Raw genomic sequence first — 212,601 nt, forward strand, 5'->3', positions numbered from 1 at the left:
CAGGGAGAGAGCAGCAAGGTGAGAGACAGAGAGAGAGCAGCAAGGTGAGAGACAGGGAGAGAGCAGCAAGCTGAGAGACAGGGAGAGAGCAGCAAGCTGAGAGACAGAGAGCGCAGCAAGCTGAGAAACAGGGAGAGAGTGCAGCAAGCTGAGAGACAGGTCGAGAGAGCAGCACGCTGAGAGACAGGGAGAGAGAGCAGCAAGCTGAGAAACAGGGAGAGAGCAGCAAGCTGAGAGACGGGGAGCGTGCAGTAAGCTGAGAGACAGGGAGAGTGCAGCAAGCTGAGAGACGGGGAGAGAGCGCATTAAAGATGAGAGACAGGGAGAGAGCAGCAAGCTGAGATACAGGGAAAGAGTGCAACAAGCTGAGAAACAGGGAGAGAGCAGCAAGCTGAGAGACGGGGAGAGCAGCAAGCTGTGAGACAATGAGGGATCAGCAAGCTGAGAGACAGGGTGAGTGCAGAAAGCTGAGAGACAGGGAGAGAGAGCAGCAAGCTGCGAGACAGGGAAAGAGTGCTGCAATCTGAGAGACAGGGAGAGAGCAGCAAGCTGAGAGACAGGGAAAGAGTGCTGCAATCTGAGAGACAGGGAGAGAGCAGCAAGCTGAGAGACAGGGAAAGAATGCATCAAGCTGAGAGACAAGGAGAGTGCAGCAAGCTGAGAGACATTGAGAGAGCAGCAAGCTGAGAGATAGGGAGAGAATGCAGCAAGCTGAGAGACTGGGGGAGAGTAGCAAGCTGAGAGACAGGGAGAGAGTGCAGCAATCTGAGGGACAGGGAGAGAGCAGCAAGCTGAGAGACAGGGAGAGAGCAGCAAGGTGAGAGACAGGGAGAGAGCAGCAAGCTGAGAGACAGGGAGAGAGTGCAACAAACTGAGAGACAGAGAGCGCAGCAAGCTGAGAAACAGGGAGAGAGTGCAGCAAGCTGAGAGACAGGTCGAGAGAGCAGCACGCTGAGAAACAGGGAGAGAGCAGCAAGCTGAGAGATGGGGAGCGTGCAGTAAGCTGAGAGACAGGGAGAGTGCAGCAAGCTGAGAGACGGGGAGAGAGCGCATTAAAGATGAGAGACAGGGAGAGAGCAGCAAGCTGAGATACAGGGAAAGAGTGCAACAAGCTGAGAGACAGGGAGAGAGCAGCAAGCTGAGAGACGGGGAGAGCAGCAAGCTGTGAGACAATGAGGGATCAGCAAGCTGAGAGACAGGGTGAGTGCAGAAAGCTGAGAGACAGGGAGAGAGAGCAGCAAGCTGCGAGACAGGGAAAGAGTGCTGCAATCTGAGAGACAGGGAGAGAGCAGCAAGCTGAGAGACAGGGAAAGAATGCATCAAGCTGAGAGACAAGGAGAGTGCAGAAAGCTGAGAGACAGGCAGAGATTGTAGCAAGCTGAGAGCCAGGGAGAGAATGCAGCAAGCTGAGAGACAGGGAGAGAGTGCAGCAAGCTGAGAGACAGGGAGAGAGAGCAGCCAGCTGAGAGACAGGGAGAGAGAGCTGCAAGCTAAGAGACAGGGAGAGAGTGCAGCAAGCTGAGAGACAGGGAGAGAGCAGCATGCTGAGAGACAGAGTTCAACAAGCTGAGAGACAGAGTGCAGCAAGCTAAGAGACAGGGAGAGTGCAGCAAGTTGAGAGACAGGGAGAGAGCAGCATGCTGAGAGACAAGGAGTGTGCAGCAAGCTGAGAGACAGAGAGAGAGCAGCAAGCTGAGAAACAGAGAGAGTGCAGCAAGCTGAGGGACAGGGAGAGAGCAGCAAGCTGAGAAACAGAGAGAGAACAGCAAGCTGAGAAACAGAGAGGGTGCATCATGCTGAGAGACAGAGTGCAGCAATCTGAGAGACAGTGAGAGAGTGCAGCAAGCTGAGAGACAGAGATAGTGCAGCAAGCTGAGAGACAGGTAGAGAGAGCAGCAAGCTGAGAGACAGGGAGAGTGCAGCAACTGAGAGACAGGGAGAGAGCAGCATGCTAAGGAACAGAGTGAGTGCAGCAAGCTGGGAGACAGAGAGAATGCAGCAAGCTGAGAGACAGGGAGAGAGTGCAACAAGCTGAGAGACAGGGAGAGAGCAACAAGCTGAGAGACGGGGAGAGAGTGCAGCAAGCTGAGATACAGGGAGAGAGTGCAGCAAGCTGAGAGACAGGGAGAAAGTGCTGCAAGGTGTGAGATAGAGATTGCCGCATGTTTGCTAGTTATATTTTAGCAGTCTGAGCGATAGCGTATTGTGGGCTGGGGTAAAGTACAGTTGTGTTGTTGAGAAACAGAGAATCTGACAGATGTGTGCTAAAAAAATGTGACGTCTGCATTTTGGAATCTTTTCCAAAAACCTCTCACCTTATAATTTACCCCTCTGACTGCAATCTGTCTTCAGACTCCACTTATTCTGGTTTTACGTCCTCCTCTTCCTCTATGTACATATATTGCTGAGATTTTCTCCGCATTCATTTCATGTTGAAAGCACACAATGTGATATGAACTTGCACAGATCAGTATGATATTCTCCCATTTTCTATTTCAATCTTTGTAAAATAAATGGTTTCAAACCTCTGGTAAACTAGTGGACAAATGAAGCTCCTATAAACATGATTCTTATTAACATTAAACAATGTAGATTCAACCCATCTGCTTGTGGTTTGGTGCTCTTCGACTTGGTTAGCTCCTTGGCTAACACTTCAACAACCTTGGGCAAGAGCTCAGAGTCTTACAGTATATGAAGGCCATTTGGCCATTGTGCTTGTCCTAACTCTTTGAAAGAGTTAGGCAATTAATCCCACTCCCCTGCGCTTTCCCTATAACCCTGCAAATGTTTCCTTTTCAAGCATTTATCCAATTCTCTTTAGCCAGTTTCTATTGAACCTGCTCCCTTAGCTCTTCCATTGCAGTATAAAATATATTCCCCCGATTGCCTTCTCTGGCCAATCATCTTAAATTTGTGGCCCCCTGATCACTCATGCTCCTGCTAGTGGAAACTTTTTCCTGATCCCTGCTTAACACCTGATGTTAACACAAAGTCGTGAGCTTCATTCCTGAAATGAACAGAAATTGATGATGCTTTGTTGCACAGAGCACAGGTTGACCATCAGGTGCTTGTGAGTGTGTTTATGTGTGTGTGTGTGTGTGTGTGTGTGTTTAGGTGAGCACGTTTATGTGTGTGTCCGTGTTTGTATGTGCACACTCTTTTCTGTGTATTTGTGTGTGCACGTTTATATATGTGTGGATGTGCGTACATGTTTGAGTTTTTGTGTGTGTATTTGTAACTCTTTCGAGCACAAACCCGTTTCCATCTGTTTCAGATGAAGTTACATTGTTTCATAGTTTGCCATTGTGAGATTTGAACTCTTGATCTTGGGTTTATGTGTGTCTGTGTATGTCCATGTGTTTGTTTCTATGTGCACCTGTGTGTTTATATGAGTCTCCATGTTGAATGTGTGTGCGCTTGTGTGTGTGTGTATTTGTGATTCCATGAGTGAGTGTATGCTTGTCATGTGTTTGTGTGTGCGTGAGCATGTTCACGTATGTGCTGGTCTAGATTGGATCAAGCTAAACTTTCTCCTCACCTATTTTTGAGGTGCACGTGATACTGCCCATCCCTGGGGGCTTTGGGGATTAACCACATATGTAGACCAGGATAGGCCTTCCCTATGGACATTAGTGAACCATCTGAGTTTTTTATGACAATCTCCCAGCTTTCACCGTCATTCTTTCCTGGTTCTAGCCTACACATTCTTCGATGTATGGAATTCAGTTTCGCAATGGGTCAGTGGACCTCATCATCCCTGGGTTGTTAGTCCAGTATTAGCCTATTGTACCCATCATTGGATACTGTAACAGCTTAACTTTCATTGTCATTTTGATCTGAGCTTATAAATAAACAACAGTTGGAGGGCTGCAGGCGTCTCTGAATGCCTGTAGCCAAACATATTTCAGGAAAAGAGGGGTCAGGAACAAATTGGAAACCAAAATGGGAGGCTAGTTGCTGGCCACAAATTTTAAATGTAGACATTAGACATCACCAGGTGAAGGCATTACAGGCTATTTATTTCTGCATGCTCTACTCTTTTTCACAAAATCGTCCAGGGCACATTATTGCAATATTGGTTCGATGAGGAAGCAAGGACTCAGTAAAACATCAACGACCTTCTGTTTCATATCCTAGATCCTCAGATTAAGATGGAGTTCCCGCTTGAAGCAACATATGAGGAACTATGTCCGATTTGTGGAGACAAAGTCTCAGGATACCACTATGGCCTTCTGACCTGTGAAAGTTGCAAGGTATGAAATGTTCTAAGCCATTGTTAGGCATATACGCCTGAGGCTGAACCAAAGGCGCTGCAGGGTTAGGTACTGGCCCACAGAGACCAGAAATTCCGAGGTTTAATTCCCCCACCATACATCCTTAAGGCTAAGGAGCGTAGAAATCAGCCAGAGCTCCCAGTCCCGGCCACTATCCAATGATACGTTGGATTGGATGAACATTCCTTGAGGACAAGATAGAGATCATCTGCAACACTCCCAGGTCAAACAGTTCAGAGTCCTAGTGATAAAAAAAAACATTTTTGGGAGACGTTCTGGCAATGGAACCATACCCTCCAGCATAAATCAGCCACTTTCAAGAGAAGAGAGACATTTTGATGTGAAAGAATAAACATTATTGCTTAAAAGTCAGAAAACACTGGCCTTTGGAACTACTACAGGGAAAAATTACTGCAAGGGCTTCCTTGCAAAACAGTTGACAGAAACGGAACGCTATGTAACAAAGGTCATTCAGTTATTTTTAGCAAATCTCCAGCCAGTTTGTAACCAGCCTCTGGATTTTCTTCTGGATCACAATGTTCTTACTGTTGGGTACAAATGGGATGTTTTGGGCTCAACCATATATATTGTAACTGTTACACATTTTGTGTGACACATCCACCAAATATTCTCTCTGTTTCTAGAATGTGTGCCGAAACTGCAACTTGCCCTTGAAACCGGTTAGGGAAGCATTTATGGCTAGATTGTAAATACTGGACACATAGGTTCAAAGTGATGAAAGGTAGTTTTAAATCTACTCCTCCACATTATGATTTCAAGAATAAGCAACTAGACAGGGCTTTGGAGAGACCACACCCGAAGTACGGTGCACAATTTTGGTCTCCTTATCTAAGGGAAATGCCTTTGAGGTGGCAAATCAAAAGTTCACTAGCTTGATTCCCTCGGATGGGAGGACTGTCCTATGATGAGAGGCTGAGTAAAATGGGCCTAGACCCTCTGGAGTTTAGAAGGATGAGAGGTGATCTCATTGAAATGTATGGATTTTGAAGGGACTTGACAAGGTAATGGCTGACAGACTTTTTCCACTGGCTGGAAAGCCAAGGACTAGGGATCATAGTCTCAAGATAAGGGATTGGCGATAAAAGACTGAGATGTGGAGATATTTCTTCATTCAAAGAACTGTGAATCTTTGCAATTCCCTTTGAATGCTCATTCGTGGAATATATTCAAGACTGAGATGGATACATTTTTGGACTTAGTTAAGGGATGTGAAAATCAAGCAGGAAAGTAGAGTTGAGATAGAAGATCAGTTATAATCATATAGAATATAGTGGCCTACTCCCTGCTCCTGCTCCTATTTGTTATGTTCTAATGATTAACATGGGAGGTTGGTTAACCCAGTTGACTAGAGTGTGGAGAAGAATGAGTCCAATTGTATGCGGCGTGGGTTCAACTCCCATATTGGCTGTCCTAGTTCATAAAGGGCTGCTTCCTTGCCTTGCTGAATGCTTAATGTGGAATGGTACCCCCTCAAGCTGCATAACCACTTTTTTCTCTCTAACAGAGAGAGATGCCTATGGCCCCTCATGGACCATGGCTAATTACCTACCTTTGATTAACCTGTGGACTAAATTTCCAGTTAAAGGGGAAAAAAACCTTGTAATTATTTAATAAACAATGGGGGAACATTAAGATCTTTTGGGATGGCTGCATTAAGATGGGCCAAAAGGCCTTCCTTATCTGCCAATATCATGTGATGTGACACACTGTCATCATTTACTTTGCAAAGCACCATCCCTTTATGACAGTATCTTCATTAATGGTGGTAAGTGTTAGACAGAAGTACCAATGAGATGCACAAAAGCAAAAGGACTTGCATTTCTATAGCCCCTTTCATGACATCTAAACATACCAAAGCACGTTACAGCTAATGAAGTACTTTTGAAGTGTAGTCACTGCTGTGAGAAATGCAGCAGCCAATTTGCCCGCAGCAAGCTCCTCCAGACAGCACTGTGATAACAACCAGATCATTTGTGCTAGTGATGTTAGTTAAGGAATAAATAATGACCAGGAGAACTTGCCTGCTCTTCTTCAAAATAGTGTCATGGGATCTTTTACATTCACTTGAGAGGAGCCTTGGTTTAATGTCTCATCTGAAAAATGGCACCTCCAACAGTGCAGCACTCCCCCCGTACTACACTGAAGTATCAGCATAGGTCTTACACCATCTTGCTTTCTGCTCTTTTGTAAATCCTGTCAATTTGAGCCAATGGAAAATACATCCTTTTGTCTGATCCAGGAATGATCTGCTTAAAAGAGTTGGCAAAGCAATTTTTGCTGTCTAAACAGGATTTGCTTCTTGACAAATTAACAGAGAGGTTAGTGGGGCGGGGGATGGGGGGGGAGGAGTTGCAAGGGGGTGGTGGGGGTGCAGGGGAGAAACGAGACAGTCAAACAATGTTCTTTATAAACAGGATGAGCTTTCGAGTGGGTCCTGGTAAAATGAGAAAACAATGACAAGTCTTTATCAGATGTATCCATTAATTATGAGGGGAAATTTTTTTTCAATGGTTTGTATTTATCTAAACGATGGATTCCAGTGCTGAGAAACAATCACTTGTTTCCCTATTACTATCCAATACTGCCCGTCACAGGTCAGGTAAAGGCAGCAGGAATCAACCTCCCTTTGCTCCATCCCAGTTATATGTCATAAACTCAGCATTAAAAGATTGGCTTCTTCATCAAGTAAGGTCTTAACAACAATAACTTGCAATTACAAACCAGAATCTTAAACTTAAACAAAGCCAGTCACATAGGTATGCAGGGAGAACTGGCTAAGGTTGACTGGGTAAATCGATTAAAATTTATGGAGATAAATGAACAATGGGAAACATTTAAAAAACAGTTCAACTGTACAGGGTGTTGGTGAGGCCATACCTAGAGTGCTGGGTACAGTTTTGGTCCCCGCATTGGAGGCAGTTCAAAAGGGATTCACTAGGCTGATTCCTGGGATGAAGGGGTTGACTTATCAAGAACGGCTAAACAGGTTAGGCCTTTATTGATTAGAGTTTAGATGGATGAGGGGTGATCTTATTGAAACGTACAAGATTCTGAGGGGTCTTGACAGGGTAGATGTTGAGAAGGTGTTTCCACTAATGGGGGGGGGGAATCTCGAACTAGGGGACATAGTTACAAAATGAGGGGGCACTCATTTAAAACTGAGATGCGAAGGAAGTTCTTCTCTCAGAGGGTAGTGAATGTCTGGAATTCTCTACCCCAGAGAGTTGTGGAGGCTAGATCACTGAAAGTATTTAAAGAGGACGTAGATAGATTTTTGAAATACTGGGGTGTTGAGGGCTACGGGGAATTGGCACGAGAGAGGAGTTGAGGCCTGGGGCTGATCAGCCATGATCTTATTGCATGGCATGGTAGGCATGAGGGGCCGAATGGCCTACACCTGCTCCTATTTCTTGGGTTCTTATGTAAAATCTTCAACTAAAATACATTCTATTGAAAAACAAAACTCAGTGTCAAAGACACATCCATGATACAATTGTACTGGGCTTTGGTGAGACCTCACCTGGAATACTGTGTGCAGCATTGGTCTCTACATTTAAGAAAGGATATGCTTGCATTAGAGATGGTGCAGTGAAGGTTCACTAGATTGGTCCTGGGACGAGAGGATTGTCCCAGGATGAGAGGCTGAGTAAATTGAGCCTATGTTCTCTGGAGTTTAGAGGAATGAAAGACAATCTCATTGAAAAGTACACAATTCTGAGGGGGTTTGACAGGGTGGACGCTGAGAGATTGTTTCTGCTGGTCGGGGAATCTAAAACATGGGGGCACAGTCTCAGGATAAGGGGCCAATCATTTGGGAATGAGTTGAGGAGAAATTACTTCACTCACAGGGTTGTGGATCTTTGGAATTCTCTACCCCTGAGGGTTGTGGATGCTCCATCATTGGATATATTTAAGGTTGGGATGGACAGATTTTTGGTTTCTCAGGGAATTAAGGATTATGGAGAGTGGGCGAGAAAATAGTGTTGAAGCCCAAAATCAGCCATGATTGTTTTGTATGGCAGAGGAGGTTCAATGGCCCATACAGTCTACTCCTAGCTGTTCCTTTTTCCTGTGTTCTTGTGTTATATAATGCCTCGAATGAAAGCATCCCAAGCTGCTTCACAGAAGCGTTATCAAACAAGGTTTGACACTGGGCCACAAAAGGAGATGTTAGGACAGGCGACCAAAATCTTGGTCAAAGAGGTAGGTTTTAAGAAGTGACTTAAAGGAGGAGAGAAAGTTAGAGAGGTTGAGGCATGGAATTCAAGAGTTTAGGAATTTCACACTGCTTAAAGCATAGCCACAGGTTGGGAGGGGTTAAAATCAGGAATGATCAAGAGGCCAGAATTAAAGGAACATTCAAAGACACCTTGCACATCACAGCCCAATTATTGGTCAAGTAAAAAAAAATACAGGGGTGGCTTCTGCTTCACTGGTTAAGTCCCCTATGCAGTGCTAATTATTGTTGTTCACTAGTTCACAAGGACAAGGTTTTCATTAGTCTGTGTAAATAATCAATGCAAATGGGTCCTTCCACACACAGTTGGCAGAAAGCTACCATGGAGTAAGGAATAAGAAACTAAAATATGGTTAATCGGTAAAGACTAACAAAGTCATCTCGAGTTATGTGATATTGTTAATCCATAAAAATGAACCTGTATCTACATGATGCAGCAGGCAAAGTTCATGATGACTCACTGGTGGATCTTCATGATCTATGTGGCATGCAGTTCAAAGCTCGCTGGGTGATAGTAGTAATGACAACATCAACAGTTTGTATGTAATTACTTTCATCATTATTTCACCAAAGATTTTAACATGCTGGGGTATACAGGCAGCTGGGACAAGAGTGCAAAATGGGCAAGTGTGTGTTGGTAGCCCAGCGACATCATTGGGAAAGAATTGGGTGACAGTAGAATGGGAAACTGATTCACTGTCACCCTTTTTGGTCTAACTGTCTGAGAGGACTGCAGTGGTTCAAGAAGGCAGCTCACCACCACCTTCTCAAGGGCAATTAGGCACGGGCGATAAATGCTGGCCCAGCCAGCGACACCCTCATCCCGTGAATGAATAAAAAAAAAATCCCATCTAATTTCAAAAGGCATGAAGAGCCAACAATGTAATATGGGATTGGAGTCACATAAGCCAGACTGGGTAAGCAGTGAAATGTTTCCTTCCCTTGGGACATTAGTGAACCAGTTGAGTTTTTATTGTCAGTAATCAGCTTTACACATTCCTGGATTTTCATTTCCCAGGGACGGACAGCTTTATTGAATTCACAACTTGCTACGGTGGGATTTGAACTCACGATGCTGTATTGTGTACAGTTTAGGTCTCCTGATCTATTGAGGGATAAATTGAATTGGAGGCAGTTCAAAGAAGGTTCACTTGGGTCGATTCCTGAGTTGTATAATGAGGAAAGGTTGAACAGGTTGGGCCTGTACTCCTTGCATTTTCGAAGAATGTGAGGTGACCTTGTTGAGACATATAAGATTCTGAGGGAGCTTAACAGGGTAGATGCTGAAAGGATGTTTCCCCGTGTGGGGGCATCTAGATCTGGAAGGCACAGTTTCAGAATAAGGGGTTTCCCATTTACAATGGAGGTGAAGAGGAATTTCTTGTCTCAGACGATCATGAATCTTTGGAATTCTCTAGCCCAGAAAGCAGGAGGCCGGGTCATTGAATATATTGAAGGGTGATGGAGACAAATTCTTGAACTATAGAGAAGTCAAGAGTTATGGGGAACAGGCAGGAAAGTGGAGTTGAAGCCAAGACCAGATCAGCCATGATCTTCTTATTTGGCAGAGCAGGTCCGAGGGGGCGTATGGCCTACTTCTGCTCCTATTTTTTTTTGACATTCCGGCTGCTTCTCCAACACTCTCCAAAGTCAACACGTCCTCACTTAATTACAGGCAGTACGGTTATACAGTGTGGGACCGGACCTGTGCTCTATACAAAGCTTAAACAATAATTACATCATAAGCTAAAATGGCAATGTTGCTCTAAATGACCTTAAGGAAACAGTTGAAATCTCTGGCTGACCCCAGGCTGGAAGTAAGAGGTCAGAGCACCACTTCCTAGTCTGGTATCTGCCTTGTATAGACAGCTGCTTGTCCACAGCACAGAGGAAGTGTTGTTGATTAACTAAATTAAGAAGCCATGTGTATGCTTCTATTTTAGGGCTTTTTTAAACGCACTGTTCAGAATAACAAACGATACACCTGTGTAGAAAACCAGAGCTGTCAGATCGACAAAGCACAAAGGAAGCGGTGTCCTTACTGTCGATTCCAAAAATGTTTGACTGTCGGAATGAAGCTGGAAGGTAACTCATATTCATTCTCTTTCACAACAACAACTTGCATTTGTATAGCACCTTTAACGTTAATTAAAAACATCCTAAGGAGAGACCGTCAGAAAAAAAAGCTGACACCGAGCCACATAAGGAAATATTCTGACAGGTGACCCAAAGCTTGGCTAAAAAGGTTGGTTTTAAGGAGCATCTTAAAGCGGGAGAGAGGAAGAGATGTTTAGGGAGGGAATTCCAGATCTGGGGCCCAGGTAGCTGGGGGCACGGTTATCAATGATGGAGTGATGAAAATCAGAGATATTCATGAGGACAGAATTGGAGCAATGGAGAGATCTCAGAAGATTATAGAGCTGGGGAAGGTTACAGAGATAGGGAGAGGTGAGGCCCTGGAGGGATTTGAGCACAAGATAATTATCCCCTCTTTAGAGAAAATACTCAAAACATGAGCAATAGACCATTCAGCACCTGAAACAGAAACCTGGGCAATGTCAATCAGTGACAGGTCCCACCATGAATATTAACCTGTAGTTTATTTTTCCTTCTGTTGCTCATTGGCTAATTCTACATGTTGGATAATGAATCCATGGACATTGATCACCCTCCCAGGACAGGTAAAACTGGACACAGATATTTGCGGGTGCAGACACTGAGTTTGGTGGGCGATCTAATCATAGGGTGCCCAGTCCTGCCTGAACTGAAAAGCACACACGCAGGTTTCCAAATGGGAGTCATGGATCATGATAAGAATGAGAACATGGGAACGCCAAGAGGTCGATTCAGCGCATTGAGCCTGTTCTGTCATTCAATGAAATCATGACTGATCTGTATCTTAACTCTGGGAGCTCTGAACAGTTGCCCCTCCCTGGGCACTGAATGTGATTACAGTATCCCTTCCAATCACCCTGGCTGAGATCAGATAGCTGAAACGTGAGATGGGTTCTCCTTTATCTACACGGCTCAGCTACGCACTGGGTAAACTTGCTAAGCCAATGGGAAAGCTCAACCTTAAGAGGATAAGGAGGATTTCTTCTGAGGATAAGTTTCCACATAAGGAGGATTTCCATACAATTACCCACAAAGTGTCTTAGTTCAATGCTACCAATTGTCTATGTGCTAAGAAAGAAATACCAACTTCAGTTTGCTGAATATGCAACAATGGTATTGTTGGGACACAGGATGACTTCATACATACAAGACCATCATCTGATTACAGCTTTGGACAATACACTTAGACCTGTGCACGTACATGATGTATAAACGACCCATAGCGAGAGAGACTTTTCTTGCACATCTTTCATTCTCTAGGTTAGGCTGGAAGAAAGCTCTTGTCATGTTGATTCCTGCTTTGTCTGTATTAATATTTTGTACATTATAGGTTTAGGACACTGATATTTATAAAGGTTTATCATTCTAATGTGCATCTTTCCTTTTTCTGCCTTCCTTTCTCTCCCCTCTGCTCCCAGAAGCTCTTATTTCTGTAGGAGCCCATTCTCTCTCTCACTGTCACACCCTGTTGATGTTGTCCATCCCGAATATCTTGTCATCGGGTCTCCCCATTGGAACTGTGGAATTAGTCATTCAGTGTCTATCTAAGTCAGGCGAGGACTCAATTGGGTTCAGTGGAAGAGCCCCAGAGAATGCCCTGCATTCACTGTCCAATGGCATCATGTGTGAGATAGCAGAAGGGAGTGACCTCGCTCTGAGCTGAAGCGGACCGTGTCCCTTGAGAACTGGGCTCTAGTGGAAATCAGAGCTTCTGGGAGCATAGGGGAGAGAAAGTAAGAGGGAAAAGGGAAAGATGCAAATTAGAGTGATAACCCTTTATACATATCAGTGTCCTAAACCTGCAATGTACAAAATATTAGTGCATGCTACCACTTACCTGCTCCCAGACAAATTGGTCAATAGCTAACCCAATATTTCCTTTTCTGAATAGCTGTACGAGCGGATCGAATGCGAGGTGGCCGGAACAAGTTTGGGCCCTTGTACAAGCAGGACAGGGCGTTAAAACAGCAGAAGAAAGCTCTCATTAATGGCAATGGAATTAAACTGGATCCTACCTCTTATGTGATGCAAAGCCTACCAATGGACCGGACCACACCCATCACTAGTGAAAGCCTACACTCAGCATCCAAGTGTCTATCCTTAAGCTATAACAGCTTGTCATCGTCAGCAGGAGATTATGACAGCAACGTGGTTGACGCTTCTCCAGTCAACATGTCCCTTGCGGCACATGGTGCCATGCCAGGGTACCACCTGTGCAGCCCCTTCCCGAGCTGTCACGTCAAGTCGGAACACATGGACCCCAGCTACCCGGGATCCCCCGAGCCGTTGCTCAGCAACCCGTACCTGGAGGTTTACAGGCCCAGTTCAGCCGCAGCTGTGCCACAGCTGATACAGGAGTTGGTGAAGTGTGAACCAGACGAGGCCCAGGTCCGGGCAAAGATCCTAAATTACCTGCAGCAAGAGCAGACCACCAGAGGGAAGCATGAGAGGCTCAACACGTTTGGCATCATGTGCAAAATGGCTGATCAAACCTTATTCTCCTTGGTGGAATGGGCCAGGAGCAGCATATACTTCAAGGAGCTGAAGGTAATGCAACGCTCAAAAAAAGGAATGAGGTCTTTCTCATTTAATTGGTAGCCGTTCAGACAATTCATTGACCAATTTTGATAGCTCACCAAAAATATTCACAATCTAAGTTACGGTATCTTGAGCCTTTCTCTCCTTGGCTACACTTTCAACCAGGATGACTTGGAGGCTGGGATGTCATATCTGCCATGCATCTTAGGGATTTAGATCACGTCATAAATTACAGGAAGCTGTTTTATCAATGTCATTGACTGCGAGATCTGCTAGTTGTTTGAAACATAACTCCACAACAAGTGATTTTGTCACAGTGTGAATGTGTACAGAGCACACGTGACACTGAGTGGGACAGAACACATGTAGTGAAGTCCAAGTGACAAAGCACGTATGGCAAAGTGCATATGACAAGAGTACATTTAACAGAGCAAGTGTGGCAGAGCGCATGGTACTGACCACAGCTGGCATCCCATAATATACCACAAGATTTTCTGTGCTTACTGTCATTTTGTCCAAAGTGTGCTCCAGGCAGGAAAAATAAGCAGATCTGGAGAAGTTAGTTACTGCGACAAATCACTCGCCTTTTCTCCCAACTTAAATTAGTGCAGCTCCGAGGGGCATGGATGGTGATTATTCCATTGTCTTCGTTGTCTAGGTTCTGCTCATTCATTGTGAATGAGTTTTTACAATTGCTGGGAAAGAAAGAGAGAGAGAAAGAGAGAAAGAAGGAACTGAACATTAAAAAAAAAAGACAGCAAGGCCAAACTTATCTTCATCAAGTCCTCAGAGTGTCTCAAAGCACCTAAAAGCAATGCATTCATTTTGGAATACTGCTGTTGCATTGCTCAATTAAAGCAGCCAATTGGCACCTAGCAAGATCCTAGAAACAGCAATTAGGATTAACCGGTTAATTTGTTTTTATCGGTTGAGAGACAAGTTTGTTATACCTCTTCCAACAGTGTCATGGGATCATCTGAACCAGGAGATGAACCTTAGCTTAAAACCTCACCTGAGATATAATTGCGTCAGGCTGAGATTCTATGACTGGGCTTGGCATTGAACCCACAACATTTTGAACATGGCAGGCAGATTTTTGAGCCAAAGTGACCCTTAATCTGTGTTATAAACACACTTTGTATTTATAACCCAATAACAGGACACACTAATGTCCCCCTATTGACCACGCAAGTATTATTACATTGACAGAAAGTTTCTACATAAGGATTTCAAAGCAGAGAAACAGGGCTGGGTTTTCGCTACTGAGGTGGGTAGATCGAGTCAGGAAATTTCAAAACTGTACAGACCCCCCTCAGTTTGAAGAGCACTGTTACACCTAATTTTCGCTCCAGTGAGGCAGGGGCGAGTTAGGGTAGGGCCTGCCGACCCTGGAATCGGATCGTAGGTAGTCATGTGGGTGGGCAAGTCCCGAGGCAGGTTGGGTAAAAGCTCTGCTTCAGTTCTCTAGGACTTCATTGCAGTTGTTTTAGAAGCTCTTAGGTCCTCTGGCACTCACCCCTTAGCCCCGCCACCCATTCCCTATGCCCCCTCAATGCCAACTCATGCCCCTTCCTTGCGCCCCTCAATCCCTCCTCCATGCTACCTCATATCCTGATAACACCTCCATAGTCACTGACACATTATACACTATGGGCAGACATCATGAACCATGTAGAGATGAAAAAAATTAAACTTCTAACAATCTAATTGAGCTCCCACTTATACACACTTGATACTGAAAAACTCCTATTCATGAAACCCAACCAAAGATTTTAAACCCCCTTAAATTCTCAACCTGTTATATAAACAAAGTTCTATGCAGTAACTGTTTCAAAGGCAGATCATCCTTTAATAGCTTCTTTAAACGGTCAATCAAATTGTGAACTCAGCTCCCCCTACCCATTGAGATAAGTGATTTTGTAGCTTTTGAAACTCAGCTAGACATTCATAATGACTTCAGTTGTAATAACAGCCCTCTGTAAATGTCAACAAAAACTCGATTGAAACTGCAGGAACAGATGGCAATGTTTTTTCTTAACCTACATCAGTAAAAGCAGTCCAGCAGAGGGTGTTTTTTTTTAATGCTACCTGACAGCTTCAGCCTGCTTTTTTAATGTTTGAAGTGGTGGGGATTTAAAAAGCTTCAGATCACAAACCCTTTTTATCCACTCTTCACAAGGGTTCATATCTACTCCATTCATTTGTTATCCCCACGCTGCAGGTTAAGGCCCTTGGAACAGAGAAAATGGGGTCTTGAACTCAGCACGAATCTCAAATGATCCTGCTGAGTTCAGGATTTCCGCCTGTGTCCTGCCGCATTCCCAGCCGGCAAAAATGGGATCTGTCGGAAATGGGGGCTGCACTTCTGCATCTGGGTCCCACTCACCATTTTGCCTCTGTGAAAATCCAGCCCACACTGTCAAAGGGAAAATTCTCTAATTAAGTATCCACATTTCCCACTCATCTTTCTTACAGATAATGTCTCAGACATCACCATCACCATTATCTCACTGCCACTGGCTCAAAATCCTGAACTCCCTCTCTAACCGCGCATGGACTGCAGCGGTTCAAGAATGCAGCTCACCACCACCTTCTCCAGGGCAATTAGGGATGGGCAGTAAATGCTGGGCCCAGCCAGCAAAGCCCACGTCCCATGAATGAATGAAAAAAAAAGATAATTCAGATTCCAACATTAAGATGCTCTGAAGAAGAGTCATAAGGACTCAAAACTTTAACTCTGTTTTTTCTCTCTCTCCACAGATGCTGTTAGACCTGCTGAGTTCTTCCAGCATTTTCTGTTTCTGATTAAGATGTTGTCACCTGGCTAAAGCGTTCAACAACTGACTAGCCTGATTTTCTGTAATTACGCCCAGTATTTCACTGTACAGTGTACGATAATTTATAGCAAGTATTTTTACAGAATTAGCATGACCATCAGCACCTCTATTTTCCAGGATGTCGCTTGATGTTGTCAGTCATGGCAGTCTCACAGACTGCCACCAGGATCAGGTGTCACACAGCAGACAGCTCCAGACAACTCTGGCTTGCTGCTTTAAAAAAATTCTCATCCTCGTTTTCGAACCCCTCCACAGTTTCTACCTCTCCCTACCACTGTAACTTTCTCCAGCCCTACAACTCTCCTGAGACCTTTGCACTCCTTCAATTTTGGACTCTTGCACATCCCTGATTTTCTTCCCCTCTGCTCCCACCGCACTCAACCTCACCCCTCCCCCCCCAGCAAACCGCACCCCCCACCCCCCCCCCACCTCCCCCCACCCCCCCCCACCTCCCCCCACCCCCCAACAGCCATCACTTGTTGGTAGACGGGCCATTAGTTGTGTGGCCCCTCAGCCCCTGATATCCCTTCCCTAAACCTCTCTACTCCTCTCTCCTCCTTTAAGACGGTTCTTAAAACCTAGCTTTTTGACCAGGCTTTTGGCCACTTATCCTAATCCCTTCTTACGTGCCTCGGTGTCAAATTTTGTTTGGTAGTGTCTCCAGTGGGAAGCGCCTTGGGACATTTTAGTACTTTGAAGGCACAATATAATTGTTGCTGCAAGCGAGGAATTCCTGACACTAAATATCCTTAACAAAACAAAATAAGAAGCCAGTTGCCTGAGCACCATTGCTTTGTTTGGAAGTGAGGAAGCAGCAGCTGTGGGTTGCGGTGAACAGCGGAAGTGTTCTGTAACAGGAAGAAAGCCTTTTGTTTGCAGGTTCATCTGCTTTACTATTACATGATGGCACATTTTGTCTCAGGATCTGCCCTGACAATCCGAATAAACAGGATGGATTTTTTTTTTTCTCTTCTAGGCAAGGGAATCCCTTCAGCCCAGGCTAGCTCTGTTACAGCCCAAAGCTGCCACTGCAAGTCTTCCCTAAGTACAGTTTGTAAAGGGAAGGAGAGCTAGCTGACCCAGGCGGTAAGACATTTGCTTGTCATGCTACCCAAGCACAAAGACCTGGAAGGTTCCTCCCTCTGATTCACATTTTCTTCCAAGGTATCTGATCCCATTACCTGCCCAAAGTCTAGGAGGGATGGACAACCACCCCTTTCCTGGAATTGTGCTGATTTTGAGTTTTAATCAAGCTCATCGATGAAGACTTTCATTGCTCATTAACTTGCAATTACTCACTGTCGAGGCCAGCATGTGATGATTGACCACTTACTTCATTGAGGTTTAACAGAAGGGGCCGGTGCTCTGGGAATTCCACCCTCCCAGCCCGAATAAACATCTTCAGGACAGGGAGAGGAGGAATTGAAGAAACATGGACAGGTCAACAATTCAATTCCCATCTCCTTCATCCGCCCAAATTTCTGACTGTTACTGAACATTTGTTACAAAATTGGGAATGATTTGGAGTTGACTTACCAAACAGAAGTTTGAAATTCCATTTTATGCCAGCCAAGGCTCTGTTGCTAGCATCTGGGTCAAAGATTCATGGATTCGAGGCTCACATTAGTTCACAATCTAGGCCGATATAGGGGGAATGGATGAGGAAGCCTCATTTATTTTTTCAGATGAGAAACTAGCTTTAGAATTTGTCCACCCACTCAGGTGGGTGTAAAAGGTTTCACGGCATTATTCGAAGAGCAGAGGAATAGACTAAATTTATCAACACGTCTAAAACAGGTTAACCAGTCATTCATCCTGTTGCTATTTGTGGGATCTTGCTCTGTGCAAAATGGCCTGCTGCCCTTGCCCAGATTGCAATAGCAATTATGCTGTCAAATTAATTAAGTTATGTTAAAACCTTCACCCACACTTGCTGTGAGCAGGTCTGATCTCCATGTTATAAAAAAAGGTATCAGAGGCACTGGAGAGGTGTAAAAAAGATTTACAAGAATGATTCCAAAACTAAGAGGTAATACTTAGAAGAAAAGACTCCACAGAGTTGGGATCTTTCCTTTAGAAAAGGGCAAGATGAAAGGTGACCTAAAAGAGTTCTTAAAGATTATGAAAGGGTTTGTGGGGAGAGATCTAAACTAGGGGTCATAAGTATAAAACAAAAACAGAATTACCTGGAAAAACTCAGCAGGTCTGGCAGCATCGGCGGAGAAGAAAAGAGTTGACGTTTCGAGTCCTCATGACCCTTCGACAGAACTTGAGTTCGAGTCCAGGAAAGGACTCCTGGACTCGAACTCAAGTTCTGTCGAAGGGTCATGAGGACTCGAAACGTCAACTCTTTTCTTCTCCGCCGATGCTGCCAGACCTGCTGAGTTTTTCCAGGTAATTCTGTTTTTGTTTTGGATTTCCAGCATCCGCAGTTTTTTTGTTTTTATCTCTGTGGTCATAAGTATAAGGTTGTCAAGGTAACAAACCCATTCGGGAATTCAGGAGAAACCTCTTTACCCAGAGATTAGTGAGAATGTCGAACTCCCTACTACAGCTCTGAAGAAGGGTCATACGGACTCGAAACGTTAGCTCTGTTTCTCTCTCCACAGAGGCTGTTAGACCTGCTGAGTTTTTCCAGCATTTTCTGTTTTTGTTTCAGATTTCCAGCATCTGCAGCATTTTGCTTTTATCCCTGCCACAGGGAATGGTTGAGGCAAATATGCATTTAAGGGGAAAGAACAAAGGGAGAGTGGATTAGAGGACATGTTGATGGGGTGAGGTGATGAAGGGCGGGTGATGAAGGGAGAGTGGATTAGAGGACATGTTGATGGGGTGAGGTGATGAAGGGCAGGAGGAGGCTCATGTGGAGCATAAACACCGGCATGAACCAGTTGGGCTGAATGGCCTGTTTTTGTGTTGCTGAGTCCCTATTTAATCGTATAAATGGAGTCAGGTTCAAACTTGCAGGAGGCAAATTTAGAGTGGGAGAAGGCTCGAGTAGAGTATAAACGTGAACCACTCGGGCTGAATGGCCTGTTTTCATGCTGTACATTCTACGTAATAGTTTATTGGCTGTGAAGGCATGCGTTGAGGATATGAAAGGGGTTGTATGGATGCTTTAGACAGCTAGGGATCACTGACACAGAATGGGTCGCAAACATAGCAATGAGAGGCCATAAACTATCTAAGCTCACACTGTGGACGGCCTTCCTTCACTGGCTCTGTGAGTTGGGTCCTAAGCCAGCCCTGGTCACAGAGAGGCAATGGAAAGCCCAGGAGAGTGAAGGTCCAAAGATTCCTTGAGGGGGTCGGAGGGGGGGTGGGGGGGGCGGGGTGGGCGGGTGGTGCGGGGGCATTGCCATTCCTATACGAATGTAAGAAATAGGAGCAGGGGTCAGCCATTCAGCCCCTGAACCTGCTGCGCCGTTCAATAAAAACCAGGCGGTTCTGCCTTACCTCTACTTTCCCGCCCTATCCCCCACAGCCCTCGATTCCTTTCGTGTCCAAAAAAGGAATCCAGGCGGCATTACTGAGTGTGCCACACGTGAGAGGCTAGTGTTCTGCCCCTTAAAGCAGGCTGAGGAGAGATTTGATGGGGGGGTATTTAAAATTATGAAGGACTTAGCTAGAGCAAATAGAGAAGAAGTGTTTCCAATGGCTGAAGGGCCGACAACCAGGGATGCAATGCGTGGTTAGGATTTGGAACGCACTGGTTGGTGGAGACAGATTCAAAGGTAGCCTTCAAAAGGGAGAATTAAGTGGTCAAAAGAGAAAGAGAGCAGAGTGTGGGGGCCAACTGGATTGCTCTTCGAAAGAGCCAGAGCAGAATTGATGGGCTGAATGGCCTCCCTGTGCGTTGTCATATTCTACGGGCAGGATTTTTACCTGGAGGGCAGGCCCAGAAGCGGCCACGAAACTGACCGCCACCCCGTGATTGGGCCCCGGGCTGGAGTGTGGCCGTCGCCTCTGGCGAAGGATGCCGGGCCTGGGTCAGCAGCCTCAGGAGGGAAGGGAGGCGAGCAGGACTTTAATAAGAAAACACTCGAAATCTGAGACGGGGATGATTTGTGGAAGACAGCAACCTGAGGTGGGGGAGACAAGGTTAAAACAATTTGACGAGCCCTGAAGAAAAGTGAGAGAGGCTGAACAGCAAGCGGCAGCAGTTTGGACAGTGGAACACGTAGAGCAAGTCGAGAAGAAACAGTCAAAGCAAGAAAAACACCGGTGCTGTCAACAGCATCACAATCCCTCAGATGGGACACATCCTGGTTAACAGCAGCTGATGGTCTGAATCAGGCAGTTACAGCTTTGATCTGCCCTCAGATCTCTTGCCATCTTCCACAGGGCGTCAATCGCCGACATGAACTGCCCCTTTCCTGTAACTGAAAGGGAGGAACCACGCAATTCCAGGTAGCCCCAATCTGCCCAAGGTTGAAGTCAGTTGACAGGGGCCAGCATTAAAACGGGGGGACTTCAAAGACTCAGAGGGGAGCCCTAGTGAAGAGAGACCCAGCCCCATTCTGCCGCACATGTAAGAGAAAGAGTGTTTCTTAACATTTTCTCATAGCACTCAGTTTGATGCAGAGAAGATTATTGTTCAAATGAAGATATGGTAATGTTTTAGATGAACTATCACTATACAGCCAGGGCAGTTAGGGATGGGCAATAAATGCTGGCCTAGCCGTGAAAGAATGTTTTTAAAACGGACCCGATTATTGGGGTTCCCAGTGAATTCCAAGATCCCAGTAAGTTATGTGTTGTCCAGTGTGCCGGAGGAGTCAGACACGTGCTCAGTAACCTGGGGTAGAATTTTTAGCTCGCTGGGCGGGTGGTGTACCTGATCAGGCCGAGCCTAAAATGAGGCGTGATGATGTTGGGCCTGCGGTCCTGAGGTCAACGCCCGCTCACGTGACATTTCAGTCGGCAGTGCGCCCGCCAACAATTAAAAGGCCATTAAAAGGGTAATTAAAAGAAATCATTCGCTGCCCATCCAACCATTCGGTTAGCGGGCTGGCGAAAAGGATCGGAAACCTCGTCCACGGGCGGGATGAGGTTTCCAAAGGCAAATAAAAATCAAACAAAAACTTTATTTTTTTCACCAATAACAAGCCCCTGCTCATGTGACAGAGTCACACGAGGGGACATGTTACGTTACATTTTTAATGTTAGAATTACATCTCTTTACATATCTTCACCTGCCTGAGGCAGCTCTCCCAGCTCACCCTCCTCCCCTCCCCGCCCGCACAGGCAACACTCAGCACTGCCGCTCGCGTTTCACGCTTTCTATTGGCCCGCCCAGCGTGAAATTGTCTCCCAGGCTCGATTGCGGGCAGCGGTCAGCATCCCAACGTCCCCTGACCACCACCCCCCCCCACCCCCACCGCCGAGCTTGCAGGACAAGGGCCAAGTTCCGCCCGTGGTCTGAGCTGTGGCTCAATTCGTCGTACTCTCAGTCACAAGGTGCTGGGTACCATGCAGTCCCACTCGAGGATAGGAATCAAGGCTGATTCTCCGGTACAGCACTGATGGTCGTGTTGCATGGTTGGAGGTACCGTCTTTCAGATGAGACATTAAATTGAGCCCTTATCTGAGAAGACCCCCAAATGACGCTATTTCGAAGAAGAGTAGGGGAGTTATCACCGGTGTCCTGGCCAATATTTAGCCCTCAATCAACATCATAAAGAACAGTTGATCACATTGTTGTTTGAGGGAGCTTGCTGTGCATAAATTGGCTGCCATGCTTTTGACGTGACACAACAGTGACAGGCTGTAAAGTGCTTTGAGAGGTCTGGTGGTTGTGAGATGCGCTATATAAATGCAAATCTTTCTTTTTTTTTTAACCCAGTGCATGAGAGAGAGCAGACTTGTGCCTCAGTAACATGTATTGTCCAGTATGTCAGAGACACCCCACTGCCTACACTAAGCAGTGTTAGTAGATCAGGGAGTGTGAGCCTGTCTCCTTCAATATTTGGTTTGTTTACAATTTAAACAGAATGTTTGTAGTCATGAGCTGGGGTAGCAGAGGAGGGAGGGAAACAGGACTAGAGGTTGAGTGATTTTTAATCAACAATTTTGGACTCATATTTGCTACAGTTCTGTCCCTATTATGTTGATTTCCAGCTATTACATTCTGTCAAACAGTTACACATTAGCACATTAATGGTATGTTTACAGGCTGTGCTCAACTAAGTCATTGCAGCCAGGCCAAACTATTTTGTTCCCCTTTATGGAATGAACGTGTTATCTAAGAGATTATGTCAAACAGGATGGTGGAAACACCATCACACTAAGAGCAGAAAATGACAGGAAAATGCCCACGTTTTCCTGATAGGACGTTTTTGTGTTTTGATGTCAGAGCGTGGCGCTCACTTCCTCACAAGTCCGGAGAGAGCCATACAGGGAGAGAGAAAAAAAAAACCTGGCAATAAATCATTCAGCATCTCATCCTGCTTCCCTGTCTCCGCTCTGCTGCCTCCCGCTGCCTAATCTCAAAGCACACAGACAGGAGGAGGTTCCACTGCATCGTTTGCGTTCTTCACTTGCCCTTTGCTGAAGGCATGGATCTTTGCCTCATGCTCAATCCCACCGCCAGCTGCTTGGCACCCCCCCAACCCCCACCCCACACACCCCCCCCACCCCCCACCCCCCCCACCCCCCCGCCCCACCCCCCACCCACACAGCGATCAGACTTCACAGTGAGGTCTTCAACTCAGGTTTGGACTTCCAGGGTACACAGACTTAACACATTGGTAGGAAAATATTTTGTAAGGTGTTAAAAAACTAAAACCTTTGTTCAACTAGCAGGAGGAAGAGTTCAAAATTCATTCAGCTCTTGTTTTGTATTTTAACAGGTTGATGATCAGATGAAGCTTCTCCAGAACTGCTGGAGTGAACTCCTGGTAATGGATCACATCTATAGGCAGCTGGCTCACGGGAAGGAGTCTAGCATCCTTCTGGTGACAGGGCAACAGGTAAAAGTGGCTCCATTTTGACGTAACGTTATATCGAATGGATTAGCACAGAAACAGGCCTCCCTTACCCAGCTGGTTCCTGCCGATGTTTATGCTCCACATGGGCATCCTCCTTTTTCATCTCAACCTATCAACAATAACAAGGGCTTGCATTTATATAGTGCCTTTAACACAGTAAAATATCCTAAGATGCTTTAGCAAATAAAATTTGACAATGAAGCGCATTAAGGAGATATTGGGACAGGTGACCCAATGGTCAGAGAGGTAGGTTTGAAGGAGTGCCTTAAAGATGGGGAATGTGGCAGAGAGACAGGGAGGTCTAGGGGCTCTGGCACCCGTGGTAGAGCAATTAAAATTGGGGACGCTCAAGAGGCAGGAATTAACACTTCTGTGGCTGGACACCTCTTCTGCATTGACTAACTGATGTTCCCCTCTTCTCAGATTGATCTTTCAACTATCGCTTCACAATCAGGAGCCACTCTGAATACCCTGGTGACCCGTACGCAGGAGCTGGTGACCAAGCTTCGCTCCCTGCAGACTGACCGGCATGAGTTTGTCTGTCTGAAGTTCTTGGTGCTCTTCAGCCCTGGTAAGCCACATGAAAACTTGAGCATCGATTTGTTTCCTTTCAGCCAGTTGCTGATGGCCTTAGGATCCAGGTATGCGTTGCCAACCCTCCAGGGCTGCCCTGGAGTCTCCAGGGATTAATCTTCGGCGATCGTGGTGTCAGCAAAAACCATTGGTTAAAGAGAGATTCCCCGCTCAGCGTCGCGCCATTTTATTGAGCTGTCATGTCAAACTCTTCTTCCCTTCCGCAGATGTGAAAAGCCTGGAAAACCGCCCTTTTGTTGAGACCATCCAGGAAAAGGTAAACAGGGCTCTGATGGACTACACCATGTGCTTCCCGCAGCAGGCTGACCAGTTTGGACAACTTCTCCTGAGGCTCCCTGAGATACGAGCGATCAGCATGCAGGCTGAGGAGTACCTCTACCTCAAGCACTTGAATGGAGATGTGCCTTGCAACAACCTACTGATCGAAATGCTCCATGCCAAGCATGTCTAATTTGAAAATATGGACCTTCCGAGTAAGACAGAAGCACGCTCAAGGTTCTTACCTTTGGCCCAAGGGATTCAAGATCATCCAGAAATCTGAAAATTGAAGCTGTACATAGAATGAGATTTTCACATTTACAGCCAGAGATAAAGGAAGGGCCACAAGTGAATATGCAAATAAACTTGACCTTTTCCTTGAATGGACTACACTTTCCTTTGGAGCCTATTTTTAGCAAAGCCACTCTAAATATCACAGGTTGGACTGAGAATGGGAACCAATGGAAAACATGATCCGCTATTGTACAGTTTTACATTTGGGTTTGGTGTTGTTCAATTCATTTATCAAAGGACACCCAAGTCAAAGCAAGAAAACTCAAGCTTGTAAATGTTTTAACAAGTTGATATAGTCTTTGGGATCAATATAGGTGCAATGTGACAGTTACCAGAACTGAGGGGAGTGGGGGGATATAATTGTGCACTTCTACTGAGTTGCAATTTCCTCCATTGTAAATGGCACTCATGGATGAAGAGGGTCTGGTAGAAGGAAAATCCAATATAATGGCAAAATGAAAAAGACGTTGATAAGCATTGTAAATATCTCCAAGCATCACCGACCATAGACTATACATTACGTCCTCTTCATCAAACTGATACAGATCCTGAAGGGGGTGTCAAAAAGCAGCATCACTAGTAGCAATAGCTCAGAGGATTAAGGAATCAGCCCAGATAACCAACAGGAGCTACTGGACATAACCTTTCCAGTGCCAACCAAGTAAATGCAGCTTGACCTGGAAAAAATCAGCAGGTCTGGCAGCATTGGCGGAGAAGAAAAGAGTTGACGTCAACTCTTTTCTTCTCCGCCGATGCTGCCAGACCTGCTGAGTTTTTCCAGGTAATTCTGTTTTTGTTTTGGATTTCCAGCATCCGCAGTTTTTTTGTTTTTAAATGCAGCTTGATGCTGATCAAGTCATACAGAATGGGTGTTCCCAGGTTTTACACCCATCCTGTATTCAGTTAACTGATCTTAACCTCAGCTGCATCTGTTCATTGATTGAGAATGGGATTGGGCTGATGAAATAGCTCATCACACTCCCTGTCCTAGTTCGCACATGAAGAAGGTGAAGTGGCACTGTGTTGCTATGGGTGTGGAAACTGTATCTCTGTTAGAGACAGCACCTTAAGAAGAGGAGGGGTGGATGTGATTGCACTGGAGGGGGTTCAGGGGGTGCCTGGGGTGAAACATTTAAGTTATGAAGAGAGGTTGGATTGACTTGTGTTGTTTTCATTGGAGCACTGAAGGCTGAGGGACGACCTGATCGAGGCGTACAAGATTATATGGGGCGTGGACAGGATGGATAGGGAGCAGCTGTTCCCCTTAGTTGATGGGTCAGTCACAAGGGGGCATAAGTTCAAGGTGAGGGGCGGGAGGTTTAGGGGGGATGTAAGGAAAAACTTTTTTACCCAGAGGGCGGTGACGGTCTGGAATGCGCTGCCTGGGAGGGTGGTGGAGGCGGGTTGCCTCACATCCTTTAAAAAGTACCTGGATGAGCACTTGGCATGTCATAACATTCAAGGATATGGGCCAAGTGCTGGTAAATGGGATTAGGTAGGTAGGTCAGGTGTTTCTCACGTGTCGGTGCAGACTCGATGGGCCGAAGGGCCTCTTTTGCACTGTGTGATTCTGTGAAATCAAAAAAAAAAAATCCAAAATCTATGTAATCCAGTTTGGATAACAAGGAAAAGCTTGACCAATGTACAAAAAATAGCGGCTCTTAAAGAGGAACACCCTTAATGTTTGCAATAAAGCAGGGCAGGATGGTAATCTCTGATTCAAACCAGGCCTGAACCTAGGCTCGTTCAGGCTCATTTAAGTGTAATGGTCTGAAATAAAATATCTGTGCAGTCTTCACTCAGCTTCTCATGGCTGTAACTCCACATCACAAAGCTGTCCTCAATATGACACTAAATTAGTTATTCCATCAGAGTGCCAACTAGCTGTTGTAGGAACTGCCCAGGGATTCATACTACTGTGGGATGGGTTTGAGACATATTTTTGGGAGGTAGATTACAGAAGAGATGTTTATTCTAAATCTAGCCTTGCTACATAGGAATAACTCAGTACCTGTTAACAATGCTGGGTGTCCAGAGTGGAGAAGTATTCCATTTCCCTGCACTCACATGTCTTTCTTTAATTCTTTCTCTGGATTTGGGCATCCCAGGCAAAGCCAGCATTTATTGCCCAACCCGAATTGACCTCGAGAAGGTGGGGGTGAGCTGCCTCCTTGAACACCTTCAGTCTCTGTGGTGTAGGGAGGGAGATTAGGGAGGGAGTTCCAGGTTTTTGACCCATCAACAACAAAGGGATGGCGATGTAGTTCCACGTCATGATCGGGTGTGGCTTGGAGTGGGAGCTTTCTGGTAGTGGTGCTCCCATGCGGATGCTGCTCTTGCTGTAGGTGGTGGAGGACTGCATGTTTGGGAAGCGCTGTTTCCACCTCTTCATTTTGCGCCCCCAAAACAAACTGACATAATAATCTTACCTGTAACAAACCATGAATCATAATTTGAATTATGTCAATTGTGAATAAAAATGACACAAAAAGAGCAAAGCAGGCATTCTCCTTTACCATGTCTGCACATTTGCATCTGCACATGACAAATTTCTCTCAACCAAACCCTGATTTATATTTCTTGTGTGTTTATTAAACCTCAAACTTCACACTCCTGAGTGCCAAAAACGTTTTTAAAGAAGTGAAAAGAGAGGCATTTATTTCCTGCTGCTCTGCTTGTCGATTAATGTTTAATTCTCCCCAGGGTGTGTCTATTTGCAACAATTAGATTTGTGTTCTTAAAGGATGCATCTTAGCAGCAGAATTATTCAGCAAGGGTCAAAATTGTTTACAGGGCACTGTCTCCACACGCACTGCCTTTTATAACACAATAGGGTAAGCTGGCCTTCAATTTGACATTAAAACTGGCCACCCATTATAGAAACTATCAATTTTGATCTCCAGTGACTTCAACAAGTTGAAGATCTTCAGACCTTTGCCCAACATGCCTCCAGTTATTGGGAACAATGCCAGAGGAGATCAACGGCACAGAGAATGTCAGAGGCGATGCGACAATATGACACTTCCAGCAGGAATTGGCACTTACTAAGAACACGTGGTTGGACAATTCTAGGCTGCAGCCCTGTAGGTTTCCAGACTCACAGAGTAACAGAATCATAGAATTGGTCCAACACAGAATGAGGCCACTTGGCCCATCTTGTCCGTGCCAGCTCTTTGCAAGAACAATTCAGCTAGTCCCACTCCCCTGCCTTTTCCCCATAGCCCTGCAAATCTTTTCAGGTAGCGATCCAATTCCCCTCTGAAAGCTATGTTTGAATTTGCATCCCACCGCACTCTCAGGCTGATCCTAGCCACCCACTGCGTTAAAAGGTTTCCTCATGTTGCTGCCAGTTCTTTTGCCAATCACTTTAAATTGGTGTCCCAGTGGGAACAGTTTCTCCTTATCTACTCTGTCTGGAGCCCTCAAGATTTTGAACACCTCTATCAACCTTCCCTTCTCTAAGGAGAACAGTCCCAGCTTCGCCAATCCATCCACGTGGCTCCCATGAGTGCCCACCGCCAATGAAGGTGGTTCCCTTCCAAGATCCTCAAATGTCTTAGAGACAAGCTTGGTGTTCTACTGAACCGTACAAACCAGCAGGCCTCAGGTTTGCTACCCAATTGATGCTGAATGAGCTGGTCTGATTGCAATCAATAGACTTTTGTTGGATAAGGGTTTCAAGGGATGTGGAGCAAAGGAGGGTGAATGGGTGCAGATGAGGCATGATCTATTTGAATGACAGAAGAAGCTGGAGGGGCAGAAGGGCCTCCTGTTTCCAAGTCCTCATCTTTAGTGGCTCAGATTGTACAAAGTCAGCTTTCCGGAAACTATGTTGGATTGCCATGGTTGAGATTTTTTTACTTCTCTTCCAGCTGTGACCAGTGAAAAGTGAGGATCTTCCACCATAAATGATTGTCAATTTCAAGGAGGGATATTAAAGTAACAGCCTTGAACTCCCCTAGTAACCCAGAGGGAGGATGTGCCGATTGGGTGGCGCATCTTTTAAACAACCTTGTTCCTCATTGACTGAGCTGATCTGAGCCCTCAGAAAGGGCACCACAATTCATTCCTGGTGTTGCTGGAGGTATCTCCTGCCCTTCTGTCCCCCATCTGCCCTGCCCCACTCCCACCATTGTGGGGTGGGGGGGTAGGTGAGGTCCCACACCTCCATCCTCACGGTACACCTGCCCTCCCACAGCCAATCGGAAAGCGAATCAGGAGCCCTCAGCGTCCGATTGGATGATCCTTCAACGAAAGTGTTAACTTGCACCCCCCCCCCCAACCCCCCCTTGCCTCTCGTATCTGTCATGTTTCTCCTGCGTTTGCTCGCAGCGTCTTGGGGGGGCGGTGGGGGGAAGGATGTCTTAATTCCTTGGAGACTCCAGGGCAATCCTGGAGGGTTGGCAACCCTCAGTTCGCCTTAACTAACACTCCCGAGGCTGCAGGATGAGAAAAATCAGCTCAGGTGAGACGTAGAGGGTAAGATGGTGCACCGGTTAATATGTTACTGAGTCAGTATTCCGGAGGGCCCCACTCAAAGTCTACTCAAAAGTGAGATCCAATCCCACCACGGCAGTTCAAAAATTGTTTCGAAAGTTGAAAAGTATGTGGATACAAGAAGCTGGGGGTCGAAGTTTATCGTAAAGCTACTGGAATGTTGTAAAAACCTAACCTGAAGCAAAGCTGCTGTCTATGACCCCAGTGACCAACGTGGTTGATCCTATCGGTGAAGTCACTGAGCAAGATACTTGTTCAGGGTAACTAGGAATGGGCATGAAGGTGCCAAGCTGCTGCAAATAAACTTTTGGGGAAAGGTGAGCACAGGACTGGGCTCAGTTGCGACGCCCCCTCCGTCAGATAACCCGCTAACACACACTGCTGGGCCATGGAAACAAACCACGGAGGTCCCGCAGATCAGCTCTACCGCTCAGAACGGCAAAGAATCACACCACAGGAGCGGGGGTGGGGTGGTGGGGGGGGAGAGATAGAAAGAGGAAATATTTGGAAAGGGAGTTAGAATTGAGGTCAGGTAAATACATCTCGTGCATACCCTGAGAGATTGTCCTGAAGCGTGGCTTGCAAAGGAATTAAGGAACAACCTGCTCTGAAATGATTAGTAATAATTCAAGAAAAGTTTCCCACAATATGATAGGAATAGATTTCTGTCGCCTGAATGAGGAGCAATTATATATGTTAGAGCTCCCAGGTGTATGTGGGGGTCTCTGGGCATGAGTGTCATTACAGAGATATTCTGACTGGTTCCAATAATCTTGTAAATTTACAAAAATATTTTCAAATGAATCCTAGGACAATCTCTATCATTGTGATATCTGGCCATAGTGCTGGCATTCCAAGATTGTGATGTGTAATTCGCATTTATGTAAATAAAATAAATTTCGTTGCTACTGTTTTCAACAATAACTTGCTTCCTGTTAATGAGTACCGTTTGAATGTTGAATTCTGTGCCATAAGTATGGCTCTCGCTTTGTTCTTGCGTCAACCCAACATCTGAATGATGAATGAATAGTTTTTTTTTTAAATTCATTCACGGGATGTGGGCTTCGCTGGCTGACTCGGCATTTATTGCCCATCCCTGGCTGCCCTTGAGAAGGTGGTGGGTGAACTGCCTTCTTGAACCGCTGCAGTCCATGTGGTGTAGGTACACCCACAGTGCTGTTAGGGAGGGAGTTCCAGGATTTTGACCCAGCGACAATGGGCGAGACAATCTTGTTAAAGTTTATGCAACATTACCCACGACATCATTCAGGATCCTTTGCTGCAGGTTAACCAACTTTATTTTGGATCTAAACTGTTAACCAGTTACAGCATTGATATGGCACTGATTAAGGGAGTGTCTCTAAATTATCATCTTCCAACTGATTTTTCTTTACAGATAAGGTCAAGATTCAATGGTGAATTTCCAATCTTAGGCATGAAAACTTTGGGCAGGTCACTGGGGAAAAGATATGTTAAACCAAGGTCTCATTTGTCCTCTCACACAGATGTAAAAGATCTGAAAACTCATGTTCATTTCTCGTCCAGTACATGAAAAAGAAAAGGTTTGTTCGTTGTTGCATTGCTGTTTGTGGGAACTTGCTGCCACTAAATTGGCTGCTCCATCTCCTACATCACAACAGGGACCATGCTTCAAAAGTACTTCATCAGAGAGGGGACAAAATAGATTCACGAGAATGGTACCGACGATGAGGGGCTTCAGTTGCATGGGTGGGCTGGAGGAGCTGAGGCTGTTTTCCCCAACGAGAAGATTTGGAGGAGATTTGATAGGGGTGCTCAAAACCCTGAGGGGATGAGTCAGAGTAGACAGGGAGAAACTGTCCCCATTAGCGAAAGGGTCAGGGACTAGGGGACACAGATTTAAAGCAAACAGCAACAAAAGAATCAAAGATGGTAAGAAGAAGGACTTTTTTTACACAGCAGATGGTTAGGATCTGGAATGCAGCGCCTGAGAGAATGGTGTCGGAGGAAGATTAAATTGCGGCTTTCAAAAGGGAACCGGAGAATTATCTGAAGAGAAAAGATTTGCAAAGCAACAGGGGAAGGAGGGCAGGAGGGTAGGTTTAGCTGAGTTGCTCTTGCCACAGATCAAACGGCCTCCTTCTATGTTGTAGCCATTCTATCATTACACTTCCAAGTTTTGTGTCATCTGCAAATTTTCCAATTGTGCCCTGTACTTGTAAGTCCAAGTCATTACTATATTTCAAAACAGCAGTGGTTCTAGTACTGAACATTAAGAAATACCACTGTTTGCCTTCTTCTGGACTGAAGCACAACTATCCATCACTGTCTGTTTTCTATCCTGTAGCCACTTTTTTGTATCCATGCTGCCTATACCTTGGGCCATAACTTGGCTAGCAAGCTATTATATGAAATTTCATCAAATGCCTTTTGAAAGTGCATAGTAACATCATCATGTGCACTGTCCTCATCCACCATCTCTGTTACCTCGTCAAATCAAATCAAAAAAGTTAATCAAACACAATTGGCCCTTAACAAATCAGTGCTGGTTCTCCCTTATTATTCCCTGTTTGTCCAAGTGGCTGTTAACTTTCTCTCAGGTTTTAGGGCGGAATTTTACGGCCCCGCTGAAATCAATGGACTTTTGAGTGGCTCGTGTGCAGTTCTTGTCACCATATTATTAAAAGGATATAGAGACACTGGAGAGGGTGCAGAGAAGGTTAACAAAGATGACACCAGAAATGCATGGGATACATATCAGGAAAAAATTTGCAGGCTGGGTCACTTCTCTCTTGAAAAAGAATGAACTCTCTTTAAAACTATGAAATGTTTTGATAGAGCGGAGACGGAGAGAATGTTTCCTCTTTTGGAGAAGAGCATAACTAGAGGCAATTAATATAATGTCACGCCCCATGATATTTTGAAATTTCAGTCATTAATTTTAAAACTGGACACAAACAGATTGCTGAAGTGACTGCTGAAAATCATATGACAATTGGCATTAAGCTACAGACAGGCCTAAGTCTCAAGTAAATACCTAATTAAATATGGACAATCAAAACCTATCTGGTGAATTCACACCTCTCTTTGTTTAAGGATGGACAAACACACAAGGGCTATAGAGTTTCCAAAAAAAACCCAGGAAATGTTACAAAAACTAAGCAGGTCTGGCAGCATCTGTGGAGAGAGAAACAGGGGTAATGTTCTGAGTCCTTATGATTCTTCTTCAGTGCAGAAATAGAATTTCCTGCCCGCCTGTCTCTTTCTCTTTCATTCTGGACAAGAGGGTGGCAGATGGAAGTGAATGGCCCTATCATCATTATATTTTATCAAGATAATTGTGCCGAACCCTCAAGGTGTTAAACAATTTTAGGGTGTTGAAATCGCCATGTATGCCACCCTCTTTTTGGAAAAAGGACACTGAACATGTAAAAGTCACATGATGAGGGAGCCATGCTGTTGTCTGCGTTTAAAATCTGCTAGAAACTGTTTGCAGACAGTTCCATCAAAAGCCGTTGAACTAGCTGCAAGTCAGCAAGCAGCCAAGGTCGTTAACAGCAATACCTTGAAAGCAGGAGATCCCAACAGAGGGAAGTACTCCCCCAGTCTGTTTGGGCTTTGAGTTCACCTGAGAACCAACCTGCTAGAAATTTAACTACAAGAAACCTCACAGCTTACTGAGAACCCTTCGCTTTACAAACCCCTCGCTTCAACTTCAAAGCATCAAAACCATCCAAGAAACTACAGGCCTGTCTCATGGGAACATAAATCAGAGACTGGGATAATTATAATCTGTAACAGTACATTACCTTCATCTGTATCTAACGTATGTGAGAGAGAGTGTGTGAGGCTTTGCATTTAATTTGGGCGGAGGCCGTGAAACTAAATAGCCTTCTTTGTTTTAAACTCAAAAAAGATTGCTGCTGAAATTATTTAATTTGGGAACCACATTCTGAGGGTGAGAAAAGACCCGCCTTTTTCATGCAAAAAAAAACTGACCATGATCAGTAATGAAGCACATAAATTCTGCCCATGACAATAGGATCGTCAAGAAATTCAATAGGGAATTCAGAAGAAACCTATTTACCTAAATAGTGGTGAGAATATGGAACTCGTTACCACAGAGAGTGGGTGAATCAAAGAGTATAGGTGGGGTTTAAGGGGAAGTTAGACAAGTGTTTGAGGGAGAGGAGAATAGAGGATATCAAAGGTAGATTTAGAAGAGAAAGGATGGGAGAAGGAAGGGAATGGAGCATGAATATGGGCATGGACTAGTTGGGCCAAATAGCCAGCTCCTGTGAACTATATCCTTTTTTCACCCTATGTTCTCCATTTCAGTGTCCACTGCCCAATTTGAATAACCTACTGTGGCTCCATTACCAAAATCCTCAATACTTTCAAACATATTGGCCTAGAAAGTTGATCCAGCCCCAACGTTGGAACACAGGGGCCCCGATTTTCCGACCCCCATCGCGGGTGGGACCTGCCCCCGGGCGAGGGCGGTGCCCCGGCCAGACGACCGTTGAATTGCGGCGGGACCGGAAGAGCGTGGCGGTGGGCGGGTGCGGGTTCATCAAACTCCAAAAGCCCATTCGAATTAGAATCGCAGGATGGCTACAGACGAGAAAGGCCACCTGGCTCCTCTTGATTCGCCCACCCAGAGGGAACCTAGAGCCTTCTCATCACAGAATCTGACTGTTTCCTTAAAGATTCTGGCATTTTTACCTCAGTTTCCCTACCCTGATGTCCAGTCCATGTGTTTGGTCACTCTTTGTGTGAAGCAAACCTGGACGGCAAGACTTCAAGACTTTATCTTTCGCTAGTATGAGCTAGTTCTCCTTTGTCTGCCGTTGTTTTTTTTTACTGAGCCCAGGCCAATTTGCTACGAAATTTGGAATCTTGCTCAACAGGGACGGACAGCAGGTGTGGAAAGTGTGGAAAATTCACTTAGTCACAACAAGAGGTGCTCCTCTGTAGTTGAGGTTCCTGTACACTTTGAGACAAAGAATGTGCTTTGCTGTGTACATTTCTGGGCTATACCTAGCCAAGGACTATCTGAATCCAATACAATGTGCCCTGAGAGAGGAAGTGCTTCACTTCACCAGGACTAGCATCCTTCATCTTTCTGCCTGAAGATAGGCCCAACCTGTAGCGCCATGATCTACACCACAAGTAAGGCAAGGAGGGCAGGACCCCACATTCACTCCAGCCAGAACAGGCATCAAACCGAGTGTGATTGGCACCAATCTGATCCACACCAACCAGCCAACACCACCACCCCCCGCCCAACCATCCCCCCTCCCACCCAACTAACACCCAAGGAGTGCAAGTTGCTCTGGCAACATGCACTTTTACATGCATGTTGTACTCCACAGCAATGAATAGTGATGGTAGAGGCTCCAACATCCTTTCCATCACCAGGCCAACTATTTAGAGCAGCACTCTGTCGTCAGGTCTTTTACAATTATTATTCATCAGCCATGCGACACATTTGGTATTAACACCACAAATATGTTTGGGGTAGAGAAGCTTCAATAAGCTTTCGCTTCATTCCCTGTAAGTGGGGTATGTAAGGAATTAGAACGCCAGTTGGGCCTCTGTTGAGTCCTGCTCTTAACATCTGCCCTTGGTGTATGTTGGAAGGGTTTGCAGGTTAATACTCAGTCTGTTTGGCTGCATTATGAGTGCACCTTCCTTGGCCATCAAGTCCCGGGGTGGGACTTGAACCCAGAGTTTCCGGCTCAGAAGCACTACCCACGGTACCACAAGGACCTCCGAGCCTTCATTGTAAGGCGCACAAAAATTCTCCAGAAACTAAACAAAAAGCAAGTATTTTCAAAATCAGTCATGAGCAGCAAGGTCAGTAATTGGTGCTTAGCAAGATTATAAAAGCATTTTAATAGTCAGAAACAGGCCCAATGGAAATTCAATTTATGTAGAGAAAATAGATTTTTGTCCATGTGACAGACAACAAGCTGATCTAAAATTTCATCTGTCTATTTAGAGCAGCACTCTGTCGTCAGGTCTTTTACAATTATTATTCATCAGCCATGCGACAAATTTGGTATTAACACCACAAATGTGTTTGGGGTAGAGAAGCCTGAATAAGCTTTCGCTTCATTCTCTGTAAGTGGGGTATGTAAGGAATCAGAAAACCAGTTGGGTCTCCGTTGGTTGCACTCTAGCCCCTGAGTTTAAAGCTTAAGGGTTCAGCTTTGGTTTGAGCACACAAGTCAAGGCTGACACCCCAGTGCAGAGCTGAGGGGAGTGCTGCAATGTCAGAGGTGCTGTCCTTCAGATGATACATTAAACTAAGACTCCATTTTTCCCTCTTGCATGGATGTAAGATATCCAAAGCATTACTTCACAGAAGAACAGGGGAGTTATCTGCGGTGTGCCCAATGTTAACATCACAAAAACGGATAGTCTAGTCGTTATTACATTGCTGTTTGAGGGAGTTTGTTTTGAGCTAATTGGCTATCCTGTTTCCCACAATATAATAGTGACTACGCTTCAAAAGTACTTCATTGGACGTCATGTGGTTGTGAAAGGCACTACATAAATGTAAGTCTTTCTTGCTTTCTTATTGACAGGTGAGTCTACCACTAACACTCCAACCAGACTAGTTACCATCAGTTTAGAAGAGTGAAGGTGGATTTTAAAAATATTTTGGGAATATGGTGGTATTCTGTAAAGAGGGCTGTTTGTCTGTATGTGTGTGTGTGTCCATGATTAATTAAACTGGGAGCGAAGGTTCATTGAGAGTGTTTGTCAGTGGGAGTTGAGAGATAAAAGGATGAAGGTGCTGAATGAATGCATTTATAATGAGAAGCTATGGTGAAGTTGGATTTTCAAGTAAATAGGTTGGGTTTTAAAAATTTGCGTTAGGAGATAAGTGGGGACTTGACTTTCAGCTGTTAAATTTCACAGGGGAGTTTAGAAGTGACAAGGGACTTTTACAACTTACAAAGGTTTCATAGGTAAATAAGGGAGGAGTTATTAAATTTTTTTGACCCGAAAGTGAAAGCAATGGGAAACCATCAACTCAACATATCCAAATATAAAAAACATTTAAGAGGTTTTTGAGAACAATGGAATCTGGGATGAAAGGGAATAAAGATATTTAAGGAAAGATGTTGAGCTGAGTTGGGGTGACCGTGCGGGGGAGATGTCCTGAGACCAGCTCTGTGCTGAGAGAAGGTATGAAATCTGGAACAGCCATCCAGTGGGAGCAGAAATGTCCTTGTGTGAGGAAGTTTGTTTTCTGAACTTTCTTGGATTTCCAGAGTGGGAGAGATCGAGAAGTCGTGTGGTATACCTTTTACTAAAGGGGTACCTGTTTTTTGCCTTGGGTAATATTACTGGATTTTTATGGTTAAACTCCAAAAGGGAGCTGTTGCAAAATAGTTTACTTGTGTGTCCTGACCAATTGGGTTTTTTGGGGGGATGTTTTGTAAGACTGCTAAACTGTGTAATTTTAATCTTGTGTGCTTAAGATTTTTTTTCATCTTGTTAATGAATTTTTTAATTTTAAAATCCTAAAAGTGTTACAGGGCTTACTATGCTTCTGGGATCAGGAATTCTTTCCCTTATTTTGAAAATACAAAAAAAAGTTTATGACCAGTAAGAGAAGTTCCCTCTGGGATTTGGATTTCTCAGCGAATAACATCAACTGTGGTCATAATAAGAAGTACAGTTGGATAAAGGTTATAACAGTGGATGGTCTATGGAACTGAAATAGCATTCCTGAGGCCATGGGTGGGTACTTAATGGAGGCAATGAGGTTGGAGAGCCAGTGGGAGCTCCATGTCACATATTTTAGGGAAGGCCTGCTAAATTAAACGCCACTCAGAGACTTATCTGGACAGCTCGGGCCTTCTCCAGATCAAGGACTACTGAACAGAAGTCCCACCCACCAGGAGTCCAACAGCTCTATTGAACAGCAGGGCCACTGGGGAGGCGATGGCTGCTGCTGGCACTATACCCACACGGTCGGGACCAGGTCAGCGCCAAGAACAGGAGGGTGGCTCTCAGTGGGCACCTCCCTTCTCGCTGCTGGGTCCCTCATCAGGCACTGAGTGCCTTTGAATGAAGCAACCCTGTGCGGCTTTGTTTGCCCTGCTGCCTGCATGGTGAATCCCCCGACTGCCGCTGGGTCAATACTAGTGTCGGGGTGGGGTGGGGGGGACTCGCCGTGCGGAGAGCATGACAATTGAGGCCCTTAAATGGGCTGTTCACGGGCCTGCCTGCCATGGACTTAACCAAGAAGATGACCGGACGCCCACGTGCCACCCGCCCGCCTGGTTAAATACCCTCCCTGCCACCAAGCTCCCCACGAGGGAGGGCATTAAATTCTGCAACATGCATCCAATATTAGTTTGGGAAATTGAATTTAATGAACAAATTTGGAAATTCGTGGGCTGCCATCGGAAATAACCACAAAAATTTCGGCATTGTCATAAAAACCCAAATGGTTCACTCCCGTCTTTTGACAAAGTGTAACCTGGACCTGTAGCTCATACAGGTGGCCATCCTACACCAAGTGGTTGGGTCTTCCACTGAGTAGCAGCGTAAACCAGTCCCTTGTAAAAACAATAGGCAGATCCAACTACAGAAGTTAATTGTACAGTCTTTACACAGCTGAGGCTATTTGTTAAATGAATGCCACGTCCAATATATCCATAAAACACTTTCAAAATTTATGACTGAAACCTTTGCTCAGTCTGAATTCCTGTAAATTAGCACCATCCAGTGGCTGGACTGCATAGCAACAGAAATACAAGATTTATGAAGAAGTGAATGTTAATAAAAATAACACACTTCAGATACAGATCAAAGCCATGACACAGGGTGGTCCATCCCATGGATCAATGAATAAATATCAAGGCTGTGTAAATGATTCACACTTTTCACAAGAGGTTTCTTCCTGGTCTATGCTGAGATAGCTATTGAGTACAGTGAGAGACAACTAGCTGAAGAGTAATATCAGTCAGGGCTGCTGCCTAGTGATTGATGTTGAAACTCGTGTGGATCTCAAAAGTGAGCACAATCTATACCATTGGCCTACATTGCTGCGTAAGCCAATCTATGCTCACCTGACCATTTGGACAGGATTTTATTTTTCTTCTTGTCAATATTACATAAGAAGAACAAAGGGCAGAGTGTAATGTTGGAGACGGGGGTCTTGTCTGCCAGCTGGACAACCGGTGGGAGCCCCACATCGTCTATGTTGGGCAAGGCCGGTCAGAATCAGGTGTCCATCAGGCACTTTATTAGCCAGAATTGGGTCTTCCCTTAGGCCTAGGACCCCGGGAGCAAACTCCTGTCCCTGAGAGCTGGCTGGCCAATCAGAGGCCAGCAGCTCTCCGTTGCCTCTCAGCGCCACCGGGGCCAGTGGCTGCTGCTGGTAGTGCACCCACCAGCGGCATGGGGTTGCCGAAGGACCCAGGCCACAGGTGAGTGAAGGCAGCTTTGTGGTGGCTGGCTAGGGATGGAGGTGTTCGGTATCAAGGGGAGGCTGTCTGCGGCCCCTCCCCTCCCCCTCCCCACGTGCTGAAGTCCCTGGAAGCCTGAGAGTTCGCCTTTCAGGCTCCCTGCATGGCAATTCCCCTGTCTGCTGCTGACCAGCAGCACTGGGATGAGGTGTTTAAGCTATTCACTTAAGGGCCTCAATTAACAGCTGGGTGAGAAGGCTGCCCATGAGCCTTGCTGCCCCAGACTTATTCAAGCAGAGGTGGGAAAGCAGTGGGTCCCCAACCTGCATCTGCCATTCAGTAAGTTCATGATTGATCTTTTACCTCAAGCCACCTTCCAGCATTGTCCGCATATCCCTCGATTTCCTTTGTATCCAAAAATCTATAAATGCTTAGAGAATATAGGCCACCCAAGAGATATAAAATGTCACCCTTTTTCTACTTATATTTTATTGTTTAACATCTTATTAAGTGCACTCACGTAAAATCATCTACTCTCCCACTTCTTGGTGGTGCCAATTCTTCTTGGAATACAGTTCCATAAATGCTGCTTAATCTCACCCAAAGCTAACTTGAGCGTAACTCGCCAAAGCACATATAGCTCATGCCAGCTTTAACATTGCTTTAGTTTATGCATAACAGCTGAGCTTAAACCTATCCTGATATGCAACTGTCAAAATGCAACAGAAATTCCAGTGGCCACAGTGTTCCAGATTGGTATTGGTGACGCACCTTGTAAAATACTTTCTCCTGATTGAGGGGAGAGGAAGGTGCTCAATAAACTGGTGGCCTGAAAAAGATGGAACAAGTCCTGGACTAGCAGGATGTTCTCAAAGATGCTGCAGCCCATGGTCTCCTGTTGTAAAAATGCCTTCAGGGTCAACCTTGGCAGCCTCTGACAGTAAGAGATTTTAACAGAGTGGCGGGGAGAAAAGGCAAAATGAGGTTTTCTTGGCAAGTCAGTATTTATTTATTAAACACACTGGGTTAGCATCCATTCCTCCAACATCATCCTGCCCACTGCTATTGACACTGGGGGGCTTCAGATAGGCGGAATTAGGCAAATCGGGGATCCTATATAATCACATGACCCTGAAGTAATTTTGAAGTAACAATGGGCAGAGGGAGCGTTCTGTTCTGTCCTACAAGACGTAGAGTGGATGAACCAATGGTGCTTGAAGGGACTGTTGAAGTTATTTTCTAATACGGCAATCTTCATGCTCCTCCTGGTGCCATGAAAATTAAGCCAGCTGATGTCCAATATCCCTATAGAATCAACTCCTCTGAAGAATACTGAGAGTTTGTGCATTAGCAACCAAAAGCGTCAGAAAAATAGTGTTCAATCTGCATGGAGATTGACTGTACAAAAAAATTCATACAATGAGTTAAAAAGGTTTTTAACATCTTTTTATTAACAGTAATCGCACCGCAAACAGAACATGAGCATAAAGACGAGGTAAAGTCTTTAAGTGCACATCTCTTATGACTGTCTTTGAAATTAAAATCCTGTGTCCTTTATAGTCATCAGATTTCATATACAAAAGCTATCTTTTAATCAAGTCTTACTGTAAGCAATGTTGCTGCATATTTTCCCTGCAAAGTTTTGCACAGCTAAAATAAATCAATTTCCATGTCATTTGATATTTGATTAAAAAGCTTTATTCAATTTGCATTAATAGATACAAATAATATTTATTACCACTTTAATTTAAGAAACAAAAAAATTAAGTGCTACAGCCATTAACCATTAGGGCTTCGGAAAATTCCTCTAAGATCTCACAGTGTCTGCTGTAACGACGTTCTTGGCATTCAGCTTCGTTTGGCCAAAATTCAACCCAGGTTCCATCTCCAATCAGATAGTTTATCCTGAAATTGAGAGAGCCAATGATGAGCAAGAAAAATCACAGACACGCTGATAATGAATACCTTCTAAATTAAAAAGAAATTGTGATGGCTAGTGGCTATTTCAATGTGATATTTGACTCAGCATTTATTTATCATGAAAAGGATATCAAGGCACTGGAGAAGGTGCAAGGAAAAGATTTACGAGGATGATATCAGAGATTAAATATATCAGGAAACATTGAAGAGTCTGGAGCTTGTTTCTCTGGAAAAGAGAAGTTTGAGGGAAAATCAATTTAAGATCATGAAAAAGTTTCTTAGGGTGAATGGAGAGAAGAGGGTTTCCACTTGTCAGCGAGACCAAAATTAGAGACCACGAATATAAGATAGTGACGAATAAATTCAATAGGAAATTCAGGAGAAAACTCTTTACCCAGAGAACGGGAGGTTATGGAACACTCTACTACAGGGAGCAGTTGAGGCAAATAGCAGCCATGCATTTAAGCAGAAGCTAGACAAACACATGACAGGGAAAGAAATAGAAGGCTATGTTGATAAAGTAAGCCGAAGAGAAGTTGGATGAAGCTTCTGGGGAGTACTGGAATAAACACAGTTGAGTTGAATCACCTGTTTCTCTGTTGTATATTCAATGTAATTCTATGTAAACATTCCAGTTTGTATTTCCAAAAATCATTATATACTAAACAATTGCATATTCATTATGGGACTGAAGACAGAAAAAAGGATATAAATGTCCAAAATCTCAAGTTCTAATGAAATGCATTATTTATCTCTCAATCATCATTACTAAATTAGATTGTTTGGTCATTATCCCAAAGCGATTTTGGGAGTTTGCTGTGCATAATTCCATCCCACATTTCCCATCTTATGCCAATGACTACATTTCAAACTACTTCATTGGCTGTAAAGGGTTTTGGTGTAAAAACAGAGGATGCTGTAAAAACTTAGCAGGTCTGGCAGCATCTGTGGAAAGAGAAACAGAGTTAACATTTGAAGTCCGTATGACTCTTATTTAGAGTTCCAAAGGGTTTTGGTACATCTTGAAAGTGCTATATAAATGTAAACTTTTTTTATTCATTCATGGAATGTGGGCATCACTGACTAGGCCAGCATTTATTGCCCATCCCTAATTGCCCTGAAAAGGTGATGGTGAGCTGCCTTCTTGAACCGCTGCAGTCCATGTGGTGTAGGTATATCCGCAGTGCTGTTAGGGAGGATTTTGACCCAGCGACAGTGAAGGAAAAGCGATATATTTCGAAGTGAAGATGGTGAGTGGCTTGGAGATGAACTCCCATTTGGTGGTGCTCCCATCTATCACCCACAGTACTGTTAGGAAGGGAGTTCCAGGATTTTGTCCCAGCGACAGTGATGGAACGATGATATATTTCCAAGTCAGAATGGTGAGTGACTTGGAGGGGATCTTTCAGGTGATGGTGTTCCCATCTATCAGCTGGCCTTGTCCTTCTAGATGGTAGTGGTTGTGGGTTTGGAAGGTGCTGTCTAAGGAGCCTTGGTGAATTCCTACATTGCATCTTGTAGATGGTACACGCTGCTGCTACTGTGCACCGGTGGTGGAGGGAGTGAACGTTTGTGGATGTGGTGCCAGTCAAGTGGGCTGCTTTGTCCTAGACGGTGTCAAGCTACTTGGGTGTTGTGGGAGCTGCACTCATCCAAGCAAGTTTAGAGTATTCCATTACACTCTTGACTTGTGCCTTGTAGATGGTGGACTGACTTTGGGGAGTCAGGAGGTGGGTTACTCGCATGATTCCTAGCCTCTGACCTGCTCTTGTAGCCACAGTATTTATATGGCTAGTCCAGTTTAGTTGCTGGTCAATGGTAATCCCCAGGATGTTGATAGTGGGGAATTCAGTGATGGTAATGCCATCGAACATCAAGGGGCGATAGTTGGATTCTCTCTTGTTGGAAATGGTTATTGCCTGACACTTCTGCAGTGCGAATGTTACTTGCCACTTGTTAACCCAAGCCTGGATATTGTCCAGATCTTGCTGCATTTGGACATGGACTGTTTCAGTATCTGAGGAGTCGCGAATGGTGCTGAACATTGTTGAATCATCAGCGAACATCCCCACTTCTGACCTTATGATGGAAGGAAGATCATTGATGAAGCAGCTGAAGATGTTGGACCCAGGAAACTATCATGAGGAATTCCTGCAGTGATGAACTGGAGCTGAGATGACTGACCTCCGACAACTATTACCATCTTCCTTTGTGCTAGGTATGGCTCCAATCTGCAAAGAGATTTCCCCACCGATTCCAATTGACTCCAGTTTTGCCAGGGCTCCTCGATACCACATTTTGTCAAATACAGCTTTGATGTCAAGAGCAGTCACTCTCACCTCACCTTGGGTGTTCAGCTCTTTTGTCTATGTTTGAACCAAGGTTGTAATGAGGTTAGTAGTTGAGTGGCCCTGGCGGAACCCAAACTGTCCATCTGTGAGCTGGTTATTGCTAAGCCAGTGCAGCCTGATGGCACTGTTGATGACCCCTTCCATTACTTTATTGAGGATGGAGAGTAGGTTGATGGGGTGGTAATTGGCCGGATCGGATTTGTCCTGCTTTTTGTGTACAGAATTGAGTTGCCAGATCTGTTTGAAATCTATCCCGTTTAGCACAGTGGTAGTACCACACCACATGATGGAGGGTATTCTCAATGTGAAGACAGGACTTCGTCTCCACAAGGACTGCGAGGTGGTCATTCCTACTGATGCTGTCACGGACAGATGCATCTGCAGCAGGCAGGTTGGTGAGGAAGAGGTCAAGTATGGTTTTACCTCTTATTGGTTCCCTCACCACCTGTTGCAGACCCAGTCTAGCAGCTGTGTCCTTTAGGACTCGCTAGCTCGGTCAGTAGTAATGCTACTGAGCTACTCTTGGTGATGGACATTGAAATCTCCACCCAGAGTACATTCTGGGACCTTACTTCCACAGTGCTTGCTCCAAGTAATGTTCAACATGTAGGAGCACTGAATCATCAGCTGAGGAGCTGGGGGGTTGGGGGGGGGGGGGGGGGGGGGGGGGGGGTGCGGGGTGCGTGTTGTACGTGGTAATCAGTAGGAGTCCAGAGTCGATGTTGAGGGCTCCCAGGGCAACTCCCCCCAACTGTTTACCACTGTGCTGCCACCTCTGCTGGGTCTGTCTTGCCAGATGGGAAATACTCAAGGATGGTGAAGATGGTGCCTGGGACATTACCTGAAAGGTATGATTCTGTCAGTATGACTATGTCAGGCTGTTGCTTGACTAGTCTGTGAGACAACGCTCCCAATTTTGTACAAGCCCCCAGATGTTAGTAAGGAGAACTTTGCTGGGTTGTCAGGGCTGAGTTTGCCTTTGTCGTTTCCAGGTCCTAGGTTGTTGCCCCATGGTCCATCATTCCTTCTAGGCTTCGTAGCGGTTTGATACAACTCAGTTGCTAGCTAGGCCATTCCGGAAAGCATTTAGGAGTCAACCAGGTCGTTGTGGATAGCCCAGGCCAGGTGTGGACGGCAGGCGACAACAGTGAAACAGATGAGTTTTTACAACAAGCAAGAATGGTTTCACAGTCATCACTAGACTTTTCAATTCCAGACTTTTATTGAATTTATTGGATTCGAACCCAAGTCATGAGAAAATTTGGATTACTAGCCCAGTGACAATACCACTACGCCACTATTTTCTAATAATCTATTTACATAACTTTCTCCCTTATTTATCTCAAAGAGTGCCCACAATGGAGCAAGTGTGAGAACTACCTCCAACCAAAATATGTACATATGAACATACAAAATAGGAGCAGATATAGGCCATTTGGCCCATCGAGCCTGCTTCGCCATTCAGTATGATTATAGTTGATCTGTCTATGTTTTGAATTCCACATTCCTATCTACCGCCAATAACCTTTTATTCCCTTGCCTAAGAAGAATGCATCTACCTCTGCCTTAAAAATATTCAATAGCCAGCTTCCACCACCTTCTGAGAGAAAAAATTTCTCCTCATCTCTGTCCTAAAGGAACATCCCCTAATTTTATGACAGTGCCCCCTAGTTCTGGACTCACCCATAGGAGGAAACATCCTTTCCCCACCCACCTTGTCGAGGCTGCTCAGGATCTTATATACTTCAATCAAGTCACGCCTCACTCTTCTAAACTCTACTGGAAACAAGTCCAGTTTGTCTAAACATTCCTCCTACAACATTTTCATTCCAGGTATCAATCTAGTAAACCTCCTCTGAACCTCCTCCAAGGCAGGTGCATCAGATTTCCCTTTCACAAAACCATGCTGACTCTTCCTAATTTACCTTGAGTTTCTCTCCTTAATGATTAACTCTAACACCTTCCCCACGACAGATGTTGAGCTAACTGGCAAACAGTTTTCTGTTTTCTGCCTCCCTCCCTTCTTGAATGGATGGGTTATATTTACTCCTTTCGAGTCTGATGGAACCTTTCCAGGATCTAGAGAATTTTGGAAAATTAATACCAACACATCTACTACCTCATTAGCCACCTTTTATAAAGCCCTAGGGTGAAGTCCATCAGGATCCAGAGGCTTGTCAGCCCACAGTTCCATTACTGTGCTCAGTACCGCTTCCCTAGTAATTGTAATTTCACCAAGCTCCCCTCTCCCTCTCACCTCTTGACTTACAGCTATTACTGGAATATTTTTTGTAGCCTCTATAGTGAAGACAGAAGCAAAATATTTGTTCATTTCATCTGCCATTTCCTGGTTATCTACTATTAATTCCCCATTGTCACTTTCTAGAGGACCAACACTCACTGTCTGGGTGTACTGCTACAGAGGAAGTTGAAGATTTTAGAAGCAATAGGAATATGTCCACAATGCCCAGGTTCAACAAGCGTGTGCAATTCCTGAACATTATGACCCAGATCTTGCAGACCCAACAGCAGCAAATGTTCACTGTTACTGAGAGCCAAAATGGAATCACAACCACCAGGGAGTCCAACACTCGAATTAGGAAGATGCAGATCGTCGGAAAGATGTTTGAGGGAACCCATGCTGATGGACCTGCTGGGACCTGTCGGTGTGTCAGCTTGGGCTGACTGCCTGGTACTTATTTGATACTTGGCAGAGGAGGCTTACTGGATTTATACCTGGAATGAGCAGGTTGTCTTATGAGGATAGGTTGGACAGGCCGGGCTTGTTTCCACTGGAGTTTAGGAGAGCGAGGGGTGAATTAATTGAAGTATATAAGATCCTGAATGGCCTTGACAAGTTGGATGGGGAAAGGATGTTTCATCTTGTGGGTGAGTCCAGAACTGGAGGGTACTCTTTCAAAATTAGCAGTCACTCATATAGGACAGAGATGAGGAGAATCTTTTTCTCTCAGAGAGCTATGTGACTTTGGAACTCTCTGCCTCAGAAGGCAATGGGAGCAGGGTCACTGAATATTTTTAAGGCAGAGGTAGATTGATTCCCATGCCTTACAAGAATCTAAGGCTATCAGGGGTAGATGGGAATGTGGAATTGAAGCACAAACAGATCAGCCATAGTCTTATTGAATGGCAAAGCAAGCTTGAGTGGCTGAAAGGCCCACCTCTGCTCCTATTTTGTACATTCGTATGTACATTCCTGTTCCCGCAGCCATGCTCCCCATACTGGCACAACTGGCTCTGCTTAGCCACCTCTTCTCCACACCCCTGGTTCCTCAATCATGTAGACATCAGGGAAGAGCTGGGGGTGTGGAGCAGACGGTGGAAAGGGAGGTGAGCAGAGTCGGGGATGCACTGGAGTGGGGCTGGCTGGGGGGGGTTGGAGGGATGGAGGATTGGTGTAGGGAGGGCGGGGAGTGCGGTGCAGGAGGAGCTAGAATTAGAAGCAGAATAAAGAAAACATTTAAAATGTTTGAAAATGCATTGATAAAACTTATTACTGAAGGACATGTCTTCAGCTCATGACATCAAAGGAAGCACGGTTTTGTTGAAATTGAGCTGTGTCATTAGGTCACCCACTTACCTCATTGATGGATCCACACTGCAGCAAGGAGGGGAAGTGCCCACTCCGTCGATGAAAAAGATTAAATCACAATCGTAAAAACATTCGGCAGTGAACTGCAAGATCTGGTCCTGAGTGTTCTATACTGTTGTTCAGACTGCACACTCTACTTTCCACTTCTCATCAAGAATTAGAAAGCCAGTTACTTTAGATTACAATGTCATGACTCTTTTAAGCAGAATTGATTCATTTTCTAAAGTTAATTTGTTCGGATTATCAATAAAATTCCAATTGTGCAAGAATGCAGAGAATATTACAAAAGAGAAAAATCAGTTCAGGATTTAAAGCTTACCTTTTATCTTCACCCCACAAATCTGATCCCTGACCCATTATTAGGTAGGCTTTTTTCAAGTCCACCTCAAATGTTCCTCCACAGTTGGCATGAGTTATTAGTTCTCTAAATTGTCCATTCACAACATCATCACTTCCTAAAAACAAAATGCACAATGTCAGATGGAAAATTATTCTACTTGACCATCAGTTAATGTTTTCCAATGCATTAGCTAAATGTGGCTAATTGGCAATCCAGATGTGGCTAATGGCATTTCTAATTATTAAATAAAAACTACCTATTGGACACTTTATAGAATCACAGAATCACACAGTGCAGAAGAGGCTCTTCGGCCCATCGAGTCTGCACCGGCACATGAGAAACACCTGACCTACCTACCTAACCCCATTTACCAGCACTTGGCCCGTGGCCTTGAATGTTATGATGTGCCAAGTGCTCATCCAGGTACTTTTTAAAGAATGTGAGGCAACTCGCCTCCACCACCCTCCCAGGCAGCGCATTCCAGACTGTCACCACTCTCTGGGTAAAAAAGTTTTTCCTCACATCCCCCCAAAACCTCCTGCCCCTCACCTTGAACTTGTGTCCCCTTGTGACTGCTCCCTATCCACCCTGTCCATGCCCCTCATAATCTTGTACACCGCGATCAGGTCACCCCTCAGTCTTCTCTGCTCCAATAAAAACAACCCAAGTCTATCCAACCTCTCTTCATAACTTAAATGTTTCATCCCAGGCAACATCCTGGTGAATCTCCTCTGCAGTCCCTCCAGTGCAATCACATCCTTCCTATAATGTGGCGAACAGAACTGCACACAGTACTCCAGCTGTGGCCTCACCAAGGTTCTATACAACTCCAACATGACCTCCCTACTTTTGTAATCTATGCCTCAATTGATAAAGGCAAGTGTCCCATATGCTTTTTTCACCACCCCACTAACATGCCCCTCCGCTTTCAGAGATCTATGGACACACTCGCCAAGGTCCCTTTGTTCCTCAGAACTTCTTAGTGTCATGCCGTTCATTGAATACTTCCTTGTCAAATTACTCCTTCCAGAGTGTATCACCTCACACTTTTCAGGGTTAAATTCCATCTGCCACTTATCTGCCTATTTGACCATCCCGTCTATATCTTCCTGTAGCCCAAGACACTCAACCTCACTGTTAACCACCCAGCCAATCTTTGTGTCATCCGCAAACTTACTAATCCTACCCCCCACATAGTCATCTATGTCGTTTATAAAAATGGCAAATAATAGGGGACCCAGCACAGATCCCTGTGGTACGCCACTGGACACTGGCTTCCAGTCACTAAAGCAGCCTTCTGTCATCACCCTCTGTCTCCTACAACTAAGTCAATTTTGAATCCACCTTATCAAATTACCCTGTATCCCGTGTGCATTTGCCTTCTTTATAAGTCTACCATGTGGGACCTTGTCAAAGGCTTTGCTGAAATCCATTTAAACTACATCAACTGCACTACCCTCATCTACACACCTGGTCACCTCCTCAAAACATTCAATCAAATTTGTTAGACATGACCTCCCTCTGACAAAGCCATGCTGACTATCCCTGATCAAACCTTGCCTCTCCACGTAGAGATTCTCTCCTTATCAAGGAGAGCAGCACATGCAGAGTCAAAGAATCATAGAATGGTTACAGTGCAGGAGGCGGCCACTCAGCCCATTGTGTCTGTGCCAACTCTCTGCAAGAGCAGCTCAGCTAGTCCAGCTGCCCTACCATTTCCCTGTAGCCGTACAATTTTTTTCTCCAGATGATGATCCAATTCTCCTTTGAAAGCCACGATTGAATCTGACTCCATATTCTCAGGCAGTGCATTCAAGATCCTAATCACTCATTGCATAAAACAGTTCTTTCATATGTCACCACTGGTTCTTTTGCCATGCACCTTATATCAATGTTATCTGGATATGGACTCCTTTGCCAATGGGAACAGTTTGTCCCTGTCTAACCTGTCTCGGTCCCCTCATGATTTTGAATACTGTCAAATCTCCCCCAGTCTTCTCTTATCTAAGGAGAACAACCCAGCTCCTCCAACTGAAGTTGCTCATTTATTGAACCATTCTTGTAAATCCTTTCTGCATCATCTCTAAAGCTTTCAAATCCTTCTCTAAGTATGGTAGCCAGAACTGGACACAGTATTCCAGGTGAGGATGAAGTAGTGTTTAATATAGGTACCTTAACCTATTTTTTTGTTTTGCACACTTGTTGATGAAATGACGAAACTAAAAGCAGGGAGTGCTAGTGCTTTTCATCATTTTGAGTGCTTTACTTTCTCAGTTATGAACAAGAAGAGTATTTGTCATGCAAGAGTACAGAAGGTACTTGCTTCAAAAGTGAGTGTATATGATTAAATGGTATTGTGTGGCCATGCCAGCAATTCTCTACTGGACAACACTGTCATAGTTGCATACCTAATAAACCATTGCAACCATTCAGGGTTTGAAATTCAGATCTGGCCCCAAACATATTTCTGCTGCAAGTGTTGAAGACATGACTGGAAAATGGGAGGATTCTGCATCATTCAGGGGAGATAGGGAAATTATGGTGAGAGGAGCTTCAGCAGATCTTCTGTAACCATGTCCCCACTCCCCGGTCACATCCAAGGAGCGTGTCACATCCCTGACGGATTCCCAGCTTTTCATGGGAAATTCTGCCTCATGCACCACTCGATAGGCTGAACAGAACTTATGCCTGGAAGCACAGGCTCCATATACACTTTTTAAAAAAAAAGCCAAAATACATGGAACCAGCTAAGGAATCCCTGAAAGTAAGGACTACTTTCCAGATATGGTCCCAATAGCTATTTGTATCACAGCCCAAACACTCTAGTGAACAAGAGGCGTCCTGTATTCAAAGTCCACTTCACCAATATGGATGGAATCGGGTTTTCAAATTATGTTAAGAATCAGGATAAGTGGGAAGGTGTATACACCACTGATACAAGACTTATTTCCACAGCTAGCTGTTTTGGTCCTATAATCCTGAACTTGCTCTATATTGTCTCCTGTTATCCTCAAAAGTTTCCTTAGAACCTCTCTCTTCAATAATGCTTTTAATTTATTTATCTGACATATACTTTAAAAAGAAATTTTAAAAATCAAGCTGTATGCCAAAAACGCATAAAGGTAACAGTAAAATCTACTCTATGTAGTTGTACACTTTCATGCTAAATTTTGCCCAATCCTTAAGTTAGTTCCAATTATTCAAAGTATTATCTTGGATCATGAGGAGACTATTCTATTCTGTTGTCAAAGTCATGCATCCTTTCAATTATGGTCTTTGGTCTAACTTGGCAGGAGAATTCTCTAGTTCTACACAAGTGAATTTGTCCCCACGCTCTGGTTGGCTTATCATAATACCATAGAATGGCTACAGCACAGAAAGGGACTATTTGGCACATCATATCCATGCCATTTCTCCATGAGAGAAACTCAGCTGGTCCCACTCATCTGCCATTTCCTCGTAGCCCTGCCAATCTTTTCTCTTCAGATAATTGTCCAACTCCCTTTTGAAAGTCACAAGTGAATCTGTCTGCACCACACTCACAGGCAATTAAGGATGGATAACAAATGCCGGCTTTGCCAGCGGGTCTCACACGCCAGGAATGAATAGAAAAAAAGTAATGATGAGGGAGGCCATTTGGCTTATTTTAACTCATCCTTCTGTGGAACACTAAACTCATCTGAATTGTAGATTTCAATTGTGTTTTGAAAAACTATGGAGTTTGTGCCTACACCATTTCAGGTATTAACTTCTCTATTTTATCCAACATCAGTTCTGAACTTTTTCTTTACCAGATAACCCCTGTTGCTCTCTTGACTCTATTTCCATTAAACTGCTGACCACACAGATTCCCCTCCTGCTCCAAATGATAGCTGATATTGTTAATAGTCTCCTTTCCTCTGGTGCTCTTCCCCATCCCTTTCTAACCTGCCGTCATCATCCCAACCACGCTGGCCTCTCTGTCCTTGCAAATGACCACCCCACCTCCCTTTCCTATCCAAAACACTTTGAATGTATAGTCACCTCCCAAATCCATGTCCATACTTGCTGCCAGAATATTGAAATGGTCCTTACCAAAGTCACAAATGACATCATATGTGACTGTGACAGTGATATATTATTCATCTTCAGCCTTCTTGACAGCTTCAGCCTTTGATCTAGTTTATCACACAATTCTTCCCTCAAATATCTTTCCTCTAGTGTCAGCTGAGTGTGATTGTCACTTGGTCCTGTCTTATTTATCTAGTCATAGCTAGAGATTCATCCATCAAATTTTGTCTGATCGTATTCCTGTAAAGCACTTTGGGAGGTTTTACTGCATTAAAGGTGCTATATAAATGCAAGTATGCCAACATTTCCCATTCAATTTGCCATCTGAACAATTGTGCTATAGTGGCAGACTGTGGACTAAGTAGTTCGATGGACTGAATATCGTTAATACTATCCAGTATTAGTGTTTTCTGTTATACATAATATTAATGTGCATGAACATTAATGATTTATTTTTCTGACAGTATGCTTTATTTTTCGTCATGTTCAGAAATATGAAAATAACCCACCTTGTTTTATCACAGTGAGAATTTCCATTCTGTAGTATATGTAACTGTCTCTCTTTTGCTTGTTACAAAATGTTACTTTGTAAACTAAAAGGAATAAAATGGATTTAAAAAGAAATGTGATAAATATTGTTGTTCATGTATCATTAGCATCATACAAGCTGAGGCTTTGCTCATAAAACGTACAGCAGGGTTACAATACTTAGCCCAAGGCTTCCCAAACTGTTGGCCGTGACTTTTGGGATCATGAGCATGGAGCTCAGACTGATTTTGGGCAACCGCATGGCCCTCGAAAATGCATTTTTTTTTCTGGTGGCCTAATTGACTGCTCTCTGAGATCCAATCGCAGCTACAAAAAAGGCCTGTGAGTAAGTCGGTACTTGCTTTATATTTTGGAGAAATCCTGACTTTTCATGAAGTCCTGTCCCGCCGCTCAACAACTTAAGCCTCCCCACCACTCAACCGCTGGGTGAGATCATTCCCCCACCACCCACCAACCCCACCTAACAACTCTCGTGTCCCCAAATTTTCAATCTGGGATCACAAGAAGTCTGAGGCATTAAAATTAGGTCATAACAGGAAGGGTTTGGGAAGCACTGCCTTAGCTGCTAACCAGGAATGTGTCCAAAAGCCTCTGCTCCAAAATGTTAAACTTAGGTATGGACAATCAGGGTGATTTTTATTGTTATGGCCTCCTTAAGTAAGAGGTAAATTAGAATTCAGACTCAACTTTTAAAAAATTATTTTTTAGATCTGGAACAGAATCTGTGTCACCTCACATCAGAGAGACATGTTTCAACACTGTACAGGTATTACAATTCACAGATAAATGGTTTCTCTGTCATTAACTTTACAAATCTTCCCTCTGGGTTGCTCACAGCAGCGTCCAGGTGATCAATCCTCAATTATGGGAGACTCCCACACAAGCCACGGTCGGGGTTGGGGGGTGGAGTGAGGCGGGGGGGGTGGGGGGTGGTGGTGGTGGTGAGGTCACAGCCCTAATTATGACGGGGAAATGATATCATAATAACATTATAACATTAGCCTGTAGCAGGGTAAACGAGGCAGCATTCCAACCACCCTCCCACATGGTAGGTGATTTCAGCTGTCCTGTGACAGGCACAGATGAAGTTTCAATTATTTCCCTATAAGGAGAAAAACATATTTCCTGTGAAGCGAATGATAACTGGCAATATCAAACGCTTGACAATTGTGTAGCTGCTCATTCTCTTGGACTGAGTGTGCTGTCTTGAGGTGGTGAAAGGAGAAAGAACTAGAATAAAACTTTCGCCTCGCAAGAATTGGTTTGACAAGAATCAGTAGGATAAGTCCTATTTACAGACATGTTCCTAATGATTGAACATTTCATTAAATTTCATCAAATAATGAACAATGCCCATTACAAATACAATGATAAAATAGTGTGCTATGTACCATGCCCTTTCAGGGATCAGTCAAAAAGACTGATCAGATTTGCAATATAGCTGAATGATGAACTTACCATAATCAGTTCCAGGGCGGCATGCTTTCTCCTCATGTTGACTATAAGAGATATGTTGATCAGGAGTTTTAACTGATATACAACTTCCTATAAATGCCAAAAGAAAAAAAAATGAAATATCTCTGTGGTCCAGTTCAAACTTTTCAGATAGTTCACTAAAATGAAAGTGATAAACTCTGAATGGTCAACTTCCTTCCCTCTTTGTTTAGTGATTTGTCATTAACAGCAAAGTACTCCAAACTGTTATACAGGTAATACACTTAGGTTTATCTGGTTATTGCTTTAGTTACAATATCAAATTTGTTCTTCCCCATCCAAATTATCTTAGGAAGGATGTAATAATCTTATCTTCTATGGAGGATTTGCTGTTTGCTGATCCAAATACCTTATTGTTGTCTCTTTCCTTCTCCTTCCTCAAAACATTTCTCTCCTTTTAGTTGATTATAAATTATATTTTTCCCTCCCTTATCTCATTCTTGATAAAGTTGTTGATACATTAGAACATAAGAAACAGCAGTAGGAGTAGGCTATTTGGCCTTTTGAGTCGACTCTGTCATTCAATAAGATCATGCTAATCAAACCTCAAACCACCTTCCCCCGCACTTATCTGCAAGTCCCTTGAATTCCTTAGTATCCAAAAGTCTTTCGATCACTTGAACATACTTATCCTCTGAGCATCCACAGCCACTGGAGAGAGAATTCCAACGTCCAAGCGCAGAAATGTCTTCTCATCTTAGTCCTAAACGGTTGACCTCTAATTCAAAGACTGTGACCCCTGTGGTCTAGACTCCCCAGCCAGCGTGAACACCCTTCCAACATCTATCCTGTCAAGCCCCTTAAAATTTTATGTTTCAACTAGATCACCTCTCAATCTTCTAAAGACTGTGACCCCTGTGGTCTAGACTCCCCAGCCAGCGTGAACACCCTTCCAACATTTATCCTGTCAAGCCCCTTAAAATTTTATGTTTCAACTAGATCACCTCTCAATCTTCTAAATTCTAAGGAAAATATGCAGATTATAGATTTTAAAACGCCACCCTTTTCTATTTGCATATTTTATTCTTTATTATCTTGTTAAGGGTATCTAAGTAAAACTTTTTGAAAAACATTTTTTAATTCAGGACTTCCTTCAGAACCTCCTTCTACGCTTGAATAACAGCAGAGTTGTATTAGAACTAGCAAGTTATTTTGATGAACATAGAAGAAGAACATTTGTACATTGGCCAGAATTTTCCGTTTAATGAGCGAGTGGGCCTGATCAACTCGGTGGCGGGCGGGCAGCCGATTGCCGCCGCCGAAATGGGCCACGCTGCTATTTTCCACAGGCGGGCCAATTAAGGCCCGCCCGGCAGGTTAGTGACTCCCGTGGAGAACGGGAAAATAGTTGCGGGGGCGGGCGTGCTCAGACTGCCGGTTCCAAAAGGGAATCGACAGCCTGAATAAAGAGTGGCCAGGCAGCCTGCTTGAGGCAGTGAACCATGGCCACTCGGGGAGTGAGGGAAGCAGCTGTGGTTCCACAGGAGCATGAGCAGGAGCAGGAGGAGGAGGGGGGCAGGCTGCAGGAGAGGCCAGCGGTGGGGGGGGGGGGGTGGGGGGGTGCAGTGTGCCCCTCGATTCTCCGATGCCTGCCCTGCTGTCCTCCTCCAAGAGGTTTCCCGCCGTCGCGATGTGTTGTATCCGGGTGATGGGAGGAGGAGGGCCCCCATGTCACCAGTCAGGCGTGGGAGGAGGTTGGTGACGCTGTCATCGCCCATGATGATGTGCGGTGCACTGGCACCCAGTGCTGCAAAAGATTCAATGATTTGCTGCGCTCTGGAAGGGTGAGTACCATGTCGGCCTTGGCCATTTGACCCAGAAGGTAGCCTTAGCCTTTGAGACACCTCTCCCACGTCTTGCTGATGTTACTGCATTGGGCATTTGGCGCACGCTGGGTGGGCAAATGGGTACTGACCATGTTTACATCAGCCTTAGTGGTTGAGGAGAAGTAGGGTTCTCCCCACAGCATATGTTGGTCTTTGTGGCATTTGAGTAGTTTGGGGGCAACCTGTAGGGGAAGCCACTAGACACATACTCAGAACTCCAACACGTCATATTGATGGTGATGAGACGGTGCAAGGGGTGCCTCAAGCTGTTGTGGCCATGTGCCATCTGCTGGCATTGGCGCCGCACCTACTTGCGGTTCCTTGCCATGGGCGCTAAGACCAGTGTGCTATTCAAAGTGATGAACGCCGAATGTGTCCAAGATGGCTGTTGGGGGAGGGGTTTGGGACCAGCCGGACTATCTTCTGGGGACTGATCACCAGTCGTGTGGACAGGAGCCACTGGAGGCCTCAGATGGGCCACTGTGGTTGGGGCGCGGCGTGCATGTGCAGAGTACATGAGCGATCAGCCCCAATAAATCCTCTTCTCTGTTCTGCATGCAAAACTTCAACACAATCTGCGGGAGCGCCAGAGGACTGGAGGTGGGCACGCCTTGCTCCAGCGCCCCACAACATTTGAGGAGCAGGCCATGGAGCTGGGGAGGAGGCAGGAGGCCAGGGCGGCCGGGGGCGGTGAGGCTGGGGTCCAGCGGGCAGGTATTTGAGGTTCACAGTCCCATCCACTCTGTCTGCCCACCATCCAAACCACTGATGGTTGCTGCAATCGTTAATGCTGCAACACAGCTCACTCACAGACTGAGATACTCTGACGTGTGGGTCATACACAAAGGTCCCTTGTCCCCTTGAGGATTCGCGTCTCCACCACCTTCCAAAGTCACCTTATCCCATTTGTGACCACTATCCCCATGGCCTAGCATGCCATGGCATCACTGTTGCACAGCCAATGACTTATTGCATCTTAGGAGGTTTGGGACCTCCACCACCCTTTCAGCCAGTGCGCCCCACATTACTCTGTCCAAAAGGTCCTCAGTACCTTAGCTGTGAACCTCATGGCACTCAACTTAAATAAATGCCACCACATTACTCATCCCTGCGCTAAGGGGAAATGTTGCCTTCTGCCCACCCGGTCTATGCCCCTCCTAACGGTATGAAGGTCAATAATGTGACCTCTCAATCTCCTGTGATCCAAGGCAAATGTCGCAAGTGTTTGCAATGTTTCCTCAGCACCGCAACTATCCAGGCCAGCATGCATCCAGGTCAGGTGCCTCTGCACTTTCCACACTCCAATGGTACATAACATGCCATGTGGCATTCCTGAGGCCATCTGACCAGCCTGTCTGTATGCGCGTCTAATGGTTGGGGCTCCTCTTGACTCTTTTCCACCCCACCAATGTTCATCTCCTTAGGGTTTTGAAGGGCGGGCGACTCATGAGGCTCAGGGGGGAAAGGGGTGAAAGGTTTAACTGACTGTACGCTAACTGATGCACTGTCCTTGTTGTTAATTTCAGCATCACCACCAGATCGCCACGCCCATATACACCACAGCCCCCCTTCCACACCTGAGGCCCAACACATGCAACTTGCAGCACATTATTTCAGCCAGCCAGGCACCAGCACAGACACACACACACACCTCGGTGAGGAATTTGCCTAATTACATTACCGGCTAATGTCCCGGGTCACAGTGGAGAGGGCACTTCACAATCGCCGGAGGAGATGGTAGGGACAGAGAGTGCCGATGGCGCCAGCAGCCTGAGGGCTGCAGGGGACGTGGCACATGCTGAGTCCAGCACTGATGATGTTCCTCTGGAGTTGTCACCAATGCAGCAGTTGCAGGACAAGCGGCAGGAAGCGTGTTTGCATCTGGCAGGGTTGCATGAGGGTATGCTTCAGTTGCTCTCTGCAACGGAGGAGTCTAGGCAGAGTGCACGTGAAGGGCAGAGCTTCAGGCTTCCTCCACTAAGAAATTGGCAACTCTCATGGAGAGGGTGTTCAATCAGATGGAAAATCTGATTGGTTACGCTCTGACCTGCAAGCCCTCACAGCGGTGCTGGTCACGGGTGGTCATTCCCAATGTGGGAGATGTTGTGGGCACCAAGCATCAGCGCTTGGTGCCCATGCATCTGCAGTGAGCAAGGAGGTCGAAAGGGGTCTCACATCGGCACAGCAGCTGCCTGTCATCGCTGCGGGCTCCTCTCAGGGCGCTCTGGATGAGGGCAGCAGCTCCTCCATCCCTCTGCCAGTCAACGTTGCTTCCGTTGAGGCTGCGGCAACTGGGGAAGTTCCAGTTCTGGAACTGGCCACTCCCTCCCAACCGGGGCCATCACAGGCTCCACGGGCCAGAGGACGTCCGCCAAGGTCATCAACGCCAACAGGACAGCAGAGTCAGCAGGCTGTCTCACAAGCCACTCCGAGCGATGGGGCAGCACCAAGACATAGCACCCGCAAACGTAAGCATAAGGCACATTTGGCACTCAACGGGTATGTCATTGGTGATTTTGTGTTGGCCTTAGAATAGGGAACAAAATTCTTATTATTGCAAAGGAGAAGTCTGTGTTATATTTTTGGACATAATAAAGTCCACTTTTCTGAGCATGGCTGAGGGTGTTTCCTTTGTGATGCATTTTTCTTTTTCACAGACGTATCAAGAATGTTTGAGTGGACATTGATGTCTCTGTACTAAGCCCTTAGTTGTAGCTGATAAGGTGGAAGATGTAGCAGCTAAGTGCCACGTGTGGGAGTGCCAGGCAATGCTATTCCTGCTGATCGATGTGTGTGGAGCTAGCTGAAGGTTCTTTGGATTAAATTGTCTCGGGTGTCCCTGCCTCCTTGGTCTAATAGCGGGTCAGCATGCTGCCCCTCATCATCGCCCTGTGCTTCCTCATCCTCTGAGCCACTGCTGGATTCATCATGTGCAGCCTCATCCAGGGCGTCAAGGTCTTCATCATCAACTGCATCCCCCCTTTCCAGCGCAAGATAGTGCAGAGCGCAGCATACTACCACTATCAGAGACACGGGATCTGGGGGGTACTGGAGTGCGCCCTCTGAGCGGTCCAGGCAACATAAGTGCATCTTGAGAAGATCGATGGCTCTCTCCACCACAGCCCTTGTGGTGCTGTGGCTCCTATTGTACCACTGCTCAGCTTCTGTTCTTGGACGGCATAGTGGTGTCATGAGCCACCTTCGCAGGGGATAGCCCTTGTCACCCAGCAGCCAACCATCCAGCCAAGCCAGAGCACTGAAGAGCTCCGGCACCTGGGAGTGTCTGAGGATGTAGGCGTCGTGGGAGCTGCCTGGGTACCTTGCACAGACTTGCAGAATCCGCATCCTGTGATCACACACTATCTGCACATTCATGGAGTAGAAGCCCTTCCTGTTGACGAAGGCACCGGGCTCACCTGCTGGCGCCTTGAAGGCCACATGTGTACAGTCTATAGCACCCTGGACGCAGGGGAAGCCAGCAATGGCTGCGAAGCCTCTGGCTCGCTGTGTCTGGCTTGTCTGGTCTCAGCGGAAGTGGATGAAGGTCAATACCCGTCTGAACAGAGCGTCTGTAACCTGCTTGACATTAGTGTGGACAGCTGATTGGGAGACACCGCAAAGAACACCCACCGAGCCCTGGAAGGAGCCAGAGGCATAGAAGTGGAGGGTAACTGTGAGCTTCAGAGCCGCTGGCACGGAATGTCCACCCACACAAGTTAGGAGATATCTCAGGGCCAATCATCTGACAGATATAAGTGACTGTCTCCTTGAGAGTTGGAGTCTGCTTCGGCACTGCACCTCAGTAATATTGAGGTAGCTGCTTTGCCGCCTTTATAACCTGGCAGCAGGATAGTGGCTTTTTCAGCGGCACCTTGCACCTTGGACAACCTCTTGACCCTGCGCCCCTTGTGCCTGCGCCTGGCCTCCCAAAGGTGGCTCCCCTGGAGGCTGATTGTCCAGTCCTGGCCTCCTCCTTATTCTATCCCTCCCTTCCTCCTCAGAGGAGCTGCCTCCAGTGGAGATGTCAGAAACCATACCCGCAGGCTAAATGGAGGCCTCCGGAAAGCTGCAGGCCCGAGAAAGATTACTGTCTGCAGGACTGGTTTCAAAGTACACAAAAAGCTCTTGGAAATCGACGTGAACTGCTAACAACCAAACAGGCGACTTTAAAACGCTTTCTCCAATTAAAACTTCATGGAAAACAAGAACAACCCCTCTGAGTCCACATATCCCGCCAGTGCATGAGTTTTATTAAAAACTCCCCTACCCGCCTGCCCGTTGGGCCCCTGCGCCGACCCGAAGGTCGCGCGGGCCCCTCAAAATCCTGGACAATTGGCAAGTTAAGGGCCTTAATGAGGCCTTCAATTAATGGCGGGCGAGCATCCCGCTGCTGAGCGCGCCCATTGACCGAAATATTGCGATGTCGCGCACTGACGTTGGGATGCACTGAGGTGCAGTGCCGAAGCAGACTCCGACTCTCAAGGGAGACAGTCACTTATATCTGTCAGATGATTGGCCCTGAGATATCTCCTAACTTGTGTGGGTGGACATTCCGTGCCAGCAGCTCTGAAGCTCAGTTACCCTCCACTTCTATGCCTCTGGCTCCTTCCAGGGCTCGGTGGGTGTTCTTTGCGGTGTCTCCCAATCAGCTGTCCACACTAATGTCAAGCAGGCTACAGACACCCGCACGTCAGCCAGGAAATTCTGCCCATTATTACAAGATATAAGGGTTCTGGTTTGAAATTTTGACTTCTTTAGATAAGCAACCTGAAACCTTGATCTGAGACATTAACCCTGATTCCCTCTCCACAGAGGCTGTCAGACCTGCTGAGTGCTTCCAGCATTTTCTGTTTTTATTTCAGATTTCCATCATCCAAAGTATTTTGCTTTTGTTACAGTATCAAAAAAAGCTATTATACTATTAAGTTTAACCATTTTCCTGTAAATTTTGTAATTTTATACATCCATTATGCTTCAAATTATATTTTCAGTAATAAGTGCTATGCTTATTGAATTGAGGTGGCTGAAATGTATCCAACCATTTGATCTGTTGCCATAATTCTATAATTGCTAGATTTAATGTACATTAATAACTGTTTTGTTGTTGTCACAAACTCTTCAATGAAAACTTATCAACATATTGTTCTCATGTTTCTACATTTCCTGCATCTTCTCCAGTGGCCTTGTTGCTGTTTTATGAATGTGAAATTGAAGCATATATACAGGAGTGACACTAAGGTCTAGTTAGGCGATTGACAAAAAGGGAGGCTTGGATCAATGGTTTTGTGTTATATGGTGACAATGCTCCATGCAGAAAGCTATGCTCACAGGGAATGCGGGTTAAAATGTCTAATAAAACTTGTGGTCCTATCTCTATCCTATGCTCCCTGACAGTGGAGCTCAGCATGAGAAGAACAGGATTGCAAAAATCACCTATGTAAATTGGCTACCATCATCAAATGCATATTTGTACAAAATTATTAAATTGGCATGGATACTCTGTGCTTTTAAGCTGGTTTAAGTCAAGTTTGCACTGATAACAAGACATAGCAATTGGTATACGTACATCAGTTCATGTTAACATTAATGAAACTTCATCTCATGGGCACTGCATTATTGGAAATTGCAGCACCACTTTAACTTAGGTTACATCCAAGACATAATGAGCAAATGAATAGCATAGCGCATTAAGTTAAAAAATTCCCATATAAAACTTATAACTGAATCTTACCTTCTGCGCATCTGCAAACATCACCTTGACAGATTTTATTAAGCATTCCACTGCCGTCTATGACATTGTAGAATTTAGTGCAACTGTTCACTGCATGTAGATAACAAAAATGACATGAATATAACATATAAGCCAAGCAACATAAATAATTCACACACAATTTATTAAAACACTGAAAATTGGCTTCCTAATAAATGCCTTAATTTTATAATTCAAAATAATTAGAAGCGGAGCATCTTGTAATATTAGCCCAGAAATTACTATTTGCCACGCTAATTGCATAGAGGTTCTCCGTCCATGAACAGAAAAAAAATTACCAAATTCAGATAAGAGTATTTGTGGCAAGGAATACATCGAGTTATCTGACCTTGGCATTCTTCCTTTTTGAGCACTGAGCTAAGTTTTATGTTGTCTGGTCAATAAATATTTTAAGCTTTACAATTTAACTTTATTTTAAAAATCTTTAATTGCGATCTTTTTTATAACTATCGTACATTTCTACTATTTTCCTCATGGCTTATAGTTTTCAAATAACTTAACCTTTTTTTTGTCCTCATCTTAATCTCCATTCCAAGGAGTCAAGCTAAGCCAGTAAGATAGCCTTACCTGTATCGTAATATTCATAAATCTTGGCAGAAGCTGGTTGGATAAGTCCAACTTTGAAGAACTGATGTACTTTAAATCCAAAACAAGTGTCTTCTGTATGTGAAACCTGTTTGTAATAAAAAAGAGAAAGTCAGAGCACAATTGATCGATTAATGATTAGCCTAAAGGATTAACCTGCATATGTGAAATAAAGGAAATGATGCAGCAAAATTGAGGATATAATTCACCTGAATATACTCAACAAGTGATTATTTCAGAGGTGTTAAAGACAAACAAAACTTCACACTATGCAGGCATGGTTGAAATGTGCAAGTAAATGCCATTAAAAAATAATTATTAACTCCCCCCAAAGTAAATTCCAATCTTACCAAAATACTTCTTAAATCCTGAAACCTAGGCCAGAATTCTCACCATGATGGAGCTGGTCTCCAGCTTAGCCACCATGGAATCCAGAAGTCCCACCCTTAAACCTGGATCCCGCCATTTTTGCCAGGGGGTGGAGGGGAGGGGGGAAACAGCGGGGGATTGCACTACGCGCATCAGTGGTTCACCAAGGTAACTGCACATGGTAAAGCGTAGCTGCCTTCAGTCAGATACAATTTTGGCTAATGGGATGCCCAAAATATGACTTCTGCACTTCAGGCCTATCAGGAGCAGATCTAAAGTTTGTGGAGCTCTTTAGAGAGGGAGGATACCCTTTTGGATAGGCCCAGGGACACCTTTGGGAGAGGTACTTTGCCATTTGGGATTGTTAAATGTAGAACTGAATGTGTATAAAAAGTGGATAAACTCACTGGAACTGTCAGGGCATTTAAGCGTTCTGGGCTTTAAATTTTTGTTAAAAAAAGTCTGCATTGTGTTAAAAAAAAATCAGTGGTTTACTATTTTACTCTGTCTGTGGACATAAGCCTGAGGATTATCATTAAAGAATTTGTGCTGCATGACTAATTACACAACCTATCATTATCACAATGGGGTGTCTATCAGTTCACAGTTTGGTTGACAGCTCCAAATGCTAATAAAATCTTTAAAGTTGGGCTACGAATAAAAAGTTTGTTTTTATAAGGGATTAGGTAGATGAAGTTAAATGTAGGGAATGGGTTTTTAATCAATGAGTTTTGTTTTCAAATAATGACTTCATCAATAGACACTTAGGAACGTGATCTTATTTCATCTCAGCATGGGGCCTGAGGTCTGCCCATGCAGAATGCTGGGTGACTTGGCATGAAGGGTGTAATGGAAAAGAGTGGTGCGCGGGTGAGGGGCGCAGAATGGCATGAGCTGGCACAAAGTTGGCATGGGGCTATAAATGGCAATGGGGTGGGTAGATGAGCATAAGTTGGTATGGAGCATGTGAGGGGCCATGGAAGATGGGTTGGGGAACATAAGTTAGCATGAAAGGTATAAGGGCCAAGCGGGGGGGGGGGGGGGGGGGGGAGGCATGAGATGGCATGGATGGGGCATGGGGAGCTTGTGGAGGGGTGAGGGATGTGATGGGTGGGGGGTACGATGGGAGAGGGCTGGAGGGATTTTTTTTTGTTCTTCTAAAGCTGCCACAAGGTCCCAGCTCAGTGAGGCAGGCCTTTCTCACAGCCGGCCTCCACACCCAGCAGCCTCTTAGGCTGTCTCCAAGCTCTGCGAGGAGGTAGGGTAGGGTGGCGGGCCTGAGGCCAATTATACCTCCCGCAGCACCCACTCCCAGAACTAAAATCTTAAAATCCGGGGTAGTTTTTCCAGGATCGGCTTTGTGGAGCTGGGAATTTTACCAATTCCGCGTTCCCGACCAAAGACTGAAATTCAGGCCCTAGAGATGAAAAAGTAAAATTTAATTTGTTGTCGCATTAGGTGATAGGGCTCTCAACCTTTCCACTTTTAGCTTCGGTTTGTATTTAGCAAAGACTGATGGGCTGAAGGTCTCTTTCCTGACTGTGTTATATCTAAAATGATATTCAATAGTCCCAGTTCACTTCTGGTGAGTTCACTGTCATACTTTGGTCTAAATTAACACACTCTTCCTCAGCAAGGCCATGACAGTAGGATGAAAGTCCCATACAGTAAGGGTGGTTTTCTTAAGCTCCTGGAGCAGGGAAGTTTGCTCTACACTTGTACTGGTTGTTCAGGGTCATTTGATGTGAACTCCCAAAGCATCTTATTGCTGAGCAGTGAAACCTTGTACATTGAACAGTTTAAAAGGAATGAACAACATTACTGTTGTTAAAACTATGTTGCTCACCTCAATCCAAAATAAATAGTCCATTGGATGATGTCACAATTCAGACTGATAAGGTGGGGAGCATGGTTAAGATTGGGGCCAGTTTTTAATCCGCCCAACCTGACAGAAACCAGGTGGGTATGCAACTAAAACTGGCCAGGTGACTTATCCAACAATACCCCCCAGCAGTACAATAGTCTACGACACTTCAAAAATACTTAATTGACAGTGAATTGTTTTGGGAAAGCCTGACACTGGTCCAGATTTTCGGCAAGATGGATAGGCTCACTGTCATGGTGCAAATAGCAGAAATGGCTGAAAATCCTAAGTCCCGCCCCGAATACAGCACTTTCCATTTCCTAGGGGCAGGAATTGAGTCGTGCATGCATGCATTTATGGAGGCAGCTAGTCATTTGAATCATCAGCTGCCTCCACTGAAGTGGGATTTTGGAAGGCCATGAATGTGCATCCTAACATGTAAAGATTAGACGAGGCAAGAGCTGGTCTGAATTTGGTGAATCTGTTCAGATACCCAGGGTTCGCCTTTGGAAAGGTGAAGCCAGCCTTTAGGATAGGTAAAGCACCCTTCAGAATTGTTTAAAGTAGACAATTTTGTGCGGAAAAAGTGCACAAGTTCATTGGAACTGTCAAAGAACTGTCCAAGTTGTCATAGAACTGAGAAGCTGTCAAAAACTATTAAGCTGTCAAAGAACTGTCAAAAAATCACTGGAACTATCAAGGCTGTCAAGGGATTTAATTCTGCTGGGCTTCCAATATTAAAAAAAAGGTATGGGGTGAAAAAAACAATCCATGCTTGATATTTAATTCTGTCTGTGGACATAAACCTGGGAGCTATCATGATGGGATTTGTGCTGGAATGACTGATTTTATAAAACTACTGTTATCATAATGGGGCGCCTTTTAAGTGAACAGTTTGATTGACAGCTCCAAGCAGTTATAGAATTTTTTAAAATTCGTCGATGGGATGCGGGCATTGCTGGCAAGGCCAGCATTTGTTGCCCAACCCTAATTGGCCTGGAACTGAGTGATTTACTAGGCCATTTCAGGGGGCAGTTAAGAGTCAACTGCATTGCTGTGGGTCTGGAGTCACATGTAGATCAGACCAGAGAAGGACATTAGTGAACCAGATTGTTCATGGTCTGAGTCTGGCTTTCAATTCCAGATTTATTTTATTAATGCCAGCTGCCATGGTGGCATGTGAACCTGTGTCCCCAGAGTATTAGCCTGGGCCTCTGGATTACTAATCCAGTGACATTACCGCTATGCTACCATCTCCCCCTAGAATAGAAATGTTCATTTTTGTAAGAGATTAAGTCCTTAAGTAAAACTTTTGTTTTCATAAGAGGTTAGTCAAAAGACACATGACTTTATTTTATGTCAGCATGGCTCCTGAGATTTGCCGGATACTAGGTGAGTTGTCATGGAAGGGTAAGGGAAAATGATGGTGAGTGGGGGGGCATGAGTTGGCACTAAATTGGCATGAAGCTATAAAGGGCTATAGGGGATTGGTAGAGGGGCATGGGCTGGCATGGAGGTATAAGGGACAATCGGGGTGAGTAGAAGGGTGTGGGGGGGGATGAGGTGGCATGATTGGCATGGATGGGGCAATGGGAAGTGTGTGCGGGGTGAGGGGTGAAGATTGGAGGGGTGTATTATGTTTTAATTTTTTTTTATTTTGGACACAGTGCCAGAGCCCTGAGGCAGGCCTTCTGCCTAGCCGCCCCCTTCGTGCCCAGCTTGTTTCTCCTTATTTCTAGCCAGGTCACCCACCCAACTCCTATTCGAGTCCACCCCTTGGACCAAAAATCTGACGTCCGGGCAGCCATTTTTAAAGGTCAGGTTTGCAGAGCTGGGAATTCTCCTATCTCTGCGCACCTGAACCAGGATAGAAAATCTAGGCCACTGTCTTCTATTTCATAATTGCCAAAATATAGTTTGTTTCTTACTGAATCCAAATAAACGATCAGTGATCCTTGGGTTGATAATGCCTTGTCTAGTTCAAATCTCGATATATATCCTTCCACTCCATTTTTCAGCTGTAAATAAATAAAGCGAAATGTTAGTAAGTTATGGTTTGCTAATTACGTACAACAAGAGGATACAATAATGGCACATAGTTTGGTCAGACAGGTTTCAGGCACGTGCAGAAATTCATCATCATGCTTAAAAGTCTTAAACTAATTGCTGATCTATTCACACACAGAATTCTGATTGCATAATATTAGCTAGGAGTAATTCTGAGAGGTGACAGAAAGGGACTAGAGGGAGGGGCATGGGGTGGCATGGAGGTATAAGGGACAATGGGGGTGAGTAGAAGAGCATAGAGTGACGTTGCCTGGGAGGGTGGTGGAGGCAGGTTGCCTCACATCCTTTAAAAAGTACCTGGATGAGCACTTGGCATGTCATAACATTCAAGGTTATGGGCCAAGTACTGGTAAATGGGATTAGATAGGTAGGTCAGGTGTTTCTCACGTGTCGGTGCAGACTCGATGGACCAAAAGGCCTCTTCTGCACCGTGTGATTCTGTGAGTGAGAGGAATGATAAGACATGCAAAAACTGCGGTTGGAGGACAGGTGGGGGGAGCTAGTGAGAAGGAGAAGAGCATTTGTGTGAAGTGAAAGTGAGGGAAGTAGTGCACTAGCATGCCTGTGAGGGCAAGTGAGAGAAAAACAACAATAATTACATCTGTTAAATCTTTCATATTCAATTATACTCTGATCACACGAATACTTCTTCTAACTTAGTGTTTCACTGGGAGGAGGAAACACCTGCGTATGTGGAAAGTCAAACATCTATCTTCAAATTGCATATCTGTTAATTTAGGTTTAATTGAGAATGACTAATTCATTGAGACATTGGATCAGTGGCCAGTCCTTTGACAGAAAATTAATATTCACTTATCATTGTAAAGAAAGTTTCTATTCAGATTTTAATACTAGATGGAAACATACTGAGATCATTTCAAGCTTATAGAATTAAATGGGGTTTTTTATTCATTCACAGGATGTGGGTATCACTGGCTCAGCCAGAATTTATTGCCCTTGTTCAGAGGGCACTTAAGAGTCAACCACATTGCTGTGGGTTTGGAGTCACATGTAGGCCAGACCAGATAAGGATGGCAGATTTCCTTCCCTAATAGGCATTAGTGAACCAGATGGGTTTTATGACAACTGGCAATGATTTCATGGTCATCATTAGACTTTTAATGGGATTCAAACCCAGGTCCCCAGAGCAATACCACTGGGTTTCTGGATGACCAGTCCAGTGACAATACCACTACTCCATCGCCTCCCCTCTAAGAGATGCTGCTGTTAGCATTCCACTACTCTATTTTAATACCAAATGAGGTAGTGTGCTCCTGCCTCTAGAGAGGGCATAAAGATTCTTAAAATCATTTCCTGCCTCTAAAGAAGGCATAGAGATTCTTAAGATCAGTGATCTCCAAGGGGATAATCAGATTGGGTTCAGTCGTAACTAAAAATACTTTCCCTATCGTACATTGGCTGTCACAATCCTACTTCAAGCAACATCATTCTTACCTGCCTACATTTTTGTGTGCTAAGGGAATAAAGGGATAGGAGGAGGCAGAGTTGAGGTAGCAGCTCAGCCACGAACTTAATGAATGCTGGGACAGGCTTGAAGAGTCAAATGGCCTACACTAGTCTTCCACTTCTTGTGTTCTTAAAACAGACTAATTGGTCATTCATTTTGTTGGGTTTGAGAGATCCTGCTGTCTACAAATGGTTAGTTACACAATAGCTTTATAATATTTCAAGGCGGTGCAGTTGAATGAAGACTTTGAAATGCGTCTCAAACATGGTAAGGTTACGAACATAAGAATTAAGAGCATGGGCAGTCCTAAAGCCGCTCAGGTCTACTCCACCATTCAATATTATCATGAACTTCTACGTGAGCTCCACTTTCCCTCACCATCCTCATATGCCTTGATTCCCTTAATGCCCAAAAAAAACCATCAATCCCATGCTTGAATCTTTTCAATGACTAAGCATCCACAGCTCTGTAGGGTAGAGAATTCCAAAGATTCATGACCATCAGAGTAAGGAAATTTCTCCTCATCTCAGTCATCTCAAACACTTATTCTGAGACTATGGGGGTCTGACAAGAAAGTGGTGTTGAGACCACAAATAGATCAGCCATTATCTTAATGAATGGCGGAGCAGGCTCAAAAATGTTTCTACGACCCCTAGTTCTTCAATCAGGGAAACAGCCTCTCAGCATTTACCCTATCAGGCCCTTGAAGAATTTTATACACTTCAATGAGACCAAGTCTCATTCTTCTAAACGCCAAAGAAAATGGGCCATTCTACTCAATCTCTCTTCATAGAACAGCTTCTCAAGCCAGGAATTAATCTAGTGAACCTTTGTTGCACCCTAAGGCAAATATATCCTTCTCTCATTAAGGAGACCTAAACTGTACACAGTACTCTCTTTGATTTTGCCAAAGACCTGTACATTTGCTGCAAAATCTCCTTGTTCTCTTACCTCAACACCTTTGCAATAAAAGTCAAGATCTCATTTTCCTTCCTAATTTCTTGCTATACCTGATTCATGTACAAGGCACTTAATACCAGCCAGTCACCTTTTCAAAAAGATATTCTGCTTTTCCTTCCTTCCCAACACAGTAGATAATTTCACACTGCCCCATTCATTTCCCAAATGCATTCCATGAACTTGTTCTCTAAGCTATTATTGCCAATCAGGTTTTCCCAGATTATATGAAAATTAAAGACAATTATTACGTTACTTTTGTTATATGTTCCTCTCATTCCCTGATTATACTCCATCCAGCACTATGATTACTGGGACAATAGCTACTCCCACTGTTTTCTGTCCTACATTATTTCTCAGCTCCATCCATACTGATTCAACATCCCTATTTTGACTAAGATCTTTTCTCACTACTGCCGTCATCGCATCCTTTACTATCAAGCATCCTGGAAAATTTAGTTCTTAACCTTGTTCACTCTGCAACCACATCTCAGTAATAGCTAATAGATCAAAACCTTTTATCTCTATGTGTGCCATTAATACAGCTAACCTCTTGAGTTTAGATGTGGCACCTTTCATTTTAAGTTTTATGGGTTCTTGGTCACAACATAAGTGTAAGCTTTTCTTATTAAGTAACAAAGATATCATACCGATCCAAGATCTTGCATATCTGGAGAAAATCCTGTCAGCATTGAAATATCTGCAATCACCATTGAAGAATCTGAATCTCCAAGATATCTTTAAAGAACAAATTATTACAAATTTACTTACAAAATTAGTAATAAAAAGCTACAATCATCAGACTTTGTGAGCTCTTATTGAGAGAAATATACAGATTGTGGAACATTATTCACATTGAATCTTAAAAACACTCCTTTTGGCAACAGTATTTCCTTAACATCAATTCTTTAAAGTTGTATAATGCCATTATTTTATATTTTGAATTTTCATTAAATAAATTGTTGGAAAAAGCAACTTCTGTTTGGAGATAAAAAGGGGATAAAAGGATAAGGGGTAAAAATTTCACTTTGCAAGAAATCAAAACAGGCACTATCACCCCATCACTAGCAGACAAGTAGCCTGAGGCTGTAAAGGAGTCAAGAGAAATAGAGATGAGGCCATCTAGAGATGAACATCAAATAAGGTATATGTGGAAGCTAATTCCATAAATAAACACAAGTTTCAGTTCTATTACCTTGGGTAGAAGAGAGAGTTTAATCATCATAGTCAACGGCATTACCATCATTGAATCATTACCATCAACATGCTGAGGGTGACCAGTGACCAGAAATTTAACTGGATCAGCCATATAATTCCTGTGGTTACAAGAGCAGGAGAGAGGTTGGGAATTCTGTGGCGAGTGACACACCTTCTGACTCCCCAAAGTCTGTCCATCATCGACAAGGGACAAGTCAGGAATGTGGTGGAATACTCTCCATTTGCCTGGATGAGTGCAGCTCCAAAAAAACTCAAGAAGCTCGACACCATTTGGTAGAAAGCAGTCTGCTTGATTGACATCCCATCCACCATCTTAAACATTCACCCATTCCACCACTGGCCCACAATGGTAGCAGTATGTACAAGATGCACAGGAGCAAAATCACCAAGGCTCTTTTGACAAAAGCTTCCATACCTACGACCTCCACCAGCTCGAAGAAAAGGAGCAACAGGAGCATGGGGATGTTGTTAGCTGCAAGGGCCCCTCCAAGTTACACACCATCCAAACCTAGAACTATATTGCCATTCCTTCACTGTCGAAGGGTCAAAATTCTGGAACTCTCTCCCTAACAGCATTGTGGGTCTACACCACATGGACTACTGCGGCTGAAGAAAGTGACTAACTGCCACATTTTCAAAGACAAGGGGGATGGGCAATGAGGATCCCAGGATCCCAGTTATGACTTTGGTTAGAACCTTTCCAGTGTTATGGGAGGATTGGAACACTGAGTGGAGAGATTCAAACAAGAAGTTGCAGCCAAGGTTGGCCCAGATTTCAGAGATGACCACAGTTTGACAGGAAAGGAGTTTGGAGATGGGGTTGTAGTTGGTGATAGTTTTGATGGTGGTGATAAAGGTAGTTTTAAAAGAGAGAGGGCTAGAACCTGAGGAGAGGGAGCCATTTACAGTGTCAGCTAGCATGGGAACCAGGAATGCAAGTTGGATGGTCAGCAGATTAATGAAAATGGCATTAGGGGGTGAAGAAGGTGGATCTAATGGGCAAGCTGAACTTGGTTAGGGCAGTGGGAGGATTGTCTTGATGAGCAAGGGGAAGGGGGAAATTAATAGAGCTAGCTTAATGGAAGACATCAATCTTATTGACAAAAAAGTCCACGAGCTCCTCACGCATCCTAGAAGTGATGGTGCAAGGGGAGAGAGTTTGCTATTTATTAGATATTCTTATTCTTTATGTTTAAGTACTAACTGCTGATTTTATTAGAATAATTCAGTTGACAATATGAAAGGACTAGCCCAATATTAATCCCAGGTTAATTACATAACCTCTCAGTGACTGTCAAACCAATTTCCTCAATAACATCAAGTAGCAAATTTAATTCCAAGAGATTGAAATGTGAACTTCTCACCGAGCACAGACGTTTATCAACAGAGAATTCTGAGCTCCATCAGGTCTTAAAGCTGTAGCAATGCAAAACAAGACTAGTTATTGCCGTTGTGAGCACTTTAATTCACAATTATTTATTCAAATGTGGATAAAGGAAAATGAAATTGCAATTGTATTGCTCCTTTCATGACCTAAGGCCACCCTCATAATCAAAGAAGAAGTTACAAAGTTTAGTCTCTGTTGTAATGCAGGAAGCTTAATTGCCAGCACGGGTCCAGTAGGGTCCCATAAACAGCAATGTCATGAATGCGCAGATCTTAGGTGTTGTTTTAGGATTAAATGTTCGCCAGGAAACTGGAGAACTCCCCTACTCCTCTTGAAATTGTTTTATGAAATTATGTATACTTGAGAGTGCAGATAAGTTTACAGTCTGTCCACCATCCACAAGGCACTTGCCTGGATGAGTGTGGCTCCAGTAAAGCCCAAGTAGCTTGGTAAACCATTCAGGACAAAGCAGCCTGCTTCATTGGCACCCCATCCAATACCTTAAACATTCATATCGTCCACCAGTGGAGCACAGTAGCAGCAGTGTGTGCCATCTACAAGATGCACTGCAGCAACTCACCAAAGCTCCTTCAACAGCACTTTCGAAACCTGTGACACCTACAACCTAGAACGGCAAGGGCAGCGGATGCATGGGAACACTACAACCGTGACTTGGAAATATATCACCATTCCTTCACTTTCACTGGGTCAAAATCCTGGAACTCCCTCCCTAACAGTGTACCAACTGCAGCAGTTCAAGAAAGCAGTTCACTATTGCCTTCTCAAAGACAATTAGGAATGGGCAACAACTGCTAGCCTTGCCAGTGAAGCTTACAGCTCATCAAAGAATAAAAAATACATTTCTACGCTCTCCAGCCACATGTACCCTGTCAATATACTTCAACGAGATCATCTCTTATCCCTCTAAATTCCAAGAAATATAGGCCTGGCAATGTTAAGGGAGAGTACAACTTGTCATTAATGTGAAGACTAATGGAATAAAGAACTTGCACATGCTGGTACCAATATGTGAGGGTCCTTGAGAGGATGCAGAGGAGATTTACCAGAATAGTTCCAGGAATGAGGAATTTTAGCTACAAAGTTTGGCTGGGATTGTTCTCCTTGGAGCAAAGGATATTGAGTGAGGAGGATTTGATAGAGGTGTACAAGATAAAGACAGGTTTAGATAAAGTAGACAAAAAAAAAGCTGTACCCATTAGCTGTTGGCACAAGAACTAGGGGTTACAGATTTAAGGGGCCAGATTTTTAAAGCGGGGTCAGGAACCAGAAGCTGGGACAAATTCAAGCTCCCAACCCTGTGCTTTAACTGCGTCACTTATTTAGTGGTGCTGAGTGCCTCCAGGAGGCGAGAACTGATTGCTAGCACCAGTGGCAAAAGCAGGCAGCAGTTATGTTGAGAGGCAGCTCCTCAAAGGGTCAGCACCGTTGATGCAGAGTAAAGTGGCCATGCAGGCAAAATAAAGGTACAGAACCCAACCCAGCTCAAACTGGCTCATGAAGCTACACTTTTTTACAAATGCAAAGAAACTTTCTGATGGTCTCTTAATTAACTCAATGAATGGACACCAACATGCACCACACTGTTTGGGTTCATTGATCGGGCCTTTGAAAATTCTGTCCTCGTCTTCGCAGCCAATTAGCATTCTCCTAAGGGAGCTTAATGAGCCATAAATTGAAGGCAATTGGGTTCCCCATTCCTTAACCCCCAACAGCACGTTGAAAATTTCAAACTGTCCTGGAGGCTTCGGAATCCTGAGCTGAACATTGGGGTCATGATTTTGAAATTGCACCTGCAGTGGGTCCCAACCCCGCCAGCATTTGAAAGTCTGGACTAAGTTTCTGTGCAAGAGGTGCAGGAGAAAGATGTGAGGAAGAACATTTTTTATTAGTAATGACTTGAAATTTGCTGTCTTCAAGGGTGGTGGAAGTGGAGACAATGAGTAACTTCAAAAGGATAAAAGCAAAATACTGCGGATGCTGGAAACCTGAAACAAAGACAAAAATAGCTGGTAAAACTCAGCCGGTCTGACAGTGTCTGTGCAGAGGAAGATAGAGTTAACATTTCGAGTCCATATGACTCTTCATCAGAAGAGTTCTGATGAAGAGTCATATGGACTCGAAACTTCAAAAGGAAATTGGACAGGTACTTGAAGAAAATAAACGTACAGGGCCACTTAGATAGAGAGGAGGAATGGGGCTGATTGGATCGCTCTACAGAGAAGCTGGCAGAGACTCGATAGCCTGACTGGCTTCCTTCTGTGCCATAATGAGATTATAACTATTTATCGAAACATTATATAAGACAAAATCTACTCTTCATTGCAAGGTTGTTTGTCTCTCATAGGTGTCACAAGTGAATAAGTTTATTTTGTGGCTTAAACAGTTGCTCATATTCATCTACTTCAGAGACAAAGTCATGTTTCACTGAATCTCACAAATCAAAATGTTTCCACCCTTCCCATATGCCCATGGTCAAACCTCACCCTGTCAAAGAGGCTTCTTAGCTTCTGTTAAAAAGTTTCACCATTTCTGGAATTACTGTACTCCATAAAACTTAACTGCAAAGAAAGAATTTTAACTGCCTCATCCCAATGGAAACCAGACAAAACAGGAGGCTAAGCACAAGTGGTACACTTACAGTTCATTTCCTGCCCTGAAGCTATTTTAACACCACTGTTTTCTTGGATGGTTGAACAGCCTGTCTAACTCGGGCAGGAGTGTCGTACATTTTCTTAATCATTCCTGGGATGTGGGAAATGTCAGTATTTGTTGCCCATTCTTAATTGCCCTAAAACTAGTGGCTTACTAAGCCCACAGTTCTTTCAGAGGCCAATTAAGAGTCAACTATATTGCTGTCGATATGGACTCATATATAGACCAGGCCGGATCAGGTAAGGGCACCAGATTTTCTTCCCAAAAGGACAATAGTGAACCGGGTGGGTTTTTATGACAACCAATAGTTTCATGGTCACATTGTTGACACCAGCTTTTTATATCAGATTTATTTAATTAACTGAATTTAACTCTTCCCCATCAGAGTGTGTGTGTGTACCATGATGATATTTCAATCACTGAGCAAGCAAAAATATTCCACCATGTTTCATTGCACAGTGGGTTTGCCATAATTAGCTAAGAGAAATAATGGTCTCTGGATGGTTTATGCGCAGCTCACCTTCAGGCACCTCTCTCACAGTTACTTGTAAATTGAATTTCTTGCATTCTTTGACATGTTTAGACAACTGAGCATGATAACTAGTTAGAACCTGTATAATAAAAACACAAGTGGTGGTCATTTATCAAAAGCAGTACACTTAAAATAATAAAATAAGCCAATCAGCCAAAGCAGTAAATCTGGACTGTGAAGTCTGCGTTGCGCGCCAGGCACCTGCGGGAGCCCTGGCTGGTGCATGCACATGCATTGTAATAGACCAGAAAGTTTAAACTTGTGATGGGCTGATTTATGCTGCCTGGGGCTCTCTGTAAATGTCTCCAAACTGAGCTCAGGGTCAGAGACTTGGGTCAGATTCGCAGAACTTACCTGGATATTTATCTAGGAAATGCTATGCTGGTTATCTCATGGTCTTACTCAGAGATTAGTCAGCCTAACTGAACTGAGCACCACAGGCAACCCCTAGGACCCTCGACCCGACTTGACTTTCTCTCCCACTACGGCTCCCTGACCCGAATACCCACTCAACCTGACTCCCCACATAACCCAACCATCACCCCACCAACCTGATTAACCCCAAACTGAATACCCATCCCCCTGTACAACCCCACCCAATTCGTCTACCACTCATCCACCCACACTCACTCACCCACTCACTTATCCATTCACTAACCCACACATTCATTAAGACTTGAGACCTGTAATAACTTACCTGAACATGGCAGCTAATGCTGCAAACAGGGGGCAAGTCCTCTCCTTCCTTCAGTGCTCCTGTGCTCACTGGACTTACCCTGGAGAAGTTGCAATGGCCTATTTCTGCTTCAGCCAGGATCAGAAGTACCCGCTGAAAATGGGCAGATCCATTGGGGCGCAGAAAAACTTCAGAGACAGCAGCAATGCATTCAACAGTGCCATTTACCAGAAGATTTGGGTCAGTATCTTTTGCAAGTTCCCCCATGTCACATACCATCTGATTTGGAACTATATCTCCATTCCTACATTGTTACTGGTTAAAAATATTGGAATCCACAATGCATGGACTGCGGTGCTTCAGGAAGATGACTCACAATGACTTTCTCAATGGCAATTCGAGATGGTCAATAAAAGCTTTCCTGCCCAGCGCTGCCCACATGAGCAAATAGAAAAGGTGCCCACTTGCTTCGTAGCATCATGCATGATGCAAAAGATCTAACGCTTCTGAAACGCATTCATCTTCTTCCAATAAAATCCTCCAAAAGCAGGCGCTCCTGGCATAAGGGGAGAGTTTCTCTTTTCCAAGTAGTTTAGATAGCTTCTCTACATTACTCTATTACTACATTTTTGAACCCAAATTTACATTAGAGATGAGGTTTTACTATACAATTGTTATCTGTAGGAAGTGGGATAGTTTGAGTGTTCCAATCTCCATATTATTAGAAGAATATAGAGTCAGGAAGAAAGTGCAACAAAGATTCACTCGAATCATCCCAGAATCGGGAGGATATACTTCTGATGAAAGGCTATGGTTCTTTTCTCTCATAAAGAGAAGCATGATGGGTAACAATAGAAATCTTTAAAATAATGAAGAGGTTTACACAATATTACATAGAGTTTACAGCACAGATTCAAAACAATAATACTGGAACCAAGAGGCTATAATTATCAAGAACAGACAAAGCCTCTTTTCTCTGGAAAAGAGAATGCTGAGGGGTGATCTGATAGAGGTGTTTAAAATTATGAAAGGGTTTGATAGGATAGATGTAGAAAGGCATTTGCACTTGTGGAAGGGGCCAGAGCTGGGGTACATAAATCCAATACTGACACTAATAAACCTTATATGGAGTTCAGAAGAAACTTCTTTTCTCAAATAGTGGTTAGAATGTGGAATTCACTACTACAAGGAGCAATTCAGGTAAAATGCATAGCTGAATTTAAGGAGAAGCTGGATAACCACAAGAGAGAGAAAGGATTAGAAGGATATCCTGATAGGATAAGAGTGGATGGAGGCTGTATGGAGCATAAACACCTGCATTGACCAGTTGGGCCAATTGGCTTTCATCTGTTCTGTATCATATGTAGTTCTGATGGAACTTTTTACCCAATTATCTGGGTGGTTAGCCTCGTTACAATGATATCATTTAATATATCATCTGCAGCAATTCAAGGTATCAGAGGATGAAGGACTAAATTCAGCCAACAGTATTGTACTCCAAAACAATAAGTAATTGGAACCAACACTCACCTTCATTGTTCCTTGTCCTTCCCCATTCACCTTTACCTCTACCTTATTGAGGGCGCTCATCTGAAATATGGATTATGTTAATTAGCCATTTACCTTATATACTGCTGATTTAATATAACAAAAACCCGGAAAAGGCTGCAAAATAAAGAATAGTAACAGTTTTGATACATGATATAAGAATGGCTTCATTTTGTTATATTCTAACAAATTAGAAATAAAAAGAAAAAGTAGAATAGCTGTCTGGTGATTTTTCACTCTTTGCTCTCAGGATTGTTTGTGACAAGGTAGGAGGTAAAGGATGGGGACCCCTGCATTGCCACAATCCTTATTCATCTCACTCTTGGCTGTTAGAGGGTTGAGAGTTACTGCCAAAGTAACTTCAGTGCATTTCTGCAATGCATCTTAAGATAATGTACACTGCCTTAGTGTAATAGTGGGTGAGGGGGTTGATATTGGGTCTAAAGTCAGGGTGCCAAACAAGCAAACTGCTTTACCTTGTGCATTCAGCTTCTTGAGTGTTGCATGGCTCCACCCACTGAAGTGAATACAAGTGTTCCAACCAACTTGAACCTTGTAGATGCTGGAGAGGCTTTGAGGAGTCAGCAAGTTAACCGATTATGGCAGGGCATCCAGTGTCAGCCCTGTTATGTAGCCAAAGCAATAATCTGGCTGGTCGAATTAAAAGATTCTGGCCAATTATAACCTCATGAAATACTGATAGTGGGAACTCAGCAATAATGGTTTCATGGAAAGTCAAGGAGGCTGCACTGGAATTTTTGTTGTTGAAGATGGTCATTGCCTAGCATTTGTGGCAGAAATATTACCTTCCATTTCTCACCTCCAGCCCAGCTATTATGCAAACATGGGTTTATGTTGGTGTGGGCAAGAATTGTGAATGGAACCAAACACTTGTGAAACCATCAGCAAAGAGACTCCGCCTCCCGATCATTTAACAGATGTAAACTTCATATTGCGCTAAGCAAATAAAAAGTCACAGACCTGAAATATTAACTCTCTTTCTCTTTCCATAGATGTTGCAGATATATTGAGTATTTCCAGCACTTTATGTTTTTATTTTAGATTTGCAGCATCTGTAGTATTTTGCTTTTGTAGCTGTGTTTTTGTAGAAATACCAAGGCATGGATTAATGATCTAGAGATCTAGAGAGGCGAGTGCAAATGCCGCCACATCCCCTCCCCGGGGATGTAGGACAGAGGCTATGTGGAGATTTTCCCTGTCCTAGAGTGAAACACCTTGTACCTTGCCAGACTGTTGTGTGGCTGAAATTTGGAATTCCATATTATGCCACCGAAATTCCTCAAGGTTACACAATAAAACTATAATCCTCTGAAACTGCCAACACTGAAATTATTGAGCAGAACAGGATTTAAGCATCATAGCTACTAAAAATATACATAAAATGCATGTTCATGAAGTGGGATGGGTGACAACCCTCATGGAACATAAACTCAGCCACAGACAGTTGGTTTGAATGCCCCATTTCTGTGTATAAAGGCTCTAATCTATGTAATGCAAAATTAATTCACTTCTGTAGGTTAGCAACACAGAAAAACTGTACTGAGAAACAGCTGCAAATGATTTACATTATTTATGGTCAAAAATGCTAAGAAGTAGAATACTTGAAAGTAGTTAGGGCATATCGAAAAGAAAAGTTTGAACGTTTATTTTAAAGCATAAGTAATAACTGACCCTTGCTGATTTTGCTACATATTGATTTGATGAGTCGAAACGCCATACAATAGGTATTTGTCTGCCAGAAATGGATACAACGACATCTAAGTCAATCTCTTGGATTGAAGGAACAGCAGCCTGGTAGTTGGCTAGACCTTGTAAAGCAATCATTGTCGCCTAGGGGGGAAAATATTATTGATAAATATATTTGGAAAGAAATAAAACACTTCAGACTTGTTTGCTTAAGAAATAAGAATGAGTAATCAATCTTTTTTGGTTTCAATTAAAGTTCTTGGAGAATAATCAAGAGATTTCAGAAAAACAAAACAGCAATGGCATTCTGGCTTTTAGTTTCAACTTAGAAGTGCAGGGGACAAATATATTAAACTTCAAAATCCTGAAGTCAGTTTAAACACAAGTGGAAATTAATTTTCTTTCCTTTATTCATGGGATGTGGATGTCACTCAAGGCCAGCATTTATTGCCCAGCCCTAGTTGCTCTTCAGAAGCTAGTGGTGAGCTGCCTTCTTGAACCACTGTTGTCCATGTGGTGAAGATACGCCCACGGTACTGTTCAGAAGGGAGCGCCAGGATTTTGACCCAGTAACAGTGAAGGAATGGCGATATATATCCAAGTCAGGACAAGGTAGTATTTGGAAGCGAGGTTGCAGGCGTCATGTGCCCAAGCACCTCCTTCCCTTGTTCTTCTAGGTGATAAGGATCGCGGGTTGGAAAGTAGCGCAAGTGAATGCAATTATAATTTTAAGTTATTTTATGAGTTACCACTTTTTAAAAGCTCAGAAATAATTCATTTATTTCCTTCCAGATGTCATGAGCTTGGTTGGAGAGACACTTATAGGCTAGTGCAATATTCCTACCAGGTTTCATAAGATGAGCAAAACAAGTTTCTTAATAACTAGAATCTGCCTTTTCTCATTAAAGATAAGCAAGACCAATTAATTTTCTTATATTTATGTAATTACAGCATATTATACTTTGGTTGGTTATTGAATACTGTGTATTGGCTCAGTTTATTTTCCAATGTGTAGGTTCACTTAATGTCTAAATCAGAATGCTCATCAGCACATTACTGCAGAAGTTCTGCAATATCACAAATGCCATCTCTTTTGTAATAGAATTTGATAGAGATCACATCTACTGGTTTAGTGTATTGGGAAGATCCTGGTGTAAGTTTTCACTGGAATTACATTTGAGAGATATTATGCTAATCAGCTGTTAGTGGGGTAAGTTCTGGTGACTCTCATTTGATCCTTGCCATTTCCAGCAATTCTCATCAATGTGCTGGATGTGTAGAATTGTATCTGCTCAAATATGGATAGGAGTTTTCTAATGCTATGCAAATGTAGAAATAGGTCACTCATTCCAGTTGCTGCCACTTGTGCCATAGAAATCCTGGGCAAAAGGGATACTCGTCTGTCCTTGGCATCTAACATTGTTGAGGCAAATGGAGTGTGTCAAGAGTAAATGAACTGCACAAGCTAATATTTTGCTTCCCTTTATGACAGCTCAGAAGCCACTGGCTGTGGTGCATTGCAACAGACCTCTGTGGTCTACCACAATCAGGCAATCACCATGCTCTCCTTAGGTAGATTCACCAAGAGATCTGACAAAATCAATTAAGTGGGCCTGAGGAGGCAAAACCAAAAAGAACCAAGGACATATCTTCATGGTGTGGGAAAGTCCGCCTACTATTCGCAACATCATAAAATCTGCCCCCTCACCACATTCCGGGAGTTTCCAGGCATTCTGCTAAGATTACTCCAAAAACAAACAAGCTAAAAAGCACTGAATCACAAGTGACTATTTATTCATGCTCGTCAGATCTTGTGCATTGAAACAGCTCCTGGCAGTTGTCTTGAAAACATTCGTCAATGAATTTCCCAAATATTTCATTATGAAATCTAAGATACCAGCTCAACTTCAAAATAAGATCAAATCTTTCTCCTTTGGGAAAGGGTGATTTCCTGTTTGACAGCAATAAAAAAAGACAGGCTTCAACCCCCCAAGCTTAAAGATTTCTGCTAAACTTAGTTTATTTTCTTAAAAATGAATTCAATACAAATGTAAAGTAAAATCGTGCAACCTGTGTGGATGCAAAGCCACCTCCATACTCGCTTCTTAGTGACAGCCATTTGACTGGTCTACGAGCTTGCTCAAATTTCTTGAGCTGCACAAGAGCAAGAAGGGCATATCCTGTGGCTTCAATCGTGTACAAAGAGTTGACATTTCCAGCTTCTGCCCAGTATGATTGGTCTAAAAATGTAAGAAAAATAACAAGTTAAAATAAAGGTCATTCAAAGCAAACGTGCCACCTATTTCAAATAAATTGGTGTATGGTTCTGTGTGCTCCATCTCTTACAAAACAAAAATCCTTGTAGCAAATTTTTCATCCAGTTCCGGCAAATAGATATGTTGCCAATGATCAAGTGCATTCTCAGGGAGATTGTCCGAAAGCGCTTCAGGTAAATTCTTTTGTGAGTTTTTTTTATTCGTTCATGAGATATGGGTGTCGCTGGCTAGGCCAGCATTTATTAAGGTGTTAAAAACAAAAACAGAATTACCTGGAAAAACTCAGCAGGTCTGGCAGCATCGGCGGAGAAGAAAAGAGTCGACGTTTCGAGTCCTCATGACCCTTCGACAGAACTTGAGTTCGAGTCCAGGAAAGAGCTGAAATATAAGCTGGTTTAAGGTGTGTGTGTGGGGGGCGGAGAGATAGAGAGACAGAGAGGTGAAGGGGTTTGGTGTGGTTGTAGGGACAAACAAGCAGTGATAGAAGCAGATCATCAAAAGATGTCAACGACAATAGTACAATAGAACACATCGGTGTTAAAGTTAAAGTTGGTGATATTATCTAAACGAATGTGCTAATTAAGAATGGATGGTAGGGCACTCAAGGTATAGCTCTAGTGGGTTTTTTTTTTTAATAATGGAAATAGGTGGGAAAAGGAAAATCTTTATAATTTATTGGAAAAAAAAAGAAGGGGGAAACAGAAAGGGGTGGGGATGGGGGAGGGAGCTCACGACCTAAAGTTGTTGAATTCAATATTCAGTCCGGAAGGCTGTAAAGTCCCTAGTCGGAAGATGAGGTGTTGTTCCTCCAGTTTGCGTTGGGCTTCACTGGAACAATGCAGCAAGCCAAGGACAGACATGTGGGTAAGAGAGCAGGGTGGAGTGTTAAAATGGCAAGCGACAGGGAGGTTTGGGTCATTCTTGCGGACAGACCGCAGGTGTTCTGCAAAGCGGTCGCCCAGCTTACGTTTGGTCTCTCCATTGTAGAGGAGACCACATTGGGAGCAACGAATGCAGTAGACTAAGTTGGGGGAAATGCAAGTGAAATGCTGCTTCACTTGAAAGGAGTGTTTGGGTCCTTGGACGGTGAGGAGAGAGGAAGTGAAGGGGCAGGCGTTGCATCTTTTGCGTGGGCATGGGGTTGTGCCATAGGAGGGGGTTGAGGAGTAGGGGGTGATGGAGGAGTGGACCAGGGTGTCCCGGAGGGAGCGATCCCTACGGAATGCCGATAAGGGGGGTGAAGGGAAGATGTGTTTGGTGGTGGCATCATGCTGGAGTTGGCGGAAATGGCGGAGGATGATCCTTTGAATGCGGAGGCTGGTGGGGTGATAAGTGAGGACGGGGGACCCTATCATGTTTCTGGGAGGGAGGAGAAGGAGTGAGGGCGGATGCGCGGGAGATGGGCCGGACACGGTTGAGGGCCCTGTCAACGACCGTGGGTGGAAAACCTCGGTTAAGGAAGATTTTCCTTTTCCCACCTATTTCCATTATTAAAAAAAAAAACCCACTAGAGCTATACCTTGAGTGCCCTACCATCCATTCTTAATTAGCACATTCGTTTAGATAATATCACCAACTTTAACTTTAACACCTATGTGTTCTATTGTACTATTGTCGTTGACATCTTTTGATGATCTGCTTCTATCACTGCTTGTTTGTCCCTACAACCACACCAACCCCCTTCACCTCTCTGTCTCTCTATCTCTCCGCCCCCCCACACACACACCTTAAACCAGCTTATATTTCAGCTCTTTCCTGGACTCGAACTCAAGTTCTGTCGAAGGGTCATGAGGACTCGAAACGTCGACTCTTTTCTTCTCCGCCGATGCTGCCAGACCTGCTGAGTTTTTCCAGGTAATTCTGTTTTTGTTTTGGATTTCCAGCATCCGCAGTTTTTTTGTTTTTATTAAGGTGTTGCTTAGCTGCCTTCTTGAACTGCTTTAGTTCATGTGGTGTAGGTACACCCACAGAGCTGTTAGGGAGGGACTTCCAAGATTTTGACGCAGCAACAGTGGAGGAAGGGCGACATATTTCCAAGTCAGGATGGTCTGTAGCTTGAAGGGGAACTTCCAGGTGGAGTTCCCATGTGTCTGCTGCCCTTGTCCTTCCATATGAAAGGGGTCATGGGTTTGGAAGGTGCTGTCGAAGGGGCCCTGGTGAGTTGCTGCAGTGCATCTTGTAGATGCTGCCACTATGTGTCGGTGGTGCAGGGAGTGAATGTTTGTGGATGGGGTGTCAATCAAGCAGGCTGCTTTGTCCTGGATAGTGTCAAGCTTCTTGAGTGTTGTTGAAGCTGCACTCGTCCAAGCAAATGGGGAGTATTCCATCACATTCCTGTCTTGTGCCTTGTAAATGGTAGACAGGTTTGGAGGAGACAGGAGGTGAGTTACACACAGCAGGATTCCTATCCTCTGACCTGCTCCTGTAGCCACAGTATTTATATGGCTAGTCCAGTTCAGTTTCTGGTCAATGGTAACCCCCAGGATGTTGATAGTGGGGGACTCGGTGATGGTAATGCCATTGAACCTTAAGGGGCGATGGTTAGGTTCTTTCTTGTTGGAAATAGTCATTGCCTGGCACTTGTGTGGTGCAAATGTTACTTGCCACATGTCTGCCCAAGACTGGATATTGTCCTGGTCCTGCTGCATTTGGATATAGACTGTTTCAGTATCAGAGGAGTTGCGAATGGTGCTGAACATTGTGCAATTATCAGCGAACATCCCCACTTCTGACCTTATGATAGAAGGAAGGCCATTGATGAAGCAGCTGAAGATGATTGGGCCGAAGACACTACCTTGAGGAATTCCTGCAGTGATGTCCTGGAACTAAGATGATTGACTTTCAATAACCACATCCATCTTCCTTTGTGCTAGGTATGACTCCAACCAATGGACAGTTTTCCCCCTGATTCCCAATGACTCCAGTTTTGCTAGGGCTCCTTGATGCCACACTCAGTCAAATGCTGCCTTGATGTCAAGGGTAGTCACTCTCATGTCACCTCTGAAGTTCAGCTGTTTTGTCCATGTTTTAACCAAGGCTGTAATGAGGTCAGAAGCTGAATGATCCTGGCGGAACCCCAAGTGGGCGTCAGTGAAGAGGTTACTGGTAAGAAAGTGCCACTTGATAGCACTGTTGATGACTCCTTCATCATTTTACTGATGATTGACAGTAGACTAATGGAGAAGTAATTAGTCGGGTTGTATTTGTCCTGCTTTTTGTGTACAGGAAAACCTAGGCAATTTTCCACATTGCTCGGTAGATGCTGGCTGGTGTTGTAGCTGTATTGGAACAGCCTGACTAGGGACACGGCAAGTTCTGGAGCACAAGTCTTCAGTACTATTGCCGGAGTATTGTCAAGTCCCTTAGCCTTTGCACTATCCAGTGACTTCAGCCATTTGTTGATATCACATGGAGTGAATTGAATTAGCTGAAGACTGGCATCTGTGATGCTGGAGACCTCCAGAGGAGGCTGAGATGGATCATCCACTCAGCACTTCTGGTTGAAGATTATTGCAAATGCTTCAGCCTTATCTTTTGTACTGATGTGCTGGGCTCCCCCATCATTGAGGACGGGGATTTTTGTGGAGCCTCCTCCTCCAGTGAATTGTTTAACTGTCCACCACCATTCACGACTGGATGTGGCAAGACTGCAGAGCTTTAATCTGATCCATTGGTTCTGGGATCGCATCACTCTGTCTATCCCATGCTTCTTACGCTGTTTGGCCTGCAAGTAATCCTGTGTTGTAGCTTCACCAGGTTGACACCTCATTTGAGGTACACCTGGTGGTGCTCCTGGCATGTCCTCCTATACTCTTCATTCAACCAGGTTTGAACCCCTGGCTTGGTTGTAATAGTAGAGGGGGGATATGCTGGGCCATGAAATTACAGATTGTAAGTACATTCCTACCACTGCTGATTACCCACAGCAGCTTATGGATGCCCAGTATTGAGTTGCTAGATCTGTTCAAAATCCATCCCATTTAGTATGGTGGTAGTGCCACACAACACAATGAAGAGTGTCCTCAAAGTGAAGACAGGGCTTTGTCTCAACAAGGACTGTGAGATGATCATTTCTACTGATGCTGTCATGGACAGATGAGTCTGTGGCAGGCAGCTTGGTGAGGATGAGGGCAAGTCTGTTTTTCCCTCTTGTTGATTCCCTCACCACCTGCTGCAGACACAGTTTAGCAGCTATGTTCTTTAGGACTCAGCCAGCTCGGTCAGTAGCAGTGCCACCGAGCCACTTTTGGTAATGGACATTGAAGTCCGCCATCCAGAGTACATTCTGCAGCCTTGCCACCCTCAGTGCTTTCTCCAAGTGGTGTTCAACATGGAGGAGCACTGATTCATCTGCTGAGCCAGCGGAGTTTTGAGTTTTGTGTGTGTGTGTGTGGGGTGGGGGGGAGATGGGGGGCGGCAGGTGCGGTGGGGTGAGGTCCGTGAATCAGCAGGAGACTTCCTTTTCCACATTTAATCTGATGCCAGGAGACTTGGGCTCCAGAGTCGATGTTGATGACTCCCAGGGCAAGTCTCTCCTGACTGTATATGAGGTAAAGAGAACAGAAAATAAAATCAATGCTCCCCCTGTGAAAAGAATTCATTGGATTAATAAGTATTCACTTTAAATTAAATTTTACTGATTTTTTTCCTGCTCTCCCTTGGCCCATACCCTTAAACACAAAAGTAACACAAAGAGTTTCTTCACTGACATATTCTACCATCACATTCAAGATTTCTATTAAGCAATATTTCAAAATAATGAACAATGAAGGATAATTATTCTGCCTTCCCCCTCAGCGCCCAAAGGTTGCCATTCTGACTGGATCCACAACTGCCAAAATGTCATATTCCTTATCATTAACATAGCCCAACAAAGGCTTGCCCCTCCACCTTCTCCCAACCGTCATCAGGGAGGCTATACACAAGTGCAGGTCTCTTATGCCTGCAACAGCAAAAAGACTGAGGCTATTGGCTACTGACATCCTGGCGAGGCTCTAAAGAGACTTGCCACTTTGTCCTCAGCTCATGTCTCTCTGCTACTGCCTCCCAGTCTGAGCTCATCTGATGGGTGGAGGTCTAGGTACTGACTAAAGAATCACCTTTCATTGGGTGTCCTCTACTGGATGCCCTGCAAACAATGCTGCATGAACATGAAGCAGAAGGGGCTGAAACTGGTCTTCAGAAGTAGTGCCAAAAATGCTCACTGCCAATCGGCTCTGAGTCAATGGAACAGACACTAGGCATGATGTAAAAAAGGCTGCTAATTTGTAATAAGCCCCTTTTCACACTGGTAACTTCAACAACTTCATCCCCTTAATGTTTAATTATTAATTAGATAACGAGAAATGGTCATTGTTTCAGGGGGGCAGTGAGTTCAGAATTTTCAAACCAGCTTAAGCTCTGACTTCAGGGTTCAAGGCGACCTATCTCAGCCTTAGTTTTTATTAACCGTAACTATTTCACTTACTTTGATATTCCCTAGATGTGCAGAAACGGACAGAATATCAGCAGGAAGGTTCTGAAGACTGAGAGAAAATGCGCGTTTACCTGGTGAAGCAAATCTCATCAGGATGTCCAGTTTGTTTATTTGCATTAGTGATAGGGCATACGTTGTTATTGCCACAGCATATGTTCTCTTTAGATTACCAATGTGATTTTCCAGGTAGTCTCCTGCTTTTCTGATACTGCCTTCAATGCTCTGAAATTAATAAATCATAATTAAATAAAGAGATTTTAGAATGGCATCCCATCAAGTGTTACCAACTGGTGTATTGAGCAAGCATTCGCAGTAGCACTATTTTTTAAATATGTAACATCAGTTCTATCCATTTTGCTGTTTCTCTGTGCTCAATAAAATGAAGCTGACAGGACATAACATTTTTTTGCAGTGGAACATTTAAAGAAAACAATGTACAAACCATTTATGCTAAACAGCCTGCCATCACCAGGTATTACAGGAGTGCCCCTTCTGACCCCAAATTTAATGAACAGGGGCTGCTGTTCTTTGCACCCTGATCACTACCAATGAGCCAGCTTCCAGTTCCACCTCCGTCCTAAGATCTATCCACAGCCACCAATCCCACTCCTTTTTCGGATCACCCCTCCAATCTCTGAACTCCTTACTGCCCCACCCACTTCCAGCCACTGCTATTTCTCCCCCACTCCATCCTCCCTACACTCTATCCTCCCCGTGCCTTGCCTCTAATCTCTCTTTCAACCTCCAACATCTGCCATGCACTAGCCATGAGCATCCATCCCTATACCCTTCAGCACAAAGATTTTTGCTCACAAAGTTGTTCAACAGGCAGGGTGGTAATGTTGCACAAGGGAATCAGGACCTCTGGGACCTGAGTAAAAAGGGCAACATACAGGATCAGGTTTGGCAATGGTTCCTCTGGTCAGGTAGCCTGCTAGCAATTACTTCCAAGTTTACATGTTGAATAATTGCCAAATAGGCAAGGTCCCCTCTGCTGATTGATAGCAGTGGAACCTAGCAGGAGTCAGAACTTTCAGATGAGATAGGAGAATATTGGAGAGAACTTCAAGAAAATCATCTGAACCAAAATAGTACATTGTAGCTTTGATGTATTACCTTACTCTAATAAATGGGACTTCCTTACCTCTATGTAAATTGAACAAATAGATTTAGCCTCAAGCATTGCGATGAGTACAAATGCAGTCAGTGAGGTGTCACTTTCTGATCCATGGACTCCTCCCTAAAGGAAACCAGCATACAAAAAAAGGATAAAACATTTCATTCAGGTACTTTCTCACATTATGGGCAGAATTTTGCTGTCGGCAAGCAGAGGGCGAGGCCCACTCGCCGACACGTAAAATGACACGGGATGATGCCAGGCAGAACCCCTGATGTCATCCCGCCCCATTTAAATTTTCAGGGAGGCGGGCCCACAGCAAAATCAGCTGTGCCCCCGCCGACCTGTCAACGGCCAATTGAGGCCATTGACAGGATCATTTAAATGATTAAAGGACCTGCCCATTGGCGGGCAGGCCAGGAGCCCCAGCATCAAATAGAGAAAACATGAAACCTCATCTGCAGGCGGAATGAGGTTTCAGGCAGGGTGTTAAAAATTTTAATAAAATTAATCTGTAAATTATGAGCATGTCCCATCTCATGTAGTGCTTTATCACATGAGGGGGATACGTTAGGGAATTTTTTTTTCTCCTATTTTTAATTTTGTTCAAAGTGGAAGCGATCTCCCCTGAGGCTGCACTTAGCCTCAGGGAGATGTGTGCTCTTTCGTGCGCATGCGCGAAAGAGTGCACTCCCGCTTTTAGGGAATCCCTCCCGCCCGTACATGAAGTGCATAGCACTTCCCATCAGGCGTCATGCTGGACAGGCCTTAATTGGCGTAAAACGGCGGTGCGGCCTGCTTCTCTGGTGGGGATCGGCTCTCCACCCATCGGAGATTGGGTCAGGCCCGCCTACCTGACAGGCAGAAAATTCTGCCCTATAACTTAAAGCAAGTAAAAGGAATAGTTAAACTGCTGCAGAAGGGCTTGTGGTGCAATGGTAGCATCTCTACCTCTGGGCCAGATGCTCAGGTTCACTTCAGGATTTGACGGCCATGGAAGGTGCTTTCATTACATGGGCACATAGGTCGATTAGCTGCCTGATGGCAGGTGGTAAGAGCAGGAGAGTTTCCTGGTCAGCCATACTGCAGATGGCAAACCACTGCAGTACTTTGTCAAACATAATTATGGACCAATCCAATGGAAGTCCATGGTTACCAGCATACCCTTAAGGCATGTTCCCTGAGGGAGTAGTTAAATTGCTAATTTCATTTCTGGAGTTCCTTGTTTGGCAAAGATTTACAAAAACAAATCGAAGGCCTGAAAAATCCCTAAGGGAACATTGGGGCAAAAATATCCTATAATTAAGATCATAATTAAAAACTCATCTGAGGGAACAATCTAACAAATGTGGAACATCAGGAATGCAGTGTAAATCCAACTTAGATGTGAATTTTGCATATCAAACATTTTGAAACAAAAAACGTTAACAGGAAAATTATACACTTGACATTTACCTATCTTGTTGGATTTTGAACAAGCCTTTAAAATGTTGAAAATAACAAGTTTCCCAACAATGTGAGTTTTATATAGAGTCCCTATATATTTAAAACATATTGTAGAATGTTTTGTTATGTAGAGAGACATAGAAGGGACACCAAGGAAGAGTGAAGGAAGATGTAGATGAAATTTGGAGTTGGAAGAGGAATACTATGCAAAGGGCTTTGAAAGCAGGAGGATTTAGGCATCTTGGTCCAAGAGGACAATGACACAACATTTGAAAGAACAGTCACCAATGCTGGAGGGCAAAAGACAGAAGCATGAAAGCAGGCTCTAGGAGTTAAAGCGAGATCAGGCCCTGGAAGTATTTTAGGAAACGGGAAAGGATAAAGGAGAAGGTTAAAGGGAAACTTTGATAAAGATGTTCAAAATCTTGCAGATTTTCCAGTGGGAGAATCAGAGAGGACCCTGATTAAGAAAAATCACAATGAGGACATTTTAAAATGTAGCAAGTTGTGATCTGGAATACACTACGTGAAGGAGTGGTCGAAGTAGATTAAATAGTACCTAAAGAGAATTGGAGGAACACTTAAAGGGGAAAAATTTGGGGAAGAGCAGGGGGCTGAGACTAACTGGATATTTCCACAATGTCCTCATTCTATTCTGTATCACTCTATGATTCAATTGTTTCGTTTCTTCAATACAACCATCTCAAATAAAACTGAGTAAAAAGAAACATTTTGCGTACAATCATCTCTCCATGAACTACAGGACCATCTTCTTTGAAGCGACCATCAGGTTGCTGTTTATTTAATATCAGCCACTTTGCAGCACCACAGAGAATTTTTGGTTCAATCATGCCCAAATTATATGACATTGCAAACACTTTCACCACATAAGCAGTCAGCCTACAAGGGAAAGAAATGCATTGTAAACTCTTTTTTTTTAAATTGTGCAAGAAAACAGAACATTTTCAACACCGCAGTAATTAATGATTCAATGTACACAGATGTTGAATGCTAAATAAATATAACTTGATCTAAATCAGTTTTTTTATGGAAATCATATTTTGGCACAAATTGAATGGTTATGGAACTCTCTCCCTAAACCCCTCACCTCTCTTCCTCACTCTCCTTTAAGATGCTCCGTATAACCTACCTCTTTGACCAAGCTTTGGGTCACCTGTCCTAATATCTCCTTATGTTACTTGGTATCAGGTTTTATTTGGTAATCACTCCTGTGAAGCACCTTGGGAGATTTCATTTCATTAAAGGTCTGAGAAAAAACAAGCTGTTGTTGGTTCTTAGCAGAAAGAACTGTCTCAAAAGAGAATCCTCCTCCATATTGCATGGGACAGTGCAATGGATTTTGTGTATCCTATAGTCCTAATAGTGCATAATTAAATTTTTGATACCAGTCTCATTGGCTGAAAGACAGAAGCAGGAACATAACAACTTGTATTTGTATGGCACTTTTAACTTAGTAAAACAAGTGATAGACAGAGCTAAGCGATCCCACAACCAACGGATCAGATCTAAGCTCTGCAGTCCTGCCACATCCAGTTGTGAATGGTGGTGGACAATTAAGCAACTTGCTGGAGAAGGAGTTTACACAAATATCCCCATCCTCAATGATGGGGGAGCCCAATACATCAGTGCAAAAGATAAGGCTGGAGCATTTGCAACAATCTTTAGCCAGAAGTGCTGAGTGGATGATCCATCACTACCTCTTCTGGAGATCTCCAGCATCAGAGATGCCAGTCTTCAGCCAGTTCGATTCACTCCACTTGATATTAAGAAACGGATGAAGGCACTGGATAGTGCAAAGGCTACGGGCCCTGATAATTTTTTTTTATTCATTACAAGACATGGGCTTCACTGGCTGGGCCAGCATATATTGCCCATCCCTAGATGCCCTTGAGAAGGTGGTGGTGAGCTGTATTCTTGAACTGCTGCAGTCCATGTGGTGTAGGTACACCCACAGTGCTGTTAGGAAGGGGGTTCCAGGACCTTGACCTAGTGACAGTAAAGGAACAGCAAAATATTTCCAAGTCAGGATGGTAAGTGACTTGGGGGGACCTTCTAGGTGGTAATGTTCCCATTTTCTCTGCTGCCCTTTTCCTTCTAGATGGTAGTGCTTGTGGGTTTGAAAGGTGCATTCGAAAGAGCCTTGGTGAATTGCTGCAATGCATCTTGTAGATAGTACAGACTGCTGCTATTGTGTGTTGGTGATGGAGGGAGTGGATGCTTGTGGATATGGTGCCAATCAAGTGGGCTGCTTTGTCCTGGAAGGTGTCAAGCTTCTTGAGTGTTGTGGGAGCTGCACTCATCCAGGCAAGTGGGGAGTATTCCATCACACTCCTGACTTGCGCCTTGTGGACAGTGGACAGGTTTTGGGGAGTCTGGAGGTGAGTTACTTGTCTGACGATTCCTGGCCTCTGACCTCTCTTGCAGCCAGTGTTTATATGGCTAGTCCAGTTCAGTTTCTGCCCAGATGTGAATAGTGGGGGATTCAGTGATGATAAGGCTACTGAATATCAAGGTTCCAGCAATAGTGCTGACGACTTATGCTCCAGAACTTGCTGTGCCCATAGCCAATCTGTTCCAATGCAGCTGCAGCACTGGCATCTACCTGGCTATGTGGAAAATTACCCAGGTATATCCTGTACGCAAACAGCAAGACAAATCCAACTCATCCAATTACCCCATCAGTCTACTCTCGATCATCAGTAAAGTAATGGAAGGGGTCATCAATAATGCTATTAAGCAGTACTTGCTTAGCAATAACTTGCTCTCTGATGCCCAGTTTGGGTTCCGCTACAGCCACTCAACTCCTGACCTCATTGCAGCTTTGGTTCAAAAATGGATAAAAGAGCTGAACTCCCGAGGTGAGGTGAAAGAGATTGCCCTTAACATCAAGGCAACATTTGGCTGAATGTGGCATCAAGGAGCCCTAACAAAACTGGAGTCAATAGGAATCAGCGGGAAAACTCCCCACTGGTTGGAGTCATACCTAGCACAAAGGAAGATGGATGTGGTTATTGAAAGTCAATCATCTTAGTTCCAGGGCATCACTGCAGGAGTTCCTCAAGCTAGTGTCTTCAGCCCAACTATCTTCAGCTGCTTCACCGGTGACCTTCCTTCCATCATAAGGTCAGAAGTGCGGATGTTCGTTGATGATTGCACAATGTTCAGCATGATTCTTAACTCCTCAGATACTGAAACAGTCCATGTCCAAATGCAGCAAGAGCTGGACAATATCCAAGTGGCAAGTAACATTTGCACCACACAAGTGCCAAGCAGTGACCATCTCCAGCAAGACAGAATCTAACCATCACCCCTGGACGTTCAATGGCATTATCATCATTGAATCCCCCATATCAACATCCTGGGGTTCACCATTGACCAGAAACTGAACCATAAATGTTATGGCTACCAGAGCAGGTCAGAAGCTAGGAATCCTGTGACGAGTGACTCACCTCCCCACTCCCCAAAGCCAGTCCACCATCTACAAGGCACAAGTCAGGAGTGTTATGGAATAATCTCCACTTGCCTGGATGAGGGCAGCTCCCACAACACTCAAGAAGCTTTACACTGTCCAGGACAAAGAAGCCCACTTGATTGGAACCACATCCACAAACCTTCAGTCCCTCCACCGCTGACACACAACAGCAGCAATGTGTACCATCTGCAAGATGCACTGCAGCAATTCACCAAGGCTCCTTGGACAGCACCTTCCAAACCCACAAGCACTTCCATTTAGAAGGACAAGGACTACAGATAGATGGGAACACTACACCTGGAAGTTCCCCTCCAAGTCACTTGCCATCCTGACTTAGAAATACATTGCCGCTCCTTCACTGTCACTGGATCAAAATCCTGAAACTCCCTCCCTAACGGCGGATGTACCTACACCACATGGACTGCAGCAGTTCAAGAAGGCAACTCACTACCGCTTTCTCAAGGGCAACTAGGGATGGACAATAAATGATGGTCCAGCCAGCGAAGCCCATAACCAGTGAATGATTCTTTTTTAAATCCCAAGACATTTCACAGAAGCAAGATTGTTGTGGCAGAGCTGATGGTAAATGCTGAGTTTTTCAAATCCCAGAGGGAAGCTTGAGACGACTACCACAACTAATTTTGCAATTTGTATGTTTCAAGATGCGGGCTTTGAATTCAGTAGTAATAAGACCACCGAGTCTTATAGGTTTTTACAAAATTAGATTAAACATTTATTAACAAGAAAAATGATTTTTAAGCACATACATATGTTTATAAATTACTACTATAATAACTTCTAAATCCCCTGATTAATCTAACTCCCAGTTACACTTTCATTAAGGTAACTAAGACACATAGGTTTTAAAAGACCCAGGCAAAAAAACATGGTACCCTGAACAATCCAATTCAAAGTGAGTTTTTGTAACTTCAGTTCATTCTAGATAGCAGCTTGAGGCATAGATGCTGAAGGCCTTTCACACTTCTTAGTTCTTAAAATGCCTTCCCTTACACTCAGCCTTTGCTACTTTATATTTTCCCCTTTGAATGCAAATTCCCATTGTTTCACTATGCCTTTGGGCTTTACCTTTCAAATAATAAAAATCTCTCATAGTACCAAGTTTACCAGTAATCTTTGGGAAAAATAAACACACTGTTTCTTAACTTCCCCTGGCTAGGTGTAATATTTCACTCTCTTTTGAAAACAATCTAGTCTAGTGTATTTAAAAGTGCAAATACCCTTTTACACCTTACATTCTAAACTCCCCCATGTTTACCTACTTAATATTTCAAACCAAGCTTATCTTCTAATACATCAAAGCCTTCGGACCAGCTGCCTTTAATCCAATTAACACACACATAGACATATATAGGCACAGATACCACTATTTTACAATAAATTCCAATAATTTTATAATGTCTCCCTGGCAAGGCTCTACAAGCCTTGGTTACCAGAAGGAGAAAGAAGAAAGAAAACATTTAATTCAATTATAACATACCATGAGCTAGAAGTTCGACTTATGAATGCTGCAAAAGAGCCATCCTCTTTTCGATATCCCAATTGCTGAGCATAGCCTGAATGGATAACAAATAAAATTTAAAAAAGCAAAAATCTAAACGCTGGAAATCTGAAACAAAAATCACAAAAAACTGGGAAAAACAGTAATCCAGTCGCAGAATATAGAATCAGAGAAAATAGAAAAAAAATCTGAACACTGAAAGCCTGTAGAAAATACTGACAATCAAAGCCAATCCCAAACAGAGAAAAGAAGAGCAGGATCAAGATCATTGAATGGTTCCTAGATCCATTTCCTCTTCACACAATCTTCAAACTTGCATATTTTGATGCTCCGAGTTCACTCCATATGAGTCGATTTCATCCAATCACAGAGCTTCGGACTGCAACTTTGGAATTGTATGTTCTTATCTCCCTGTTGTCAGGTTACGACAAGGACATGTCTCTCCTCTGCTATGCCTTTGTAACCTGAATTCCCTCTATGTCAATTCTCATGTGCATTCTGCTGGTGTTCCCTGCCAAAGCCCATATCATCTCGTTCTTTTTTCCTCTTTACACTTCTAAGATCCTTCTCTCCTGCTACCCAGTAGTGTCACCTTTCAACATTTTCACCCACTCTGCTCTCCAATCCCGATCCAACCATAACAACGCTACTTTATCTTCTTAATTTCCTTCAACTATCCCCATCTAAAGCTCACATTGCACAAGCAAAGGCCTACTCTCTGTACCCCTCTTCGCAATCCCCATAAGATTCTACGAAACACCATTGATGCCTTCGTATAAAAAACAATTCCCAATGCCCTATTTTGGTAAACTTGTGTCCAATGCACTCACTGAGAATAACCTTGCCAAACATTGCCATCCAGCTGTGCTGCCTGAGGGCTCTGTCAGTAGATCGACAGGTGCCCACAATGCATTTCCTCCCATCAGCTACATGTATTCACATGCAAGGCTGTTGCCATCGCTGTTTCATGTGAGATTGCATTGACATTGTGCCTTTGATAGAAGTTGGTTCATGAGGCATATTCCCCATTACTGAAGCCTACTTGCCTGGCTATGCTTTCCATCATCTGCGCCATTCAAACTAACATGGTGGCAACGTGGCCGTATCATTGTACCACCCTCGATCTGTTCCACTGTTTCTACAACACCTCCTAGCACCTCAGCTTATTCCATCTTGTATCCCCTCTAAAATCCTTGTTGGCTACCATCTCCAAAATCTCACCCTGAATTTTCTCCCTGAGATATTATCTTTTTTCTCCTTATACATACTTTGCACTGTGTGACTAATCGGCAGGAATAACGGACTGAATTTTCATCCTCACAGATTCGGGAAAACTCCTGGCTTCGCACACCCACCCCGGGAAAAATGGCTCCAGAGACACGATCTTCATTGCTGGGAGGCAGGTGCTGGCTGAAGTTGGGCCAGTCAACCCCAGAAACGCTTCAGAGGCAGGGTCAATTTAGGAGGTGGGCTTTTCATGACTCAGGCCCTATATGAAGGGTCACCTTGGAAGTTACTCAGTGATAGGAAAGGAGTTGTGAAGGGATCATAAGATTGCATGGACAGAGACTTCAATTCATTGCCATATGAAAAAAAGTTTTCAATGTTGGCCAACTGTTTATACTTGCTGTAAGAAATGGCCTATTAGGAGTCTTCCATAGAAGAGCTCTATCCTGTCTCGGGGGGTTAGCTGCATGAGCTCCAAGAATGAGAGACTGGCCTATCTCATGGAGTGTCACATACAGCATCACTCCCAATGGATGCAAGAACAGTGTGAATTCCTGCAAAGAGTACAAGATTCACTCAGTAGCCTGGTGCAGTCCATTCAGAGTCTGAGCGCTGTCCTGCATGGAATACACGAGCTGTGTACCCATAACAGGGCATTTTCACTGGTGGCACAATGGAAACTGGAATGGATGACTGCTGCACCCCAACAGCCCAACACCATCCAACCCTTCAGAAAGCCAACAGAGGGCTGAGGAGGTTGCATGGGAGAATGAGTTCTGCGCACTCTTTCTTGGCCCCTCTACCAGAGCCCTCATCTGTAGTATCTGCTCCAGCGGCCCATGGCTGCCTCTGCCGAATTGCAGACTCAGGTAGGTCCCCAAGGAGTACCTGTAAGAAGAAGCTGGCCACAAAGCTTCTCAATGCCTTAGAAACAGAGAGGTGAGCAGTCTGTTCCAACTCTTCCAAGGCATCACAGAGGCATGTTTGAGCTCAAAAGCGCCACAGTGTTTCGATCACAGATGGGCTCATATGTGGTGTTATATCTCACATTATTGAGTATACTTTTTTCATTTTCTGTAAATATACTATATAGATTAAACGATTGATTACTTGGTCTATACTTGTTTAGTGGCACATACAATAACTGGGAAAACATACAAATGCATGACCTTGCCAGTGCGACAGCTGCAAAGCCAGGCAGGGGTGCTCCGTGAGATGTCCACTACTGACCATGTCAACCATAGGATTTGGACAATGATGGATAGGTCAGCATTTATTGACTATCCCTAAATGCCCTTGAGAAGTGGTGGCCATCTTGAACCATTGTATGTATTGCAGATGCACTCACAATGCTCCTTGGAATGAAGTTCCGGACTTTGAGCCAGTGACATTGAAGGAATAGGGATGCAGTCCCGCGTCAAAGTGGTGTATAGCTTGGACGGGTCCTTGCTGGTGGTGGTGTTTCCAAGCATCTACTGCCCTTGTCCTTCCATGTGATAAATGTTGCGGGTTTTGAAGGTGCTAACTAAGGAGCCTTGATGAGTGGTGGTGTGCATCTTGAGGATGGAACACAATGCTGCCACAGTGTATTTGGTGTTGGGAGGAGAATGTTTAGAGTGTCTCCTTGTTGCTTAACTAACTGAACTATGGGTTGACCTTTGCACCGTGGTTTATTTTCTCCCCTTAAAATGGTACTGTGCTGCTCATGGAGTTCTAATTTTCTAGCTATCTAGATTGTCTTTTCCAGGGTTAGATCTTCCTTTGCTTGCATGAGGTTAGAGAATGTGTTGTCCACTACTCATATCACTAATTTGACTCTGATGAGCTCAGATTTCAAGTCTCCATATTTGCAACCTTCTGCCATCCTATACAGACCATTAATGAATGAATCGACAGGCTCATATGGTTGCTGGACCCGCTTGTCAAATTTAGATCTTTTTAGTATTTTGTTGCTTCATAGATTGAAATAAGCATCATAAGATTTTAGTGCTTCTTCAAATTTAACAGATGATTCACTGATTCACTGTCTTGCAATAATGTCATCCGCAATCGGACCTTCCAATTAAAGCAGTGTATTAACCTGTTCTGCTCTGACCTTTTGGTGGAATTGTCCCAGATTTCCACTAAGTGAGCTAGTGGGCGGGAAAAAAGACATTTTACCCGCCGGCCACAATAGCAGGTTTTTCTGGCGTATCGTCCTCTCTCTGGCACGTCCTGCCTCATTTATAAAGCACTCCCAGGAAACACACTGGATTGCTGGTGGGATGGTCTCTGATTCGTCTGCCTCACCATCACCTCAGGCCTTCAGTAATCCAGATGCCATATTTAAAAGGTGCGCCTGCACAGGCTAGCACTGTCTAAGGGATCAGAAGCTGCTGGAAAGTCATGGCTGCTAAAGGGAAGAAACATGCTGCCCCCAAATTTAGCAACGCTTCACATGTGTGCCTACTGGATGCAGTGGAGGGCCACAGTGAAGTCCTCTACCCCGTCTCTGGGCACAGACCAGCAAGCAAGGTTGCCAATCCAGTATGGGAGATGGTGGCAGCGGTGGTCAGCACCAACGCTTTGCAAAAGAGGCCAGCCACCCAGTGCCAAACGAGGATGAATGATCTCCTCCGTTCCACCAGGGTGAGTCACTTTTCTCATCACACTCAACTCACACACTCTCAAACCCATCATACATCCACCAGGATCTCACTCACTGCCAGTTCAAGGAACATCACTTTTCACACACCTTCTTCTGTCCTGTAAAACATGCCCTCATCCTGTCCACTCACCACCCACACACGCCAGGCATTCTTCTCATCTGGACTGGCATGCGTCCTGCTTGAACTCTCTCCATCTGTATTCATTCAGGGCAAGCTGGCACACAATAAAAAGGAAAGGTCACAGACTGGCGGAGGAATGCCCAACATCAAGGTCCTCACAGGCTTTGAAAATAGTCATCCAGCTGGCCGGCAAAAATCTGGATCATTCCTGTGCTGATAGTGAGGTCAGAGGTGCTCAACCAAGTGAGGATCCAGCTGTGCAACATCCATCAGACAACCATGTTGTGAGTGAGTTACCCTGTCCCACAGTCATAAACTAATTATCTCTCCTTGCTTTCACAGGCAGCAGCCGAGAGGATCCATGAGCCAGGTTCTCGACTCAAGCCCCAAAGGCACCTCGGAGGAGGGATCTGATGACACCCTAATTGAAGGCCCATCACAGCGCTCACCCACACCCTGCACCAGTGCAGAGACACACACCTCGCTGAGACGTAGACATAAAGCAGCCTCGGGTTCACAATCTGGTGGTCACTGCACGGACACGTATTTGCAGCAGGAGGAGGCAGGTTCAGCCGAGGTCTCCGGCACTCAGAGGACTGCTGGGGAAGAGATATCTGTGAGGTTCAAGTCAGATGAGGAGCCTCTGGATTCGGCCTTCCAACTCATCATGGAGAGTCAGCAGAAGGCGGGGGGAACATCATAGAGAGCTGTTGGAAGCCCTCAACAGGGTTGCACACGAGTCGGAGGAGTAAGTCCGCCTGCTCTCTGATGAAGTAGTGCCCACATGTGTGCGCATGGAGGTCTCCATGGGAAGAATGGTGGACACCATGGAGACCGTGGTTCAGCAGAACGCGGAGATGTGCACAGGTCTGCACTCCATCGCGGTAGCCACATGTGAGCTCCAGCAGTGACAATGCGAGTGGGAAATGGGCACCTCGACCTCCCTCCAGGTGCTCCTTCCCCTCAAGGAGTCAGGCCGGGGCCCTCAGGCACTCAAAGCAAGGAGAAGCGGCAGCCAGACACCCCTGGGTCATCCAAACAAGAATTTCAGAGGCTGTCCAGTCCCTTTGAGTCCCTTTTGCCTGTGGCCTCCTTCAACTTCATCCTCTGTCACCGCAGAGAGAGCAGCTGGCCAGAGGATCAGAGGAGAGCTAAAGCAAGCCAGGGCCCTCAATGCCTCGGCTCTCCAGAGAATGCAGGCTGAAGTCATCAGAAGCAACAGGGCCAATCATTGCACAGGCTGTCTCCATCCCTGCTGCAGATGTCAGGGCAGCACCTACATGGTAGGCCTAGAAAAGTTAAGAAATTCTGATCATGAGTGATTGCACGGATGAACACATTTTGAAACTTTCTGAAAATATATTCACTTTCACTGAATAATGTGTAAAGTTGTCTTTCAGCTTCATTGACAGGTTTCGTAAATCCTCTCACTGCATGCCCCCCGACGGGTAGTTCAACTGTACACAGCCAGACCATGAGTGATACTTCTCCAGTGTGTGTGTGTATGTGTGTGTGTGGGTGTGGGTGTGGGTGTGGGTGGAAGGGGGTGGGGGGAGGGCTGGGCCTTTCAGGGCCTCATGCAATCATTCTCCCATGCACGTGGAGCTTTCAACCCTCACACTCATCTCACTGTCTGGAGCAATGTCAATGCTGCCTGCAGGGGTTCTTTCAGCTGTCCATCTAAGCTGACCGGCAACTCCACCCACCCACTGACTGCACTGCCGTGCAGCGCCTGTGCCCATTCAACACAAGGCTCCGCTCACTTTCAATATCTGAGAAATGGTTATTGTCAAGTTTACCGTCAGCTCTCCCATCCTTTCCCCTCCCCTAGTCACCCATGTTCTTTCCCCCATCACTGTCAATCCCACTGGCATCGCCTTCCACCTACCCACCATCACCTACCAACCCAAATACTTGTGTTTCCAGGAGGTCAATGTCAACATGCACGTTCCCTTCCTTCCTGACAATCCCACCCCCATCCACACTGACCTCTCTAACCTCCTCCTTCCCATCCCCAGGGTCCATATCTACATCTGAGTCCCCACTAATCATCCTCGCTTCCCTTCAACCACTACTGACGCACCCTCACTTTCCCGCCATACCGGTTCCCTCTGCCCCCTCTCATTCTCACTATACCTCCTATTACGCCCATCCACAGTTCACTCCCCAGGAGGCACTGACTCCACTGACCCCTCCCTCGCATGTTCACCTGTTGCCCCCCCACCCCTTACTCCAACCTCCACCCTTACTCTCTCCTCCCACTGGACACATTCCCCCATCTGGACACCATCCTCCCGCTGGATACCTACCCACCTCCAAATTCTCTCTTCCCTCCAGACACCTTCCCCCCTCCAAACTCACACTCTTACACCTTCCTCCACGCTTACTCCTACCTCCACGCTCACTCCTACCTCCATGCTCACTCCTACCTCCACGCTCACACCTTCTTCCACGTTTACACCTTCCTCCACGCTTACTCCTACCTCCACGCTCACTCCTACCTCCACGCTCACACCTTCCTCCACGATCACTCCTACCTCTACGCTCACTCCTACCTCCACGCTCACTCCTACCTCCACGCTCACACCTTCCTTCCTTATCACTCCTACCTCCACGCTTACTCCTACCTACACGCTCACTCCTACCTCCATGCTCACTCCTACCTCCATGCTCACACCTTCTTCCACGTTTACACCTTCCTCCACGCTTACTCCTACCTCCACGCTCACACCTTCCTCCAAGCTCACTCCTACCTCCACGTTTACTCCTACCTCCACGCTCACTTATACCTCCACGCTCACACCTTCCTCCACGTTTACATCTTCATCCACACTTACTCCTACCTCCACGCTCACTCCTACCTCCACGCTTACTCCTACCTCAACGCTTACTCCTACCTCCACGCTCACTCCTACCTCCACGTTTAATCCTACCTCCACGCTTACTCCTACCTCCATGCTCACACCTTCCTCCACGCTTACTCCTACCTCCATGCTCACACCTTCCTCCATGCTCACTCCTACCTCCACGCTCACTCCTACCTCCACGCTCACTCCTACCTCCATGCTCACACCTTCCTCCACGCTCACTCCTACCTCCACGCTCACACCTTCCTCCACGCTCACTCCTACCTCCACGCTCACTCCTTCCTCCACGCTCACTCCTATTTCCACACTCACTCCTACCTCCACGCTCACACCTACCTCCACGCTCAAACCTTCCTCCACGCTCACACCTTCCTCCACGCTTACTCCTACCTCCACGCTCACTCCTACCTCCACGCTTACTCCTAACTCCACGCTCACACCTACCTCCACTCCTACCTCCATGCTTACTCCTACCTCCATGCTCACTCCTTCCTCCACGCTTACTCCTTCCTCCACACTTAATCCTACCTCCACGCTCACACCTACCTCCACGCTCACTCCTTCCTCCACGCTCACTCCTACCTCCACGCTCATACCTTCCTCCACGCTTACACCTTCCTCCACGCTCACACCTACCTCCACGCTCACACCTACCTCCACACTTACTCCTACCTCCATGCTCACACCTACCTCCACGCTCACACCTACCTCCATGCTTAAACCTACCTCCACGCTCACACCTTCCTCCACGCTCACACCTACCTCCACGCTCACACCTACATCCACGCTCACACCTTCCTCCACGCTCACACCTACCTCCACGCTCACACCTTACTCCATGCTCACGCCTACCTCCACCACGCTTACTCCTACCTCCACGCTCACACTTTCCTCCATGCTCACTCCTACCTCCACGCTTACTCCTACCTCCACGCTCACACCTACCTCCACGCTCACACCTACCTCCACGCTCACACCTTCCTCCACGCTCACTCCTACCTCCACGCTCACTCCTGCCTCCACGCTCACACCTTCCTCCACGCTCACACCTACCTCCACGCTCACTCCTACCTCCACGCTCACACCTTCCTCCACGCTCACACCTACCTCCACGCTCACACCTACATCCACGCTCACACCTTCCTCCACGCTCACACCTACCTCCACGCTCACACCTTCCTCCATGCTCACGCCTACCTCCACCACGCTTACTCCTACGTCCACGCTCACACTTTCCTCCATGCTCACTCCTACCTCCACGCTTACTCCTACCTCCACGCTCACACCTACCTCCACGCTCACACCTACCTCCACGCTCACACCTTCCTCCACGCTCACTCCTACCTCCACGCTCACACCTTCCTCCACGCTCACTCCTACCTCCACGCTCACACCTTCCTCCATGCTCACGCCTACCTCCACCACGCTTACTCCTACCTCCACGCTCACACTTTCCTCCATGCTCACTCCTACCTCCACGCTTACTCCTACCTCCACACTCACACCTACCTCCACGCTCACACCTACCTCCACGCTCACACCTTCCTCCACGCTCACTCCTACCTCCACGCTCACTCCTGCCTCCACGCTCACACCTTCCTCCACGCTCACACCTACCTCCACGCTCACTCCTACCTCCACGCTCACACCTTCCTCCACGCTCACACCTACCTCCACGCTCACATCTACATCCACGCTCACACCTTCCTCCACGCTCACACCTACCTCCACGCTCACACCTTCCTCCATGCTCACGCCTACCTCCACCACGCTTACTCCTACGTCCACGCTCACACTTTCCTCCATGCTCACTCCTACCTCCACGCTTACTCCTACCTCCACGCTCACACCTACCTCCACGCTCACACCTACCTCCACACTCACACCTTCCTCCACGCTCACTCCTACCTCCACGCTCACACCTTCCTCCACGCTCACTCCTACCTCCACGCTCACACCTTCCTCCATGCTCACGCCTACCTCCACCACGCTTACTCCTACCTCCACGCTCACACTTTCCTCCATGCTCACTCCTACCTCCACGCTTACTCCTACCTCCACGCTCACACCTACCGCCACGCTCACACCTACCTCTACGCTCACACCTTCCTCCACGCTCACTCCTACCTCCACCCTCACACCTTCCTCCACGCTCACACCTTCTTCCACGCTCACACCTTCCTCCACGATCACAACTACCTCCACGCTCACTCCTACCTCCACGCTCACTCCTACCTCCACGCTCACACCTTCCTCCACGCTTACTCCTATCTCCACGCTCACTCCTACCTCCACGCTCACACCTTCACACCTACCTCCATGCTCACACCTTCCTCCACGCTTACTCCTACCTCAACGCTCACTCCTACCTCCACACTCACACCTACCTCCACATTCACACCTACCTCCACGCTCACACCTACCTCAACGCTCACTCCTACCTCCACGCTCACTCCTACCTCCACGCTCACACCTTCCTCCACGCTCACACCTTCCTCCACGCTCACACCTACCTCCACGCTCACTCCTACCTCCACGCTCACACCTACCTCCACGCTCACACCTACCTCCACGCTCACTCCTTCCTCCACGCTCATTCCACCTCCACGCTCACACCTTCCTCCACGCTCACACCTACCTCCACGCTCACTCCTTCCTCCACACTCACACCTTCCTCCACGCTCACACCTACCTCCACGCTCACTCCTACCTCCACGCTTACTCCTACCTCCACGCTCACACCTACCTCCACGCTGACGCCTACCTCCACGCTCACACCTTCCTCCACGCTCACACCTTCCTCCACGCTTACTCCTACCTCCACGCTCACTCCTACCTCCACGCTTACTCCTACCTCCATGCTCACACCTTCCTCCACGCTCACTCCTACCTCCACGCTCACTCCTACCTCCACGCTTAATCCTACCTCCACGCTCACTCCTTCCTCCACGCTCACTCCTACCTCCACGCTCACACCTTCCTCCACGCTCACTCCTACCTCCACGCTCACACCTTCTTCCACACTCACACCTTCCTCCACACTCACACCTTCCTCCACACTCACACCTTCCTCCACGCTCACACCATCCTCCACACTCACACCTTTCTCCACACTCACACCTTCCTCCACGCTCACACCTACCTCAACGCTCACTCCTACCTCCACACTCACACCTTCCTCCACACTCACACCTACCTCCACGCTCACACCTTCCTCCACACTCACACCTACCTCCACGCTCACACCTTCCTCCACACTCACACCTACCTCCACAATCACACCTACCTCCACGCTCACTCCTACCTCCACGCTCACACCTTCCTCCACACTCACACCTTCCTCCACGTTCACTCCTTACTCCACGCTCACTCCTACCTCCACGTTCACTCCTACCTCCATGCTTAATCCTACCTCCACGCTCACTCCTACCTCCACGCTCACACCTACCTCCACGCTCACTCCTACCTCCACGCTCACACCTACCTCCACGCTTACTCCTACCTCCACGCTCACACCTACCTCCACGCTCACTCCTTCCTCCACGCTCACTCCTACCTCCACGCTCACACCTTCCTGCATGCTCACTCCTACCTCCACGCTTACTCCTACCTCCACGCTTACTCCTACCCCCACGCTCACTCCTACCTCCACGCTCACTCCTACCTCCACGCTTACTCCTACCTCCACGCTCACTCCTACCTCCACGCTCACTCCTACCTCCACGCGCACACCTTCACACCTTCCTCCACGCTCACAACTTCACTCCTACCTCCACGCTTACACCTACCTCAACGCTCACTCCTACCTCCACACTCACACCTACCTCCACATTCACACCTTCCTCCACGCTCACACCTACCTCCACACTCACTCCTTCCTCCACACTCACACCTACCTCCACACTCACTCCTTCCTCCACACTCACACCTACCTCCACACTCACACCTTCCTCCACACTCACACCTACCTCCACACTCACTCCTTCCTCCACACTCACACCTACCTCCACACTCACTCCTTCCTCCACACTCACACCTACCTCCACACTCACACCTTCCTCCACACTCACACCTACCTCCACACTCACACCTACCTCCACGCTCACACCTACCTCCACACTCACTCCTTCCTCCACACTCACACCTACCTCCACACTCACTCCTTCCTCCACACTCACACCTACCTCCACACTCACACCTTCCTCCACGCTCACACCTACCTCCACACTCACTCCTTCCTCCACACTCACACATACCTCCACACGACACCTTCCTCCACACTCACACCTACCTCCACACTCACACCTACCTCCACACTCACACCTACCTCCATGCTCACACCTACCTCCACACTCACTCCTTCCTCCACACTCACACCTACCTCCACACTCACACCTACCTCCACGCTTACTCCTACCTCCACGTTCACTCCTACCTCCACGCTTAATCCTACCTCCACGCTCACTCCTACCTCCACACTCACACCTTCCTCCACGCTCACACCTACCTCCACACTCACTCCTACCTCCACACTCACACCTCCTCCACGCTTACTCCTACCTCCACGCTCACTCCTACCTCCACACTCACACCTTCCTCCATGCTCACACCTTCCTCCACGTTCACTCCTTCCTCCACGCTCACTCCTACCTCCACGCTCACTCCTACCTCCACGCTTACTCCTACCTCCACGCTCACTCTACCTCCACGCTCACACCTTCCTCCATGCTCACTCCTACCTCCATCCTTACTCCTACCTCCACACTCACTCCTACCTCCATGCTCACTGCTTCCTCCACGCTTACTCCTACCTCCATGCTCACACCTTCCTCCACGCTCACTCCTACCTCCACGTTCACTCCTACCTCCACGCTTAATCCTACCTCCACGCTCACTCCTACCTCCACGCTTAATCCTACCTCCACGCTCACACCTACCTCCACGCTCACTCCTTCCTCCACGCTTACTCCTACCTCCACGCTCACTCCTACCTCCACGCTTAATCCTATCTCCACGCTCACTCCTACCTCCACGCTTAATCCTACCTCCACGCTCACACCTACCTCCACGCTCACTCCTTCCTCCACGCTTACTCCTACCTCCACGCTCACACCTTCCTCCACGCTCACAACTTCACACCTACCTCCACGCTCACTCCTACCTCCACGCTCACACCTACCTCCACGCTCACTCCTACCTCCACGCTCACACCTTCCTCCATGCTCACTCCTACCTCCATGCTTAATCCTACCTCCACGCTCACTCCTACCTCCACGCTCACACCTTCCTCCACGCTCACACCTTCCTCCACGCTCACACCTACCTCCACACTCACACCTACCTCAACGCTCACTCCTACCTCCACGCTCACTCCTACCTCCACGCTCACGCCTTCCTCCACGCTCACACTTTCCTCCACGCTCACACCTACCTCCACACTCACACCTACCTCAACGCTCACTCCTACCTCCACACTCACACCTTCCTCCACACTCACACCTTCCTCCACACTCACACCTTCCTCCACACTCACACCTTCCTCCACGCTCACACCTACCTCCACGCTCACACCTACCTCCACACTCACACCTACCTCCACGCTCACACCTACCTCCACGCTCACTCCTACCTCCACGCTCACTCCTACCTCCACACTCACACCTACCTCCACACTCACACCTACCTCCACACTCACACCTACCTCCACGCTCACACCTTCCTCCACACTCACACCTACCTCCTCGCTCATGCCTACCTCCACGCTCACTCCTACATCCACACTCACACCTTCATCCACGCTCACACCTACCTCCACGCTCACTCCTACCTCCACGCTTACTCCTACCTCCACGCTCACACCTTCACACCTTCCTTCACGCTCACACCTACCTCCACACTCACACCTACCTCCACGCTCACACCTACCTCCACGCTCACTCCTACCTCCACGCTTACTCCTACCTCCACACTCACTCCTACCTCCACGCTCACGCCTACCTCCACACTCACACCTTCCTCCACGCTTACTCCTACCTCCACGCTCACTCCTACCTCCACGTTCACTCCTACCTCCATGCTTACTCCTACCTCCATGCTCACTCCTACCTCCACGCTCACTCCTACCTCCACACTCACTCCTACCTCCATGCTCACTCCTACCTCCACGCTCACACCTACCTCCACGCTCACACCTACCTCCACGCTCACTCCTACCTCCATGCTCACTCCTACCTCCACGCTCACTCCTACCTCCACGCTTACTCCTACCTCCATGCACACTCCTACCTCCACGCTCACACCTTCCTCCACGCTCACTCCTACCTCCACGCTTACTCCTACCTCCACGTTTACACCTACCTCCATGCACACTCCTACCTCCACGCTCACACCTTCCTCCACGCTCACTCCTACCTCCACGCTTACTCCTACCTCCACGTTTACACCTACCTCCATGCACACTCCTACCTCCACGCTCACACCTTCCTCCACGCTCACTCCTACCTCCACGCTTACTCCTACCTCCACGTTTACACCTACCTCCATGCTTACCGCATTCTCCCTCGTTACACCCTCCTCCCCAGATACTCCCTCCTCCCCCTCCCAATCCCCAACGCCTTGGCTGCCCCCCACTCCGCCACCACCCACGCCCCACAAATACACCTTCTTCTCCCAGTCAAACCTATACCTTCCTCCCCCTACACCTTCCTCTCCCACTCACACTCTTTTTACCAAAGTCTCCAATTGCGTGATTGATTTGGACCTTGGATTAGTCCAGATTGATTTGAAAATGTGGAATTTAAAAGTGCAGGTTCTGCTTTAAGCACTTTCTGAATTTCAAGATGATATCACAGTTCACTTGGAGACAAAGAGCTTTCGCTTGCTTGCTGGTTTTGATGGGCTCCGCTGCAATAGCAATCATGCTCAGCTTGAAAAGAAGATTCTAGACAATTTTTGGAATGGCTGCCTATAGAGTTCGCTTGCTCCGCATTTATGTTTAATAAGTCACAAATTCGTCAAAATTCTGGCAATTGCTTGCCTTTAGCTGGGTTTGAAATGTCACGATTCTCCCAGGATATTCAATTAATTATTTATAAATCTTTTCAGAATGAGCTCAGACCACCATCACCTGGAAGTTCTCACCATCATGGCTTGGGAATATATCGCCATTCCTTCACTGTCCCTGAGTCAAAATCCTGGAACTCCTTCCCCAACTGTGGCTACACCACACTGCAGGGACTGCAGCGGTTTAAGAAGGCAGCTCACCACCACCTTCTCAAGGCAAACTAGGAATTGGCAATAAATGCTGGCCTAGCCAGCGATGCCCACATCCTGTAAATGAATTTTAAAAAGCTAGGAGCTGCCTCCATACTAATTAGTGCACACAGCTCTATCCAACATTCAAAAGATCTTGGGTGTGGGTCATGTGCTCCTACATCACTGTGTACTGTACTCAGTCTCACAATAACCCTATGTGTGCCAGACCCTTAAACGACAACGGCCTCCACCTTTCCTCTACAGAACGCATGTCTGAGGGTCCAGTGCCCATGTCTTCAACCTTCCTTCCTTACTGGACAACACTCTGCACACCCAGCAATATTCACAGTTTGATGTATAACCTTCTTGGTAATGAGGCAAGGAATAAGAACATAAGAATATAAGAACTAAGAGTAGGCAATTCAGCTCCTCGAGACTGCCCCGCCATTCAACACGATCATGGCTGATCTCATTTCGGCCTCAACTCCAATTTCTTGCCATCTCCCCATAACCTTTTAACCTGTTACTAATTAAAAATCTGTCTTTCTCCTCCTTAAATTTATTCAGCAGCCACAGAATTCCACAGATTCACGACCCTTTGAGAAAAATAATTCCTCCTCATCTCTGATTTAAACCCCTTAGCCTAAAACTATGGCCTTTCATTCCAGAATGCCCCACAAGGGGAAACATCTGCTCCACGTCTACTTTGTCTATCCCCTTTAGCATCTTATATACCTCAATTAGATCTCCTCTGATCCTTCTAAACTCTAGCGAGTATAGGCCTAAACTGCTCAATCTCTCCTCATAAGACAAGCCCCACATCTCTGGAATCAATCTAATGAACCTTCTCTGAACCGCTGCCAATGAAACTACATCCTTCCTCAAGTAAAGGGACCAAAACTGTGCACAGTACTCCAGGTGCGGTCTCACCAATGCCTTGTACAATTGCAACAACACTTCTCTACTATGATAATCTATTCCTTTAGCAATGAATGCCAAAATTCCATTTGCCTTCCTTATTACCTGCTGTACCTGCATGATGTACCTGCAGCTGAATGATGAAGAGGACTCCATGTGAATCTTTCCAGCGACACTATCTCCCTTCTTTGAGTTCATACAGCAGCCTCTATCTAGACAAATTCAGCATTAAACCTGAGGCAGCAAACAACTTAAATAAGGCTTACAATACTTAACCCCTGGCCTTCACAGCTGTTCATTTCACCAGTACCAGTGATTTTTGCACCTTTTAACAGTGAAAATCACAACATTCTGTTCTCTACCTCTTTAAATGGCCCAGCTGATTCATAAATGCTGCATATGTGCTTTATGCCCCGCTCCTTTCACACAGCGGTCAATGTCGGAAGCATTGGGAATGGGGATGGGACTTCCAGATCTGGGTCCCGCCCTCCATTTTGAACACTCCACAGAGTCTCCCCAACTCCACGAAAATTCAGCCCAATATCAACCTCTATCTCAGCTCCTTTTACCCGTCTTTGAGTTTATAATCATTCCACTCGTTCCAAGCACAAGATAAGGAGGGGCATGGACAGGGTGGATAGGAAGCAGCTGTTCCCCTTAGTTGAAGGGTCAGTCACGAGGGGACATAAGTTCAAGGTGAGGGGCAGGAGGTTTAGGGGGATGTGAGGAAAAATTTTTTTACTCAGAGGGTGGTAACGGTCTGGAATGCGCTGCCTGGGAGGGTGGTGGAGGCGGGTTGCCTCACATCCTTTAAAAAGTACCTGGATGAGTACTTGGTACATCATAACATTCAAGGCTATGGGCCAAGTGCTGGTAAATGGGGTTAGGTAGGTAGGTCAGGTGTTTCTCACGTGTCGGTGCAGACTTGATGGGCTGAAGGGCCTCTTCTGCACTGTGTGATTCTGTGATTCTGTGAAGTGTTTTCCTCCTCTCACACCCATGTCCACAGCTACCCTCCTGATCCTGTCATCTTTCATGACCTTAACAGTCCCCATCATTGACAAGATCATCTCTAACCACCACTGTGATCCTCACCACATACTTATCCTACTCCCTGTTGAAACCCTATTTCCCCCTGCATCCAACCCTGGGAAAAAAAGAATCTTCCCATAAGTCACACACAAATGCACTTTCTAACATCCAACTGCCTAATCTTTGATGTTCACCACAGTCCTTCTAGCTGTCACTGATGTGCTCAACCACTCAATCCCTTCCACATTTGATTTCACCACCCCCAGAAAATCATTTATTTTCACCTCATTCTAGTCAATTTCAAGGCATTTTGAACTTCTCTCAACTATTTACCCATTTTGCGAAACCAGTAAGATTGAACCTTGCTGTCTTCTTAGGGACTACAAAATATTGTTTCTCTTAAAATGTGGGGGGAGATAGGGTGTGAATGGGTCATGAATCTCCAAAGAGGATAGGCTCTGCAAAAATATTTTGGAATCTCCGCATTATGAGAAAAGAACATTGTGTGATTTTAAAGTACCACCTTATTGCAGTCAAAATGAGCATTGTCAGCGTAATACAAAATGCAGTCTCTATTCTGAACAAGACTTACATTATAACATCAGTGATGATCTCAATATGCATCAACCTGTAAAATTCAAATACCAAAAGAATGATGCTCCTTATCTTAACAACCTTGTATATAAAAATAGCGATGTGTACCTTTTTTAATGTTCTTCAATGCAATGTCTCTTTGATCCATTCCCACCCTTTCCCATTGCAGAGTTTTGTCCAGAAATTTGGTGACAATCACAACTGGAGTTATAGATGCCATATTCTGCTCTCCGCAGCCAGTAGGGACTCTGATTAGATGTTTCAGTTTTGTTCCATCAATAACATTTTCAATTGTTTGGGCCAAAATGTCTCCTGTTGCGTTAACGAAATACAGTCATAAGTACAAAAGCAAAATACTGCAGATGCTAGAAATCTGAAATCAAATTAGGAGATGCTGGAAATATTCAGCAGGTCAGGCAGAATCCGTGAAAAGAAAAGCAGACTTAACATTTCAGGTTGATGATCTTTCATCAGACCCGAAAAGAGTTAGAAATCTGATAAGTTTTAAGTAGGTGAAATGAGGGATGGTGGAAAAAGTACATATAGGAGGGTCTCTCAAAAGGGAATGGTCAAACAACAGCACCTCATCTTTCGATTAGGCACTTTGTATCCTTCCGGACTCAGCACTGAGTTCAATGATTTCAAACTGTAATCTCCACCCCCATTTTGTTTCTTTTTGTTGACATGTTTTAGTCTTAGTCTTATTTGTCTCCTGTTTTTGCTTTTGGATGACAGCTGTTCATTATTCTGCCATTCAAATCTCATCTGGGCAATCTTTTCATTCTTTGGTCATTCCATTATCAGTTTCTTTGGATTTTTATGTCTCCAGCGTATTGCCCTATCAAAGACTTTCATTTTTGATCTTTTACTACCCTCATTTCACCTACTTAAACCTATTAGATTTCTAACATTTTCCAGCTCTGATGAAAGGTAATGGACCTGAAACATTAACTCATTTTTCTTTCCACAGATACTGCCTGGCCTGATGAGTATTTCCAGCATCTTTTGTGTTTATATTTATAAATAGCCTCCCAAATATCAAAAACATAACCAAAATCAGATTTAATCAATGGAATTATTGCATTCTAATCTCAGAATGCAGTTCTCATCACTCATATTCACAAATCATTGATTTCCTTCACTCTCTTGGAAGAAACCCATTGATAATTCCCATGTCTTACAAAAGAATAACCAGTATAAAAGCTTGAATGGCCATTTGTGAAATTTCTATCCCCAATAGGATGATGAACTCATGAGTCTTAATTCTAAATAATGGACTTACCCTTATTTGTACTGTGTTTATAGAATCTTACAGCACAGGAGGAGGCTACTTGGCTTATTGTGCCCATCTTGCTCATTAGTAGAGGTATGCACTTGGTCCCATTTCCCGCTCTTTCCTAATGGCCCCCCAATTTTCCCATATGAAATATTTACCCTATTCTTTTTACAGTTACTAATGTATTTGCTTCCACCACCCTTACAAGCACCGCATTCCAGCCCACAACTATTTGCTGCATGAGAAATTTCTCTTCTTGGTTCTTTTGACAATAATCTTAAATCTGTGTCTTCTGGTTACCGACTCCTCAGACAGCGGAGGCAAACAACTTCTCCTTAAAATCTCTATCAAAATTCTACTTTCTTGTACATTCTGTACAAAAGCAAGGAATGTTAATCAGAAATTAGCACAAAGATTATGCAGTTTAGTCATTTGGTAGTACAGAACTCAAGTATCACAGAAAAAAGAGAAATGTCAAAGCTTTTCATCTTGCACTCATCAGAACATTCTCAAAAGTATCAAATGTAAAGAGAACAATTTATACTTGATGAGAAGAGAGTGCTGATTGGCTGGCAAGTGGACCTGGCCATGGAGAATGCATCAGTTAACTGATGACTCACAGTTAACTGCCAAGCTTTGTTTAAATTCAAACCAGGTAGGTTGGCTCCGATTGGTCAAGACATTGCCCTAGGAAATGAACTGGCTGCCACCTATTTTGTTCAGTTGAAGTAGGCACAATGTGTGTGCACGGAGAGGGAGGCAAAGGAGACAGAAAACAGGAAACTATAGGCCAGTTAGCTTGATGTTTTTCAAGGGGAAGGTGTTAGAATCAATCATTAAGGAGGTTATAGCTGGGCACTTAGAGAAACACTAGGTGATCGGGAAGGGTCAGCATGGTTTTGTGAAAGGGAAATCATGTTTAACCAATTTATTGGAATTCTTTGAAGGAGTAACATGCGCTGTGGATAAAGGGGAGCCCGTAGACATACTGTACTTGGATTTCCAGAAGGAATTTGATAAGGTGCCACTTCAAAGATTAATGCTGAAAATAAAAGCTCATGGTGTAGGGGGTAACTTATTAGCATGGATAGAAGATTGACTGGCTGTCAGAAAACAGAGTGTGCATAAATGTTTTTTTCTGATTGGCACGATGTGACGACTAGAGGGGTCTGTGCTAAGGCCTCAACGTTTTACAATAACTTAGATGAGGGCAGTGAAGGTGTGGTAGTTAAATTTGCAGTTGACACAAAGATAGGTAGGAGAGTATGTTGTGAAGAAGACTTAAGGAGTTTGCAGACGGATATAGATAGGTTGAGTAAGTGGGCAAAAATCTGGCAGATGGAGTGTAATGTAGGAAAATGTGAAGTTGTTCACTTTGGGCAGAAAGAATAAAAAAGCACAGCATTATTAAATGGAAAATAACTGGAGAATTCCAAGTTGCAGAGGGATCTAAATGTTCTAGTGCATGAGTCACCAAAAGTTAGTATGCAGGTACAGCAAGTAATTAAGGAGGCTAATGGAATGCTAGCATTTATTATGAGAGGAATTGAACATAAAAGTAAGGATGTTATGCTTCAGTTATACAGGACATTGGTGAGACCACATCTAGAATGTGCTGTTTTGGTCGCCTTATTTAAGGAAGGATGTAAATGTGTGAGAGATGGTTCAGAGGAGGTTTATTAGATTGATACCTGGGATGAGTGGGTTGTCTTAAGAGGAAAGGTTAGACAGACTAGGCTTGTTTTCACTGGAGTTTAGAAGAATGAAGGGTGACTTCATTGAAATATATAAGATCCTGAACATTATTGACAAGGTGGATGTGTTTCCTCTGGTGGGTGAATCCAGAACTAGGGGGCACTGTTTTAAAATTAGGTGTTGCTTTTTTAGGATAGAGATAAGGAGATTTTTTTCTCTCAGAAGGTTGTGCAACTTTGGAACTCTGTGCCTCCAAAGGTGGTAGAAGCGGGGTCACTGAATATTTTTAAGGCAGAGGTAGATAGATTCTCATTAGGTAAGGGAATCAAAGGTTATTGGGGGGGTAGATGGGAATGTGGAATTCAAAACACAAACAGATCAGCCATGATCTTATTGAATGGCAAAGCAGGCTCGAGGGGGTGAAAGGCCTACCTCTGCTCCTATTTCATATGTTCGTATATTGGCATGCTCTTTTTATCTGCAAAGAACAGATTTCTGTGTATTAACATATGTAGCTTCCAGCACGCGTAAGAGTGCCACACTGCGAGCCTGGCTGATTAACTTAAATTGGCTGTCAGCGTAATTCTTACTCTGGCCAATCTGGCCAATTGGACTCTGGCCAGAGTCAACCTGCCTGGTTCGAATTTAAATAAAGTTTGGCAGTTAACAGTCAGTCATCAATTAACTGGTACATTCTCCATGGCAAAACCTCTGCCAATCAGAATCCACTCTCATCAAGTAAAAATTGTTGTTCCCTTTACCTTTGGTATTCTTGGGAATGTCTTGATGAATACAAGATGAAAAGCTTTGACATATCTCTTTGTCCAGCAATACTTAAGGTTATACAACTTACAAATTAAGAAGGACAAGTTTATTACATGATATAGTTTTAGCCCAGTTTCCTCCAGAAAATGTACTTTTCCAGCCATCTTTTCAATCTCTTAATTATATCCCGGAGAGATTCACCAGTTTTTAATACTAAAAAAGATTCCTGTCTTGAAAGCGAGGCAATACAAAACAGCAGTGAGAAGGGACCACATGACCTCTTTCTGTGCTGTAAAGTTCAATGATTATGACTGGAAGAGATGGGACATGACAAAAATTTAGCCTATTATCTTCTGACATTGAGAAGTAAATTTAATCAATGGAAGGTACTGAGAAGATGGAGTTGGGGGGAAGCAATGAGCAGCTCTCTGATCCATATTCCAAGTAGTTAAAATGAAAGGATTATTCCAGTATAGGTAGGAATCTTATAAATTTCCCCTCACCTTTTTGATTGCTTCTCAAGCATCAAAAGCCAGAGCAAAGATGGAATGCTCATGTTCTGCCATTTTGAATATTCAAATTTGCACAAGCTGGGTAAACTCAAGCAATGTGCTTGCCCCTAAAGTCTCTGCAAGGAAATTGCCTTGGATTACTTGGACTAGCGACCCCTTACCTCAGTCGACCTACCTTGAACACTGATGAATGATAGTGGATCTGTATTTGGAACAATGTCATCTGGAACTGTACCATTAATCTTAAACACTTGTTGTTTACCTAAATTAAAGAATATATTGATTTATATAAAGAAAATCTTTTCATCAAATCTTTGATTTTCTCAATAACTATTGGTTGGGTTCCTTTCCTTTTATTTGTCCTCTCCACACCCACATTACTCAACCTTCCTGGAGTTTACTAGAGATTTCAGTATTTTAATTCTTCCCATGGTTTCACCAATGGAAGTTCCAAGATTCTGAGATAACTCATTTTCCCTGCATGGGACAACTTAGAATTCCATGGTTAACAGTGTGAACCGATTAGTGAAATTAAGCAGTTGGCCCTGTTTTGCTTAAATTTTGCTAGAAGGATAAAACTGATAAGCAGAGAAGTTATGTTAAACTTGTATAGAACCTTAGATTGACAAGGATGATATCAAAACTGAGAGGATATATCCATCAGGAAAGATTGAATAGGCTTAAACTCTTTAGAAGATTGAGGGTGAGTTGATAGAAGTCTGCTAGGGTAAACATAGCGTACAGGTGTAGCCATTTGTGGGGGAGAGCAAAATTAGGGGCCATAAATATAAGATAGTCGCCAGTAAATTTAGAATAAACTTCCTTACCCAGAGATTGGTTATAATGTGGAACTCATTGCCTCAAGATAAAGTTGAGGTAAATAGCTTAGCTGCATTTAAGGAAAAGCTAGATAAGTACATGAGGGGGAAAGGCACAGAAGGATACATTGATGGATTGAGATGAAGAAGGATGGGAAGAGGCTTAAGTGGAGTTTAAATACTAGTATAGACCAGTTGGGCTGAAAGGCCTGTTTTTGTACTTTAAATATTATATAATTATTTCTTCCTACTGCCACAAAACTTTTAACGTAAATGTTCGCTTGTTCTGTATTCTTATATTTCACATGACACCACCCGAATGTCCACTGCAACAGTACGAAGCAAATTTTGTTCAAAACTTAATGTTCTAATTAATTAGTTCACTGAATTATTTGTTCCAAAGGTGCAGGATATTATTGTTCATAAACAAACTATTTTCTTCATGAATCTCAGGGGCAAGTACAGAAAGGGCAAATACAGGTAACAATCCCTCTACACTGCCCAAACAATGCTCCTCATCCAATGACAGCAAAGCACTTCTTCCAAGTAGATCTATTTCAAAGGTAAAAGCAAAATACTGTGGATGCTGGAAATCTGAAATAAAAAACAGAATATGTTGGAAAAGCTTCGCAGGACTGGCAGCATCTGTGGAGAGAGAAACAGAATTAATGTTTCCAGTCCGTATGATCCTTCTTCAGATCTCTGTTTGCAGCTCATCGTGCAGTAGATGGCACCACTCCACTACTGCATCTTTGGTGAACTGCATGACTCTGATATACAGCTTCTCATGAAGCTCCTTATAGGACCTGTGCTACCTGTTAATTCTTCAGAGGTGGGTAATAACTGCTGGAGGTTCATCCTACTTAAATAAAGGATAACTCTCCTTTCCACCATCCTCTCAGGCACCTGCTCATCTTTCTTCATGGTAATGGCTTAGAAAGAAATATCCATAAGAACAAAAGAAATAGGAGGAAGAGACCATACAGCTTCTTGAAACTGTATCGCCATTCAGTACAATAATGGCCGGACTTCTGCCTCAATTCCAAACTCCCACCCACTCCCCCTGTCCCTTGATTCCCTAAGAGACCTTAATATAGAAACATAGAAAACAGGAGCAGGGGTAGGTCATTCGGTCCTTTGAGCTTGCTCCACCATTCAATATGATCATGGCTGGTCCTCTATCTCAATGCCACAATCCCACTCTCTCCCCATACCCTTTGACAACATTAGAGTCTAGAAATTCATTCATTTCCCTCTTAAATATATTCAGCTGCTTGGCTTCCCTGTGGTAGGGAATTCCACAGGTTCACCACCCTCTGAGTGAAGAAGTTTCTCCTCATCTCAGTCCTAAATGGCCTGTCCCATATCCTGTGATCCCCTGTTCTAGCCCCCCACCCAGGAAACATCATCCCTGCATCTAGTCTGCCCAGCCCTGTCAGAATTTTATATGTTTCAATGAGATCCCCTCTCATTCTTCTAAACTCCAGTCAATACATGCCTAGTCAACCCAATCACTCCTCATACGACAATCCTGCCATCCCAGGAATCAGTCTCATGAACCTTTGTTGCACTCTCTCTATGGCAAGTATATCCTTTCTTTGGTAAGGAGACCAAAATGGCACACAATACTCCAGATGTGGTCTCATCAAGTCCCTGTACAGCGTGCAGTAAGACATCCTTTCTCCTGTACTCCTCCAGCATTGAAGACCAACATACCATTTGCCTTCTTAACCGCTTGCTGAACCTGCATGTTTGCTTTCAGTGACAGATGTACAAGGACACACAGGTCCCTTTGTACATCAACATTTCCCAATCTATCACCATTTAAATAATGCTCTGCCATTCCGTTTTTCCTACCAAAGTGGATAACTTCACACTTATCCATGTCATACTGCATCTGCCATATATTTGCCCACTCACTCAACTTGTCTAAAATTGCCTTGAAGCCTCTTAACATCCTCCTCACCACTCACATTCCCACCAATATTTGTGTCATCAGCAAACTTGGAAATATTACATTTGGTTCCCTCATCCAAATCATTGATATATATTGTGAATAGCTGGGGCCCAAGCACTGACCCTGCGGTACCCCACTCGTCACCGCCTACCAATCCGAAAAAGACCCATTTATTCCTATTCTGTTTCCTGTCTGCAAACCAATTTTCAATCCATGCCAATATATTACCCCCAATCCCATGTGCTTTAATTTTGCACACTAACCTCATATGTGGGATTTTATCAAAAGCTTTCTGAAAATCCAAATACACAACATCCATCGGTTCTTCCTTATCTATTCTGCTAGTTACATCCTCAAGAAACTCCAATAGGTTTGTCAAACATGATTTCCCTTTCATAAATCCATGTTGCCTTTACCTATTCCCGTTGATATTTTCTAAGTGTTCTGTTATCACAACCTTTACTATGGATGTTAGGCTAACCGGTCTGTAATTCCTTGGTTTCTTCCTCCCTCCTTTTTAAATAGTGGGGTTACATTTGTCACTGTCCAATCTACTGAGACTGTTCCAAAATCTACAGGATTTTGGAAGATGACAACCAACATATCCATTCTTTCCCTGGCCACCTCCGTCAGTACCTTCGGATGTAGATTATCAGGCCCTGGGGATTTATTGGCTTTCAGTCACATTAATTTCTCCAGCACTATTTTTTTAGTAAAACTAATTTCCTTCAATTCCTCCTTCTCACTAGACCCCTGGTTCCTTATCATTTCTGGGAAGTTATTTGTGTCTTCCTCTGTGAAGACAGAACAAAAGTAGTTGTTTAATTGCTCTGCCATTTCCTTGTTCTTTTTTACAAATTCTCCCATTTTTGGACTATAAGGGACCTACATTTGGCTTCACTAACCTTTTTCTTTTTACCTAATTATAGAAGCTTTTACCATCTTCTTTCATGTTCCTTGCAAGTTTGTCTCTCATACTCTATTTTTCCCCTCTTAACCAATCTCTTGGTCCTCCTTTGCTGAATTCTAAACTGTTCCCAATCCTCAGGTTTGCTACTTTTTCTAGCAACTTTATTCTCTTTGGATCTAATACTATTCTTAATGTATTTTGTTAGCCATGTTTAGGCCACTTTTCCTATTGTGTTTTGGTGCCAGAAAGGAATGTATAACTTTCACAATGCATACATTTTTTCCTTAAATATTAGCCAGTGCTTATGCACCGTCATGTCTTTTAATGAAGTTCCCAATCTATCTTAGCCAACTCACACCTCATATCTTCGTAGTTTCCTTTGTTTAGATTTAGGGCCCCAGTTTCAGGTCGGACTACTTCACCTTCCATCCTAATGGAGAATTCTGTCATGTTATAGTCACTGTTCCCTTAAAGACCCCACACAACAAAATTATTAATTAACCCTTTCTCATAGCACAATACCAATCAAATCTCGGATAGCCTGTTCCCCAGTTGGTTCCTCGACTTACTGGTTTAAAAAAAATCTCGTCCTCACTCCAGAAATTCATGTGCGACAGAATTATTGCTAATTTGTTTTGCCCAGTTTAGATGTAGATTAAAGTTACCCATGATTCCTGTAGCAACCTTCTTACATGCATCATCACCTACCTTACCACTAATGCTTTCCACGCTTTGTTGCTTCTTAGATCCACCCAGACTGATTCTACACCTAGATTTTCTGAGCCCATATCCTCTATCATTATTGCACTGATTTCATCCTTAACTAACAACGCCACCCCACCTCCTTTTCCTTTTTGCTTGTCTTTCCTAAATATCGAGTACTCTTGGATATTCAGTTCCCAGCCTTGGTCACCCTGCAGCCATGTCTCCATAATCACAATCATATCATACCTTTTTACATCTATTTGTGCTGTTAATTCTTCTACCTTATTGCGAAAGCTCCGTAGATTCAGATACAGTGCCTTTAGATTTGTCTAACATTTTTATACATTTTTTTTGTACTATGGCCTTGTTTGCTGTCAGCTCTTGTTTCCTCTGCCTTCCACTTTGCTTTTTACTTTTCTGCCTTTCATCCCTATCTTTGTTTCCCCCTCTTGTGTTTCCCCGCTCAAGTTCCCATTCCTCCACTACTCTAGTTTAAACCCTGCCACGCAGTACTAGCGAATACCCCTGCGAGGATATTGGTTGCAGTCCTGCTGGGGTGCAACCCATCCAGCTTGTACAGGTCCCATCTTCCCTAGAATTGGTCCCAATGCCTCAGGAATTTAAATCCCTCCCTCCTATACCATCTCTCCAGCCATGCATTCATTTGGTCTATGCTCCTATTCCCAATCTCACTAGCACATGGCATTGGGAGTAATCTTGAGATTACTACCTCTGAGGTCCTGCTTTTTAATTTATTTCCTAGCTCCCTATATTCTGCTTTCAGGACCTCGTCCCTTTTTACCTATGTCATGGTACCAACATGGACCACAACCTCTGATTTTTCACTCTCCCCTTTCAGAATGTCCTGCAGCTGCTTAACGGCATCCTTGATCCTGGCAGCAGGGAGGCAACATACCATCCTCGTGCCTCGTCTGCAGCCGCAGAAAAGTCTATCTGTCCCCCTTACAATAGAATCCTCTATCATTATTGCTCTCCCACTCCTTTTTTTTTTCCGCACTCCCTGTGCAGCTGAGCCACTTATGGTGCCATGGACTTGGCTCTTGCTGCACTCCCCTGAGAAACCATCTCCCCCAGCAGTATCCAAGATGGAAATTCTTTTAGAGAGGGAGATGGACCATGGGGGCTCCTACGCTACCTGCCTACTGCTTTCAGTCTGTCTGGCGGTCACCCATTCCCTTTCTGCCTGTGCACCCTTTAGCTGTGGTGTGACCACCTCACTGTGCGTGTTATCCATGAAGATCTCACCCTTGCAGATGCTCCACAGTGACTCCAGCCACAGCTCTAGCTCCGATATGCAGATTTTGAGTAGCTGCAGCTAGATACACTTTCAGACTTCCCGCATTCAGCCTTAAATAACAATGGGGCATCCACAGCCCTATGGGTTGACAATTCCAAAGGTTCATATCCCTCTAAGTGAGCAGATTTCTCCTCAGCTCACTCATACATGATCGATCCCTTCTCCTGGGGCTGTATCTCATGTTCTAGATTCTCCAGTCAGCGGAAATAACCTCTTGGTGTCTAACCTGTCAAGCCCTTCAGAATCTGGTATGTTTCAAGACTCTCACCCCTCACTCATCTAAAATCCATAGAGTTTAAGCCAACTTTACTCAGCCTCTCATCCCAGAAGCTAATCAACTAAACCTTCGTTGTGCCACCTCCAATGCAAGTCATACAGGATATTGTATCAAATTCCAACAAACTCTCATTGTAGGTGGCGGTGCAGAGGGTGAAAATCTGCCAATGGCCTTATGCTGCCACAACCAAGTACAAGGCTATTTAGATCAAGCTACTTTTCATCCCTAAAAAAACAGGCTCCAACAAATTATTCCTAGCCACTGTAATAACTCCACAAGCTTTCAGTAATCTTCAAGACACAAAAATCCTCATTGCATCTGCCTCGATTAATCAAGCAAGTGCTGAGTGTCGCATTTCTCATTCTAATCTAGTCCTAATGCGAGCATAAAACTAAAAAGTTCAGAGTTGCAACACCCCTAATCCTCGTTACCATGGCCTGAATCTTATGTTCATCGGGCACACGCAATCGACAGGCCTGGAATGCAGATGCAAAATGCGCTTCCGCCTGCAAGTGGCCAGCATGAAACATGGGCGGAGAAGGGCTCAGTGCTGCAATGTGGGAGAGGGATGGGGATGCGGGAAGAAGGCAGACACCAAAAGAACGGAGGGTGAGGGCTTGTGCCCCCTGAAGGCTGACAGCTGCTGTGCAGCTGCCTCAGGGAGCTGCAGTAACTTAGAAATGAAATGAGCTCAGTAAACTGCTGCAAACTGTGGCAACACAGTAAACGCAAGCACCTGGCAGCAGACTACATAGCAGATCATCCCTCAAATGCCTTCTTTATTTTATTCAACTCCAGACAACTCATCCCGCCCTGGATGTAGTTTGTAGTGAACAAGTGAAGCGAGAAGGCCACCTGGCAACTTGGGCCGTCCGCCAACTGTAAAAGTGGACGGGCCGCATAAAATCACTGACAAGTGGCTCCTTAATAGGCTTAGTTGCCTGCTTAATTGTCGAAGGGCACGCTTCCGACTCCCAAGCGTGCCCACCAAACATAATGTTGCGCGCAAGCGCGATGCCGTCGGGTCACGCGCCCGATGTCTTCTCACGTGGCCGCACAAACAGCGTAAAATTCTGGGCCGTATATTACAATGAGGCACTTCATGGCAAGGGGCATATCACATTTGACCTCTGAAATGGGGATGGGTGAGGAGGAGGAGGAGGAGGAAATCAGTGTTGTGCCAGAAAGTGAGAAGGAACTCCACTCCAGCTTGCTATCCAAAGAGCAAAGATGTCTCTAAACAATTGGGATTTAGGCCCAATAGTTTTTGCTGTGAGACACAAAATGGCAGCTGCACTGGCAGAAATATCAAAGCCACATTTTAAAACTTATTTGGGAACCTTCAATAACAATTTTAATCACCTTTGATTTTTAATACCAGTATAAGGACCTCAACAATTTTTTGAATCCTGTGAATAATTTTTTTACTGTACTGAAAAATACTTCCCTGACATAATACAAAATAGCATTAAAAGAGCCAAGGAGGCTAAAGTAAGATCTCTGAACATTGACTGTGAACCTCAACGCATTGTACATATATATGAAAAGTTTATGGCAGTTTTCTTTGAAAATAGAAGAATGGTCTGTGTGTTACACAAGATGAATCAGATGACTTATTTCAATTGAAAATATTTATTTTCACAGAATACATACAGCATTCTAGATAACTTGCCAAAATATGTGATGTGTACTGGTAGTTCTGTGGTTAACGCATAAAACAATTGAAATCCTGGGATATGGGGCAGATTTTCACAGAGTCAGGAAGAATCCATGGACCTTTAAAAATGATGGGTGGGCTCCAGTCGCAGAAGTCCCACCCCATTTCCAACAAATCCTATTTTTCCCAACAGTGGGAAGGGAGTGGGCTGTGATTCGGACAAGCGGGAAAACCAAACTCAGCAGGGCCAATAGAATTTAGTACTGAGCCCCATTTTTGCTATTCCAAAGGCCTTAACCAGCAGTAGGGGAGACATAAATTGATGGAGTAGTCATAAGTACACTCGAAAAATGGATATGGTCTGTTTAAATGTCATGTTCTGAAGTTTTTTGAATCCCCTGCTCTTTAAACTTGAAAAGAAATAGGCTGAAGCTGTCAGCGAGAGTTAAAAATAAAATCTGCCGGACTGTTTTGATTGACAGGCATTCTTGTGTAGGTTAAAAAAAAGCATGACTACCCGTTCCACACTTTCAGTAGAGTTCTTTATTGACATTTCCCATGTGCTATTGTCATATCATTATGAATGCTTGGCTAAATTTCAAAAGCTAAAATCATCTCAGCAGACAGCTCTGAGTTCACACTTTGACAGTTTAGAAGGCTATTAAACAATTAGTTAGTTGTCTTTGTCGTGGCTACTAAATAGAACTGTGTTTGTTTTTATAACAGATTAACTACTTGAGAAAATTTAAAAGCTTTGAATGTATTTCATGAATGGGAGTTTTTTCCACAAAGGTTTATAAATGAGATAAAAACAGAAAATAGTAGAAAAACCCAGCAAGTCTGACAGCATCTGTGGAGAGAGCAACAAAGTTAACGTTTCGAGTCCATATGACTCTTCTTCAGAGCTCTGATTCCTCTAAACGGACCTAAAACGTTAACCCTGTTTTCTCTCCACAGATGCTGTCAGGCCTGCTGAGTTTTTCAAGCATTTTCTGTATTTATTTCAGATTTCCAGCATCCACAGTATTTTGCTTTTTCTTAGTGTTTATAAAATGAGTTTATAAATTGCGTGGATTGGCATGTGGGATTACAACATTATTGCTATTAGTGAGACTTGGTTGCAGGAGGGGCAGGACTGGCAGCTCAATGTTCTGGGGTTCAGACGTGATAGAGGGAGAGGGATGAAAGGGGGAGGAGTGGCTTTACTAGTCAGGGAAAATATCACAGCTGCGCATAAGCAGGACAGCCCAGAGGGCTCGTCTACAGAGGCCATATGGGTGGAGCTGAGGAATGGGAAAGGTGTGACCACACTAATAGGGTTGTATTATAGACCGCCCAATAGTCAGAGAGAATTGGAGGAGCAAATCTGTAGAGAGATAGCAGACCGATGTGAGAAACAGAAAGTTGTGATAGTAGGAGATTTTAACTTTCCACATATTGACTGGGACTCCCATACTGTAAAAGGGCTGGATGGCTTGGAGTTTGCCAAATGTGTTCAGGAAAGTTTTCTAAATCAATATATAGAGGTACCAACGAGAGAGGATGCAATACTTGATCTCCTGTTAGGGAACCAGACAGGTCAGGTGACAGAAGTATGTGTAGGTGAACATTTTGGGTACAGTGACCACAATGTCATTAGTTTTAAGCTAATTATGGATAAGGATAGGTCTGGTCCTCGAGTTGAGATTCTAATTTGGAGAAAGGCCAATTTTGTGGAAATGAGAAAGGATCTAGGAGGAAAGGATCTAGGAAGAATGGATTGGGATAAGTTGTTTTCTGGCAAGGATGTGTTCAGTAAGTGGAAGGCATTCAAAGGCGAAATTTTGAGAGTGCAGAGTTTGCATGTTCCTGTCAGGATTAAAGCCAAAGTTAACAGGCTTAGGGAACCTTGGTTTTCAAGGGATATTAGCGACCTGGTTAAGAAGAGAGGTGTATAGCAGGTATAGGCAACAAGGAGCAAATGAGGTACTTGTAGAGTATAGGAAATGTAAGAAAATACTAAAAAAGGAAATCAGGAAGGCAAAAAGAAGACATGAGGTTGCTTTGGCAGATAATGTGAAGGTAAACCCGAAGGATTTCTACAAGTATATTAAGAATAAAAGGATCGTAAGGGACACAATTGGTCCCCTTGAAGATCAGAGTGGTCGTCTACGTGTGGAGCCTCACGAGATGGGGGAGATCTTAAACAGTTTTTTTGCATCAGTATTAAATCAGGAAACTGGCATAGTGCATAAGGAAGGAGGGGAAACAAGCAATAGTGTCATGGAACATATAAAGATTAAAGAGGAGGAGGTGCTTGCTGCCTTACAGCGAATAAAGGTAGATAAATCCCCCGGGCCTGACATGATATTCCCTCGGACCTTGAGGGAGACTAGTGTAGGAATTGCAGGGGCCCTGGCAGAAATATTTAAAATGTCCTTAGCCACGGGTGAGGTGCCGGAGGATTGGAGGGTAGCTCATGTTGTTTAAAAAAGGCTCCAAAAGTAAACCAGGTAATTACAGGCCAGTGAGCCTGACGTCAGTAGTAGATAAATTATTGGAAGGTGTTCTGAGAGATCGGATATATAATTATTTGGACAGCCAAAGGCTGATTAAGGATAGTCAGCATGGCTTTGTGCGTGGTAGGTTGTGTTCAACGAACCTTGTAGAGTTTTTCGAGGAGGTTACCAAGAAAGTAGATGAAGGAAAGGCTGTGGATGTTGTCTACATGGACTTTAGTAAGGCTTTTGAAAAGGTCCCACATGGGAGGTTAGTTCAGAAGGTTCAGACAATTGGTATCCATGGAGAGGTTGTAAACTGGATTCGGAATTGGCTGTGTGGGAGAAGACAGAGAGTGGTAGTGGATGATTGCTTCTCAGATTGGAGGTCTGTGACTAGTGGTGTGCCTCAGGGATCTGTGCTGGGACCACTGTTGTTTGTTGTCTATATCAATGATTTGGATGATAATGTGGTGAACTGGATCAGCAAGTTTGCTAATGACACTAAGATTGGAAGCGTCATGGACAGTGAGGAAGGCTTTCAAAGCTTGCAGAGAGATCTGGACCAATTGTAAAAATGGGCCAGAAAATGGCAGATGGAATTTAATGCGGAAAAGTGTGAGGCGCTTTATTTTGGAAGTCAAACCAAGGTAGGACATACACAGTAAATGGTAGGGCACTGAGGAGTGCAGAAGAACAAAGGGATCTGGGAGTTCAGATACATAGTTCCCTGAAAGTGGCATCACAGGTAGACAAGGTTGTAAAGAAAGCTTTTGGCATACTGGCCTTCATAAATCAAAGTATTGAGTATAGGAGTTGGGATGTTATGGTGAGATTGCATAGGACATTGGTGAGGCCAACTTTGGAGTATTGTGCGCAGTTCTGATCGCCTAACTACAGGAAGGATATCAGTAAGATTGAGAGAGTGCAGAGGAGATTTACTAAGATGTTGCCGGGTCTTAAGGAGTTGAGTTACAGGGAAAGATTAAATAGGTTAGGACTTTAATCCTTGGAGCATAGAAGAATGAGGGGAGATTTGAAAGAAGTTTAGAAAATTATGAGGGGTATAGACAGAGTATATGCGAGTAGGCTCTTTCCACTTAGATTAGGAGAGATAAACATGAGAGGACATGGCTTTAGGGTGAAAGGGGAAAGGTTTAAGGGGAACATTAGGGGGAACTTCTTCACTCAGAAAGTGGTGAGAGTGTGGAACGAGCTACCATCTGACGTGGTAAATGCGGGCTCACTCTTAAGCCTTAAGAATAAATTGGATAGATACATGGATGGGAGAGGTCTGGAGGGTTATGGACTAGGTGCAGGAAAATGGGACTAGCGGAATAATATTTCGGCACAGACTAGAAGGGCCGAATGGCCTGTTTTCTGTGGTGTAGTGTTCTATGGTTCTATGGAGTGTTGCATTAGATTGTTAGTTTATTTTTTTCATCTCCATATGGCTTCTGAGGTCTGTTTATAGTGGATACTGGGTGAGTGGCTATGGAGGTGGCATGAGGGCTTGAGAGGGTATGGGACTCAAGGTGGGGGCATGATTTGACATGGGGGGTATGAGGGGGCATGGCATATGTGGGGAAGGCATGGGTTGACATGGAGTTGCATGACGGGATGGGTGGGAAGGTGAAGAAATGTGACAGATGAGGGTAGAGGGCCTAAGAGCTCGAACCAAAAACTTCTAGCTGGTTCACTTCCTTGGCTACCAACGATCTGCTTCTAGGATTGGTGGACCCACCTTGGTAGTAAAATCCAGCCTTATATTTACAAAAGGAGCCAACTCTTGCTCAGTGAAGGGTAATTTTCTAACTTTTCACTACCAGTTGCGAACCTTGCCTACGGGAAGCATGTACTATGCATAATTTTTCATAATTTTCTTTGCATCGTGATTCTGAGATGTGCTTCCAACAAGCAATTTTCACCCTCCGTGCCCCATTTGAGAACACTAGCCAACTGATTACCCTTATCCCTTATTTTTGAGGAAGGGGATATTTAACAAGTGTTATCTTGATTTAATTTATGATTTTTATCATCCTGACAGGAAAACAAAGCTATATTTTAATCTTACCTGCATTCAGCTCCATCCATTCCCCGGCCACTGTCTGAGGCTACAACGGACTGTTCCTAACTTCAGCATTTTATTTGACCCTGAGCTAAGCTTCCAACGCTAAAATCACCTATCTTTAGCTCTGTAACACATGACTGTCTCTGGCCTGACTTCAATTCAACTGTTGCTGAAACCCATGCTCATGTTTGTTGCCTCTGGACTCAACTATTGCAACACTCCCCTGGCCAGCTTCCCATCTTGCATCCTCCATAAAGTTGAGATCATCCAAACTTTTCTGCCCGTGTCCAAACTCACACCAAGTTCCATTCACCCATCACTTCTGTGCTTGCTACTGACATTATCTCCCATTCTGGCAAAGCCTCAATTTTAACATTCTCATTCTGATTTTCAAGGTCACTATGGCCTCTCCCCTCCCTATCACTGTAATCTTCTACAGCCTTACATCGCTCTCTAGGTACCTGCACTCCAGAAATTCTGGTCAACTGAGCATTATACATTTATTCACTCCAGCATGTTGGCTGTACCTACAGTTACTTTGGCCCTAAGTTCTGGAACTTAGATCAAACTTGGGCAAGGAAATCTCCTGCTGATTACTACATACCGCCCTCCCTCAGCTAATGAATCAATGCCCCTCCATGTTGAACACCACTTAGAGGAAGCACTGCGGGTGGCAAGGGCGCAGAATATACTCTGGGTGGGGGGCTTCAATGTCCACCATGGAGAGTGGCTCAATAGCGCCACTACTGACCGAGCAGGCCCAGTCGTAAAGGACATAGCTACTAGACCTGCGGCAGGTGGTAAGGGAACCAACAAGAGGGAAAAACATACTTGACCTCATCCTCACCAACCTATCTGCCGCAGATGCATCCATCCATGACATTATCAGGAGGAGTGACCACCGCACAGTCGCTGTGGAGACGACGTCCCACCTTCACATTGAGGATACCAACCCATCGTCTTGTTGTGTGGCATTACCACCATGCTAAATGGGATAGATTCCGAACAGATCTAGCAACTCAAGACTGGGCAGCCATGAGGAATTGTGGGCCATCAGCAGCAGCAGGATTGTACTCAAACACAATCTGTAACCTCATGGCCCAGCATATCCCCCCCTCTACCATTACCATCAATCCAGGAGATCAACCCTGGTTCAATGAAGAGTGCAGGAGAGCATGCCAGGAGCAGTACCAGGCATACCTGAAAATGAGGTGTCAATCTGGTGAAGCTATAAAACAGGGCTACTTGTGTACCAAGCAGCATAGGCAGCAAGTGATAGACAGAGCTAAGCAATCCCACAAACCAACGGATCAGATCTAAGCTCTGCAGTCCTGCCACATCCAGTTGTGAATGGTGATGGACAATTAAACAACTCACTGGAGGAGGAGGCTCCACAAACATCCCCATCCTCAATGATGGAGGAGCCCAGTACATCACTGCAAAATATAAGGCTGAAGCATTTGCTCCAATCTTCAGCCAGAAATGGCGAGTGGATGATCCATCTCAGCCTCCTCCAGAAGTCCCCAGCACCACAGATGCCAGTCTTCAGCCAATTCGATTCATTCCATGTGAGATCAAGAAATGGCTAAAGGCACTGGATACTGCAAAGACTATGGGCCCTGACAATATTCTGGCAATAGTACTGAAAACTTGTGCACCAGAACTTGCTGCGCCCCTATCCAAGTTGTTCCAGTACAGCTACAAAACTAGCATCTACCTGGCTATGTGGAAAATTGCCCAAGTATGTCCTGTACACAAAAAGCAGGACAAATCCAACCCGGCCAATTACTACCCCATCAGTCCACTCTCGATCATCAGTAAAGTAATGGAAGGGGTCATCAACAGTGTGATCAAGTGGCACTTGCTTAGCAATAACCTGCTCACTGACACCCAGTTTGGGTTCTGCCAGGACCTCTCAGCTCCTGACCTCATTACAGCCTTGGTTCAAATATGGACAAAAGAGTTGAACACCCGAGGTGAAGTGAGAGTGACTGCCCTTGACATCAATGAGCCCTAGCAAAACTGGAATCAATGGGAATTAGGGGAAAAACTCTCCACTGGTTGGAGTCATACCTAGCACAAAGGAAAATGGTTGTGGCTGTTGGAGGTCAGTCACCTCAGCTCCAGGACATCGTTGCACGAGTTCCTCAGGTTAGTGTCCTAGGCCCAACTATCTTCAGCTGCTTCATCAATGACCTTCCTTCCAACATAAGGTCAAAAGTGCTGAAGATTGCACAATGTTCAGCACCATTCATGACTCTTCAGATACTGAAGCAGTCTATGTCCAAATGCAGCAAGATCTGGACAATATTCAGGCTTGGGCTGACAAGTGACAAGTAACATTCGCACTACACAAGTGTCAGGCAATGACCATCTCCAACAAGAGAGAATCCAACCATCACCCTTCGATGTTCAATGGCATTACCATCACTGAATCCCCCACTATCAACATCCTGGGGGTTACCATTGAACAGAAACTGAACTGGACTATGCATATAAATACTGTGGCTACAAGAGCAGGTCAGAGGCTAGGAATCATGCGATGAGTAACCCACCATCTGACTCCCCAAAGCCTGTCTACCATCTACAAAGCAGAAGTCAGGAGTGTGATGGAATACTCCCAACTTGCCTGGACGAGTGCAGCTCCCACAATACTCAAGAAGCTTGACACTGTCCAGGACAAAGCAGCCCGCTTGATTGGCACAAACATTCACTCCCTCCACTAGTGACGCACAGTAGCAGCAGTGTGTACTATCTACAAGATGCACTGCAGGAATTCACCAAGGTTCCTTCAACAGCACCATCCAAACCCACGACCACTACTATCTAGAAGGATAAAGGCAGCAGACATATGGGAAAACCACCACCTAGAAGTTCCCCTCCAAGTCACTCACCATCCGACTTGGAAATATATCGTCATTCCTTCGCTGTCGCTGGGTCAAAATCCTGGAACTCCCTTCCTAACAGCACTGTGGGTGTACCCACAGCACATGGACTGCAGCGGTTCAAGAAGGCAGCTCACCACCACCTTCTGAAGGGCAACTAGGGATGGGAAATAAATGCTGGACCAGCCAGCGAAGCCCACATCCCATGAATGAATAAAAATAAACTCCGTCCCTAAAACTTGTGCCTTTCTACCTCTTGGTGAAGATGCTCATCAAAACCTACCCAAGCTTTGGATAACCTGTCCTAATATCCCATTACGTGGCTTGGTGACAAATTTTATTTCATAATGCGCCTGCAAAGCATTTTGAGAAATTTTACTATGTTAAAGGTGTTCTGTAAATGCAAGCTGTTGTTCTGTAAACCAAACAAGAATACCATTAATGGTAAGTTGCTTGGTAGTACAGAACTTGAATCTTGCTGAAAACAGAGACATGTTGCTTAAGTTTTTCAATTTACACTTATCAGGACAAACACAAGAATGCCATGTTTCAAACAATCACAACAATTTTTACTATAGGAGAAAAGAGGTGGGATTGGTGGGCAAGTTGACTCTGATTGGCTGAGGCATTGCAATCGAAAAAGCAATAGGCTCCCCAAGCCTCCAGGTAATTCAAAAAAAAAAGAGCAAGACTTGTAAACATTCCTTTTGTTTGCAGAGAATGGGTCCTTGCATATAAATATATGTCATTTCTAGCAAAGACCAATGAGCTTGACTGATCATCTTAAAATCATACACTGGTTGTTGATGCAGCTATTAGCGCACTCGGTTGTTCAGCAAGTGTTACCCAATCACGGGATCACATCTAACAGTAGATGCTTTGCTTTGGGATTTGCAAGCACGGTCTGGTGAGTACGGTTCATACTCTGGCTATTATGCACACCTGGAGGAATATATTGTTTTATTCAATCAGCCAATCGTTAAGAGGTATGGCCTATGTGCCTGGCATCAAACCGGCACTGAAATTCATACACGACGTTGCTCAATTGTGTGGTAGGCACTATGTCTTTTTGGACTGATGGTAGACTCTTTATTCGCTGTGTATCGCACAAACTGGCAGTGGACCAAAGGCCACCACGTTCAGATCTGAAAAGTGCCTGTTCTACTTCAAATTACCCTGGAAAGGCAAAGTATCTCATAAATTTGAACAATAGATTAAGCAGCCTGTTTCACACTGCACTATGCAGTGGCTACGCAAGTGGTATTTTCCACTAATACAATGTTGCTATCAGTTCAAAAATTCTGACTACAAAAAACTAAGCAATGTAGTGTATGAATTTCAGTGGCAGTGTGATGCCAGGCATGTAGTCCCTATGTCCCAAGGGCTGCCTAATCGAATCAAATGATAGCCTCTTTCAGCTATTCATAATGGGCAAAGCACAGACCGAAATCAACTACCACATACTTGCAAAACTCAAAAAAAAATTCTACTGTTAGATGTGATTCTGAGATTGGGCTACACTTGCTGAACAATCCTGAGTATGCTAACAGCTACACTAACCTAAGATAATCAGTCAAGTTCATAATGTGTCTTAGGCATGGCAGAAGCGGCATACATTCATGCTCAAGGATCCATTCCCTGAAAACAAAAGGAATACGTTCAAGAATTGGCTCTTTTTTGAATGACCCGGAGGCTTGGGGCACCTGTAGCTCACTGTGCTTTCTCCTTCACAATGCCTTGGCCAATCAGAATCAACTTGCCAACCAATCAGCATTTATTTTCTCCTGTACTATAAACTGTTGTAATTGCTTGAAATTTGGCATTCTTACATTTGTCCTGATGAGTGCAAAATGAAAAGCTTCAGCAACATGTCTGCTTTCATCAATAACATTAATGATATTTTGGCAACCATTTATTATAAGAATGTTAATAGTGAACAAGGAACTAACCTTTGGGATCCAACTCGTAAGATTGCAATAAATCAACTTTTTTCCCTTCTGGCTACAAGAAAAAACAGAATGAAATGAGTATGATAGAGCCTGGTATGTTCTAAGTCTAATATTCCCTGTTTAAGCTACTATGACACTCTAGGTTAACAAATGCTTAACAAGGCAATTTCCCCCAACATTCCTTGCACCAGTGTCATTATCATTCTTCCTGAATATGCTCTACACCCTATATTTAGGTGAAATTGTCAGCAACCAGCAAGTGGCTGGAATAGTTCACTGTCTAACTTTCCACTTCCCATTTGGCCAAAATTAATTTGTAATTTGCCATGATCTTTAACCGATGTCATCGATTGTGACTTGTGATTTCAGGTGTCCATTACCAAAATTTTCCGATTCCGAACAACCCAATATTTTGTTTCAGAGATTCAATTCCAATTGAGAAGTTGGCATCCAGGATGAGCTAATTTATTACAAAAAGAAAAGATTTACAAGAACATTTCCAGAGATAAGGGACTTCAGCTAAGTGAACAAATTGGAGAAGCTGGGGCTGTGTTCCTTGGAGAAGACAAGGTTGAGAGGGGATTTAATATATGTGTTCAAAATGTTGAAGGGTGTAGACGGAGTCGATAAAGTAGATAAAGAGAAACTGTTCGTGCTGGCAGAAGATTCAAAAACCAGAGGACACAAATGCAGGAAGATTGGCAAAAGAACCAAATGTAATAAGAGGAAAATCTTTTTATGCAACATGTAGTTACAATCGCAGATCCACTGTTGATGGTTTGCGAATTATGTTGTTAAGATACTCAGGTGAAAGGCATTGTTTAATTAAGTACATAGAGCACTTATAACAGATTGGTTTCTGTGACTGGAGGGCATCAATGGGGGGACTAGAGTGCAACATTAGCCCCCAAAATTATATTTTATTTCAATTTGATAACATTCCTTTAAGATTTTTTCTTTTGTTACAGTGCCCCTTTAAGGGGCTTTCACTAATTTGTTTAGTTGATTAGTTTCAGCCTTGGATAATTTGTTCTGTTTCCAAAAGAGTATAAAGACAGACTGAGACTGTCCCTTTAAGGGCTGTCACTTTAATTAGTTTATTTTATCAACTGTTAAAATTTTAAAAATTGAAACAGGTTGGTAAATTGAAAGCAGGTATATGAATAAACCCATTCTGTGAATAAACCCATTAGCAAGCAAAGTACTAGTTTCTGTGCAGTTTCGTATTTCAACAACTGGCTTGGGATCAAAACAACAAGAATGCAGTGAAGGGAGATTCAAACGTGGCTTTCAAAAAGGAATTGGATAGACAGCTGAAGGAAAAAAATTGCAGGGCTAGAGGGCAGGAAGGTGGGGCTAGCCAAACCATTCTTGCAGAGAATCAGCACAGTCTTGATGGGCTGAATAACCTCCACCTGTACTGTAAACATCAATGATTCTAACCATTAATGCGAGGAACATCTGGAAGTTTCATACTTACTATCACTAGAAGGGATTTCCTCACACCATCAGTAACAAGTCTGTCATAGACTGAGGCTTTGACTTCAATATCTATTTCTCCGATTGTCAACGGAACTATGACATAAGGCACAGCAACAGATCCTTTTCCAGGAACAGTAACTTCTTTTCTAAATTTCTGCGTCTGTTTTGCACCGCTGCAGAGGTTTTCTTTGTATGGAAACTCGACACGCACCTAGAATTTAAAGTACAATTAAGTTATAAAATAATTATTAAAAGTGGAATTATTTATGTGATGAAACCATATATATGTATCTACATTGTCAAAAATTATAGATGCAACACTCCCAACTCATTTGCTTCAATACAGCACTTCTGATTTGCAACTTGAGATTGAGAAAAGTATTTTCCATTGTATGAATGAAGCGATTGTCTGCATGCGTGTAAAATTGCTGGCTTACATTCACACAGCATCAGCTCAGCAACAGGGTAATGCATGGTACAGAGGGCAAATCTCAAAGTGAGAACTGAGGTTAGAAACCTATTGCAATAGCCTCAGAAGTCTGCTGCTAAGGGAAGCCTCTGAGCTGCTGGAAAAGCATGAAGTATGTGTGACCAAGATTTCCAGCAACAATTACATCTATTAGTTTATTTAAAGTAGTAAAACATCACGAAGCAACCAAGACCTGGGACCTGAAGCACACGAGGGGTGCAGCACCTGAGGGCTGCAGCAACAATTCTTCCCTCCTGTCAAAATTTTTCAATGAAGCAAACCCTGAGAAATTTGTTATGGTCAGCAGTGGCATCGTATTGTTATCAGTGCTACAAAAGATTTGCTATTTATGAAAATTTAGCATCTCTTGGACATTTACATTCGTAAACTGTAAACAGCCCTGGAGTTTCTAATTATTGATCTGCTGTTTTCTCACTAAGACACCACTTTCATTTCTCAGTGTTGCTGTGCGTAAACCAACTATATAAAGAGATCCATGGTACTAGATATCTTTTGTTCTACCTTTATTAAGAAGTTATGCTGTGGATAAAAATATAAATATTCCATGAGCCAACATTGCATCTGTTAATAGCTTCTAAGACTGACTCTAACCAAGATTGGAGGCCCCGAGAAGTGCACCTCATTTGCCTTAGGCCATGTGGATTTCTCCATATGGGGAATACCCACAACCCATCTGTTCCTGCAACCTACCACATCCAATCTCCCTTGCATACCCCCTCAAGCATACTATCTCTCAAAATCTATACTCATCTTTCTCACAATATCAGAGTTGAATCATTCCAATCAGCTTTTTAACCCTCCTAGAGGACAAGAAAACCCAAATAAAAGTAACAAATAGCATTCTCTGTGACTGTGAATATGTTACATTCTCCCTTCTTGGCATTATTAACCTCTTTTCAGCCTTTAACACAATCCAGTACACCATCATCCATCAATGCCACTCCTCCACTGTCAGCAGAGTGAGACTGCCTGTGCTTGGTCCCAACTGCATCTACCTAATTGTAGCCAGAGAATCTCTATCAATAGTTTCCCATCCTGCATATATGGGATCAGGTTCCACATATACGCTGATTTATCTCTCCCACCACTTCCCTTGACGCCGCAATATCGGTGTTACCATACTGCTTGTCAGTTTTCCAATCTAGATTGCCCAGCTCTGCCTTAACCCATCTGCTGCTGGAACATGCTTTTTCTACATTCATACTCAATTATTCCAACTTCTTCCTGCACAGCCTTTGATCCTCCATTCTACAGAAAATTAATTCTTCCAAAACTCCACTGCTCATATATCCTATGCTTCACTAAGTCCAGCACTGCTCATTGACCTACACAGGACCCTGATCCCACAATGCCTCATATTTAAACCCCTTCATGACTTTGTCCTCCTATCTGTTATCTCCTCTAGCCTTACAACCCTCCCAGAAATAAGTGCTCCTCTGAATTATCCCTCTTGCATATGTCCCATTCCCTTCATTCCAGAATTGGTGGGACAAGCTTTCAACCATCTAAGCACTACACTCCGAAATACCCGCTTTATAACTTTTCACCTCTGCTCCTTTGACATTCCTTAAACCACCACACCCTACATGTCAATACTTCCTTCTTTAGGCTGACATCACCTTGGTCTGATTATAATTCTGTAATATACTTTGGGACCTCACCGTCTTTAAAAATTCTATTTGGGCCCAAGAGGTTGTTGTTGAACTCCCAATCAGCATGTTCCATCTCTCACAAGGCAGAAATGGCAGAGGTCTGATCTGACTAGGACTTTCTTCGGGGATTACACGGGTCTCCCGGTGAAGCTATGGCGGAAGACCTGAAAAGCTCAGATAGAATTTTGTGCTCATTATTTTTAGTAGTACAGGAGCACAGTGGTTATGTTACTGAACTAATAATCCAGAGGGTTAGGCTAATGATGCAGTGACATGATCTTAAATCAGCTGGACAAATTAAATGTAATTAATTAAATAAATTTTGAATGAAAAGCTAGTAGCACTAATGCTGACTATGGAACTACCAGATTGTTGTAAAAATCCATCTGGTTCACTAATGTCCTTCAGGGAATGGAACCAGCCATCCATATGCAGTCTGCCTTATATGTGACTGCAGATCCTAGCAATGTAATTGACTCTTAACTGTCTTCTGCAGCCACCCAGGTGTGTTCAAGAAGGTTCACCTTACCAGGTACATGTGCATTCCATGAATGAATAATAGAATGAATACCTCCCCATGTAAAGATAGTGAGTAAGGATATATTGATAAGATAAATACATTGCCAAAACTTACCCGAATATCATCTTCATCATAATTGTACAGGATTGCTCTAATTTCCACTTGTTCATTGCGGACGACAGAAAATGGAAGTCGAAGGTCAATGAAAAAATCCTTCTGCACCGTTAGCTCATAAGGCTGAGCAACACAAATTCCTGGAGGAAGACACCATTATAATTCAGAAAAGGTGTCACAATTTTTATTTTAAAACGGTGTTCACTTTACACATAGGAACCTAAGAAATAGGAGTGGGAGTAGGCCATTCGGCCCCTCCAGCCTACTTCATCATTCAACTAGATCATGGCTGATCACCTCACTGCATGAACAAACGCAATTATCTCCAAAGATGAAAACAGTGAACCTGAAATGACAATCCCTGCTTTTTAATCTTCTTTGTCATCAAGTTTGTCTTTGAATGGAGTGACTATCATCATCCTCATGCATGTGGAATTGCATGTCTTTAAGTTGCTTCAGTAGGTGTTTAAAATAATCTCTAATCTCTGTATTCTTCGAATGTCCTCGAACAATCATCATACATCTACAACATCCACAAGATGCACAGCAGCCAAGGCTCCTTCGACAGAACCTACCAAAAATGTGATCCCTACCACTGTGAATAACAAGGGCACCCTCACCTCCTGCAAGTTCCCCTCCAAATCACACACCATCCTGACTTGGAAATATAACACTGTCCCTTCAGTGTCCCTGCATCAAAATCCCTCCTGAATAGCACTGTGGGTGCTATACCACACTGACTGCAACAATTCAAAAAGGAAGCTCACCACTACCTTATAAAGGGCAATTAGGGATGAGCAAAAAGTGCTGGCCATGCCAGAAATACCTACAACCCATTAAAAATACAAGAGTTTTAAGATCTCTACTCCAAACTGGAGTTGCTTTAGCTTGTTCCTCTGGCCAATGACGGAGCAATATACTTGGAGAATGCAGGAACTTTAGTTAGGAAACTTCCCTAACTGGCCTACCCATCTCTTTTTAAAAGGCCTCTGTCCATCATATTTTCCTTCTGGGGCTTCAGGAGTTGGGTGGAGTTGGTCCCACGGAGGCTACAACAGAGGCAAGTGGATGGCCAGGCCAGTAAGCTGGAGCACCATCCTCCATTTACTGGGACATCAGCCCAGTTTTAATGGTAAACATCAGCCACTCAAACTCTTCATCCCTCTCATCCCCCAAACATCCCTCATGTCCCCATGCCACCTTCATACACCCTCATATTCCCCATGTTTCCTCCAAGTTTCTTCATATTTCATATACCACTTCCAAGCCCCCATAATTCCCATGCCATCTCCATGCCCCCTCATATTCCCCATTCCCCTCATATTCCCCATGGCCCTCTAAGCTCCCCCATACTCCCCATTCATGCTCCCTCATGTTCCCTATGCCCACTCCATGCTCCCTCATATTCCTCAGGCCTCCATCCTTCCACCCACTCCCCACCCCCGATGTATCCTGCAAAGCTACTCATCCAGTGTCCACAATGGGCAAACCACAGAAGTCATGTCTTTGAAAAGGATATGATAAAAAACAATTCTAACAATCTATCAGAGCTTTCATTCAAACACACTGGACACCGAAAAAAACTGTCATCCATGAAACCAATCCAAAATATAAATCCTCTCAAGCGGTCAGTCTGCTGTTAAAATAAAGAAGCATCTATTTCATTGATCACATCAAAGAAAGGTCATCCTTTAATAGCCTCTTAAAACTATTAATCAAAATGTGAACATGGCCTGGTGCTGAGTTAAATGGTTTTGGAACTTTTGAAACTCAGCCAACCATTCATTATAAAATCAGGTGAAATAACAATGTAAACGATGGAGTCCATGGAAACTGAAAAAAAACAGATGGCCTCTTTTTTACAAAGCTACACCAGATGTCCTGTCAATCAAAACAGTCCAGGGGCAGATGAGGCTAAGGTGGTGATTGACCTCCCACAACCTTTGTACTAGGTATGACTCACTTTCTTCTGTCCATACACCCACATTGCAGGTATCTTAATGGTATGCATGTGGGCTGTTATTAGCTGTTTGTCTGGCGTATGCTCATTCCTGGGGTGATGCTGCCTCTCCAGGGAATTTGGCTGCCGTGGTGAGTGTTGCTGCTGTGATACTTGTTGCTGCTGATCTACTGCCTTTGGTGGGGAATGGTTGACCTCTGGAAGTAATGGTTGTTCGGTTTCTCGAGTGGTTAATGAGCTTACCTCTTCCTAATCAGCTGTTAGCTTTAAAGGAACAGTTTTTTTTATTCATTCATGGGTGTGGGCATCGCTAGCTTGGCCAGTTTTTATTGCCCATCCCTAATTGCCCTTGAGAAGGTGGTGGTGCGCTGCCTTTTTGAACCGCTGCAGTCCATGTAGTATCAGTACATCCACAGTGCTGTTTGGGAGGGCGTTTCAGGATTTTGACCCATCAACAGTGAAGGAATGGTGATATAGTTTCAAGTCAGGGTGTAATGTGGCTTGGAGGGGACCTTGCAGTTGGTGGTGTTCCGAGCTATCTACTGCCCTTGTCTTTCCAGTATTCGTAGCTTTGGAAGGTGCTGTGAAAGGAGCCTTGGTGAGATCCTGCAGTACATTTTGTAGATGGTGCACACTGCTGCTGCTGTGCATTGGTGGCAGAAGGAGTGAATGTTTGTGCAAAGGGTGCCAATCAAGTGGGCTGCTTTGTCCTGGATGGCATCAAGCTTCTTGAATGTTGTTGGAGCTACATTTATCCAGGCAAAGGGAGAGTATTTCATCACACTCCTGACTTGTACCTTGTAGATGGTGGACAGGATTTCTGGAATCAGGTGGTGAGGTACTCGCCACATGATTCTTAAGCTCTGACCTGCTCCTGTAGCTACAGTATTTATATGGCTAGTCCAGTTCAGTTTCTGGTCAATGGTAACCCCCAGGATGGTATTGATTCAGTGATGGTAATGCCATTGAATGTCAAGGGGCAATGGTTGGAGGTGGTCATTGCCTGGCACTTGTGTGGCACTTGAATGCTACTTGCCACTTGTCAGCTAAAGCCCGAATATTGTCCAGGTCTTGCTCCATTTGGTCAAGGACTGCTTCAGTATCTGAGGAGTTGCAAATGGTGCTGAACATTGTGCAATCATCAGCAAAAAATCTCACTTCTGCCCTTATGATGAAAAGAAGATCAGTGATGAAGCAGCTGAAGATGGTTGGGCCTAGGTCACTGCCCTGAGGAACTCCTGCAGTGATGTCCAGGAACTGAGATGGTTACTATCCGACAACCACAACCATCTTCCTTTGTACTAGGTATGACTTGAACAATGAAGAGTTTTCCTCCTGATTCCCATTAACTCCAGTTTTGCTAGGGCTCCTTGATACCAGACTTGGTCAAATGCTGCCTTGATGTCAAGGATAGTCACTTGCACCTCACCTCTGGTGTTCAGCTCTTTTGTTCACATTTGAACCAAGGTTGCAATGAGGTCAGGAGCCGAGTGGCCCTGGCGGAACCCGAACTGATCCTCACAGAGCGGGTTATTGCTAAGCACTGTTGATGACCCCTTCCATCATTTTACTGATGATCGAGAGTAGACTGATGGGACAGTAATTGGCCAGGTTAGATTTGTCCTGCTTTTTGTGTACAGGGCAAGCCTGGGAAATTTTCCACATTCCAGGTAGATGCCAGTTTTGTAGCTGTACTTGAACAGCTTAGCTAGGAGCATGGCAAATTCTGGGGCACAAGTCTTCAGTACTATTGGCATCAGTGGAAAGAGAAATAGAATTAATGTTTCAAGTCCATTTGACTCTTCTTTAGTCATACAGACTCGAAACATTAACTCTGTTTCTCATTCCACAAATGCTGCCAGACCTGCTGAGATTTTCTAGCATTTTCTCTTTTTATTTCAGATTTCCAGTATCTGCAGTATTTTGCTTTTATCTTCAGTACAGTTGCCGGAATACAGCCTTTGTAACATCCAGTGCCTTCAGCAGTTTTTGATATCACGTGGAATGAATCTAATTAGCTGAAGACTGGCATCTGTCGTGCTGGGGGCCACCGGAGGCTGAGATGGATCATCCACTTGGCCCTGCTGGCTGAAGATTGTTGAAAATGCTTTTTAGACTTTTTAGCGGTTTGATACAATGGAATGGTTTGCTCGGCCAGTTCAGAGGGCATTTAAGGGTCAACCACATTTCTGTGGATCTGGAGACAATTGTAGGCTAGATCAGGTAAGCACAGCACATTTCCTTGCTTAAAGGGCATTAGTGAACCAGATGTTTTTTTTTAGGACAATCAACAATGGTTTCCTGCTCATCATTAGACTTTTAATTCCAGATTGTTATCCCACCATCTGCCATGGTGGGATTCAAACCCAGGTCCCTAGAGCATTACCCTGGGTCTCTGGGTTACTAGTCCAGTGACAATAACACTACACCACCACCTCTAGTTCTTTGTATATGGTTATGATGATATATCTGGTCTCTCATTTTCACTATGTACAATTGCGGTAACAACTTCTCCACGCAGGTCCCAAGTTACCAAGTGCGCTGACTTTTGGTGAGAGAATTGAATATTTGCACTCTGATCAGCTCTCCAATTCTCAGCTCTAGCAACGATTTGGCAGCTTTATCAAAGTGAAATTTGGCTTTCTATCATTTCACTTTGACTTTGTCACTCCCTCCTGTTACTGCTCTGGCTTCAGTAGTATTCTAGCTATTGGGAAAGTAATTTGGGTGCAGCATGACATTAGTTGCTAAACTAGACTATTTCCATGCCTTCAATACATGTGTTTCTCCACTCTAGAATTGCCTTGTACACATCTATGTTAGATCTACTCTATTTTTTGATCATCCTTTTGACAATTTTCACTGCTGCCTCAGCCTTTCCATTTGACTGGGAATGATGTGGACATGATGTGCAGTGCTGAATTTCCCAATCTATTACAAAGCATCCGCATCTTGCACTCATGAACTGAAGGCCATTGTCACTCATCACAATCTGAGGAATGCCATAACAACTTAAGTGTGCTTTCAGTTATTCTACGATCTCACTGAGGGTCATCGACATCAGCTTGTCACATGCCCAGTTGTCTGAATAGTAGTTGATGGTGACGAGATAGTCAGTTCCAAAAAGTGAAGAGGTCTATTCCAAGCTTCATCCATGGTCTGACTGGGATGTCCTAAGTCATGAGACACTCTTTAGTTTGCTTAGCTTGATGCTCATTACATGAACTGCACTCGCTGATATGGTCCTTGATCTCATTACTCATGTTTGGCTTTTCCCAGATTAGGCTGAATTCCTGAATGGCTTGCATGGATGCACTTCAACATCTGTTTTCTCATTATTAGCGATGACGACTCTAGTTCCTTTGTACAAGATTCCATCTTAGAAAGTCACTTCATCTCTGTATGCTCAATATTCTCTTATTGCAATAGGTGTGCCCTTGATGGTTTCTGACCATCCTTTCATCACTACTTCCTGCATCACTTGGAGAGCTGCATCTCGTTGCATAGTTTGCTTGATCAGAGCAAGACACTTGTCCGTCAGATTCAATGTCTGTGCTGGGTTGATGAGCATGTCATGCTAGTAGGTGTTGTCACTTTCTTGATTACTCCCATCTTTTCAAGCTGCTGTATCATGTCTTTCAGGTTAGACTTGAGGGCATCTCCTTGGAAGATGGAGATGAAGATGGTCGCATACACTCAGCTACTTCAAGAAGATATTCACCAGGAAGACATCTAAGATCCATGAAAATAACTTTGCATTTTTTTTAGGATTTGTTCAGCAGTCAATAGCTTTGTGCCATGCAAAACATTTTAAACTTCTTCTGATACATGGAGGGGTACTAGTCCAAGCTTTTGAGTGCTTCAAGCTTGTTTCAGGCTTGTTTCAGCTGAGATGAACAGATTTTGCTCAGTGTCTACTATTTGGAACTGCAAATATTCTCTCTTCCCACTGAATTGAGCTCTCAGCTTAGTTTGTCTTCTTGGGGTGAGCACTCCTCAACTTTACCTTCGAGAGCTTCACTTTTCGGTTATCATCTTGAACAACGAAGCCCATGATGCTGCATGTAGCAGCAGTATCTATCTGACACTTCATATCAAATTGATGCTCTTCTTCTACAGTCATCATTCCAATATTCATAAACCATTTTTTCCTTGAGATTTGATGATGCCAACCTGTTCTAGGGTGAGAAATGATTCCTCAGGATCTCTCCAGAAACCATCTTTATAGGCTTGCTTTTTATCATTCCAGCAAAACACTTGCATGCAAAAGGATTCAGCTTCTTGCAGTCAGATCACTGCTTTCCCCATGCTGGAGATATTTCCTTTTCTTTCACGTGATGTCCTCTGCAATATTTACATCTGATACCCCGGCCTTGACTTTTCTGTGGTCTTTCTGTAAATATTTCTTCCTTTTCTCCATTGTCTTGCACTTGTAAGGCCTGGACTCCCTCTCAGCATAGTGCAAAGCCTCGTCAGTTCCCCAATTAATACTCTCCATTTGCTGATCAATGACCTTACAGCTTCTGTACATGTCAGTAGCTTTCTTTTTTTCCAAAATTCTTTAGATCCGGGAATGGTCCCTTAGGTTGGAAGTTGGCAAATGTTACACCACTTTTCAAGAAAGGGAGGAGAGAGAAAATAGTGAACTACAGGCCAGTTAGCCTAACATCAGTTGGGAAAATGTTGGGATCTTATTAAGGAAGTATTAGCAATGCACTTAAGAAAGCACAATATAATTAAAACAAGTCAACATGGCTGACTTCATGGTTCATGTTCACAAGTCAACATGGTTGACTGAAAGTTGCAACATTGCTGAAGGGAAATTCTGATTAACAAATTTATTTGTCTTTTTTGCAGATGCAACTAGTAGAATAGATAAAGGGGAACCACAAGATGTAGTATGGATTTCCAAAAGGCATTCGATAAAGTGCCACAAAAAAGGTTAATAGGCAAGATAAGGGCTCATGGAGTTGGGGTTGGTATTTTAGCATGAGGAGAGGATTGGTTCATGGATAGAAAGCAGAGAGTGGGGATAACACGGCTTTTTCAAGTTGGCAGGCAGTGAATAGTGAAGTGCCACAAGGATCAGTGCTGGGGCCCCAGCTACTTACAATCTATATTAATGACTTAGATGAAGAGGCAGAGAGTAAAGTGTCAAAGTTTTCTGATGAAACCATGCTAGATGGGAAGGTAAGCTGTGGGAAGGACCCCGAGAGGCTGTAAAGAGATATAGACAGGTTAAGTAAGTTGGCAATAAGACAGCAAATGGTGTATAATGCAGGGAATTGTCAAGTTATGCATTTTGGTCATAAGAATAGAAAAGCAGGGTATTTTTTCAAGTTGTGAAACTTGTAAGTGTTGACGTTCAAAGAGGCTTGAGTGTGCTTGTACAAGGAATGTAGAAAATTGGCATGTAGGCGCAGCAAGCAATTAGGAAAGCATATGGCATGCTGTCTTTATTGCAAGGGATTTGGAGTTCAAGAAAAAAGTAGTCTTGCTCAGTTGTACAGCGTTTTAGTGAGACAACAGCTGGAATGCTGTTTGCAGTTTTGGCCTCCACATTTAAGAAAGGATATTCTTGCATTGGTGGTGGTACGGTGGAGGTTCACTAGATTGGTCGCTGGGATGAGGGGATTGTCCTATGATGAAAGACTAAGTAAATTAGGCTTATATTCTCTGTACTTTAAAAGAATGAGGGGCAATCTCATTGAAACCTACAAAATTCTGAGCGGGTTTGATATGGTAGACACTGAGAGATTGCTTCTGCCGGTTGGGGAGTCTAAAATACGGGGACACGGTCTCAGGATAAAGGGTCAATCATTTAGGACTAAGATGAGGAAAAATTATTTCACTAAAAGGTTTGCGAATCTTTGGAATTCTCTAACCTAGAGGTTTGTGGATGCTCCATCGTTAAATACATGTAAGGCTGGGATAGACATATTTTTGGTCTCTCGGGGAATTAAGGGGTATGGGGAGCAGGCAAGAAATGGTGTTGAAGCCCAAGATCAGCCATGATCATATTGAATGGCGTAGCAGGCTCAATGGGCCATATGATCTGCTCCTGCTGCTATTTTATGTGTTCTTGACAGTAAGGTTCTCTTATGTCAGCAAATGTGCTCTCATGGCAGGGTCTCTTATTCCTAAGACAATCCCATCTCTGATCAGATCATCCTTCAGTTGTTCAAACTCACAAGGTTCAGCTGTACGTCTCAGTGCAGCCACATACAAACCAATATTCTCCCCCTCTTCCTGAGCACTGATGTTGACCATGAAGTGTTCATAAATATAATTAGTACAGGGCTCAAACTAGGTCTTCAGGGGCTCTAAAATTTCATGACCAGCTTTTCTGCTCCTCAGTGTGATCTAGGACACAATATTGTTTGTAGTACTCTTTCCCAACAATGAAATCAGAATAGCTAGTCTTATTTGTTCAGGTATCTTAGTTAATTCTGTGGGAATTACATTGTTTTGCCACTGAGACTGGAAGAATTTCCAAATTATTTTCAAAATCTGCCTTCATTTCCATAGGTGCTACTACTGGAACACTCAAAGCCATACTGACTTACTCAGTGAGCAATGTCTGGTACAAAGTTGCAGACTAAAGTTTTAATTATTCTCTGCTGTTTCTTACAGCTGCTGGCACTCTTACAGCTATTAAAACCCACTCAATTTCAGCTGCACACTCCTGACACCATATTCCAAGTGGTGGACCAAATGACTTCTGCTTGCAAACCTTTAAACACCAAAGATCACATCAGAGGTCACAAAAGCACTTCTCAAACACTACTAGTCTGAAAACGACTTACCTTTCTCTGAAGACACACTGACAGCTTGTATTTCCCAAGTAGTGATTGAGTCTTTAAGGTAACCAGATACTTTCTGTGTGACATCGCTGATTAAGAAAAATAAATATATACTTCCATTGAATACTTCTTGGCCAACACTGTTAACACCTTGACTACTGATGTGTCATTTTATTTGTGAAATCAACTATTGGACTATTGCTACCCTCCGACTGCTACCTATTAATGAAGTTAACTACATTGTATATTTAAGATCGTACAAACCATTTATGAGTAATGAATGCTCTGCCTAAAGGTAGGTTCTTGGCTCATTATCTGCTGGTATTTCCTCCTGAGCTGCTTCTCTTGGCCGTTTTATCAATGGTTGTTTGCCATTCCCTTCCACTCTCAGGGGCAGGATGAGGAGGTAAGTCCCAAGTCTACCTCAACTGAGATTGGAATTGAACTGGTCCTGTTGGTGTTATTCTGAACCACACACTAGCCATATAGCCAGCTGAGTTAACCAGCCCCCTCCCCCATTCCCCACGTAATCCAAACACTTCAAAATGGATGCTTGCTTAGTGGAATCATTCTATAAAGTGTCAGTATGGGTCAGTTGGCAGATGCCGGACCTCTGAGTCAGAAGGTTGTAGTTCAAGTCCAACTTCAGGACTTGGGCACAAAAATCTAGCCTGAGACCACAGCTTAGTACTGAGGGACTGCTGCACCATCAGGGGTGCCATCTTTCAAGTGATACATTAAACTAGGCTCTGTCTGCCCTCTCAAGTTGATGTAAATATCCTACAGACTACTTCAGAGAAGACAGGAGAGTTCTCTGGGTATCCTGGCCAATATTTATCTCTCAACCAACATCATACAAAAAAAAACAATTAACCGGTCACTTTCACACTAGGACTGTATCAGTGTTGTTTCCTACTCACCCTGAATTGAAAAATCTCAATGACTTTGCTCTCAATTTCCACCTTTCCCTCACCTGCATATGACTCATCTCTGTCTCTTTCTTACCCTTCTTTAGCTTCTCTGTCTCCGTTTTTGAGAGTAAGCTATCAACCAATCAAGCTACCTTGGCTATATCTCCTCATGCACTGCTTCCTGTAAGGACTCTATTCCAATCCCCCAGTTTCTCCATCTCCATGGCGTCTATTTGGATGATGCCATCTTCCATATTTCTGTTTCCAATATTTCTTTCTTTTCCTTCAACTGAGGATTTCCCTCCCTGCAACCACCCCACCCTACAATGGTTGACAGGGTCCTCGACTGTTTTCATTCTATTTCACGTACTTCTGCTGTCAACCTTTCCTCTCACCCCCAGAACCATGATAGGGTTCCCTTTGTCTTCACCTTCCAGCCACCAGCCTCCATATTCAACAGATCATGCCCTGCCAATCCACTGCTTCCAGCATGATGCCACCACCAAACAAACTTCCCCTAGCCTCCCCTTTAAGCATCTCAAAAGGTGCTCTCCCTTCACAATAGCCTGGTTCACTCCTCAGACACTCAATACAAACCGGCTTTTTCCTACAGCACCTTTCCATGCAAGCACAGGAGACGCAACTCCTGTCCTTTTACCTCCTCACTTCTAACCTTCCAAGGTCCCATACAATACTAGTGCTTAATTGGCAGCATACAGTATTTGCTGCTCACTACATGGTCGGATCTACATTGGAGAGACCAAACACAGACTGCTTTGTGAAACATCTCCATTTGGTCCGCAAGCATGACCCTGAGCTTCCAGTTACTCGTCATTTCAATTCTTCACCTTGCTCCCACTCTAGCCTCTCTGTCTTTGGCCTGCTACAGTGCTGTGATGAAACTCAACACAAGCTCAAGGAATAGGACCTTATCTTTCAACTGGGCACTTTACAGCTTTCTGGACTCAACATTGAGTTCAACAATTTTAGATCATAACTTATGCCCCCTTTTTGTTTTGCATTCCTTTGCTGATTTCTTTTTTCCCTCTGACTTCTCCCTTATTTACTTTGCATTCAGACAACAGATATCCTGCCATTCATACCACCTCTAGACAAATCTTTTGTTTCTTTACTTGTCCCATTACCACTCCCTTTCGCTTCTCACCATGAAACCTTTTGTCATTTAATCTCTCCTGCCCTCCAATCTATCAAAGGCCTTCTCTCTTGTTCCTTTATCTTTCACTCTTTCACTTGCTCAAAACTTATTACATTTCTAACTTTTCCCAGTTCTCATGAAAGGTCACAGGCCTGAAACATCAACTCTATTTCCCTCTCCACAGATGCTACCTGTCCTGCTGAGTATTTCCAGCATTTTGTTTTTATTTCATATTTCCAGCAACCACACTATTTTGTTTTTGTCTTCTTACACTACTGTTTGTGGGAGTTTGCTGTGGGCATATTGGCTGCAGTGTTTTCTAAATTACAAATGTAATACCTCAAGTTACATTTCATGAAAATCCTTCAAAAACAGAACTTAATTATCTGTTAAGCTAGCTGGGACATCTGAGGGCATGAAAGGTGCTACCGAAGTCTTTTTCTTATATTCAACCTTTCGACTGTAAAAATCCAACTGAGTGACAATTTCATTCATTAAACCATAAGAACCCATGCAAATACTACACATTCTTACAAGAGCGTAATAATAATCAGTACCGTCCTTCGGGATCTGTGGGCAGAGTCTTCAATATCCACAGCCAGCTTTCTGGGAAGTCACTTCTGGATATTATATCTTCATAGGGAGAATAGTAATCATCATCATCACCTAAAGAAAAGTGTCAATGGTAAATTAGGGATTTAGATGCAGAGTTCCAATCATCTCTAAGTTTAAAGACATTAGTTCATATTTTCCATTCCAATTGGAAAAATTATACAGTATGATTCGCATTGGTGCAGCAAGAAACGGGCCGGCCATGTCAGAGTTTCTGAGATGAGCTATTTAGCATATTGAATCCCCCACCATCACTATCTTGAGGTTCACCACTGACCAAAAACTTAACTGGACTAGTCACATAAGTACAATGGTTACAAGAGCAGGTCAAGGGTTATCCAGAATGCTGCCATGGATAACTAACTGCCTGACTCCCCAAAGCCTGTCCTCTATTTACAAGGCACAAGTCAGGAGTGTGATGAAATACTCTCCACTTCCCTGACTGAATGCAGCTCTAACAACACTCAAGGAGCTCAACATCACTCGGGACAAAGCAGTCCACTTGACTCTATCCACCACCTTAAACATTCACTCTCTCCACCACCGGTAGACAGTAGCAGCAGTACATATCATTTACAAAAATTGCTGCAGCAACTTGCCAAGGTTCCTTATGCAGCCCTTCCCAAGTCCAAGATCTCTACAGCCTAAAAGAATAAATGCATCTGGTGCATGGGAATACCTGCAGGTTCCCCTTCAAATCACACCCATCCTGACTTGAAAATATATCCACCACTATTTCACTGTCACTGGATCAAAATCCTGGAACTCCTTCCCAAACAGCTTTTCCCATGACATTCAAATCCCACAAATGAATAAAACAAAACAGGCCTTTAACCATTTCACTAACGCATCTCCAGCTACAATTATCTGAATTCCTGTTTCTCCTATCTCTAATGCGCTGTTTCACCGCTTCTAAAACTAATATTACTTAAGTTTAGCTAACTTATCCATGGCATCCAGCTCTTAACATCTGTTGCTTGTTGTTTTGCATTTTCAATATATTTTGCTTGGCTGCTACGTTATTTTTGGCTCCTTAATTTAACCATCTTAATGTAAAATAAGGATTGAAAGTTCACCTTAGATGGTAGTATTGAACGGGCGGTATTTCATTGGCCAGTTGTGTATGCACACTATAATACAGTTAATGGAGCTGAATATGGAGCAGGGAGTACACAAGGCAGCCATCCCAATACTTACTGTTGGCCTGAGCACCCACAAAAAATCTCCACCCCATCACCTCTCCTTCACATGCAAAAATTTCTTTTTTCTCCACCTTAAAAAGTGCTCAAAACTTGTAAGTCTTAAAGATAAATAAAGCATTCATGAATAAATAAATAAAATAAAATAAATGATAAATAAAGCGTTACTTCAAAACGAAATTAAAATATATAATTTCATTTGGGTTACCACCTAGAAAAATAATTGATGCTTACTTCTCGCTAAAGTCATTTCAGTTTTTTTGCGTTGAATCTTAAATTCTGTGATATGGTTGCAACAATCTAGGAAGGCGGCTTTACATTCTTGGCCAAATAATATTCTCTTTGCTCTCTTGTTACATGAAAATCCCATGGGGTTTACCTTCATTCCATCCCTGCAACATTTCCGGGGTAGTTTGGTGTACTGATGCACTAAAATAAAAAAGTACATGAATCAAATAAAAAAAATAAATATAAAAATACCAAAGAAAAGGGTTTGAAATATAACGTTTGAAAAATAAGTTTTAATGTTTTCAAGAAATGGACTAAATGTGGAAATCATTTTTCTGAGATGTTTAACAGCTAGGGTCTTTTGTATGAATCACTGATAAAACAGCACTTTTTATTTTAACTAACCGATTATGTTTATGCGCATGGTAATTTTCAATTAAAATTACAGGGTGTAAAGCAGAAGTAAAATGCAGTCTAAGTCATTCATGATTTAACAGCATATGAACAAAACAAATAGGGGCAGGGATAGGCTATTCGGCCCTTCAAGCCTGATCCATCATTCAACGTGATCATATTGATCTTCTAGCACAATTTCAAGTTCCCCTTAACCTACTAAATATTTAAAAATCCATCAACCTTTGTCTTGCATATGCTCAATGACTGAACATTCACAACTCTCTGCAAGAATTCCAAAATTCACAACCTGCTGAAATGTCTCTTCATCTCAGTCCTAAATGGTCAACTCCATATACTGTGATTGTGATTTTTGTGGATATTATAATTTTGGTGGGAAAAAATGAACAATGGTACTGGTGTAAAAGTTGCTTTCTAATATTTAGCAAGAACAACTTACATTTCTATAGCGCCCTTGACTTAAATATCCCAAGGTGCTTCACTGTATCAAACAGAATTTGACACTAAGCCATATAGTGACAAGTGAGCAAAAGCTTGGCCAAAGAAGTAGGTATTAAGGAACATTTTAAAGAAACAGGAAAAGAAACAGAGGTTTAGGAAGGGGATTTCAGAGCTTAGGAGCAAGACAGCTGAAGACACAGGTGTGAAAGTGAACAATACAATGAATTTTATCATAGAATCATTTACATATGGGAGGCAATTTGGCCTATTGAGTCCTTGCTGGCTCTCTGTAGAACCATCAGTCAGTCCCACTCCCTGACTGATCCTTCAAGTACACATCCAATTTCCTTTTGAAATCATTGATTATTTCTGCTTCCATCACTCTCCTGTGTAAAATATGTTCCTCCTGGTATGATGGCATACTGGCAGTGTCACTGGACTAGAAATCCAGAGGTCCAGGCTAATGCTCTGGGAACTTGGGTCCAAATCCCATCACGTCAGCTGGTGGAATTTAAATACAAGTAATGAAGATCTGGAATTGAAAGCTATGAGACTATTATTGATTGTTGTAAAAACCATCTGGTTCGTTTTTTCATTCGTTCATAGGATTTGGGTGTTGCTGTCTAGGCCAACATTTATTGCCCATCCCTAATTGCCCTTGAGAAGGCAGTGGTAAGCCGCCTTCTTGAATCACTGCAGTCCATGCGGTGTAAGTACACCCACAGTGCAGTAGGGAGGGAGGTCCAAGGTTTTAACCCAGCAACGGTGAAGGAGCAGCGATATAAGTCCAAGTCAAAATGGTGAGTGGCTTGGAGGGGAACTTCCAGGTGTTGGTGTTCCCATGTGTCTGCTGCCCTTGTCCTTCTAGGTGGCAGAGGTCATGGGTTTGAATGGTGCTGCGAAAGGAGCAAGGTGAGTTGCTGCGGTGTATCTTGTAGACTTCTGCCACTGTGCGTTGGTGGTGGAGGAAGTGAATATTGAAGGTGGTAGATGGGGTGCCATTCAAGCAGGCTGCTTTGTCCTGGATAGTATAAGGCTTCTTGACTGTTGTTGAAGGTGCACTCATCCAGGCAAGTGAAGAGTATTCCATCACACTCCTGACTGTGCCTTGTAGATGGTGGACAGGCTTTGAGAAGTCAGGAGATGAGTTACGCTCCGCAGAATTCCCAGCCTCTGACCGGCTCTTGCAGCCATAGTATTTATAGGGTTGGTCCAGTTCAGTTTCTGGTCAATGGTAACCTCCAGGATGTTGATAGTTGGGGATTCAGCGATGGTAATGTCATTGAATGTCAAGGGGAGATGTGGATTCTCTCTTGTTGGAGATGGTCATTGCCTGGCACTTGTGCAGCACGAATCTTTCTTGCCAATTATCAGCCTAAGTCTGGATATTTTCCAGGCCTTGCTGCATATGGACACAGAGTGCTTCAGCATTAGAGTTGTCATGAATGGTGCTGGACATTAAGCAATCATCAGCCATTGGATTTTGCCTTGTTCTTGTGTACAGGACATACCTGGGCAATTTCCCGCATTGATGGATAAACGCCTGTGTTGTACCTGTACTGGAACTAGGGGTGCAGCTAGTTCTGGAGCACACGCCTAAAGTGCTATTGCTGGAAGGTTGTCAGGGCCCATTGCCTTTACAGTTTCCCTAATGTCCTTTAGGAAACAAATTCTGCCAGCCTTATTCAGGCAAGCTTACATGCGACTCCAGACAGCCACATGGCTGACTCTTAACTGCCCTATGAAACAGCCTAGCAGGCTATTCAGTTCAAAGGTAGTCAGGGCGCAATAAATGCTGCCCTTGCCAACAAAGCACACATCCTGGGGAAGAATAAGTTTTAAAAAAAACAGTGCATCTCCCACCCAAAACCTTAAATTTGCATCCCCTGGTCTTTGTACAATGGGATCAGCTTTTCTTTGTCTGCCTTATTCAAGCTTGTCATAATCTTTTGGTGGATTTTCCCCTCGCTTCGGCAGATGAGTGTTCAGCAAATAAGCAAAAGAAAAAAGAAATGGTTTGCACTTTAGGGCAGTGCTTGCCAAACTTTTTCCCACTGTGACCCCCTTTTGGAGCTTGAAAATTGCCATGCGCCCCCCCCCCGCGCCCCCCCCCGCGCCCCCTCAGTGGGTGCTGCGAGAGCAGGAGGGGTGTCGGGGGCGGCGGGGGAGGGGGGCGACGACACAGGGTAAAGCGTTTAATGTTCAGGGCCAGAATTTTACGTGCGGCATGCCCGACACGCCGGAATGTAGAACGGCACACGATGATGCCGGATGTGCGCACCGTCGCAATACACATCGGTAGGCGGGCGTGCCATGAGGACGGAGGCACGCCCACCATTATTTAATGGGCTGGTTAAGGCCCTTGAGGTATCGACTGAATTTGATTTTGCACAGCCAGCGCAACTTTCAGGGCATCGCATGGACGCAACAGGCAGGCGGGTAGGCCATATCTTCAAAAATCTCATCCACGGGCGGGATAAGAGGGGTTGAGTGGGCCCGCTAATGCGAGTGGTTAGTACTTTAGATCGGACCTCACAGCTACTTGCTTGTGTGAACAGGACAACTTCATTTCGCTTCAGGGCCGCTGTGACAGAAATAACAGGCTTCAGTTCAGGACTCCGGAGGAGTCATAACACTTGGAGACTACCAGGTGTCAGACAGCCTTCCCTTGCCCTGGGAATGGAGATTGTGGTCTCTGCTGGTGGCGTCTCCTCTGAGGGGGAAGAGAGGGCCAGACGAGGGAGGAGGCCATGTGTCCTTATTCAGCCTCCAAGGGAGCGACCTGTGGGAGGAGAGGCGCAGGTGCAAGGGGCGCAGGGCCAACAGGAAATGCAAGGCGGAAGGGGAAGCAGAAGATGCCACTATCCTGCTGCCAGGGTTTACAGGTGGCAATGCAGCTACTTTAATATGTCTGAGGTGCAATGCCGAAGGAGGCTCTGCCCCTCAAGGGAGACAGTGACCTCCATCTGTCAGATGATCAGCCCTGAGGTCAGCCCCATGCCAGTGGCCCTCAGCTTCTATGCCTCAGGCTCTTTCCAGGGGTCGGTCGGTGATCTTTGAGGAGTCTCCCAATCAGCTGTCCACCGTTGTGTCAAGCTGGTGACAGATGCTCTGTTCAGGCATGCATTGACTTCCATTCACTACTGCACAAATGAGGCCAGCCAGGCAGAGCGAGCCAAAAGCTTTGCAGTGATTGCTGGATTCCCCTGTGTCCAGAGTGCAATCGACTGCACCTATGTGGCCATCAAGGTGCCAGCTGGTGAGCCGGGTGCCTTCATCAATAGGAAGGGCTTCCACTCCATGAACGTGCAGATAGTGTGTGACCACAGGATGCAGATTCTGCACGTCTGTGCAAGATACTCAGGCAGCTCCCATGGCGCTTACATCCTGAGACACTCCCAGGTGCCAAGGCTCTTCAGTGGTCCAGCCCGACTGGATGGCTGGCTGCTGGGTGACAAGGGCTATCTCCTTAAAAGGTGGCTCATGACACCTCTCCACCATCCAAGAACAGAGGCCAGCAGCAGTACAATAGGAGCCATGCCTCCTCAAGGGCAGTGGTAGAGAGGATCATCGGTCTTCTGAAGATGGGCTTCCGATCCTGGGCTGTTCAGGGGGCGCACTGCAATACTCACCAGATTGTGTGTCACTGATAGTGGTTGCACGCTGTGCTCGCCACAATCTGGTGCTGGAAAGGGCGGACGCAGTGGAGGAAGATGTTGACCACCACAGCTGCTCTGGCAGCAGACGATGAGATCAGTTGTGAGTCTGAGGACAAGCATGCTCAGGAGAACGCTGAGGGGATAGACGTTGACCTGGGCAACCTCCAGGCAGGTAGGGACACCCGGAAGGCTTTGATCCAATGTTCCTTCAGCTAGCCTACCAAATAAAGACCACCACCACATGCCAGGGCTGCAGGCTCCATACTCGATACCTAATAGGAACATTTGCTTGGTGAACAACATGCACTATGTGCCATCTCAATAAAGTTCAATGACAAACGAGTCACTCACAACATCATGGGTTACTCTGTACCTGCAGAACTAATGAAGCACCCAGAAGTTTGTTGAACAGAAACACATTTACTGGTGTGGTGCCTGGCATACATAATACAAATTAAATTGATAGGTGTTATCCATCACACTAAATAATAATTAACGTAAAAGTGGGGGAAAAAAATATCACCAGTGATAAGGCTATGTTGTGCTTAAGCTGCTTCAAGTTTTCGCTTGCGGGTGCTATGTCCACGTGCTCCCCCCTCGCTGACACCGGCATTGGAGACAGCCTGCTCACTCTGCTGTCCTGTTGGCCTTGATGACCTTGGTGGGCGTCCTCCAGCCCATGAAGCCTTTGCTGGCTCCGCCTGGGAGTGGCCAGTGCCATGGTTGGCATCTCCCCAGTTGCCGCAGCCTCATCGGATGCCACGGTCACTGGCAGAGGGGCGGAGGAGCCACTGCCTTCATCCAGAGTGCCCTGAGAGGAGCCCACAGGGACAACAAGCAGCTCATGCACCAACGTCAGGTTGCTTTGGACTTCCCTGTTCACCACTGATGGATGGGCACCTAGCTGGAATACTGGGTGCCTAATCCATCTCCCACACTGACAGTGACCACCTGAAGTCATTGCTGGCATGAGGGCTTGCAGGTCCGAGTGCATCCCCAGGAATCCCTGATTGAGCTGCTGGAACAGCCTCTCTTTGAGAGTCGCCACTCTCCACATGGAGGAAGCAATGCCCTTCGCCATGAGGGTCATTGCATTGCTCATGCTCTGCATGGGCTCCTCTACAATGGAGACCATGGCACGCATTCCCTCATGTATCTCCTGCTAGATCCTCCCGCACACCCTGCTGCAATTCCAGCATCCACTGCCTCAGGGACGACTCCAGAGGCACATCATCAGCCACCAGTCCTCTGACTGCCAGCGCCCTGGGCACTCTCTGCCTCCGCCTGCACCTCAAGCGAGTGTGAAGAGGCCTCACCGCTGTGCACAGAGATACTAGCCGACGATCTAACTCCCACCGGGGTGCTGGTATCTGCGCCGGTGCCTGCCTAGCTGAGAGGGTGTGACGCTGGTGCGTTTATATCCTCTGTGTCCTCTGGAGTAAGCGGTGGTCCTTCAGGCTCCTGACCCCCGATGGTCTTCTGGTGAGCCTGAAAGGAAGAACAAGGACATGTCATTAGTTGAAGTCGTTACACTGTTACTGTGCCTGCCTGGCACCTGGATCAGGGTGCCCTCATCTTTCCATTATCAATGGAGATTCCATGTTCGAGGCTTGCATCAATATAGAGGCTACAGTGGAATGGTTGCTATGACAGACATGCTGACCTCAGTACACTGCACTCTTATCTCCCTGTGGCACCCCAACCACACCATGGCCGGTTGACCTAGGCGCATGGTCTAGGAGCCTCTCCAGCTCCAGTGCTTCTTGCTCATATCTGGACAGGATTAGACGATGGGGTGTACCTCTGCCAGTCCACAGCCTCTCAGCATTATTGTGGGCTGTCTTCTCCTGAAAGGAGAGAGGAGCATGATGTGCAGTGTAATGCAAAATGGTATGTCATTGGATGACTTTCTTGTCAATAATGGCACCAAGCAAGCTTGTGTACTGGCTCCAGCTGTTTGCCATGAACTTCTTGGCCATAATCTAGTAGGCACTCAAAGATCTTGACATAAGACTACACATTGAATTCAGAACAAATGGAAACCTCTTCAATTTGCAAAGATTCAGGGCATGCACAAAAGTTACTGAACAGCTACTGAGTGAATTCTTGTTCACATTGTACCTGCATTGCCATTGCAGCCTGGCCATCCCCACCTGAGAAAAACCTTGCAGGGCTCAGCCGATTTGTGACCCTCGAGCCACAAGACACTCATTCCAAGCAGCCAGGGTTCACCCCCTTTCCCAGATGCTGCCTCATTGACATTTGCCACTCACACTCTAAGAACTCTGAGGTCCAGTTGAGGGGGGGGGCGGGATGGTGGTCATCCTTCCCGATTGCAGGAAGTCACTGAAGCGCTTGCGGCACTGCACCCATGTGCACCTCACCACATCATGGGAGTTGACCCTGGATGCCACCTCCTCCCAGGCATTTTTGGTGAAGTGGGGGGAACCTCCTCCTCCCGTCCCTTGGGACAAGGATATCCCAGCGTGCTGCCACCTCCCCCAGGAGGGCAGCGAGGCAATTGCCAGAAAACCTCAGGGCCGACTGCCCCGCTGACCTGCCCTCCCACCTGCCCTATTCTGCAACGACGTTCTGCATTGCAACAGTACGGCAAAATCAATGGCAGCCTTCGCATGGCTGCCTGCGCCATTTTTGAATAGGCCGCCGGGTCGCCATTGGACCCGGTAGACATTGAGTTCCCGACCCCGCCCGCCTCTTCACGCTGATGCCAGAGACACGCATTACGCTGGGTAGGCCTTAATTGGCCCTCCGCGTAAAATGGTGGTGCGGACTCGATCACAGGCAATCGGCACCGGCTAAAAAAATACGCAATGATTTAAAGGGGTCTTGAGGCTGTTAACATTCAGTCGGAGCTCCACGACCCCAGAATCTGGTCTCACAACCCACAGTTTCAGAAACCCTGGTGTAGGTTGATGTTGTCTCATGTGACGTTAGACTAAGTCTCGATTTGCATAACTGATTGCAAATATTGCATATTAAGCCTGTGTTGGAGGGACAATGGATGAATTGGCTTTGTCCTGTGCTCACTTATCCTTCGTCATTTGAGTCTAAGGTTGTTTTTTCCTCATGTATTGGGAATCTAGCTTGCAGGCTCTGAGGTTAGCTTACAGATTGTCTTTAGATCCAAGTTTGGGACTTCCTGTGGTGCGGTTCCCGTGCTCAGTTAGCTGTCAAGTACTGCCTTTGGTATGCAGGAATCCTCCATGTGAAACTCATGAGTACCTAGCGAAGCTGACCTCTGATGAGCACGCACTCGAAGCCAGGTATGCAGCACTTTACAAAAACCTTGGTGTTGGGGATTTGTCCCATCACCTGAAATTGCAAACAGATTTCAGGCAGCGAATATGGAACACTTCTAGTTGCTTTATGCAAAGCTGTCCAAGTCTCTCACCCATAAAGAAGTGTATAAGAACCACTGCTTTGTAGACCTTGATCTTTGTTCTGAGACAAACTCTGTGCTCTTTCCAAAGTCTGTGAGGGAGCCTGCCAAACACTGAACTTGCTTTTGTCAAGTGATGGTTGATTTCATCCTCCACTATAGTGTTCTTGGAGAGGATGCTCCCAAGTTAGCAAAACTTCTGTACAGAATGGAGGGGTGTATTTTTAATAGTAGCTGTGGGATCTTGGGGTATATGACCAGGAGCAGGTTGATAGAAGATCTCTGTCTTCTTCAGACTTATTGTCAGGCCAAACTGCTCTGAGGCGAGGGCAAAGTGATTAACAAGCAGTTGTATATCCTCCAGAGTATGCGTTATGAGAGCACAGTCATATGCGAACAAGAGTTCACTCAGTACCTATTCAGTGCAAGCCCTGAATCTTTGCAAATTGAAGAGGTTTCCATTTGTCCCGAATTCAATGTGTAGATGTCAAGATCTTTGAGGGCCTACTGGATTATGAAGTATATGGCTGGAGCCAATACACAAGCTTGCTTGGTGCCATTATTGACAAGAAAGGCATCCAATGACGTACCATTTTGCATCACAGACATCATGCCATCATGAAATGAGTGAATGACACTGATTGATCATCTTTTCAGGGTGGCCATATTTGTACAGAACCTTCCACAGGCCTTCCAGTTCATTGTGTCAAAAGCCTTGGTCAGGTCAATAAACACCATATAGTGGTCCTTATTCTGTTGACAGGACATTCCTTGAATTTGACGTGCTGCAAAGATCACATATGTTGTTCCCAGTCCTGCACGGAAGCCACACTGTGATTCGGGGTACACATAGTCAATGAGGTGAGTGACAATTCAATTAAGAATAACCATTATAAGAATTTTTCCTGCTGTTGAAATTATATTCCACGATGGTTGTGGCAGATGGACTTGCTCCCTTTCTGTTTGGAGAGATGAATTATGGAGACATCTGTGTCGTCTGGGGCACTGCGCTCTGGTTCCAGATTATGCAGAAGAGACTACTGAGTCTCCTGACCATGAATCCCTCTGTACTTAAACACTTCAGGTGGGATGCCATCAGCTCCCAGCGACTTGCCCATGGAAAGCTGCTTTATGGCCTTCGTGACTTCTGCTTGAGAAGCATCGGGAGCAAGCTCATTCAGGGTGTGGTGCTGTGGAAATGTCTCAATAGTATCATTGCACACTATGGATTGTTGGTTTCGGAAATTGCTGAAGTGCTCTGCCCAACGAGAGAGGATCTCATGCCTATTTGTTAGGAGCTGATTGCCTATGTTTTGGTCACTTGTCAAAACAGTTTAGGTGCTTACATTTAATGAATTTTAGGACTTCAGGTGCTGTGTCGTAAGTAACCTCCTTTAACTATTTCCAAGAATCTTCAATGGTAAGTTGTCTTCTAGGATATCAACAACTCTTATGGCTAGTTTGTGTTACAGTCTTTTGGCTGTGTCTTTAAGAACAATTACATCAAGCTTTTTTTGTATTTTGGCTCTGTGCCAAAGCGCCATAGATAAAATTCAAAGATACAGTACTCCTGACAAGCCAATGATCAGACCTTCGGGAGCCATGCAGGTTAATAAAAGCAAACTCAGCAGAAATAATTTATCACAGATTTGTTTTTACGGAGAAAAAGGTTAGTTATATAAATGTATCAGAATAACATTTTAGTTAGCCTAACATTATGAATTTAAAAAGCTGCCATCCAAAAGACCCTTACAAATGTGATTAATTGCAATGCACTATTTCTTAAATCAGAAACACATACATTTAGCCGCCTTAACATCCATTAAACTCGTTGAACGACGTTTACGTATCATTGGCTGTTTGCACTTCAGCTCTGTAATAGATATTTGAAATAGATACATGTCAAAATATTAGCTACAGTCCTGCAGTTTCAAACAATCTTGATGCACAGTATGAATTTTACAAACACAACTGCATGCACCTAATGTCCCCAGATTATCCTAGGGAATTAACAGGAGAATTTATCAGTAGCAAAATACTGTGGGCGCTGGAAATCTGCACATAAACAGAAAATGCTGGAACTCAGGCAGCACATGTGGCTCAAGCGGGGATCTTAAACGGTGAAAGCAGTGATTTTTGGAATGTCGAATATTGGAGATATCGATAATTGGCGGGGGGAGATTTAAGTTGGAATTCAGGTGGAATAAGTGCAGTGTAGGTATGTATAATCAAACTACATGAGATTTCAGCACAATTACAGAACAATGTATTAAGCTATTATTTATTTCATTCATCCTCTAAACAATCACTGCAAATAGAACTCGACCATTACTGGACTTCCCTTTACACCAAGTTACATAAGCTAATTCAATATGTTGAGCGCTTCCAGGAAACAGTACCTGTTCTTGTAGCAGTCTTGATGTCAGTGGTTGTTATAAATGTTAATCCTGCATCTGAGAAAACGCCAAAAACATCGCGACCACTTCCAGGTGAGCAGCCAATGTCATTTTTCTCCACAACATCCCAGATCTACATAGAATGCACACAAAGCGGGTGCATGAATTAACCAAGCAGATAAAGTGATTCCTTAACAATCTAACTTTCCCTCCAGTTGGCAGGTTAGTGGTGGAGCAGAAATACCACCAGCCAATCTGTGTCCACCCGCTGTCATTTCCTTAAATGAGGGAACAATGCAGCGGATGCTGGAAATTTGAAATAAACACAGAAAATGCAGGAAATACTCTACCAGTAGATAGGATACAGTGTCTTGAGGGAGGTGACAGAGGCATTCAATGCCACCACCACTTCAAAAAAGTTGTTTCTTCAAGCTCATGTCAGGCAGACATAGACAGCTTACATAACAAAGATCTCAGTTGCCTTTCCTTCCAAAATTTTGAGCATGCAAAGTAAGATTAAGGAAGCCCAATGTGAAGCTCTCATATCTATCTTAGGACCTGTGCAGAAATACTATGTCTTTCAGAGTGCAGAAGAAGGCTTTTTGAGTGTAACAGTGAAAAAGAGTCACACTTGCACTGAGTTCCAACACATGGGAAGTGAGTCCACAATTGATCTTAGCTCAGTCATGTTCCTCTGCTTCTTCCTTGATGAACAGGCCCTAAAAAACTGCACCATTTAAACTATGGCACATTCTCAAGTGCTGGTGGAAGTAATGGAACTTGTCATTCCCTGTTGAAACTTTCAAACTCAGTGTACTTTATTAAAGGGAACATTGCAGCAGGACCCGGGCATCCATCAGTTTCATGAGAATCAAAACAAATAACAATACATCTTGGTTTCTTCCCTCACACTTTTCACCCAACTGTAAGTACTACCAGACTGGTCACTCCCAGTCTGCCTGCCTCCCACTCTTAACCCTCAAACCCACCTCCCCAACACCTCCAGTTCCCTCTTGCTATTCCCTATTCTTGCTTAGATCTCCTAACAACCTATGCGCACATCTGGCCAGTTGCTGGCCACTTTTGTTCAAATAAATAGGTAAAAGAATTCTTTAAAACAATTAGCCGAGAAACATCACACAAATGGCTTATGATTTTGTCTATTAGTAACTAACAACAGTAATTCCTAAAGGTAAATGCTTAGAAAAATATTGGGAATTACTTGCCTTTCTCTGTGTTAATTTATTTTTCTTATTCAGTATGAACACCGCTTTATCCACAGCAACTAGACCAACCGTTGCCCCAGAGTCACCTGTGAGCTTCAGCTGAAACTGCTTGCCTGGTGCGTAGATCTTATTTTCATCGTGCTTATTTGCAGCAGACACTATCAGCTGTGAAGAAATGGATGTTAGTCTGAAATAGTCATAAGTACTGGATTACCTTTGAACAGTGTATCACATCACTGCTGATGGTTCTAAAATTAGATTTGGAACACTGAAATTATAGAATCAAAGAAAGAAATAGCACAGGAGGCCATTCAGCCTCATTCATTTGAGTTATCCAATTAGTCCCACTCCTCCATAGCCCTGTAAAGTCTCCTCTTCAAGTATTTATCATACACTGTGTCTCCTACCAACGCAATATGGCCACACAAGATGGTCGCTGATACCCATCTGCAAATGCGCACAAATCCAATTATGTCACTCCCTGCACTCAGCTTTTTTTGACAAGAGACAAAATGCTACAGGCGACAAAAGAGTGGACAAATCAAAGGCCAAGCCTGAAGTGAAAGCAGCAAAGGCTAAGAAAGCAGCGCCAGGAAAGAAGCGAAACAATCTGAGCAAACTACAAACCTCTGAACCCAAAGGCTCTTCTCAGAGCCACTCACATCTCTCAGGAAAGATGTGATCCCCCGATCAACTAATCCCTGCCCCGTTGCTGGGAGCAGATTTCAGACAGAACTATCTTTTTTCCGGAAAATCCAGAATTCCCAGTCACTCCCTGAGATTGAAATGGAAGCAAACGATTTGACTGGTTGGAGAAAAATCTGTAGTTAGGCGGGAATATTGCTGACAGGTCTGGATTCAAAAGGTCTGAACTTCTAACTATCATTACATATAATGTTCCAGTATGTAAGATTTGCACAGAGTAGCCTGTTCACTTCTACTGTCTAGAATTTGATTTGTTTGCCGGTGTCATTCACAATGATGAGACAGAATAAAACACCAGAACTGAGCGTGCACAGCATTGGCAACAAATGCAGCCTTTATCATATTCTCTCTTGAAATTTACTGCTTTCACCACCCTTTCAGGCAGCGCTACCTAATAATACTTGAGTAACTTCATAGCATGTATCACCATAGTGCAGCAAAAGTGCTAAGTACTGTGAAAATCGTTACTTCATGTCATTAGCTATTTTTCCAAGTCAATCCTTGACGACTAGTACTTCAGTGGAACTTCCAATTGTGGTTAATTTTCAGCTCAAATACTGAGATATTGGAATCATAAATCACATGACTGTAATGAAACAGTAAAACCAGTAAGAGCTTCTAAACAATTGGCTAAAATACAAACTTGCATGCATAGGAATAAGTATTTCAGGTGTACAAAATGATGACAGGTTTTGAGAGTAGATGGGACAGGAGGGAGAGTAACCACAGGACACAGATTTAAGATAATTGGTGAACTAGCAACGTAGGACATAAAAAAGAAATAGAAGCCTGAGTAGGCCATTCAGCCACTCGAGCCTGTTCCATCATTCAATAAGGACATTGCTGATCTGAATGTGGCCTTAACTTCACTTTCCTGCTGCCGCCCCAATAGCCCTTGATCTTCTTGTAAATCAGAAATCAGTCTTGGATATATTCAATGACCCAGCCTTGGCTGCTCTCTGTGAAAGACAATTCCAAAACTTACTGACCCTCTTAGAGCAGAAATTTCTCATCTACATTTTAAATAGATGACCCCTTATTTTTAATCTGTGCCCACTTGTCAGTTCTGGGTTCCCCCTTGAGGGGAAACATCCTCTCAGCACCAACCCTATCAAACCCTCTCAGAATTTTATATAGTTAAATAAGATCACCTCTCATTCTTCTAAACTTCAATGAGTATAGGCCAAACCTGCTCAACCTTTCCTCATATAAAAACCACTTCATCCCAGGAATCAGTCTAGTGAAACTTCTCTGAACTGTTTCCAATGCAAATATATCCCTCCTTAAGTAGGTAGATCAAAACTGTACACAGTACTCTAGGTCCAGTTTCAGCAATGCCCTATATAGTTGTAGCAAAACTTTCTCTACTTTTATACTCCATCCTCCTTCAAATAAAGGTCAACATTTAATTTGTCTTCCTAATTACTTGTTGTACCTGCATTTTGTGATTCATGTGCAAGGACTCCCAAATCCCTCTGTACTGCAACATTCTGTAGCCTCCCTCCATTTAAATAATATTAACCTTTTCTATTCTTCCTGCCAAAGTGGATGACCTCACATTTTCCCACATTATACTCCATCTGCCAAATTTTTTCCCACTTGCTTAACTCTTTGTATTCTCCTCACAATTTGCTTTCCTGCCTATCTTTGTATTGTCAGCAAATTTGGCTATAATAAACTTGGTCCCTTCATCCAAGTCATTGATATTGGTCATAAATTGCTGAAGCCCCAGCACTGACTCTGTGGCACTCCATTAGTTATAATTTGTCAACCTGAAAATGGCCCATTTCTCCCGACTCTGTTAGTTAGCCAATCCTCCATCCGTGATAATATATTACCCCCAACTCCATGAGATCCTATCTTGCGTGGTAACTATTTATGTGGCACTATAGCGATGTATTTTGGAAATCCAAATTCACTACATCCACTGGGTCCCCTTTAAGCAGCCTGCTTGTTACATTTTCAAATAGCTCTAATAAATCTGACAAACACGATTTCCTTTTCATAAAATCGTGCTGCCCCTGCCTGATAGTATAATGACTGACTAAATGTCTTGCTACTACTTCCATAATAATGGATTCTATAATTTTTCCAATGACAGACATTAGGCCAACTGGCCTATAGTTTCCTCTTTTCTGTCTCCCTCCTTTCTTCATCTAACCTCTCAGTACTGAAACAGAGTAAAAATGTTGCACAAATTCCAGAGCAAACAAACCAAATACAAAACAGAAAGACTTACCTTTCCCATGCATGTGTCTTTCACATCGACCCAAATGGAATCGGCAACGATTTCTGTTTGCGCATCCTTTGGCAAATAGTAATAAACCAGCAGTCTGAAGGATGGTATTAGGTTAGGGGTGATTGGGATGAGCATGTTCACCACGATTTGACCTGACTCCCTCGGCTGCCGTCCAACTGTCAATATCTTTCCTTTGCTTATCAACTAATTAAAGGAAGTAAAAAAAAAGAGAAAGTAAGTCAAGAGACAAAAGTAGGTTAAAGTAGAAAAATAATTTTGAAGATCTATGGATGCATATATGGATTTCAGTGATCTCAACACATGAAATAACTGTGAAAGTGAACAGTGCACTGACCAGGAAACATCTGAATTAAAAACTATCAACATAATTTTAATTAAGTTTTAAAAATTCTAAACATGTAGTAAAGAAGAATGGATAGCCACACATGTTACTGCAAGGAACTGAGGACAGGCAAGTCAACTTAGGGATGTAGCACTCCGCCTGGCAATCGAGGGCCAGTGGGAGATACTTTTCCCCAGTGATGGGAGCCAGACATTTACCAACCTCGCCAATGCAGTCAGGGCCAATGCTTTCCAGAAAAGGACCATTATTCAGTGCAAAAGGAGGATGAATAATCACATTCACTCTCCAGGCTAAGTCAAACTTTTCCTCAATCTTTACTCACACTCTCATAAGGCCATCAGGATCTGACACACTAACAGCACAAGGGACATCCTTACTGATTCTCACACAGATCAGTTAGGGGTGTGCAAGGAGACATGCGGCTATGCCAGAGTGAGACGGAGAGTGAGTGAGTAGCGAATTAGGTTCACATGGTAAGTTCTGGTAAGTCCTTTTCAGGTTTTAACTATAGATTAAGAATCAGGATCTGACATAGTACTAAACTTCAGGTAAATTAGGTTAACTTGTTAAGTAGGGAACTGTCTGGAGTGGCAGTTATCTATCAACCACCTGAAAGCAGTTGGTTTATGTGGTGTTAATTACTGCGGCAGGTGACTCAACAGAGGGTCAATAAAAGAGATAGGCTTTTCAAGCTGCACTATTAGTAAAGAGTGCGCAAGCAGAAGGAGGACTATGCGACAGAAACTGAGTAAGCAACAAATTAGCTTCATGTGGGAATTCGATGCACAAGGGAAAGAGGTGTTGTATACATAGGAATTATTCTAAGTTAATCAAATGAGTAATTAAATTAAGTTAACTAAATAACATAAGTAATATTGGCAGGGCAGGTGTTATGTTGCAGCTGTGGAATGTGGGTGCTTTTTGACACCAAGGCGATCCAAGACAAACACATCTGCAGAAAATGTAAGCAGCAAAAAGAATTGCGGATCAGGAATATTGATCTAGAAGCTGAACTGAAGCCACTGCACAACATAAGTGAGTTGGAGAAATACCTGGGCACTTCATTCCAAAAGATGGTCACGCTTCTTAGAATAGGGCCATCTGTTTCGGTCTGCAGTGAGGGACAGGAGGATGTGACCATGAGTGAGGCAGCTAATGGGACCAAGCAGACAGTAGTGAAGGAATCTCAAGTTTTGCAATTGTCAAACAGGTTTGAAGTCCTCACAACTTGTGTGAATGAAAGCAAGGTCTGCAAGGTGGATGAGCTTGTTGACCATGCCACCATGATACAGGAAACCATTCAAGTAGGAGGAGCAAACAGTAATGTAGTGGTGGTAAGGGTCAGTATAGTGAGGATGATTGACCTCTGCAGCAAAGAGCGAGAGTCCAGACGCTGTGTTGTCTGCCCGGTGCCAGGGTTCAGGATATTTGCTCAGGGCTGGAAAGGAAATTGCAGTGGGAAGGGGGGGATCCAGTTGTCATGCTCCATGTAGGTGAAAACAACATAGCCAGGACAAGGAAGGAGGTTCTACATAATCAGTATGAGAAGCTAGGTACCAAATTAAGAAGCAGAACCTTAAAGGTTATAATCTCTGGATTATTACCTGAGCCACATATAAATTGGCATAGGGCAAATAATATTAGAGAGATGAATGCATGGCTCAAAGACTGGTGTGGGAGAAGTGGGTTCCGGTTTGTGGGGCAATAGCACCAGTACTGGGAAAGTGGGGGCCATACTGTTTGAATGGTCTACACCTGAACTGTGCTGGGATGAATGTTCTTGCGAATCGCATAACTAGGGAAATAGAGAGGGCTTTAAACTAAACAAGGGATGGTGAGGAATCAAGCCTGGGTAAATGTGGCAAAGCAAGGGGTAGATTCAAGGCAGGAAACCATAATAGTGATATAGGAAATGAGGGTCATAGATTAGCAGGAAGGGACAGAGAAATAAAACCTAAGAATACACCAATAGTCAAGACTAGATGTTACAAAGATAACAAAAAGACAAAACTAAAGGTTCTGTATCTGAATGCACGTAACATTCATAACAAAGTGAATTAATTGAAAGCGCACATTGAAGTAAATAAATATGGTCTGAGGCTGCAGAATGACAGGATTGAGTCCTGAATATTGACAGCCATATGGTATTCAAGAAGAATAGGAAGCTAGGTAAAGGGGTAGCACTGCTGATCAAGGATGGCATTGGTACAATAGCTGTAGATGACCTTGGTTCATGAGATCAGGATGTAGACTCAGTTTGAGTGGAGATGAGGAATAGTAGGGGAAAGACGTCACTAGTGGGGGTGGTCTACAGGCCCCTAACAGTAACCACAATTTAGGACAAAGTATACAAGAAGGAATATTGGGTGCTTGTGATCAAGGGATGGCAATAATCATTGTGATTTTAATCTACATATACTGGAAAAATCAGATTTGCAATAGTAGCTTGGATAAGGAGTTCATAGGATGTCTTCAAAATAGTTTCTTAGAGCAGGAACCAACCAGAGAGCAGGTTATATTAGACTTATGTAAGGTAAGAAATCTAGGTATTATGTAATGTGACAGCATTAATTAATTACCTCAGAGTAAAGGCACCCCTAGGTAACAGCGACCACAATATGATTGAATTTTACACCCAGTTTGAAAGGGAGAAAAGGATATCTAATTTTCGCCCTGAAACTGTCGGAGAAAGTCACATCAAACTGTACAAGATTGAGAAGCTTTGGAAGACAGCCAATTTTAATAGACAGCCAAAATCTTGTTTTAGTGAGATCTACAAAAGTAAGATGGTATATCCTGTCCACTACATTTCTCTTGTAGATGGTGTATGAAGATCATGCCCACTGTAGACCTGCCATCACAGAAATCGCACTATGCTTCTGGATGTAGTCAGTCTGCAAGTAGATGGAGACTTCTAAATATAACCCTAGTAAAGGCTGATCCAGTGATACTAAGATGTGAGACACTCCTGCAGCGATTGCTATCTCCTTTTGGAATAAAGTGATGATTTTTGTGCACACATGTCCTGTGGAATGGATCCTATTTTCCAATAAGGGGGGAGGTCATGAAGGTGTGGCAGTAGATTGGACTTTCTGTGCTTGAGCAATTTGGCTGGGATTCCATCCTTGTGGGTAGCCTTTCTGCTTGCTAAGCAATCAATGGCCTTTTCGAACTCAAATGATTAGGGTTTTTTGTCTCACCCAATTGTGACAAGAAGCTGTGGGAAAGCATCAAACACAAGCTGGGAGATGTCTATCTCATGTGTGTACACCTCACAGTCAGGTTCAACCCAGAGGGCCATCTGCTAGCTTCCGTCAGTGAGCACTCATCTGGGCACTTCACAAGAATGCCAATATAAGGAGAAAACAACAATTTACACCGTATGTGAAGAGAGCGCTGATCAGAGTCCACTTGCCAACCATTATAAATTGTTGTTTTCCTCTTATATTGGTATCCTTGCGAAGTGCCCTGATGAGTGCAAGACGAAAAGCTTCAACATGTCTCTTTTTTCAGCGAGGTTAGTAAAACCCATGCATGAGAAGTGGACATAACTGGGTGGACAGAATGGTCTCAGTGGTCAGAATAACCTCTTCTCACTCCACAATTGATTTTTTTACCGAAGATCCTTGAACTGCCTCTTTATAAATGTCAAAACAATAAGACATGATTGGCATACAGAGAACATACCATGTAGGTAAAGTACTTTATCTTGTTCTGGGTTCCTGTATTGTCATTTCGGAGATTGAGATTAACTACCAAATTATTTCCTGGACTTAGCTCTACTGGTTGAATGCCAATGTGCAAGTAGTTCGTTGAACCATATTGCGTCTTATATGGTTCTGCCACCATACTTGCAGAGGCCTGTCGAGATTTAGGAGTGTTGGCAACAGTTGTTTCGACCTATAAGAGGAAAAAAATTTTTAAAAACAAGAAACTTAAACTGAAGCCATTGAGTAAATGCCAATATGCACATGATTTATAAAGCAACACGGCTTTACTAGTTAGTTAGTAACAATGAAAACATAGCAAACATTTATGAGAATAAGGTTAATTTCTGATATCAAGGATAAAATCAGCAGGAAGTAGGTTGGTACACCATCCGCGATTTCTGCATTCCTCCAATTCTGGCCTCCTGATCATCCCTGGTTTTAATTACTCCGCTACTGCTGGCCACGCCTTCGCTATCACAGTCCAAATTTCTGGAATTCCCTCATTCTTTAAAAGTTCCATTATAGGAAATGAATCAGGAGCCCAAGTGCATTTATGACACGTTATTTTCTAAGGGCAATATTATACAATGTAAGTGAAGTCTTCAAAGTAAATCCATATTGCAATAGTTCGTTAGATCGTTCACGGTGCAAAATGTAATAAAGCTTTGAATATTCTCCTTTGAGCAGAGGAGGTTAAGGGGAGAGTTAATAGATGTGTTTAAAATATGAAGGGTTTTGATAAAGTAATGAGCAATTGTTCCCATTGGCAGTAGGGTTGGTAATCTGAGGATACAGATGTATCATAATTGGTGAAGGTACCAGAGACAACATGAGACCCTTCTATTATGCCATGAGTAGTTATGATATGGATGCACTTCCTGAAAGGCTGCTGGAAGCAGGTTCAATGATAACATTCAAAAAGGGCATCAAATATATACATGAAGAGAAATAATTTGTAGGGCTAGGGGAAAAAGCAGGATGCATGGGACAAACGGATGATTCTTTCAAAGAGCTACAGCCACAGTAGGCTGGAAGGTATCTTCTGTGTTGGATTATTCTATGAATCCATATTAAATGTGCTCACTTTTACGGGTAAATTTTGTGGCTGTCCAACCGTATTTATCGTCAGCCTGGCAACACCATCAAGTTGGGTTTTCGAATGGCTCTGGTCATTGTTGGCTGTCACTGGGACTCCATTGGCTGGTGAACCATCAGGATTCGTTACATAGACCTCAGAGAAGAAGGAACAGTAAAAACAATCTTTATTGTATTCCTCTCAAAGCAAAGGTTTAACTTTAGGAATAGAAAGCAAAGACGAAGTAAGCAGGTATATTTGTACCATTAGATCAAATGGCATTCCAGGCTTGTAATACTTGGAAGTCTTTGTGAATAATATGGTATATGGAGAGGTGACTATTTTTATTCCTGATTTTTCTGCTTCTACCATGTCACTACCTGTATCATAAAGCAAAAAAATAGAAATAAAGAAAATTGTATGAGGCATTTTATTATATCCGGAAGTAAAATATCCCTGCTGTGCGCTTACTAAAATGTAACATAATTTAAATGCAGCTACTGATGTTCTATTTCTCAGAAATTAATTAAAGAACCTATACTGAATTATTTAAAAGATTCATTGGTATACACTAATTGGTTTCTCTGTAAACTCAATATTTTTTTCACTTTTACTGGAGACAGTAGCACACTGGTAATGGACAAGTAATCTATGAGTAAAACTTCTCCACAGACATGAATTCAAATCCCAACATGGTAGCAGAGGAAATTTAAATTCAATTAATTAATAAATCTGAATTATAAATACTAGTCTCATTAATAATGATCATGAATCTATCAGACTGTCGTTAAAAACTCATCTGATTCACTTATTGCCTTCAGGGGAGGAAATCTACCACCCTTACCTGGTCTGTCCGATACATGACACCAGATCTTCAGCAATGTGGAACATTCTCGACTGCCTCCGAGATGGACTAACAAGCAACTCAGCTGTAGCAAAACTGCTACAGAACAGTCAGCCACATGGACTGCATCAGTTCAAGAAAGCAGCTCGCTATCACCTTCTTAGGGGCAATTAGGGATAGGCATAAATACTGGCCCTGCCAGCGTTGCTGACATCCCAACAGCAAATGAAAAAAAAAACTTTTTAAACATGCCTACTGGTGCCTGTACACCTAAGAAAATGAGCGCACTTTGAAGAGTATTCCCAAAGCCACACAATTAGTAGAATCTAATGTGATCAGATTTAGCAGGGCCTGTTCCAGGTGAACTGAATTTTCAACTAGTGTAAAAGCCGGTAGAAAACATAACTGAGCACAACTCACTGAAGTTTAAATTTTCCCAATCTTTTGCACAGTTTCAACCAATTACGACTAGTTTGTACAGATACTACTGGTGTCAACAAGTGGAAAATCTACCCATTACAAAAGGGGATTGCCCTATGACCAGAAATTAAGTAGATCAGGTCTGTATTCTCTGGGAGTTTAGAAAACTGAGAGGTGATCTCTTATTGAAACATATACAATTCTTAAGGGTCAGGAGGGTAGATAATGAAGATGTTTTCCTCTGATTGGGGTGTCTAGAACCAGGGCCAGAATTTTCACATCAGCGTGCGGAGACAGACCCGACACGCCAACACGTAAGATGACGCGCGGTGACGTTAGGTGTGTGTCCTGATGTCACTGCGCATCATTCAGATCTTTCATTCAGCGGGCACGTGCCAGCTGTGGTTGCACGCCTGCCGAACTGTCAAAGGCCTGTTAAGGCCAATAAAAAACCAATTCAGATAATTAACAACCTTAAGGTTGGCGGGGCAGGTGAAGAGCCCAAGTGGCCTTCGTATTTTTCAGGAAACCTCATCCAAGGGTGGGATGAGGTTTCCTGAAGGCTTTATTAAATAAATAAATACATTTTACACATTTCATAAACATGTCCCGGCTCATGTGGGGACATGTCTGAATAATTTTAACCTTCCTCTTTTCAAACTTCCAGCATGAACTTAATCTCCCTGAGGCTGCTCCATGCCTTAGGGAGATTTCTGTGCTCTTTTGCACACATGCGCAAAAGAGCGCAGGCCCTGACTCTCCCTCCTCCCCGCAGAAGTAACGCTGAGCACTACCGGCCATGCGTCACGCTGGGCGGGTCTTAATTGGCCTGCCCACATAAAGTGGTGGTGCACAGCCGATCACAAGTGGTGATCGGCTCCGCACCCGCCCGTGCCTGATCCTGACCAGCCAACCCAGCAGGAAGAAAATTCTCTGAGGCCATAGTGTCAAATAAGTGATCTGCCATTTAGGTCTGAGATGAGGAGAAATTTCTTCATTCAAAGCGTTGTGAATGTTTGGATTTCTCTACTGCGGATTTTCAATCATTGAGTATATTCAGGAAAGAGATTGATATACCTTTGGATACTAAGGTAATGGGAGAATATAGGCATAGGACATGATGGAGTTGATGTTGGAGGTCAGTCATGATGTTACTGAATGGAGGAGCTGACTCCAAGGGCCCAAATGGCCTACTCCAGCTCCTATTTGTTATGTTCTCAAGATAAAACCATTACAACAGACACATATGGATTGATTACTTAGATAAACAGAAATACTAATGGAATAAGTCAATCTTTTTTACAAACCTTCAATTCATGTACAAGATGCTCTTTAACTAAAGGATACACGGTATTTACACACCTGTATGTGTTATAACACTAGCAGTAATGTAGATCGAACACCCCACAAGTTCTTGAATGTTTGGAAAGCTGGTTTTCAAAGCTCCACTTGTCAGCGAAGTGTGTCCTTGCCCATCTGTAATCTGAAATTAAATCATTTAGAGCAGGAAAGAGTTCTCCAATAAGTGTAGGGACCCTATGTTTTCCAGTGTTCTGCTGTGCACCTTGCGAAACTATGAAGTTCAATGCACACTGGATAGTGAACGTTTAACACCTGAAAAATTAGCACAATATGATTGACTTTCTAGGCCCTAATTTTAAAGCTTATAACTACATAGTTCAAAAAATTAAATAACTGTCATGCAAAATGAACAGCTATTAACAAACAAAAATAACTACCCTTCATTATTGAAGGGTTTCCTCACAAAGAAAGCAATTACTTTCTCACTTAGCTAATTCTTCAATACTACAAAGATTTTTCATTTGTCATATCCCAAATTTCTAATATTTCAGGAATCTTTTGCTTTTTACTTACAGCTACTGATTTAAGTGATGATGGAATGTTTATCTTTTCACCATCCTTCATTATTCCAAATAGAACAAATGCACGACCCTCAACAGGTTTTCCATAAGTGAATCTAAAATGAAAAAAAAAGTTAAAATATCATAGAAACAAACACTCTACCAAGCCTGTTCTCAGATAGAAGAATTCACCAACCTTGCAGTGATTGAAACATCCAATTTAATATCATCAATGTAGAAAAAATGCTTTTCTGACTCCACGATAACTTCAAAGCTCGGTAGCACTAACAAAAAAAACCAAGTTAAAACAACATTTAAAACATTATAATTGCCTGACTCTCATGCTGTTAACATGTTTGAACATTGCAGTCAATTTACATACACCACAGCAATAGAAAGAACGACCAGACAATGTTTTTGACGGTGTTCGTTAAGAAATGTTGGCCAGAAAACCAAGAAAATTCCTCTGAACTTCTTCAACTAGTTTGACAGAACCTTTTACATCAATTCAAGAATGCAGACCTGTGTAACATCATATTTTATAGAAATCAATACAGCATCACCTGTCTGAAGAGTTTGCCTAGATTATCAGATAGAGTTCCTGCTTTGGTGCAATCTGGAAATTGTGCCCAAATTTGCTTGACATTGTGCTAGTTAGTTTACAGATCACCAATAAAATTAATTGCATAATCACAAAAGCAATAATCCATGAGCCACGCAATCAGGTAGCAAAAAGGATCGTAATACTTCCTCTTTTCTCTTTCAATTAAAAATTATGCTTTGATTTATTGGGGGAGGTGGTGGCATAATGGTAGTGTCACTTGAGCTAGTAATCCAGAGGCCCAGGCTAATACTCTGGGGTAACAGGTTCAAGTCCCACCATGGCAGCCCATGGAATTTAAGCCAGCACAGACACGGTGGGCTGACTGGCTATGAAAGATTATGCCATAAATTTTCTATGGTTTGTCCAGATGTCCTATCAGCTGAGTAATCCAATTTAAAGTTGCTAGAAATTATTTTTAAGAATAACAATATTGAACTATTTAATAGTATCTTGGTATACACTCATCAGCTTCTTAGTAACGTGAATATTTTTTGATATGGGAGGTCTAATTGAGGTATTGAAGATGATTAATGATGTTGGTAGAGAAGATAAAGATAAACGCTAGCAATAATATAGATATAGTAAAGATAATATAGTAAAATACTAGGGAGTCCAGAATAAGAGGTCATAGCATTAAAATTAGAGAGGGGCTATTCAGGGGTGATGTCAAGAAGCATTTATTCATTCAAAAGGTAATGAAAACTGGAAATGTCTCCTCAAAAGCTGTTCAATTAGGCTAACTGAAAATTATTAAAACTGAGATTAATGAGGGATATGGAACCAAGGTGAGCTGAATTACAGATTAGTCATGATTAAATTGAATAACAGAACAGGCTTGAGGGGCTTAATGGACTCCTCCTATTCCGATGTTCTGAATCAAGCAGAAGTCCTTTAGAGTGTTTAACCACTATTATCTGCAATGGTGGAAGAGATGTGTTATCAATGGAAATCAGCACATATTGAAGGCACTCAAATGTGACGTTACAAATATGACATAATAATATCACAAGCACAGAATAAGAAGAAACTAGATTTCTCATTGTGTTTCTGAGGAGTGGTAGGGGCTATGACTTCAGTACAGTGCGAGAACAATGGCTTCTTGAGCTGAGTGGGGACATCTGTCAAACATCACAACATTGCTATTGGCCTGACACTAATGGCTGGATTTAATGGTGGAAACAGAGGCCAGCAGTTCTATTGAACAGGTGAGGTGAAGGCTGTTGATGGTACAACACCACCACCCCCACCCCCTAAGGCTTAGATGATCACTGGGTCCCAGACCACAGATGAGTGATGACAGGAGGGGGGCAGTAGGGACGAGGTGGGTGAAGGGGTTGGCAGTAAGCACAGTGGGGTGGGCCCTCAGCGGGTCCCTGCTTCCTGGTGCTGGGTCCCTTGATCAGACACTGATGCCTTTAAATGAGGGTCCCCCAAGAGCCTGTTAGCAACCCCACATGGGTTTGCCTGTCATGCTCCCGCATGTGAGGCCCTCACCTGTCACTGGGTTAATCCCAGCTGTGATGGGATGAGGCCTTTGAGTGGGCATAAATTAAGGGCCTCAATTGGTGGTGGGGCAGGAATTGACCGTCCATGGGCCTTCCTGCCAAAGGCTTAATTGGGGTGGAGGTGGGGAGGCAGCAGGGCACACCACCCCCCACCCCCCCACCCCCCCACCCACCTGGCCTGATTAGTGCACCCCCTCCCTCCCCACCATCAATCTCACCATGGAGGAAGGCATTAAATTCCACTGCACTTGTGAGCATCATCATGGGGAGGAAGGGATCCACTCGCACATTAAGAATAGATCCAAATACTTTCAGCCAACATATTGGTCTTAATGTCCAACCAAAAAATCAATACAAATCAATTTAGCACCATACGCTGGAATATTCTGCACTAAATTTTACAGAAATACAACTATAAGAGCCAGATTTTCCAAATGTTAACCTATTGGTTTATTTAAAACTATGCCAAGAAATGCTTTGCTTTCAATATTCATTTTATGAAACCAGTTAGGACAGAGAAATAATAGACTAATACAATAGCTAAATTTCCTCACCATATTCCTTGACCTCAAATTCAGTTGTGTAATTTATGTGACTGGCCTCCTTGTAACTTGCAGCAATCTTCCACACTCCAATACTGGAAAATATATTAGTTAAGTAATTTTATTTGAAATCCTTTCTTTATTCATTGTATATATGTCAAAACTATCATTAATAGCGATTTTAAAATTTATGTTTAATCAAAATATACTCCCCCATGAATCCCAAGACAATATGAACTGTCATCAGGTTTTGTTTAAAGCTTAAAGCCACACTGAGCAATAAAATCCAAAATCAACAGATGCTTTCAATTATTCAAAGAAATATAATTTATAAATGGAATCCATTTTTGTTGGGGATGTCTCACCTCCCTTTTCTATCTTAACCACGCTGAGAAATCCCAAATGATATACAGAAATTATTTCAAGTTATGAATCAGTAGCACACCAAGAGGTTGAGATAATTAACCATGATTATAACTCTGGGAAACTCAGATGATGCTGCAGAAATCAGGCACAAGTTATTTTAACAGCTGGACGTTATTAGCAGGAAAACGGTCCATTTCCCACCTGGAATGGGGGAAATGGGCAAGAGCTACAAGTCTGGAAAATTAAAATGGGCCAATATGGCCATCTTCCAATACACATTAGGTCATGGAATTGAGTTCAAAGTGAATTTTGGGGAGATTTTATTTTCAGGAAGCCAGAAGGAAGAAGTGGGGTGGGCAGGAGTAGACTCTGTGAAATGTCTTGAAGTTCCTATATGGTGTGGGATTACAACCAACAGGGCTCACAGGTCCATCCAGGATGTTAAAAAAAAGCCCTGTCCCCAGTTAGCACCTCTTTAAGCTATTAATTTAAATGAATACCTCTAGACCTGCTAATTCACTTACTGATATACTAACCTGATTTTTAATTTCCCAACTCCTAATTTGAAAGAATACCCTAGAGAGAAGAGAAAAATACTCACCAATCACTTACCTTCTTCCCTGTGACGTCACCTTGATTTTCTTTAGAACACAGTCGATCAGTTGTGAACCCACAGACTGTCTCATATTACTCCATCTCAGGGTCACTCTTATATCCTCTCAAAGTTCCCTCTCAGGCTCGCTCTTTTATCCTCCCACCATTCTCGCACAGCTCCCTCTCAGACTCGCTTTTTTAATCCCATCACTGCTGCCTCTCAGGCTCACTTTTCTCCTCTTGCCGCTCTAGTTATCATCCATCTCTAAACTCATCTCCTCCATTCACAATTACAGAAAAATCCAAATTTAAATGATATTTAAGATATTTTGTGCAATTCTGGACAGATCAATTCCATTACTATTGTACCCTTTATGTATGATATACTTCAAACTCATGTTTCTGCAAATCCAAAAATTAGTCTGAGAGCAAGTATTTTAAATCTCTTCCAGCCCTTCATGCATTAAATTATGATGCGCATAACATGCAGTACCATCCAGATGTGGATTTGCTTGATTTGGAACTGTTGCCTTCTTCAATCCCTACCTAAAAAGTTTGATATCATTTGCATTCAACAGCACTCATTTGATATCAACTGCACTCAAAAGCAATCATTTAGCTAACATTTGGCATCAATTGCACTCAAAAACAATCATTTAGCCATCATTTAACATTACAAGTATTGTAACTGACATCAATATCATCAATTGCCCCAAATCACTGCACTCAAACATTTGCGATTAGCAACATCACTTAAGCATTTGGACACCATAAACAATCATAGAGATTATTTTCCATAAGTCTGAATTTGCAGCTTCAAACATCATAAACCAAGCTAACTGTGGAAAAAGCAGACCCTGTTTTGACAAGATACTTTTATGTTTTTCTTTATAACTCAACAGCACAACCTAACCAGCCGGCCCCCCAGCTCTTCGGCACGCCTGCCCCCTCCCATCTGGTTTGCGGCTGCTCCCCCACCTTGCCCCCCGAAGCAATTTTCTCCTCCGCCAGCAGCCCCCAAGCAATTTTTTTCCGCACTCCACAAAACCCCCCACCCCAGAGAAATTTTCTTCTGCCCACACATCCCCCGCCCACTCCACAAAACTTTCAAAAGTTACACTTCTCAGGTAGGGTGAGCTGACTTAAGGCAGTGTTAGGTCATATGATCAAAAGATTGGTCAAATAAGTTAAATGGGCTTTAAATATCCAGGACAAATCACAGACCGCTTTCTCCACAATGCAGATTTCTGACTCCTATTTAACACGAACGTTGGAATCCTGAAAACTGTGGGAAAAATCCAGGCCTGAGTGTTTAAAATGGAGGGCAGGATTTTCTGGCCCCAGCAACGTTGGGGGTCCGCCACTAGTGGGGCCAGAAAATCCCGGCACAAAGGTCTTTCAATCTTTTGGATCCTTAGACTTATCAAGGTAAATGCAAACCAGAAAAAAGGCCCATTTTTACCTTCCCACAGATTGCAGCAGTTCTCTTCCTCTCTCACCGAAACTCCCTCTCTATTTTGCCAATCCTCTCTCGCACCCCCCCCCCCCGGCTGCTCCTGTTCCCCTCCCCTCCCTTCTCCTTCTAATTCCCATTCCCTTCCCCCTTTACCCCCTCCCCTTCACCCTTTCTACCCTCCTCCTTTGCCCCTCCCCGGTTTCCCCTCCCCCATTGCCCATTCCCCTTTTTCTCCTTCCCCTTGTCCTTTTCCCTCTTTTTCCACCCCCTCTCTCCTCCACCCTTTGCCCCCTTCCCTCTCCCGCTTTCCCCTCCCTCTCTCCACGCTGCTTTCACCTCCCCCCCTCCCCACTCCCCCTCCCCCACTCCCTCGCCCCCTCCCCCTCCCCTCTCCCTCCCCCTCCCCCTCCCCTCTCCCTCCCCCCTCCCCTTCTCCCTCCCCCCCCTCCACTCTCCCTCCCCCTCCCCTTCCCTCATCCCCTCTCCCTCCCCCTCCCCTTCCCTCCTCCACTCTCCCTCCCCCTCCCCTTCCCTCCTCCCCTCTCCCTCCCCCCCCCTCCCCTCTCCCTCCCCCTCCCCTTCCCCCTCCCCTCTCCCGCCCCCTCCCCCTCCCCTCTCCCTCCCCCTCCCCCTCCCCTCTCCCTCGCCCTCCCCTTCTCCCTCCCCCTCTCCACTCTCCCTCCCCCTCCCCCTCCCCTCCCCTCTCCCTCCCCCTCCCCTTCCCCCTCCCCTCTCCCTCGCCCTCCCCTTCTCCCTCCCCCCTCTCCACTCTCCCTCCCCCTCCCCCTCCCCTCCCCTTCTCCCCTCCCCCCTCCCTCCCCCTATCCCTCCCCCTCCCCCCTCTCCCTCCCCCTCCCCTCCCCCCCTCGCCTTTGCCCCCTCCCCTCCCTCTCCCCCTTTCCCCTCCCCCTTTCCCCCTTCCCATTCCCCTTTCTCCTCCCCCTCCCCTTTCCCCTCTCCTCACACCCCCTTTCATCTCCCCTCTCCCTCCTCTTTGCCTTCCCCTACACCACCTTCCTCTCCCCTCTCCTACTCCCTCTCCCCCCTTCCCCTCCCACTCTCCTCTCTGCTCTCCCCTTCCACTCCCCCCTCCCCATTTCCCTTCACCTTTCCCCTTTTTCCTCCTCTCCCCCTTTTCCCCCTTTCCCTCCCCTGCCCCCATCCCCTCCTCCCCCTTTCCCCTCCTCCCCCCTTTCCCTCCCCTCCCCCTTCCCCTCCTCTCTCCCCTCTCCCCCTTCCTCTCCCCCTCCCCTCTCCCCCTCCCCTCTGCCCCTCCCCATTTCCCTTCCCCTCTCCTCCCCTCTCCCCTCCCCCTTTCCCCTCCCCACTCCCCCCTTCCCCTCCCACTCCCCTTCCCATACTCTCTGACCCCTTTCCCCTCCCCTCTCCCCATTCCCCTCCCCTCTACCCCCTTCCCCTCCATTCTCCCCTCCCCTCTCCTCTCCCCTTTCCCCTCCCCTTTTCCCCTCTCCCTCCCCTTTTCCCCTCTCCCTCCCCTTTTCCCCTCTCCCTCCCCTTTTCCCCTCTCCCTCCCCTTTTCCCCTCTGCTCTTTCCCCACCTCGCTCCCCTTTCCCTTCCCCCCTTTGCCCTCCCCTATCCCCCCTTTCCCCTACCCACCCTCCCTTTTGCCCTCCCCTCCTTCCCTTCCCCTCTCCCCCTTTCCCCTCCCTTTCCTCTCTTTCCCCTCCCTCTCCCCCCTCCCCTTTTGCTTCCCCTCTCCCCCTCTCCTCTCCCCCCTTCCCTTCCCTCTCCTCCATTCCCTACCCCCTCCCCCTTTGCCCTCCCCTGTCTCCCCTTTTGCCCTCCCCTCTCTCCTGTTCCCCCTCCCCCACTCCCCTTTTGCCTCCCCTCTTCCCCTTTTGCCTCCCCGCTTTCCCCTCCCCTCTCCTTCCTTTTTCCACCACTCTCCTAGATTGGAAACTGGCAGGAGAAGGCAGGGGGTGAAGAGATTGGGGACTGGAGGGAAAGGGCATGTGGAGAATTTGGAGACTGGAAGGAGAGAGTTTAGACTTTGAGACTGGAGGAGGGGGGAGAATTTAGACCCTGAGACCTGAGGGGTGGGTGGGTGGAAAGTATGGGTCCTGAGACTAAAATGAATGAAGAACTAATGGGTTTCTGGTGGTGCTGTCACATATGTTTTGTATAGCAGAACAATTTTTGAACTAAAGATAAAACTGAATAAATTTGGATTTTATTTAAGCAATTAATTTCCTTGTATTTTTACAAACATTGAATTAGGAGCAAGAGTAGGCCACTTGGAGCCTGACTCTGCTCCCCCATTCAATAAGATCGTGGTTGATTTGATTTTAACCTTGTATTCCTGCCTACCCCCAATAAACTCTCACCCTCTTGCTTATCAAAAATATCTTTAATGCATGTTGCTGAGCGTATTGGATAGCTTTGAACACATTTAATAGCCTGGAGCACGCTGGATAGTTTTGAGTGCACTATAGCTGGTGCACTATCAAATTTGATGTCAAATTAATTCCAAATTAGAACTTTTTATGTCAATTTGTAATCGAGCGCATTGAGCACACTTGAACTCAAAAATGATCTCAAACTTTTTGAGTACGATAGGACAATTCGTGCTTGGGACAGAATGGCTCCAGCGAACAAACTCTGCAAAATACTGTACGATATTTCAGTAAAGTATGCCCACTGTCATGCTGCACATGTACTGATGTCATCCATACGGTGCAAAGAACTTCAAAGGACCTCTGTCTGCTGTTGTTATGGGATTGTAGGAAAACCAACAAAACTTTCCACACTACTTTCATGAAATGGTAGTGTGAGTGAGGTTTTCCAAAGAGTAAATCAAATCATTTAGTACTGAACCGTCAGTTGATCAAATTGGTTTGTACTGCAACCTCCATTACAAGGGTGAAGAATGCCACAACTAAATTTCACTTTAAACACCAGAAAACACTTGAGAATAAAAATCTTTCATCATATCAATCTCTGGGAGAACTTAACCCAAGTACTAAAGTTAAAATAAAATGATTGTAAAATTCCCACCAGCACTAACTTTGCAAGGAATGAGGCATTGGAATATCATCATAATTATCATTTACTCACACCTATAGTGTCATCAAAATTATCTATGAGAAATTTAATTCCCAGCTTGACAACTTACTACATCATTTAATATCTTTTGTATGAGCCACTGTTATGAAAGGGCTCTGAACTATGAACTGCCATGTCAATGAACAATGAAAGAAATGTTTCTCCACTATGCTTCAGCAGCAAGTTCCAACTGTCCTGAACTTCTTGCACTTACTTCACAATCTCAGGTATTTTAAAGGTGCTTCCAGTCATGCCAGTATCATCTTTGGCAAATACTTCATCCCTCTTCATGATAACATCGTGTGGATTCTGAAAATAAAGATTTGTTGTAAAAAAAAATCCCCAAAAAGATCTTATTTTGGTTGAATTATTGTAAAAATGTACATTACCACAAAATCAACAAGAACGGTTCTTTTGGTCGGTTTTAGTTCAGTGTTCACAGTAAGCAAACGGTAAAAAACTGGAGAAAAAAAGGGGAACAACAATTAATCCACATTACTGTTTCTGTTTTCACAGTAAGCTTACATACAAGAAGAAAAGAGTTGACGTTTCGAGTCCTCATGACCCTTCGACAGAACTTGAGTTCGAGTCCAAGAAAGAGTTGAAATATAAGCTGGTTTAAGGTGTGTGTGTGGGGGGCGGAGAGATAGAGAGAGAGAGAGAGGTGGAGGGGGGGGTGTGGTTGTAGGGACAAACAAGCAGTGATAGAAGCAGCTCATCAAAAGATGTCAACGACAATAGTACAATAGAACACATAGGTGTTAAAGTTAAAGTTGGTGATATTATCTAAACGAATGTGCTAATTAAGAATGGATGGTGGGGCACTCAAGGTATAGCTCTAGTGGGGTTTTTTTTTAAATAATGGAAATAGGTGGGAAAAGGAAAATCTTTATAATTTATTGGAAAAAAAAGGAAGGGGGAAACAGAAAGGGGGTGGGGATGGGGGAGGGAGCTCACAACCTAAAGTTGTTGAATTCAATATTCAGTCCGGAAGGCTGTAAAGTCCCTAGTCGGAAGATGAGGTGTTGTTCCTCCAGTTTGCGTTGGGCTTCACTGCAACAATGCAGCAAGCCAAGGACAGACATGTGGGCAAGAGAGCAGGGTGGAGTGTTAAAATGGCAAGCGACAGGGAGGTTTGGGTCATTCTTGTGGACAGACCGCAGGTGTTCTGCAAAGCGGTCGCCCAGTTTACGTTTGGTCTCTCCAATGTAGAGGAGACCACATTGGGAGCAACGAATGCAGTAGACTAAGTTGGGGGAAATGCAAGTGAAATGCTGCTTCACTTGAAAGGAGTGTTTGGGTCCTTGGACGGTGAGGAGAGAGGAAGTGAAGGGGCCAAACGTAAACTGGGCGACCACTTTGCAGAACACCTGCGGTCTGTCCGCAAGAATGACCCAAACCTCCCTGTCGCTTGCCATTTTAACACTCCACCCTGCTCTCTTGCCCACATGTCTGTCCTTGGCTTGCTGCATTGTTCCAGTGAAGCCCAACGCAAACTGGAGGAACAACACCTCATCTTCCAAGTATGGACTTTACAGCCTTCCGGACTGAATATTGAATTCAACAACTTTAGGTTGTGAGCTCCCTCCCCCATCCCCACCCCCTTTCTGTTTCCCCCTTCCTTTTTTTTCCAATAAATTATAAAGATTTTCCTTTTCCCACCTATTTCCATTATTTAAAAAAAAACCCCCACTAGAGCTATACCTTGAGTGCCCTACCATCCATTCTTAATTAGCACATTCGTTTAGATAATATCACCAACTTTAACTTTAACACCTATGTGTTCTATTGTACTATTGTCGTTGACATCTTTTGATGAGCTGCTTCTATCACTGCTTGTTTGTCCCTACAACCACACCGCCCCCCTCCACCTCTCTCTCTCTCTCTCTCTCCGCCCCCCACACACACACCTTAAACCAGCTTATATTTCAACTCTTTCTTGGACTCAAACTCAAGTTCTGTCGAAGGGTCATGAGGACTCGAAACGTCAACTCTTTTCTTCTCCGCCGATGCTGCCAGACCTGCTGAGTTTTTCCAGGTAATTCTGTTTTTGTTTTGGATTTCCAGCATCCGCAGTTTTTTTGTTTTTAAGCTTACATACAAGTTTTACTTATGTCTTATAAAAGACTAAACGTTAAAAAACAGATAAAATCACATAATAAATAAGGCTGTGTTTCCTGCCAACGCAGTGCATGCTCCGAGCATGCACAGTTTGAGTGTGTTGCCCCGTGACATCATTTGGAGTGCCCGAGTAGGCAGCGTATGAAACCAAAGATGGCACTGCTGAAATCATCACAGCTGGGTGGCAGCATCCTTTTAATGGGCTCGGAAAGAAACGTGAAACAGTATTCATTTGTTCTCATCCTTTGCGAGTTATTTGAATTATAACATACATAAAGGAAAGACACATATTTAAGACAAGACACTGTACTCTCTCCATCATAGATACCAGCTTGCAAGAATGAATCACAGCTGCTTGTAGCCAGAATTCATATAGCTAATTAGCTTTGAAAAAGGTGCATTTTTGCAAGGAATAATTGCAGAGTTGATAGTAAATCGTTGGGTTTCACTGTGAAAACTGGACTCTGTCTCCCATCTATAAAATCTGGAGAAAGCCTATAGCTGTTACGTTGGCCATTATTTTGACCAGGGAAACGAAAGAATAGGGGTGAGGAGGGAGGGGATGAGGGTGAGGAGGAGCAGATGGGGACCCCTAAATACTGCCCAACACTCCCTATGGACACCCCATTCCTACTGACGCACTCCCCAAGAACAGCCGAATTTTGAAATTCATGCTTTCATGATCCTTCTGACATCACCATGCCATGCAGCCCCTAACTGAACATGCTAAAATGTCTGCGCTTGCATAGAATGATACTGGCAGTCTGGGTGCAGCAGAATGACATCAGTAGATTTCCATGCATGTGTGAACCAGTTGCCATGCACAGACAGCCATCTTGCATTGGCAGGAGACACAGTGAACAATTAATCCTGCTATATATGTAAAAATGTCAATGTGTGAAGCTGACCATTGACATTATTAGATAGGCCAAAGGAAAACTAGTCATTAAAAATATATAAAGTGGGCACTGGGTTGTGCTGTGGTTTAGACATTGGCCTTTGAGACCTGGGTTCAAACACAAAGCACAGGATAAATACATCAATGAGTGATCCTCAAAAAATTGGAAAAGGTGCCTGGGGATACAAGGAGAAAACAACCTTGCATTTCTATTGTAATTCTCATGAGCACAGGATGTCCAAAGCACTTTACAGCCAGTGAAGTACTTCGGAAAAAGGTGCCACTGTGAAATGTAGGAAATATAGCAGCACATTTGCACACAGTGAGCTCACACAGTAAGCAATATGAACAATGACCAGAACATTTGCTTTTGTGTAGTTGATTGAGGATAACTATTGGTCACAACAACAGGGAAAACTTCCCTGCTGTTCATCATAATAGTGTCACAAGATCTTTCACTTCCACCTGAGAGGAAAGACAGGGCTTCAGCTTAATGTCTCAGCTAAATGACAGCATCTCCAATAGTGCAGCAGTCCTTCAGTATCTCACTGGAGTTTCAGCCTAGATTTTTTGTGCTCACAATCTTCTGACTTAGAGGCGAGAGTACTACCAAGTGACCCAGCTGCAAAAAACTGTTCATATCCTACAAAACTCAGCAGCATGGGAAAATCTTTACTTACGTTCTTCATCTGACTTAATTTTAAAAATGTTACGCTGTCAAATAAGGAATGTGCTACATTAATTATGAGTGCATGCACATACATGCACACATGCTTATCAATGTGAGCACAAAACTTTTCCCAATTTGATTCAAAGTCACAATCTGACTCAAAGCCTAATGGAAAAAAATATCACACTGGTGCAGTAGAGATTACTGTTCTGAGGTTGGGCTGGCTTATGTTGTTGGGATTGTGCTGCATTATAGGAAAAGGAGTAGGCATTTAGCCACTTGAGCCTGTCCCTCATTCAAGTGATACCATGACTGACCTGTGACCTAACTCCATATATCTGCTTTTGCCTCATATGTCAGAAGATTGTGGATGCTCCATCATTGGGTATGCGAAAAATTGAGATCGTTTTTTTGGTCTCTCAGTAATCAAGAGATATGGGAACAGGGCGGTAAAGTGGAGTTGAGCCACAAGATCAGCCATGATTGTATTGAGTTGCAGAGCAGGCTCAAGAGACTCAATGATCTACTCCTGCTCCTATTTCTTATGCTCATATGTTTACACCTATAGTTAACAAAATTCTATTAATCTCAGTTTTAAATTTGAAAATTGATCCAGTTTCAAATGTTACTTGCGGAAGAGAGTGCCAAACTTCTACCAACTTTTGCATGAAAAAGTGTTTCAATCATGGATTCAGTGTGCTAAATGCAGACACTGTTACCTCAAAAATGGGAAGAGTTCTATTTTCCATTCCTAACATCTCTCAACTTGATAAGCTATGGCCTCGTCGCCCCATTTTCACACCCCACACATTCAGCACTGTTCTTAACTTATGCATTGGAGATATATCAGAAAGCTTGTAGCCATAGTTACCAGTTTGAGTTGGTGTATAGATTGGTTTATCAGTCTGGATAAATATGTGTCCTATTTGATATGAAATAAGGATGATTCTTTCCAAGTTAAACAATGCTGATTTTGCTTCCAACACTACATACTTGGGCAATACAGTTTCTTTTGGAATTCTATCTCTGGGTATCTGGAAAAAAACATATAAAGAAATAAATATTAAAATAAGTGTAGTTGTTATGCAACTGGTCATATTGTCCCCCAGCACCGCATTTAACATCCACATGTTGGCCTTGGAAATTCCATAAGTCTTCACCAGTGAGCTGGTAGCTTTGATTATAATAAGGCCCAATTTCAGATAGCCCTTTGGTCTTCCACTCTAGTACAGGGCCATTCCTTACACAATGTTTCTAGGGTGTGGTCCTCTGACATTGTGGTTTCTGTCCTTCTTTCTTGGATGTAGATTAGTGATGGACAGAGGCAATGTCAAACTAAGCTTGGTAAAGTTGTTGTGGTGTAGGCAGGATATACTGCAAACAGGATCCACAGTATCAGGGTCATGAATCAAACAGAATGCTCTGACTTGGGTGGTGAAAAGTGCTGGAACTTCAATCCATCAGGTCAGTGATGAGCATGCCATCATACTCCTGACATGAGTCTTGTTGATGGTAGAGAAGATCTGACTGGCTGGCAATTGAGCCACTGGTTAAATAGTTCATAGAGTCTGTTCTCTTCTGGGTATGATATAGTTAGTCCAGTTAAGATCTGATCAGTGGTGGTGCCAATGATATGGATAGGGTGGTACCATTGAAACTGTAATGAGATAGCTTCTTTCCTTCTCTTGCTGAAGATGGTCATTCCTCCAATTTCATGGCTGTTGTCAAAGCTTGTTACAGGCTGACTTCGGCTACTTCATTATCTAAAAAGTCATCAATGGAGCTGAACACTAGAATCATTAGTACCACACCTGACTGTACAATATTTCTGAAAATATTTGTTCTAGGGATGCATCCAACACTGTAAAGGCCACATCTAGACTTCATTTCTAGTTGCCCTAATAGCTCTACGATTGTTACACTTGCTAGGCCATTTTAGATTGGCATTAAGAGTTAACCATGTAACTTTGGATCGGATTCACATTTGGCATAGACCAGATAAGGGAAGCAGGTTCCTTCCTGAGGACATTAGTAACTCAGTTTTTTTTATGACAATCTCATAGTTTATACATGTCAGTTGTGGTTCAATAACTAATACTTTAGCCTCTGAGTCAGAAGGTTGTGGACTCAGGACCCACACCAGAGATGTACATACATAATCTAAGCTAACATTCATATTGCTATGTTGAGGGAGTGCTGCACTGCCAGGGGTGCTGTCTTTTAGGTCAGATGCCAAACCAAAGTTCCATCGGGCTCACAATGTGGCTCACTTATGCTTGCTGGCAGCTATATATATTCATACGCAGGCAAAAGGAAAATGCTCTGGAATTGCACTTGTTTTGGGTTAAAAAGCATGGGGGACAATAGTTCCCTGGTGCATTCTCCATAGCAACGCCTTGACCAATCAGCACCCTTTTCTCATGCAGTATAAATTGTTGCTCCCTTTGAAATTTGGCATTCTCATGTCTGACCTGATGAGAGCAAGACAAAAAGCTTCGACAGCATGTCTCTTTTTTTCAGCAATGCTCAAGAGCAGGGGAGTTATCCCTGGTGTCATGCAGCCGATAATTATTCCTCAATCAACATAACAAAAGCAGATTAACTGTTCATTAACACATTGCTGTGGTGGGGGCTTGTTGTGCACAAATTGACTGCTGTCTTTCCTACACTTCAAAAAGTACTTCATTGGCTATAAAATGCTTCGGGACATCCTGAGGTTGTTAAAGCTGCTATATAAATGCAAGTCTTATTCTCATAGTCACTTATTACCAATATCAGGCACAGAACCACTAGATCCAGTTACTTTGCAAAACAGCTCAGAGATGAAGGAAAGAAAAGCTTGCAAGTGAGTTTAATAATACTGTTTAGCACTGAATATTGCTCATGTGTGTGTTCACTGAACAAACTGTTGGTTTCTTTTGAGTCAAAGTCTAATGCTGTGTATATTCAATGTGTCAAAAAAAACCACTGTACATTTGGGTAAGCTATGTCCAATGGCAATGTTCTTCTGTTCGATTTCTGGATCTCACCTTTATTTACCTGGATTCTGAACCGCTAAAGACACACTATAGTTTGTAGGAATTGAGGTCTGCTTACTGGGGTAGTAATGCTAAACCAGAGCACAGTTTATGGATTAACAGAATCCGCCACTTAAAATGAGGAGTTAACATAAATAAATATCAGGGAGAATTCAGTATAGCATGATGTGCTTTACGCCAGTGTCCCTTCCTACTTGGTTGTATATTCCATGAGGTTTCATAGTTTTCCTGGTTAAAATAAGTTTGATATGATTCATCACTACATGAAGTACTACCAAACTTACACTTCTGCAGAACACCAAACTATATTCAGGAAGATGACTATTTATCACAAAACTCAACGAACAAATCCACAAAAAGATAACGGTTAATATTTTCATTGGTAATCATACAAATAAGCCAATCTGAAATGTTGTTGCTTGGTGACAAGTTTCATCGGCAAGTAATGTGATCAAATGAGGTAGCATTACAATTATATTACTGGACTTGTAGCCTAAGGGCATGAATTTAAATTCCATCAAAGCAACTGGGAATTTAAATACAGCTAATAAAATAATTCTGGAATAAAAAGCTAGGATCAGTAATGATGACTGTAAAACTACCAGATTGTTGTAAAAACTCATTGGATTCAAAATGCCCTTTAGGGTAGGAAATCTGTCGCTCTTATCTGATCTGACCTACATGTGACTCCAGATCCGCATCAATGCAGTTGACTCAACTGCTCTCTGAACTGGCCAAGCAAGAGATTCAGTTAAGGGTGATATGGAAGGGCAATAAATACTGGCCTAACCAGCAATGTCCACATCCCATGAATGAATTTTTTTAAAATGGTGTGGTTCAACATAATTTGAGCCACCATGTCAATGTCAGACTCCTGACATAACTACAGCAGAAATCTAGAAGGAAAAAAAATCATTCTGTCAGTCCCTAATGACTAAAGAAGTTCCTTATCAACCTTGTATATAACAGAACCTGCTAGTGTCATGCAAATAAGGTGACCCCTCGATGATCCTGTAAAACCTCGCAGGATCACTGCTGGAGGCTACAAGGAAATGCATAACCCAAGGCCATTCATCTCCGGAAAACAAGTCAATAAGGCTTGTTAAAGCATCGGAGAAAGTGTTCTGTATTTGAAATTATCAAGTCAGTCAAAATACTGATATCGTTCCAGTTTTTCCAACAGATATTTATCCCCTCAAAAATTCTATCGTTAGCAAAAGAACCATAGGTGAGATTGGTGAAAATTTTATCTGCAGTGAGTTGTTATGATCTCAAAAGGCAGGGTAAAGTAGGAATATTATTCAAAAATATCTGATCTATGCCAAAACTCAATTAAGAACAATGCTCTTAATAGGTAAGTCTTGAAAGTTATCAAAATTCAATCAACGATTTTGATAACCAGAAAAATGGAATGCATCCGGCTCTAAACAGTTTCGGTTGCTTGCCAGGAAGAAAACATCATCCTACGATATTTTTGCAACACTGTCAAGGAATAGGGATTTACCTGAGTTCCGAGCAGAGGTCGAGAACTACAAGTGCTGACGGCATGTGGGAGTTTCCCCACCTGCGCGAATTGGAAGCGGGCTGCACATGCGTTCAGCATTGAAAGATCTTTGTGCTGGGAACAAATGCCCGGCTCACCTGCGTGGGGAAAAAGCAATGCCAAAACCCAATTATGAGACCCAGGAGTGGGCGCCAATAACATAGCGGTGACGGGGACAGGGAGAGGGCTCACTGAGGGAGAGCGAACCCAGGGAGAGGTCCCAAAGAGATAGATGACCGGGGAAGAAGCCTTCCCCCCGCCCCCAGCCCCAGAAGGAGACCATTGGGAGTAGTAGACCATCAGGAGGAACCACTCAGGTGAGAAACCACTTGGGAGGGGAACTAGGAAGGAGGCTCCAAGCAGTAAAATTGCTGTGGTTGACAGGCTCCAAGTAGTGAGGACTTGGGAGAAGCCCTGAAGAGCTGAAAAGGAAGGTCAGTGACTCCATGCAGCATGGATGAAGAGCTGAAATTTTGTCCATGAGTCGGTGCTGTAGTGCAGACTCAGAATCCTGGGGAATGTAGTTTTGGGAGATGAGATTAAAACCCTGGGAAATGAGTAGTCATCGAGGCAGCCCGAGTCGGAGCAATTTTTGGAAGGAATTCCAAGGCTGGGTATTTGAAAGGGAAGAGTGAAGACGTGCAATCCCTCTTAAGGGAGACAGAGTTTAAACAAGATTATGTAACTCAGAGTGAACACTCACATCTGGCTGTGTTGCTGAGAAATCTATGGGCTCTGTCTTGGTGTAAGACCGCAGTTTGCCTGTTAATTCACATGTACCTCATGTTGATTCAGAATATTAGAATTGGATTCTAACATTGAATTGGATCAGTAAGGGGAACGCGAGGAGACAGGCAGCTACGCTGGAGTGAGATGGAAACTAAGCAGTGGTGAATTAGGTTCACAGGTTAAGTTCTGGTAAGTCCTTTTCAGGTTTTAACTACAGATTAGGAATTAAGATCTGACATAGTACTAACCTCAAAGTAAGTTAAGTTGGCCTTTTTAAACAGAGAACTGTATGGAGTGGCAGCTATCTGTCAATCACATGAAAGCAGTTGGTTCCAGTGGTGTTAATTACTGTAGCAAGAAGCTAAACTAGCTCAGAGTGTTAATGAAAGAGATAGGCCTATCAAACCACACAATCAGTAAGGGGCACGTGAGGAGACAACTGACTACGCTGGAGTGAGATGGAGACATTTGATATGGTGCCACATCAAAGACTATTGCAGAAAATTAAATCTCATGGTGTAGTGGGTAACATATTAGCATGGATAGAAGATTGGGTAGCTGACAGAAAGCAGAGAGTATGCATAAATGGGTCTTTTTCCGAGTGTCAGGATGTGACGAGCGGCGCCCTACTGTACTGGGGCCTCAAATTTTTATGATTTACATCAATGACTTAGATAAGGAAAGTGAAGACATGGTAGCTAACTTTGCAGATGACACAAAGATAGGTAGGAAAGTATGTTGTGAAGTGGACATAAGGAGGTTGCAGATGGATATAGATAGGTTGAGTGAGTGGGCAAAGATCTCGCAAATGGAGTTTAATGTGGGGAAAATCTGAAGTTGTTCACTTTGGCAGGAAGAACAAAAAAGCAGAGTATTACTTAAATGGAGAACGGCTGCATAATTCTGAGGTGCAAAGGGATCCAGATGTTCCAATACATGAGTCACAAAGTTAGTATGCAGGTACAACAAGTAGTTAAGAAGGCTAATGGATGCTATCCTTTATTACGAGAGGGGTTGAACATAAAAGTAAGGATTTTATGCTTCAGTTTGCAGGGCATTGGTGAGACCGCATCTCAAATATTTGGTCTCCTTATTTAAGGAAGGATGTAAATGCATTGGAGGCGGTTTAAAGGAGGTTTACTAGATTGATAACAAAAAACAGAATTACCTGGAAAAACTCAGCAGGTCTGGCAGCATCAGCGGAGAAGAAAAGAGTTGACATTTCGAGTCCTCATGACCCTTCGACAGAACTTGAGTTCGAGTCCAAGAAAGAGTTGAAATATAAGCTGGTTTAAGGTGTGTGGGGGGGCGGAGAGAGAGAGAGAGAGAGAAGTGGAGGGGGGTGTGGTTGTAGGGACAAACAAGCAGTGATAGAAGCAGATCATCAAAAGATGTCAACAACAATAGAACAAAAGAACACATAGGTGTTAAAGTTGGTGATATTATCTAAACGAATGTGCTAATTAAGAATGGATGGTAGGGCATTCAAGGTATAGCTCTATTGGGGGTGGGGAGAGCATAAAAGATTTTAAAATATTAAAAATAATGGAAATAGGTGGGAAAAGAAAAATCTATATAATTTATTGGAAAAAAAAGGAAGAGGGAAACAGAAAGGGGGTGGGGATGGGGGAGGGAGCTCACGACCTAAAGTTGTTGAATTCAATATTCAGTCCGGAAGGCTGTAAGGTGCCTAGTCAGAAGGAGACCTCTACATTGGAGAGACCAAACGTAAACTGGGCGACCGCTTTGCAGAACACCTGCAGTCTGTCTGCAAGAATGACCCAAACCTCCCTGTCGCTTGCCATTTTAACACTCCACCCTGCTCTCTTGCCCACATGTCTGTCCTTGGCTTGCTGCATTGTTCCAGTGAAGCCCAACGCAAACTGGAGGAACAACACCTTATCTTCCGACTAGGCACTTTACAGCCTTCCGGACTGAATATTGAATTCAACAACTTTAGGTTGTGAGCTCCCTCCCCCATCCCCACCCCCTTTCTGTTTCCCCCTTCCTTTTTTTTCCAATAAATTATATAGATTTTTCTTTTCCCACCTATTTCCATTATTTTTAATATTTTAAAATCTTTTATGCTCTCCCCACCCCCACTAGAGCTATACCTTGAGTGCCCTACCATCCGTTCTTAATTAGCACATTCGTTTAGATAATATCACCAACTTTAACACCTATGTGTTCTTTTGTTCTACTGTTGTTGACATCTTTTGATGATCTGCTTCCATCACTGCTTGTTTGTCCCTACAACCACACCCCCCCCTCCACTTCTCTCTCTCTCTCTCTCTCCGCCACCCCCCCACACACCTTAAACCAGCTTATATTTCAACTCTTTCTTGGACTCGAACTCAAGTTCTGTCGAAGGGTCATGAGGACTCGAAACGTCAACTCTTTTCTTCTCCGCCGATGCTGCCAGACCTGCTGAGTTTTTCCAGGTAATTCTGTTCTTGTTTTGGATTTCCAGCATCCGCAGTTTTTTTGTTTTTTACTAGATTGATACCTGGGATGAGTGGGTTGTCTTATGAGGAAAGGTTGGACCGACTGGGCTTGTTTCCACTGGAGTTTAAAAGAATGAGGGGTGATTTGATTGAAGTATATGAGATCCTGAACAGTCTTGACAAGTTGGACGTTGAAAGGCTGTTTCCTCTTATGGGTGAGTCCAGAACTAGGGGGCACTGTTTTAAAATTAGAGTTCGCCCTTTTAGGACAGAGATGAGGAGAATTTTTTTCTCTTAGAGGGTTGTGCGACTTTGGAATGCTCTGCCTCAGAAGGTGGTGGAGGCGGGGTCATTAAATATTTTTAAGGCAGAGGTAGATAGATTCTTGTTAGGCAAGGGAATCAAAGATTATTGGGATTAGATGGGAATGTGGAAATCGAAACACAAGAAGATAAGCCATGATTTTATTGAATGGCAGAGCAGGCTCGAGGGGCCAAATGGTCTACTTCTGTTCTTATTTCTTATGTTCTTATGACTGAGTGAATAGCAAATTAGGTTCACACGGGAATTTGGTGCACAGGGGAAAGGGGTGTCATATACACAGGAACTATTCTAAGTTAATTAGTGAGTAATTAAATTAAATTAACTAAATAAAATATGTAACAATGGCACGACAGGTGTTATGTTGCAGCTGTGGAATATGGTTGCTTTTGGAAGCCAAGGCAATCCATTACAAACACATCAGAGAGCATAAGCAGCTAGAAGAATTCCGGATCAGGACTATTAATCTGGAAGCTGAACTGCAGACACTGTACAACATAAGGGAGGGAGAGAAATAGCTGGACACTTTATTCCAGAAGATGGTCACGCCTCTTGGAATAGGGTCGTCTATTTTGCTCAGCAGTGAGGGACAGGAGGATGTGACCATGAATGATGCAATTGGTGGGACCAAGCAGACAGTAGTGTAGAAGTCTCAGGCTTTGCAATTGTTAAACAGGTTTAAGGTGCTCACAACTTGTGTGGGCAAAAGCGAGGTCTGTAAGGTGGATGAGCAGGCTGGCCCATGGTACCATGATACAGGAAGCCATTCAAGCGGGTGGAGCAAACAGGAACATAGTGGCCGTAGGGGAAAATCTAGAAGGCATTGTTGTCTGCCCGATGCCAGGGTTCAGGATATCTCCTCAGGGCTGGAGAGAAACTTGCAGTGGGAGGGGGAGGATCCAGTCATTATGGTTCATATAGGTACAAAAGACATAAGCAGCACAAGGAAGGAGGTTCTACATAGTCAGTATGAGAAGCTGGGTACCAAATTAAGAAGCAGAATCTCTGGATTATTACCTGAGCCACATGCAAATTGGCATAGGGCAAATAAGATTAGAGGGATGAATGCATGGCTCAAGGACTGTCATGGGAGAAATGGGTTCCGGTTCATGGGACACTGGCACCAGTACCGGGGAAAGTGTGGGCTGTACTGGTGGGATGGTCTACACCTAATCATTGCTGGGAAGTGTGTTCTTGTGAATCGCATAACTAGGGAAGTAGAGAGGGCTTTAAACTAAATAAGGGGGATAGTGAGGGATCAGGCTTGGATAGATGTGGCAGATCAAGGGGATAGATTCAAAGCAGGAGGCCAAAATATTAACATGGTCATAGAATAGTAGGAAGGGACAGAGAGATAAAACCTAAGAATACACCAATAGTCAAGACAAGATGTTACAAAAAAAAGAAAAAGACAATACTAAAGGCTCTGTTTCTGGATGCATTCATAACAAAGTAAATTAATTGATAGCAGACATTGAAGTAAATAAATATGATCTGATAGTCATTTCAAAGATGTGGCTGCAGGATGAGAAGGATTGGGTCCTGAATATTGACGGCTATACAGTATTCAAGAAAAATAGGAAGCTAGGTAAAGGTGGAGGGGTAGCACTATTGATTAACGATGGCAATGGTACAATAGTTAGAAATACCTTTGGTTCAGGAGATCAGGATGTAGAATTGGTTTAGGTGGAGATGAGGAATAGGAGAGGAAAGAAGCCACTAGTAGAAGTAGTATACAGGCCGCCTAACATTAACCACAATGTAAGACAAAGTATACAAGGAGAACACCCTGCTCTCATGTCCACATGTCTGTCCTTGGCTTGCTGCATTGTTCCAGTGAAGCTCAACGCAAACTGAAGGAACAGCACCTCATCTTCCGACTAGGCACTTTACAGCCTTCCGGACTGAATAATGAGTTCAACAATTTTCGATCATGAACTCTCTCCTCCATCCCCACCCCCTTTCCGATCCTCCCTTTTTTTTCTCCAATACTTTATATAGATTTTTCTTTTCCCATCTATTTCCATTATTTTTAAATGTATTTCCATCCATTGTTTTATCTCTACCTTTTAGCTGATTTTGATCCCTTCCCCCCACCCCACCCCACCCCCACTAGGGCTATCTGTACCTTGCTTGTTCTGTTTTCTACCCTTAATGTCACTTATTAGCACATTCCTTAGGTAATATCACCACTTTCAACACCTCTTTGCCCTTTTGTCTATGACATCTTTTGGCTATCTCCACTTATCACTGGCCCTCTAACCAGCTCTACTTGTCCCACCACCGCCCCCCCACCCCCTTAAACCAGCTTATATTTCACCTCTTTTCTATTTTTACTTAGTTCTGTTGAAGAGTCATACGGACTCGAAACATTAACTGTGTTCCTCTCCGCAGATGCTGCCAGACCTGCTGAGTTTTTCCAGGTATTTTTGTTTTTGTTTTGGATTTCCAGCATTCGCAGTTTTTTGCTTTTATCTTAGTGTTTAATTGACTGCCACTTCTCTTCAAGGAATGCCTACCTTGAAGAAATATTGCAGACTGGGTGACCGCTTTGCGGAACACCTTCGGTCTGTCTGCAAGCATGACCCAGGCCTCCCTGTCGCTTGCCATTTCAACACTCCACCCTGCTTTCATGCCCACATGTCTGTCCTTGGCTTGCTGCAATGTTCCAGTGAAGCTCAACGCAAACTGGAGGAACAGCACCTCATCTTCCGACTAGGCACTTTACAGCCTTCCAGACTGAATATTGAGTTCAACAACTTTAGGTCATGAACTCTCTCCTCCATCCCCACCCCCTTTCCAATCCCCCTTTTTTCCAATAATTTATATAGATTTTTCTTTTCCCACCTATTTCCATTATTTTTAAATGTATTTCCATCCGTTGTTTTATCTCTATCTTTTAGCCTATTTCAATCCCTTTCCCCCCACCCCACCCCACCCCCACTAGGGCTATCTGTCCCTTGCTCGTCCTGCTTTCTACCCTTAATGTCACCTATTAGCACGTTTCTTAGCTAATATCACCACCGTCAACACCTCTTTGTCCTTTTGTCTATGACATCTTTTGGCAATCTCCACCCTGGCCCCACCCAATCACTGGCCCTCTATCCAGCTCTACGTGTCCCACCCGCCCTTAAACCAGCTTACATTTCACCTCTCTTCTATTTTTCCTCAGTTCTGTTGCAGAGTCATACGGACTCGAAACGTTCCTCTCCGCAGATGCTGTCAGACCTGCTGAGTTTTTCCAGGTATTTTTATTTTTGTTTTTGTTTTGGATTTCCAGCATCCGCAGTTTTTTGCTTTTATCTTGAGTAGGAAAGTATGTTGCGAAGAGGACATGAGGAGGTTGCAGATGGATATAGATAGGTCAAATGAGTGGCAAAGATCTGGCAAATGGAGTTTAATGTGGGAAAATGTGAAGTTGTTCACTTTGGAAGGAAGAACAAAAAAGGAGAGTACTACTTAAACGGAGAACAGCTGCATAATTCTGAGGTGCAGAAGGATCTAGGTGTTCTAGTACATGAGTCACAAAAAGTTAGTATGCAAGTACAGCAAGTAATTAAGAAGGCTAATGGAATACCAGCCTTTATTACGAGCAGAATTGAACATAAAAGTAAGGATGTTATGCTTCAGTTATACAGGGCATTGGTGAGGTCACATCTCGAATATTGTCTGCAGCTTTGGTCTCCTTATTTAAGGATATAAATGCGTTGGAGGCGGTTCAGAGGATTTTACTGGAATGATACCTGGAATGAGCGGGCTGTCTAATGAGGAAAGGTTAGATAGACTGGACTTTCCTCATGTCCACCTTGTCAAGGATCTTATATACTTCAATCAAGTCACCCCTCACTCTTCTAAACTCCAGTGGAAACCAGATTAGATAGACTGGACTTGTTTCCACTGGAGTTTAGAAGAGTGAGGGGTGACTTGATTGAAGTATATAAGATCCTTGACAAAATGGACGTGGAAAAAATGTTTCCTCTTGTGGGTGAGTCCAGAACTATAGGGCATTGTTTTAAAATTAGAGATTGCCCTTTTAGGACAGAGATGAGAATTTTTTTCTCTCAGAGAGTTGTATGACTTTAGAACTCTCTGCCTCTGAAGGCAGTGGACGCAAGGTCATTGAATATTTTAAGGCACAGGTAGATAGATTATTGTTAGGCAAGGGAATCGAAGGTTATCAGAGGTAGATGTGAATGTGGAATTCGAAACATAAACATATAGGGTTGAGTGCTTGAGGGAATTTAAATGTATTGAATGGGTTTTCGTAGTTAATAGTTTTGTTAATATAGTGAAATGCATAATATATATTTAAAATCTCATTTCATCTTGGCATGCATCCTGAGGTCTGCCTATGGTGGATACAGGGAGAGTTGGCATAGAGGGTGTAAGGTTAAAGGGTGGTGATGGGTGGAACGGTCATGCTTTAGCATGGGTTTAGCACAGGGGCTATAAGGGCCCATGGGGGTGGGTGGGGAGTATAAGTTATATAGGTCAGTGTCTCACTCACCACAATTTGCTGGATGATTTGCTCATTAACACCAGTGAGCACCATTAAACTAATCATTACAAAAGCTAAATACTGCAGATGTTGGAAATCTGAAATAGAAACAAAATATGCTGGAAATACGCAGCAAGTCAGGCAGCATCTAGGGATGGAGAAACAGAGTTAAAATTTCAGGTTGAGGTGACCTTTCATCAGAACTGAAGGAGGGTAAAAATACTCATTTGGTAGCACAGGACATGAGTTTTGGTGAAAAAAAGAGGAATGCTGTGGAAGCTTTTCGTCTTGTATTCATCAGGACAATTCACAAGAATACGAATAGTAAAGGCAACAGTCCACTTGCCAACCAATTAGCACTCTCTTCTCATGCAGTATAAATTGTTGTTTCCTTGATAATTGGTATTCTTGCGAATTGTCATGATGAGTGTTAGATGAAAGGCTTCAATAGCATATCTCTTTTTCCAGGAATACCAAAGATAGAAATGTAAGGGTTTTTAAGCCATTGGAAGGGGGGAGGGCTCAGGAAGAACAAAAGAGAAATGATAAGGTGGAGGGCAGGGGAGATTACATAACAACAGCCAAAGGGAGTGGAAATGGATATAGTAAAGAAGCAAAGGTTGTGTCCAAATGAGGCCTAAATGGCTACATAGCAAGCACCTGAATACAATATGGAGGGATAAATAAAGAAAGATAAGAGCAACACAGCAAAACAAGAAGAATATATACATAGAACAAAGTGAAGGCAGAGGTTGTGATCTGTTTTTGAACTGATGTTGAGTCTAGAAGGTTGTGCGGCGCCAAGTTGAAAGATAAAGTGCATTGAGCTTCAATGGAACACAGTAGTCGTTCATGAACTGAAAGGTCAGCATGGGAACAAGGTGGAGAATTGCAATTACAAGCAACCAGAAACTTGGCATCATGCTTGTGGACTGAACGGAAGTGTTATGCAAGGTTGGTCTCCCAAAAGTAGAGGAGACCACATCATGAACAACGAATACAGTGTACTAAACTTAAAGAAGTACAAATAAATCACTGCTTCACTTGGAAGGACTGTTTGGAGCCTTGGAATGTTGAGAAGAGGTGAGGTGAAAGGACAGGTGTTGCATGTCCTGCACTTGCATCAGAAGTTACCAAAGGAATGGGAAGTGGCTGTTAAGGGTGACATGGAGGGAACAGTTACTTCGGAATGCTGAAAGGGGAGAGCAGGGGCAGATGTGTTTGACCATGGCATCATGCTGGAGCTGGTGGAAACAACAGAGGATGATCCATTAAATACGGAGGCTGGTGGTGTGAAAAATTAGGACAAGGGTGAGGGTAGAAGTGCATAAAATGGAGCGGACACAATGGAGGGCCCCTGTCAACTACACTGAATGGGAGTCTTCAGTTGAAGAGAAAGGAAGATAATTGGAAGCACGGGTGTGGAAGGTTGCATCATCAGAAAAATGCAACAGAGATGGAGAAACCGGGAGAATGGAATACAGTCCTTTCAGGAAGGAGGGTGTGAGAAGGTGTAGTCAAGGTAGCTGTGGGAGTCCATGGGGTGTAGAGAACATTAATTGATAGCCTATCTCCAGAAATGGAGACAGAGAAGTCAAGGAAGGGAAGAGTTAGAGATGAACCAAGTGAAGGTGAAGGAAGGGTGGAAATTGGAAACAAAGTCAATTATTTTTTAAGTTCATAGCAAGAGCAAGAGGCAGCACCAATTAAGTCAATGTAGCAGAAAAATAGGTGAGGGAGGAGGCCTGAGTAGGACTGGAATAATGAATATTCCACAAAAAGGCAGACATGTGGGTTTCAATAACAACACCTTTTATTTGGAGGAAATGAGTGGAGTTGAAGGAGAAGTTGCTCAGAGCGAAACCAAGCTCAGCCAGGCAGTGGAGGGTGGTGGTCAGTGGAGACTAGTTGGGACTCAATTCAAGGAAGAAATGGAAAGCTCTGAGACCATCCTGTTGGGGATGGAGATGTAGAGGAATTGGTCATCCAAAATGAAGAGGAGGCGGTTCGAGCCAGGAAACTGGAACTGTTAAAATAACATAGGGCACCAGAAGAGTCATGGATGTAAGTAAGAAGAGACTGTACGAGGGTAGAAAAAAATGTATTCAAGATAGGAAGAAATAAATTCAGTGGGGCACAAACAGGCTAAAACAATAGGTCAACCAGAGCAGTCTTGTTTATGGATTTTGGGAAGGAGGTAGAAACGGGCAGTTCAGAGTTAGGGGACTATGAGATTGGAGGCTGTGGAGGAAGATCTCCAGAGGGGATTGTGTTGGCAGCAAAATTTAGACCAAATTTTCCTAGGTTATTCTAAATAAAGACTGCTACTTTGGAGAGCTGCTTGATAACAGAGTGAACTGCTTTAAGTTCACTTACCTTAACAGGCAGAGATAGGTATCCCTTATTTGATAGTAAAGTTTCATGTTTCCTACATATTATGTCGTCATTTTTCGGGAAAAATTGTAAAGTAATGTCAACTTCTAAATCTGCATTGAGTTCGTGGGCTTCCAGAACCACATTTTCATCATTTTCAAATCGCAAAACGTTTGGAGCCGTCAACATGTATCTGTCAGAATAAGTAAACAAAGTACCATTTCATCAATAGTAATGATTAAGGTGCTTTAGTACGCTGTTGATTTTAGGATCAGTTTAGCGGACAGATGAGCTACAGTTAGATTTCCCAAAACCAAATCTAATTGGTCCTCTAACCATTACAGAGAAAATAAAAATCACCATTACATCCATTAGATAGATGTAAATAAATTAGCTCAAATAGAACAATGTTATGCACTGAAACGGCAATCAATACTTTGCTTGTTTGATGAATGTTTGGCACAGTCAATTCCAAGTCCTAGTAACAGGATTCCCTCTCTCAGCTGAAAAGCTTTGCTATTAAAACCATCTGAGGCTAAACAAGAGTTGGGACAGTACATGAAATAGGAACTGGAGCAGACTCTGATTCAGTCCCTTGACCCTGTTCTGCCATTAACTTAGGTCATGGTTGATCTTCACCTCAATTCCATTTATCCAACTGTTTTCCATACCCTTGACACCCTTCGCCAAGTGTGGGATTATTTCAGAACAAACAACTTGCTCTGTGCTTCACTGCTTTCTTTTCAGACCAATTTGGAATGTCAGTGAACACTCAGGCCAGATTGACCTGCCAGCAGCAGTGTCCCAGTGGATTGTGAATTCCACCTATCATTCCATCGCCATTGGAATGGGTTGCCCATTTAAAACAGAGATGAGGAGGAATTTCTTCTCTCAGAGAGTAGTGAATCTGTGGAATTCTTTACCGCAGAGAGCTGTAGAGGCTGGGTCGTTAAGTATATTCAAGGCTGAGATAGACATATTTTAAATCAGAAAGGGAATCAAGGGTTATGGGGAAAAGGCAGGAAAGTGGAGTTGAGGATTATCAGATCAGCCATGATCTTATTGAATGGAGGAGCAGACTTGATGGGCCGAATGGCCTACTTCTGTTCCTACGTCTTATGGTCTTAGCCCAGGAGGATGTAATGAATTTCATCCCGTACATACAATGGGACCCAGGAACTCCTAACAAGAAGTAGTCTGCCACGAAATTCCTGTGGGACAGCCACTGGAACAGCACACGAGGCAATCAGCCAGTTGTACCTCCCAAGTTCAGAACATCAGCTTTCTTGCAGACTTCAGCCGTAGTTCAGTCTTCCTTGAAAAGTAAGTGGAGGCCTGAATGGAGGAGTAAGAGGCTGGTCCAAATCCCTCTTTCTCACTGGGGTACCCCAGGGATGTTACTGCAACTTCCTGAAGCTTGCTATCACCTTTTCTATGACGGCCCCAGGAAACATGATAAGTGGAAGTGAATTCTTCCAAGGAACCCAATCCCATCCCATTGCCCCATTCACACATAGGCAGGGGAAAGGGAGCTAACAATGATTCCCAAAGGAGTGATAGGGGAAGCAAATCCCTGTTGAGGTGGTGAGGCAGCAATTTTTTATCCTCTTCCACAATCCCTCCTGACTTCAGGGAGAATTGGGGAGGGCAGTCCTAGCCTCAACGGCAATGCCAAGAAATAAATTACCTCAAAATGACAGCAGTGACTCTTAATGTTTCCAAACTCTAGGTCTGTTATGGAGATAGATCTTAATCAGACCTTAACAGGAAAGTGTCTGTTTAATATTTCTGATTTAACTTTAGACAAAATAATGAAATTTAATGTTGACCTTAGTTTGCTAAGACAAACGTCCTTTCACCTTTCTGTAAGCAGAAGTTATTACAGATATATACTTTTCCCTGAGTGTATCTAGGAGGTTACTTCTCTAATTTGCAGCTATTCCCTATGATCAGCATATACAATGACCATTAGCAGGGAGGTGAGTCCTGTTAGTGTTTGGCGACAAAATTCAAGGAATACAATCATAGAATGATATGTCACAAAAGGAAGTCAAGAGCCCTTCATACCTGTGTCAGCTCTATAAAGAGCTATCCAATTAGTCCCACTCCCCCTGCTCTTTTCCCTTCAAGTATCTATTCAATTCTCTTTTGAAAATTACTATTGAATCTGCTTGCACTGCTCTTTCAGAGAGTATTCCAGTAATAACAATGTGCATTGTAAAAAAAAATGCCTTATCTTGCCTCTGATTCGTTTGACAATTACATCTGTGTTCTCTGATACCTTCTACAATTGAAACAGTTTTTCCTTATTTTCTCTATTAAAAGCCTTCATGATTTTGAACACTTCTATCAAATCTCCCTTCCACCTTCTCTGCTCTATGGAGAACAACCTCAGTTTCTCTAGTCTCTCCATGTAACTTGAAATCTTTCAATCCTGCTAAAATTCCATTGAATAATTGAAAAATGAAGTTCAACACAGATAAATGTGAAGGAGTACGTTTTGGTAGGAAGAATGAAGAGGTCACTTTTTACTTGGAAGGTGCAAGTCTAGGTCAGGTGGAAGAACAAAGGGATCTTGGAGTGCAAACACACCAATCACTAAATGTCACACCACAGGTTAGCAAGCTCTGAAAAAAAAGCAAATCAAGCACTAAAATTTATTTCCAGAGCGTCAGAACTGCAAAGTAGGGAGGTTATGTTAAACCTGCATCATAGCTTGGTTAAACCACCCTTAGAGTACTGAGTTCTGTTCTCATAACTAAATAATAAATATGAATATAGAGGCTCTGGAGAGGCTGCAGCAAAGATTTACAATGATGAAATCAGAAGTACTTGGGTATCCATATCAGGAAAGGATTGACAGGCTGGACAACTTTTGGGGGACAAAAGGGAGGGATGAACTAATAGAGATCTTTAAAATAGAGATGAACTGGTTGGACCAAATGGTCTGTTTCTGTGCCATATATCCTTTGTAATCCTATATACACACTCTCTAAGGCCTTGATATCCTTTCAGAAAAACACAACGAACCTGACAAACAATGGGATCCTTTAAAGTTAACTGGAAAGCTAATTAGAATAGGAGTGATATATAAGAAACAGGGAAATACTTCCCCTTCTTTTGCAGGATCACATCGGGTAGCTGTCTAATGTTAAATTTCAATGGTCTAGAAAACAGTATGTATTTAAATAGAAAACAGAAACATCCCATAATACTTACAGTGGAACACACTGGGACAATGCAGGAATAAAGACCAACAGAGCAAACAACAGAGCGGTCCTTCTCATGATGACAGACTGCTTCACTAGGACAAACTTTTCTAAATAATTTTAGTGGTTTATATAAAAACCTAGCACAGATCTATTAATCTTTAACAATTGGGAAATTTGTACTGCTGTTTGCTCTTTAAAAGTATCCAAATATTCGCTAAACAGGCTGTTTAACTAAGAGTTAATTTAAACCCAGTGGTCTAGTGAAAATCCGGGAACAGCAGATAGTTCCTGATATTTGATGGCTTTTTGCCTGGAAGTTATTAGAGTTTGACCTTGGCAATCTAAGTCAGATCCACAAAGGAGAGTGTCTTGTTATATGTGCTACACCAACATTTCAAACTCAAGTGTAAAAAAGCACAGGCAGGCCACTGGATTGCTCTTAAAACTTCCAACTGTGTCTCAGTAAGCTTATTAATAGCTGAGCTAGATCAGAAAATTCCACTCCCCACCCCCCAATCTGTGCTGATATTATCAGTGAATTCAATTGTACGTAATTGTCTCTACTGGATTGAGAAGCGATACATACAAAACATCAAACAAAATTCCCATTTTTAAATGCTGGTCCCTTTCCTGAAGTACATAAAAATAGCAATTTGACTCCCCTTGTCACACACTAATTTTACATCCTATAGATGCTCACTATCATGCCTTGCACGTTACTAAAGCCATCATTTTAATCTGACAGAAAACTACAGATGACATGAAACACTCCCTGCCTGAAAAGTTTAACATCATTTCTGCATTCAATGTGCTCAAAAACTATCAGTGATCATTTAACATTAAATGTTCTAATTTGGAAAGAGTTTGATCGCATATCAGCAGTGTTGTGCCATCTCTGATATGAAATACAATCAAATGGCAAAAGACAGTCAAAGCTATCAAGTGCGCTCAAAGCTATCCAATATATTCAGCAACCTGCATTGAAACGTATAAGGAAATTAATTACTTAAATAGTATCCAAATTTATTGTTCTCCATTTATACTAAAAAATCTCCACTATACAGTATATGCTTGAGAGCACCAGTTAGATCCCCATCAGTTCTTAATTCATTTTAGCTTCAGGGTGTATACTTTCCACCAACCCGCCCCCCCAAGTCTCAAGGCTAAACTCTCCTGGAAGTTGTGGGGGAAGGGGGGAGGGTGATTGAGTAGAGGTGAAGGGCGGAGGAGGGGGAGAGGGGAGAGCAGAGGAGGGGTAGAGTCGTGGGAGGAGAGGGAGAGGTGTGAGAGGAAGGAGGAGAGGTATGGGGGAGGGAGGAGGGAGGAGTAGGGTGGAGGAGAGGTGAGGTGTGGCAGGAGGGGTTGGGGGAGGATAGTGGTGGGGGAAGGGAGGAGAGGGATGGGGGAGGGGGAAGATGGAGGAATGAGGGAGTGAGTGGAGGGGTAGGGGAATGGGGTGGATGGGTAGGGGAAGGGGGTTGAGGGGTAGGGGAAGGAGATGGAGGAGTGGGTGGGGGAGGGGTGAAGGAGGGTGGGAGGGTTGGGAGTGGGGTGGGGTGGAGGGGAGAGGGATGAGGGGAGGGGTGGGGAAGGGACGGGAAGGTGCGGGAGGAGGAGGGTCAGAGTAGGGAGGAGAGTGGGAGAGGAGTGGGGAAGGAGGAGATGGGGAGGGGGAGAGGGGTGGGAGTAAAGAGGGGATTGGTGGGGGGAGAGGGGTTTGGGGAGGGGGGGAGGGAGGAGGATGAGAGGGAGAGGGTGGTTGGAGTGAGCAGAGGTGTGGGGAGCGCAGGGGGCAAACGGGGAGAGGAGGGGGGTGGGGAGAGAGGGGAGGGGGATGGGGATGGAGAGCAGAAGGTGGAGTTGGACAGGGAGAGTGAGAGCAAATGGGAGGGGGAGTGAAGGGCGAGAAGGAAGAGAATTGCTGCAATCTGGGGGACGGATGGAGGGTTCAAGAGTGCAAGAAAATTGCTCGGGGATGTTGAGGGTGAAAATTGCTAAGGGTGGGGTAGGGGTTGGGGGGGTGGGGAGGTGTTGGGGTTGTTGGTGGCAGGGATTGCTCTGGGAGAGGGGGAGAAAATTTCTCCGGGCAGGTGGGGTAGTGGTGTGGAAGAAAACTGCTGCAATCTCTGGGGGGTGAGGCAGGGGCAGGGAAATTGTATGCACGTGTTTTAGCTTATGAAGAAAAATATAAAACTAGCTTATTAAAACATATGTTAAAACAGAGTCCCGGAATTGCACTAAGCGCAGTGATGGGTGTGAAAAACGACATTTTACCCACCGGCTGCATTGGCAGGTTTTTGTACCGTATCGTCCGCTTCCCACCTCATTAATTATACAGCCACAAGAAACATGCCATCTCACTGGCGGGCGGCCTCTGAATCGCCCGCCTCTCCATTTCCTCACTGTTTCCTCACTCTGGGTGCCATCTCTAAACTGCAGCCACGCACACAGTTCTCAATGCTTGCTGCCCAGGACTGACATGGCCCTGAAAGTCAAGAAGAGTTCAGTGACCTATCACTGGAATGCCTTTTCGAGGCCTGCCTCGGTGTCCTCCACCCTGCTCTGGCCATAGGAGGTCCAGCAATCTCACCAATCCGGCTTGGGAGGCGATGGCAGTGGTGGTCAGTGCCAATGCTGCACAGAAGAGGTTGGCCATCCAGCGCAGAAAGAGGATGAAAGATCTCATCCATGCCACCAGGATAAGGCAACCATCTTATCACTCTAAACTCACACACTCACTAGGCCATTACACATTCACTGGCATCTCACTTACTACCAGCTCAAGGGATATCACCACTCACTCTCTTACACACACATACCCTCACATCTCCATTTGGCCTCATCTCCTCTGGAGACAACCTCCTCAGCCCTCACCCTCTTGAGGTGACTTGCAAAAATCAACATGTGCCCCCACACACACCCTGGGATATCTCTCCCCTCCACCCCCCCTCCCCAGGATAGCCCTCGGCCTGCAGCATCTTCCCTTGCCCGACACCTCTTCTCCCCTTTCCCCAAGCAAGCCCTGGCCCTGCAGCTGCTGAGAAGCCACCCCTATCTTACAGCTGGTCTGATAGGTACAGCTCCCCTCTAAAAGTGATGCGGTGCTGTCTGTGAAGCCTGGTGCTGATGACAGCGAGTGCTGCCCGAAGCAAGGTGGGCAAACAAACTTTGAAGCGCAGCTCGCCAGGTGCACGTTGTGTGAAACACGTCGGCATGATTTGTGCCGGGATGGTTTAGTGTGTGGGGATGATTCCGGTGGGCAGGGCCTATAATGAGATGCTAAAGTATCGAAGTTAGGCTCCCGACATGCAGCAGTGGGAAACACAGCCCGCCATTGACGAGTGAAGCGGATGACTGCAAACTGGTTTAATGACAACGTGAAACTAATTTTTGTGATTTCCTGATATTTTCCGCTCCTGCCCACCATGATGCCCACTGCCAACAGGAGCAGAAAATTCTGGCCAGAGTCTGCTTTAAAATTTTCTCAAGTTAGCTCAGTTTTAGGATGTTTGAAGCTATCGAAATTCAGAAATAAGGAAAATAAGCTCTGATTGTTTTCAATGTCTGAATGCGTTCAAAGCGCTCAAATATGATTTGACATCAAAAGTTCTAATTTGGAATGAATTTGATGGACTGAGGGAAGGGGGAGGGAGGGAGGGAGGTTAGGGGAGGGAGGGAAGGATGTGGAGAGGGAGGGACAGGGAGGAAGGGGAGGGAGTGAGGGATGAGAGGGAGGGAGTAGGGGCGAGGGAGGGAGGGAGTTTGGCAGGGGTAGAGGGAAGGAGGAAGGGATAGGGAGAGAGAGGGAAATGTAGAGAGAGGGGAGAGGGTGGTAAAGAGAGGGGAGGGAGGCGTAGAGAGAGGGGAGGGAGGGGTGAGAGGTGAGGGAGGAGTAGAGAGAGAGGGAGGGGTAGAGAGAGAGACGGAAGGCAGGGTATAGAGTGAGAGGTTTGGAGGGAGGGGCAAAGAGTGAGAGGTGGGAGGAGGGGTAGTGAGGGAGAGAGGGGTACAGAGAGGGAAGGAATTTAGAGAGGGAGGAAGGGTAAAGAGAGAGAAGGGAGGAGTAGTGGGAGGGGTAAAGAGAGAGGGAGGAAGGGGTAAAGATAGAGAGAGGAGGGAAGAGTAGAGAGGGAGGGGTAAAGAGAGAGGGGAGGGTAGAGAGAAAGAGGAAGGGAGAGGGAGGGACGGCAGAGAGAGGGAGGGATGGGTAGAGCAAGAGAGGGTTGTGTGTAGAGATGGAGGGAGTGAGGGTAGAGAGAGCGGAAGTGAGTATTCAGAAAGGGAGGGAAGGTTAGAGATTAGAGAGAGAGAAGGAGGGAGGGGTTTAGAGAGAGAGGGAGGGGTAGAGAGAGAGAGGTAGAGAGGGAGGGAGAAAGGGCTAGAGTGGGGGTAGAGAGTGGGAGGGGTGGAGAGAGAGAGAGGGAAGGAGGGGTAGAGAGATGTGGGGGGAGGGATGGAAAGGCACAGAGAGGGAGGGCTGTGGGCTGACATACAGTCCCATGTAGATTCATTTCTGGCAGGCCCAAAGGGAAGCAGAAGGGTCCGGGCCATCAGAGTTAGGTGCTGGGTGTTGTTGGCTTATGGCAGAGAAAGTGGGATCTGGGAAGAACTGGGGCGGGTTGAGTGTATCACAAGATTGTTTTCAGCCATGCATTGGGCGATATATTTTCTTTTAAAAAATTTTATTCGCATTATCTTTTTACCTTTTTCTGATCTTTCACTTGCAGGCTTAAACCTTGCTGGGATGTACAGTTTTCTTGGGCAGGCACAGCCTGGATGTTGGGGAAGACCCTGCCTTGGGCTATGGTGACACTTCCCAGCTGCTTGTTGAGCTCCTTGTCATTGCTCACGGTGAGTTGCAGGTGGTGGAGTCTGATGCCGGTCTTCCTGTCATCCCAGGCCCCATTGCCCACCAGCTCCTGGATCTCGGCAATCAGGTATTCCAGAACAGGGGCCAAGTAGATAGGTTTTGTTAGGAAGGGTGTTCCAGGTTTCTGACTCAGTGATAGTGAAGGGATGGCGAGTTAGGATGGTGTGGGTCTTGGAGGGGAACTTGCAGATAGTGCTGTTTCCATGCATCTGCTGCCCTTGTCCTTCTAGGTGGTAGAGAATGAGAGTTTGGAAGGTGCTGTTGCAGAGCCTTGATGAGTTACTAGCTTTTTTTATTTTGTTATATACTTTTAAATTTAATTCCACAGCTATCACAACGATTTTGCAATTTGTATTTATTACAAGAAGGTTTGTCAGAAGAGTCCACTACTTCCTTTGGAGATTTTAAAGGTTAAATTAAAACATTTATTAACAAAAGAAAACTTGAACACAGTTACACAATTAAACTTAGTATTATAACAGTTCCCAAAAGATTTCTACTTAACTAGATTCCCAACTACACACCCATTTCAGGCAACAATGTAAATAGATTCTTAATCTATAAAACATCCAGCAATGTTACCACAAGCACCCATTGTTGCTATAAGGGAGGTGTTTTGCAGCTTCTCTCTCCCTCGAAAATGGAATTCCAAGGCTGTTAACTAAAACTTGCTCTCTGGAACAAGCAAACACTTCTGGGGTGGTTGGAAGCTGTTTTTTCACAGGTCTGTTTCACACAGTCCACCTTTCATGATCTCACATGGCCACTCCCCATACAGCTTTCCATCTTTCTTTAAATTTATTTTCTCCCTTTTGATCTGTAAATCCCATTATTTCACCCTTGCTTTGGAAGTTATTTTTCCCAGAATATAGAAATCTTTCGAATTGTCATTATGACCAGCATTTTCAGGAAAAATAAACTTAATAACTTTGCTTTACTTATTTTGCCAGTTGTAAAACATCTTAAACATGTCCCTTTGAAAATCAAACAGCCTATTTACCAACAACCAATTTATCTACAAATGCAAATTCCATTCACACTGCATCTAGTGGGTCCTCATCTTAGCTCACCCATCTCTATTTCAAAATGTCTGTTTTAACACTTAACCCCTTTGATGATTCAAACCTTGCGGTCTGACCATCTTTAGTTTAATTAGTCACACACACAAACATACACACACAGCACAGCCCCCACAAGCCTGTTTTAAGGCAGCCCACAGTAATATTAAGAAAAATATGATATTTCCTTTAAAATTATTAATGATCACCTCCGAACACAGAAGATTGCTTCCACAGACCTGACAAGCTGCAATGGCTTTTGAGTGCTTTTAATGAATCTTGTAGGGCAGGATCATGTTTTCAAGCGCTTCAATGCTCATTCCAAATTACACCATTTGAAGTCAGATCTACAGTGATTGTTTACGAACTTACATAAACGCTGAATTGATGTGAGATTTTTTAGGTAGGGCAGTTTGCTCAAAGCTATCAAATGCACTCAGCAACCTGCATTAAAAACTACAAAGAAATTAATTACTTAAATAATATCTCAATGTATTCAGTTTTACTTTTAGTTCCACTATACAGTTCACAATTGACAGCACCACCAGATCTCCACTAGTTCTTCATTCATTTTAGTCTCACCGGCCCTTCCCACTTCACTTCTCCCCCGCACCGCCCCCAGCCCTTCACCCCCAGGTCTCAGGTTCTAAATTCTCTCCCTCTCATCTCCAAACTCTCCCTTCTGCCCTCTCCCTCCTGTCTCCTACATCTACTTCCCTCCCTGCTTCTTACAGTCTTCAATCTCTTCCCCCTCCCCCTCCCTCCAGTCTCTAGTCTCTTCCCCATTTCCCTCTCCCTCCAACCTTTTCCCCTTCCCTCTTCCTCCGGTCTCTAATATCTTCCCTCCTTCCCACTCCCTTCAGTTTCCGATCTCTCCCCCGTTTCCCTCTCCCTTCAGTCTTCAATCACTTATTCCCTTCTCTGTCCCTCCAGTCTCCAATCTCTTCCCCCCATCCCACTCCCTCCAGTTTCCAATCTCTTCCTACCGTTCCCACTCCCTCCAGTCTTCAATATATTCCACCAGCCTCTCCCTTGATCCGAGGATGGCTGCTACTTGGTTGCAAGCTGCAGCCATGGGTCTTCATGTAACTGAACAGGCCGATTTTTAGAACCACAGGACTTCGGGCACACGAGGCAGGACATACCTCATTGAGTCATTGTGACTCAAAGCATGATGCAGCTTGATGGACAAGTTGTCACCATTTTTAATGACTTCTGTGGAGTGGCCCTCCCTCCTTTTCCAGAAGGGGTTCAGAAGGAGTAAGATCTCCATGTCTGTTGAGTCCTCTGCCGCTATACCCTCTCTTTCTCCCTCGCTCCTGTACCCAAGCCCTGCCATGAGACTTGGATGAGTGTAGCTCACAGAGCCTCAATGGCAATTCCATCTTCACCAATAACAGGATCTGTGAGGACCTACTCGCCCTCAAACAGGTCCTCCTCCAATGCCTTCTCCACAAAGAGTGGCACGAAAAGGAGATGTGCCGGGGGCTGGTCTCTCTGAAGCCAAGCAGGATTGGCACTATCCCCGACCTCACCTTCCCCAGTTAGAGAAGGTGGGGGAGAAGGAGCTCACCCAGGAGTTGATGATCCACTGCACGATGGCCTCAAGAGGGTCCACTAGAAAGAAGGTCCCACCCACCTCTCAAGGGCCAGGTGTATCACCGACTTGGTGTTAAGAATATGGCCTTCCCCTATATTTTCAAAGTGGCTACAATGGCTTAGGTGGGCTGCCCAGCCATGGCTAACACATGCCTCGACTGTCATTTTGGAATGTGTATAGCTCTTCACCCCATGGTGAATGGTGACAAGGCTGCAGTAACAACAGAGGCATTTACTCCCAAGTAGGTCCTCACAGACCACTCTATTAGCAAAGATAAAGTTGCCACTGAGGCTCTGTGAGCTACACTCATCAAAGTCTCAGATTTGGTCTTCCTGATGATAGCCTTTGTCTGCACTGAAGGGCATTGAAAATGAAAACAGCAACTCTCCCTCAGATTGGGAGGCCTCCTGCCTCCAGTGCAGTTCAAAAATATAAGAGTATTTCATGAGGATACCAAGTGAATCCCCAGTTGATGCCCACCACTTGCATACAATACGATACAATTAAAATACAACTAACAATTGAATTTTCAAAGGAGTTCGCCCAATCTCCCAGCATTGCAATGGGAGGTCCTTCAATCTCCAACTAATACCATTGCGGAAAATTGGAAGAACCCACACAGAATTCAATACAGTCAGTGATAAAAATGGTGTTGGGGGTCCGAACCAAACCATATGCAAATCAAGATCCACCTGATTAAGTGTAAACGGCGAGATGAAAATTTGCAAAGATTCAGATTTTTTTCCTTGTCAAATTCTTGAAGATGCAAACTTAGAGTAGAGTTTCTGTTCTATTCTTGAAAAAGGTAGGCAAAAGAAGATTTTTCTCTGAAGATCAGATCTCAACAGTCAAGCAATCAAGATGTTAACAACTTTGACACTTAGGTATGCAAGGTGAAAATGGTGCAAACTGGGGCTCAAGTCACTTAACAGACTGCAAAGTATAATTCCAACAGGGTGACAGAAATGAAAATAGAGCCTACAATTATTTTCGAACTCAAAGGAGTAGAATGATGTCTAATTTAGTAACAGTAAATCAATTAACTAAAGTAGGTGGGCTTTGATCTGTTGTTAGCAGTAAAATTGAGATGATTTGTTATAAAAGACATTTATTAAGAAACAATGACAGTGAGAATTAACTTTCAAACTAAATGCTATTTATGAAATGTTCTCATTCTTGTAAATAATAATTAATTATTACAACATATGTCAACACTGAATGAAATTGCAATCTTTATCTTGTCCGATAAAAACAAATTACATAAAAAATCCAACAGGGCATGTTTATCTAGTTCTGAACTGTGTAACATGACCCAGCAATCTATGATGAGTGTCTTCCAACATAAACATGGTAGGATAATGCTCTTAAATGTTAAAGAGTCATAACTTTCAGGAACAATTATGAGGATTTTGTTTGCATCACAGAAAGGGCAATGGGAATATAGGTTGAAATATTAGACTTACCTTTTAGCTAATACTGCGGTAGATCTAAAATACAGCCAGTCAACTCTTCTTACTGCTACAGTTCTCCTTCTGGGAAAACATTCCATCCAAGTATAAGATTGATTAACAGACCAGCCATATTCTAGTCAGTCATAAGGAGAAACTCAGAGTAGGAAACAGAAGATCAGCTTTGTGTCAGCATATTGTAAAATTATCAGAACTCCTAATTATTAACTTAATTAACTTAATGTATGACTGCATGTGTGTGGTGGGGAGTTGGGATGATGATGAAGGCAAGTGAAGCCAGTTTAGCAAGTCATGATAAAAAGGGAGCTGCTATATATGGTGCTTATAAAGTTCTTGTACAACTTTAAATGTTTATGTCTTAGGAAGTACATATCAGAAAATCATATGGAATATGAAAGCAGGATTCCTATATTTTTAATGCTAACATTGTTTTGGGCTTGAGTTCTGCTAACCATAATCTCCAAATGACAAAAATAAAATACTGCAAATGCTGGAAATCTGAAACAAAAACAGAAAATACTGGAAATACTCAGCAAATCTTGCAGCTTCTGAGGAGAGACAAACAAAGCTAACATTTCAGGTCAATGACCTTTCATCAGAATTGGGAAAAGTCAGAGATGTACCAGGTTTTCAGCAAGTGAAAGGTGGGAGGGTGTGGTAGAGTAAGAAGAAGAACAAAAGGAAGGTCTGTGATAGGGTGGTGAGCAGGAAAGATTAAATCACAAAGAATGCCATGGTGCAAGGCCAAAGAGAGTGATAATGAGACAAGAAAAGAAACAAAGGTTGTATCTGGAAGGGGTGTGAATAGCAGGATCCTGAATGGCTGCCATCTGAAAGACAATGAAGGATATGAAATAAGAATAATAAGAAATAAGAGAAAAATACAAACCAGGAAAGAAGAAATGAACAAAATGGGGGCAGAGGCTATGACTTAAAATAAAAACAGAAAATGCTGGAAAAACTCAGCAAGACTGGCAGCTTCTGTGGACAGGTTAAAAAGAGTCCAGAATGACTCTTCTTCAGAACAGGATGTGGGCTTCACTGGCTAGACCAGCATTTTTATTGGCCATCCCTAGTTTCCCTTGAGAAGCCGGTGGTGAGCTGCCTTCTTGAACCGCTCCAATTCATATGGTGTAGGTACATTTACAGTGCTGTTAGAGAGGGAGTTCCAGGATTTCAAACCAGTGACAGTGAAGGAATGTGATTGGTGTTATGCTGTCAAAAAAGGAGGAAGGAGCAGGTGAAGCAAAATAGAAGGTCAGGGATAGGTTGGAGGGCAGGAGAGATTAAATGACAACACAAGACAAAGGGAATGGTAATGATAGCATAAAGACAAAAGATTTGGTCCAAAGAAGGTGTTAAAAGAAGAATAGAGGTCAGTGCTGTCTGAAAGCAAAAACATGAGAACAAGATACAGACTGGCACTTGGGGGAAAAAGTTCAAAGTGGAGGACAGGGTTCATGGTTTGAGGTTGTTGAATTCAATGTTGAGTCCAGAAGGTTGTAAAGTGCCTAATCAGAAGATGAGATGCTGTTCCTCCAGCTTGCATCGGGCTTCAATGGAACATTGTAGCAGACCGACATGTGAGCAAGATGGTGAATTGAAATGGCATGCAACAGGAAGGTCAGCGGACTGAGCAAAGATGTTCCACAAAGTGGTCACCCGGTCTGCATTTAGTCTTCAGCGTAGAGCAGACCACATTATGAGCAGCAAATACAGTAGACTAAATTGGAAGAAGTGTTTAGGGCTTTTGACGATGAGGAAGGAGGAGGTAAATGAGTAGGTACTACACCTCCTGTGATTGCATGGGAAGGTGCTCTAGGAAGGGGGTGAGATGTTGGGGTGATAGATGAGTGTACCAGGGTGTCATGGAGGGAACGTCCCTTCAGAATGCTGACAGGGGAGGTGAGGGGAAGATAATGTTGGCATCATGCTGGAGTTAGCAGAAATGGTGGAGGATGATCCTTTGAAAATGAAGGCTGGTGAGGTGAAAAGTGAGGACAAGGAGAACCCTATCATGGTGCTGGGAGAGAGGGGAAGATATGAGGGCAGAAGTGCAAGAAATGGGTTGGATGTGTTTGAGGGCCCTGTTAACCACAGTGGAGGGGAATTCTTGTCTGAGGAAGACATGACAAACATGCCGTTATTGAAGGTAGCATCATCTGAACAGATGAAACATAGACAGTGAAACTGGGAGACTGGAATGGAGTCCTTACAGGAAGCAGATTGTGAGGAAGTGTAGTTGGGGTAGTTGTGGGAATTAGTGGGTTTGTAATGAATATTGGTAGATAGTATGAATGGACCATTTGAAGGTGAGAGAGGGATGAGATCTAAAATTGTTGAATAAAATGTTGAGATTAGAAGGTTATAAAGTGCCTAGATGAAAGATGAGGTGAGGTAACCCACAGAGCTAGATTTTACAGACCACACCCCCAATCAGCGTGTTTCATGGAAAGGGGTTGTAAAATGCTAGATATGGCCTACCTGCAGGTTTCCAGCCCTTAAGTGGCCAGTTAAGTGCCCCATTCTGCCCCTCCTCCAATTTCAATCACAGCAAGGGAAGGCCCAAGACATGAGGGAAGTCCAGCAGCTTTTACTGGGTAGGTGAGTCTCAGGAAGATGGAGGATTTGTGGGGGGTGTGGGGGGGAGCACATCCTTTGAACGTTCCCTATGCCCTCCATCTCACAGTGCCTTTTAACCCTCCACCCCAACCTCTCAAACCTGGCCCCCCTTCACCCTCACTGGAGCCTGCCAGGCTGGACCCGCTGGTACATTAAGTCTGGCCTCTATAACCTCCTCTTCTTTGGGGACTGCCTGTCGTCCCAGTAGTGACCACCATTCAAACCTGACTTTGCTCGGACAATAGAGCTGCCAGCATATCAGTTTTGCCAGCAGCTCTCTTAGATGATACTTCCTCTCTAGATGGGGCAGAAGTCTCACCCTGAGCCAATTAACACCCTCCCCCTAGCGTATAAATGGCTGCATGGTAGCCAACTTTTTCGTGGGTGAGCTTCTAATCGGCCTTTCAGGTGCGGGGAGAGTGCTCACAGTTGATCTTTTCTATTGTCACCACTTTCAGCATCTGAAATAAAATGCAAAAACATCTCAAAGACTTGCATTTATATGGTCTTTCAGAACCTCAGAAACCATTTTTGAAGTTATGAAGCACTTTTGAAGTGTAGGTGTAGTGTAAGTGTAGGTGTATTGTTGGAAACATGGTAGCTAATCTGAGCACAAAAAGCTCCCAAAACAGCAACTAATGACCATATAGTCTGTTTTTGTGATGTTAACTGAGGGACAAATATTGGCCAGGACACTGGGAATAACTCTCTGCTCTTCTTCCAAGTAATTCTATAACAACGTTTATGTCCATCCGAGATGGCAGACAGGGCCTCGGTAAAACATCTCATCCAAAAGACCATTTGAGAAAATAACTCAGACATGATGAGCCAAGTG

The 212,601-nt window shown here is 44.2% G+C and overlaps 2 protein-coding genes across 2 annotated transcripts; one reads left to right on the forward strand and one right to left on the reverse strand.

Moving 5' to 3' along the window:
* The first annotated feature begins 4,145 nt into the window (after positions 1 to 4,145).
* On the forward strand, positions 4,146 to 24,291 carry LOC121271289 (nuclear receptor subfamily 5 group A member 2-like). Its single transcript, XM_041177167.1, has 6 exons — positions 4,146 to 4,253; positions 10,476 to 10,617; positions 12,539 to 13,194; positions 22,874 to 22,993; positions 23,435 to 23,582; positions 23,812 to 24,291. The coding sequence occupies exons 1-6, from the start codon at positions 4,152 to 4,154 to the stop codon at positions 24,054 to 24,056; spliced, it is 1,413 nt and encodes a 470-aa protein (XP_041033101.1). The 5' UTR covers positions 4,146 to 4,151; the 3' UTR covers positions 24,057 to 24,291.
* A 15,539-nt stretch (positions 24,292 to 39,830) lies between these two features.
* Positions 39,831 to 207,348, reverse strand: LOC121271164 (complement C3-like). The gene is made up of 45 exons (XM_041176924.1): positions 207,221 to 207,348; positions 206,448 to 206,519; positions 204,851 to 205,145; positions 200,155 to 200,165; positions 196,939 to 197,128; positions 182,861 to 183,023; positions 178,690 to 178,760; positions 178,515 to 178,609; positions 172,833 to 172,915; positions 170,366 to 170,453; positions 170,183 to 170,285; positions 169,670 to 169,790; positions 167,308 to 167,423; positions 167,053 to 167,199; positions 165,946 to 166,158; positions 161,895 to 162,098; positions 158,951 to 159,115; positions 157,728 to 157,857; positions 157,130 to 157,201; positions 147,421 to 147,615; positions 145,933 to 146,041; positions 143,312 to 143,397; positions 134,546 to 134,685; positions 131,768 to 131,980; positions 130,668 to 130,747; positions 130,288 to 130,339; positions 128,622 to 128,691; positions 113,439 to 113,525; positions 109,124 to 109,327; positions 92,335 to 92,410; positions 88,084 to 88,243; positions 85,925 to 86,020; positions 84,852 to 85,002; positions 79,099 to 79,268; positions 77,014 to 77,172; positions 75,304 to 75,363; positions 73,086 to 73,176; positions 69,870 to 69,921; positions 67,938 to 68,025; positions 64,724 to 64,813; positions 60,545 to 60,650; positions 59,939 to 60,028; positions 52,346 to 52,432; positions 46,268 to 46,403; positions 39,831 to 39,972 (listed from the first exon to the last, which is right to left on the reverse strand). The coding sequence occupies exons 1-45, from the start codon at positions 207,346 to 207,348 to the stop codon at positions 39,831 to 39,833; spliced, it is 5,457 nt and encodes a 1,818-aa protein (XP_041032858.1).
* Between the last annotated feature and the right edge of the window lie 5,253 nt (positions 207,349 to 212,601).

This window comes from Carcharodon carcharias, chromosome 30 (genome assembly GCF_017639515.1).
Source record: "Carcharodon carcharias isolate sCarCar2 chromosome 30, sCarCar2.pri, whole genome shotgun sequence".
Lineage (NCBI taxonomy): Eukaryota > Metazoa > Chordata > Chondrichthyes > Lamniformes > Lamnidae > Carcharodon > Carcharodon carcharias.

Excerpts from the sequence above, each read along its gene's own strand:
- LOC121271164 (XM_041176924.1), bottom strand. The coding sequence starts at position 207,348 with ATGGAGATCTTACTCCTTCTGAACCCCTTCTGGAAAAGGAGGGAGGGC. Across the intron at positions 146,042-147,420 it reads TGAAATGACTTTAGCGAGAA|GTGATGATGATGATTACTAT; the intron begins GTAAGCATCAAT and ends ACTTTTCTTTAG. Across the intron at positions 64,814-67,937 it reads ATATGCAAGATCTTGGATCG|CTGAAAAATGGAGTGGAAGG; the intron begins GTATGATATCTT and ends ATTTATTTACAG.
- LOC121271289 (XM_041177167.1), top strand. The coding sequence starts at position 4,152 with ATGGAGTTCCCGCTTGAAGCAACATATGAGGAACTATGTCCGATTTGT. Across the intron at positions 10,618-12,538 it reads TGTCGGAATGAAGCTGGAAG|CTGTACGAGCGGATCGAATG; the intron begins GTAACTCATATT and ends TTTTCTGAATAG. Across the intron at positions 23,583-23,811 it reads CTTGGTGCTCTTCAGCCCTG|ATGTGAAAAGCCTGGAAAAC; the intron begins GTAAGCCACATG and ends TCCCTTCCGCAG.